This window comes from Thermobia domestica, chromosome 5, assembly GCF_964235325.1.
Source record: "Thermobia domestica chromosome 5, izTheDome1.hap1.1, whole genome shotgun sequence".
In the NCBI taxonomy this organism is placed as follows: Eukaryota; Metazoa; Arthropoda; class Insecta; order Zygentoma; family Lepismatidae; genus Thermobia; species Thermobia domestica.
The window spans coordinates 94310262-94551172 of NC_137458.1; the positions used below are offsets into that span (position 1 = coordinate 94310262).

Below are 240911 nucleotides of genomic sequence, written 5' to 3' on the forward strand. Positions count from 1 at the left end.
AACAAGCCTAGGAAAGTCTCACTCAAAAGCCCTGCTCTTTTGGCACGCATTTACAGGGTGTGACACAGTGTCCGCTTTTGGTGGTCATGGCAAGAAGACAGCTTGGCAGGTGTGGCAAGCATTCCCTGAAATAACGGATACATTCATCAAACTTTCAGTTACTCCTGCTGAAATTTCAGCTCAGGACTTTGCAGCTCTTCAATGCTTCACTGTACTCCTGTACGATCGCTCTAATTCTTTACTAAATTTTAACGACTGTCGACAAAGATTAATGATGAAAAAGAATAGTTCTTACGAAGGGATCCCACCTACAGAGGCAGCTTATTTCAACACTGCGAGCTGCCCTACAGGCCGGGTATTACTGGTCTCAAGCTCTCCAGAAAGTGCCCATAATACCCGAAATTTGTAAAGGGGTTGGAAGAAGATGGATCGTGGTTATTATTTTCTGTGGTCCTTACTTCCAGAAGTTTCTGCGCACTGTAGAGAACTTATTCGCTGTGGTTGCAAGACTCTTTGTCAACATTCTTGCAAGTGTCAAAACTTGGGGTTAGTGTGCACTTTATTGTGTACCTGCGATGGACAGTGTGATCGAGATCATTTTGTTGTGAGTTGATCTTGTTTAAATAAGAAATGTGATTAACAAAAATTACTTCCCCTAGTTCTCTGAAGTACGTTTCAGATGTTAAGTTAATAGTCATACTATATCACTAATATTTTATCTTTTAAATTCTTAACATATTTAATTATATAACTGTTTATTGTGTTGTAAATTTATCTCTCGCTGATATACTGTTAAATTTATACATTGAGTCTGTTTCATAAACATTTTAATACAAACTCCAAAAATATCAAACTCAGCTGGGCGGTGGTTTTAAAATATGACGCCTTGTGCCTCGAGCTATTTTGTAAAATAATATGAAAAGCATAATTTTCAGACAATTATATTCTCATAGGACTGATTAAAATGATTTAAATTAAAAATATGTCTTCCGAAATGCGCAGTTCCCATATTGCTTGGAATTTTCATATAGCGCAAATACTAGTGCAAGCCTTATACTTTTATATAGTGCATAATACTTTGTTTAATAACATGAAAAATATTCACTTTCGGACAATTAGTATTAAAGAGAATCTATTTCAAATTTATTTTCAAATAATGCATAATTTCAGCTTTGTTAGTTTTTCAGTTTAATTCTTAATATAATATTCAAAATACCTACAGCGGCTACTTTGTATAACGATGTCATACACTTAAACAAGACAAATACTAAACTTTGGGCGCAAACACGATACACCTTTGTGTTACTACATGATCCAATTTATTTGAGGATAAAAAACAGTGGTTTTGCACGTTTCCATCACCTTTCTTAGGTGAGAAAGGCATAGTTTTCATCATGTATATTTAAGAATCGACGGCAATCTTGGGTTTATGACGTCATATACTCGCCTTTCGGCTCAAAGAAAAGACAATAACTTATGTTACTTTATGATTCTACATATGAAAAAAGATATAGGTGGTTGTTGCACGTTTCTATCGTTTCTCTAATGCGAGAAATAAATAATTTTCATAATCCGTATGTAAACCATGGAACCATACTGTTTGTGACGTCATATACTGGCTTCTAAACGCAAAGGGGAGCCAATCACATGTTATGTTAAGATTCTTCACATCCAAAGAAAGAGATTGGCGGTTATTGCATGTTTCTATTATTTTTCTGTGGCAAGAAATTCCCACTTCTCGTACCGGGGATAAACAGCGGCGGCCATCTTGGATTTATGACGTTATAAAGGGTTTTCAGCACCGACAGAAGATAAACACTTGTGATTTGCTATTCTCCACGTTTAAAGGAACATACTGGTAGCGGTACTATGTTCCTATTATCAAAGAACCAATGGAATTACAAAAGCCATATAACTACATCTACGGGTACATTCGAGCATTATTCACGAAAGTTCAACATTTAGTCCTACAAAATATTGATTATCTCAGTTATTTGTTGAGATACATCAATGATTCTGGTCGCGTTCGAAAGCTATTGAAATGACCTTTGACGATTGTTTCAGAGTATTTTTCCATAATCATAGCAGTTTCAAAGTTATTTGCTATAAAACGTAGAAAATCGTTTTGAAAATAAACATTTTTCTAGTTTGAGACGCCATATTTAAAAATGGTGGCAATATAAGGCAAGTATTTATAATGACAATAGAGGTACAATAGATTGTTTGCAAAATAAAGGAGAAACGAAGTTTCTACCTTGAATGGTAATGGAGTTATACATTTTAAAACTCAGTTAAGTCGAAGTTCGTTGGCGGCCATATTGATGACGTCATATACCTAAAACAAGACCCCCGCCGAGGTGGTTCTATATCAGGATTTACTTCTTAATAATAGGCCCATCATCCCTGAAAGTGGCATGTTGGTATCACATTTTGCACAATTCGGCCCTTTTATGCTGCTAAGCTACTAGACTATACAGACACACAGACGTAAATAGGATATGGTAGATCTTCACCAAAATCTGGTCGTGTCTAGATTTGCATTAGGCATTTTGTTCGTAATACAATACTTCTTTGTTATAGTATAACATGGAAGTAATAACAATCACTCACAGAAATGTTGTAAGATTATGACACCAATGTTGTAGAGAGTTTGTTTATACCTACAGTACTTTTTCAGTTAGAAACTGTTTTGATTTGTCAACATCAAAAACGTAAGCGTAACTGATATTAATCTGCAATGTCTATTCGCGAAGTGCCTAGAGGGATTTAACATATAATATCTCGCAAATGGTACAAGCTACCACAAAACTCACTACACCAATGAATTTCCGAGAAAATTTTATATGAATTTCATGTATCACATGCACCTATTCCCATTTGAAAAACCGAAAGTTGAATCCAATATGGCGGCCGGTATGGATAACACGTGTTAGAGAAGCAGTACTTGATCCAATTTGTTTTGAATATGCCCGCATGCATGTTCAGTTACATCTAAAGAAACTAAAAGCAATTTTGTGACCGAGCGTTATAGTAGTGTATGATTGAATTCCGGATATATGAAAACTCATAAATAAGCAAATTACCCGTATGGGCCGCTAAAATTAGTACAATACACATTTAGCCATGGAGAACTTCGCATTTCAATCAGTTTTACATGAATCCCGAGGGGACACTTCGCGAATGTACACTCATGTCCAAAATGATTGTCGCATATCTATAACTGTCTTCTTGTAAGAATATAATTTGATAATGATTTTGCAGCGTACTTTTAATAGTGATACTATGTGTATAATCGGGAAATGTATATTTGTGGTAAATTTCATAGGAAAAGAATTACAAATACGAAAATTAGAATGTGTAAAACAAAATGTTGCTAAATGGACAATAAAGTTTTATTTTCGTTTTATTGTTCTTATTTACTGCTCTTTTGACATGAAATTTGCCACATACACGTCTTTGCCAATTATACACATACTAACATTATAAGAAATACGGGGCGAATTCGTTATCAAATTATATTTCTATAAAAACATATTTATAGACATGCGACAATAATTTTGGACATGAGTGTACCTTGTGAGTGTAAACATCTAATTTCAATACACACTATCTCCATTAAATACCGTCCTTACATAAGTCGTGGCAGTGCTGTCAGCAAAAATTCGACGTTTAATTTTTTGAACAATCTATAATAATCTGAAGGAGCAAAAGAGTACCTTTTAAGTTTATTGATACGACTGCTTTTTAAGCGGGTTACATCAGAAAAGCATTTGTATGTATATCTATGCATAGATTGTAGCTCACTAATATTTTGTAGGAAAAGCCATTTTAGGAGTATCTGTGAATTTGTTTCAGGCGTGACGATTAACGCATAATTTATTTCTTCATTGGTCAATTCAACTTATATAGAGAAAATGAGCTGTCATTCCTTGTGATTGATCCACTATTTCGTAACTTTCTTTTCAGTGCGTCTTTACTATTCCATGCATCATCATTCAAACCTTAATAAATAATGTACAGAGAATGCTAAATAAAACAATTAATATTACTTAAAGACCAACAATTTATTAATTTATCAGTATATTTATTAGAAGCCATTGTCACTGAACAAACAAGAGTTGTCTGAACACAATGGATAAGTGACAAATGTAATTGTTGCTCCAGTGCTCTTGAGACAGCAGACACAAACAAAAATGCCAGAAAAAAATAAATAAATAAACTAGAGGACTAGGAGACACTGGCCAAACTCCGAAGGAAAGCATTTCATCTGCGTATCTTTCCAATTCAACTCAGAAAACTAAAATAATGAGGAGTTTGACTCACGAGAGAATTTTACAATAAAAGTAAGACTCCCAGTTCATTATAAGAGCCAGAAATCAGACGACTGGAAGAATTACGAAAAGAAAAATACATTATTAGCAAGCTGTGTATTGAAGATAACTTCATATAATGTTTCTGTATGAAACTGACTAATTAAACATTTTTTTTTTCTTTTACGTTCTTGCTTTCTATTGAATTGTATTTAACAAATGACAGAAATAAGGAGATTTCGACAGGCACAACATCTCTTGAATTACACGCATATATATATATATATACATACACACACACACATTCTTTTTAAATAAATAAAGATTTCATTATTTTCAAGTATTAGAAATTTGAAATCCATTTGAGAAAAGAAAGAAAAGGAATGGATCGAGAAATCACTGGTCCGTGATAGTATGACAAATTTGATTCCAAAAATATACAAATCTTATCCTTACTACTACTACTACTAATGAACAAGAGGGTACAGGAATAAAGTAGCACTAATTTCAGGCAAAATCGACTCAGTGTCATCACGTTCCAGTAGTTATTTCCCACATACATACATTATATTTATATATAAAATCAGTATCAATGGTCACATATTCGCAATTACAACGTGAGTACTGTATTTTTGTCAATATAATTACAACTCAAAAGAGATTTTGGAATGCCAAGATTTTTTTTTTTTCCTTCTTGTTTTGGTAAACCATTCTAGGCTTAGAATCCATACATACCCTCATCAATAACAAGACAAACCTGTTAAAACTCGCTGCAGGTTTGACAAAAAGTACTAATGAATATTAATATATCAGAACATGTTTACGTTGAATGTAACTTTTACATACAGAATTATTTTCAACAAGAAAAATACAGTATATATAGTGTTCATAAAACAATGTTTATTTTCTTGACATCAAAAAAATTAATCATTCAAAGGTAAATATTACCAATGATTGATATGTGCTCTACTTCTGTTAACGCCACTCAACTCCACTATGAAAGCGCTCACAAATGTTGCTAAAGGTATTATTCAACTTCTGGCACATACCACACCTAAAGAAAGCTGGAAGCGTACATGATTTCAGGCTTTTTAATTATTAAAATAAAGTTATCTCCTTTCTTCAAACTATTAACATCAAATCTTAAACTACTTATTTTATTAACTCTCCATATAATTATTATTGTTTTAGTTACAACTGTGAAGTACAGTTCTTCAAAATGTTTCAATTTATTCATTTCAAATGCTATAAGGTCACGGCAAATTAAATTCGTACTTATAAAACAAAAGGAATTCATTGGCAAGATATTGCAATTAAGTTTCTCAATTTTATATAATTATATATATATAAAGCAAATATATATATATATATATATATATATATATATATATATATATATATATATATATATTCGCATTCTTTTTTGATATACAATTATCAGTTGATGAGACGAAATTAACAATACAAAGCAGATGAAACTCATGCAAATAAGTAAATTTCACTACAGGGGTCAATAAATCTTAAAAAAGTATCGTACCTAAACCTGAGCGAAAAAGCACATACAAACAGTCTTATATAATACTGCGTTATCGTTATATGAAGGGAAAAAGTTTGTACTCTGTTGACTCTGAACCAATAATTTCACTTATTATTATTATTATTTAAAGGCTTTTGTTTAATTACGCAGTTTGTTACAGCGAATAATATCGCTATTTACATTCTAATTTTCTTGGAAGAATCAACTATGCATAACTTCAGTTGAATTACCAAAGTGTTACGATACGCAAAATATTCTTCTAATCCTATCATTTATTAATCCAATTGTTCTATACTGTACGAAAACAAAAAGAAAGCAAGAAAATGCAAACAAGAGATGTTATTACTTTGCAGTATTCGCATAACAAACCACATGATTACATATTCATTCGTACAACTAGAAACCAACGAGTAACTATCTGGCTGTTAGTCTAGTTTCACTATACATACTTCAAAAGTACACAGGTTATTAGTATAACTTCTGTTTCAATTTGAACGCTTTCCATATTAGCAACACTAAACCAAATCTCATGAAAACACCATGAGAATTTCTTTCTCCATACATCAAACAACCACTGCCACAGAACATTACTTTAGTGCATGTGTAACTATTATAGTTCTTTTAACACAAATTCTTATCGATATAGAAATGGCCATTGTAAAAGACACATCTATGTTGCGTGTTTCTGTACATATACACATCTTTTAGACAATCAAATAGTTATCTTTTTTAAAATATAAAATAACAATTCGCCTTTTCACGTTAGTTCAAGAATAATCTATTTATGTGAACAAATCCACACTAAATATACAAGTTTTTACTTTTACCCTGCTTACAGTTTACTAGTCAGCACAGACATTCCATTATATGTTTTGCTCAAAAAGAAACAATTTTCTAGTCACAACAAGTCATTGTAATGTATTATTACTTCCACAGGAAAATAGTTAAAAACAATCAGTCAATGAATTTATTTACATTATTCTATCCTAATCTTAAAAAATACATTTTCTTACTCTGTTCAGGGAGATTGAGGAGCTGAAATAGGTATTTCACATATTAACATGCAACAAAACACCATAATATTTTTTTTAAAAAAAAAAACACGCCCAGCTGAGAATTTGAATACAGTCCACAAAAATAAGAAAACTGCAACAGTAAACTATCCATTTAATTAACGCACTTTGTTTTAAGTGGCAATATATATTAAATATTTGTGCTTTTCGAAGTGGCTCTTGATGTATATATGCCTGCTATGAAGCAAAAAAACCCATCATCTACACTGACGGAACAGGCATTATTACGTTTACTATCACTACGTGCAACAATAACTGCTAATGCAGCAACTGTGAGGCATTTCCTTCCGATTATTTATTCTGAAAGTTAACAATGGAGACCTCAAAGAATATATTTTCTTCTTCACTTACATACATACTGGACAGAAACCAGTGATAGTTCGAAAAAAAAGTCAAATCTAAAAATTAAAGCCCATTCTTCGTTCTTTAATTAGATATTGGCTTATTTGCGGCATAGAAATTTCAGTCTGGGACCACTGGTGTGTGTATATATATACACACAAAATGTATGTATGTATATATATATAGATAGATAGATAGATAGAGATACAGAAATTGCCTCACAACAGTTATCTTCGTTCGCGTTTGGTTTCGCAGTTACAGAAAATTACAAATATTCAGCACAAATTTGTTAATCTTAGAAATACTTTTTTAAAAAAAATAAAAAATATGTAATTGAAAACATCATAAAACATCTTGCTAGTTCATCACTAGACCGTTTCAACAACCTGAATACAAAGCTTTCTCAATATACAACCTAGCGATCAAATAAATCCAGCATGTCCCAAATGAAAGCCCTTAGTAGAAGTAATTAAAGCTTCCGGTTCTCATTCTCAACCAGTCTCCATCAGCCGTCCTCAAACTACATTCTACAGTGCCAGTACATCAGTTACTCTCATACAAAGACTTACTGTCGTTTGTGTCTGCAGCTCGCATTAGTGCAATATTTATTTCAGTTCAAAGAACACAACAACTTGAACAAGATGTTTAACAAACTGCATTGTAAGATTAACTTACTATTTAATCCTACCAACTCTGCACAACTTTTAGACAATACTGCAGATATCTACGTAATTTGCCAAATAATTTACCTGCTGATATAAACAAAATTAAACTCGAAACAAATTACCGTACACGGAATAAATACTTTAAAAATTTGTACTTCACATGGCTCAGGACAATCACAAGATCTCCATAATGTATGTTACACCAATAAAAGCGGGTAAACTACAACCATTTCAGGTGGAAACCAAGTTCCATTTCTGTACTACTATACAACCTAGTAAAATTTCTTAACAACAAAACAATCTCTTGTTTTCTCAAAAAGAAAGCACAATTATTTTTCCCATTGTTATATTTCCAGGTACCATGTTTGTTCTGTTCATTTTTACACCTATCTGCAATCTTTGCTACAGGTGTCTAATAAAAATAACCTCTACAGCTGCTCGTCACAATCCAAATGTGACTCATCAGTCTACACAGCCTGCATTACACAACTAGGGCAACCAAAAACCTCTGGCCTCAAAGGACTGAACATGAAATGCAATTTCTCTGCTTCCTGCTTGGACAAGGACGCATGACAACAATGCTCAAAATGTGCTCTGCAACCAGCCCAAAAGACGATGCTTGCTTTGCCAGGTTTCATCCATGGCAACAAAATCACTAGCCTCAACTGCTAGTGTCTCACTCTTTGAGGAGTGAGTGACATAACCCTTTCCGGGTTATACCCAAAGTGTGCACAAGAGACAGTTCAAAAGCTACCGTCAGCGGGCTGTGTACGAGGTGTAAGTAGCAGCCCAAGTACGTGGAAGAATCGCTAAATTGGGAGCAGGTGAGGAAGAGATTGTATACGGAGTGGAAGCCAAAATTTGCTGCAACTGTGAGGGTTCGATCTGCGAGGTAGTGACCGTCACAGCCTCTGTTGCGTGCAGTTGGGATCCTGGGCTCGACACGGAAATGGAATTTGAAGGAGAATCAGGCAACGAAACCTGAGATGTAAGAATGACAGCGGCCTCTGGGCCTCTTTGAGGAATTGGAGTAGCTGGATTCAGCGGAGTGGTACTTGGACTCGGATGCATCACCGTATTCTGTGAAGCAGGCGAGGGAGCAGGTGATGCTTGGGGATTTAGATTATCAGTACTTTGAGGAGGAGATTGGGTTACCATAATATGACCTGGAGATGCATGGACAATTTTAAAATAATGATCTGTGCCTGCAACAGCTCGAAACTCTGTAAATGGTTGACTCAATTCCGACATAGCTTGCGACAACAAATCGGCACCTGGTAAATTTCCGTGATCATCATCCACCTGAAAAGAGAAAATAATAATAATGCACATAAATTAATTTAAAAAAAGAAACAAAGTATATTCATGCAACAGAGTATTTAAACTTCATTTACACCAATCACTATGTGTTATTTTCCTCCTTGGTGCTACAGCTATAGGCCCCTTATCCCAAACCTTTGAAACTAGGAAGTGCACGGTCCGGGGCTCGAATTCCGGCCGGAGATCACAAAAATTTAATTTCACAATCATTCATGTTTATTAATCATCCGTCTCCTATAGCCTAAAGAACATAACTGAGATTTTAACCAAAAAACTCCATTTCACTTTCTTTTTTTTTTTCCTTATTTGCAACTAGAACTCTGACCACTGTACGAGAATTTCCTATATGAGCGACGTGTGTACCACCCGTCTTAGGCGTCATCTAATAACTCATACAATATTCAGTGACGCATTTATATTGTGAAGTTCGAAGGTTTTTCCTTTTTCTTTCTTTAAATGCTGTTACGAGAACAGGCTTCACACTGAAATTCTAATACTGACTTCCATGACTCTGTATAACTAAGTAAATTTTCCATGACGCTGTGTGATATTACGGAATCTTATTATTTACCTTAGAGTTAGAAAAAGCAAATATATCTACAATCAACAAAACTATTTCTTTTCTTCTGTAGCAATTAAAGTTGTGATTTAATCTGTCGTTCTTTCAAACGTTGAAGTTTTAACACCTTCTGGCGCTCTTTAAGCTTCTTTATTTCTAAAGATAATTTTCTTTTTTCAGCCTTTTCCCTATTTTCTTTTTGAGTGTCTCGATTCTTTGTGTTGTTCTCCATAGCATCTATAGGCACCTAAAAAAAATATCAGAAAATTGCTGACTCATTTTAATTTCCCTGACTTCCAAAGTCAGTATAAACCCTGGAGAATATATGTATTTTCTTGCAATGTCTTCATACCACTTCACATCAAGTTTATGTCGTCCACGTGCATGAGTAACAGGTAAAGATTATACAACGTTATTCCTCTGTTGTTGCTGTAACTTTCCTGGTCATATATGCTACAGTACAATCAAAGAATGTCGGTGACAATGAGTTTCCCTTCTTTAGATTTAGTATGAAATCTCAAAACGTCTGACAAAGTTCTTTCTATTCGTACTTTACTGCTGGTGTTACTGACACATGCCTTCACTAATCGTACGATCTTTCTGGAAAGAGTCACATACGTTTTAATAATATCTATGAATATTTGGTGAACTGTGTTGCCAGATTACCATTTCTTTTCTAATATTTGTCTAATACGGAAAATCCAGTTCAACTTTCGACCTACTGCATCTGACAAGAATAATCTTCAACCACTTTTATCAAACATGCTACAACCCACTTTCTAAGATCTTGTAGTAACGTGCGGGGGCGGTGGGTATGTATTAATTACTACAATCCACTTTGCCTTTCTGAAATATCGGCACTTTAATAGAATTTTTCATTCTTTACAATTATTTTTGCTGCTACATTAGATAGATTACCCTTGCTAGGCGAGCTCTCCCTGTCATAAGATTACTTACAGACCGAATAAAACTATTTAGTTGTATTCACTTTCTAGCAGCAGCTTAGAAATCTGAAATGAACGCTGGCTCAACTTATGATTCTGCGGTGTGTATTTCACTGCCCATTTGTTCACTTTCCCCGTGTACAGTTGGAAGTTCTTCGAAATACATATTTCATTTATTTAAAACGTATCCGATATGTACTAGGATCTTGCACAATTCAAGTCTACTCTTCGTGAGTCTGTTCACGCCCTTAACGTAACTTTCATATGTTACTGATTTGGCTGTCTTCCTGAATTCTGTGTATGTTTCTTCTTGCGCATAAAAATGGATGCCTCTGAGTTTAAAATAGTTTTGGCTATACGAGTAAATAACTTGAAAACATATTTTAAGTTAACATTGTTTTAAAATTCAAACTGAGAGCAGTAATCTATTTTTTTAATGACATATATTAATGTCATTTTATGTGGATGGTAACAATGAAATAGTCAGTTGAAGATCAAATGGTTCTATCCTCAAGTCAATAAACATGATAAATTCACGTGAGTGATGCTGAGAAAATGGAAGAACGATGATATGAAAGAAAATTAAAGAACCCCAGAAAACTTGGATATTATGTTATTTGTTGGAAGTTTAGTGTCCCTTTTCAGCACCGAGATTATACCACACGTTTACCTAGTTTTAGGTGGCATCCGAAAAACCGTAATGCGTTTAATGTTTTCCCACCGAGAATCGAACTCCGTACCTCGTGTATCAAAGGTCCGCATGCTAGCCACTAGGCCAGCAGAAAGGGCTTATAGACAGAACCATTTTCGCTACTCAGTCATATGGTTTTACCCATGAACGAAAGCCTTTACGCAACAGAGATAGTTCTAGTAAACTTCAACATTTCGGCTTTTTACGTTGGTGTCCCCAATAAACCTCAAGTAATCAATCAGCTTTTTCCATAGTAACCTATTATTATTATTATTATTATTATTATTATTACAGAGAAACCTCTACTAACGGACACCTCCCGTAACGGACATATTTTGTAATCCCCAAACACTGTGATAGGAAAAAACATATTGGCAAACCTCTCTAAAGCGGACACTCTCTAGTACGGACACGGACAGTTTTTTCTGTCTTGTATAGGTATTATTTACCTCCGTATTACGGACACTTTCTCTAGAAACAAGTTGAAAAGTAGACAACATTTTGCCTCCTCAACTGTCTGCTCAGCGATCCAGACGAAGTGTTTCTGTTTAACAACACTCTGATGTCCTTTGCTTGTATTCCACTCCCGCCAAACCTGTTTTAGACACAAAAGTGATTGACAGTTGCCCGCCGTTTGGGATGACACGTTATTCTACTGTCCTGCTGGAATCTCTAACCAAGCAGAAGACAAATTTGGTATTTTTTGCCCGTGGATATGCATATTGTCTTAAAAAGACACTACTGGACTGCAATTAACACATAAATTAAAGCGACATACTGAAAACGTAGTAAGTAGTGATAAGTGTAAAGTGTAGAAAACTATAATATCTTATTTCTGTTGCGCGTGAATGGATAGATTATTGGATGACGCAGAACATGCAGGTACAGTAACATTTTTGTAATATTCGTAAATAGATACAAGATTCATGCAAAAATATGTTTTTCTAATTGCATATTACCTTGTTTACTAATTTACGTAACAAAATATTGAAACCTCTCTATAGCGGACAATTTTTGATTCCCCACGGTTGTCCGCTTTAGAGAGGTTTCACTGTATTATTATTACAGTATTATTTCGATAATTCTTGTTCTATACAATCCGAAACACTCAAAACAACACCCACCGCTAACAACGGTATCAACGAGTCTTTTGAAACTTGAGTGTATATTCTAATTAGTCTAATAATAGATAAGTTATGTACGCCGTACTGTAATTTGAACATACTTCATTCTTCCTGATCCCTCAAGTCGAATTTTGTTTGTAAAATACCTGATTCGTTTTTGTTTTATATTCACAGTGAGATTCAGTCTGGGTATTTGATTTAAAGAAACTATTTCTCAAAATAATTACTCTTCCCTATTTGTATATTTATACATTTTATATTTTAACCCCTAGTCTAGCCGGTACATCCAAATAATAATGTCAGTCCAGACTGTGCGTCACGTTAATCCTAATAATAAAGTCACAGTAATAGATGTCGCTATCTGCGCTATCAGTTGCCTGTATAATGAGGTCCGTAAATAATTTTATAAATCTTTTAGAAAAACTATTCATACACATTTTCCCACAAAATTTCCACTCTAATAGAGAACGAAGCATTTTTTTTTTAATATAGAAAGATAAAACAGCAAATTCTGAACAGTTAGTTATAAAAGGAAAACTTCTAATAATATGCCAGGAGGTAATGTACCTAAAATGGAAGCCACATTTCCTCGCTGAACTGCTATGCTGATGCATTGTATCAGAAAAGTAGTAGCCCGCTTGTCACCAGTAACGTGTGCAATACGTTGGCCTACTTCTTTGATGAAACTGAGCCCTTTGAGGCCCCAAGTGCCGCTCGATTCAATGGCTACAGGCACGAACATGTATCTATCGTGTAGATCTTTATATTTTCTTTTCTCGCATTCTCTGTGGGCTGCAATAGCTCCTTCTCGAGATGAAGAAAGAGTGAGATTAGATGACGAGAAAGTGTCAGAGCAGGTGAAATCCCAGAAAAGAATCCTTTTCCTCTTCCATGGTACCAGCGTCATGCCATCTGGTCTTTTGCCATCAGGTCTGTTACACCCTGCAGGTTCACGAACAGATGGAACTTCCGCCGATATGAGTGCTCTCCAGATAATATCATTCACATTCGAATGCCTCACATGTCTTCCGGAGCTACTTATACAAGACAGACCGTGTAGACCATTCTGCTTGACTGATGCACCACATTTAGAGCAGTTGTGTGATTCACAGATGCCTACTCCTAGGCGAAGTGTAATTGCAATACGAAAACTCGTTTGGAAGGTGCAGAACTAGGGTGTGTGAAGGTAATGCCTGTAGCCAAGCACCTGAAATTGGTGATAAGGAGGTGAGAAGTCTAGCCTTATCCTCTTGACTGTCTGTTTCTTGTAATAACACTGATTGATATAATTTGATGATTGGCTTGTCCCAAACTGACTGCGAACTTCTGTCTGCTATTTCAGGAGGACTTAAACCAACTAGGTTTGACCAGTCAGATATGCAGTCTTGGACATCAGATTCTATGAGGCTCATTCAGTTGGTTGAGGAGTATCTCAATGGTATGTCGGGATCCATAGAACGAAGCTAAAAATGAAGGATACGCCAAATCGATAGCCCGACGAATACCAAGACCTCCAGAATCAACTGGAAGGGAGGACTGTATCCATGAGTTGCTATTTAGGTTACAGTTGAGTAGCGATTCCAGTCCACATTTCAGAACGGTGTCAAACTTCTCTAGTAAATCGACTTCACGCCAAGAGGTAGAACAGCGTAAAAATAGATTATTCTCGGTATGGAGAATGACGCACGAAGGAGATAAAAAGCTGAATGTGCTGAGACTAGGGCCAGACGTGACACGAAAAAAATCTAATTTTTTAGTTTTTTCGACTATCAAATTACGTGTTGCCTCAGGTGAAAGGGCTGCACCAAGTAGAAAGGCTAAAGAGGTTTTGATAAGTTGTATTCCCAGCGTTGAATTTTTAAATTGTGAATATAACACTTCCATTTGATCTTGGAAATTCCAAAAAATCCTACTTCACACTTCATAAAATTTAGTGTAGTCCGATGTCTGCTGCCATAGTTCGAATATTGTGTAGCTCATTTATAATTGTGTCAGGATCTCCTGCTATAGTTCCATCATCTAAGTACCAGATATTTAATTCAGTGTTAATCCTAAACACTATGGACTGAATTGTCATGGCGAACAAAGCGGGACCTAAAGGATCGCCTTGTTGTACTCCACGTTGCGAGAGTATAATCTTATCACCTAGAAATAGGTTACTTGGTTGCGCATAACATTGATATACACAATGATAAATCGATGGAAAATTATTTTTAATTGCGAGTAGCATTGCGTCTCGGTTCAGTTCATTAAAAGCGTTACGAAAGTCTAATTTCAGAAAAGCCTTTTGTTGTGAATGGGGAGTAGAAAAGTAAATGCGAGCTGCATGTGCTGCAGCTTCGGCTCCATTGGGGGCGCATATTCCCAATTGGTGAGGGTAAAGGAGACTTACGAAGGATTCTTTATTTCTGGAACATATAACTTTTGCTGATATCCTTCTCCAAGTGTTCCCCACTGCAATTGGTCGAATTCCACCGCTTTTTTTATTAAGCGCAGTAAGTGATGCTCCAAAAAGACGGGTCTTATTTCCTGAGGTAAATTACCTGAAAGGATTAAATGAAGTAATTCTAGAATCATCGTAGTTAATCTTTCTTTTGAATCTGACTCATGATGTAAAAGTAGATCCTTAAGGATTGAAGGACGGAGACCATCAATGCCTCCAGCTGATTCAGATGGGAAGGATTTTACAGCGTATCGTAATTCAGAAACTGAAACTCTTGGTATATTAGGTCGATCTTTAGGAGGGTCTGGTAATGAAAAGGTGTCTGAATGTGGAGGGTGCTTCTCCTTAAGTGCTTCTAAAACAGATGCATTAGGTGTGGCGATGATTTCTTCAGAAATTAGTAATCTGATTGCACCTCTTATGTCTCCATCGTTGAGTTTGTTTTCGACTCTTTTGGCGTTAAAGGATGTTGGGTCAGAAGAATGTTGAGGTTTGCGTTTGTAATTTTTTTTTTAATAATCATGGGGTAACGCATCTCGGTGAGAATCATCCCATTCGCAAACTCGTTGCTTGACCCAGGTCGTTAAGTTTTTAGCTTGATCTGATTGTGACGGAACACTGAGTACTGCATACGGGAATAATAACAGATCCATCCATGCGTCTAGGTCGTTTCTGTTTGCAATACGACGAATGACATCATAGAGAGAAGTAGCTACAGATGGCCGAGCACCTCTTGGTACTCTTCTTAGCAAAGGGGCGGAGATTTTAGTTCGGCTATTAGGCTGCAAAAGTCGGAAATCAGATGTTTTTCGTTGTGATTATCACATTCAATTCCATTTGATGAAGAAGGATTATAATTTAGAGATGACTTATGTTTTGGTATGGAAAGCTTATTTGTCTTATGAAGAATTTGGTGACTTTTGCTAATGTGGATTGCAAGTCCTCTTTGATCGGCCAGATGTTTTTCACAATGAGGGCAGGATACATATTTTTCATCGTATGAAAAATTATCTAATTCATGGTTGTTTGTGACTGACACGCTTCCAATGTCAGAAACTTCCTCTATATTGTGACTCTCCTGGCAGGAAGCATCACTGGATATTAAATGATTTAAGTCATCATAACTTTGATCAAGCCTCTGCTGGTCAGCCGCCACGCTGCGCAAATACAATTCTGGATTGTTATGTTCGTAAACCGACTCCATCCACCATTGTTGATCAAAAAATAATTTTAATCAGTTAAATAATAGAAAATTTTAAATCTGTTTAAAGTAACAATTTAACGGATTTTACAACGAATTGGAAAGAAAGTATATCATAGAACCAAAGTTTAATTCATAAAAACACCTCAACAGTGAAAGATATAGTTTGTGAAAAAGCACTTCTCCGGAAGCACCCCTCTTTCTGCCCCCACAGATACAATTCACAAACGCGATATGTATCACCTAATGAAACGAGAATTGCGGAGCAAACATTATATGCACACTCACTCTTTTCAACAATCACAACAATAAATACAATATGGGGTAGTTAGTGGGCAAACAAAAGAAAAAATGTTCAACGTAAACAATCTGGAGCTTTCAATTAAGCGAGATATTAATCTATAGTGCATAGCGAGTCGAAGGCTCGGGCAGAACAACTTAGGGGCCGCAGTAGCTTCGTAATAGAGTGTTCACCTCTTAAGCATGGATTCCCTGGTTCGATCTCACTTCATAAGTGGGATATATGGAGAACAAACTCTCTGTGTGTGTTTTCTCGGGATTCTCCCGTTTCCTCCTCTTTCTTCATTTCACCATTTCATTCATTATCACATTAACGTCTCCTTTAACCTACACAGCACAATCGTGGGACGTAAAATTGGAAGATTTCATGTTGTTACAATAAAACTTGCTCAAATCAAAATTTCAAGAGTTACTGCATTACATAAAATTGCATAGAGAGATTACTGTTAAGTCTAAATATATTACTGTATGCTAATACAGCATACAATAATTTTAAATATATACGTTGTGAAGTAAACCTTTTTGTACACAATCTTTAATTAAATACAGGTGTTTAAGAACATTTCTTTCTGCTAGAATAACTCATTCGAAAATGTAATGAGTAGCAAGACAGTCATCGCTAACAATGAAGTTTTCTACATCACATGAAATGTGTTTATCTTGACAGAGATTAAGATATTCGCATTACGTTCTTACTTGCTTAATTTTAACCACCTGTACAATCTTTCTCACCAAAATGTGCTTTCTCTTTCTCCTTAGCATCGATAACTGTTTCATTATCGCAGTGAGACATGTGATTTATTCATGGCGTTCACTGTTAAAAACTTGACAACAATCTGGTTTCCTACGATGTACACAAGTTAATGGATTGTATGTACAGTCGGTAGTCCTAACGCAAAAATTTTCCAAGAATATAGATTTTTTTTCATTCTCCTCCACCTCTAACTGTTGGTCTGGAATATTATACACAAAGGCAAAGAAAAAGTGATGATGTTTGGACACAATCGCATGTTTTCACTACTTGCTGAGGCACCATTTTCGTACCCTCTCAAAGAATAAGTTATCTATAATCAGCGTGGAGCGGGCGAACAAGATAAAACTGTAGTGTACTGAAAATAAATTTCTCTTTCGTGGATTAATTTGAAAATATTTCCGTATTATACACGTAGTTTATACAGAATTCTTTAATTATTGTTTTCGAGTTGGACAGATTCCGTATTATGCAGAAAATTTAATAGTATATAACCAGAAATAATTTAAGCGTTATTTTTTCTACGGATTTTGGCAACACACACGCACATACACAAACTCTGCTAGATAAAACAGTTCGTCCCCAGAGTTAGCACATTTACGAAGGTAAAATCAAGAGTTCCTTTACCTTAATAGCATTTTACATAAAAATTTTCCCCCCTTTTCCAGCAAATACCTATTTGACTCTTGGAAATTGATATAGAATGATTAGTTTAAAAAATAAAGTTTTCGTACAAGGGTTAGATACCATCCCGAGGCGAAACTGTAAATATTGTTGCAACATATGGAATGCGTGAAGTGACCATAGAAGACATATGGAAATAGTATCTAACAAACGTCATACTCTGCTCTCATTAATTTTCTGAAGATCTAACACGTAATTGAAAAGACAGTATATACAGTCGGCAACAACAAATTCAAGTACAACGCTGCCATGTACCCACTGTAGTAATAACCTGATTTAACGTTCAGTGCATTACCACTTATTTACACTACGAAAATATGTGATTTTACTATTTTCCCCTCCCTTTCAAGGTAGCCTCGATTCCATCTAACTAAACTTACTGAGAGACTACTATATTCTCACTGGAACATTTACCTACGCATTTCTCGATACATTTTCTTAGAAATTTTTAAAAAATAAAATGTACTATTTTCATCAGAAACATGAAAATACATACCTTAATAGCGCGCTTCAAATTTGAAGTATCAATAATGATACCGGATTCTTGATACTCCTGAATCTCCTGTTCCGAAGCTGCGATTTGATATTCCGCTGAAATAAAATAAAATAATTAGTACAAAATCTGGAAAAACAGATTACATGATTACATATATACGTACTGATAAATAATACACTAATAATATCTTCTACCTCAAATAAAGATGACATTCTTTTCGATTTATCTTAAATAATTTTATTTTGAATGTATGCATGATCTAAGCACTATCCTAATGATGCTAATATAATTCTCAACTACTTTGAATAGCTTTGACTACGTAAGTAAGACTATTTCTGCTTTTTAGAAAATATTCAGAAGACTGTGAATAGGAGATTCATCCAGGAAGTTCAATGTGCAGCATATTTTGTTCTTGACACCGATTTTTATACAATACAAAATTATTTTTCTGCAACACGGAACCGCGAGAGTTATTTCACAATTATTGTATTTTCTGTAAAACGAAACTAAAAGTACAGAATCTACTACTTTACCCCGTGTGAATGATAAACATAAAACCAAGGGAAAATAATAACTGGAAGGGATAGTCCCTAGACTTGTCACGCAAATGTCCCCGCGCAAATTTCATTTGATTGACGATTATAAAACATTGTAGGTTAATTTGAATGAATACCTGATAAATGTCAGGAAATTTCCTGATGTGTTTCTGTACACATTAAAATTTTATTATTTAAGATTATTTTAAGTGCACTGAGCAGTAGCAAGCACAGACGAACAATGGAGTAACAAAAACATCTAGCCACTGGTCTAACGAGGACAAGGTATGTGGGAGATCAAGGTTCGAGTAGATCCATTCCACCTTATGTTTTTTATTTTTCTGTTATATCATCATTGTTCTATGCTATTTAGAACTCAGTGCACGTAATATAATTTAAACTTGTTTATACAGCACGTCAAGGTTTCAACTGGAACATTCATTGTTGTTGGATTATTTCTATACATTGCCAGTCAAGGATGGCCACTGTATATTTGAAGAATAAGGCGGCAAAACAGAGTAACCGATGTGTCGTTGTAACTCAACTGATTTCAGCTCAACGACTTCTCGAGAAGTGCCAGGTCGGGGTTCGAGTCCCCGCAAGCTCGTCAACCACAATTTAAATGAGCAATCCAGTTTCAGAAGCTTATATGTAAGAATAGCAACATTCTGCTACGCACTGTGGGTATTTTGGTTTGTTTCATTTCATAACTGTATTTAATTAAATTTCGCTTTTCTAACCTATCACATACTCTCTCCGTCCTAAGTAACCTAACAATTCTCCAATAAAACTAGGACTACTTTGCAAATTGAAATGTCTACTTACGAATCTTTCTTTATTAGGTCTAAAGAACCGGAACTTAATCTTTATTAAGGGCCACTTAACTTGTTCGATTTCACTTAGAAGGGAGATGAACAAAAGCTTGAATCAAAATCTACTAGCAGTTGTACGAGACTACGTCTTCTAAACATTTTTACAATTGTTTTATAGGAAACATTTAAAAGTCTGTCTCATGACAACCAGTTGACATGGGAACATACGGCTTGCACGTATGTGTTCATAATTCATTTTTCTACTTGCTAAAAACAGCAATAAATATAGTAATAGAATACTTCTAGGTAGCGCGTCTAGTACTGGCAACTTTCGCAGTGGTGCGAAAAGTCAGTATATACTATCACCTGCCACAAATTAACAACGTGTAACTGCTATTGGTGGAAGCAGACAGCCCGTTCAAGGCCATGTAACTAACAAATTCAAATGCGCTATAGTAACAAATATCTTAGGGAGGGACATAATTACACGAGTGTGATGAATCTTTAACATCACCATGTATACGACCAGGAAAATATTAAAAAAAATTAATAAATTCATTTTATTAAATATATATATATATATATATATATATATATATATATATATATATATATATATATATATATATATATTGGAAAATGGAAATCATCATTTGGTTAACACAGTTTATTCTTGTGTATGTATAGCAGATAAGAGAAACCAGGATCCAGCATTCTCTTTTAGCTTTCAGTAGCTAAATCTGAAATAGAAATCCGTTTGCTAGAAAGTAGAGTTCCGCAAACAGCTATTATATAAACTAAGAGAATGTAGGTCAAGAGGTCTTACTTCTGATATTCACATCGTATATGGAGTTACTGTGCGACGAAGCCCTGGTCTTCAAATGAAAACTTTAAGTTTTACGTCCCACGATTATGCCGGTTAGGCTAAAGGAGACGGTGATGAGAGATGAGTGAAATGGTGGAATGAAGAAAGTGGAAACAGGAGAACCCCGAGAAAACCCACGCACACGGTGTTTGTCCACCACAAAGTTCACTTGGTGGGGGCTGGGATCGAACCCGGGACCCCAAGCACCAGAGGTGAAAGCTCTACCACTGAGCCACCGCGGCCCCACCCTGATCTTCAAGATTATTCTAAAGTTGAAGTCATCATTTTATTCACCATCCACGGCAAGAGGCTTTCAGATGAAATGCGTTAAATTCCACTAGTTACACTCCAAAACGGCTACATGCATCACACTACTACACTACTACTTCTATCAGAGAGGTCCTGGGTTCGTTTATGAACCTTCACTACTCTGCCCGTAGCAGTTTGGGCCACCAAGAGAATGAGAAGTTAACAGTGTTCCATTACAAAGGACAGACGAGAAACTTTGCTCAAAGGAAGTATCTTCAATCTCTCGAAGAGCTTGTGAAGAGACGTTTGTAAGAAATCACCCAAAGGACAAATATTATGACTAGTGCGCGAAGTGTGTAAGTTTCCGTTGCGTGTGCTTCATGAAGCTGGGACCAAACCAAGCGGCCTATGTAAGTAATCCTTGCAATGCAAATTTCTGAATTCTAAATGGATACACTCTGAAAAAAAGTATCTCATAAATTACCGCTAAATGACCTATGGAGTGTCTAGCTATCATTTCGTTTCATCTTAATTAATTTAATTAATTGTACTTTAAAATTTACGTGACAACTATTTCATAACTTTGGCACAAAGGTATCTAAATGCTCTTTGAATGGATTTTTGAATCTCCATTCATGATGTAGTTCTCTGTATAGGGCATTCACAAAGCCTAGTGGTGCAAGTAATGTAAATAAACACTCATTTATCACAAAATTAAATAGTGTGTCGAGTATTTCTTAAGACGATCACCTAAAGGTTGAAGAAAGGTACGAATAAGAGCTCAGTAGTGTAAAACAATATTTCCTTTAAATGTGTATTATTGGTGACCAAAAGCTCAGTCACTTTGAAAGATTTATTTACATACTAGCAGCGTTCACCCCGCTTCGCTGCGGTCACCCCGGAACGCAATAAACTTTGTTACTTAGATAATTTTTACTTTTTCGCTTTCAAATTGCAGTAAATGTTAACATTATAGCGCCTGTCATTTATGTTAACCCGCCGAGTGACACGGTCATGCGGGTTGCATATAAATACGTTTATTTTTACCTATGATGAACTAATAACAAAGGATTTGTACGTATGGACACCTGAATGGTCAATTATCTCAAGACACTGGTAATTGAAAATTAAAGTGATATGATAAAAACCATCTAGGGTCCAAATCCTAACAACCCCCCAAAAATGAAAGAAATTGGTTCAGCCGTATTAGCGTGATGAGCGGACAAAGGATTTTTTGTACGTATGGACACCTGATTGGTCAATTATCTCAAGACACTGGTAATTGAAAATTAAAGTGATATGATAAAAACCATCTAGGGTCCAAATCCTAACAACCCCCCAAAAATGAAAGAAATTGGTTCAGCCGTATTAGCGTGATGAGCGGACAAAGGATTTTGTACGTTCTCTTTTATATATATAGATTAGGGCAGCATTGCTAGTTGCCTATCTTGAAGGAGATTGATCTTACACTGCCAAAGTAAAATTTTGTATTCCGGTCTCTCGCAGACTACTAGTACTACTATCAAATTGAAACAGTAATATTTCATGAGCTTGACAGTCTTTACTGAACATATATGTTTAGATATTAAAACTTACCTGGTATAATGTTAACCTGTGACGTCATAACGTTGTCAACCTCTTGAATTTGGACTACTTGTCCATCCTCGGTTTGTACTGACACATACTTTCCTTCAGAAGGAGAATCTGGAGGACTTGTACATCTATTACAATGGGTACGCGGCACCTAAGCAACAAATATGCAATTCAATTAGTTACATATTAACCAAAAGAACAATATCTGTAATAATTTAATTAATATTCTTATGCAAGAATATGCTCCTGTTTTAGAATGACGAACTATTTCTCATTATTAATGAACGGAAGGTACTAAATTTACCAAACGTTCTTGTGAATATTTGTCTATCAAACAACTTACATACACATTAGATTCATGACTGAAAATTAATACACCCTTCTAAGACAAAGTAAGCGTTTTGTGAGTATATCCTCACTGTCCATCTTAACTATTATAATAAACGTTTTTCATTATTAACCCATACATGTCGTTTCACACTATTCAGAACTTTTTCCTGGAATATGTTATCCATTTTAGTTCTCTGTTTTCTTGTAAAATAAATAAATAAAATAATAATAATACTTTCTTTATGTTTCGTTTTTACTACTGAGAAAGCTCCTTAAGTTCAAGAGGTCGCATTTCCATTCAGCATGACGGATAATCTACATATTACTAAGCCATCAAGTGATAAAATATGTCAACTAATATTCTCTTATCACTAATTTGCCTTAGTATCGAGCAGTTAATAATAAATATTTATATATATATATAATAAAGTTTTACTGATCAGATACGAAACGCGTATCTCCAAATCCACTGAAAATTGAACACATGTTTCGCCTAATTGAAAATAATCGATATTACTACTTCCTAACATACTTTGACATTTTTGTTCTGTATTAAAGATATGAAGACTTTTTTTTTACCTTCCAACACTTGTCTACATTAGATAATATACAAGAAAAAGGAAGACACAAAACTAGAAAATCATGCTGCTGATTAAGTTAAATTACACTAGAATCCACAGTGTATATGTCATCAGCTTCCTATGCTTCATTTTCACGGTACCATTGGCGTCGTGTTAAAGCATTATGATCCCTTATCACGGTTTCCCCTATGTAAACCAACCCCGTATGTTCATGTCATGTAACATACGGCGGACGTGATTGTCGACAGATAGGCAGTGGGAGCAGCTGCTTAAGTTGCTCCGTCACTTGCACCGTAGCTGCATGACAATTCTGAGTGACAATCATACCCAACACATCTGTTACTTTCATCATTTTTCACCGTATAACCAAGTGCCAATAATTTCCCCTTTTGAAAATCACAGAGGTCACTCACTATACACTATCACCATCTGCTCAATTTATAGCACACTGGCGTTCTACAATTTACCCTAATAGAAGAACACCAACAACTGTCGTCCTTTGACCATTGCAAATATACCTGACGTGTTTCCTTTCAATTAAATTGATATATGTACATAATGAACATGCATATACTAAACAATACGAACCTGCTGAGCTTCTGGTAACAGATCGAGATGTTTCTTTCTCTGGTGCTGAAGAAGTTTCGCTTTTGAAGCATACTGTTTATGACACCAAGGACACCTATGCGGATGTGTGGTAACACTACCAACTGTTTGTGAAAATGTTGGGTTTGGTATTCCAGGTATTTCTGGAACTCCTCCCTGAAATATTAAAGAATTGTAAATGTGTTTTGAATAATTATAGTTACTGTCATTAAAAACAACGAGAGATATGATCTATCTCTTACTTAGCTTAATTCAAGTTACTTTATTTCCTAATTTTATGTCACTTCCATTTTTCCTTTAAATCACGGAGTTGTATACTACGTATATTAAGATGACCCATCTTCATAATTTCTTCATTGACTTTCGTTGTACAGCTTCTCTATCCTGTTATCTGGTACTTTTATTATTATTATTATTATTATTGTTGTTAAGATAATTTATCCACTGTGATGTTTTCCTAAAAAATCCATATTTGAAGAATTAAGATGCTTCTGTTGTAGTTACAATGTTAGGTAATCTAAAAACTAGTGACATATTCTATAACCAATAGGATTATGGTGTCACCGGAAAAACTGCAGAACGTCATCGAACAAAATGACGCTTTGTCGTTTCGTAGTTATTTTCGAATTACAATAAATGTATTGTCAATTTTGACCTCCAAAGGTTCAGTAACCTAATATTACTATACATAGTGTATATAAAATTCCTATTTAATTCTCTTCCCACTAAACTGTCTTGATGATACTCCCAGTGATGGCGGTGAAAATTCAGTATCTATAGGTTTTTCAATGAATTTGTATCAGTAAATTGAATAGCAGGTTAAGTACATTTTGTTTTATTGATAAGACAGTTCTTTAAGTGGCTACATCAAGCATATTTGAAATTCATTTAACTTTCTAAGAAACTTTTTTTTGTTCCAAATTTGTATAAATGACTTATTAATATAAGTTTGAAATACACTTAAGAATGTAATACTCTCTATTTATTAATATATTTATTTATTATTTATTTACTAATATGGAAGTATCCGAGATATTCCATATTAGCATGTACCTTTATCACACAATTAACAAGGCACATGTGAGCTATCAGCCACAATACTATTATTAACACTTGCAAGTTCCTGGTTTGGAAGTACGGTGACTGAAGAGTAAAGCGCTCACTTCTGGTGCAAGGGATTTCTGATTTGGTTGGTTGATTCGGAGTTTAGTGTCCTATTCAGCACTGAGACCATATGAGACGTGGAATCCCAACCACGTGAAGATTCCTGGTTTGATTCCACGACTTTGTGGTGGAGAACGTCTTATCCGTGAGTTTTCACGGGCTTATAATTTCGCCAATTTTTTCATGATCTTTTAGGATTCTGCTTTATCCTAAGGGATATAATCGTGGAACATAAAGCTAAAGATTTTAATATGTTTTCGTTCCAAATCTCTTTACCACATTAGTCTCAGTTCCTTGAACAAGAATCCCACTTTGAATAGGGTAGACACGATAACTGCACTTTTCTTAAATACGTTACACCCACCTGCTAACAAAGGGAAAAAAACGAAGGTTTGTTCATGATTCTTTATACCCAGATTATACTTTGAAAACACTGCCGCATCTGTTCAATGTAATGTATAGAAGTTGAGAAGGGGATAAGTAAAATAATTAACAAAATCGAAATGAAGGCTAACAAATACAAAGCATAATTCACTTTACAAATCTTAAGTAAATGATATTTACAAAATGATGTGTAAAAACAGAAAACAAGAGACAAAATCATAGTCCATTGATGAAATACTACAGATCAAAATTCTACTTCCATAGTAGGTAATGATAGAAGTTGAGTATATTGAAGGGCAGACGTGCATTAAAGCATGGGAGAGCAGACTGAAATGGATAATTACAAACTTCGTTTGTTCGTCTCATTGCAAGAATTCGGACAATATCCTAATTACATTCTTCTACCAAACTTTATATTATCTAAAGCAGATTTGTATTGTTTTGTTTTTAGTGGGAAAAACATGATTCATCTGTATTACCTTCCGTGACAAGGGTATCAGTCTTAAATTTTTGCAATTTCAGCTAACAATATCTACAACGTTATAATGCTTATTATCTAATTTTACTCTTTCAATTTTAATACGAAAAAGCGTAGAAACCAACACTAAAGGCATTACTTATTACTTCGTCATTGATAGCGTAACAATTTTCTGATTGTGAAATTCCCTATTCTAATCACTTTTAACACGCTGCTCTAGAAAAGAAACAGAATTTCGTTACAACTGACCTATAATTTATGAACAATTCTGAAACAGAGAACTGCTGTTCGAATTATATCTTTTTCCTTCTTACGTGTATATCTAATCCCTAAGTATCGAAACAAAACAACATAAGTCATGTTACATACTTTTCTTCTATTACTCATGGGAAGCTCTGCTCCAGGATGATTCTTCAATATATGTGCCTTCCGCTTAGAACTGCTTTTGTATATCTGAAAAGAACAAAACGAATATACTATACAAATAAATACATGCCTTAAAAAATAATATTTTAACTGCATCACTCAACAATTTGGAAATTGGTATCAAAGCTATTCTATATCGAAAAGGTTAATTAAATATAACAGCTGAACTATATTTTAATCCTAAGACAAACATCCATGCCAGCTTCCATTCAAATCCACTCTTCCTTGGAAAATGAAGTTCTTTGTTATCACAATATATCCTTAAAATTCCACACCATTATTACCGTTTAACACTCGCCCAACGGATATCGGGTCACGTTTTATTTTAACTTTTTTCCTATTTCTTCTTCCTTTTTCCGCTCATCGGCCTACGTATGCTTCTTTCAACCTACGTACCATGCAGTAACACTTCCATTACGCTAGCATTCTTTGTTTGGCAACCACAAATAAACAATTCTATGTCTGGGTCATGAATGACCCGGTCTTTGCTCTTTACGTGAAGAATATTTTATTTGTCTTGTCTACCTCACAGCGTCCGATTTGTTGCCATTTGACTCACTCTGCATAATCACTTTTACTCTTTGCTCATTCCCTTAGCAAGCTTCAACATGTCAGCAGTGTTGCCACGTGGTAGAACTTCCCACAAAACGGGAAATTCATATCAGTTACGGGAATCCGGGTTATTTTCTTCCAAATATGTAGGATATGAGATAATTTTCTTCAAAATATGTAGCAATGGAAACGCATGGTAATTAATATATATATGCATATCTCGGTGTGTTTGTGTATGTTATATACTTGCGGGAAACATTGAACAATATTGGAAAATTTCATGTCTTCGAACGGGAAATTTCTCTTCACGAACTGATAACACTGCCTGTCAGAGTAAATATCAAACATTTTCGTCCAATTTTACTCGTGCTGACGAAGAATGTAAATAAACTGTGCGCGTCTGTTTCTGTGCGGTAATAATGTCCGAGCAAAAGTTTTTGAAAACTTCAGATGAGATATTTCGTGAACTGATTAGACAGCAAAAAGAAAGTGCTGAAGTTATCATACTATATTAATATTTTTAAAGCCAGTATTTACAATGCAAAATCATTGAGAACATTTGCGACAATGAAAAGATCATTTTTATTTCTGTAAACTTTTCGGTGTAATCCTTTGATGTGGAGAAAAAAAAAAGAATAAAAAAAAGGAAAAGAAAACTTTCCGCCAACAATGAATAGTACATGAAAACTCCACACTATATTGTTTTGTGTACCTTTTGAACTTGAGCACTTTCTGTACTTTGTGGTGGCATCTTTTATTTTCCCTTTCTGTATATATGCACTTCTAAGGCGCGCACACACGTGATAAAAAAACCTAACTCGAGTAAAGCATATCTCTTTACAGTGCATTAAGTAGAGAGTTTATTAAATATGAAAGAAACTGGTTGCATAAAATATTAATAAATATATCAAGATATTTAGAATATTTAGTGTGCAGTAAATAGTATACATTATACAGATTAATGTAAAACAATGATTGAGATTAAATAAAGCATAATAAAGCATAATTTGAAAAAAAAAAAAAAAAAACAATTAAACACGAAAATAAAGCATAATGTGGGTTGCTCTACTGATGCCCTATGATAATCATACTAGACATTACGATGAAATAAATACTGAAATATACAGTATCAAGCTTTTCATTACCACGCTAGCAAAATGACAGGATACAGTATAGTTAATCGAGATACACCCGAATATGATGATTAAATTTAAACTTTTTGTTTAGCTATAATTTTGTCCGACGATAAGTTATACGAGGGCCATTAGGAAAGTAACCTCCGATTGGTTAAAAAAGGAACACCAAAGTAAATACGAAGAATTTATTACATACATCTGAAAACTACTACTTTGCTCTATTTTTCAAATCTCTGCACTAGCTTAGAAATTCCATCAGCATAAAAATCTCCTGCCTGTGCCTTGAGCTACAGTACATACTTTCTGTAACCTAACCTCTACGTCACTACGTCACGTAACACAGTCCTGGAAATTTCTGGAAATTCATCGGAAAGCTCCGAGATTGTGAAACGTTGAGTTTCACAAATTTTTCCTTCAATTTTCTGAACGAGTTTATCAGTGACCATTGATGGCCTACCACTCCTCTCTTCGTTATGAATGTATGTTCGTCCACTTCTAAATGAACGAACAACTCCTTCACTCATCACCTTGGTCCATACACGGCACAAAGTTCCCGACGAACAGCTGCTGCCGAATATTCTGTTGCCGTAGGAAAACGTATAAAAGCTCGCACCTCGCACTTGGCGCTGTTTTTATTGCAGCACACATTTTGAGACGCTACGAAAAGTGGAACTAGTGATCAGTCAATCTTCACTCTTCTACGGCTGGACTCAGACTGATCCACCGCAAACGTCTGTGCAAAGATAGTAGCGCTGCCCCCACTACTTCAGTAATCGGAGTTTCCGAATGTACCTCGTATATCAATACAGACTACATCAAGCTGAACAAACTGACACGCATGAAATTAAATTTTCATGAGTAGGATAATTTTCGAAAACAAAAATCTTTTATGTCGGTGAAAAGTACGTCATTCGTTGCCAATCTGATGCAATTGATAATTTTTATTCTGCTGAAATAATTACTTACGAAAAAAAAAAAAAGTGTTAAATAGCAGATTGTATCTATTGTTTGATTCCTCGTAGCAATGGCATGTATAATCCTAACATGAGAACATACAAAGGGCACTAGCAAAGTTTTGCAATGGAACAGAACGGATCGTCACAGGAGTTTGCAACTTAGCGCGTGTTTAGACATGTCCAAACCTGCACTGCAGAAGCTCTAGTCATTGTCTCAGTGTCAGCTGATTTTCAGTTGTGTTAGTGAAAAGAGGTGGAGATATTGTCGTGGTCAAAAACTGAATATCGACAATTTTGCACGTGGTTTAAGTGATGATCAGTGTTTAAAGGCAATGACTCCTGTGCTTGGAAACAATTGTCCTCACCGTATAACGATATTTAAGTGATACCGAGAGTTTCAAAGGGAAATTTCAGACTTGAGGACGCTCCAAGTTCAGGTCGGCCATCTTCATCTGTGACTTTACAAAACACTGCTGCAGTAAGGAAAATGCTTGAGACAGACGGGCTATATACCATCAAATAGAGGTATGCTTGGGCATTAATGCACCAGCAGTTCGTGCTATTCTCCGCGATCAACTTCGAGTTACAAAGATTTGTACCCTTCGGGTACCACATGATTTGACCGACAAGCAGATGGCACGCCGTGTTTCATGATGCCGTGAAATGTTGAAATAATTTAAAAACGGAAAAACTTCCTCTGTGATCAGTAGTGTGACAGGTGACGAAACTTGGCTCTATTACTATGACGTCCCGACCAAGGCTCAAAACAAAAGTGTGGGTGTTCGAAAGTCCACATCAGTGAAGAAGAGAATGGTAGCGGTACTTTTTAGTATGCGAGGAACTGTCTAGCGACTTGCCTTAGAAACACAGCAGACAATCACAGGAAGGTGGTATACCGAGGAATGTCTGCCTAAAGTTCTTACAGTTCTCAAACAGTTGCGCCCAAACTCAAGAATGGACGCATGGTTTCTCCCCCACGCTAACGCTCCAGCGCACCGTTCAAAAGTTTGCTCAGAGTATTTAGCCAGCATTGGACTAAAACTATTAAGAGCATCCTCCGTATCTCGCTCCCTGTGACTTTGCGTTGTTCCCCCATGTGAAAACCATTCTGACAGGAAGGCGTTTTATAAACGATGACGCCCTACTAAGGGCTTGGACGATTAGTATGCCCAGATCTGTCGAAAGATGGCAGAATTTCTTTGACTACTGGTTTCGAAGAATGGAAAAATGTGTAATGTGTGGTGGAAAGTACTTTGAAAAAGTAAAAAAATAAGGTCGTATTGCAAAAACTTTCCTAGTGCCCTTTGTAAGAATGAAACGGGTCAACTGGTCTTCCTTACACCATTATTTTCTATAGGCGTGAATTCAACGAAAATTCAAACGGAAAAGTGTGGAACTGAGCCGCACATTTTGCCTATTGTACCGAAGCAACAAGCATTTCGCCACCGTGTCCGTATCCTAACTACTCTTGAGGTCAGCGCTCATACTTTCAGATCAGAATGAATTGTACCACAACTTCTGTTGTGTTGACAAAGTTCGTGCTTCTGTTATTTTTTGGTGGTGTCCTAAAACTATTATCAGAAGAGCCTGGTACGACTGATTCGCGAACGAGATGCTGGGAATCAGTGGACCAAGATGGCGGCACCCTTGCAGGTTAGTACCAAATTGGAGCCCCGGAGTGTCATTAAATTTCTGTTAGTTGAAGCGTTGAAACTAATCGAAATTCACCATCGGATGACAGTGCAATATGGTGAAAGTTGTTTGAGTCGAACACAAATGTAGAAGCGGGCAGGTAAGTTCAAACGGAGTGTAACAAGTGTTGAAGATTTCGCAACTCGAGCAATGTTGTTCTCCGTGACTGCATAGACAGAGCGTTCTGGGCGTGGGAAATCTTCAACAATTGTTACACTCCGTTTGAACTTGTCTGCCCACTTACACTTGTGCTCGAAACTCTCACATAGCTTAATACTGGAAGCTGAGGGGTGAAACAGCTGATGGGAAACAGCGTGTTCTGTTTTTACATTATGGTTCGTTCATCTGCCAGCTGCACTAACACAAAATAAGTTTTTACGCTTCATATCGTCCGTATCATAAAAACATACAGCAAATCACAAACGGAACTATTTTTTGATGCGACGGGACTTTTAGTCGTTGTTAGCTCACACAAAACTATGGTCAATGATTTATTAAAGGAAGTATGCATATCGAACAGATAAAAATACAAATAAATAAATAAAGGTACTTCATATTGCATTCCCTTTCATGAAATATCTCTACAGAATGTTTAGAAGTAGTCTCGTTTGAGAGGGCACTAAAATAAGCATCAAAATTCTAATTCTACTTCTTAAGATCTACATTTCTTCCAGAGAAAAATGGATGCTACGAAGAATTGGAAGCTTCTTAGGGAGGCTTGAATACGTTCTGATCTTCCTCTTTCTTTTTCTGCAGTTTTCGTTGGCTCAGGATGCAATATGTCTGAAAGGTTCTAGTATTTTTAAAACCACTTTTCACATCTTTTTAAAAGAAAAATACGTTTTATAACTTTTTATGTCTTTACGATCTTACGCAATTTTCTTCTTTCTTTTTTAATTGGAATCTTTTTTCGACTAGTATAAAACCACAATGACATGCCATGAAAACAAATGACCTATGTTAAATCGAAGCACTTCTCGCAAAGATGGCTGTTAAAATTCCCATGCACTCTTTAAGCAGATACTAACCTTCTCACAATACTGGCAATAGTAATCTCGCGTAGTCTTCAGAATAGGCAAATTCAGCTCTGGAACAGAATCCGGACTAACATCAGGATGTCTTTTAGCTAAGTGATTAACCAGCATACCTCTCCGTTTAAACCCAAGAAGGCAAGTGTGGCATTTATATATAAATCGATGGTAATCAGTGGGAGAAACCTGAAAAAGAAATGTTAAATATTTTACTTGAGCATGAAGTGTTTTCTCTCTTTCCTAGTTTAAATAAAAAAAATTCAATAAATAAAAATTGACTGAAATATTGCATTAACTAAATTGAGACTTCCGTAGAATAAAGAATTATGAGGGACAGAAAAGTATTTTGCTATGCAGCGAATGATGCAGAATTATCGCGTCATTCTGATACATCAAGATGCATAAATCACAGAAGTCGGTAACAAAATTCTGTACTCAGAGAACTCTTAAACATAATTCTATCTCTGATATGAAAATATTATCCATCTGCACTTGAAAATTAGATATCAGAGTGATACTAACCTTCGGAACAAATTTTTTAGTAGTCGACGGTCTCATTGGTTTCAGAGCCAACTTCGCTTCTCTTTCGGCAGAATGCATCCTCTTCATGTGCTCTTTCAGCTTGTCTTTTCTTTTAAACTGTTTCCCACAATTAGCACACAGGAATTCTCTGTGATCTGAATGCCTACAGAAAGCATATTAATTAGTTGTAGTTAACCATGAAGTGAATACAAATACATACTTGGTAATAACCATGAAGTGAATTCAAATACTAATTTCGTAAAATCAATCTATTAGGTAATATTACGTTTTAAGCCTGTCACAGTGTGTGAGCATGCTTGTTGGAAAATCAGTAAGTCACGTTCGCCACCTGCTTAATTTAGAAGCAATTTTGAAACAAAAGGGCAACTGTACACGGTTATTATTATTGCTTTGTAAGTTGAAAGAGCTGTCTCAGGATGACCGGCCAACATAGCTGGTAATTCAAAGAAAATGTAAATTACTTTCTTGTTTACGCTGCTGTGATACACACTAATTGAATTCGAGGAACACGGTAAACAAGACAATTTGATTGGATCACTCATCCTGACCATTTTCTCAATTCATATGTTGAATATGAAAATGCTTAAGCCGCGTATTATTGCCATCAAGCATCCTTTGACTATGTCTCAAGCACTGTTATTCTCACACCAAAAAGAGTCCAAGAGCGTATTACTCCAATACAGTATCTTATGGTTACGTACATATGACAAAAATATTTTCACGAAATGAACAGCAACTATTACTATCTTCTATCCTACAAGCGAAAAAACAAGAATTTGTGTATTTAGCAATTATTTTCATTGGTATTTCGTAACTTCGTCACAAAAAAACGAGGAAAAACAAGGTTCATTCTTTTTAAATAAAAAATCCCTGAATACTAAGTACCTTAGTTATCTTCTTCATTCTACATTCAAAATACCACTTCTCATTTTATAATTTTGCTACATATTATTTATCCACGAATGATTCCTAACTTCAAAGCGAAATTTATAAACGCTAGTAGAAACGGATTTTGGAGTGTGTGTGTGTGGAAGGAAGGGGAGGGGGGGAACGAAGAAATTCACGGATCTGCCCCAACGCGGATACTCAAGAAGAAATTGATTATAAGTTCCAATGCTCCTAATAAGCACTCGTAGGTTACTCTGTTCATGTTATACATGTTGTTCAAAATGCGTACATATTCATCTTAATAGCACGGAATCACCATAAGCTGTCACATATGCAGTTGTTCGGGTACGCAGCCTGTCGTACAGACATGAATATGATATCCCACGTTTACTGCAGATTTCGGTGTACATGAGTACTGGTCATTGTCAGAGACTGGCTAACGGTCCGACCCTGTTTCACTTGGTCTTACACGCGCTTGATAGGGCTTAACTCCGGAGACCAAGCAGCCAAGTAGAAAACGTACATTGAGTATAGTACGCTGAACTGCCCTGATTGTACCAAGATATGTCTAATCCTGTTGAAAGATGGGGCACTGAGAAGTGTTCAGATAAGGCAACAAGACTGACGACGCCATTTATATATAATGCATTAGTCATAGTCCCCTGTGGCAGAGCTCACTCCCTTCCCATCAGAGTATCAGGTGTGGTTCCTGTACAGTGAGTATAAACACATGCTAGACTTTTCCATCTAACTGCACATCTACAGCCGTGACTGCATCCTAAAGAGAAACGACTCTCATTTCTAAACTACACTACTTCGCCACTGCAGTCTCTCTCACACCACCACCGAATTGTTCGAAAAGAACGCAGAAACGTACACCACCTTTGAACAATCGACTGATGAGTGTTAATATGCTCTTATGCACTGGTGGTCGCAATCATTTCAGTTAAACCGGGACCTCTCTCCAAGCACTCCGTGGACTGCCTGCCTTCAACCGCTTCTGATGCTGGATCTCAGAGTGCGTGGCAATTATATAGACTCAATCACTGGAAGCTATACCAACTTGTTGTTGGAAGAAATATTGCCTGTACACTATTACAAAAACAGTTACGACTCTATCGATAATCGAGTACATGTTTTTCACCATATAGATAAGTTTTCAGAAGAAAACAATGCTCTGCATAAAATCAGATGTAGGAGTTCATGTAAACTGTCTTTTGTTGAGTATTACACAAAAATACGAACAGAAATTCGGATGTAAAAACTATTTTAAATTAACACAGAATTAACTATTTTGAATTTCTGTGAATATGCTTTGCAATAACCTAGCTACAAATATTTAATATATAAAGTGCCCTATAATTTTGTAATAAAAAGAACTTTGAAAATAGTGTATTAAAAATGACATTTTTTTTCTGAATACTTAAAACATAATTAGTTTTATTCTAAATATTTTTCTTAATGTAATCTGAATTTAACCTAACCCTATCAAGCCTGGCAACAGCATAATGTAATACAGAAAATAAGTTGAGCCAAACTTAGAATTTTTTAAAAAAGAGGAAGGCTATACACTATCATGGATAATTCGAAATTTCCAAGACTGTGAATCTTACGAACTGATGCCTTAATAAATCAAGTAGTAAAGTGCGAATAAGAAGCAAGCTATCTGACTCTTTCAGAATTTATACTAATCTGAAACAAGGGGAAACCCTATTCCCAATTACTTTCAACTTCCAACATACGCGATTACGAGAATTAAAATAAATAAATAAATAAAAATAAGAAAAACAAAACTGATTCAGATACCTCTGACAGCATATATCATATTCACTGCAAGAAAATACTAATATTTTTGGGAGGCCACGGTGGCTCAACGATAGCGCACTCACCTCTGAAGCGTGAGGTCTCTGGTTCTTCACGAGGTCACGTTCTGCGTGAACTAGCTTTTACAATTTTTCATGTTACACAAGCATATCTTCTGTTTTATTTGAGCCAGAAATAGTTTACTGGCAGATATCGACAGTACAACGTACTACTACAGAAATACACCTGGATAGAGGTAGCAGGGTGTCTATCGGTCACGAAAGACATGAAAAAGTCACGAAATTTATCTTCTGGGTCACGATTTTTTTTTTTTTTTAATCTGTACAAATCTGGAAATTTTGAATTATCCATGATATTGTATAGCCTTCCTCTTTTTTAAAAAAATTCTAAGTATAGACTGGAAAATTTTGTTCTATAAAGCGTCAAAATTCACCACCAAAAATGTCTAGTTATGGCTTTAAACGCTACCAAATCGCAAGCAAAGCACGATTCTATTGCATGCGTGAAAATTCAGCCCAATTCGGACCCAAATTCGCTCTTGAGAATGTTACTAAATGTTATGGTTTGGGAAAGAAAAGGTCACGAAAAAGTCAGGAAATTTCATTTTGGAATTTTAGTAGATACCCTGGGTAGTCAAAGTTAAGCTTCCGTTCAATAGAACTGCAACCCGAATTTACAGTATAAAAATAACCTGTTTCGGTCTGATAGTGATCAGAACCTAGTAAAAAGTTACTCACGAAACATGTCGCATCATATGTAAAGACATCTGGAGTATTATCTAATATTTAGAAACAACAAACTTTTGGCAAGCATATTTCGCGTTTCTTTTGGTAGTACGAATACTGCGACACATTTTCAAATATTGTGCCCACGTGTGTGAAAGCAAAGACGGAAAAAATAAAAAAATGTCTGTTTAAATGCCAAATGGAACGAATTTATAGATTTATATGAGACGATTTTGTCAGTCTTGTTTTCCAAGGAATTTGTCATCACGTAAATAGATACATAAGGGTCTTGCATCCATAGATAACGTAGGAAATAACCTTTTCCAATATAATGGCGTAACTTTAGCGCGCTATTGATAAAAACAACAACAAAATTGCCACAATCTTCAAAAGATAAAAATTATTTTTAAAAATATTGTACTCAATAGCAGGACAAATGTCGGCTTTGCACATATACTATACATTCGAGACTGATTATGCTTGATGGTGAGCAAGTATCAGAATAAACATTACTAAGTACGCATCAAATTCTGTAGTCTAATGGAGAGCATCATGAATCTCAGAAACTACATGTTCTCTTTAATGAATGTGGAATTCAGAAAGACCCGTAGTACGAAAACAAATCCACATACACGATGGCTGTTCAATAAAGAATGATGATCATTTTTGTGTGATATACGTGCTGCGGGAAATGAGTTCTATATCCTACATATAGCCCAAAATGAAATGTATTGATAGAAAAATTTATACTATTCTGGCTACACAACTTCGCCCGTAATAGATGTGATTAAACATATGCACTGATCCACGTACGGGAAATTGGAGGTGGACCAGGAAGGAGCAATATGCTGCATTAAAGTTTTTTTTTTTGTCTCAGGAAAATAGCAAGTGAGGTACATGCAATGCTTCATGTATCAGCATGTGGTACGTACACACACAACAGTAAGTGGAAATTAATGTACTAAAGCCTTGCAATATTAGGCAAAATAGACCATGTCTCCATGTAACAACGAAGATGCTATTACCATGATAGTGCTTGCCTGCGAATGGCGAATGTTGTGTCTGATTATATTCCCAAAGAGAATATGAAATCCCACCATCTTTCTAGTCCAGACCTGGCTGTGTGACTTTTCCTACTCCTCACCAAAACACCTTCGTACTAAACATTTTTCGTCATAAAAGTAAGTGATTAAATCTTTTGAGGCGATAGTAAAGGGCCTTTTAAAACCATAATAAATTCGCTGGGACAAGTACATCGCACTTAATAGGGATTACTCTGAAAAAGCCTATCACAAATATAAGATCGAGTAAAAACATGTAGGAAAGAAGAATAATCATCATTCATTTAATATCTTTATACCTAGCATTTTGTCAAATTTAAAATAATTGATGTTAAAGTTTAAAGTACACTGATCTATTTGAAAGACTGATAACAATCATCGGAGAAATTTAAAATATAAAGAAGCCAGATACTTTGAAACAATATAAATTCAGTCTCTCTTAAGTCTACATGTTATTTCTTATAGCGATGCTTAACATTAACATTGAAAGTCAGTGTAGAGTTGTTTGAAACTGTGATACTCAATTATGAAGTAACAGCGCAAGAATTAATGTTCTTATACTAACTACCGGTATTATTATTACAACGTTCTTTATTTTTTACACTAAGGTTATGGGATTTGTTCTATATTAATAATTACAGCTGATCTTTAAAAATTAAATGCACAATCTCCAAAATCGATGTAACATAACGTTACAAAATACAATCTACAAAACATGTCAACTCAACTGCATTATTGTATTATACTCTCAATTCTCTCCTAACCACTTAAAATCTCAATATAAGTAGTTGAAGAAGGTATTTAGCTACTCAGCATCCTATAACTTAAGTATGTAATTCGCACCTAAAAATGTATTCGATCTGGTGTGTATAGTCCGCAGTAAAAAACCTGCAACATGAGCATGTAAGTTTGTTGTGAAACTATGCCTAACAGCCCAGGGAATCAACATAACGTCTGAGGGGCAAGAACCAGGCCAGGGGAAACCTCGGCGTCCTCCCCTGCACACTTATTTTGGAGCAGCAAGACTTCGTCGTTTCACAATAAACTTACATGCTCATGTTGCAAGTTTTTTTGCTGCGGACTGTACAAAAATCGGTTGTTTTCTTCTTTCATTAGTATATATGAAATCACATCCACCGTAAGGTGCTCTATATATGAACACAGGATTGTCCAATTACAGCAGGGGTCTGTGTACAACTCATGTGGTCTGAGATGAGATTACTGACTTCGACAGTGAGTGAGTAGGTGGCTGTTCTGGGAAATGGACCGGGTGGTGTAGTAGTTAACGCATCGGCATAGTATGCCGAAGGTCCCGAATGAGAGTCACGGTCCAGTCGGTCACTTTTTACTCTTTGTATGTAATATGAAAATAGTGTTTGAAAAACTCATGAAACAAAGGAGAAAAAAAAGAAAAAGAACTTATCTATTCTTTTTCTTTTTTTTTTTTTTAATCTGTCAATTCTTTCCGAGGTTATTCTGAAAACCTTTTCAGAATAGGACAAAGTTTGTTACTGACTGTAAAACATCGTCTTTTAAGTTACGAAGAATCCCAGAAATCACTTTCTAAGCCATAATTACCAAATGGACAGACTGATTCAAATTCTTTTCAATAACTTACATAGCGATGTTCATAAGAACGAAAATTAGACTGTACTAAGTAAATTAATTGAGACGGGTAAAAAACTTCTAGACTGATACGTTTCAATCGTTCCAGTTATTGCTTCACTGGTATGTGAGTACGACAGCTGAAATGTCACTTATCTTTATGGATATATGGAGCTTTTTTTTCTTTTTTTTTTTTTTTTAACTCGAAAATGGTACGAGAAGTTCGGTAAAATATAAAGGCCCTGCTCATCTTATTATTTATTCTGCGGGTGTCATTCACCATAAAATACACCCAGAAAAAATATATCTGAAGGTGAAAAAACATCGTGAAGCAGTGATGCAGAAAACATTGGATCCTTCGACAGAAGTGTTGGATGCTTGATTGTGACAAAGCATCCGTCCACATCTCACTGCTAATTAAAGAGTTTTAGGCAAAGAACTCGAATCCACTTGTTCTCCAACCTCCGCCAAAGGTTTTCTTAACCTTTAAATAAAAATCCCCTGTTATGGTTACCGTTCTGAATTCATTGATGCCATTAAGGATTCAGTTGCAGAGCTTTGTAGCGTTCCGTAATATTTTTTTCTTTTCTTGTGGGAGGAACTATTAGTGTCGGTGCGTAGGTTAACGATGAGCTTTTCAGGAGATAAAACTACACTAGCTTTTACGCAAATAGAAACAAAATATAGTAAAGTTCGAGAACTTTACAGATATCATAAAAGTAACACATTAATCATTAATACAAGTTAGGAAACACTAAGTTGTTTATTATATAAATTCCGTAACACACTATGACATAATTCCTAATGCTGAATTTCATGCTTCAAATATAATTACATAACGCAAATTTAGATATATTAAACGCAACACATAAAGCATAACTGTATCATAAAATGAAGGAAAAACTTATTAGAAAACAAGAGAAAATAGTGGAAAATATTTTAAGCAACGAAAGCAAACAGCTATACTAGTTTTATACGTGGAAAGATTTGATAAAGTAGTTCTACTTTGCCTAAGATTTGTAAATTTTATATTTGAAGGTATTTCAATTCTTCAATGTCGGAATCTACTCATGCAAAAAAAAACTAAATAAAATCAATTTGTGAACACTTCGAAAGGTGATTCATCACAATTGAATGCTGGGAAACTCAGGCAATAAGGACTTCTTGCATTTAATCTTTCATCTGTTGAATTATTTTTAGTGACAAGCGGAAGATCTAGAGTGGAAGCTTTCATTATTCAAATACAACGTCAAACTGCAGATCAGGTCACACACAATGTCGGTTCTGAATGTAAGTGTTAGAAGAAAAACACGGTAAGAAAATTAGGTTATGGCAGCATTTAACTTTGATGGGTGTGTGAAGAAATATTGTCACTATGCAGTAAAATTATACAGCTAGACAACATTTCTCCAATTTCCTTTAATCTTATCAAACAGATTGTACCAAGTACGCAGAATGTTACGAATAATTTAAATCACTTTTTTATTCGATTATTTAAATCGAAAATTTTCCATATATACACATCTACATTTGGGAAATAGCGTGTGCAGATGAGCGGCTAACAGTTTTTCTTCAGCAACAGAAAGATCTGGCCATCCTGACAAGTTTTCCCTCAGTTACACTACGGGTCTCTTGAGACTATGCTTTTAAATATCGATCCTGATCAACTTCGTTCAAATGTATCACTATTTAGTTTCCACAGTTTCCAGTAAAGTGGTTTGACAACTGTATCTGGTAATAATAACGAAATTGCAACTACCTCTGTAAATTATTGGGCCACTTTATTTTAGCGTGAGAAGTATCTTGGTCTTTCGATCACATTAATAACTCCAAGTTCCGTGTTCAACCTATATAACAACACGTTTCTTCCCGTAAGCAAGGGAGAAGAAATGCCGAAGGTTTGTGCAAAATGCATGGCGCTTAACGTGCAGAAGGAAAAGTAAAACAAAAGTGAGATTTCAGTATATTTGCCATACATTTAATGTAGAATTTTAAAACGTACGTGAAAAAGGGGGTTATCTCGAGCTCCTTCTATCATCTCCACTTCTATGCTTATTTAGCGTTAGTTTTAGCTTTTTCATGTATATCAGCACAAGTTTGTTGAATGCACAATCGTAGCATCTTAAACCGCCCCCGTAGTCACAATTTGTGGAATCACCTGTCCGAGTGTTTTACACAACTATCAGTCGTCAAATTTACTCTATTCATATCCCTTTGCCAGTAACGTCAGAACAAACGGGTCATTTAAAAAAATAACCTCCTTTGCTCCAACTGCAGAAGATAAATTATGACCAAAAACTATCGGATCAAAAGATGAAACGAACTGACGTTTGGAGAAGCACGTACTGCCCTGATGCCATGCCTTGGGTATTGCGTTGAGGCGTCTACTGTGCTTCTTCCATCTCGGTTGACAAACCCTTCTGAACACGTGCTACAAGGCGGCAACATTGTAATGTTGTTGTCCCTTTTTGTAACTACCACCACGGTGAGTATGATTGCCCTATCTCTCAGTGACCTTAATAAACGTAGCTTTCCTTCTCAACACAGATTTTCTCGTGCTTTTCAAGTCAATCTGTTTCTAGTTTTAATCCAAGTATAAGTTAGTTCATTCCAACCTTACTGACAAAAGAATACGGTAGGGTGTAGGTATGCAGTATTGCAAGCGACTGTACCCATTTGAACACGCTCACGCAAGAGAATAATTTAACAAAATGTTAAAAATATATATATATATAATTAAAAAAGCGTTGTTTGACAACTGTAACGGCAAATTAATACATGTAATAATTTGAATATTAACAAGTGTAGTACTTGGAAAAAGATTAATACAAAGACTATAAAAAACAAAAGCATGGAAGAAAGAAAAAGGATAATATTGTCAAGGAACATAACAATGTGATGGAAAATAAAAGCAACTATAGTCACGGAAGATACAAACAAAACAAAAGATGCAGAATATGAGTTAGATTTATCATATAGTTTAGGGGAAAAAGCTCTGTTAAAGTGTAGAGCGGACAGAAATTTGTCTACGACACGTGCAAGGTGATTATAGTGTCTTGGATGGGATAAACTACAGTAATTAGTACTTTACTTGTTCTTTTCTTTCCTGTCTTTAAATCTAATGTGTTATTTTGCTCGCCAATTAACAAATTTAAATATGTTAAGTTGATCAAACATTATGATGCAATTTAAGAGCAATATGAAGATCAGAGAAAGAGAGAGAAAGAGACAGACGAAGAAAAAACATGCCTTCGGGTGAAATATGTATGCATTTACCTCAACATGTGCATTCTAAGTTTGTCCAGAGTTGGAAATGATTTGGCACAGGAAGAGCATGTATGTTTCCTTTCACTGTGAAATGCTCGAATATGTTTACGGATGAGACTGTACTCATCAAACACCTAGCAAATAAAATAATAATAAAAGAGCAACACACAAATAGCACTTAAAAAAGACACATATAAAAATACCATCTTATGTGTATTGATCAACAACAGTCACCATGCTAAGCTGAAAAATTAACACACATTAAACAAGAATAAACTGAAAAATAAACGGAATTGAACGCCACTCCAGATAGCAAGCACACATCATACCATTTGATTTGAGACATTTAACTCGTTCACATAGAACACACTACCTGAGCATATGAAGTTTCAATTTGTCTGGTCGAGGAAATACCTTCTCACAGAGACTACATGGGAAGCGCTTGTCACTATGAAAGGCTCGAATATGTTTTCGGATCTGATTGTATTCTTCAAAAACCTGGTGAGATTTAAATATATATTTAACGAAATACACCTGCGAACTAAAACAAACGATATAAAGAACTCTTACGCAGAGAATAAGAAGACTGGACTTAACGCTCTTCTTCTTGAAACAGATTCAATATAAAAGACAACTCATAATTTACAAAATACCAACAAATATGAAAAGAACAATACTTATTCTTCAATCTGGCGACTATTTTCATTTATCATGATGCGTGACTTATTGACACACATCCACAAATACTATAACAATTAACACTTATAAATACCTGTGTATAGGAAATAAGTCGTAATGCAGAAAGTCACCTGCAAAAGTGAAGGGTTCTGTTGTCACTACTTCTGAACAACCAGAACAATTCGAAAAAAAAGAAATGAAATCTTTGAGTTTTACGTCCCACAGTTATGCCGGTGAGGCTAAAGGAGACTGCGATGATGAGTAATGAATGAAATGGTGGAATGAAGAAAGTGGGAGGAAACGGGAGAACCCCGAGGAAACCCACGCACACGGTGTTTGTCCACCACAAAGTTCACTTGGCGAGGGCTAGGATCGAACCCGGGACCCTTAGCACCAGAGGTGAACGCTCTACCACTGAGCCACCGTGGACCCCAGAACAATTCGAATATAGTGTTTTATAATTACGTAGAACCTAATTCTTAGTACGAAATTCGCACTCAAATTTGTCTGTCCTGATGTTAGATATATACTTTTGCAGATAACTGTACACGCATCCGGCTTACAAGGATATATTTTTATCTAACTTTCCTCCCAGCCACGTTTATGAAGTTTCCGCTACCTTACATGAAGTATTATTATCTACCTATTATATATAACGAAATTACTTTTTTTATTCCCAAATTGAAATCTCTTTCTTCATAAAGCACTTTATTCATTAGCTTTTCACATCTTCAATTATTCGTAATATTTGTAATTTCAATTCCCTTGACAGTGTGGCTTATTTACTGGCAATAACTATTAAAACATATCTGTACCAGTATTCTAAATTTTAATGAACTTTCAACGAAATTTCTTAATCCCTGCACCACGCAAAACCATCGAGGATGGTTTAATAAATAAAGATATATTTGTCGTGAATGACAATATTTTGTAACTATTTGTAGAAACAACTAGAATAATTTTTTTTCAATGACTTCAAGGAAAAATATTACTAGAAATAAATAAATAAATAAATAAACTTCTGAAAATGAAAATGGTCCGTGGTAATGAAAATTTCCTTTATACGACATATCGCAACGAATCTTAGCAAACCCTTGTCAAAAATCGTCCTTTGCTCATCTTCATTTTGTGACGTTCAGTACAATCACTTCGCAAAATTAATTTTTCTTAGCTTCAAAAAACTCAACCAATAATATATATGAAACAATACATGTAACAATACTACAAATTAATGCCAAAGTCTTCTTAAGGCGGTTCACTAACGCGTTAGTATTTACATAAATTCTCCGAATTACGGTCATTTATTTCACAGTAGGGATGAAACAGTCCCAGGTATAGTTCGTTTCTTCAACCAGAGTGCAGTTAGTATATAAAGAATACCGCCTTCTACGTATGGTGGATCGTGCCATAAATAAAGTCATCATCCGAAGGATCTTGCGGAAAACACCCCCGATAACTAAATGGCCAACCACAATTCTAATTTCAAACAACTGACAATCGCTTGTCAACTCCACGTGGACTCTTAGTTGCCACAGTTCCAAATGCTGTCCTTTAAGCTAGTGTTCGAATTTCTGTTCCCAAGACCAGCTTCCTTGATCTTACATTGTTGCTGACATCTGTTTTATATTAACCATAGTATTGGGAAAAGAAAGAACAAACATAGTGGGTGTTAAGACGTTCCAACCCTGCAAATGCGGTCAAAAGAGGGTTGAAGGGAGGAAGGTGTACTTTTGTAAAATTCAGCATGAGAACTTCAAAGACATTTGCCAAACTGCACTCCTATTGAGGAACATAGTGTATCCCTTGACTTACTTTTACAAGCCTCAGATTTAAGTTACTAATAATTAATAATAAGAAGAAAAATGGTAATATTATTAATATATTAAAGTACTCAGGTGACAATTATCCATTCACGCAAGTCGTAACGCAAGTATGTTTGTTCTCTTTACTGTGGATAAACCATTAAGACTCTTCACTCCCATTTCTTAAAATTTTAGTGAATAACTTAAAAGACAATGAACTAAACCCTAAACCCTTGGTGTAACAGCCTATTTTGTAAGCCTAAGCCTACTTCAGCGCCACCGACTAGCGATCGACTGAACTAGGTCCAATCTAGCGGGGAGAATGTTGTCAGTGCGCTGCGGCGCATCAGGAGCTTTCTAGACCTAGTGGCCGTCACGTCTTCTTTTCATGTGACTCCCCAGTTTGCTTCACGATGCCTGATTGAACGCCAATTGGGAAGCATTGGCCGGGAATTGAACCCGGGACCATGCAGACATTAGTCCAACGCCCTAACCACTAGGTTACGGTGTCCCACTAAAAGACAATGATGAATATAAAAAAAAAATGTTCAAAGTAAGCAAGATAGCATCTACAAATGCTATTATATGAACTAATAATTCCTTTTAAGTCCTTTCATATAGTGCATAAATTTAGATGCCCAATAATTATGACGTCATAAACTGTGCATCAAAATTTCTAGTCTGTAAAGTAACAGTTTGGGAACAGTTATTAGTTTATTTAATAGCATTTTGTACATGCTACCAGGCTTCTCCACTATATATCTGATATTTTTTGTTATTGATAAATTATTCACTAACATAAAAAAAATAATAATAATAATAAAAAAAAAAAAAACTGGGGTGAGCTTTGTGAAGAGTCTTAATAATACCACCTAATCATACAAGGCAAAAACGGCACACGAGATGTGTTCAATAAGTACAGAATCTTGGTTTGGCAAAAATATTTATTGATTTGGAAATCCGAGACACTAATCCTCTTCCAAATAGTCTCCTTGGTAATGCACACACTTCTCCCAGCACTCCCGCCATAACACTTCTGGAACGCAGTTTTTGGAACGGAGAGCAACTGTGCTGTCGTTTTTCGCATGATGTTTTCTCTGAACTGAAATCATGTCCCTTTTAGTGGCATTTTCTGCTTGGAAAATAACCAGTCATACGGAGCCATGCCAGGTCAGTAGGTAGCCTGACAACAGAGAGAAATTTTCATGTTTGGCGATGAAAGCCTGGATTGAATTTCGCGGACACTCTCCTTATGCTCAAATTATCGTTCAAAATTGAAGGTACCGATCCGATTGAATGGTTTCCGCTTGCGTACCGCCAAGCTTTTGGCAAAATTTGATGCAATATCACTACTAAAGTTTTTCTGTGATTTTACAAAAAAGAAATCCGACAACAGTTCACTACACGTCTTCACTCGTTGGCCTACTGCCAGTGACTGACGCTTCCTGCGGGCGGGAAAAAATTGAAGACTCCGCATGATTTAGTGTCCCCTCTACATCTACACCGAAGAAAGTCTCCCTTCATTTGTTTAAGCGGGAAAAAAATGTTCAATACTTTTTGAACACACCTCGTATACTCTCATGCTCTGACATTACACATTAAATTTCGACGTGCATTTCTAAGTCAATACTTAGTCAAGTATGTAATACGTCCGTTTCATCAATAAACCAGTATGTCAAAGTTCAACTCTAATCGCTAAAAGTGCGCTAAAAAGACTAACACACAAATAATCTTCGTTGACCTAATGTGCTTATTCTTCCTAATTTTAAAAAAGATTTTTTGTATAGATATATTAAACATCAAATACTTACTTTATTACAATGAGGGCAAGTATAAAGGCCATTATGAGAATGAACATGAACGTGATCCTTCAGAGCCATCACCTGTTCAAAAACTTTTCTACAAATCGGACATTCGAAAGTCTTTTTTTCTTCTGAAACATAAAAGAAAACATTCAACTTAAATTAAAGTATTTATCGTATGGGCAATAAAAGTAATAACACTATGTAGAGATATGTGAAATGAGAGAGTACAAAACGCATAAAAGAGACCTTTGCGTATACCACGAGAAGGTAGGAAGATAATATGAAAAAGAATATAACCTATTTTGCGCGGAAAACACATTTTATAACTAGATACAAAACATACTAACCGCTCAGCAGAAAGGGGAATCAGTTTTCCGACATATTTCGTTCCGGATGAAGAGATATTTATCGTGAATGAAAGAATTTTGTAGCTGTTACGCTACACACGCAATCACTTCTCTTCTCATCAATGGAAATATTCCTACGGAAATATCTCTCTTTTATTAAGTCACATAAAAATTTCTGAAATGTTGGCATCAACGATGCGATTAACAATATACTGTACTTTAAGAGTGGCACAACTTAATGTAGAACATAACGTGCATACTCAGTAAACAGGCGAAAAATAAAATATATAAGGCAATACATATTTTGCCACGAGGTTACGTGTATCTGATTATCACTGTCTACAGCTACACATTTATTTAAAAAATCTTACCGTCTATAGCTTCACTTAATTACAAATTACAGTAACACAAAAATTATGTTAGAAATGTCAATTGCAGAAACTAAGGAATAATAACCATAGTGCTAATATATATATATTGATTCCATATTTAAGAATTTATTTACAGCCACATCGGAGAGATTTATAGTAATATGAAAAAACATGTATTCATATATAAATAGTAATAATTTTAGAGCTTTATCGTTCTAAATGTCTAGCAACTGTTGGTTAGCGTTCTTGTTTTTTAGAGTAGTGTCACCATATAACAGACTTAAAAAAAAAAGAAAGAAAAAGAAGACATTTTTTTAGATTTCCACAAAGATTTAATTATTTAACAAAATCTCGTAATGACAGAGAGAAAATGCAATTTATGTAACTAAACTTTCACAAGACTATCTACTGTAAAATTTTCAATTAATATATATATATATATATATATATATATATATATATATATATATATATGTAATATTTCTTCAAACTTTCAACTAAACATTTGGTGTTCTAACAAAAAAAGCGAAAAGTATCTGCATGACGAATCTTGAAATTCAAACTGATGTCTGTACTTCCAAATAGAGATTTTCTCATTTTCCTTAAAGCCCGCCCGGACTTTTTTAGACGAAAAACAGGATGTTTGGTAATCTTATTAGAGCGACACATTCGGGTTCGATTTCCGGTAGAAACTTAGTTGGTTCTAAATCCATGTCTCAAATATTCTTCCTCCTGATGAAAAACGTAAACGTGTTATTTAAGAAAGAAAGAAAACTAATATATTCTAAAAGGAACTGTGAATATTTTGAATTTTCACAAGTAATTTCTGTCTAAGAGATTCGTTCCTGTTTCTAAAGTATTTTATGTGCTCCAGTGTATCAAATGAACAATTTTCACGTAGTTAGTTTTTATTATGTAAATAATAATAAAAATAAAATAAAGAATATATACCTGTATGTATTTTAATATGACATGCAAGTGCTGAGTTATTTAAAAATCTTTTAAAGCATGTATCACATTGAAGAGGCTTAGATTCTTCAGCTCCATGAACCAGCATGTGACGCTGCAATTAAAAATAAAGAAATAAATTTATACAATTTCATTTTGCATAATCATAACTTTTATTATATCAAGTTTCTATGAAAATTAAAGTTTTCGTAAGTATATTTATATAAACTTACGAAAGTCAAATTTCCAATATCAGAATTTTTAACTTGATCCATTGGGTTGCTCTATCAGTAACGATAAAGATACATCAGATTATATGAAATGGGTGCATTGTTATACCTCATTGCACTTCTATTTTATGGTAAAGTTTACTTTTGGATACTTTATTCATGGACAATTTCAGAAAGCGAGCAGGAACTCAGGATATACTCTTAACTTTGTTGAACATTTATTTTAATTTCTGCTCAGTTATCATTGCTTTCTTGTGAGAATCCATGTGTGTTAAATTTCTCACGGTTGTTTCTGTCTTCCTTAGCAACCAATGTGTATGATTTCAGGCAGATTTTCATTCGTACTGTTACCAACGCCTTTCAAAGCACTCGGCGGGAACAGCAGTTAAATATATAATACGACGTGCCTCGTCTAATTACATTTTTTTATGTTCCTACTTTTGAGCAATAATAATCAGTAGAGACCGGATGTTCAGGCACTAAAAACCTCGAAAATAGGCAGGCAAATAGGCACTTAAAGTTTAAAAAATAGGCAGTTAAATAGGCACTGAAATGTAACTCGAAATAATGAAGATAAATACTCAATAAATTTAAAAATGAAGTAAAGTCACAGACAATGTTCAAAGAATATAGAAACATGACCCTTACGTGTTTGTTAATATTTTCTTTACTATATATATGGGTAGCGTTTATATATAAACGAAACTTGATATGTATTTCATATATATTTAGTAAATACATTCTCTACAGCACTTTATCACTTCACACAACAGTCCAAATTTTATACACTTTATCAGTACACACAGCAGTCCAGTTTTATAGCACTTTGTCAGTACACTTAGGTCCAAAATTTTACGACATCTTATCACTACAAACAGCACTTATATTTTTCGGAAGAGGCAGAATCCTTTATTGAAGTACTAAATTATATATTTTTCCCCAATAAAGCCCTATTTTGAAGAAAATACTTAGAATAGACAATATTAGGCACTAAAGCAATTATTTAGGCAGAATGGGCGAAATAAGCAAAATAGGCTAAATAAAATTGGCTTAAATTGAAACTATAACCCACCATATAAACTTTAAAATATTATTTTTGATCATATCTTTAATATTAAAGAATAGGCATTTTGCCTAACATCCGGTCTCTAATAATCACACTTACATTATACTTAAAGTAAGTAATTTTTCTTCCTCGAATATTGCTGAACAAGTGACAGATAAGTTGTCATTGGGATAGAGTAGTTTGCATGCATAATTGCAGAATTTTTAGTCAACTGCTTACCTTGTCTCAAGAATGTCAGTTTTCAGCAGCAGAAAGTAGGCAACAAGCACGTCACGGGCAGCATTTTCTGTTCTTGCAATGTATCTTAATACCGGGAAAGCTGCTTTTTAAGATAGGGTTCACAAGCTTTAATATTTTCAACATAAATTTATATCCTTTTTACTAGTGTTCAAACTGTGAAGCGACAAGAACTCAAAAACCATTTGAAAAAGAACGTAGTTTTGTATGAATTTTCCTTGTTTTGTCCTATGTCATTTTAAGTAGCCTTTTTAGCATTAATAATAATAATAATAATGCTAGCTCATCATTTCTCCATATTTATCTAAATTCAAATAATAGTTTCGTGACTTTATTCGGATCGTTCTTCCAGCTACTCGTTGATTTCGGATTCTCCCCGTAATACTCGGAAATCATCCGGAACTCATCACGACAAGGTGGCTGCAACTCGAACTGCAACTGCCCCTCACTTTAACCTATTGTTATTCATTCTTCTGTTCAAGTTAGCTTGTTCGTCTATACATGATACAGTTATATTCCGTTTCAAATATTGATACATGCTGACGAGAGGCCAGTTTTACTTGAACATAACGGTCTCTTCTCTCGGGTCCACATACTGCCTTCAAAGCCTCCGTTACTACACGTACGATCCTCTCAACGGCCTGAGTATGACACAGATATGAAGCAATGTTATAATCGATCCTGACTGCGTTCGTGATGTTATCCTCAAGTTGCTCCATCGTTATCGACTTCGTCAGCGGTGGTTCCGCTATCTGGGAAGAGAACCAATCGATCACGTCGTAGTAATTGACTGATTTTGGGAGCGGTGAACTCCCCTAATCTTCTTCTTTTATGTTGTCGGTATTTCTTGACGCGTCTCGATTTCATTCTCCTAATGTCGCTGCTTTTGTCGCGTTATCATGATTAAAATATTTTCAGGATGAGTTAAATATCCATTAATATGTATGGACGAGTGGATAACTTGTTTTTTCTTTTATTTTGGAAGAAACTGGATCAATTCAACGATTTTCCATAAGCAAATAATTCATCACAGCACAATTGGGTGTAGCTTAATTTCGAGCCAAAAGGGGCATAGACTCGAACCAGCCAACGTAACGCTTGCTTAGATGCAAGGCTACTTACAACTGGTCCAGGGGTTTTTATTTTGTAAATCCGGCGAACATGTACTATTACAGACAGTTCAACATATGTCTAGTAGATAGTGTTGGTTGGTACTCGAATTGTTTAAATGTGTCACTCTTTCGACCCATTGGACTTTAATCGGTTGGAAAGAAACAAATAATTCTTCACGGGCAGTCAATCTTTTTCCAATTGGGCTAGATAGTGTCCCTGGGCCAGTACAACCTCCTTCGATGTGTTCATTTAGTAGCGGAAAGGAAGATCGTTCATATGTAGTGGACACATAATCCTCTGCAATTTCTTTCCTAACTTTTTTTCACACATATTATTGCTTAACTAAATTTACCAGTATTCACATTAGTTTCACCACATTCCAATGTAACTAGCTGTGAACTGTTTGTTCCACATTGTTCAAGAAACTGGAGAATCGCTTTCGCTATTTTGTCTGCATGCTCTGACAACGGAACATATAGAGATATTTTGACCGGGTTCTACCTTTAACATATAGTATTCTTGCGTCTCTTTCATACCTATACCTTTCTCCCGTCTCTTTCCCACAATTTGTTTCCACCTTTCTCCTGTATTAGAATGTCATCTTTCCGTCCATCGAAATAAAGGCCGCAAAGTCCATATTTCTTATCATTGTCTTTCTTCAAATCTTACGTTAGATTTTCCTCCTCCTGATTAATATCCTCGATTTATCTATTAGCGGCGTCTTCAGAAGTAACAATAACCTTAAGAGCTAGGTTTATTATCGTAACTATTGATCTGTTTGAGATTCCCGCGCGAAAAGCAGCAGCAGATACGTGTGGTAGTAACAAGCAAGCTTGTAAAGAACTTTTCGTTTTGTGTACAGGTCCAGCTTTGAATCCAGATCCAGCAGTATTGCTTGATTCACACACGTCACTGAAAATTCTTCTGATGAATTATTTTACATTCCTCTAACATGTGAAAATCCTATTTTGGCCATATACCATCAGCCGCTGATTGAAAATCTCTCTCTTTTGTAGCTGCACTTTACCGGAGAACTACGATAATCCTGTAATCTACGAGACTATTATGAAAATTTTTCAGGAAACATGCAATGTTTTGTACATGGAACTGCCTGTATAAGCCTGTCAGATTTTGACAGGCATTATACAGGTGCCTGTTTCGGCGAAAACACTGTAAAGAAAATATTACAGGCACACTGTCTTCAGATGATATGCATGTCGAAAAAGTATTTTCTGTTGGAAATTTTGCACGGAAACACGCGTTGTACAGAGCCTGTACATTACACTGAAAACATGCAATGTACACGTAGCCACTCACATGCAAGTATACGGAGGGAATATGTGCATGTAAAGTACCTTGAATGAATTGTTGATAACATTCGCAATACAGTAAGAATGAAAAGTACAAGGAAGGTGCCTGTGTATCAACTTGTAATATACATGCGTGATATTCGCATTACATGTAAATACCATGTATTAGCGAGCATGGAAAACGTATAATGTAGAATGTTATTTTACATTTATCATTTTCTTGTACATGCGAAGTGTGTAACTCCCCTACGTGCAGTGTACAGGCAATGTACAGGTGAACGGGAACATGCAATGATCATGATTGCCAATAAATGGATTAAACAGATACGTGTGATGAACAAGGTGGATTGGAGCTAAACATTCACGTCATAGGCATAGGAGACATGTAATATTCAGGCACCAAGTCTCCAGTTTGTCATACACATATGCAAGGTCCTGACCATGTATAGCACTTAATGCGATGTACTTTACATGTACATTCCCCTAACACGCCCACTAATTCGCTATCACCTGTATTTAACATGTCCATTACATTTCTATCAAATGAAAAGCAGCTGTCGTCAGGTCCTCATGAGGTAACGTATGTGTCAACTACATGGAATATGCCGGTTACGTACATGTCTTTTCACTCTCTACATCTTGTTTACACGCATTTTTCACGTTGCAAGGTTGCAACCCTATCAACATAAAAACTACCTGTTTCGATGAAATGAACATGCAATGATCGTGAAAAAAATCGATATCTGTCTCATGCGTTTAAAAGTGTTCCATTTTCAGGTGCATGTACAGGCGCCTGTAAAAATATGCCTGTTTATACATGTTTCACAGGCGCCTGTAAACCACCTTCTAGGGGGAACTTTTGATTTGCCTTGCCACTTGCATTCTGTTTCCAGGTTGGCACATTTACATGTGCACACATCGAACAGGACTGAAGAAGCACCTTTTTAATAAGTTTATTTTCTTGGTCTTTTCCCGTTCTTTAAAATACTAAGATACTTACTCTAATATTTATAATCATAACAATGACACTCTTTGGAAAGGTTGGAACTAGGGATGGCCAATACCAAAATGTTTACTTTCCGGAATCTGGAAAATTCCGATTTCGGAAAAAAAAATTCCGGAATCCGGATAATGTTGGCCATCCCTACCTGGAACTGATGCTTTTGCCCGATTTCAATGATCTATCAACAGCTAAATAGGCAATTTCTTAATTACTTTAGGTTTGTGTGTTGCACACACAGCTCAAATGAAGTCCACGTGTTCCATTACGTTCGATAAGATGGTAAAAGCACTTCCTTAAACACTTCTGTTTCTCGCGAAAATGAAGTCTCTTTGATTCGCTCATTTTACGTAAATAAAATATGCGTAAAACTTGTCACTAAAAATCCTTCTAGCTAATCACAAAAAGTTTCAAGAAAATTCCAGCAAGAGTTACAAATAGAACACTAAGCACTTTGAAGAACTTTTAGTAACGCACTTGAATTTATGTCTATTCATTAGAAGACTGCCTCATTGACAACAGTAATATTTTTACATACTTTGTACTTTAAATAGATAATAAACAATGTATACTACCTTAAAACGTTTTTTTTCCGGTGTTTAAAAAAAAAAAAAAATTGAGGTGCTTGTTGCCTACCTTTGGCAGCTGACAACTTTGACTTTAAAGCAGGGTAAGAAGTTGACCAAATAATTAGCAATTTTATACGCAAACTACTCTAACCCAATGACAATTTTTTCGCCACTTATCGAAACGAAATTCGAAGAGAAAAAAATTCGACCCACGCTATTATACATTGTAATGTAAATTCAATGTAAGCCTAGATATACTTAAAAACAACATCGAATTAAAATATACAGTATGTTTACTAAACTCTGAGTGATTTCGATTTGCTCAGGTTAATTTCCATGCCCATCCTATATTCATGTTCTTAATTCGTACATGACGTTAGTACATATGCGTGTGTGTGTTAAATGTAAGTTGCAGTATATTTGTAAACAGCCTTAAGTTGTTTTAACTTTAATGTTTCCTGCACCTGGGAAATGCTAGCGTATTCAGAAATTAATAAATTTCAATCTTCACCAACAGTAGCCAAGGCGGAAATTCTGTTGTAAATTAACTCAATCTAGGCACTGAATTTATATTTATTTTTCAGAGAAAGAATCATACGCTATACTATACATAACAATCATATCAATCTTTCATAAATAAATTTATAAAATCATGTAAGGATCTACACTTGATGAAATGGAATTTATTTAAATTATGTGATTCTATGCATACACAAGTATCAAGTAAAATAAGGAATGTTTTATATATATATATATATATATATATATATATATATATATATATGTATGTATGTGTGTGTGTGTGTGTGTGTGTGTGTGTAAGCATACGTTGAACTAAGCTGTACAATTGGAAAGAACTGATTTGAGGTACAAGAGTTTCCTGAAGAGCACCCTATTTTTTATCACCAAATGAAATCCAAATGAATAGCCAAATAAACTTACCTGAAGTCTATCCTCTGTAGCAAATGACTTGTAGCATAACTCGCACTTGTAAGGTTTAGCTGGATTAACAGATCCACGAACTCGTCGAATTAACATTTTCCCATGAGCACCTACGTGGTCGATCAGTTCCCGTTTACTACGAAATTCCTAGTAGAAAGAAAGAAAGAAAAAAAAAAACTCCTCAGAAAATTCACACGAACATACAGAAAATCCCACTATTTTCAAGAAAATTCCTCTTCAATCATTTAAGAATACAGGCTATGCATCTTTACATTCTTTCACGAATCCAATCCTCAAAATTTACCCCTGTGCATCAAAATGGCAAGTAATATCAAAATACTGGAAACAATTTAACAAAATACAATTTATCTGATTAATACAGCTTCGACCACCTTTAGCTTGTAGCACAGCCTGTATTCGTCGCAAAATTTAATCATATAAGTCGTGAATCGTTTCCAAAGAAATGGTGGAACATTCTACATTCAGTTCACTACTCATCTGCGTCAGCACTAATGGAGGGAATCTACACAGGACTTCCTGCTCTAAAATTGATCATAAATGTTGAATACTATGTTGGGAGATTGAGCGGGCCAGGTGAGGTACTGAAGTTCATTTTATGTTTCTTAAGCTATATCTGAACATTTCTGGATGTGCGTATTGGTGCGTTGGCTCGTTTCGTTGTTGTGGGGCATGATGTCTCTCGTCATCTAAAATGACTACATAGCCAATCGCTGTAATTCATATCTTTAGAATAACCATTGAGGGAACACCGTAGTTTAGTGGTTAGAGCGTTGGACTCATGTCCACGTGGTCCTTGGTTCGATTCCCGGCCTGTGCTTTCCAATTTTCGGCGTCCACTCAAGTGTCGTGAGGCAAACTGGAGAGTAATGTGAAAGCAAGACATGACGGCCACTGTCTAGAAAGCTCCCGATATGCCTGTTAGGGACAGGGCGTCGCACAGAGCTGAGCCAAACTGGAGAATAATCTGAAAGCAAGACATGACGGCCACTGTCTAGAAAGCTCCCGATATGCCTGTTAGGGACAGGGCGTCGCAGAGCGCTGAGGCAAACTGGAGAGTAATGTGAAAGCAAGACATGACGGCCACTGTCTAGAAAGCTCCCGATATGCCTGTTAGGGACAGGGCGTCGCAGAGCGCTGAGGCAAACTAGAGAGTAATGTGAAAGCAAGACATGACGGCCACTAAGTCTAGAAAGCTCCCGATATGCCTGTTAGGGACAGGGCGTCGCAGAGCGCTGAGGCAAACTGGAGAGTAATGTGAAAGCAAGACATGACGGCCACTAAGTCTAGAAAGCTCCCGATATGCCTGTTAGGGACAGGGCGTCGCAGAGCGCTGAGGCAAACTAGAGAGTAATGTGAAAACAAGACATGACGGCCACTAAGTCTAGAAAGCTCCCGATATGCCTGTTAGGGACAGGGCGTCGCAGAGCGCTGAGGCAAACTAGAGAGTAATGTGAAAACAAGACATGACGGCCACTAAGTCTAGAAAGCTCCCGATATGCCTGTTAGGGACAGGGCGTCGCAGAGCGCTGAGGCAAACTAGAGAGTAATGTGAAAACAAGACATGACGGCCACTAAGTCTAGAAAGCTCCCGATATGCCTGTTAGGGACAGGGCGTCGCAGAGCGCTGAGGCAAACTAGAGAGTAATGTGAAAACAAGACATGACGGCCACTAAGTCTAGAAAGCTCCCGATATGCCTGTTAGGGACAGGGCGTCGCAGAGCGCTGAGGCAAACTAGAGAGTAATGTGAAAACAAGACATGACGGCCACTAAGTCTAGAAAGCTCCCGATATGCCTGTTAGGGACAGGGCGTCGCAGAGCGCTGAGGCAAACTAGAGAGTAATGTGAAAACAAGACATGACGGCCACTAAGTCTAGAAAGCTCCCGATATGCCTGTTAGGGACAGGGCGTCGCAGAGCGCTGAGGCAAACTAGAGAGTAATGTGAAAACAAGACATGACGGCCACTAAGTCTAGAAAGCTCCCGATATGCCTGTTAGGGACAGGGCGTCGCAGAGCGCTGAGGCAAACTAGAGAGTAATGTGAAAACAAGACATGACGGCCACTAAGTCTAGAAAGCTCCCGATATGCCTGTTAGGGACAGGGCGTCGCAGAGCGCTGAGGCAAACTAGAGAGTAATGTGAAAACAAGACATGACGGCCACTAAGTCTAGAAAGCTCCCGATATGCCTGTTAGGGACAGGGCGTCGCAGAGCGCTGAGGCAAACTAGAGAGTAATGTGAAAGCAAGACATGACGACCACTAAGTCTAGAAAGCTCCCGATATGCCTGTTAGGGACAGGGCGTCGCAGAGCGCTGACCACGTGCTCGTGGCTAGGCTGGACGTAGTTCAGCCGATCGTTACGGATGACACAATGGGCTGTTACGCCAAGTGGTTTGGTTTAGAATAACAATTGCGGCCTACACGAGCATGCAGTCGCTGGCATATTTAATGGTAGGAAGTAGGCAGTCAAAAACAAAAGACTTCTTTCGGCGCCCGCCATGCACGAAGATGATACATCAGACCATATTACTCTCTTCCGAACATTGCCGGTTCATTTTTTATGATCTCGGCACCACCTTTCACGTACTATCGGTGGCGATGATACGAGGTTTAGAATTGCAACCTACTGCGGACATTGGGTTATGTAGCTTTAATCAGACTTAATTGTAGGAACAGTTCATCGCTGATTTAGTTTTGCAATCAGTTGTGTCACGTTAGTTCTGCGACTCTGTGATCATCCTATTCAATGTTCAGCGATTCCTCTTACCTATACTTGGCTTCCGTCCACTATTCCTCTTCTCCAATAGTGTTTGGCTATGATCTTTGTGTGCCCTCATTTCAGTTCCCTTGGACATTCTTGCTTTCAATACACCTAATAATAAATTTTGGATACACTTGCTCCAATTAAACATGCACTCACATTTTGCCTTCTTTGCAATTCAATATTTCTCATTCTGTAAAAGCATCAACGTCGTTCCTGTTGCACACACGAACCCGTCTACACTGTCAAGCGCACTACTCTCATCCAGCACAGCAGTCGCAACGCTCAATTTTTCAGTGTTACTAACTTACAAAAAATAAGTATTGCAGTATATAGGTGTTTTATTATTTTGATAACTTTGTATATAATCACACACACTAAAACGATACACTATAAAAGCTTTCGTTACATGCTTTACCAAATACGAAGAAGAGAAAAGTAGGAAGTACGAAAAATAAATAGCAGAAATGTAGCTGTGAAGTTTCCATATGAGCGATCCCTCGGAATCCATGGTCAAGTAAAAATGTACTTAGGCTGATGGAAATAGTTGGCTGTTGAAAATGAACTAGGAAGGGAGATACACTGAGGAGTTAAAAAAAAAAACATTGTAGTAACAGAATTCACAAACCACTGTGGCTTCAGTGCAAGATCATAGCATAAAGACTGTACTATAATACACATAAGCTTCACGTCTTCTTCTCTCACGCGCATAGGTATTTTGAAAATCAAAAGAAGTGAAATTTCTACTTTTTCGTCCCACAATTATACCCTGTTAGCTAAAGCAGACGAATGAATAATGAACGTGAATGTTATGAGAGAAATTTATACAATGAGAATATGGATGGAAACGAAAAAAACCCACGGACACCCGCTACAAACTTACATGGCCTGGGACCGAACCAGGGATATTCACACCAGAGGTGAGTGCTCTATCAGTCACCATGGCCCTCAACAACAGTGTCTTGTGCTATAATATAAACAATGCTTGTCTATTTAAGGACCCGTATATATGCGTTGGTAACGAAAGAAAAAATGAACTGAAATAGATTACTTACCACAATGAACTGAAATAGATTGTTTAAGGAACAAATTTCTATTGGCTACGATTATATTATTTATGCGATAAAAAAAAATTACCAATTGTAAGAGGTGTAAGAGGTCATGTTTTATTAGCGATCAATTTTATTGAACCTTATAGCACCAAGGGTTTTTTTGGTAGATTTAATCTCATTATAACTGATATTTTTTCATATACATATAATAGTTTTGTCTTCCCAGGATCTGTATACGTTCCAAATCCGTTATGTATGATTGTATTTGGACTTTTTTTTCTCCTCAGAGAATCTACTTTCTCCTATACACAAAAATGTTCACTGAATACGATAAATCCAAAATTACGACTGTTTGTATAAAATACAAAGACTAATATGCAAACAAATCTAATTAACATTCTCAAATTCTTACCTGAGTACACTGGGGACATTTTAGCACGTCATTCTGTAGTATAAAGGCTCCATTATGGTTCATGTTATCCACATCACTGGGCAAACCTGTTATAAGTTCATTCTCCTCTAGATTCTCTGCAGCATGGGCTAATGTATGAAGATTTAACACAGAAGGAGTGTCAAACGTTAAGCTGCAATGTGTGCATAACCATTCATTTGTTGGAAGTCTGAAAAGGTATTAAAAAAATGCAATGATTCTATAATGAGTACAAAGTACATAAGAATCTTCAAAAAAACAAGTTATCACCTATTTCAATTATAATGAAGCACTTAATATATAAGCCACACACTTAATACAGTAATCCGTATGTATCACATCCACTTCTGCAAACAGTTAAAAATACTACTGCATTTGTTCAATACTAAGGGTTTCTTAGAAAAGCTGCTACTATAAAAAAAAAGTTCCCTTTACTCCTGTAATTCAGGATTTTTATCCCATAAACTGAGTTTTAAGATAATTATATCTTATACTATCCTCAATATATATTCGTTGCCGAATATCACTAAAATAGGACTATGACACCTTAAGATGACCGGGGACAGGCATGGGACACGTGACCATGATATTCTCATTGAAAAGTTTTTGGGTAAATCAAAAGTTAATGGGAAGACAATAAAAAGTAAGATCTTAAAGAAGTAGGTAATTAGAATTCTGACAGAATTGGTTGCACGAAGTAGAATCTAATTAGTTTCTCCGTGAGGAACTTTGGCTTCCTTAAGCCACTGGATAAATTGTACATTTTATGCAATTACTTCATTCTATTTCATTAATATTTGGGTCCACTATTTTCAATGAGAATCTTTTAAAGTTGTTCTAGTATTGAACTTGAACAACGATAACTAAAAATAATTCAATGAGCTACCAGAAAATACCGTATACCAAGTTCTTACAAAATACGTGTATACCATAAGGCGGAAATTTTCTCAAATAGGACGTAAGCTTTTTAGAATCAAATGCCAGAGAAAAACGTTTTCAACTGCTGCCAACAGCTTTTGCGGTAACTTTATGATAGCTGTGCGAAATATCAGACTTGTCTCCAATTTTTCTGTTTGGGGATTTATGGTATTTATATTAATTCCAGGTATAGTCAAAATGCATTGTAGACAAGAAATACTAACAACCCAAAGTACAAAGGAAATTTCGAATTAAACTGCGTGGGGTCTATATTTATAGATCTCGTGAGACTGAGGGGAAACCGCCTGAGCTTGGTCGTAGGATTCAAACCAGAAATTTCCAACTGCAAAGAAGGCACATTATTCTAGCTCGGTTGAAATAATTCTGATCTACTCCCTCCATCAACACTGTTTACTGCAAGACAATAAATCTCAATCATATACCGGCATGGGTAATATCGAATCAAATTTAATTCCTTACAAGACAAATCTGATACTGCTTTCTTTTCAAATCTTTACAATTTCATTTTAAGTATTCACATCACAAACTCTTAGCACGAGCATCAGAAAATCACATACACCCCTCTGACTATGCAATCAAGCAGCTACTAGACCAAAACGTTAACGATGTACTTACTATGATATGACAATTTGCGTATTTACAGAACGAAAGTAATCTGTGAATTGACTTCTCACACTAACAAAACACTATTCTTTCCTTAAGTTCTCTTAGTTTTAAAGCTAATTTTTAGTCATTCTTGCAGCTTTCATCAGACTTGTTTATTAAGTAAATGTGGTTGAAGTTTCTTTGTAAAGATTCAATTGTCTAAGATAAGAAAAAACTCACTTCTAAATTTCTGGAAATGTTTTATCTACGATATCGTTTATAAGGACCATATTTTCTACTCTACTTTTCTTTCTTCTTCCTTACAGCTTTATTTTCTTCGCAGTGCTTCAATCACACTTTTCTTAATAAATGAATCTGACAACAGCCGAAAGGTGGCTTAAAATTAGTTCCAGAAATAACTAATTTATAAGATTTGAAAAAGAAAATGTTATATCTTATACATGAAATTTGCTCCCTGCGTCACACAAAAATATCGCTTCTTACATACTTGGCTAGAATTAACTAAACACAAACTCAAAAGAATCCTAGACTTACCCTGTATGTTTTTTCTTGAACAAAGTTTTGCACCTTCCATCATTTTCTCCATCTTCTAGCTTCTGATGATGTTTCTTCAAGTGTCTGAATGAGAAAGTACATTTGAATATTTGTAGTTTCATCAAATGCAACTTTACAAATACAAGAAATGCAAATAAATGAAAACGAATAATAGAAAAAATGAGTGTTTATATTGTTTGTTTTTGTGTGTGTGTATGTAGTTATATCAAATAATAATTAGTCGTAATAAGCCTTTCTTCTAACAGTAATGTAGTAAGGTCTGTAACAATGAAAACTGAGATTAATAAAACTCTAAAATTAAAAGCGTACTAACAAAACCTTGAAATTATTTATTTCTAATAACTGCAATTATTTTATCTGTAATCAAAGAATTTTTAGATAGAGGAAGAGTCAAATTCTACCGTTCGACATACAGAGCAAGAAGGCATTTGTATCATATTCAAAGTAAGAGCAACATTGTGGTGATAAGCGTAGGACGTTGAAAATGTTATTTAGATTAATATTTTGTGAGTGTAATTTCGTGTTACATAGAATGAAATTTAAGGTTAGGTCGACATGATTGAGATGTATGTTGTTACCGTACGTTGCAATTTTGGGTGTTATTCTGATGCTGATCGAAGTACATTGGTCATAGAGAACTAGGTTGAGAAGATATTTGAAATGAAGCTGACGACTGCTTAACGAAATAAATTGACTCATAATAATATTGAATATTCAGCAAAGACTAGCCTTAAATAGTCTTAATTTAATAACTGCCAAAAAAAAAAAAAAAAAAAAAAAAAAAAAAAAAAAAAAAAAAAAAAAAAAACTAGCTATTATAAATTGAAAAGTTTTAAAAATGCACTATTACACACATGAGGATGGGAGAAAGAAAATATTTCACAAAAGAAAATATATTATTTTCTTGTGTGTACTGCTACTGTCTCTCAAATAACAGTGCAATTTTACAAACTTATCAATTTAAAATGGATAGTTTCTCTTGTAACATACAGAATAACAACTATTCAATGTGAAGATGCATTTAATTTTGTTAAAAGTGGCATTCTTTAAACTACGTATTACTGTAAGTAAAGGTTTAGCTTAACTTTCAGACGACTTGGTGAGAGTGCAAATTTTGTCTGTAATTACGTGATTAAACGTTGAGTGCTAGTTTCTTCTCATCTCACACAGACAATCAAGGATAAATCTATTTGTTAACATATTTCAACCTCATTGCTTGAAACAGTTCATGGATAAGGGGTAATTTAGTATCATCCTTAAACTTTCTTCGCTCGTTTCTGCTGTGCACAGCACCATTAATCTAAATCATTTTATTTAAAGATAGGAAAAAGAACGTTTTATAAATATGCTAGAATTCAATTTAAAACATAATAACGAAAGTATTCAACAAATCAACAGTTTATAACAATCAAGGCGTCTACTGTATATTTCCAGTGTCCTGCTACAAAAATTTCCAGTATAATTCGTGAACTGAAAAAAAAAAGGTAAGTACGACTGTAATAGTTAACCTTGTAAAAAGAAAGTCTTTTTCAGTATTCTAACAGAAAGAACGCACAGGAACTAGTGAATTAAAATCGATAAATGAGAAGAGTAGGTAATTTTTGGAAGTAATTTCTCAAAAGTGCCCATCATAATACACATTCATCTTGTTTCTTTTCTATGGGAGCCCTTTCACGTCATGCTCAGGACAGATTGATGCCAAAATTAACTAAGGTCTTATCTTATAAAATTTATTTATCTTCTTTCTCGAACGGGTTTCTCAGTGGCTGGCCAGTTAGACCTGTCACCACTTACACCCAAACGATGGGGCTGCCATTTTGAAGGGTCTCAAAGGGAACTTTTACCTTTCTCCAGTATTTCAAGTATCAGCAGACACACTGGTCTATCTGCACATCATATCGTTAACATAACTAAATGGATCCTTATGTAAGAATATCACAAAATCTAAAATAGTATTGTAAACTAATCTATATATATTAGAAAGAGAGAAGAATAGAAAAACTGCACTAGGAAATCTTCTAAACGTCTGATATTTACTAAAAAATGCTTTGGAAATTTTACAAATCTGAAACTAAAGGAAGTAAATGTCTGATATACATAGTATCTTTTTATTGTTCGAACTTTAAATTATTTTCCATGTTCGTTTTAAATGAATCAAATTCAACGTGTATGGGATATCTTAGTTAAGATTCGCTACCATTCAATTCACCTACGAAATATCGAGATTACATTTTATCCATACCACTTCTTTCTCGAATCTGGTATGTCAATCAATCATATTTTAAATTAAAAAAAAAAAAAAAGTTTATTTAACGAACATTACTTTTAACAACTGCCAAAAAGACAAGAAAACTACTTTTTAAATGTTGCTGCACTATGATAGTGAACTACCGTAGATCCAATGTGAAAAAGTCAACTGCAAGAACTCTACTTCTAGACATCACGCACTTTCAAAGGGGAGTTAAAAGTTTTGTTCCTTAACTCTTTAATTATACCAACTATTTATTTTGTTAGCTGGCTCACTACGGCCTAATAAAACTACCACTATCAACAAAACTGCTTCTGGAAGTTAGAACTATTAAGGTTTTTTTCCCCCCCACTATAGGGCTACTTACACACATTCTTACAAAGTGAACTATTAATAAAGGGATACAGCTATTAAATCACAGATATGTGCTAGACAACAGTAGCTGAAAAGAAAAAGTTGTCAGTTATTGCTTAGTACGAATAGTACAAATACAAGGATAAAAAAAAAAAAAAAAAAAAAAAGTCGTGACACAGAGTACCATAAATATTTTGTCGTGTCGTTTTGTAAGGTGACTGACTGTAAATAGAAATCCGTAATGTACCCAAATTGAACAAGTCTTTTGAAGTTTTGGAGGGGGAATCAATAAATAATAACTAACTCTCCGCCAACTAGTATTTAGGATTATATTGACGAAGGAGGAAACTGAATTTTAACGTATGAAATCCTAAATACGTGCCAATTCAATGATAAACATACTGAAAAGTGCATGACTAGACCGAGACCCATTGAATTTACACTATAGAGGATCTGGTGCGTTCAAAATTGGTCAATATAATGATAATACAACTGTCAGAGGTGTTCTGAATATGGGCACTGGATTATGGAATAGGAAGTTGTGCTATAAACCATGTGATCTGAGTGAAAGAACACCGACTGCAAGAATGGGAGAGTGTATGGTTGTTCTGAGATCGAACTAGATAGCGTAGTGGTTAATACATCGGAAGGGTACGCCGAAGATCCCGGGTTCGAGTCCCAGTCCAGTCATGCACGTTTTCACTCTTTGTGTATCACAGTATTTAGGAATTAGAATTAAGTGTTTTTTGATTACGCACATCCCGTACTCATATATACATCAATGAATTCGCACTTAGAGAGAATTGGTGTGATATAGAATCGGTTATGTCCTCCATTTGTCGTACCTGCACAACTAATGTTCAGGGTTTTCACGATTATACTAGTTCCAATATACTTAAAACACTGAATGCGACTGCTGTTCAACATACTGCAACGGCAAACAATGTTGAAAATCAAGACAAAAGGTGTATATATGAAACGTCGGAAAGAAAGCTCTTATACACATAGGTTGAAAAAATATACACATGGGTTAATTGTAAACCACATAGTGGGACAGTAAATCCCTTTCATTTTGGAAATATTTTTAACTAAGAAGCATATCTGGTAATTTTATGACAACATATTCGTATTCTCTGAAGCAAAAGATAACCATATACCAGATTTCGTGCCACTCTTCAGCGGTTCAAAAGGAACATGTAATTGTACTAAAATGGGTTGTCTTACTGCGTTCGGGTTAGAATTTTTTTCACAACGCCTGACAGTCAATGAAATATTGTTATTTTGTATATCAAGATCCCCTATATACTAAACCTTGTAGTCAATCAGTACATCTAGCGCCTCAAAGTCTCCTCGTCCCCCACGTCAACCATATTGAATTCTTGCAAGTATAGTATTTTGAGTTTTCGGCTGGCCTTTAGGCTATAGGAGACAAAGATAAATAAATGGTGAAATATATATAACATAAGCGAGATCTGAATACGTAACAGACAGGTCAAGCGACTGTTACCTAATGCCACTTGCTCATGCCAGGTGGCAGGTTGTTTTAAGTGAAAAACATGTTCTTATTCCATAAACCCAACGATACGCAATACACTAAATCTCGTACCGGTTTATAATACGATACTATGTAGAATACACAATATAATGATACTACTTAAAATGTGTATTAATGAGGGTACATAGGGTACAATATCTGCTTCCTTTTCCCTTAAATGAACCTCTTTGAGAACAGATCAAAATATGGTTTTGCCTACTCACGTTTCTTTGCTTGACGCTGTCCAAAGGCACTGGGGCTAGCTGCTGTCACTTTTGGGCTGGAAATTTACGACGCACTTAAGCACTTGGGTTTGAGTGTGAGAGTCATTGCTTCAAACCCGCCGGGAGTCTTTCCCTTCTCTTTTTGGCGTTGCCTCACAATCTCGCTGAATCTCCACGCTGCTCGGCACGGGACGTTTTTTGAGACTTGAACGTATGCCGGCTCAGCTTCTTGGACTACAGGTGCTGGCTTTTACATCACCAAAGTAAAGGCGTCGGGTCCTATTGAGCGATGCTCGGCACGGAGTGGCGGCGTATACAATTTAATAGATAGTTATGGACTGGATGAGTAAACTTTTTAAAATTTTGCTTTTATACGGTTGAGCATCCTTGTTTACTCGAATGGATTTTTAATTTTAAGCTGGTGAAAGTGTGTTTATGTGACCTCCGTGTGCTTGTTTCTGGAATTGGGTTCGTTGTTCTCCTTGAATAGCAGCCTATTCTAGAATCGCAACGGTTGTCCGGATGTTTACTGTTCCAACCAAGAAATACTAATTTCTTAATAATAAAAATTGTTTTAAAATAAACTTATAATTTAGTCCATTCTGGCTGCATGTTTGCTACATTCCTCCGACCAAGACATGATACGGGCGACATCGAAGTATGCGCCATTAGTCCTGTATATTTCGTCCATTCGGGTCTGAGGGAAGAAGACCTGGTTAATTACATGTATGAACAAGGTTTACTGTAGGAAATTTATAAACGAAGTTATACCTTGGCGGGGAAAGTATGCACAATATGGACGACGGAGTATGACGTGAAAGGGTAATAGTGAGTAAGCAAACTTTATAAAATTAGGATTTTTCATTATATGTGAGATGAGGCTTGAGAAAAAAGGAAGGAAAAAGGGCATGATCTTAGATGTAAAGAAAAAAAGACTGAAGGATGAGATGATATATATGTGAGTATACAATATAATTTGAGAAAAAAAATTAAAAAATACCTGTAATTTATGATTATTTTAGTGGCATTCCTTCACCCCTCAAAGCCTGAGAAAGATTTTTGCGACACACAATGAAATTCCCTGACCCTGCAAATTCCCTGACTTTCCCTGACTGGTAGACACCCTATCTATCCATGTTCCAAATTTAGTGTCTCTAGGTCACTCCTTTCCATGCGAAAAGCTGATGACAGACAGAAAAATTTAGACACACATACACATTATCTTATTATTAGCCGTAACTACCCGCCGCTATTGATCTTAAATCAGACTCCAGTAAAAAAAAGTCGATGCCTACTCTTAATTAACATCGACTGAAAGAGAAGAAAACATGGATACGCTTTCGCATACATTTTCACTTTACAAATCTGATCTCCCCCTCCCCTTAGCCGAAAAAGAAAAAGGAAAGAAAAAAGAAAGGCTTCGGACAAGAATAGATCTCGAAAATATTTATCTCTGTATAACATTTAGTGGTTCTAGAACACTTCTTTCTATGGGAAAAACTGATGACATACAGACATACACATTATTTTACTGTATTAGTATTTTGTTCTTCTTGTAGACATAGCGAGTAATATCCAGTAGTCACACCAAAAATGATCTACGAAGAAGGTTTTGGGTGATAGAAAGACCAATAAACAAGAAAAACGACTTCGTTTTTTTAAAAGTTTAGTTCAACGTTCCACGCTTATACACCGAAGCTAAGGAAGACGACGCTGGATGACAATTATGGAATGGTGGAAGTGGGAGAACCATGAGAAAACTCACGTACACGGTGTTTGTTCACCACAAAGCCGACTTGGCGGAAGCTGGGATCCAACCAGGGAAATCTCGAGCCTGAGATGAGCGCTCTACTACTGAGCAACTGCGGTCCCCGAATGTTCCTCTTCAAAGGTTAAGACTCAAAATAGTTTTATTTGGCATTTGACTAAAATTAGCACACCTACTTGCTTTTAGGAGTGTATTGCTAAAATTGCTCCATCATTATTTTGACAGGCTCTTTTCTCATTCCTCAACGAGAAGTTTTCCAACCCAAATTTATTAATTTCTTTCTTCCGTATTGTGTAGCTTCAAGCTTGATTATGTCATTTTCCGATTTCATGTTTATTAATGTAAGCAGAAAGGGGTTTTTTGGTTTATTTAAATTGTCTAAATATTTACATTTATTGGAAACTTACTGAATATTTGTTATTCATAATGCTTAAACAAAAGGATTACAGAAATTGGCATAACATAAAACCAACATTTAAAACAATATTGTGCTTTATTTAAATGCAGTGTACTTTCTATTGCTATTACCACTTTTCTGTCCACTACCGTATGAAACATAACTACCAAATATTTTCCGTATGTGTCCCATGCATCAAAAAATAATACTACACTAACATATAAAACAAGGAAATAATTAACTAGAGGTATACGCCCACAACGCAAATTATAAATGCATTCACTAGTGCTCGAATTAAGTTTTGTCTAACATTTCATTTAAAATAAATAAGTAAAATGCTATAAGGATACTAATATATAACTTGGTAGTAACATAAGACAGTGCAGTGCATTTAAAATGATAAAATAATTTTTTTTAAAAAAAGTTTCTATTGTACATGATTACAGCCAAGTTACTTTCAGATTATCCATCTATTTACGGCTAAACAATAATAATCCTACTAATGGTAGCAATGTTTATCAAGCTAATTAAATTTTACTTCATTATAATATATTTACATGAAAAAAAAACGTATGAGATATTATAAATTTTATTAAAGTAACAGCGTTTATATTTATCAGATTTATTTTTTAAACAACTCCATTGATTCCATAAATATTCCTAACGTATATGTATAGTGTAATATATAACTCTAGTTATAATTTAAGAATGAATATATTTATTATTAAAATAAATTTAATGTATTTCCAGAATAACTCTTTATAAAGATTTCTACACAGCTGAAATTATCGGGATACTTCTTTACAGTAGTTACATCTTATACATAACGAATATTAAGACCAGGTATTTGAGAGTAATGTTAATGTAAACTGACGCATTGACTAATAATGTTGGATCACTATTATATTATTGGAAGTGCACAGTCCCGTTTTCTATATAGTTTACCTTACAGCATTATTTTAATTATGAATTATATGTACTTGAATTGCGTTAATGTGATAGCACTAAGCACTACATTAGCGGATGTTATATATATATATAAAGTATTATATATAAATAAAAGCTCTGAAACATTGAAGAGAAAAAAGCAAATCAGCCAAAAAATAGCAACAAGCTAATTAATGTAACGAAACACCAAAAAAATATTCCGGGAAACAATATTTGAAGCTCTAAAAAAAAATTAAAATAGTAATAAATAATAACATCTGTGCAAGGAAAGATCTCAAAATACCTGGTCTCGTCACAGCCTGATTTAAGTTCCTGTCTGATAAGGAGGTCGGGTTCAGTGACCTGGAATTAAGAAAGATCATCAGATATAAATAAAATGTAGGTTTACCTGTCTCTGTTGTATGGATGGGAAAAATGTTGCCCACAATAATCGCATTTGTATTTTCTCTCGCCAGAATGGAGAATCTGATGTCTCTTCAAACTGTAGACGCGAGGGAAAGAACGCTGACATGTGTTACATTCGTACGACGCATGCTTATTGGAGTCCTGAAAAAGTATTCCTTCTGAAATATTACACCTTAAACAAAAAACAACAGTAGCTGTAAGTGTAAACCAAGGAGATAAGAAACACGAAATGAAACTGTGTGACTAATTCAAATAAATCCCAACGCAGTCGGAAACATATCTTCCCTACTTTTTCCGATGTTCTTCCCTTCAATGCTTAATATTAACTTACGAGTGAAGTTATCTAGCTTAATACTTCCCGATAAAATTCCAACAACTTTCATGAGCTTTTTCTTCTGTGTATGTCGTTTCTACGCTTGAAGAATTTCTTATTATTGGAAATATCCTATTCTTGCAATGTGTATATCTGACTTGATATTATGAATATTACTGTCTGACAAAACTACTGTACACTGGTGCATTATCTGATTTTGGGTTTCACATCCCTTTCAGCAGCGAGGCTATATTATACTAACAACTATTACACCAGTATTTTATCCCGTGACATGTTAAGGAAAATTCCTCTATTCTCCTATATGATAACGATCTTCCGATCATTAAAATTGCAATACCTTAAGATTCTCAAGTAACGTAATTTATCAAGACTCATACCAAGTTAAATTGGTTTATTATTATTATTATTAATTAACTAAAATAAAAACATAAAATTTACATCTAGAGAAAAGAGTTTCCAATAATTTACAAAAACTGAAAATGGGTGGTTTATAACAAATATAATCGCCATATTATGACACACTAATATGAATGTGATGTATTTCTCAGCCGTAAATTGGGAATTTGAGAAAGATAATGACCTAGGAAGAGTAGATGGGTAAGAAAAAGATTAGAAGACACTTGAAGGTACGAAGACCAAACACCAATGTACTAAAAGATAAAGAAGCAGAGTCATGACTGAAGCTAAGATTAAAATATGAGAGGAATATTTAAATAGAGTCTATGGAAGTAATAAGCAAACTGACGTCATTGATTACTGGGAGTGGTAACGCGTCAACCTTGGAGTCGACTGGCAAGTCGTGAAAGGTAGCCCGCGGTACTCTTTTGTGTCACACTGTCTGTATCGTCTACTGTTTTGTAACATCCTCCAGCGGACTACTGAAGATATAAATAGACCATCACTGATTTCTGAAATTACAAGTAGCCCCCAAACCTAAAAAGGCTGGCAACCTCTGTTGTATATAAATCCATGACTGAAACTGGAGATTAAATAAAAACATAGCAGAAATGTTTAGAAAGACTGTATGAAAGCGACAAGCAATGCGAGGAACTGAAAAACACACAAGATATAAAAGGACGAGTAAAATAAAACCTGATGCATGGAGAAATCCAAGATATAGATGAGATACTAACATAAATCACACAAAGTGCGGAACATGAAGTTTAGGATACACCGAAAACATTAATTAAAAAGTTCAGGATAGGCTGCAGAAATTAATTTATAACATTTATGAAGGGAAGGTGGCTTCAGACTTTCAGAAGAGAAAGATAATGGCAATATCAAAAACATCAGATCCTCAAAACACTCGCATTTCATGAGCCTGGTGACTGAAAACGAAAAGAAGAAAAAAAATGGGCCTTTGCAGATATGCAACATTTGGTAAAATTATTGAGAAACCTTTTTGTGGGTAGTGGTTTTGAATTGAACGGTGCAATAGACGAGAAAAGTCTTAAGAGATTCTCCTGAAGCTCAATTCTTCAGAATTGAAACTTTTTTCAAAATTAGACCAGCGATATATTATTTTGCAGGAAAATGATAGACAAAGAGCTGCCCCAGAAATGAAAATGTTTTCACATCATACGGCTGCGCTTATCAAATTTTTAACGCCAGAAAATGAAATAGTGTACAGATTCTTCCAGGTTCCAGCTTGTCAATGATGTCATGAATTCTACTGCTCCCATTGATACCACCAACGAGTTTAAATGTGGTTTCGAAGTACATTTTGAAAAGCAAATTGGAATAGTAAATCAAATGGGAGAAACAATTAAAGCTTTGAGAGTAACTGGAAAAAACAGTCTATTACCTTTTCAGCACGGTTTACTTGTTTGTATCAGCAGCCTTAAGGAACTTTATGAAGACATAAAGACCACTGGTTTCACGTTATGTAGTCACAAGAAAATCAAATCAAGATGCACTGGAGAATTTATTCTCTCAACTCCGTGGAATAGGACATTTCTATAACCATCTTCTTCCAGCATAAGTTAAACAAAGGTTGCTCCTTTTATTAGGATACCGTTAATACATCCTACAAGTGCTCCAGTAGAACTGGAGATGACATCATGACAAAATCACTTTTCCGTGATCTTATGGATTCTTCTGGCTCTGGACAGAATATATCAGAAAATGAAGGCATGGAGGAAATGTCAGATTTCAGTTCGGATGAGGAAACCGATGACAACACTTTTCTGACGAAGAGAAGAAACGGAAGCATTAAGATACATTGCAAAGAAATGTGAGAACTCTGCTGCTACAAGTTATGTGAGATGGATGTATGTGGCTTAGCGTAGTGGTCTCGTTTCACCTTCTTACGAGTGGATGGAAGCAATAAAAAATATGAAGTTATATTTTGAAAGTTTCACAAGAAAACTGAACTGAAAAAAAGAATGTGATTGGCCGACTATTTGATGTCCTAAGGAAGACACTTTCAAATGAAGATCCAGCAATGTTGAAACTATTCGTTAAGGTTAGGAAATTCTTCAGAATTTGGTTTTAGAAGAGAAAAATACGGGAACTTCAGAAGATGAATGTTCTTAAACGAAGACACTGGATGCAAAGCTGTTCTTCAATTGCTGCACAATGCTAAGATGAATAAGAACGTATTATATTTCTATGTAGTCTTTACTTTTTCGCATTTTTAAAATCTGTTTTCTTTTGTAAATCGGTATGCTGGAACATTGGCTTAGCACATGATATTTGTCCCTGTTTCACCGCGGTGACACTACACTACAGCTGGAGAAACTGACCATGCAGGAACAGTGTGTTATGAAGGGACCTGTAAAAGCGTGAAACTGTAGGGTCGTCGAACCCTGTGCCTATGTATCTATATTTTATACAACACTATATATAGACCTAGCGTACTAATGCTCTTGTGATCTTTTTTATAATCACTACTATGCTAAACAAATAATGATCAAGAATATAGCTGTTTTGCTAATCTATGGAAAGACTTCATTACTAAAGAAGTTCTGATTAAAACGCTAAGAGTTGTACCGCATAAAATAATTTAAATCTAACACACATTTCTCAGTAACAGTGCTTATTTTCCATTTTACAAAATTGTATAGGACTTAAGAATTTGCTCACAAAAATACAACTATTCATAAGCTTCTAGAATTTTCAGAAACATTTTTTTTTAGGCTTTATATTAAACTTAACAAACTTTCTTCAGTAAAATTTTAATTTAGTAATAATATTCATGCTTCTAATCACGGTCAAAGTTTGTACACAAACGATTATCCCACTTAACATGTCACTTTAACGTATAATTTTAAGTACGAAAAAACAGAAAAATACCTTCAAGTCTTCCCTTTCTTCAATATTTCCATCAACTAGCCCATCTTCTTCTTCAGCGAAATCCTGCAAGACAAGGTATAAAAACACTAATCGAAACTGCTCTATCTTAAATTCCGTTTAATATTATTTCAATAATTAATGCAAAATCTTGAAACGAAAGTATTCTCATTTTTTGACAGTAATGGTTTATCCCACTATTTTCTGCACATTAGATGTTAACTACAGGTACTACTGCTTCTTCAATTATGAAAACTCAAACATAACATCAACATATAGCTGATTTCATACTTTCGATAAAAGTTTGCTAAACATTGATTGAACTGTGGTGCAACAAATATTAAAGGTCTCTATTATATGTTACCACTCCTCATTGTATGCGATCTACATCTACTAAACTTTTGTATACAATTAAATGTATTCTTCCTCGATACAGGCATATACTATCAAAAAAGTATTCTCATTTAAATATACTCCTATTCTCTCTTTCTGCCGGTAGTCACATTAAACAACACAAGAAAGAAAGAAACAGCCTTCTCCTCACAATGAGCTACAGGAGTCAGGGCTTTTAAATTTTATGCACGATTCTCCAATTTTCCATAATTGTAAGTTGGTATCTCCATAATGATCATCCCAACTGTATTACAGATCTTATTGAACTGGAGTTAAGAGCTATAAGAGTCAAAAGACAGCATCATGCTGTACAAAACTGAATATTGTGTTGTGCGCAAGCTCCTTAAATTGTGTAGAGAATATTCAAATTGGGCGCGTAAGTCTATAGAATGACTAAAAGAATATGAGTACCCACGATCACAGAACCCAGTGAAGTAGCAAAAATGGAGCATTTAGTGCTTGAAGACGTAAGTGTAAGAACTAATTCCTTAACTAAACTAGTGAACATCATTACAGGTCAGTTTACATACTGAATGACATCTTGCACGAAAGCATGGGGTCTGAAGAATAGGCTTGCAGGTTATACACTTTTCTCAAACAACATATGGCATACACACAAAGTATTTTGGACCTGTAATACAAAGATGAGGACACTTTACAAATATTTGTGTCTATGCGTGAAAAATGAGTGTATCTATTTGATCGCCCCCTAAAAGGTTAGAGTGTAACGCTCTCCTAACAAGATGGAAACGTCCATGTTTTGGAATCACAAAGACTTGATATTACCTGATTACTTACAAAAAAGATCTAAAACGTCTTCAACATCAGGAACACAGTAGATCTAAAAAAATTTATCAATTTTTACAGTACAATTTGCGATGTGAAGATTCTGATTTATTTCGAAATATCAACTAGTTTGTGTAGGTATGAATTAAATAAGCCTAAAGCCTTATTCAATGTTGTGGTCACTTTATTGTAGAATAAGGCACTTAGCCGTAAATTCACTTACTCTTACAAATTTAGTTGATCTTCCCCCACGCCTTTTATACACTTCTTCATCACTTACTTCATTTATTTTGTCTGTCACAGCCTTATACTTCTTTGGAGGATACAGTGGTAAGCCTCTTCTTCTTATAATCCTTAACGATCTCTTCGATTTCGGTTTTATTGCTTCGTCTCCTTCACCCTACACACAAACAAAAGTAATAAACTTTACTTCGGAACATGATTCGATCCCACGAACAGATTACTAATCTTTTTAAAATCAAGGCAGGTTACAACCAGAATTTAAAGTTTTACATTACTTTAAGATGAATGCTCTGGTTTTTCACTTAAATTTAAATTTAGTATTAAATTGGTCCCCCACAATCTAATACAATCCAAGAATATTATCGTAAGTAAATCATAAAGTAGAAGTCAAATAACTTTAATATTACAGGATCAGTTATAATCGACACTATTGTATAGAAAGCTAAAATAATTTATTTATTCACAACACCCAGATCAAAGTATTATAGATAGAAACGCGAAATTTGAACATGAACTAGTTTTGTCATGGAATCAAGAGAAGAAAACAAAACTGAGCTACTATGTTAGTAGGTGAGTACTACAGCTATATTGATAAAAAAAAAAAGAAAAGAAAAAGAAATACATATTCCCAGAGGAACGGGGAAAGATGTATTTTTTCCTTTCTTCTTTCTTTCTCTCTCTCTCTCTCTCTCAGAATAAAGTACCTAACAAATCAGCGAATTTACCGAGATGAACCTCAGTATATAAAATAGCTCATTACAAATTCAGCGTTTCTCTCAATTCCACTTCTAAAGATGGAGAAAGTGCAGTTTAGTTTTCGGATATATATGCAATCTCAGGAATTGTTTCAGCTGACTGTGTGAAATTCATTACACAAACCCTTCATTGAAAATAAGCGAACACGTTGTTAAGACAACCATAAGATCGATTGCAAAGAATAATTATATTACACTTTGTTAATTAATCTGCCTTTATTCTTTTCTTTTTAATTTAGGATGGTGGCTCAATGGTAGAGCGCTTACCTCTGGTGTGTGGGGTCCATGGTTTGAGCTCCGGCCAAGTAAGTTTGTGGTGGACAACACCGTTTCGTGTGCTTTCTTCAGGTATTCCAGTTTCTTCCCACATTCTCATTTCACCAATTATTCCATCATCATTTACTTGCCTTGTTCATCCGTCTCCCTTAGCCTAAAGGGAATAATCGTGAAACATTAAACTGAAAAATTTTCTTTTTAATTTACTTTAAACTAAGAAAAAACAGTTTTCCTGTTAATTGTACTGTCAGAAAGTTCAGGATTCAGTGCACTTGAGAGTTCAGTATCCCTTTCAACATCGAGGCTCTATGGACCTGGAATCGAACCCGGGTCTTCCGCTCCAATAGCCAGGAGATAATTCATCAGGAAGTTTAAGACTTACATATTAAACTCATTATGAAACGCACATTCTGGTGCCTATTCCATTTCAGTTGGTTAGATGTACAATGTTACGATTAACACCCTAGTAACACTTGGACAAACTGGATTGATACTTCACAGAAAATCTGTAACAAATTTATATTGCTTATAAGAAGAAATAATACGTAATATAACTTACTCTTTCAGTATCATGGTCGTTTAAGTGTTTCTGAAGCTCTTCTGAACTTGGAAATCTCCTATTGCATTCAAAGCACGGCCACGCATTTTCCAAGTCATCAAGTTCTGTAAAAGAAGTTATTATTTATATCTTGTGAAACTAAATTCTGCACACGTCTACTCTTATTTCAAAGCTTTCAACACTGAGACTAGTTACGTATTGAAGGTAGCGAACATATATTTCTTCATACTTCTAGTTTTATTTTTGGAAGCCTGTCTGTACCAGTGAGAAAATTAACAAGATTTACGTTTCGAGATAGAATTGTTTTAAGCAAGTAAGTACAACGTTTAATTTATGGAATGGATAAAATTATCAATAAATGGGGAGAAGGGAATTAAACATTGCTATATGGTAATATTTTTCTTACTTACTGTATTTCGTTTTCCAGACTTAAGCCTCTCAAGTCTACGTAAGTGAATTTAAAAAGTACGCACGGCATTTAAGATGGGTCAATCGGACTGTGTAATGTAGCAACATACGAGTTTAAAGCTTGGTTGTTTTCGTGTCTACCCTTTGCAAAGCAGTGTACTAACTTAACGATCTCTTACGAACGCTTATTTTTTAATGTTCTAAACATTTCTATATACGTATATACTGTATATTAATTGAACTCCTACGTATAAGATTAAAAAAATAAAAACGATCTACTCAAACAGGATGTCTACTAAAATTTCAAAATGAAATTTCGCTAGTTTTTCGTGACCTTATCTTTATCAAACCATAAAATTTCGTAAACATTCTCAAGTGCAAATTTGGGTGCGAATTAGGCCGAATTTTCATACATGCGATATTAGCATATTTTGGTTGCGATTTGATACCGTCTAAAGCCGATCACAGACATTTTTGGTGGTGAATTTTGACGTTTTATAGAAAAAAAATCCGGTCTGCACTTACATTTGTACAGATAAAACAAAATTCGTGACCTAAAAGCTAAATTTCGTGACTTTTTCATGACTTTCGTGACCGATAGACACCCTGTCCAAACCACCATTTGCTAAACCATTCTTGACAGACAACAATATCAGAAAAAACAATATAACGCTATATCCTTGAAAGTAATGATTACAGCAGACTGTGAATTTCTTTTCGTCAGAAATTTCCTCGAAGTCTCATCGAGAGGTTGAAATTTTTCTAATAACCACAGAGCATTCAAAGTAACTGATCTCCTCACTACAAAACAACTGGAATTTTTACTATTCTATCTTAGAAGCTATATTCTTTTATTGAAGGTAGAAAACATGACAAACGATGGAAGAACTCGATGATTTCTGCATAGATTATATTTGTTATTTTTTTCTACTAGTACTCAAATGTTGTATTATTATTATTAAATACCTACACTTGATAATCATTATGTTACTTAAAAATGACAGCATGCTCATGAAAAGTACATCACCAACTAATAAAAGAGATGTTTACCGAAAAAGTTGAAACTATATTGGATCTCAATAAACGAAGTCAAATACGTCAATACGTTTTATTTGATTCTGATTTGAAATTAGTGTCCGTTTCAGCTGTGAGACTATATAAGACGTGGATCTGAACTACAAGCTCCCGCCAGGAATCGAACATGGGCGCGTATGCTAACCGCTTATCCACGAGGAAGCTCGTTCTCAGTTTTATATTACACCAAAAATGCTTTTTACGTACCTAACACGTAATAAAAAAAAAGTCACTGCGTGAGATACTGTTAAGAAAAAGAACAAATATTAGAGGGATCATTTTCACATAATAACTTCACATATTTAAATATTAACATAATGAACTTTACCTTTTCTTTCTTCATCATTAGGTTCTAAAATAGGCAAAGAACGCTTCTGGGCATAGGGTGCACTGTACCAAACAAGTAGTTCTTGCTTCGGATGAATCACACGAGTAGTCGTGAAATACAAAGAATGTCCTTGTTGACTTAGAATCAAATTCAGCTCTCTAAAAGACCGCGCTGGGCGCACAAATCGCATCCAATTTGAAGAATCTGGAAGAAATAAAAATATACATCAAAGATTTCCTTTCCGAAAGTTAACACATTAAAATCGCGAAGAGAATGAATCCTCATAGCATAACAGTGCCACATGACAAGTACTCTACGAGTATCTTAAGTAGCAGAAGTTTGGTTTCTAGGATTTTAACATCTGCTGAAGTTATATTATGGTATACATAAAGAATTGATATTCAGGATAAACAAATTGAAAGACAGAACACATATTTACATTAAGAGTGCATCATAATGATGGAAATACCGTCGCACTACATTCTTGCTTACTAATGGAAGAAAGATACTGATAGTGAAGATATGTTTCGTAATGCTGAACTGAACATCCAGGATACTTAGTATAAATATAATACAATATGTGGTCTATAATTCAAAAATAAGAGGAGTCCGTGGTCGAGGCTTCCAATAAAAGTCAAGATAAAGTAATGTACCACTAGAAAAAAATCACCGTTGGTTATTGAGACACTATTTATAATGATTGTCGTAAAACAAATGTAACATCAGTGACTGCCTGACATTCAATAAAACGATGTAGGATTGCCTCTGGAACTTTACGGAGCTTGCAGTACGGGCCGGGCTGAACATTAATGTGATATAGTCTCTCGCGTAAAGGAAGAGTATCATATATTAGAATATACCACATACTTTGTACGTACATACACTGGTAAAACTGGGGCATGCAAGTTGAGCCAGCTACGTCTCCAATCTTTAATTGGAAGATGGGAGAATATACGCGGAATATGACTTATGGGAGATTAATTATACGAATATACGTGAAAACTTCGATACAGAGCCTGAACTGATCCACACACCTGGAAAGTTCTCGGGTGCACACAGGCCATAAGGAGAATCAAAGTTCGCAAATATTTTGGACAAGATCTTGCAAAGCCGTATATCTTGTGTATCATTTACGTTAAAAGTCACATTCCATTGCCGGAACCACTGTGCCGGGCAGTCCTGTAGATAAGAGTGTTTATAAGCTATATATATATATTCAGATTCTCAACTATTGAGCATACGAAATAAACGTGAATTTTATTTTTGCCTTTTCTTGCACTAATGTTCAATCTAAAAAGTCTAACCTAGATGACTATAGTCTGAGAAATGCTTATCCAGAACATTTCAGGGGGCTGCTAAGATATTTTCCTTATCACTCTGAACCACATTTAAAATAGCCTGTTACCCTTTTCCTGAGTGCAGTTATGCCCTTATACAAATCCCCTATATTTTATTTTGCTACTTTCTTCTATATCCGCAATTTTATGTTAAAGACATATATTCTCTTTCTGCTTCTAAACTTTATAGCTAACGTAAGAACACAAGTGAGAATGGATAACTGAACAACGTACCTTGCTTTCCCTAGTATTATAAATTCTGGAACGATGATTTCTATAAAATAATAACCATCTAAAAAAAATTAAACCTATGAATAAACGGATAACAGATATATAGGACCGCCGAAACAAAAAAAAGTTAGGATTCCTAGGACCAGCATTACACGCACTTAATACTTTCGCCTAACATATCATAAACCTTAGTTTATCTTTGAGCGTAAAGTGAGGTCATATTTACTGAGTGTATATCTTCGGTCATGAATACTATGTAGCGAACATATTAAATTAGTTTTACTCGCTTGGTTCAACGTCAACACTATTTACCAGGAAAACACGAACTGCGGATACAATAAACAAAAAATCAAAATACGGCTAATAACAATACTAAAAATACTTTCATAAATACTTACTTTCATTCGAAACATCCAACTTCAACATTTCTCCCAAATCAGTTTCCACTAAAAGAATAAGTGAATTCTCATCCTCTTCTTCAATAACTGGATAATCTTCAGATTTAATCAACAATCCCTCGACAGGACCAAACTGAGTTCTCTTTGGTATAGTCTTTCGCGCATAAACACCGTAGACTAAAATAAATACTAGCATTAACAAACACGTACGGGAATTTTTACATACACTAATAATTCTATTTGGTACATCGTTTTATTATTATTATTTATTAGTTTTCGTAGCATCAAAGAAGACTGTTCAAGTACGCAACAGATTTATTAATATTACTCCTCAGCGTTTCATTCTAAATTAATATGAAAGAGATAGTTATTTAGTTGGGAATAACACTTTTAATTTAATAATAATAATAATAAAAATCCAAACAGTACTTTTAATGTTTCTTCCTGATAATACTTCACTTCGCAACTTTATAATAATTATGCAAAGCTTGATTACACAAATACTTTCAAAAATAAGATATTTTTAGTGTTAACTTTAAACAGATAATTTATACATCATTAACATACTGCCTGTAATATAATTTACAATGTTCGTACAGCCTGAAAACTCTTAACAACAACTAGTACGAATTCAGAACTCCAAAGTTGGTATACAAGACATGATGGCGACCCTCCCCATTGGTCTAGTCGCTCTAGTGATTCCGGATCGATTCCTAATGGGAGAGCACTGACCGCATTACTGTGGTTTGGATTCCACCTTAAACTATAGGCTCGTATTTCATATAGCACGATGCTGAAAAGAAAGGCGTAACTTCAACTAGCAAATAAATATGGTATGGTAAATGGTAGTAATTCCTACATGGAGTAACTGAAACACCTTCAACATTTCATACAGGAAGTTCAAAAACATACAGGGCTCATTTTAATAGGAAGTGCACCGTTCATTCAGTACTGTTCGGGAACCACCGTATCCCATGCTCGTTATAGATCTTGGCGAAGCTGGGAGAAGTTCACTGGCAAAGCCCGCTTGCGTTCAAGCCCTGTCCATCATGTTTCATTATGTGCTGTATACGGCTTATAGGTCTGAATATATAGCGCGCCTGGGTAAAAGGTGAATACCGAATAGATCGCGTTGGGTTGCCCACGCGCAATGAAAGCGTTCATTGTTCTGCTAGAAGATCTCAGAACAGGTTTGACTACCTCACGAACATATGATGCGATAGTCATACTCCTCTGAATGAAAGCCAGAGGCGACCTGAATGTGTAACACCCCCTTTTCCCATACCACGACGCTAATAGTGAGTCCTGTATGGAGAGCTGTCCTGTCACTTGCACGTCTACGAACATATACACGGCCTCAATTGCGACTGCCACATACATAATTTTGTGGGAGTACGAATAGATGTGAAGCCCCCAGAGTACAAGATAACTAAAAAAATCTTGTTTTTGGCGTCCTGTTTGGTGAATAGCTTACAAAAGGAAACGATGTGGCTTACGCGCCAAAAAAGCGATAGTAGGTTAGTGTGACAACTGACTTGCACCAATACAGGCACGTTGCACACACACAGCAACCTGTTTTGTCCAATGTCTAAGAGAAATAGAGATATCAAAGAGCTCGTTTACAATTTTTTGCTATACGACTTCAAAATGGGCCTGTCAGCAGCCGCATCAAATCGTCGAATACTTTAGATATTTGGTGAGGGTGTCAACGAACGCATTGCCATGCACTTGTTCCAGAAGTTCGGGCCGGGAGATTGCGTTTTTAAGATGAACCCCGCAATGGGCGATCATAGGTGCTGGATGACAAGGTTCTGAAGGTAGCCATAGAGAAGAACAGTTAGTCGTCACCTGTGCTGCAAAGAGAAAGATGTACAAATTGAGCAAGTAGGTCCCCCGCACATTGTATCCAGCCAACAAGGAACAAGAAGTGACAGTACTGTCTCAGCACCGCAACGCACCCACATTTGTTTGAGTGCAATCGAGTGACAAAACGTAGGTCCAGTATGATACTCCCACGCGTACCAGACATTGGTTGTCAACACGTGGCCCCGTGCCTCACACTTTAAGCAAGATCATGCAACGTGTCTTGTGGATTAATGTCAAGTGATCAATTGTGAGCACCTATCAACCCACGTCATCAAGCAGATCTAACCCGCTAGTTGTACCATGCATTGCAGCAGGAGTCAGCGTTTTTTATTACAAAGGTGCTAAAAGTGCAAGACCAAACGTGACAAGAACGGCCAGAATACTATCATCCACAATATTCATTGGACCTAGAGGCTTCACACATAAATTGTTCTATTCTCTGAAGAACTATTTCCCTGGGGAATTTTTCGACAATGAGGCACACCTGCTGCACTTACTCACGGACTTCTTTGCTTCCAACTTCCTCCCCTCCCGAACCCACCGAGTTATCTTGCTAGGACATAGCGCAGCTATAGGAAATGCTGGATGCTGATGGGAGATTATTTCGAGATCTAAACGTTGTGATGCGCTGTAGGTCTGCCTGTTTCTGACGATCACGAACGGCAAGAACTTTTTGGTTTCTTCGTAGTGGTTGCTTCTTTACTAAATACTATACTTCGTAAAAATGCGTTATTTATTATATAAATTTAAAATTGTATTGTCATGATGACGCAATAAGCATGTGAAAATTTTACTGCAGAATATGGTATATTGTAACGTACCGGTTTACCGGTAGCGATTACATTACACTAATATTAATACCGGTATGCATGTTTATACTCGTTACATGTTTGATGGCTCTCGTATTTTGTATTTGTGCCAATTTGTTTTATTATTCTTATGTTCGTGTGTTTGTGTTAGTTACATAGGTTAGTTGTTGTTAGGTCGGTTTGGCACACCTTGGCAAACTTTTGTTTCCCCTGCTATTGCATAATTATATAGATTTAGGCTATTATTCTATATCGGAGCACACGTTTGACTGGTAAAACCTATATTGTTAGGCGGAATATAATTATGTATAAATAAATTAGCCGGTGTCACAATGTGCATTGTGCTGACGAAGAACTACATTACGGTAATACAAATATAATTACGATAATAAGAATGAAACATTACCAATACATTTCAAAATCATATTAAATTGTTGAATAGAAGAGGGGTTGTATTACACACTTTATTAATTTGAAAATGGTATTATTATTACTCACCAAGATTTTCAATCCAAAATTTTTGTATTTTTATACGTAATTATCAACAGAGCATTAGGCCTAGCGTTAGGCCTAATAATAATGACAATTCAGTGAAGCTTTAGTGAAGTTTTCTGCTGGGTACTACCAAACTCAATTGATTAATAATATTAGAAGTATTATAATTATATTTATAAACAGTAAAATCACTAAATTTGGAAGAAAGCAAACATAATTCTAATGATAGTTGTTGATATACTAATTTTTCTAAATTAATGCAATTAACTATAGTGTGAATTAATAAATATACATAAAATAGGCAATGCACGAGTAGTTAGATATAGAAGAAGAAGAAGAAGAAAGTAACACACCAGCAGAAAAAGGGGGTGAGAGAACTCGATGTCGAAAATTTAGTATATTACGAAATTATTGGATTTGTGCCATTAACCTTTATACAAAAAGTGATTTGGGAATAAACTTAATATTTTCTTTCGGTTGCCGAGTTCTCACAAAATTTTTATTTAACATTTTCGGATCCACCCCCGCTGGTCATTAATGTTTGCAAATCGCCATGATGGAAACAAACATATAACCTCAGTATAAGAAGACGGGTGACGGCCGAGATTCCCGGCTTTTGGAGAAGGGAAAGTGGGCTGTTATCGGGCTCCTTAAGACTGTAAGTAGTTGTACCTGGCTTCCAGGTAACCTGATTTTTCTTATTTTGAACAATCACATTGACATGGAGATAAAAGTTCGTCTTCTAAGATGGCGTCGGTGACGTAGGAGTGTATTGTGGAATTCAACGGTTGTTTGAAAATTTTATAAAAACTAATAACTCTTGTAATTAATCTTGCGAATAATGATCAATATAAGTACTATGGATAGTTAAATTTCATTTGCGTTACGCATCTCACTTATCTGCCATAAATGTCTCCACGTTACCAGTAATCTTTACAGTTAATTCAAAATTTTGCATGATAGAATGAATCTTAAGTCGGAATACATTTAAATATAAGCAAATTTACCTTTATTGCGTATTCGGTACATGTTCTTAGTTACTGTAAACTCACGGTATGATTAGCTTAGCTCCGGAATCTTTTACGAAGGTTGATTCACCTTGTGGCTCTTAAATTTATATGACTGACAAACTAATGCCTTGATCCATCACATTAGTATGAATTTTCTTGCATGTTGTTTTAAAAAAAAAAAAAAAAAAGATCAATAAATAAAACAATCACGTTCCATATTAATATTGAGAATATCCTGTCACGTAGTTACGTTTCTTATCATCACTCATACCATATGTAAATAATTCGCTGTTCATTATTTTTTTCTTTGTAGTGCATAAATAAAATATTTAATGTGTTGTCCGAGGCCAGGCTAAATGCTTAAGCCATATCTGATATATGCTACAGTTTTAGAACTCAGTTGGAGTTATACAGTAGCAGCACAGATTGGAGGACATTGTAGAATATGAGTGACAGTTAGATAATTATGTCTTCAGAAATGGAACGTTCAGTTTTTTTTTTATAGATAATTAAAAAGGGGATGGATCAGTATTTGGTAGGTTTTTTTTTTCTTTCTTTCTTTTCTTGTCTGTAAAACCAGTCATGATACGAATTTAGTCGAAGAGCAATTATTGTAAAGTTCCGTAGTTGGCTACTTAAGATCAATCCTTGTCTGATATATTGTAACTAATTTACCGATTCGCTGAAACTGTCTTGTGATTATCAAATATATCAATTGAAGTATCGATATGCAACTTTATGAAACTGTTATGAGATACAATTGTCTTAAGTTATTAATCAAACTGGATTTTTTTTTTTTCAAACTTGTCTCCGTTTTGTAATGATAAACCGACCTAAAATAATAAAATTGTTATCCTAACTTGAGCTTATGATTTCGAATAAACTAATTTGTTAAATAGCAATGTGAACAGTGATACATATAGAGGTTGTAAGAATACGGAATCTTACTGCTGGTTTACTGCTTAAGCAAGAACCTCAATGTCATTTTCTAGAACCGAGTCAGTTGAGCGTTATTTCGTTGGAACAAAGCAGTATTACCGAACTTAGTTTTTTTTTTTTCTTTCTTTATTACCTATTCAAAATTTGTAAATTATCATAGTGTATAATATTTAGAAATACTCATCACTCTGTTTTATTGAATTTTAAAAATCTTTAACGAAGTGGTAACCCAATTCAGAAATTTTGATTTAATTTCGAGATTTTCTCATTCCTGGAAAAGAGCGTGTGTTACAATATGTCAATGATTCTTGAAAACACACACACGCTGAAATATCCGAAATTATTTTCAGTCTACCAGGAATACAAAAAAAGTCAGTAATAATTTTATCACATAGTACAAATTCAATCTAAAGACGAAACGTGCAGAACCTGCGATACGAGAATGACTTTCAGGATATACTCAACCTCTGTGATTTTTGAACCGCTCTAGCTAATTCCCATTTAGTACAAGGAATCATCTTCAAAAATTCAGTGACGGTATTTTTCCGCAGACTGTATACGAAACAGAGTAACTAGTGAAATCAACGATTGATCTGTCTTCGTCAACTTAAATGTATTCGAGAAAATCTTCACTGAAAGTTTCTTATAGATCTAAAACGTATTTACAAATCTTATAAAATTATATTACTCACTTGGCGCTCCAGAACGATTTGTTCCAGTTTTATTAATAGACAAATATGCTGCTGGAAGTGTAGCCCACGCTCTAGATGGAACAGGTTTATCAGCAATTGTTTGAACCTTATGCTGTGGGCATTCAGCTTCGTATGAACTATTACATTCTTCACACCCTGAAACACACAGAAAAATAGGGGTAATATATAATAAACTAAATAAAGAAAATTTAAATAAACATAAATCCCATTGATATACAGAAATAACCTCGTAATTAATCGTTTCCCAATTTCGAAAAAGAAAGCTCTTCACTAATTTTAGCAAATTCCATTATAAGTACACAATAGATTAGCGATTTTTAAAAAAATCGAACGAGTCCAAACACAGAGTGGGGAATTAGAGAACCAATCGTTTGTACAGAAAAATATATCACATGTGCACTACGCAACTCAAGGTCTACCTTCAAGCCAAATTTGGTCAAGATCGGACTATTTATATACGTATTTTAATCCAACGACGAAAATCAGATTTTTCGTTGTGCTGCATAGCAATAATATTTACTATTATTTACTCTGTAGATCACTGTATCTGTGTAACTTCGTAAACAATTCAATGAATTATGTCTCTGTAGAAATAATTAAGTATAGGAAAAGTATAGTCTTTTTTTAAAAAAGAAAACATCGTATATAAACATGTGAAATAAAACTAAATAAGATCTTCAGTTTTTGAGTTTAACGTCCTGCCTTGGCAACTTATAACCCACAGGAGACGTACGATAAATATAATTGGTGGCATGATGAAGATAGTTACAAAAATGATGCACCCTGAGAAAACCCATGGAACGGTAATGAATGTCACATTATCACAATGTGAGCAATCGAGCTTAAAACGAACACTAGAATTTTAAATTATGGTATATCCTTATCTCTAACATTTCTTCAAACACATAGAATAAATATTATTTTACTTAACGTGAAATTTGTATTTGTAGCCAATAATGCTAATTAACAGACTGAATGGCTGTAACTTTCTTCATTATCTTTGCATTGGGTACCATTTTTCATGCTGTTATCTCTCATCTTTCGGTACTCTAAATGTGATATTCCAGACTTCTACAAGGGATGGCTCAAGTCGCTCCCATTGGTAATAGGCACAGTGTGTACAGTTTGAGCTCTTAATCGAAATAAATGTAAGGTGTATACGGCCTATGCTGGGAATTCTATTGTGCAAAAGCCAGCTTTGGTTACACCACGACAGTCAGAGGATACCATGAAGTAGAATTTTTGAGAGATGAACAAAATTCCTTATGAGAATGGCAGTATTCACAGATGGCGAAGAGCCTTTGGGCTTCGTTAAGTTACAGAGTGAAATAGATTCTTCTGAGCACAACGGATTAGAACAAAGGAATGAAAGTGAAAAACTCTGGAAGTATTACGTGTTTCTGAAAGTATTACTATTATAATTATCTTGAATATCACATATTACTACTACAAAATGTCCTTCCCTACGACCTCTTTTAGCTATCTTCACACAACTCTATATTTCTATAATATACGCTGGTGGACTTCACTTAACACTCGATGTATCTTGTCCAATTCAATGGAAGTTGCACCGCGGGACATGTCTGCAGAGAGAATGCTGCTAGTAGTTTGAAGGTCATTGGACTACACGACAGTGTAATTACGCGTGCGAATCAGTTGTCTGCAATGCCAGAACGATGTTAACGAACGCACATTGTACAACTACGTGACTTCGAGCGTGGCCTTACAGTAGAGCTGCGAAAAGATCGATTGTCATTCTGCAGAACTGCTGCTCCCACGGGTCGGGATTATCGCGTCTTCAGTGGTAACAGAGGATAGTCTTATTCACCGATTAGCTGTAAGCATTTGTCGTTTGCCAGGTCTTAATTTAGAAACTGGATAAAAAGAGAAGAATCTCCTTATTTTATAATCCGGACACTTAATACTACGCTATTAGGTAAGCCCGCTTAACCATTGAGTAATATTGGTTGCACACAGGTAGGGAGTTCCTAGACACTGTTGGAAATGTGCATACATTTTGACCCCGCTTCGTACACAGACACATATTTGTACTATTATTATCAATGAATATGAGAGTTGTTTCAGTCTCAGACACTGTGACGCTTATGTGGATGCAGTTAAGCGGAAATCTTCAGGGTATTTGCACTCAACATATGAGATCCATATCTGGAAGCCTTGTATGGAATAGATTACACTATACATGCCGCTCCCCTGTCCCTTCATTCAGGACAGTATGAACAGGGCGTCACACATTCATGAAATCGTCAATTTTGTCCTCCGACCATCTTGACACTTTGCAAAACCACATCTTTCAGCAAGGTAACACATGCATTCTCATATCTCTAGGACAACCCAGCTTGCTCGGTATATACACATCCAAATTTGCTAGGTCTCCAGAACTAAGCACGACAGAGTAAATATGGGACATAATGGAATTGTGCATACAGAAGTAAAAGCTGTACTGAAATGATTATTTATCCTGTCTGCAATCCAGTGCTGATGTCATATTTTTATCAACATTCAAAACATTATATTGATGGTCAGCTGAATGCTAGTTAATTTTTAGACCAGTACAATCGCCAGGAAGAGCAGATACCTTCTTCTTCTTTGTTCTCCTCTATACTTTAACAAATCGGCGTATTTTGGTGATGACCACAGAATATGTAGGAGACAGAGACGTACTTTTGCTGGCGATTGTGTAAACAACATAACAAACATACGGAATACACATCACAAATTATAATATGACTTGTCATTGATGGATCATAATTAGAACTTACCCCTTAAAAAAGGGAGAAGAAGCAAAATAGTGTAGTTAAAGAATGTTATCACAGGCAGCCAGTCTACTTCTCCATATTCAAATTTAAACACTTCTAGTTACGCCCGAAGTTCCATTTTCAATAACACACAATTATATTCGAATAAAATATGAAATTAATCGAAACTGTTCTGACTAGCACATAAATCATCATTAACATTACTTATTTTTAGGGACACGAGTTTTTCGCACTAAGAATTTTAAAATTTCGCGTTTTGTCGCATTTTCCAAATAAAGTTTCGCATTTTGTAGCTTTTGTGGAAAATAATTCCCTGACATTTTTACAACTGTTCCTTTTATTCATAAATCACTATAAAAATAAACCATTAATTAACTAAAACCAAATACACTGAATATTTCACTTGATAATGTCAATTTCATTTATAGAAAATTATTTTTTTCAAATGAAACTGATGATAATCAGTAATTAAACTTACTATGGGTAGTCAAGTTTTGCTGAAAATACATAGGCACAAATTACATTTAAGCATTAAATATAAGAATGTTACATGTTTCAACATTTTCCTCCTTCATTCTTGTACGTTTGTCACTTATCAACAGTCCATACTTAAAAAAAAATCTCTCACAATTGAAATTGCTAGTTGGAAGCTACACATATGTAAGTGCATTTACAACAAACTTCAAACAATCATTACTTCGGAACTCTCCATTCAGGTGTGATGGTGATAGCAAACGGGCAACATGTCCCCTATAGTCGTATCCTAATAATCCAAAATGCACTGTTCATGCCACGCTCTACCGTTCTATCAGTGGAAAACTAGCGTTTTTAAAGTAATGAAAACGTATTTTTAAAATTTCGCACAAAACTGCCAATTTCGAGTTTTATCGCGCAACGAAAACCAATGAAAATACACACAGAATATAAAACGCCAAGAAACTGAAAATTACTTAATTCCGACGCATTTCGTTTTATCGCGCATTGCAAACAACTCGTGCCTCTACTTATTTTCAACGTGAAGTGGTTTATTTACTCCGAATTTTTATTCTTTTCTCCTCCCCATGTTATATCTTTTTAATCTTTTTTCAGACTTAATAAGCTGAAGATGAGGACAGCATTCCTCGAAAGCGCTACTGGTATTAAAGTGACCAATTTACATATTAGATTGGTAAGTATAACATGCCCGTTTCGACGTCTAGTAGGAAGCTCCACGACGTCTGTATACGTAAAGCACACAGGCAAGGGCACCCAGTCAGAAGGTAATGAGTTGTTAAATAGTCGTATAAAAATACATACACCATGGAATATACACAACTGAGAGTGATTTTTCTTTAGGAATTCAAACTACGACATTCTGCACAGCAAACCACAAAACACATTAAGAGTGTACTTGGGCCAGTAATGGCGAATGAGCACATCATTCGCCGTTAGTTTATCACATTTCGTTCCGGTAACACAGCACTGCAAAACGAGGCCCGCTGCTACTGACCCACATCATTTTCGGATGACCTCCCCAAGAATACCGTGGAAGCAGATAATCGGATAAGTGTTCATGCCAATGCAGACGGGTTAGACATACAAAGGGCACTAGGAAAGTTTTGCAATAGAACAAAACGGATCATCATAGGAGTTGACAAATTAGCGCGTGTTTAGACATGTTCAAACCTGTACTGTAGAAACTCTGATCACTGTCTCAGTGTCAGTTGTTTTTCAGCTATGTTAGTGAAAAGAGGTGGAAATGTCGTCGTGGTCAAAAACTGAATACCAGGCAATTTTACGCTACAATTTTGCACGTGGTTTAAGTATTGATCAGTGTTTAAAGGAAATGAATCCTGTGCTTGGAGAGGACTGCCCTCATCGTACAAGATATTTAGATGGTACCGAATTTCAAAAAGGGAATTGCAGCCTTGAGGACGCTCCAAGTTCAAGTCGGCCATCTGTAACTGAACAAAACATTGCTGAAGTAAGGAAAATGCTTGAGACAGACGGGTTACATACCATCAAATAGAGAATGCTTGTGCATTAATGCACCAGCAGTTCGTGCTATTCTCCGCGATCACCTTCGAGTTAGAAAGCTTTGTACCCTTTGGGTACCACATGATTTGGCCGACGAGCAGATGGCACGCCGTGTTTCATGGTGCCGTGAAATGTTGAAAAAATTTAAAATGGAAAAACTTTCTCTGTGAACAGTATTGTGACAGGTGACGAAACTTGGCTCTCGACCAAAGGTCAAAACAAAGTGGGGGTGTTCGAAGATGAGGAGACTCCCGTGGCTATTCGAAAGTTCACATCAGTGAAGAAGACAATGGTGGCGGTATTTTTCAGTGTATGAGGAATTGTCGATCGAGGTGTGTTAAAAACACAGACACAGAGAAGTGGTATACCGAGTAATGTCTGCCTAAAATTCTTACAGCTTTCAAACTGAAGGATGGACACATTGTTTCTTCACCACGATACCGCTCCAGCGCATCGTTCAAAAGTTCGCTCAGCGTATTTGGCCAGCACTGGACTAAAACTGTTAGAGCACCCTCCGTACAGTCTAGATCTCGCTCCCTGTGACTTTGCGCTGTTCCCTCATGTGAAGACCAGACTGAAAGGAAGGTGTTTTACAAGCGATGACGCCCTACTAATTGCTTGGGACGATGAGTGTGCCCAGATCTTTACCGAAAGATGACAGTTTCTTCGACGGCTAGTTTCGAAGACTGATAAAATGTTTAATGTGTGACGGAAAGTACTTTGAAAAAGTATAAAAAAAAATAAGGTCGTATTGCTAAACTTTTCTAGTACCCTTTGTAAGTATCTGGTCGATCGGCAGCTCTGTGCAACGATAAGGTAAAAAGGTGGATACATTGCTGCCTCATGACTCTTAACACCTGCCTACAAGAATTGCCTTCTGGACGTGTAGAATTATCTAAGTCAAAGAAATAATTGGGAAGTTACTGCATCAGATTGTCATTTCAGATGAAAAATGGATTTGCTATAACAATTGTAAACGGTCAGGACAATGACTGGGTCATGCCATCTCTCCACCCAAACGTGTTGTTGCTGATATTGTAGTCTATAATGGAAGTTATCCATCATGCCTTTCTCAGGCAAGATAAAACCATTGACGTACATCGTTACAATGCACCGCAAACTTGGCCGTAAGCATTCAGCAATGGTCAAGTCGAGATTTTTTTTTTTTTTTTAAATACAACAATCCGTCTCTCAAAGGACGGTGCAGTCTCTTTGTGAGTTGCAGTATGAAATCCTTTCCCTCCCACCGTACTCCCACAATACTTCTGCTAATTACCACCTTTTCCGGCATCTCGATCACATCTTGGTCGGGAAGATTTTTCCTGATGATTGGGTGGTGCAACGTGCGGTTGAGAAGTTCTTTACATCACTGACTCCAAACTTCTTTCGCCACGAGTTTCAACCGTTGGCTGAAACCTAACATTGTTGTTTTCATTTTTTGGTGTGTGCAAATGACGCACCTGGAACGGGCATTTCACTCGCACTAACCTAATATTAGATACAAATAAGCTTAAGAAAGCTTATGGCTGATGTTAGATTACAATACATTGCATAGCACCAATCTATGTACAGCTTAATGGATTAATATTGTTAACGTATCTAACACTATTTACAAATTTCGGAAAAATGCTCAAAACGAATGAAGTAAGTAAACAAATATAAAGATAAATAAATAAATAAAGATTTAAATAAAAAAGAAAAAGTGCATTTACTACGACAAGATAATGTTTTTCCCGTGCAAACTGTTCATACATTCACCACCAAAGAAAATTACTTCCTCATAAGTGTTTATTTATCAGAAGAATGGACTAATTTCAGCAGAACCTTTGGTAACTCACAGTATAATATCCATGTGTATATCTATCCATGTATAACATCTATGTTAAAAAAGGAGATACGCGTTTCTTTGGTGATACAATGAAACAACTTGAGTTTTAGTGTCCCTTTCATCTCCGAGGCTCTGAACTATAAGTGGGATTCGAAACACGTGAGCTCCCGCCGGAAATCGAAAACTTGTACACCAACTACATAGCCGTGGGGAAGCTCAAACCTAATAACCATGTTCCGCCGACTCTGTCGTATTCGGGGTGTAAAAAGAGCAAAATACATTATAGCATTCTTACAATACATAGCTCACACACTGATTGGCAAGGAATCATAAAAATCTCAGCCAAAATTGCTCTACGAATGTGGAGATTGAATTTTAAACTTTAAATTCACTTGAGAGAATATTTAGAAACTATAATTATTAATAAATAGATTTAAAAGCACGAAATATTCATTAACCTTTCTTACGTTTTAAATTTTTAATATAGTATATATATATATATATATATATATATATATATATATATATATATATATATATATATATAATTCAACAGATAAAAATTGTACTTACCATTCGGAAGTTCAGAGTAAATTGTATGATGTTTCAATATCAGGTTTTCCAAGGCACAAACACAAATAGAGAAGGTAGATAAGGAAGGAAGCAAAGAACGGGGGGAAAAAATAAATAAAAGGCCCACAAGCCCTCTAGTCCTCAATGTACTGCTATTTGGCATAGATTGAGAGTTCTGAAATTCTGACTACAATAGTATTGCAAATAACTGCAGAGCTTGAGGACGTGTCCCATATGTATTGGACTTTCTGAACTTTTACATATGGAGCTACCTTCCTGCCTCTTCCTCAGAATACCTGATAGTAAGTTCGACGCAGACTTGAAACGTCATATAATTTACCTTGAACTGATACGAATTTTTATCTACTGAAATATTATATAGTCATTCGAAAGCAATGTTCTGGATACTGAACGAATATATTTATCTTTATTTTTATTGTACTGATAACAGATCAAGTACCATTTCCGGAGTCTCTTTTATAGTACAAAAAATACGCTGTTGTATCTTGAGTCTTGAATACCGATCCTATAAAATTAAGGAAGATGAGAGTACAAAATATAGTGGTCTAGAAGTGAGTCAAGAAATTGTATTTGTAACTTGAAGCAATATATAAAATGTTTAAGATTTTTGTTAAAATCATTCATTCGTATAAATAATTCTTGAGAAAGGTAATTGTTGCAAGTTTCGATTCTCATCACCCTGCGATTAAGGGATCTTCAGCAACATTTTACTAAATCTTTTACAAGTTCTGATAAACATAATACATATTCGTTTGAGACTACTACAAAATTAAAATAGAATGTACAATTCTCACGCATTTGCGAAATTGTACGTTCGTCGGAAGTACTACTAGCTTATTTGAATACGTTTATCGAAACGTATACAATATTACCGAGTAACATAGACACACATCAAGTACAGGAAGTGCAGCTACGTTTATAAGTAGTGAAAAACAATTACAATGAACACGTGCAAGTGGAGCATATAGCATCAGGAAACATTATGTACAATATAACCCTACTTGTCTACCAAATCGGCATGCTAGATTTTGATCTTAATGTGTTAGTCTTCCAACAAATACTGTGTACAACAAAACTAACTATTATAAATTCGTGCATGATTGAAAATATTACTTCAAAATTTCATCCAAATACTTATAATTAATCTTACCGTTGTTCCAAAGGTTATTAGCTTTAAAGAAAAAAAAGTAATATTAAATGTAAATATATGATTTCCACTGAATTTATCATACAATATTAAATCTAAGTATAAACTATATTTTATTACATAAAACTATATAATATATCGAATTTCTTCCTTCGCTTAACGTTTTCCGGTTATAGCCTGTAAGCTGAGACAAACTAGGAATAATTGCTGAAATGATAAAAAGGAAACATATAGAAACATCTTGAGTTACCATCCTTGTACTACATTTTCATCCATTACTAAGTCCAATTACTTCAATGAAGATTACAAGTCCAAAACTACTCTACAAAGGCTATCACTTTAAAACTGATCAGATTCGGGTATCTGATCTACGTGATACATCTATGTTACTTGTACGGACTAGTAAACTATCTAACGTACGAGTGTGAATACAGGGCTTACAAATGATGTGTACTTTATTTTCTTACAATGCGTAACTAAAATTTAGCACTGAAATAGAATGGTGCTCACCTGGATGCGTCACAGCGTTTTCTGTTTTTAATTTATTTCTTAGGGTGATCGTCTGTAGTACGTCAGGAGGGGTAGAATGGAGACATGTCTTGAAACGAAAAGACGGTAGTGATTCAAACTCGGAGGCCATTCTGAGTTTCAAAAAAGCCAAACCGTCAGTCCGCGATGTCGAGGAACTGCATCTACGATCATGACAAGCCTACAGCCCTCATGATAAAACATGAACAGTAATAGTGCATTAAAAAAGCCTAAAAGCCTAAGTGACACGAATCGCCAAGCATTGAAGAGGACTGTCACTACGGACAGTACAAATCAAATGCCACAAAATTGATTACGATTGCGAAACCTAATCATTATCTGAAACAACCTATTACGATAACCACGATCCGATTAAGATGCATAACCTGAAAACCTGCGGTACCAATTTTTAAACCACTGATTACTGCCGATGACTGGAAACGTGTAATATGGTCTGATAAGTCTTTTACCTAGTTTTCATCGCTGTACTTATATTATGCTGGGCACACGAAGACAATTATGTTCCAGTGGGTACCAATTCACACTGTTGGGAGCTAGATATGTTTTCATTAACATCTGGATGAACTACGACTTCTCTGACGCTACCAATATAAAGGCTTTATTGAACACCTATGGTCAGTTCTAAAGCTCAGACTCTCCAGAGCAGATATCCTCTATCCTCGCTACAAAGCAGACTACAGCACTGCATGAGGAGTTTCACAATATTCTTCTGAATATCATTCATGACTTATATGCCTCCATTCACGACGAATCAAAGTATTCGGTACGCTAATGGTGGCCTCATCTCATATTAATCTTGTAAAGTCTATCTTCTACAGCTATTTTCATCACCATAAATGTAATTTCGAACACCTACAATTCAAAAGAGTGAAGATGTGCGAACTGGGGCGGAAATGGAAATCGCGTCCGTGAGTTGACCACTGTGTTATCTAGTCTCCTTGCAACCACACAAACGTTTTCACTTTGAATCCTGATTTAACTCCACCCAAAGCTAATTAAGCGTTATAAATTGTTGGTTCCTAACGCGATTTTTAAAAGAAATATTCAATATCTAGTTACAACCACAGTGCATCTATTACTCAATATTCTCATTTGTCCCCATGTCATTATAATATATTAAAGAAATACGTAAATAGAGCATTTAGTTGCCTAATAAAAAATTATACTGCATAGTCATATTATAGCATAACATTATTTTGTTAAGATGAGGAGTTACACTGGTTATAACATCTCGATTTGCAAATAAATTTTATTTACCATATGGCTTTGTATGATTATGAATTTGCCGTAAGTCCGTTTATATTTTTATTTTATACATTAAAGGGCTGCATGGGTTTGGTTCGGGTCGTAAATCAGAAAGCACATAATAATGTTTCTTATAAGAATTATTTGGGTACTTGAAAATGTATCACAAAACATGAAAGACTCAAACTTAAATTTCTGTAATTCAGCATACTCTCAAAAATATATTTCGCGGAGGTACCGGTCTTCCATTTTAAATTTCACTGGGTCTGGCTTTAAAATCCAATTGTGTAGAGCCCCAGCTCGGACAACTCTATTTAAAAAAAAAAAAAATCGTTTATTTGGCTTTTAAACTATGTCATTAACTAAACACTGCACTCGCACTTACGCTACGCAAGCATGTATGTACTTCGTTCACGTAGTGTTCTGGTACACAAACATCGTATTATATATATATATATATATGGGTGTTTGTGTAGGGTATATAGGGTATACCGACAAACTGTGAGAGGTGAATCCTTACATCAAAATAAGAGAAAAAGTTCATAGTTTCAGAGCTAGGACTGTCCAAAATCGCGAGAAAGTTAAATTTAAACAGGCCCTATTTCGAATTCCATAAACTGTGGATGGTAGTCCTTATCAGCATAAAGCAAGCCACACCTACGCAATCCAAAAGTACATACTTCATCAATTTTCAATAGGTGTACATGGTATTCCCTATAGGGTGTAATTCTCAGATATGTTCTCAACACAGTTTTCAGACATACTCTGATTTCAAGGACGGTCCAAAGTAGGCAGGAGGTTAGCCTTGACAAAAATGGATATCCAATGCTTCGGAGGGAAGTCGGAAGTGTTAAGAACCGGCAGCTCCTTTTTTTTTAAAAAAAAAAAAAAAACAATAACGTATAATGCGATGTATTTCGTCACGGTATATTTCACATTTTCTTCACTTATCAGCGTGAAAGAAAAAATCGCAGCATGCGTTTTTCCGAGTACGAGATACCGTGCTGCTGACGATCCTTAACACTTCCGACATCGCGCCAAAGGATTCTGTGTTCACTGCTATCAAGATTTACCATTTGCATACTTTGATCCAATCATAAAGTCAAAGCATATTACAAAATTCGGTTGATGGCATGTCTGGGAATTTCACCCTACAGGGAATACTCTGTTCACCTATTGAACATTAATGCAATGTGCATATGTGTGTGTGTGTGTATTAAATCTTACGGCAAAATCAATTCCTAATTTCAAGTAGTAATACTGCTACTAATACAAACAAAATAAATAAATGAAAGCACAAACATATAAAATGCAAGTACCCAATAGTGTAGGAAATTGCGTGATGAATCGCGTCTATAATAAAAGAAGAGAAAATTGATATAACATGATTATTGATACATCTCTGATAACGATTACCTGAATTTGTGTACTTATGTTTATTTATTATTATTATTATTGAGTTTAACGTCCCATGATTATGTACCGAGCCTAAACGAGACTGTGATGATGGTAGTAGTATAAGTGCAGTGGAAGGAAATAGAACCCGGAAAAAATCTACGCTCACAGTGTTTGTTCGCAACCAAGTTCACTTGGCGCGAGCTGGGATCGAAACTGTGACAAGCGCTCTACTACTGACCCACCGCAGCCCCTTTATGTTTTCATAAATAGCTCCAGAATATTTAGGAGTAATTTTAATTAGGTATGATGAGTATTTTTAACAGACTCATTGAATAATAAACTATGTGAAGTACCAAGGATTCTCTAAATGCTCTAATCAACCGAAATTCTTAATATACCTGAAATTTTTATTCAATCCAATCAACAGTCTGGGCCTATTACATAATAACCAATAACGTCTCTTTCTTGTCTGAAATCAAAACTTAAATAAATATAATTCACTTTATTCATATTAGTTGTCAACCAACTAGTTTCATAAACAAATCTCAGCATATAGTTTGTGTTCATCCCGGTCTTGTTTCGTTAATAATGAAAGTAAGTAATACGACGGAAACGAGTCTACAAATGAATCTGTACGTTTTTAAATACCTGAAGCAGAAGAAAGGAATAAAATTATGGACTTAAAAAGGGATTCACTGCTCCAAAGACAAACGAATGCTACTGAACCTTCGGGAGTGAAACACCAATTCAGTCGGGAATGGTACAGTATGTTCTCAAAGTTCTATTCAATATTGCTTTGCTATCTTTTTCTAGGTCTATTCAGATATACCTTATCAAAGGTTTGCCAACTCTATACTTCACATGAATTTGCTATCTATCTATTAAAATGCTACAGTACCAATTAAGAGTAACCTTAGCTTTCAAACCTTTGATTTACGGTTATTTGTGATTTCACGTTTATAACAAATATTTTTAAAAGAGTGTACTTTAAATAAATTACCTAAAGAAATATTTTTCAGAAAATTTTTATCCTTTTAAATTATTGTTCAAAGGCCTTTGCCTTTAATAAGCCTTCTCCGAAATAAATGCAAATGAATTGTGCTGCCATCTTTGGAGCTCTTTTAAACTACGTGTATATGTTTGTGGCCAATCCTTTCGACAATGAGATCTCGGAAACTACAGGCTCTAGAAAGATGACGTTTTCACTGATCGATTAGAAATTTCAGGTAGATTGTCCAGTTCTAATTGAATATTTAAAAAAAACATGGCCACTATTTCTTTATTACATTTTTAAGGGTACATTGGAAGAGCTGAAATTTAAAAAAAAAAACTAAAGCATCACATCCTAAGCATTATAAATTCCAACACCACACTGTTGTATATAGGGGTTGTATATGTCTCAGGCGTTTGTTTCATGGCCAAATAATAATGGAAAAGGAAGGATAACCATTTCTCCAGTCTAAGATGAACTTTTTTTTTTTTTGGGAGTGTTTTGCCCAATGAACAACATATATAACTGACATTATAATTAATTGTGTATGTAATGTATTTGCTTATTACATACTGCATGCAAGAAGAAAGAAAACACTGGTCATACATGAATTAGAAACTCCAACCGGAAGCAGGCTCAAATCTTGCAAACGGTCCGAGATATTGAGAAAAATAATCGAAAAAAGTCTCCCCTTTATTATACCCCTTGGCTTATTTTAATCAATACGTCTTTCACTTGTGTCTGTAAAAGGACATGTACAGATGTTGTAAGGAATGATAAGGAGATTTATGCTCATATGCGAATGATGCGCTGTGTAGAGAGCGCAGGTTCAGCTAGTATTATTATTAATACCGTTACAACAAAGTTTAATCTGCGAAAAACAGAACAATTAGAGTAATGAAGCTAATTCAATTAAAAATTACGCCAATCTCCATTTTGAACATACTATAATATTTTTAAAAAAGACTAGGAGGAGGCGAAAATACAGCTAAGTTAAACCCCCTAAATTTGTGATTGTCAACTTAGGAACCAAAAGTGCACACTGGAAAATATTTTACATGCGTAATAAGCAAGGCAAGATTTACTTCCATATCAAGCTTAGATAAGATTGAATTCTGTAGGTTGCGTATTTTTTTCTTTCTTTTTAAATTAATAAATCAAACGAAGTTTCTTCACTTTTTGTAAGCGAAAATATAATCTCATTTTATAACTTCTGTGGTGGTATTGACGCCATGATAGCAAGCAACAAAACCAACTTACACTTTCATCTTTATTTATATTTTACATTTCAATGATTATAAATACTGTCTATTTAAACACTACATACGATCGTTTTTGGAATAGTGCATGAAAGTCTGGTCGCTTGACTGGAAGTGAACTTCCGGGCAGTTTGTACAGTTATTACATGTTCGAGATTTACTCTTTAGAACACTACCGACCAGCCAATTGTTGGAAATTTGCAGAAGTGGATGTTAATACTTTAATTGAGAAAGAGTTACTAACATAACATAAATAATATTACTAGCATAATAAGGAAATTACTTACAAAATTCTTTGGAATTATATCTGTTCACTTTCTCCAAACTATTTCCAAAATTCATCCTTGAGTGTCGCTTCGAACGTCTTATATTAAGACTTGTATAATTGATGTCAAGATCTCCATTCTGATGTTCTACATGGGAAATTTCCAAGTCTCGGTCGCTATCAGATGAAATGCAACTATTGGGTAAAATATTACCGGAAATCTCGCTGTGAAACCTGTCTTTTAATTGTGACTTACGAACAGCAAAATTCTCACTTAAAAGAGGATCTGAAACAAAGTTTAAACAAGCAAATTTTAGAATAGCATAGATGTTTCCACATATACATGTTTTCACTTCTCACGACTTCTATCGAATAAACATTTACTTATTCAAAACCTGTAAGATCATAACGTAAGCTTGGATATATATATAAATTAATATTTAAAAATCTGGATTGGCGGGAAATTGAATCTTGATCTCTTTGTTAGCTGCAAGTTTGCAGTACTTTGAGCCATCATCTAGATATAGTTTCTACTACTTTTGGGGCTTCTTTCTTCACACCGCTACAAAACAGTAAGTATCCGTTGACAATTTTCATGTCAATACATAAGCTGACGAAGTTTTCGTGTGTACTGTATGTACAAAAATCGGTCCAAAAGTAAACTAGAATTCATTTTAAGTTGGTATTGGAATAACACCAGAAAAATTAAATTTTTTAAGTAGAAGCACTGGTCCTTTACCACCTATTACATAGTTTTTTATTTCCTTTTGTTACAAGTACGCCAGTACCAATGATCAGTGTTACATCCGACTATGTCACCATGCAGTAATCGAATTTCTCTAGAAATTCAGGGGATAACTTAGCAACATCAAATCACAGTAAGTTGCTGCCAGTGTCGATGATTATCAACCGTCAGAACAATTGAAAACACATCAGTCATTAAGGAACTCATCCAAAAAGACAAATAATATTACAAGACATATTATGTAGCACAGAGATATGACAAAAGATACCTGTGTTAACGCCAATACAAGGAATAGAATTCAGATAATTTTATGCCTGCTGGGTTCCACGGCTTTTGACAAGAAAGATGGAGCAAGAATACATGCCACACACATGACAGTTTACAAGATTGGCCAACTGGAATGAGTAGTAATGCCACAACCCCTGTACGGTCACGACTTAAACAGGGTGTCTACTAAAATTCCACAATGAAATTTCGTGACTTTTTCGTGACCTTTTCTTTATCAAATCATAAAATTTCCTAACATTTTCAAGATCGAATTTGGGTGCGAATTAGGCCGAATTTTCATCCATGCGATACAAACGTACTTTGCTTGCGATTTGGTAGCGTCTAAAGCCAACCATAGACATTTTTGGTGTTGAATTTTATGTTTTATAAAACAAAATTTTCCAATCTGTACTTACATGTGCACAGATAAAAAAAATCGTGACCCAAAAGCTAAATTTCGTGGCTTTCTCGTGACTTTCATGACCGATAGACACCCTGTTAAAGCTATAGGGTTTCTACCTGGAAAAATGTAGGCTCATCAACATGCGAAACAGTTTCGACATGATGAGTTGATTGTGTATGTGTGAACGTGATGTAGTAAAAAATTTCAGGACTCTTACGAACATGATTCGTGTCATGGAAAGAAAGAAAATTAAATTTTTTAGTTAACGTCCCACAATTATGTCCTTTAGGCTAAAGGAGATGGATGATTAATGGAAGTGAATGGTCGTGAAATTAAAATTTTGTGCCCTAACACCGGGAATCGAACCCAGGACAACGTGCACCAAAGGCATATGCTCTAATTACTAGACCAACGGGAGATCTGACTGCAGTATAGTGAATCAAATGGATCATAAACTGAGTGACATTTTAATTGACCCCTGTACACGTTTCAGAATTTTAAATATACGACGGGTGGTCATAGAACTTTCTGACTTCATGCGTCTGTCATTTTTAGGTTCACTGAGAAATAACGGGGTCATGTGAGTTCTGCTGTTTGGAAAGAGAAGGCTGCCAATTCATGTTAGTGTTTTTTTATTGCTACTGTACTATTATTGATTGTATTTTATAATCACAGTCTCTCATTCCTTAATTTAACCAACCATTTTATCAGGGGCGGATCCAGGACGGACTTCTGGGGGGGGGGTTGTAATACTGCTACTTAGAGCTACTTTTAAGAGCTCCAAACTGTGGGATGGGTTATATATATATATATATATATATATATATATATATATATATATATATATATATATATATATATATAATATGAAAGTTTCCTCTTCTTGGGGGGGAAGGTGATCGCCCCCTGGATCCGCCACTGCCTTTTATCTAAAATTTTGGTTCTTTTAAAGGAATAAATGAACTTCTAAAAGCAGTCTTTGTATTTCATTTTGTCTCAAAATAAAATACTTGAAACTATAATATTCTGCTGTGAAGTACCTCGAAAACATTATGCCGAATGTTGTTTTCGCATCTTTAAGACGTTCTTTGATACGCATCGTTAAAGTTCTTCCAGTCATACCTACATAAAAGCTGGGTACTTTTGTCCAAAGTTTATGGTCTTTTTAATACTGCGCTCTAACCGCGCAGAGAAAATTTTATACAATGTAACTATCAATCTGGCGAATATAGGTATTCCACCTCATTTCTTTTTTCTTTTCATATCTCAGTTCCAGATCTTTGTTTCTTGATTTCCTTTTAACTTATTTGTACAATTTATCAAATCAATCAAAACTTATTTCTTTTAAAACAACTGAACTTTTAACATAGATAAGGGTTGGTTAAATAAGATGATGATGATTGCGATTACAAAATACTGTCAGGAATGCTACAACAAATAAAACAATATGAGTTCGCGGCCTCTTTTCGCAAAGAAAGAAAGATACTTGTCCTCGCCAATTCACAGCAAGTAACACTGACACTTAGTGAATGACAGCAGGAATAGATAGACAAGATGGATTGTCACTGCTTTTTCCCGGTAAGTCAATTCCTGCACATTTCTTCGACGTTTTTCTCTTTCTTAATCTTATTTATATCCTTCGTAAACACAGCTCCAGGGAGAATGGAAAGCTTAGGAATTAATAGTTTCAGGAATCAGGACTCGAAGTAAAATGATGGTTAAAATTCCGGTGCGTGTTAGCATACTGTCTAAAGTTTTAATAACGTTCACATATCTGAAGTTAGAGGTTTCGTTCGACAGTGAAACAAAAGTAAAGTCTATTTCGAATGCATACTAAAATAAACATTTTTCAATAATCGTTTCGTTAAAGAATGAAATTCACGTTATTATCTATTTTCGAATGTACCCAATCGATTTTCTACAATTGTATATAAAGATGATTTTATGGAACGGAAAAAGGAGCCAGACTTCATTTATGTTTACAAAAATTAACAAGTAATACCAATATGCCTACTTACACTTTCACCTACGTGATGTAAAGTTCTACATTTTCATCAAACAATCTAAGAAATTCAACTTATGACTTTACCAGTTTATATCATAAATACTGTTACAAGTTTGAATGTAACACAGAGAATATTAACACCAAGGCAATTTATTTTGGTCATATTTTACATTGATATGTTGTACACCTGACGCACGAATCATTTTTCGAAATGTCCCCCCTTGGCCTTGGTGCAGGCACGAAGTCTGTCCGGCCACTGGTCAATGGCATTACGCACCACGCCCATGGGAAAATTCTTCACAGCTCGGGTCAAGGATTGCTTCAGACTATCGACAGATGGATGTCGTTTATGGCAGACCTTTGCCTGAAGGACTGCCCAAAGTTTGTAGTCCAACGGGTTAAGGTCCGGGATGCTAGAAGGCCAATCAGCAGTAGAAATGAAGTCAAGGACGTTCCGTGCCAGTCAGTCCTGGGTTGTTTTCGCTTTGTGGCCTGGAGCGGAATCCCGCTGGAAGGTCCACCTTTCTCCAGGGAACATGGTAGCAGACAGTGGTTTCACTATAGGTGTTAGCACTGTGTCCTGGTACACCTTGGCAGATGTTTTAACACTTGTTTGCAAAAATGCAGCTGGATTGTGCCTGGGTAGCTCACTCCCCACCAAGCCTTCACTGAGGCAGGATGATGTGCCCTCTGAACCCGTGGAGCTGCCTCAGCAGCTGCAGTAGATGACGTGGCACACACACGGTCATTTTGGGCGTTGCAGGCCTGCTCAATTGTGAACACCTTTTCGTCAGTAAACAGAATCTTTTTGTGCAGATTATTGGCATAACACCGCAACAGTCTCTTTGATTTAAAGACCCTCTGCGACATTGTTTGGGTCAGAAAGTGACAAATCCGCCTCTTATACACCCATAGATATAGGTCACTCCTGAGCTGACGCGACATGGAATTTCTCCTGATGTTCATCTCAGCAGCCATCACACTTTGTGTTCGAAAAGGATTTCTTCGAATTCTTGCTGCGACTGCTTTCTGGACTTGCGGGGTTCGTACCGTTCGTGATCTGCCACTCCTTGCGTGGTCAGCTAACGTTCCAGTCTCGGTGTATCGTTGTATGGCGTGATACACGAATCTCTTGTTGATTTGTAGGGGCTTCATGAAATTGAAAATCTCACCTGCTGTCTTCCCGACCTTGTGTAGTGCAATTACTGCTACACGATTTTCGTAATCGACCCACTTCATCGAAACTCAGTACAATATCAACGTGTCATGAACAAACACACACTACATGCATCTTCCGCTTTATACACAAATGATAGCATTGTGCCTCTCCGGATGCATACAGCGACACTCCAAACTTTGTGACAGTATTTATAATATAACTAGGTGCATCAAGTTCATCAAATTCAAATGTATTTCCTTGTTACATGACCATGACCGATAAACGGGCAGACAAATACTGAACAGATCGGAAATCAGTGTTTTAAGTATGTAGGAAAAATCGCAATTTTTACTACCTGTACGCATTTACAACATATTGCTACTACATAATACTGTGTGTTACTCTATTATATGACCTGAATTGAGATAATGCTCGAAAACTATTAACTTACCTCGATCATGCATTGCATCTACTATGCGTCCGTTTAAATCGGGTGAATCAGAACTCATAATTTCTGGAGAATTTGAATTCAACATCTCAGACGAATCAGTATTCAACATCTTTGGTGACTGAGAATCTAACATTTCAGACGATTTGAAATCATCTGGCTGACTTGAACTTAGTTCTTCTATGCGTAACGAACCTTGTTCCAAATGATTACTTGCCGAGGCACTTCCCTCAATAACAATTGATAATACCTGTGATTTTAAAGTTCTGAAAACACGATCAAGTTGTGCTTCATTCACTGAATGGTCAATATCTAAATCTGTCTGAACTGAAGTTGAAGGCCTGGGCAAATATTCGGCGCTAATTAAAGCATTATTTACTCGCGAGGAGTGAATGAAATCAGCTTCTTCACTCAGAGAATGACTGATTCCCCGTGCATATGATATAGCTGCATCTCCATTCAACAGTAAATCAACTCGACTCGAATTCACAACAGCATCTGTATTCGATCCTACATCATGAAGACTGTTTTCCTCTTCTTCTGTAGTAGACATCACAGCCGATGCCCCAACATCATGATAATCCGCCTCTGATGATCCAACCATCTTTAAATACAAAGAAAGAAACTGGTATAGGTTCTCAGGCATAAAAGAACACGAATACATTTATTTATAATAAATCTCACCTATGTCAAGTGCTCTGTTCTCAATTTAATTGCTTGTAACTTCAGTGAATCACGCTGTTTTAAATTAATAACTGTTTCCACACCGCATGCTGTTTTTTTTCTTTCTTCAAATCTTCATGTTCACAATATGTTTTCTAATTTTTATTTTGTGGCAACTGTGATTAACAAAACCATATTACAAGCATGAAGACCTCACGAAGCACACTGTATGAAGATAATTTTCTTCAGAAATAAGTAAGACATCAATCTATATAGTTAACCTAAAGCACATAAGCAATTAAGCTGAAAAAAGATGTTCTTATTTGTGACTGTAAACATTTAATTCTCATATTCTCAATCAAAATATTGTACCTTATATTTCTGAAAGATCTGTAACAATTTTTATTTCGAATTTATTGAAGGAAACAAGAAAGAAACATGCCAATAAAATTGGCAAGAATTATACATATATATAAATATGTGCTCCTTGCATAAATATGTCGTACTAGTTAGTTCATATGAGCGTCTCAATTTCTTGTGAACTATTCACTGCATCAAGTTCTTGCATTTTGTTTAAAAGTTTCTTGGACTTTTATTTACCAGCAAAGACTTAATTTAACTATTCGTTAATTTACAGAATCACACGCAAAAGGAGATATCATTGTATAGTAACTTCAAATAGAGAAAAGACTAGAGCAAGCATGTCAAAAAATTGTACTATGTAAAAACTGAAAGAATAAAGTATTAGCATTGTTTATAGTCTTAAGTCTATAGACAATGATCATATAGTATATCTGCACAATTCAGGAAAAATTTTAGAAATATAAAAAAAAACAAAAGTTGTTCACGAGGTATCTAGTATTTTTATAACTAGATGTAACATTTTTACTTGATACTGACACATCACAACGATTGATGTAATTTGATGTAATAAGTATGCAATAGAAGATTTAAGAAAATGCCGCTGATGAAGATCGGAGTTCCCATTGAAAAATTCAGCAAAAGTATACCAAGGTTAATCAATAACAATTGTAATTATGCGGCAGTTCAGTTACTTAAATTTTATTCTCAAAGTAATTAAAAACAAAACTACCTCTATACCTATTCTTAGCTCACAGAATGAAGTTGCTTCAAGTAACCCTAACAAAATTTCTTTTCAATTAACACCTATCCAAAGTAATAAAACTAGATCAGAACCAATCGACTGTGTATGACATATGCAACAATTATCCTTTCAAACCGTGAAATAACAATACATAGGACTAAGGACTATTATATACACAATTATGTAACTATACAACAATACGAACTTCACTTACATTTAATAAGAATTTCTCACCATACAATACAGTTATTTTGTTCTCATTCATACCTTAATTAGAAGCTTAAAGATTATAATGCACTTTATAGTTGTGAGTAGAGATTATATTAAGGAAAAAAAAATACCTTTTTATAAAATGCTTTGTACGGCTCACTTGTAATCTTGTATATGTAAAATGAAATACTCTTAGTTCTATGTTTCAGAAAGCAACGTGAGCATTCCCAGTAAGTTTCAACACTGATTTTAAACATAATACAGAACACTGAAAGACAAAATACTCACGTCTATAGCGTTATTCAAAGGAGGTTCGTGGATAATAACTTCGCTGGTAGAATCAACTGTAGCATCTAATATTGCACTGCTTGACAAATCAGCTGGAGTACCAGGAACTGACACATCATTATGAAAATCTGCTGGCGTAGGAGGAACAGAATCAAGCGGACCAGTAGACGAAGACACAATATAATTATCTGCTGGCGTCATTGGAGGTTGAAGAGGTGAGTGAGGTGACTGCAGAGGTGACTCAGGATCTGTGTCGTGATGAGCATGTACCATTGCTGCTTGCGACAAGGCAGCATCAGAGGATGACGGATGAAAATACGAGCCGGAGACTTGTTGAAGAAGGCCACTGGAAACAGGAATTGGAGACGGTGGTTGATGAATGTCTTCCAGAGGAGAGTTAGGGTTTGAAAGGTGATTAGTGAAGGAGCTAATAGCCCCTGCTTCTGAATCAATGGGTTCAGGACTTTGGCTTAAACCAACACTTGAAACAGTGGGTAATGGAGAAGGTGGCGGCCGCGATCTTTGGCTAACAGATGGCTCTGGATATGGATCTATACCTGATGATGTTAATGGGTTTCCTGAGGAACTTATAGGACTAGCAGGATTTGGTAAAGAACTCTGGAAAGGAGAACTTGGATTAGATATGTTTGCAAGTGCTTGTGAAGGTGAATTCGGTGTGGTCAATGTGTTTGACATTGTGTAAACAGGAGAATAGCGAGCCGCAGAGCTCATGTTTGGGTCCATGGGACTAACACGGTGTTCATAGTCTATCGATGTTGATGGTTGAGGAGAGAAAGGTGCTCCGGCTTCAAACCCACTGAAAGAACTCCTGCCATAATCATGAGGAGGTTCTTCGACATACTCCACCTGTAAATGATGAAAAGTAAAATAATTTACTATATTATATATATATATATATATATATATATATATATATATATACACTGCCGGTCAAAAGTTTCCGGACAGATCAAAAAACAGGGAAATATTTAGTTAGGTTTGTGATACGGTGCAATTTTGGACAAGATACTTGGTAGTTTAGGAACACAGTGATAGTTTTAACATCAGAATAGCATAATAACGTTATCCAACAAAGACAATTGTCAAATTCTTTAAATGTTCTTCTCGTCCAAGAAACCGCCCTTTGCCGCTTTCACTCGTTTCACCAATCGGCGCATGTGGCTTAGAAGTTTTTGAAGATTTTCATCTGAATTGTTATTCCAGGCGTTCTGCAGAATATCAAACACATCAGCAGCAGAAGTTGGACAGTCTTTTCGTACACTTCTGCCAAGCTCTTACCAGAGGAGTTGGACGGGATAAGATCTGGAGACTGGGGAAGCAATTCCATGATACAAATATCTTCTTTAGCTTATTTTTTCTTAAAATAATTAGACCAAAATTTGGACGTGTCCTTAGGGCTAGGATCTTGCAGAAAAGGGATTCTGCGGCCAATCAAATCAAATTCTGAGGGAATAATATGGCTGCTTAAAACGGAATAATAACCATTTTTGTCCAGATTTCCTTGTACTTTGTGAATCTAACCAACTCCAGAACTTGCGAAATACCCCGAAAGTATCACAGAAACTTCTCCATTTTTAATAATCAGGGTTACACAGTTAGGACGCATCTTTTCTATAACAGATCTTCGAACATAAACTCGATGTCGTTGTCCAAAACTTGAAATTTTGACTCATCAGTCCATAATACGCGGTTCTACTGCTTTGTTGTTAATTTTTTGTTCTTCAGGGTCCATTGGAGCCTCTGTTACTTGTTTCCACTGAATCTGCTATGGTTTCTGCACATCAACTCTTACCCAGAGTATAGCTACATTCAAATGTCGATTCACAGTAATAACTGAAATGTTTGTAGGGTGACTACGATTAAATTCTGATTGGAGTTCCGCTGCAGTAACTTTCAAATTTCTTTTGCCAAACAATACAATAATACGATTTTTCGTAGGTGACGTAATACGAGACCTTCCAGTTTGATTTTTGTCCACGTTCTTTCGTCTTCGCTGAAAACGCTTGATGGAATCACCAAAAGTAGATTGAGTCTATTTCAGTTTGAAAGGTATTTAACGAATAGAAAAGCCCATATTATGACGCGTAATGATACCAACGTGTACCTCTTCACTTAATGTCTTACCTCTGCGTGATTTGTAACAATAACGGCAACAAACCCTCAGAAGAGGCAAAAACATCCACACAAATACTGTTCAAAACGTCACTGTACTGTATCTTATAATATTGTTCACTAATAATGTAAACTCCTGACATTATTTATGTCTGATAAGGCCTGTATACTAAGGAATGATATTCAAGGGGTAACTATAAAAAGGAATTAACTTCTAACATTTAACCGTACTTCGATCAGGCAAAGTTATTTCATGATCCTGATCAGGCTATTTTTAATTAAAATAATCGCCGACTTTACAATAATTCAATAATCTTTCTTTTTTACTACATGTAAACATGTTACAAAAACGAAAAGTGTCTATTATCCTCCTGAGACATTATAGTTTTATATTGACTGGTAGTATATGGAACACATACCACAAGATCAACACTTTTCTAATAAAAACTTGACCTAAATTTAATTTTATACACTTAAGCGGCAAAAGTCATGGGACAGCAGTAGGGAAAGAGTGTTGATGTTGCAGAAAAATCGCAAAAAACCGGTCGATCGGCGTTAAGTAGTCTCAGTTCTGTTAATTGGACGTTTTGAGTGCAAGGAAACGTCGTGTACCATGTCAATGGAAAATGATAGGAATTAACGGAGTATAAGCACGGGATGACAGCTGGTGCAAAACGAAGTCGTCCGGACATTGAACTATTTTCGCTCACCAGCGTTAAGAGAGACCATGAGAATCACACTGGAGGCATTACGATCCATAACAGACACCATGGTAGCAGCTTACATGTGCTCAATAAGCACGACCGTTGACTTCAAGGCCGACTCGAATGAGCGAACATATAAGCAACAGTGCATGACTTGATACTATGGATCAATGCAGTATGCCCTAGCAACATGTCTCAAGAGGTCAGTACAGCGCAATTTGGTTTTCATAGGGTATCGCAGCTGCAGACCGAGACGAGTGTCGTTATTAAGACTGACAGAAGGACAGTCTATTCAAGCCGAAGAGCAGTACACACAGGAAACTGTAAACAATAAACTCAAGCCTCGTATCGCACATTCTTGTGAAAGCAGAAATAGTGTAGAGAAGGCCCCTCCCACGCAGCGTTATTACTGTTCTAGCGAAGAAGAGCGCTAAGAAAGAGCGAGAGAACAAGGATCATCGAATAATTTCAGTTTAAAACGTCCTATAATTACGCCCTTTACGCTAAGGGAGACGGATGATTAAGGCAAGTGAATGAAGATGGAATATGGTGGAATGAGAATGTGGAAGGAAACCGGAGTAGCTGTCCACCACAAACTTCCTTAGCCAGGGATCCTACGCACCGGAGGTAAGCGTTCTACTACTGCCCCTCCCCCCTTCAGAGACAGAGAGAAATGGAATAATTGATAGAAGCTGTGAGAGTGCATCCAGTGTTTTATGATATTAACCATGAAGATTATATGAGGACCAAGTTATAAAATGAATTATGAAGGCGAGTTGGATTATTTTAACGGTAAGTACAAGTACAATTCACCTTTCTCAGGGGACTAATTGGAAACTCCATGCTGCGAATAACACGTGTTTGATAGGTCTTAAATGATGTGCTTATGTTTTCTTGAAATGTCGTTCATAAAGGGAAGGAGAGGGCACTTGCTTTCCCTTTACAAATAATCATGTGAGGGTCTATATAAAAATTAAATAGAAATCTACTTCATTTAGACTTACTTGTCTATTGAAGTAATTTTAAATCCAAAACAGTAAAGAAGTATGACGAATCGATCTTAACAGCTAAGTATTCTGTATGATGCAATATGAAATAATATGTATAATGTAAGTTAAATTCATGAAACGAATACGCAAACAACAAGAAATATTGCTCTTTCATTATTCCTTATAAAAATCATACTCTATTTTAACAACTCCCTCACGATTACATGGATATCAATAAGAACAGTCCAATGCCACGGAAGTTCAACTCCGATCGCAAAACGTAATCCAGTGTGAGTGAGAGTACCACTGAAGAGTGAAGGCGTTTATAGTCTGGTTAAACAAAACAAAAAGTAATTTTTCGAGAACGGTTTTGTGTTCGTAACTCTGGCGAATTGGATTATGTAGCGTATAGAATACGATTAATTAAAAAGTTTAGCGTATACGCCTTTGGTGTGGGAGACTGAACTTCAATTCCTAATGGGAGCCTATGGAGTTTGGGTCTCAGATCAACAATCAAACACCCAGGATTTTCGACAACCTTGAACGCTCACCAACAGACAATTTGCTCTTAATAGTTTTCATGTTCTTACTGTTAGGTGAACGTTGAGGATAGGTCATTATCGATTTCCGTTATGCTAATTGTTTCTCTTTCTCTTTATATTGAAGAAGCAGGTTATAGCTTGAGAGATAAAGAGACTTTGGGGTCTTGGAGATAAAACTTTCTATGGAACGTACTTATTTAAATTAATTTAAATGTTACATGAGTATCGTATTCTATTTATTTTAAGTTTGCAAACGCAATTTCCGCACGTCTAGCAAGAATTTGCTTTCGTTCTCTTCACATTATTTTATTAACTGATACAGTTTGCGTTTTCAGACTTCTTGCCCTATGGTAGCGTTTATACGTTCTTCCTGTTTCTCCTCATACAATCAACACGGAAATCCTCTATTAACTTCTGAACAAACACTTTTTCTCAGTATGTTCAACATTATTACACATGTGTAGAAGATAGGTGCATTGCTACCATCAACCACTGTCTGTTTTTGAGAACACATCAGGTAAATGGACATAGGATGTTACTCACAGAGCTATGTCCATATACGATCCTGGTTTGATAAATGCTTTAACCCTAAACCTCAGTAAGTAATACATTTATTTTCTAGACGTTGGCTGCGGGTCGTTTGTACATCAAATCTGAGAAATACCATTACGTCAATAAATCCTTTATTAGCCATCATTTCTTTACAAAATTAAACACTCCAAATTTGAGATCACGTTATATGAATATCTGTATTCCTAGCGAGATACACCATGTATATACATTATTCCAATAAACGATTTACTTCACTTATTTCGATTGTCCACTCTTCGTTCCTCAGTACAGTGAGAGCTTGTGTAGTGTTCACTATTTCATAGTGTTCAATATTCTATAAAGCAGTTTCGTTCATACAAATAAACTGAAATCGAATGCTGTTTACCAGCACCATAAATTGAATTATTTTGCACCAGTAAAGTAAGTTTAATATAAAGTTATATAAGTACGTACAAAGCAATACTTAAAAGTGACTAGTCATTCATGATCTTCATCTGCACCACTCTGAAAAGGGTTACAAATTGGAAATTTTAGGTGAGCCTCAAGACTTCTGTCATCACATTATATATATCCAGTGGAATGTAGAAAGGCTTCTCTTAACTAACGCAGATAAATTCCTTTGATTTAAAGTGTGCACTGTTCATAAACTGTTGAACTTCACATACTGTAAAAAACATTTTAATTGTTTCCCGGCTTTTGGTAGAACTGGAGTTATATTTTTAAATTCTGAAGTTTGAAATTTCAGTATAAGTATGTAATAAAACATAGTTTTTACTCTTCAAAATATCCGTGCCTGACTTTTCATTGTTGCTAGAATTAAAATTTAATTCTTAGTTACAATCAATAGACTAACAATTAAGTAGGCAATTAATTTTCCAAGAATTCTTTACGCTTTATTTTGAAAATTAGTTTTATCTGAGTTTTTAGATCAGTAGTTTCTAACCTTTTATTTCGCTTAAGACACACTTTATTGAGCACCCACGACACACTTGTTTATTATTAATAGTAAGTTATATAGACAAGATTATAAGTTTCTATAAAGTATTAACTATGTAGTACTGAGCATTGCAGTTGCTGCTGGATGCGCTGACTGGCACAATCTCTCTTAAAACTGGTTTTAACTAATTACTAAAATGCTTCATCATTTTGAAATTCTAAAATTTTGCGACACACCCTACGGGACTGCACAACACAGCGATTGGAAACCACTGCTTTAGAAACAAAAACCATGCTCAGAATAGAAACAATATATTTAAAGTGTTGTGCTTTTCGATTGCTCTAGTAATGTTATTTCTATTGGCTATGCCAAGCAGGACTTAATTTTGACAGTAGTTCTGTGGACTGGTAATGAGCGTATATGAAGTCTAAAATACCTGATCAAGATGTGATGAGCTTGCCGCCCAATCCAAATCTCCTCCTTCTTGACTAGGCATTGGAGAATCTCCACCAGGAGATTTACTTCCGTCGATTTCATCAGCATCCCCAGAAGAATTCTGGGGGGTTCCGCTGTCCATTTGACAAGTCGCAGTATCTACTATACTTTCCTCATTGGTTTGAGGTGGACGTTTCTGAAAAGATTAAAATTTTATTACTTTACAGATATACATCCAATTACTACCTCGTATAACAATACAGGAATATCTTTCAATTGGTGCTAAGACCTCTTTTCCATATCACATAACTCATAGCACTCACATTTATTTCAATGTTAAATCACACTTATATTAACAAAGTTTAACATACCTACTAACAGTTAATTAGCATGATTAAATTTATTCGTATAGTACTCAAGTTTGATTTTCTGTCGAAGCATGGAATTTTCTCCCGCCCAAAGATTCGATTTTTTTTGGGGGGGGGAGGGAAGGGTGGAGGGTAAAACCAGGGTTTGAAAAAAACGGATATTTTTAAAAAGAAAGCCCAACTCACCTGGGCACATATGGGTATTTTCGGGTTTACTTGGTTTTTTTACGAAATATTTCAATGTCTTTGGGCTAAAAGTGTTAAAATGTGATTTATTTCAAGATTACCTTGTCGCAACTTCCATAATTGTCTATTCAATCTGGTTTGAAAAACAAATGGCTGCCATTTTGAAATTTTACATTGGATCGCAGAGAAAATCTATACAGCAAATTTAGAATGTTTCGTGCTTCTACCGTCAATATTTTAACTTAAAAGACCGAAAATCGCGCTTTGTAGTGTGGATACCCGCTACTTTGAAAAAAAAAATGGCCGCCATTTTGAAATTTTACATTATGCCGTCAAAATCTATACACGAAATTTAGAATGTCTCGTTCTTGTACCCTGAAAATTCTAACCTGAAAGACCGAAAGTGGTAGGCCTAAATGTAGTATGCGTGGTACAGGCAGACGAACAAACAAATGTAGATTGAATCATCCCAAGAGCCTCAGTGACGTTCGCCAAATATGAACACTAAATATATTAATTTAAAACACAGCTTTATTTCATGTTTTATAAAATAAATGTTTCAAAATGTCTTATACGACAAATATTTTCCAGCGTAAAATAAATGATTTCATTGTTGAGGTTCACTTCCGATACTTTGTGCGTTTAATTACGGGAATTTCCCGAGCACTTGTTGAAAGACGGTTCTTTACAGAAAATTAATTTAAACCAATTAGTTTCAAAATATCTTAAATAAAATTAAATATCTTCCAGTGCAAAATAAATAGTTTTATTGCTAAAGTGTTCACTTCAGATGCTTTGTGCGTTCGATTGCGGGAACTTCCCGAGCACTTCTTTCACGACTTTTTTTCTTCTTCGAAAATGCAACTCTCTTTACTGTACACTGAAACTTCCACTAGTACCAAAGTTTGAATTCAGCACGTGAAATAATAGTGTTACGTAGTCTTCGGAACTCCGAACATTAAACTTCATAAATTTGACGAGAATTTTACGCTATTGCTGGTGTTGATTTTACAGAACGTTTATTTGAAGAGTAGCAACAAATAATTGAACTAAATTGTTGTTGTTGAAAAACCAAATTTTACTGAAGAATACTTGTGTTACCATCAAAGGTAATAAAAAATAATACTAATAGTTTTACTAATGCACTACATATTTACAGGTAGTACCGGCACCTATTGCCTTAAACCCGTCACACGTATGAGGTATAAGGTCCCTCGGCATCGCCGAGTCGGCGAGCCCACTATTCAAGGAAAGTATTTTCTAAAATATAAAATTGCATTTTACTTCAAATCGGCTATACGCATAATCCATACATTAATTTGTTCTATAATTATCTCACGCTAAGGTAAGGTTTTTTATTCATTTAGTGCATTCAGAACTTTATAAAGGACTTATGTTGAATGTTGCTGTATACCTTAACGTGAAAACATCTAATTCGCCCAAGAAGAAAAGTCCACAGTCTGATAAAAATCACTTTCAATTTGATCACCTTGGTTGTACCAATAATATACTACAAGGATCCTTCAAAATTGACCGGGATTTTCGTACGTAAATTATGGATGAATAGCCGGATCATGATGAAATTTAATGATGACGTAATGTATTCCTTCTCGAGCAACTAGCGCCCGGCATAACGTATTTGGCGCATGCGCAGCAGTTGCAGCGAACATGGCGGCAAGCAGTTTGTCAGTGGATGTGGAGCAGCGCACAATGGTCGGAAACTTGGAAAAAGCGGACAAAAATAGTTTATTCCGAAATAATGGAAGTTCACAGACGTCTATCGATCATCCTATACGTAATTGTCCTTTCTAAATCGATTGCAACTACTGCGAAAGTGATTCGAAGAACCCTTGCTACAATACGTGCAGTTATATATACAGGGTGGTTCAAAAGTGTGGAAACCCCTCGCATAAATGTCAAATATTGCAAAATATAACCAAAGGAACAATGTAGGGGGAATAATAAAGGTGAGGAAAAATTGGGGAGGACATAGAACAATGAAAGTCACCATCTTGAAATCCACCATTGTGAATCATATCATACATACAGTTTATAAATTGAAAACAAGTTGACGCCTTATGTGAATTGGACATCGCTAGTCAGTACGAAGTTATGACAGAAGTTAAATGCATCCAAGATGCGGTTACAGGTTCAATGTGCTCTCCCTCTAACTGTATATGCAGCTAATAAAAAGACGATGTAAAACAAATGAGTGTTTGGCCTTAGGATACAAAATTAAAGTTTGCGGTTTTTCACCTGTACCATCTTCGAAGAAACACTGATACTTACTGGAATGTAATTTAGTTCAGGATTGTTTCGATAAAATTAAAAGATTCAATATAGAATCTTCTTATATACTACTGCACTGACGTGTAATTTACAGCAGCTCCACATGACTGATAGTTTATCATTGCAATACGTATGAGTTTACTACAACAATGATTCAGGGGCGAAGGGCAATCCAAATTACGTACAAGACAATATGTCTTTTCCCTTTGCAAGACTCAGATAGCGGATCTCAATTGTGATCACAACAACATTATTCATCACCCTTTTCCAGTTAGATGGGACTGAGTTCTTCAGGTACACTTGACTGCAGCTACTTCCAATGCTCAACCTTTGTACTACTCATGGTCAACTCAATAAGCCTTATTTTGCAGATAAGCAAGGATAAGCTTAGACTGCAGAGCTACTAACATCAGCGTATATGTTACTTTTCGGTAACACTAGCAAAACCATCATATAAATGATATGACAATGGATAACAAATAAACCTTTTCACTAAACACATAGTATTTGAGTCCAATATACTATTCAACCATTTTCATCGACTTCAGAAACGATATAAATAGTTAAAACATTCAACGACATCTTGTATTTTCAGTGTAATTTTAAATATCTTTTCTTATATTTCCGGGCAATGTATGATTTTAAAATATGCACTAACCAGTTTGAAGAAGAAGAAGAAAATACGAAAAGGAAAGAGAATCAAAAATTGATTCTAATATAATGATTTGTTTAATGAGTTTTTGTCTTTACGTTGTCATAACAATGTTTTGTAAATAAACGATATAATTCAGGAACCATCATGAAAAGGGATGTATGCATAATCATAAAGGTGTGTATTTATTTCAATAAGTGTGTGCCACAATAAAAGCCAGGAAAGCTAAACGTAACATTAACTGTTTTAAGTGATTTTAGAATGGATATTATGATAAAAAGGTCTTGTGTCCATCTTAAACACAAATTAAATACAACTTTCTTACAAGGCTGTCTATTAATCTTTATTATAAATTAACTAGAAATGTTACAGTTTCGGAAGTATATCACTTCCTTCTTCAGATTACTACTCCAACTGAAATCATAAATAACTTTACATCATTTGTTATCCCTACCAATCAGGAATCACTTTTCATTAAAATTCAATATATATGTCCATTGTTGTGACAATTTTAAATTCTTAACAGACATAATACATTGTTAACAAATCTTTATATTTCTTTTAACATACATTAACTAAAATAAATACTTATTAACTACGTATGGGATATGCGATAAGGTGTATGTAGGGAAAACCAAGAAGAGAATGCAAGAACGTTTAAAACAACATAAAGATGATGTAAGATTGAAGAGAGACACTAATGTCATTTACAAGCACGACAATGGAACAGGCCACGAAGTAAACTGGGAAGGAGCGAAAATATTGGAATATGAAGGGAGGCAAGTGGTTAGAAAGTGGAAAGAAGCTAAGAGGATAAAAGCAGTTTACGATAAAGCTATGAACTGGAATAGTGGTTTAAATATTAATGAGGAGTGGGAGAAAATTTTGAAAAGAGAAGAAAGAAGAAAGGTAGAATATAAGGACAATATAGGGTTAAATTTATTTATGTGTTTTTCCAATATTCAGGTAGTTAATTAGTATTTATTTTAGTTAATAAATGTTAAAAGAAATATAAAGATTTGTTAACAATGTATTATGTCTGTTAAGAATTTAAAATTGTCACACAATGACATATATATTGAATTTTAATGAAAAGTGATTCCTGATTGGTAGAGATAACAAATGATGTAATGTTATTTATGATTTCAGTTGGAGTAGTACTCTGAAGAAGGAAGTGATATACTTCCGAAACTGAACATTTCTAGTTAATTTATAATAAAGATTATAGACAGCCTTGTAAGAAAGTTGTATTTAGTTTGTGATTTTAGTATTACAATCTAGCTATAATTATGACTGAGGACCTGTGTATAACGAGTTACGTTATAAACACACCATATTATTTGGTTCATTTTGTATTGATTTTTCGGCATTGTTATTTGTTCATGTTTACATGCATTTTATGGACAGCGAAAATATTCCTATGTCCTGACACTCCGGGTTTGGAAACAGGAGATATACTTATAATCAAATATCGATACCGATTTCATAGGCGGCGAAGTTGACAAAATCGATTTTTGACCATTTTTTCCCAGTTTCCGACCACTGTGCAGCGGTGTGTAATCAAAATTCTTGTGAAGAAGACAGTTAAACAAGCTGAGATTTTCAGAAGATTGCAAGCACAGTATGGTGAACAAACGATGTCACGGACAAGAGTGTACGAATGGTGTGAATAGTTTCGCGAAGGACGGGAGCTGGTGACAAATGAAGCACATGGACACATTCACCCGATTGCAGTCACACCAATGAATATCGCACGTGTTGAGCAAATAATTCTTGAGAACCGGCGAGTAACAATGCGGGATATTGCTGCCGAGGTGAATATCAGTATCGAGAGTGCTGAGATAATCATTCACTACCACTTATGTTTCCGCAAAATCTGTGCAAGGTGGGTTTCCCGCTAGCTGACATTTGATCAGAAGTGGACACGCATGACAGTCTGAATCGGTTTCGAGCCGAAGGTGATGAATTGTTGCAATCCATCATCATGTGCATAGAAGTTCCCCGCCGCCCAAGAAAAGCAAATTGCAGCCGTCCGCTGAAAAGATCATGGCAAAGTCTTCTGAGACATGAAGGGTGTTATCCATGTGGATTTTCTGGACAAAGGGAGCACAATTAATCCCCAATATTACTCCACATTGTTGAACAGTGCTGTACGTAAGTCCATCCGCAAGAAAAGACCTGGGATGTTGTCTGGAAATGTCATTCTTCTATATGACAATGCCCGCCCTCACACAGCCAATGTGACAACTCTGGCCGAAATGCGCTGGGAAGTTCTGCGCCATCGCTCCTACAGTCCAGATTTAGCCCCCAGTGATTATCATTTGTTTGCACCCCTTAAAGACCATCTGGGAGGGAAAACATTCACGACAGATAAAATACTGCGGAACGATGTCCTCCAGTACCCACGACAACAACCACGTTCTTTCTGCGCCAAAGGAATCAGGAGCTGCCACAACGATGGCAACAGTGCCTCGACGCGCACGGAGAATACTTTGAAAAGTTGACATACTTTGGTGCTTCTTGCGCTATCTGTTTCATTTGAAGAAATAAAAGTCCCGATCAACCTTGAAAGACCCTTGTAACAAAAGGTTCAAAAACTCAGGTGGGTCCAACCCGAAAAAAAAAACACCGGGTTTTTTCGGGCCGGGCCCACTTGGTCAAACCCTGGGTAAAATCCACAATAAACTCAAGAAACCCACCTCCAAAAATATACTTCCAACTTGGTTTGCAACAATAATCTTAATGTGATTATAATTACTTTCTTTAATCGTGTTTCTAAATACACGTTTAGTTTCCGAATTGGCTTAAAAGATGAATTTATCAAGATAGCATGCATGCGCTCACTGTAACGGCTTATCAACTGCAATCTATTGTATAAAAATGAAAAGGGTCTTGTTAGTGATCCCATTACGAAAAACCAGCGAAACCGCTTGTAATGAAGTTTGGACATAATTATTACGTACCTCGAACTGGGTTTTTATCATACTACTTTGATTAATATGCGTATTCAACGAGAGAGAGAGAGAGCGAGGAGTCAAAATTAGTGCCAAAATTTGAGTTGATTTGATTTAGAGTTTAACGTCCTGTTCAGCACCGAGGCTATATGAGACGTGGACCTACTGATTAACGTGGAATCCGAACAACATGAGCTCCCGCCGGGAATCGAACCCGGGTTTCCTGCCAAAATTTGAGTATGTCATGGTCCTGTTAAGTTAGGAAGATGAAACTTAGTATATAAACTCCCCATTAAAAATAAGTAGAACCGTGTCACAAGGTTTTTGAGAAGTTCCGTTTTTAGGGAAGGAAAGGGAATTTTCTGTAAACGATGTTGTCTGTTATGTGTCACTGCGTCACAGGGAAACATTTCCAACAATTCCAAATAAATTCTTGAATATAGTAAATAGCTGCTCCAAGCTGGAGGATTCAACGTATTTTTCAAATGGCACTACGTCAGGTTATGACAATTTCAAATCTACAAATTAAACGTCAATTTACAATACCACGTCAAGAGGAGAGCGTAATATCTTCACATGCTTGTTGCTTCAACATCAATGGAAATTTTAAATTTATATACGAAATAACGAAAATGGAAAGAAATCAACTGAACATTGGAGGTTTCACGCTTATACATTTCCCACGAAAATCATGTAAGTGTGAAAAGTATATTTATCACACAAGTATTACCCTATTCTATAATAATTATTATTGCCTTACACTTTTTATTTTTAAAGTATTAATATTTTTTCGCAACTCCTCTTGACGTAGTCCTTCTGCACCCAATCGAGACATCTATGCAAGTGCGAAGTTCAATGTAGGCAAATTATATTGTTATACGTATTAATGCTTTTTTTCTCTGAAATGACCAAAAATTTGCATAGTGAAAATCGGAGTACCAAATTTATAGTATAATATAAAATACTAATAATGTAATCCTCGCATATTACATGCAATTCATACTACGAGGTAGGCTTTACAAAAAATAAAAGTATAGCTTTACAGGAATAACTACTTAATATTTATGAAATTAATAATGATGTTACTCATTCTCTGCATTAATTTCCTATTTCGGTGTTAAGTTAATGATTTTTTTCTATTGTCCTAATGAACTACGTTCTTTCATTTAGTGACGCAGCATAGTGTGGAACTTTCATATCCAGCACAGTGTGTTTAGTTTCTTGTAAGGTTTAGATGACCTAGAAATAACTGATTTCTCATCTCGAGATTCCCTTTAGCCTTTCATCAAGTGTTGATACTACTTTTGGTTAAGAAAATGTAAGTATCTTTTGAAGAATACGACACTTTGTAAATATCACTTTTAACAAATAGGTTTCATTCACAAAATAGCTTTTATATTGGCTCAAAGAACTTACCAAATTACCATGTGGTTTTAAGTTGACTTTTAAGTTGTATTTCTCTGCTATTTTCGTAAGCTAGAGAATAATGGGGGCAAAAAATAGTCGACTTGGTTGTGTCGTTTTCAATTTTTCCATTTTTACTTTCGAACGACGACAGGAGAAAAAAAAGTACGCTGATCATGAAAAATAAATTGAATTCAAGGTTTCAATGATTTACACGTTGAACAGCCCATAGATATCGATACAGTAATTTTTTGGCGTCTGTTCATCCTGATATACACTTGTCTAGAGGGCATACAGCTCAACGTATCTCAGAAATGAAATCTTTCAGTTTAACGTTCCACTATTATGCTCTTTAGGCTAAGAGAAATTTATGTTTACGGTAAGTGAATGACGATGGAAGAATGTATGGGGTTATGGTCTGGTGCAATGAGAATGTGGAAACAAACGGGAGTACCCAAGAGAACCCATGGTCACAATGTTGTCTACCACAAAGTTACTTGGCCGGAAATCGAACCAGGGATCCCACGCACCAGAGGTAAGCGCTCTACCACTGAACCACCGCGCTGAACCATAACCTGAACCATATTACAATTTTATGATTCTCCTGAGAAGGTATTAGAATTTTCCCCCTACCCCCTAAAAATAAGAGTAGTTTACTGAAGGGTGAAAATCAATTTCAAAGACGACTCTAACGACTTTATTTATATTTCAGAAACCAATCTTTCAATAATAACCCTATACTGTGATCAAGTCATTTCTACGGGAAAATTTGAGGAGTAGTAGTTTAATCTTGGGGTAAGTTTCTTCAGATGATCTTCTCAAAAACGACTGAGGTGATTTTGTTTGTATTTCACAAATATACAGGGTGTCCGAGAAGTCCTTCCCTGATTACAGAAATTGATAACTCAGGCTAGAAATAAGATAGAAATATGAAACTGGTGTTGAATTGTTTACAAACTATAGAAGTTTTGGTCACATCAGTACACTTCCACATGAGCACCCTTGGTAGCACGTAGCACATCTAGGCGATATTCAATTTCCATCCACACATTACCCAACATCACTGAAGGGATCGATGCAACGACTGTGGTTATTCGTTGCTGCAGGGTTTCAAGATCTGGTACACGTGTTCGGTAGACTTCATCCTTGACATAACCCCATAAAAAGAAGTCTAATGGGGTTATGTCAGGAGAGCGTGGAGGCCAAGCTGTTGGTCCATCACGACCAATCCATCGCCCAGGAAATGTCCTATCGAGATAGGCACGGACGTCCAAACCCCAATGAGGTGGTGCACCGTCTTGCTGAAAAACATCGGGGCGATACTGAAGCAGCTGAGGAACAGCATACAGCTGCAACATGTCCAGGTACACTGCAGATGTGATGGTATCCTCAGCGAAGAAGAATGGCCCGATAATTCGATCGTGCAATAACGCGCACCAAACATTCACCTTTGGACTGCCTCTGGTGACTTGGTAAAACATAACAAACCTAACACAGACAAAAACTTTTATAGTTTGTAAACAATTCAACACCAGTTTCATATTTCTATCTTATTTCTAGCCTGAGTTATCAATTTCTGTAATCAGGGAAGGACTTCTCGGACACCCTGTACAGTCGCTCACATTAATATTCGGTTTTATTAGGAATTGTCAAAAACAGATTAGATTTAGATGATAAAAGATCAAGTAAAAATATCTTGTAAGGCAAAAGATATGTAAATATATAGTGGACGCTGAAAGAAAAAAATGTGGCACAAAATGATAATCAATGCTCGGTAACGGGATGTAAAACAGATAATGGACCAAAAATACCTCCCATTAATATTCGGTTTCGATAACACCAACGGTGTTTACTCGTTTCTGTCCTATGTAGAGGGCATGGTATGGTGACAAGACATATACTGCAGATGACAGCAGAAGAGAGGTCATGGCAGAGGTGCATAAGCAGCACTGAAAGTTATTGAATCAAACAGGTTACACGGGCTGTGGTGAATATGGGTAGAAAAGCTAATAATACAGTACAAGTCTCGAGCAGTGGCAATTGGTGATCTGTCATCATGCAAAAGGGCGTAAATACGCTAAAATAGCTGAAATACTACGCATCCCAGGAGTACCGTTAGAGACACTGTCAGGATGTATAAAAATGAAAATAGAATAGAATCCATACCACAAATTGCACAGTCCAGGAAATTGTCAGATAGTGACGAACATGCTATTGTTCGCAAAATTACGGATCCCAGGCTAAGTGCAGTGAGTACTGCGGCATCCCTAAACTTCGAGTTAGGCAAGAACGTAATTGCAGAAACAGTCCGCAGAGTGTTGAGATATTCCGTGTTTCATGGTAGGGTACCAAGTAAAAGACCGTACGTAAGTAAAGTCAATATAAGAAAAGATTTAATTTCGCACGAGAACATGTGGGTTCTTTCAGAGTTCAATATGTATCCACGTATCTTTTGCCTTACAAATTACGTTTACTTGACCGTTTATTATCCAAATTCAATTTGTTTTTGGCAATTCCTAATAAAAACCGAATATTAATGTGAGTGACTGTATAATTCATCTTACGAAAATCTCACAACGAATAGTTTACTCTTGGGGTGAGTTCCCGTTCAGACTACATTTTAAAACAACTTCGGCGATTTTGTTCATATTTCATAAATAATATTCATTATTATTTTTATGAAGCTGCATAAATCACTGCTATGAGAATATCTAAAAAGGGTAATTTACTATTGAGAGTGACTTTTTGACGTTTGTAAAAAACTACTCGTATGAATTTGTTGTTATTTTATAAACAAACTAGTAGCTGGCAAATGACTTTATGTAGGGCCAGAGTTGCCAACCTCAGAGAACAAAATTATCAATTTTCGTTTCTTAAATTATTGTATATTACAAAAAAAAAATCGTATATTCGTTGTGCACGCGATAATTGTAGAAACAAATGTAACACTACTAATAATATATAATAAACTTATTTAGCAATCTTCAGTTTCCAACTCAAAATCAGCGTCACTGTCCTCATTTCTTTTTTTTTTTTTTTATCCTTATTAACACTACTGTACTTTGAACAACAATATTTCCATCCTCTCCTAAACATAGTTGAATTTAAAGAATGGACGCAAGGTTGTCATTTGCCAATTCGCAAATCGTTATCGATTCATTTGATCGGAAATGACTGTTAAAAGCCTTAGTGTGTGTTTTATTATTATTTAGTGCACATCTGCAATTTATTTGCTAATTCGAAGGCTACAAAAACGTGTGCGTTCTAAAATTATCGTATTGTCATAAGGGCATTCGGCATTATTGTATAAATATCATAAAGGCTTAAATGACCGTATATCTCGATAAATTATCGTATGGTTGGCAAGCCTGAGTCTGACGCACTGCGACTCATATACTCTGAGATTTTGTACACAGATGCAATTTCGTGTGCAAAAGACTCAATACATTTTACACTACCTGATATAATGTTTTAGTGAATATGCCATTTTACAAATACAATAGAAATGGATTTCTTTATAAGCACGCGTAAACTACTTGTCATAAATGCAGAAATACCACCACTTACAACCTACGTGAGATTTAACTTGAAAAGGGAAAATTTTGTTTCGTTGGTGCGAAATTTGTCTCAGAAATACTAGGAGCACTGCAAGAGATCAATCAAGAAACTCGAATAAGAATGTGTATTTTTATGTTAGAACAAACTAGAAGAACCAAAACATTTTTATTACTCTAACCATTGAACAAATTAAGAACAATAGTGATGAAACAATAATTACAAACAAAATGTCTATTTAAGAGCAAAAAATAAAATAAAAATACAACAATGTTCCTTTATAACCATAGCAACAGTTTATTCATTTATTTTCGTTTTCCCCTCATTGCTTACAGTAACACTTTCTTTCAAATTTACTTATTTTCTCATCTTCAACAATCCTCTACACACACACACATTAGCATCCTTCTACTTCATCATTCTCTGTCCCTCTTTTCTTTTGATAATAACAAATTCTTTGGTAAAGTATCGCAGCAAAACCTTTGGCATTAAAGGAATTCCAAAGGGTTTGCTAAGTGAAATATCAAGGGATTTGCTAGAATTTGGTTCTCCGGCGTAAGATCGTATGGTGCATACGATCTTACGTCCCTCTCCAGTCAAAAATAGGCCCTCACAGAAGTAGAGACCTTGACGAGGTTGTGGGGCTTTCAACCAACATCTTCCTGCACCAACCTTTCTACTTTGCTTTGGATGAAAAATAATATCTTGTTCTTTTCTTTGCAGGAGAATAGAAGTCCAGAGATATTTTAAAGATCATTACTCGTGGAAGACACAAGCAAAATATAGAACAGACCTGTGCTAAATAGAAGGAATGTTACCAGTTTGAAAGCTATGGAATAGGATCAACATCGTATGGTATCTTCTGAAGACACCGTGGCAATAAAAATACATCATCTAAAACTCCCGAAGATTGAAGAATGAATACAAGGAACAATTTGTGACGACAGTAAAATAGAGGTGCTTGAAAGGCGTTTAGAAGTGTCCAGCTCAATAGTTTGGAGCTATGATGTAGTGCAGCCCTAATCTATGGAATGGTGTAATTTTATCCAGTTAGTGAATGGAAACTTAAGTGCTTGAAGAAGATCGACTTATTCGCTCAGTCTGATAGTTCGATTATATTCATGAGTGGTTGATTTTAAGATGTAAAAGAAAAAACGTGTTCAAGAACCGATAGTTATGGAGAGACTGGAGCTTAATCCTCTAATGACATCGTCGATTGCCGTGACTCATTGCAAATAAGATCAGAGTGGTCTTCAGGTTGCCCCAGAAAGTATTTTGTTCCTTCCTTTCAAAATCAAGAATAGTTGGTATAGGAGGGAAATTTGACTCAGCATTACGAAGGAATTTACGAAACCAGGAAGGATCATCTTTTCCGTTCTAAAGAATAAGGAAAAGCATAAATTCTCACTCAAGCGGAAGTGTTGACTTCAAGGAAAAACAAAGAACTTTCATGGAAATCAAAATTCTTACATTCAGCGAATTTATCGTATTAAAGAGTTATTTGAGCAATGATTTTCAAAATTTACCTAATTTCCCCCCGAGACATAATATATTATAAAGGTAACCAAGAAAGTTCTGTCACTTTTTCACCCACCACTTTTGAACATCGATGGCCTTCTGCCAACGTTCTGGAAGGACATGGATTCCATCGTGGTAGAACTTGGTGGGCAGTGAAGCGCACAAGGCATCAAGTGCATTTTGCACCTCTACTAGGAATATGAATTGGAGTCCTCTCAGGTGATTTTCTAAGGAATGGAACAGGTGATAATTGTACGGTGCAGTATCCGAGGAGAATGACGGATGCAATAGTGTTTCCCATCCAAGGGACAGAATGGTGTCCCGTGTCATCCTAGTCACATCGGGCTTAGCGCTGTCCTGTAACAGGAGGGTGCGTTTGCGATTCAGTTTGCGACTCCAGAGTTTTGAGTTTTTCTTGAATACGGCTTAATTGCTGACAGTACGCAGTTGCATTGATGCTCTGACCAGCTGGTAGCAGTTCCCGATGCACGATGCCGCGAGCAATCCACGAAACACACAGGAGGACCTTCTTCTGGTGCAGTGCTGTTTCGGAACCAATTCATGGGATGTTAACCAATGATGATGGCACCGTGGAGCTTCGTACAGGACCCACTTCTTATCACATGTCCACACCCTGTCAAGAAATGGCTCTTTTCTCAGACGAGACAGCAAAGAAACACAGGTGTCTGCTCGCGTTGCCTTCTGGCCTGGAGTCAAATCATGTGGGACCCATCGACCCAATTTGTTGTGCTTCCCAAGTTGATGGAGGTGGTGTCGAATGGTTTCTCCACTCACACTGAATTGTAGTCCCAGTTCCTCACATGTCTGGCCACTGTTCGCCTCAATTGCTGACTGAAGATCTTTATTTTGTACGTGTGTTAGTCTTCCGGCACGTGGTGCGTCTTCGAGTGTTTCGTCACCATCCTTAAACTTGTTAAAGCACCGCTGCACTGTCTGCGTAGTCATGACACCCTTACCAAAGGCCTGGTATATCTTCTGCCCCGCTGCAACGGCGTTTGACCTCACTTTGAACTGAACTGCCGCAACCAGGTAGTATGTTGGAAATACCAACACCAACAACTGACCTTAGCCTTATCTCTATTCGCATTTAACTCACGGTGTGAGGGCCAATTGAACACAGACCTCCACAAAACGCGACAGAACTTTCTTGGTTACCTTTATATATTTAGGAATATATCACAAATCGATAAAAGGAGAAAAGATTGAGAGAATTAAGAGTTATTGCGTATCAGTGTTGGCTGGTTTAAACCAGCTGGCTTAAAAAAAAAAAGTTTAAACCAAAAACGAAAAATGCTTTAAATCATGTGATCTTCATGGTGACGTTTCCACACATCAAACCATCTGCATTAGTTTTATCTCCTTTTCACCTTTTAATCAAAGTGTCTCATGTTCAATTCTCGGTCGAACCACAACCCTTCTTTCATGTGTAAACCAAGTAGTGGTTTGAATGTCACTTTAAAGCGAGTCTTCTTGATAACCTAAGTATTACATAAATATGTTAAGCCTAAACATACGAAATCAAGCCAAATTGTGTATGTTTGATTGCCTCAATGCTTGTTGTTTTATAAAGAAGCAAAGGTTGTCTAAATATATTGACAGACATTGGCAAATTGTATATTTTTGCTTCCCTGAATGTTTGTTATTTTATAAAGAAGCATAGGTTGTCTAAATATATTAATAGACATTGACAAAATTTACCAACTGCCTACGTAGCTTCCAACATCAGCTTGGATTGGACTTCGTTTTAATTTTATTAAATGATATCTACATACTAAATTTGGAATTTAATACCTCAATTTTAGCGTACTGGTTATACATTGACCTTAAAATTTTACATGCAAAGCATTAACGGGATTTGCTTTGCATTTAAAGTAATAACAGGATTTTTCCAATGGCTAAGGCGGGAGTTTCCCGATTCATATGTAATTCTGTATAATGGTTTCACTTGTGCAACTATTTATCTTTTTGTCCTGAAAATGACTCTTGACAATTATATTAACAAGTATGTAAAGATCAGTACAACATATTTTTATCAGGAGTCCTTCGTGAGTGAGTCGGCAGATTCATTGCATTTGTGGCCAATTAGTCCCGGTTTCGCGTCCAAATGGAGGACAATTTCTCTCGGATGTAAGCCGGGAAGTTGTTTGCATTCCGCTTTAAGCTTATATGACCCCTTCCAGCATAACCCTGTTGTTGCATAATAACAGCAAGGCGAAACAAACTTATTTCTGTCCATATGTAATATAAATACATAGAGCAAATTATTTAAACCAAAAAAAAAAAAAAAAAAACTGGTTTAAAACAAAAAAACGGGTTTTTTCAATAAAATTCATAGTTTTTGTCAACCCTGGTGCGTATTTGTCTGGAGTGGAAATCAATTCTTAATCACACAAAATAGAACATTCACGAAACATAACGTTTGAAATGAAATGAAATCTTTCAGTTTAACGTCCCACAAATTAGTCCTTTAGGTTAAGGGAGAGGATGACTAAGGCATGTGAATGATGATGGAATGAGAAAGTAGGAGGAAAGGGACTACCCCGAGAAAACCCACGAACACGATGTTGTCCATCGCAATCTTACTTGGCCGGGGATCGTGCTAGAGGCCCCATGCACGAGAGGTAAGCGCTCTACCACCGTGTCCCCCTCGAAATGAAGTTAATCTTAAGTTTAGGCAGTGTATACTAATATATGAATAAGTAAAAAGAATAAACACTAAAGGATATAATGAAACACGAATTACAAAACACCACCTAAGAAATCTTAAGAGTTAATATTTTAATCAAGTACTAGCTGAACCTGCGCTGTCTACTTAGCACATCGTTCTATTTTGACCATGAATCTCCTTCTCACTGTGCATGTCTCCTTACACAAGTAAAGGATAGGAGACTTACAAAGGAAGTGAATTGCTATGTATAGATGTTGGAGTGACTTTGCAGCAAATTTGTAGAAGTAACACGATATCAAGTGGAAGTATTTTTTCTTATACTAAATTCATATCCGTCCGAGAACGGCTCATTGCGTCTCTTGAGGCCTTTGAAGTTGCCAACATGGAATAGGTTATGCCATTCCGATTTAAGCAAAGCGCCTGCAATGTCCGTCAACCCGCCTTACATAAATTCTTTACTGGTTGCCTAACACCATAGTTACGACCTGCAACAATGTTAATCTTATGGGCTAAAAAAACTAACTAACTAACTCCATGGCCTATGGAACCCGGAGGTTGAATGCCGCGTTCACAAAAGCTCTCCACTGACTTCTATCCCTAGCTAACTGCATCCAGTTTCTACTTTGTATTCCAATCTCTTATGGGAGCTCCTCCCTGGCTAAGCGGTTAGCATACGCGCCTTTGGCGTGGGAGACCCGGGTTCGATTCCCGGCGGGAGCTCATGTGGTTCGGATTCCACGTTAATCAGTAGGTCCACGTCTCATATAGCCTCGCTGCTGAACGGGACGTTAAACTCAAAATCAACTCAACCAATCTCTTATGGGCTCAAAACGGCCCCTAAAATGTTGAATAGAACAATAACGACACGGTTTCTGAACATTTGAATGAGAACTGGCCAATTTACACAAAATTTGGAACCGATCAGCGAAAATGGCACGTTTCTAGCACGTGTGGTTTTTCGAGATCTCATTGTCGAAAGCATTGGAGACAAACATATAAACCTAGCATTTTAACATATAAATTAGCTGAACCTGCGCTCTCTACAAAGCGCATCATTCACATATAAGCATGAATCTCCTTGTCATTCTTCACAACACCTGTACATATTCCTTTACAGACACAAGTGAAAGATATCTTGATAAAAATCGGTAATGGGTATCATAAGGGGGAGGAGGTTTGCAAGATTTAAGACTACTTGCGGTTGGAATTACTAATTCATGTATGATCAATGTTTTCTTTCTTTTTGCATGCAGGATATAATAAGCAAGTACACTACACACACAATTAATTATAATGTCAGTGATTTATGGTGTTCATTCGGCAAAACACTCCAAACAATAAAGATTCATCTTAGACTGGAGAAATGGTTATAGTTCGATTTTCATAATCATTTCCCCATGAAACAAACTCCTGTGATATATACAATTATGTGGTGTTGGAATGTATAACTCGTAGGATATGATGCTTTACTTCTATAAAATTTCAACACTTCCAATGTACTCCTAAAAAAAAATGTAATAAAGAAATAACGGCCATGTTTTTTTCAAATATTCAATTAGAACTGGACAATCTACACAAAATTTCGAATCGACCAGGAAAACGGCACGTTTCTAGCACTTGTGGTTTCCGAGATCTCACTGTCGAAAGGATTGGCCACAAACATACAGTTTAAAATAATTCCAAAAATGGCAGCAAAATTCATTTGCTTTGAATTTGGAGAAGGCTTATTAAAATACAAAGGCTTTGAACAGTAATTTAAAAACTAAACTTTATGAAAAAGATCTACTTAAATAATTTATTTAAAGTACTTATACTTTAAAAAATTTATCTTTGTTAAACGTGAAATCACAATAACCGTAAATCAAAGGTTTGACATCAACAGTTAGAGGTTGGAGCTCAGGCATTTTTATTACTATTGTAGCATTTTAATAGATAGATATTTCATTACTAATCCTAACATATGGCTTAAGTAACTTCTTACGAAAAAATCTACACAGGATAGTTTACTTGAGGGAATGGATTTTGTTTGAGTGAAGTTTTCCGAAAACTTCACACAGTTTTTTGTTTGTATTTCATAACAAAATGATTCATTGACAACTACAGCACAGCATGATTCGATTTGAGGAAAAAGAGTGAGAAGTTTAGTGGGGTGGCCTGCACGTTTTAATGTTTAAAAAAAAAAAAAAAAAAAAAAAAACTTTAAGTCCGTATTTTCCAACCTTCAATTATAAGTGTATAACAATTAGTAAACCCTAAATTACTGATGTGTCTAATTTCACCGTTTAAATCATCGGTAAACTGAACATGTTCATCCATATATTTGCGTTATGGATATTAAGACTTTTTATGAACAAATAAGTCCCTAGAGGCATGTTTTTTAAATTGTTTACTGGAATTTGCTGTGGAGCCTATAAGAAGTAACAATCAGGAAACTAACAGAGTTATTGTCTTACATTTCCAACGTAAATTTAATTTTTGTATTTGTATTTTCTAGCTGGCTGAAAAGATATTGTAATTGGTCTTCAATCTTATAAACGTCCAACGCATCGTCTGCGTAGTGAAAGTATTTCATAGTAACTCCAGATTACGGGATTCAAAATGTGTTATTATTATATTAGCTAATGGTGAAGGTAGTGGGCTCCCCATAGCTAACCTATTTTTTTTTTTCCAATTTTCAATAACAATTATTTTCGATTTTAACGTAGTTCTTACATACGCACACTTCAATCTTCTTGAGTTCGTATATTTCAAGGTCATAAAGGTTGTTCTAAGCCAATTTTGGGTGGAAATAACAGTTAAGCCAATGAGAATGGAGTTAAACATATCCACTATGTCTACGGATGTTATTTTTAATTGATCTGCATTAACTAACGAACATACTTTAGTTTTTACTTCTTTTCCATTAACAACAAATCTTAACTTCGAAGTATCTTCATATCCACTTAGAAAGTATGTTGGATAGAAACGCTCAGAAATTATAGGTCTAATTGGCATCCCATCTTTTTAAATAACCGGTAAGGTAGGCGCGTCCATTAAGTTTCTTAGATAAGCCCTTAGTAACCTCCAATGGGATATGTAATTGACAAGTATTGAAGATAAGCGGGAAACTGAAAGAAAAAGACGAGTAAATATTCATTACAATTTACTGTTTTATTACTGTTTGTTACAGTTTCTCTTCTGCCTTAGGTCCACGATCTGTTAAGTGCAGAGGATTGTTTGAATAATATTAAACGATATTCTACTTTACCAAAAATGTATGAAACTCATGCTGGTATATTGAAAAAAAAAAAAATCTCTTCTCATCTGCCTCCAGTTCAACCAAATGATGATACCATGTCTATTTCTGTTTTTATTTATTGCATGGATACCAACTGCTTTCTTTCTGAGTTTCAATGCGGCACTGTCAAGAACATATTTAACATTTTTGCCGCCCCATAAAAATAATTAAAAATTGAAGTATAAAATTTGAGATGGTGAAGTGGAAAACCGAAGTATAAATTCTGAGACGGTGAAGTGGAAAATGTTAATCAAAGTGGAAGTGGAAAAATATGTAAAATAAATGTAAAAATCCTGTGTCATATATATATGTGTCCACAATAAGTTTCTTAAATTTCCAGAACTGGTGTATGAAATGGAATGAAAATTAAAAACTTGTCCTAGAAATTTGCCGCCAACCTGAGCATTTAAAAGAGTACAAAGCTCCTCATCCAACGAGTTAGTCATCTTTCATTTAATTAGCACGCTTTTGTCTGCCACACGTGTTTATGTCGGCTACGATAAAAAGGAGGTAGGCACCCTGCTTTATTTGTATGTGAACCCTAACGGAATATCCAGGAATTCCTCACTTCTTGTAGAAATTCCCTTGCGCTCGCACTAAGATTCGGAATCATGCATTTTCGGATGACGCAAATTACGAGTCTGCTAAGATAACATGCAACCTCAGCTCAATGACTAATAGTTCTGGAGATATTCACCCCTGAAGTCATTTTCCCACGATTTGGCAGTCTGTAAACCTGAAACTAAAAGATTCTGGGGAAATGTTTAGTGTTTTTATATTTGCTTCTATGACTAGATTCACTCCCAAAGTACCGAAATGAAATACTTCTGTTAGGTCCCACGGTTATGCCGTGCAGGTTACGGGTCCGAGGCATAGCAAACGACTTTAGAAATAATGAAATCACTATAGATTTGTTTGAGAAGACGCACTTCCAATGTCATCAGCAGGCTACCGCGCGTGTGCCTGGCATAAATTCTTAGTAAGGTTACTCACCTCAGTTACAAAATCGATTAGTGATTGAGATCCCACTTTAAACACCAGATCCAATCTATGGCATTGAGAACGGAGTTAAAACTTTACCGAAGCAATCCAATCTCTTTCCGAGTAAGTGCTGCAAATGATCTGAAGGAGTATTCAAGAGCGATGCCCTACTAATGACGGATCTCGTCTCTGACATTAAAATAATCCCTAATTTCTTTACGGAAATGTCCATATCCAGAAAATATATGGACATGACTCCACTGCTGGCATATTTATAACATTAGTGGTTCCCATCATGAAGGGAGAGGGTGACTGGAAGAACGGTGTAATACACACTATTGAAAAAAAAAGACATAAACCAAATTACTATTTAAATAAAACAAAGTGTCTCCATCTGAAATCGAAACAAGAGTTTACACGCATAAAAGGCATAGCTCGGCGTAAAAGGCACGACTAACAAACTGTACAGTTAACATAGTTTATAGAAGGTATATCAGATAACGAATAGTCGTGATCTGTGCTGTTAATTATACTAAAAAAAAAAAAGAAAAAAATGCCGAACGCTTTCGTTTCACCTTACTCATTAATATGTCACATTTTTTTTCTTCACGAGCTGTTCTAAGTCAAAGATCCTACAAAACTGCGGTTACGCGCCTTTCCTTAAACAAGTTTTATACAATAATAATAATACGCGCAAGCAAATTTTAACTACCAATCAAGGAATCTAATATTTTAAGGTAATGCAAAACTAACATTCATTGAAGCTGAATATACATTCGCAGCTGCAGAGTGAGAGAACGTTACTCAATAAAGGGCGTTATAAATCTGAAATAACCAAGCGCTCTAATGATATCCCGGAGACGATTTACTATAAGGATCTAGATAGGCGTATTTGTAAATTTATAGAACAAATCTCTAATATTTTAATAGACCAGTGTGTGCATAATCAAAATATGTTGCGTTCTTTTCTGTAAAATGATTATCTACGTAGAAATACACTTAGCAAAGTGTAACCTGTTAAACAGGGATTAATCTATAAATTAGCCATTAACCATAGTATACAAAGTTAAGTGAGGTGAAGGTTTATATTTATATGCTTTCTGTTTCTATGGCCACGTTCGTCTATCACGTATGACGAATAACGTCCCTCAGCGACCATACTGCCCAGGAAATTGTGGAGGAACAAAGGAACGGAGGAAAGCGGTCTGGTACTGTTGAGGTACCACCCCAATATTTGGCTGGTGTGAATGAGGAAAACGTAAGAGAACCTTACTCAGAATAGCTGGCCTGAAGAAGCTTTTGGTTTCTCGATGGAGTGTTCCCACCAGAATTCGAACCCGCGACCGCTCGCAACAAACGCGAGAGCGTTAGCAACTATCCTATTTATGTTGTTATTTTAGAACACCAATGCGGAAGTAATTAAAACATCTCAGGACGGTACTTGCAGCGTCCAAAATAACATCCAAATACATAATCAAACATGTAAGGCAAGTGTTTTTATGCCTTATAATTATTTTCGCTATTCTCCTTTATGTGTGTATTACTCACAGTTTCTGACGCGCCTGCTCACTACGGACACACCTCCGCGGGCCCTCTCTTCCGCTTCTGCCCTAACTGCGTTAGACAGAATTCATACTATTTAGTGGCAACCTTATACCCGTTGATTACTGCTTTATGCAAGTATTTTTATGGCATACGTACACTGAAGCCCTTCTAAAGTGAATCTGTACCAACGATACTAACTCTATACCTCGAAAATGATTCTTTAAGATACAGAAAGTAGGTTTACTGACAAAGTATATATCCACTGAATTTATGTCGGATCCGTACAATAAATCTGCATCGAAATTCCTCGTGTGCTATCCTATTTTATGGATACATAATGAAATTGACTATTCCTGCACTTCTTTCACAACAAAATGAAATCGTATCAGCGCCCATAAAATAGGATCGCAACATCCCTTGTTCGAATTCTGGAAAAGTCGACATGATTTTACATAAGGATGTTGACCACAGCACAAAGATATTCAGAAATTACCTTTTAAGAGTTCACGGAGCACTTTCTATTCGCAAGAACTGTTGCTAAAGGAATTCTTACATTATTTATTTAAAGAGACGCAATCGAAAGCAACTATTCCATACCTATGTTCCACCGTTGAAAATAATAAAGCACACGAAAATAACTGATATATTGGTTTTTTGCTGCGAGAACATTCAAGTAAAACAGCTTCCTGATCATATACACAGGACCTAATATTAATACACGTTACCTGCGACTGAAATGTTTCGATCAAGCTGAAGTACGAAATGAATGGCCGCCATGTTTACTCGCGTAAACTAATCAATGCAGCATTTACTGATGATGTAAAAATAATTACCACGCCTTCGGATGGATTCTACATTAGTTTATTGTTTTCTACAATAGTATACTGTCACGAAAATTTACCCCAATATGCATTCTCGCATCCCCTTTGTTTCTATAGTCTTAAGAACTATACTGTACATCAGTATTTCTTTATTCATTGTAGACATAGACACGGTCGGCCATATTTATTTGGAAAAGTTAACCATCATAAAGTGCATATAGTTTCCTAAACATGACACATTGTGTACCTCCTACGAATCACCAGCATGTTTACATGGCAAAAGAAGTCGTCGCTGTTTATCATTACCCTACAACAAGCTTCCGCTTCAGCGAAAAACTAAATGGACCGTACCAATTGTGAGAGGGAATGGAAAGGGTGGAGAAGTAGCGCAAGTAAATAAGGTAATAGGTGTTTCCCTTATTTAATGACATGCGAGTTTCGCGTTGCTTTATATTACAATTCTACACATACTACAATACAACAATATCCTAAAATATGTTAAAGATTTTGAAAGCATACTGTGAAATTTAGATGTAAATTTACTTACTTCCTAGTCCACCCACCTTCTCTTTTGCTGGGAACCACTAGATCTCGCGATGAGCGTGATATAACGAGATGTGGCGGTGTATGTGTAATCAGACGCTTGTTGATGTTGACAGCTTGTTGTTTTGAATCTATGAGGTGAAGTTAGAAGAATTATAATGAGAGTACTATGGTATGTCATTGATTTTTCATACAATGCAAATGTTCGTATTTGGAAATACTTTCTCCGAATGATTCATATTCACTTATTATGTACATATTGTGTAATATAAAGATTATATAAATGTTCGTATTTCTAACAGAAAATGTTAAGAATGCAATTTCTGGTAGTAGTAAGTCATTATTTTATTAGGTTGTGTCTGCATTTCGAGTTGATTGGATTTAGTATCGGCAATAAGTCGATTAGTTTAATCTCTCGCAGATAGCAGCCCCGGAGTAGACCCAAACGAAACTGTTTTCAAGGTTGTACTTCTATTTATTTTCGGCATTACTCGACTCGAGAAGACGGTTCTACCAAATTTTCACACATTTATTGCATTTTAAGATTTCTTTTTGCAGAACATACACTAAATGAGGAGCTAGTGCATAAACCACGAACCAACTTGTGCTAGGTGGCCACTAAAAAGCACGAATGCTATCTAAGATATAGTATACATGAAGCTGCATCAGTTTCCGAAGGAGCAGGACGCTCATATTTTAGGGATTATTCATTGAGTATGTACGAACTTACAAAGGGGGTAACAAAGCGACTTTTATTTACTTATCGACTGATACGAAAATAAAAAAGAACGTACCTGTACTTTATATCTGCATGTGTAGTGCCCTTGTACTTTATCTATGGCTATGTGTGGAGGAGGGGGATTTAACGCATATCGCATGTCTTGTGCACATGGATACTTCTTACGGCCTATGTTTAGCAGAAGGGGTCCAGCTCTTTTCTCTAAAAAATGTTACAAATTTGGTAATTTCTTTTCACATTCGGTTAGTTTAGGGTAGGGTTGGTTAGTTTAAGTTAGGTTAGGCTAGTTTAGGTTACGTTAGGTTAGTTTAGTTTATGTTATATTAGTGTAGGAGTCCCGCATAATTTTCCAAAAAAATGATAGAATTTCGCTTATTTCTACTAATATTACGTTAGTTTAGGTTAGTTCAGGTTAGCTTACGTTAGTTTATGTTAGGTTAGGTTAATTTGGTTACGTTATGTTACGTCTAAGTACTTGCATCACTCATTTCTCCTGTAAATTTTGCGTTTTTTACGTGCTTCTGGACCCCTTGTACTAAACATACCCCCTTCTTACTATTGCACTACGTAGAAAATTTATGGTTTTTCATGTAGAAGTGATAATAGAACACGAGAAACGCAGATCAGGGGAGGGCAGGAGCGCAGCAGGGTGGCCCGTCCGGGGCGCGGACAAAATCCAAGGAACAGTATAATGTGCGTAGCTGTGGTATGTGCCTGTGAACACCCTAATTAAATTGTATGTTTGTTTCTTTCTTCATTTGTCCTGCATTCTAAAGTTTTATCTGTAATTCTTCAATTTATTGAAATAACATCTAATTTACTTTTAAAGAACTGAAAATCCAATAGAACATGTAAGATTGTCACAGTAAGAGTGCAGATGAGCTTTAATTACTTATCACATCCATATGAAAGTATGTAAAAGTATTATACACTATTTTGAAACAAATAATTTTGATATACTGATCAAATATTCGTCAGAAATGATCAATATGTGAAATATGTACGGTAGTTGTAGAATGCTGAGTTTTCCTTTTTGTATTCTCGTGTTTTGCCTATATATTCTAAATAAATGAAATATAGATATATCTATCAAGATCAAAATGTGAATATGGTAATGGTAGAATGCTGAGTGTTTTTTTTACTCGTTGCCATCCACCATTTATTATGTTTGAATGCTATTGAAGTGTGTATTTTTAATAATGTAATAATGTGTGTGATTTAAATAATGTAAAAATGTTATCTAGAAAATCGAAATGTGAAAATGTGTCTAGACCAACTAAATGAAAATGTATATATTATTGGTTATTTTCAAAAGTGTAACTGATGTAAATACTTTGAGAGTAGAGAAGTGATTTTTTTATCTAAATTATATCTTTTTAATTTTATTTCTACTTTAATTCTCAATAAATAGAATAGAATTACGTAAGTGTACTCTTTTTAAGACTGGGCTGCTTTGCTGTTATTTGTTGTCTCTGATTTAGCAAGTCAGTGCTTTTATTTTCTGGTTATTTATGTAAATATACTCTTTTCAGTCAAAATATTTCTGATCACCCTAAATTGGATCCACCTGGGCATGTCCTAGCAGTAGCCAGAATATTTTATGAATAATCTGTATCTGCACTCTTACTGTGTCAATCTTTCATATTTTATTGGATTTTCAGTTCTTTAAAAGTAAATGAAGTGTTATTTCAATAAATTGAAGAATTACAGGTAAAACTTCAGAATGCATGACAATTGAAGAAAGAAACAAACACGCAATTTAATTAGGGTGTTCACAAGCACATACCATAGCTACGTACATGATACTGTTACTTGGATTTTGTCCGTAGAATTTAGCTTGGATTTTGTCCTATACTCGGCCCGAGCGGAGCGAGGGGGTGCGTCCGTAGGGAGCAGGCGCGTCAGCGACGGGGGATACGCATAAACAAGGATAATGGAAAAATACATAAAATATCCGCAATAATTTTCACCTTCAAAATGGCTTTACTAGTTTCCCGGGTACAAATGGCCCGCTCCGAGGAGAAATTCGTCTTTTTTTTTCCACACTTCGCACAGTTGATTTTAGGTTTCAACATACCATGACGCTCTTTGTAATAAAATCGTATGTTTGCATTATATCCATCACAAACGTCCATTGCTAACATGAACACAACATTCCCGCCGTTTTTTTCCACCTTCTTCGTATTCTTGTATTCTTCCGCTTCAGTAAATGGTTATACTTAGAAACGTTCACTACCATTCAAAATATATTTCAATATGATATCTAATGACAGAAATTACTTATATTCACACTCTACTTCTTTTACGAAAAGTGTTTCACATCGTATTTTACCTTTATATTTTGTTTTCGGTAGAACCGTCTGCTCGAGTGAACCCTTATTTTCATATACCTTACATAGAATTACTCTTCTTTCATTTCCATCATTCATTCTTAACTGTTAATCACAGGTACCGGTATCTCTTATGTTCATGTTTTCTGTGCTCTTCGTTAGATACGTATTCGTGTGTATGGGATTTTGAAAATAGGTTCTTTGCTCATGCTACATTTTGTGATCTGAGCAAAGCTTTTGACTGCGTAGACCACAGTCTACTGTTAAATAAATTAACTAGTTATGGCATAAATGGCACTGAACTGACCTTAATTAAAACATATTTGGAAGACCGAAAGGAAGTTGTCTTTACAAACGGTATACAATCTCAAATGAAAAGTCTAAAGTGTGACGTTCCTCAAGGGTCGGTGCTTGGTCCACTGTTGTTTACCATAATGATCAATGATCTACCAAGTTGTGTCGAAGCTCAATCAATATTGAATGCTGACGACTCCACTTTTGTGAACATAAACCACGATGTAGATAACCTTGTACACTTGGCAAATAGCATTTTAACTGAAGCAAGTAAGTGGTTTGAAGCTAATTGTTTTCATCTCAATAGAAGTAAAACACAACACATGTTATTCGGCTTGAGAGAAGTTCCAAACATTAACTACACAAATAATGTAAAATTTCTGGGTATTTATGTCGATAGCAGGTTATCATGGGAACCACATATTCAGTATATGGCTAGTAAATTATCTAGAATTGTCTACCTTCTGAAAAGACTGAAACATTATGTATCGGATGGTTACGTAAGAACTGCATATTTTGCATTCTTTCAAAGTATTCTCTCTTACGGTATACTCTTTTGGGGAAATGCTTCACGTATGAATGATATCCTATTAATACAGAAAAAAGTAATTAAAATTATAACAAATTCACATCAAACAGTGCATTGTAAACCTTTATTTAGAAGTTTGAAAATATTAACTGTGATAAACTTATATATATATATATACAGCTATTTTGTTTGTGAAAAACAGATTACCTGAATACAGTACAGATACAACTTGCATTCGTACAATACAAGGTACAATAAACTCATAGATGTACCATATAAGAGACTCAATAAGTCGAAGAATAACTATGATGTACTAGGCATAAAATTGTATAATGGGTTACCAAGTGAATTATCTTCCAAGTCCCATAAATGTGTTTAAACATAAATTATACAATTGGCTATTAGAAAGACCGTTTTATTCACTAGATGAATACTTTATGCAAATTAAATGTGAAAGTTAACATATTGTAATTTTTATGTATATTTTGACGTTGTCTATTGCCATAATTGGTTCAAGAATAATAAAATTATTATTATTATTATTTCTTCACAATTAATACCTTCTGACTGTTCAGTGTCACAGACTAATTAACGCACTATTCAGTAATAAAGAATACAAATCCTTATCATGATTTCAACCTGCATTATAAACAACACCCTACGGCATATTTTTGGATTTGGTGGGCCACAGTTTATTGGATAAAATTCGTACTTTTTCGCTCTATTTTTTTGTTTGTTCAGGTTAGTACCGGTACTTACCTTCACGGTTTGTAGACATCGGCTTTGTCACTATATTTTTCGTATTTTTTGTTTGTTCAGGTTAGGTTAGCTTTACTTAGTACGTACCTTCACGTAATACCGGTAATTGCATTTTCGTAACATTTACTCATTTCCCCTGTAAACATTCTGTTTTTTACCTTATTTTTGTTCCCCCAAATCTGAAATTATTCCTACCCTACTACAGTATTATCTAAATAAACTTTTAGAGGAAGGAAGCGCAGGACCCCGATCAAACACAGAAATATCCCTGATACATCAAAAAATTACAAAACACATACGAAAATACTTACATTTATGAAATAAACTTCTCTTAGCAGGAAATGCACACCTTATTGCCTTAGAAAATGTTTCTTAAGGGTGTAGTTGTATTATTGAGAGTAGATTGACTTAAGAAGGACTAAGTATAGCTAGAGCATGTGCTAGAGGTCTGCACGGGCCTGAATTTTTATGAAGCCCGACCTGAGTCTGAAATATGTTTACGCCTTTAAGCCCGAGTCGGTGAGATAATCAAATGAACCCGAATAACAGAAGCTTAATAATAAATGGAAAATTGTGTTTTTATTTATTGAAATTAGAACTTTAATTTTGCAGTTGTGCTTTAAAAGTCCTCCAGAAAGAATGGTTCGATAAATATCACTGTAGAGTATGTTTACAAAAGTAGGCCCGAGCCCGTGCAGACCAGCATGAGCGCAGCAAAAGAGTCCGATCAAAAACGGCAAGGTGCGTCCTTAGGAGCAGGTGTGCAAGGGACGATGGGGGTACGCGCAAACGAGGATAGTGGAACAACACTATATGTCATAAAAACACATTTTTTTGTGTGTGGCAGAGCTTTGTTTCACTTCTATGAACGTTTCGTACACTGCCTACACATAACACTTCACTTCATCATGTCTTTCTTATGGAGTACCAGTACTACGTGATAACGAACACACTTTTCATTTCCTATTTCACCCTTTTTATGCATAAGAAGTAAGATCCCAATGTATTTTATTCAGTGTCGCTCAGGGTGGATTGATTTTAATCAAGATTTAAATCACTTGATTTTTTAAATAAAAATCGTTGATTTAAATCAAAATCCGAAATAAATTAATTTAAAGTGGAAATAAGTAAAATCCCGTTTCTGTTCTGTTATTTCGATTATTGAAGATAATAATCATAATACAATCAGACTCAAATGTATGTAAGCACAGTATGAAAACGAGTATTATGCAGAGGATGATTAATTAAAATCCCGTTTTGAATGGAATACGGGTGAATCTCTTCGTAACATACGGTTTTTAAATCGCTATCTATTCCAACGGGGAAGTCACTATGGACATTTAAGGCGAAAATTCTCTTGTGTCCATGTCTATTTGTTTGTTTCCAGATAATAGGAGCGCATTTAGAGGGGTCCGATACCCTCTCCTAAAAAAAGAAAAAATAAATAAAACTAAGCGAAATTTAAATACATAGAAGTTCTTCGGGATCATAATATGACAAATTTTGGATGCGTTAAAATATCGAATAACACTTTTGATAAAGTGGATACTTTCAAATATCTAGGATCAATATTAACAGACGAAAACGATATTTACGAAGAAATTAAATGTCGACTAAAAGCAGAAAATTCGTGTTTTCTGTCGAGGAATTTGAAGCTTAAAATATATAAAACGATAAACATGCCTGTTGCTCTGCATGGTCGCTTACTATGAAGGAAGAGAATAGACTTGAAAGTATTTGAGAACAAGATCCTGAGACGAATATTCGGACCCAAGATTGATGAGAATGGGGAATGACGGAAACTTCATAACGAGGAACTACATAATTTATACGGTTTACCAAACATTGTTAAGATCATCAAGTCTAGAAGATTCAGGTGGGCAGGTCATGTAGTCAGGATGGAAGGAAGTAGGAACGCTTTCAAAGTCTTAACTGGAAAACCAATCGGAAAAAGATCATTAGGAATACCTAGGCGCAGATATTAAGATGCATCTCGCAGAAATAGGAATACAAAGTAGAAACTCGATCCAATTGGCTAAGGACAGAAGTAAATGGAGAGCTTTTGTAAACGTGGCATTGAAGCTCCGGGTTTCATAAGCCATAGAGTAAGTTACCTTATTGTAGGCGAAATTACTTTATATGTATTTCGTGCCGCTAGTTTCGTTTTTTTCTTTTCTTTTCTTTTCTTTTCTTTAATATGCCTCTCCGAATATCAGTAACTTTCGTGAAAAGAAATGTGACATGTTGATAAACGTTGCTGTACTTTTTCCTTATTGCTGAAGAAACATTGTTTGAGATTGAAATATGTTAACGATTGGGAATTAATTCAAAATTCAACCCCAATACTTTCACTTAAATGGCATAATTAACATTTAATACTAATTCCTAATGTTTTGTCTTCAGCTCGCGACTTGTATTATACGAGGAGGAAGATTTGATTTAAATCAAAAGAATCAACAAAAATATTTTTTTTTTAAACCATGATTTTTTCCAACCTAGTTTCGCTTCGTTAAGCAACATGGATCACTAGCCAATGACTCTTTGTTCCAAAGATTTTCATTTACAGAATCCTGGGATGGACTTGTCAGTTCTAAATCCCCAAACTCTTAAATTCACTTGCGTTATAACGAGCTACAAAAACTGGCAAGACCGTACTGCACACTTGTAGAATCCTATTTTGAAATCAAGTAACATATATAACATATTTCTTCCATGGATTTTACAAATTTTGCCTTCATAAAATGGAATAGGATCGAAAATGTTGCCCGATTTCACCATATAGCTATGGTTCAGATGCAACTCACCTGTACATTTGTGTATTTCCCTCCATTATTGGACGTATACACATCCTATGTTAGTTAATAAGATAATAGTTCGATACTGTTGCCGGTTTACTAAATATTACATCAATAGGCGAACTCATATATTTCAAAACTTAACTTCGGTTTTATTCTTATTATTATTATAATTAATCTCTGTACTGACCACCTTTATTGCCTTTTTTTGTTATTTTCATGCCGACATTTCGTCTGATTCTGTCCATTTTTCCGTAAATTTTGGGTTTCGGGGCCGCTATCTATGGCTGTTAACCTATCAATTATTTTATTAGATTGTACCTACATTTGGGGTCTGACCGAAATTGACTTCATTTGTATGTTTAAAAACTGCTTATAAACAGTTGTTTCGTGATAGTATATATCATCTGTAACACATGATGTGGCGTAACGCATTTGTGACTAATTAGTCCCAGTTTCGAGTTCAAATGGAGGACAATTTCTCTCGGATGTAAGTGTAAGACCTTTAAGCTTATGAGAGCCATTCTAGCATAACCTGGTTGTTGCATAATAACACCAAGGCGAAACAAACTTATTTCTGTCCACATGTGATATAAATAAATAAAGCAGATTATTTAAACCAAAAAACGGTTTTTTGGGGTTTTTCAATAAAAGCATGTTTTTTGCCAACCCTGCTGTTTTGTCTCAGGTTCAAAGTAGTAGTGTTGTCAACTGCTCGAGCGGCTCGGCTCACGGCTCAGTCACTACCGAGCCGTGCCAAGACGTGAACCGAGATAACAGCTCACCGAACCGAGCTGGCTGAAGCCCTCGGCTCAGTTGGGTCGAACCGAACCGAGTCGATGGCTCATACCAACCAAGCCAGCTCAAGCCGGTTGACATCACTATTTCCAACTCGATAAAGTTTTTGCATAGGTATCGTGAAGAATTAATGGACTTAAGCATGTTTAGTAGTTTTCATCGGTTTAGGTGAGTAGGGCCATGGTTTTCATGTCCCTCCTTTTGTTATGACCCAAGTACTCTAAAATGTATCCTTAACTTTAAGAGCTCGGCTCTGTGGTGACTTTAAGACTGCTCATATATCACGTGTACCGAGCCGATGGTGCACCTCAACTGAGCGACTCAAGAGAGTGGTTCATCTTAGCCGAGTCTGACCGAGCGGATGGCTCATCGCAAGCGAACCATCTCGAGCCGGTGGCTCATCCCAGCCGACCCGGCTCATCTCAGTTTAGCTCGAGCCGGTTGCCATCACTACAAAGTAGTGGATGTAAACCATACATTGAATTACGATTTTTTTTTCTAAAACTTGGTTGTATCCTCTTTGTAAAGATAAATGATGTGCTCAAAAATGAGCTTGCTTTCACGTTTTGCAATAGAAAAGTTTGTATGAGAAGAAATCGAAAAAAAGTTGTGGCCATACTGGGACACTATTTGACATATCTTAGATCCTGCGCAGAGCGATGTTTCATCTTCGAAGGGAAAAGTGCACCTAGAAAGAACACTGAACTTGCTGCCGACTGTGTTCAGCATTGTGGTTTGAGAACCTCTCTCATCAATATTTTCCTCATGCTCTGCCACATATTTATATCTTCAAGACTATTTGAGGGGGCGCGGTGGCTCAGTGGTACAGTGTTCACCTCCGGTGCTTGGGGTGCCTGGTTCGATCCCAGCTTGCGCCGTGTGGACTTTGTGGTGGACAAACACCGTGCTCGTGGGTTTTCTCGGGGTTCTTCCGTTTCCTCCCACTTTCTTCATTTCACTCATCTTTCATCATCACCGTCTCTTTTAGCCTAACCGGCATAACCGTGAGACGCAATACAAAGATTTCATTTCAAGACTGTTTGTTATGATGCGGAATTTCTGTTATCGGCCTTTAGAGTAAATAAATTATATGATGCGCTTGATATACTTTCGCATTTCTGCGCCAACTTACTCCAATCATTCTGTGTAACGGTACAGAATTATGCTATCTTAACCCTGCATCAGAATTACCATCGTGTATTGTGTTCTTTACCTCTTATCCATATAGTCCATTTACCTTGAAACCTGATGACCGCGCAGTTTTAGTAATTTTCCTCTTCCACATTTTCTTTCCAACGCTGTTTAGGTTTCTTGTTCTTTTAGCATTTTAGAATATGGTGCTATTTTAATTTCATGTGAACGCAAATGATTGAATTTTCTTAATCTTGCACCAATTTCTAGACTTCTTGAGGTATCTTCGAATGATACTATTTCACCTGCCGTTGTTCGTTTAGTTGACTTTTACAGATATATATATATTTATTTTTGTCGTTTTATTCTCCGCCAGCGGGTAATCTGGTTATATTTTAATTAATTCTTGTTAAACTCTCCTGAATGATGTGTCCTTTATAGAGCTTCTCAGTATGGTTTGGTTATCAGTAAATAGTGTACTTGTTATTGTGAGTGTCTTTAGATCTCTCACATTGTTAGTATATACAGAAAAATTGGTAAATCTTCAGTTTTTTCATACAGAAATTTTCCTACATAAACAACCAGTTTAACAGGAGGTATAATTCCAATTTCAAATCCCGTACACTATCAAAAGTGCAAAATGTGTTTATAAATAAAGTGATTCAGTCGTCACGTGAGTGGTTTAACATGTGAACAAGTTAACATTAAGTATCCAAAACCATTCAGGAAAACTCTGAAGGACGCTAATGAATTGATTTAAAATGCGTCAGTTTTCGTTTTTAGGTACATTTCCGTATTTTTCTTTCTTTTTTCGTAAAATGTGAGACTACAATGGATTAATGATAGAATGGTCATCTCAGGTGCAGAAAACCCTATCAATCCCAGGCTATGTTATTTATATATAGAAACAATTGTGATCTAGCTAAATGATAAAGCCATTTTGTTCAGAAAATAAAAAAATAAGGAAATGATTTGAAAGGAAGTCGACTTATGAGCATGTAGCAGGCAACATGTATCATGTTCATTTGCACTTCTTTATCATATAGGACATAATGGCGGAACGTTAAACGAAAGATTACATATTAATTTCAATCTTTTCAACAAAAAAAAAAAAAAATCTAAGCTGTAGCTAAGATGTAATTCTTTTGATGCAGTCAGTTCAAACTAGTAATTTCTGAAATTGGAATGTCTATGTATGTTTTCAATTGCCTTTTTTCTTTCTTTGCAGCAAAACCGTTTACTTCCCGATCTGAATGTGTTGTCACAGTGTATAATAACGTTGCTAATGATAATCTCAAACTTCAACAAGCATGTCATCCACAGATGAGAAAGGTATGCAGCGAAACCATGCAGACTGTGGAATGATTACAAATGATACAGCATTATTTGCTGTAAAGTTGAATACCGTAAATTGCAATGGAGAATTTAAGAAATGTAATTTCCTTGATAAGAGTGGGTCATTAAACTCCTCCGAGGACAGTAACGGAGTTCTAACAAATTGGAGAAAGAAATTGCCTCAGTACAAATGGCCGTACTCTTCTGTGCACACCGTACCTACAGAAGAACTACAAGAAGTGGTTGATGAACTACGTGTTGCTGAGGTTATAAGTGAGAGATCAATAAATCAACTGAAGAAAGATAATTCAAGTGTAATAGATCCTGCATACATGATGGACTTAAGGCATGCAGAGGTAAGTTATATATGTATATATATCTAGTGCAGCAATAAAGTTCTCGGATAGAATTTTTTGCAACTAGAGGAAGCAGTTCATCAAAGGAACGACAGCAGCCGAATGAGTGACTCAAGCAAGTTGCAGCAGCGATAGAAACTATTGTGTTTTCAGCATTGAGCACAGGACTGCAGTCAGGTTTTGCAGTAAAGTTGGGAAAATTAGTCACAGAGATTCAATTTGTTGCTACAGAAAGCGTACGTACATAAAGCGTTGTAAGAATAAACACTTTGAGGGACACAAATGTTTTCGTCAAGTTAGGGAAGATTTCCAGGGAGACGAGAGAACAGGACGTCAAAACACACCAAGAGATTATAAAACTGTGGACTCTGTGACGAATTTTTGTGCTGACGACAGCTATTTGAGAAATCGACAGAAAATTAGCAGTATCGTCGACATAATTAAAGGGACCATAGGTATGTCATCCCTGAAGATTTGAGGAAAAGGAAGCTACTGTTTGTACTACGCACACTCAATGTTGAACACAAGAGGCAGTAAGTGTCAAGTTGCAAAGGCTTTGTATTCCTCGTCAGAGTTCTACCATTTTCATCAGAGATTAAACATAGTATATTAAGCATGATTCTCATATTAAACGATAGTCATCGGTGGGAGCAGTTCAGGGGAACCACAACTGAACAAGGTTTGCATACAGAAGACACAAGTCAGATTTTTTTATTGATTGCCTTTTTTGATGCAATCTGTCGCCACAAATTTGTTCCAGATGGTCAGATTATCAATGGTAGCTTATTTGTAAAAGTCAGGAAGTGACTCTTTTAGTGAATTATCCATGTCAGGCCGTAACTAATGAGGTACGGCAAAGAGCAAAGTCAGTGTCATTGATTATCCACTGTACTTACTCGATTTGGATCCAGTGGACTACTTTGTTCCTTAAATTGAAACTCCAAGGGTTGCATATTTGAGGACATGGAGGACATCATGACGGTCGAGAGGAAAACTGAAGAGTATCCAAGATGATAACTTCCCCAGCAGCTTTCATTCGCTGTACGAACAAGCAAAGTTGTGCATCGAGAGGGGAGATGACTGTGAAGGAGTATGGCCTACTTGCAGATAATATTATTGTAACTTTATAAAATCAGTCCGAGAACTTTATTGCTGTTTTCTTGCGTAAAAGCTTTTGTAATAATATTAAAAATTTGACGGACTTATTTCTGATTTGTACTCTATTGCTATTGTTTGGCTACAAACGAGTAACTTGCTGAATGATCATAATAATCTCACTAACATAAAAGTTAATCTGCATAAAACTTAGGTATCTTTCTGAAGTAATTCTTCAGATGGTACTATATTATTGATGCACAGTTAGCGCAAATATATTTAGACAAAACAAAGAGTAAGCTGTGCTGTAGATAGGTTATACACAATAATAACGTTCTAGAAGATAATATTTTCTGGGAAGTTAGTTATTATCATATTCACTTCGAGATTCTTTTGTTCCAACTACAGGAGCTGGTCAGAAAATAGTGGTAGCATTGCTGTAATTCTTGCCTGACTTTATTGGCAGAGTAAATACCCCTTACAGTACTCTCCCCCGTCATGTCTGCCCTTGTATTATATCTGTAGAAGGCGTCTTACTCCGTTAGCACAGGTCGTCCTTTGGTATCAATGATTGATTTTCTTTGTTCGTAATTTTTCCTTGCAAAGAACAAAATTCCACAGACTCAGTTACGGTGAATATGGCAGATATTCGAGTACTTCCTACGCCAGTTAAGCAGGTGATCTTGCACAGCATTAGGTGTATATCATCTGGCGTTCTCATGTCAAATGACAGGTGTCGTTATTAGCAAGTCCCTTTGGTTTCTCTCGAGTTTAGGACGAAAATAATGTTGCAAGAAATTGCAATAATATGCTGCATCGACCGTCTATCTCTGACATAAGATAGATGAGACAGACAGACTTCTTCCGGTCATTTGTTTAGTAGTTATGTTTTTCTTTCAGTATTTTATGTACAATGCTAGTCGAGCCAAAGGCGTGGTACAAATTAACGGACGCTTTGAATTGCATATATGTGGTGAATTTAAATTTTCTTCTTGAAGTGTCCATAACATTCTTATGTTTGATGTTTGAGTTACAATCTAACGATAAATGTCGTATGTGATTGTTACAAGCATTTTAGAAATAAAAACGTTATGCACACCGGGAAGAGAAATTTTACATTTATCATATACTAGCTGAAACTCTCGTTCTTCGTACGGGGAGAATAAGTTTATGAAAAGTATTTCGGCTTTTTCCCCTCCCTCCACCCCTTACGATACGCATCTCAATGAAAGTGTAATGGTAAAAAAAACTGTAAGATAAACTATTTTCAAACTCTCTACCCACTTGAGATCGCCCTTCAATCAAAATGATATGATAAAAATTCAATTTGAGATAGGTACTATGCTCCAAAATTCATTTCAAACGGGTCAGCCGTTTTCACGTGTTAACCCAAACAAGCTCCCCTCCCCCCCCTTTTTTTTACTTTCTTTGCCATCCGTCTGAAGTTTTATTTGACAGAAGTCATAAATTATTTCTGTCACATGGAAAATGCCTGTGTTAGATTTGTTAACTCCTGTTTACATTACGGAAAGGCCTTTCTCATGTTACTGGTGGGACAAAGGACCATCTGTGTGTGTAAAAATTTTTACCTGAAATCAGGGTCTTTTGCGATAATCTGGGGCATAAAATTTCTCCCGCCTTTAGTGTTCAAGATAGAAGCTTGAAATTTGTCACACACATTTAGTCTGCCGAGTAGTATTTATCAGATTTTTTTGAGATATCTACGTTCACACAGGGCCTTCCAGAGGGACCCAAATTGTGAAAAGAAATGTTTTCCCCCGAAATTTTCCCTTTGACCTCACTTTTTCCCTCTCTTGGTATATGGTATGGGCATGTAAGTGGTACCATTTGAAAACCTAGACATTCGTGTACAGAAAACTTTTTGTTTCATGTGTCTTCGATAAATAGTAGTGAAGAAATGGACGTCTTTGTAAACCCTTACGAAAACGCTTTAAATGGCCGTAAAAGGGGGGCTGCGACATTTAAATCCCTCAGTAATTTAAAGGTTAAAGGAGAAATTTAATAAATTCTGGGATACGTCCACTTATTTTTAATAGAGTTGATATACTGAGTTTCATGCTTCTAGAAGAGGCTCGTGAGATAATATATTTTCGCATAAATTATGATTCTTCCCCTAAGGATACGCTCTCGAATCAAAGTGATTAAAAAAAAAAAAAAAACTATCTTGAAATAAGTACTAGTTATGTCAAAAAATTCATTTCAAACTGTTGAGCCGTTTAACCGCGGTTTCAACCATAAGACAACTTCTCTTTCTCTGTGGAAGAAAGATATAAATTCTCTCCTTCCCCCTTCTTTGAAACGGGAATTTTCAGAAAAACAGACACGTGTAATGAGGAGTTTATGAATGTAGTTTCATCTTTCTAATTTGGGCTTGTGAAATATACAATTTTTCGTATAAATTATAGCCCCCTTAGGATACGCCTTAATCAAATTGGCGTGATGAAAACCTCAGGTAACCATGGTCCACTCATGTACCAAAATTCAAAATCGATGCAGCGATCTAGGGGAAGTTGGCCACCAGACAACGTTACATTCAATTTTATTTCAAGGTATATGGATACCTATTTTAAAGTGTAAGACTGTTAATTTGTACCGTTCGTATTATTACCGTGTAATTAAAAATCAGTCTGTTGTAGATTTGAATTTAACGTCTCTTTTAACATCAAGGCATTGAGTCGTGGACCTACAGCTTAAAGTGAGGTCCGAAACATGAGTTCTCACCGGAAATCGAACTCGCGTCTCCCGCACTGAAGCCATGTGCAGTGCAGGTTCCTTCATAAATTGCATATTAAAGGTGGTATCGTTTAAGAGGGACGTGTCACGAGAGAAATGAACATAGAGTATTCGTGGGTTTAGCAATTGAGTGTATTATTAACTTTGATAAATGTTATTTAAAGAGTAAAAAAGGAGACCGTGTCAAGGATCAAACTCGAGTTTACGGTTATTATAACAATGCCATGCATATAATTCCCCAGACCAGCCACATTTTCTTTCTTTCTTTTTTTTTTTTCTACTTAGTTTTAGCCATTTAGATTTGTGTTCGATTCCCAGTTCAATGTCTTTGAGTTGTACTGTTTTTTATGTGACGGGTAATTTAAATAATATTTCTGCATCAACTTTTATGAAGATGATAGAAGTAAGTTTTAATCTAAAATTAAAAACAAATCCTCGTGGCAATATACCACACTTTTACATGTTATATATATATTCCTATATACAGTAGCTAATTCCTCCACATCTGGACTTCCCTTCAGTTTTTGACCTCTTCGTTCTTTATGTTGAATTCACACAGTGAGTGTTAACTTGAAATTTGTATTTGTAAGATTGAACTTCGAGATAAAGACTTGATTATATACGTTTATTGCTTGGTTAATTAAAATAGAAAAAAAATGCAATTTCTTAGCAATTGATGAAGTCATAGAACAAAGTTTTAATAAAGGTTTGAAATAATTTGCTGGCATTTTCTTTCAGGTAAAGAAAGCAAGTCTAACTAAACTAAAAGCGAAATATTCAACAGATGATAGAGGGATTATTCTAGCTGCTAAAAGGTAGGTTGCATAGAAAAGGGAATGTTTTTCTTCTTCTTCTTCTTCTTCTTCTTCTTCTTCTTCTTATTATTATTATTATTATTATTATTATTATTATTATTATTATTATTATTATTATTATTATTATTATTAACAACTACAGTTGATATTAAAGTTATTTGTGAGGGCCTAGTGATTGATAATAAGAGACGTTTCTCTCATAAATGAGAAGTCGTAGAAATGGCTTTTTTGTATTTAAAAAATGAGTTTTAAATATGTAATAATCAATATTGCATTGAAAAGAATTGGAACGAAGGAATCGAACTCGTGATCCTCTGATAACGAGGAAATAATCCAGTCCTTACTTTATAGGCTTAAATTATGTATCATTCAATAAATAAGACTTTTGATATTTCATCCGTGTTTTATTTTATTAGAACTGTCATTTCAATGGCATCTGACTACCTTTATCATAAGGATTGTAATGATCTTCCTATTATATTCTGTTGCAAGAATAATCAGTAAAACTCGGATGATAAAGTCAAGTCATCCATCTTTGAAACTTTCGTTAGCATAAAATAAAATACAGATGGAATATCAAAAGTCTTATTTATTGAATTATAAATATCTCCGTGAAATTAAGTGGAAGATATAGGTGTCATTATTCAGAAAGTGACTTTAAATCTTGTATGAAAGCTTCGGAAGGTGACTCATTAACAAAAAAAATGATAAAAAGCTTTGGGATCTGTTGAAATTAGGTATAAAATATTACAACTTCTGTTTATTAATTTTGGGTAGCTTGAAAGCTATTTCCTTCCGCGAAACAATATTAAAGTATTTATATTATAGAAGGCCAATAACATTCTAGTGCGTAATTATTATTATTTATTCATGAAACTTCATATTGTAACATTACTTTAAAAAAAAATGACGAGGTATGTTTGTGTTCAAGCAGGTATCTTAAAAATATCCTTACGTGAAAATATATTCTAATTGTACTTCCAAATTTTTCTTCAAGCTTAAATTAGACATTAGATTCTAGCTTAAAAATTAGTTGATATTTTGAAGACGAATTTGTTCCTGACAGTAGATTTTTGGTAAATTATGGTTACAAAATTCCGATTGTTGTTCTCAATACTTATGTATAAAAGATTCAAAGAACTCAGCGACGCGATTGCTGTTTATATTCACTCAGTAAGGAAATACAGAACTGCGATCCGTCTGCTAAAAATTTGCTGTAGTATGCTATATGTTTTCTCGGAAATGTTTTTTCAGGGCCATAGCGCCATCACTCTAGGAAGTTGTTAGACTTTTGCCTTCATTTATAGAGGATGTGCTAATTCATAGTGTATCTAGATAAAACCAAATACCAAAACTAGTCAAATGCACTACTTTCTTCCCTCGTACTGCTATATATGACACAAACCGCATCGTTGCAGTCACCTTTGCTTTTGTTTCTTTAACGGTTATTTTCATTCCATTTTCTTCAGTTTTCCCTTAATTTTTTTTATTTTTTTTTTATACGGGATCTTATAGTTTTATTTCAGGTGTATGTGTGTGTGTGTCTGTAGTATTTTATTTCTCGGTAGCACTGACCGGATCTGAACCAAATGTGGCGGGCAAAGTAGCCCATGGTATAAGGAATAAAGATTGCTGTAATTGGTGGCCGGGCTCGGCCAGAGCCAATCTCGGCTTTCCTTGTATGTGGTATTTTATTTCTCGGTAACCACTGGCCGGGTCTGAACTAAATTTGGTGGACAACTAGCCTATCGTCTAAGAAATAAAGCTTATTATGTTTGGTAGCCGAGATCGGCTAGGGACAGGCTCGGACCGGCTCGACTTACATATGGTATTTTATTTCTTGGTAACTACAGGCCGGATCTGAACTAAATTTGGTGGATAAGTAGTCTATCGTCTAAGAAACAAAGCTTACTATATTTGGTGGCCGAGATCGGCTAGGGACAGGCTCGGACCTGCTCGACTTACATATGGTACTTTATTTCTTGGTAACTACAGGCCGGATCTGAACTAAATTTCGTGGGCAAGTAGCCTGTAGACTAAAGAATAAAGATCGCCATATTTAGTGGAACAGGTTCGGCTGTCGACTCCCTTTGTATGTGCTGTTTTATTTCTCAGTAAGTATTGACCGCACAGAACCAAATTTGGTTGGCAAGTAAAAAATAAAGATCGCTAAATTTGGTGGAATAGGCTCGGCTCGGCTTGTGTATGGTACTTTATTTTTTGGCCGCATATGAACGGAATTCAGTGGGTAAGTAGGTCATCGTGTGAGGAATAATAATCACTATTATTTAATGGCTGACCTTGACCAGGGAGAGAATCGGCTCAGCAACAGAGACTGTGCCGCCGGAAGCTTCTGAGTTTGGTTCATCTCTGCTTGTTTTTTCTCGATATTCCACAACAGGGTGGGAAAAAATCATGATTTTTTTTTAAAAAAAATAATTTTTGTTGATTTTTGATTTAAATCGATATTTTTTTTCATTTAAATCAAATCTTTCTCCTCGTAAATTACAAGTCGCGAACTGAAGAAAAAGCATTAGGAATTAGTATTAAATGCTAATTATGCCATTTAAGTGAAAGTATTAGGGTTAAATTTTGAATTAATCCCCAATTGTTAACCTATATTAATCCCAAACAATGTTTCTTAACCCTTTTAAATTATGTCTTTTTTAAAGGTAAATTATAGACTTTCAGTCAAGCAGCTACATCATCATCCCTATTTATCCTAGGATCATGGTTTATACCTCATTCTCTACAGAATAGAACAGCCTTTGAAACGAACATTCACATTTCCCTATCGTGTCCCTGAAGCGGGAAATTTTTAGAAAAAAAATGAGATTTTTCTTTTCTTTTTTTTTTCTTTCTTTCTTTCTTTCAAATTTTGAGCCTTTCTGGACTCCCTTGTGTTAATGCACATATCTCAGAATCAACTGGAAAATACTGAGGGGTGTACTAAATGTATGTATAAAATTTCAAGCTATCTTGAATAGTAAGGGCGGGAAAAATATTTAACAATGAGCTAAAGAACATCTCCACAATGCCCCAGATAACCTGCATGTAATGTAAAAATTTCCTCAGACATCCCTATTTATCCTAGGGTCTTGATTTGTACATTATTCTCTTCAGAATAAAAAAGATTTTCAATCGTACCATTCAAATGTCTCCATCGTGTATCTGAGGCGGAAAAATCACGAAAAGGATTTTCTGTTAAAAATATCCTTTTCTACTTTTTACCTCTCTGGACCAACCCCCTGTTTTAAGGTAGAGATCTCAACACTGAAAAATACTAAGGGGCACATTGAAGAAATGTGCGAAATTTCAATATTCTAGGTGCAAAAGTAAGCCCGCAAAAAATAATATCCCCCAAATACCCCAGATTCCCGTATAAAACAGGATCTCAGGTAACAGTTTCCTAAAACATCCCTATTTATCCTAGGATCATGGTTCGCACATCATTCTCTTCAGAATAGAACAGCCTTTCAAACGGTACCATTCATATGTCTCCATCTGAATCGCCAAAAAGCTTTTTTTGTACATTTTCCCCTCTGGACCCCTGTTTTGACGCAGAAATCTGAAAACATCTGAAAAATACTAAGGAGTGCACTGAACGAGTGTGCAAAATTTCAGTCTTTTGAATGCAAAATGTAAGCCCGCCGAAAAAAAAAAAAAAAAAAAAAAGGATAATAGGCATAACATATCTTTTTAAATTTATGATGTCATCACACACTATGTCTCGACGCAGAAAGGCGTTAAAGTGTATGTAACATGTTCTACAATGCCTTCAGTCTTAAAGAAAAAAAAAAGTAAAAAGGTTTATTGGTATTTCTTTAATCGAATAATGAAGAATCGATTTTTTTAATAGAATACAAATAGGTAATATAATTTAAAAGGTTAAGCATTAAGAAAAAAGTATAGCAACGTTTATCAAAATGACACTTTTTTTCACAAAAATTACTGATATTTGGTAGGGGCATATTTTTAAAAAATTGGAACTAGCTTGAGGCACGAAATACATAAATTTCGCCTAAAGTTATAAATCTTTAAAAAAAAAAAAAAAAAAAAAAGTCGGAGAGGGGATAGGACCCAAGTACGCCCTATTATCTGGGAACAAACAAGCAGACGCGCACACGAAAGAATTTTCGTCTTAAATGTCGATGATGATTTCCCCGTTGGAATAGTTAACGATTTAAAAACCCAAACCCATTGTTACGAAGAGAAGACAGCAGGATTGCTGTGTTACCCGTTCAAAACGGGAGTTTCCCTAATCATCCAGTGCACGACACTTGTCACACTATGCTGTAGATACTGTACATTTGAGTCTCCCGTAACCAAAATAACAGAACAGAAACGGGATTTTACTTATTTTCACTTTAAATTATTTTATTTTGGAATTTGATTTAAATCAACGATTTTTATTTAAAAAATAAAGTGATTTAAATAAATCCACCCTGTTCCACAACAAGACATGTCACCTTATACCTAATCCTTCTACCTTCTATCGAAACACCGCCTTCCCAATTCAGACCCATCTTAGGTGTCTCACTAGATATGTACTAAATAACGTTGGTTAGAGAAATCACTGTCGAACTCCCTTTTTAAGCGTATTCTACTCTGTTATTTCTTCCCATATTCTAAATCTTTATTTTGATACGTATGTAAGTTTCATATGAGTTCGATTCTACCATCGCAGTCCACTTTACTAAAATTACTTGATCAGAATCCTTTTCGAGATCCATAAACACTACATACACCTCCATAACTTCTCTAAAAATCTTTTAGCGAATTTTGTCGATAAGTTAATAGCATTTATTCTGCCTTCAGCTATCCTTAACTTCCATATTTGTTTAAGGTTGGTTTAAAGGGACAAGTTTTGCCGATAGATGGCACTACAGTCTTCGTATCTCTCCCATGTATTTTTTACCTTTCACTATTTCTCTTACAAATTTCAACCTGCAGACTTCAAATTTTTAGAAAAGGAACTTCATAATCTATCGAAGGCAATAATCCGTGCCGATTTTTTATTTGGAATTTTCTTCATTGTTGAAATGCCTTGATTGTTGAAAAAGATATCCAAACTTTTAACAATGGAACTGTTTCAACAATGAAAAAAATTCTAAATAAAAAATCGACACGGATTGTTCCCTTTAATAGGTTATGAAGTTCCTTCTCTAAAAAAATGAAGTCTCTAGGTTGAAATTTGTAAGAGAATTTGTAAATTTTCGTAAATGGTAAAAAATACATGGGAGAGATACGGACTGTAGTGACATCTATCGGCAACTCTTGTCCGTGTATATTGTTTGTATTTTTAATTCTTTATTTCAATACCTTATGTAGTACAGGTATCTTTATTGGGGAGAAGAGGAGAACAAGTACGTGAAATTTATTTATTTATTTTATTATACATATTAGCTTATAAAATGAAAACTTAAACGTATAATTCTACATTTATTCTTCCATACAACATTTTGTTCAGCATTCAAACATAATGTTTGCTTCATGAGATGGGATTTTAATGGTTCTTTATTCCTCATATTCTCATAGTTTGATTTTTTTGGCCAGCACTGTTATTGCCTTCTTCAAAAATTCTTGTAACAATTTCAAGAAAGTAGTAATTTGATATGCTTTAAAAGTTCTTTATTAAAATTTGGAAATCAAGAAGATACATACATTTACATTATATTTTTCAGAAGCTTATTAAGTAGCAAGCTGAAAGTTTTTGATAATAATAATAATAATAATAATAATAATAATAATAATAATAATTGTAGGGTTAAAATAACATATTTAACTATACAGATGCAGGGTTTTTAGGTTATTGCTTTTATTGTCACCCCTTTTATTTGTACTTTTAGGCTGATATTGGAAGAAGAGATTGGTAAATTGTCCAAAGAGAAAGAGCTGGAAATGGTAGAGAGAGAGGTAGATAAGTTTAGAATGACGCTACAATTAAGTAAATATATGGACAATATTTTATCTAAAAAGCATGGCAGCAACGCCGAGGATCTTATATTGTCGTATCTTACGAAAGAGAATGATTACGAAAAGGATGATTTGTATCAAGACGAATTATTTGATTTTGATATCACAAATATGCATGCGCTTAGAGACAATCTTAACGCTGATCCGTTATGGAAAAACGATATGGAGAAGCTAGTGTGTGAAGAATCAGACAGAAATATAGTTAAGAACTACGAAAACGGTGGTAGTCTGAACGAGTCCGATCAGCGTGTTATGCAGGAAATATTAAATAAGACACAGTTGAATAATAGTGCTACTGAAGTTAGTCAAGAATCATTTGAAATGGAAAGTGATGAATTAAATCCTGTTTCTAGTGAGGATGATATGAGTGACTACACAGAAGAATCTACGGAGAGACTACTTAAGAAGTACTTTTTAAAATGGAAAACAATAGTTAATAATAAAACTTCAAATACATGTTATAATTCTGATAACTATAATTTATTGTGGTTATCATGGAGAAAATGGCGAAAATACGTTTGTTGGAAGAAACGTGTGAAAATCAAATATGAACTTAAAATGAAGTTAAGTATTTTGGAAAAGAAATACCTAAAAGCAGATAATTTGTACAAACAAAAGTTGTTGAGAAGATATTGGAATACTTGGAGAAATTTAGTCGCAGAAAATATAAGAAGACGGCAACAAACAAAAGAGACTAATGTACAGCAACAGAAAATTGACTCTTTCTTGAAGATGTTGGGAAGCTATAAGAAGGAGATTGAGAAGATGAAAGATCAAGAAGTTAATCCACTTAAAAATGAAGGCAATGCTCAACGGAGAACATCACATAGTGCAGAGATGTTCCTAAAACATGAAAAATATCCTGGAGACAAGAAGCCAGTTGTTCGAAAGACTTTGTCAGGTTCAAGATACGAACATCGGTTCCAAATGCAAAAAGAGATAATCGAAAAACAAAAGGCGAAACTAAAAGAACAGAGCAAACTCATTGAAGAACTGACTATGGCAAAATTAGCAACTGAAGCTGAATTGTGCAGCAAAGAAACATGTATAGCTTTAGCGGATAAGTTACCGATTTATGGGCCCGAATTAAGGTATCAGGTTCAGAAATTGGTATCAACTACGAACGCCAAAAGTTCAGAGAAGCCTGGTGAGTCTTTGTCACAGACGATAACTACATATAATGTTCCACCTCCTCCATTGTTTGTACAGCGAATGGAAGAAAGAGCAGCTGAGCGTGCTAAGAGAAGACAATTGATCATGGAGAAGAAGTTAAAACAGGAGATTGAGAAGCAGAAACAAATACAAAAGGAAAAGGAGGAAAAGGAACGATTAGAGGAAGAAGAGAAACGGAAACGAATTGAAGAAATAAAGGAGAAGCGAAGACAAGAAAAGGAATTGCAAGAAGCGAGAGATAGGGAGAGACAGAGAATGTTGAATTTGTGCAAAAAAGCGACCAACCATTACAATAAATATTTGCTTTTCAGATATGGAATACATCCTTTGAAAGAATTGGTTAAAATACGAGCACAAAATGAGGAAAAAGCTGAATCTCATTTATATTTTAATTTGTTACGGAAGTACTTTGCGTTGTGGAAATGCTATGTTCACATCGTTATAGAAGAAAAACTGAAGAGAGCAGTAGACTTCCATAATAATTATTTACTACGGAAACATTTCAAGCTCTGGATTCAGGTAATCTTTTTATTTTAATGGTGGCCCCCAGGTATTCCATTTGTATTAAACTTTTGTGTATTTAGTTATGGTATGCTTAATTACAATCGCTAGTTCTCTAAAACGTGTTGCATAAAACTTTCTATTAACTTTTGTATTTTGCCTGCTTTCTAATTTCAGCGTTTGAGAGTAGGATGTAGTTACCAAGGCGCACTACTCTAAGTTTGATTGCACCGCTTTTGTTTTCTATTATTCATTAGCAGCGTAAGTGTACTTTTTTTGCTATTGTTTGTTTGTTTTTATTTATTTCTGTTTATTTGTTTGCAGATATACGCAGTGTAGAATAAAATATTCAACAAACTTCATTTTTTTTTTGTTTGTTTAAGTACAAAAAAAAAACTACTTGTTTTAACAACTTTATTATCTTAATGATGGTATTTGAACAACTTACATTTCTTGTACAGTCAACGACAAAAGTTTTTTCCGTTTGATGAAATTGGTTTCGTAAATAACTTCAGAATGGAAGGAGAATTTGAGTAGTTTTCAGTAAATTAAAAAGAATGTAATTTTTTGTATGTTACCAGCACTTTTATTCCCAAAACACCAGCCATACCACCGTTATTCCTAAAATAAATTTTACCAAACGGAAAGAACTTTTGTCGCTGACTGTATATCTTGTTTCTTTTTAAATCTATTCACGAATTCATTTGGATATATTACATCATGAATCAGTTTCACGTTAATCAGCCTGATGCCTTGCTGTTTGTAAACCTATTTATAATAGACAAACATGTCAGTGGGCCACGCTAACTTCTTATAGTAAACAGTCACGCCAATAGGTGTCACTAGCTGCGCTGTCTGACATGAATAAACATCGCTAGTGAGCAGGCAGTTTGCAGATTTATTACTGTTGTGACGATTTAATTCCAGCTTAAGAACTGCATTGTTTCAATTATTTCAAAATAGGACAAGACCGGTAACCATATTTAGATTCGAGTATCGATATTATTGTATTTCTACGGTAGTACATTCTGACGATATAATGAACATTTCTACTGATTTATTATTATTATTATTCATTCCACCATTTCATTCATTACTCATCATCACCGTCTCCTTTGGTCTAACCGGCATAACCGTGGGACGTAAAACTCAAAGATTTCATTTTATCATTTCATTATTATTATTATTATTATTATTATTATTATTGTTGTTGTTGTTGTTGTTGTTGTTGTTGTTGTTGTTGTTGTTGTTGTTGTTGTTGTTGTTGTTGTTGTTGTTGTTGTTGTTGTTGTTGTTGTTGTTGTTGTTGTTGTTGTTGTTGTTGTTGTTGTTGTTGTTGTTGTTGTTGTTGTTGTTGTTGTTGTTGTTGTTGTTGTTGTTGTTGTTGTTGTTGTTGTTGTTGTTGTTGTTGTTGTTGTTGTTGTTGTTGTTGTTGTTGTTGTTGTTGTTGTTGTTGTTGTTGTTGTTGTTGTTGTTGTTGTTGTTGTTGTTGTTGTTGTTGTTGCTGCTGCTGCTGCTGCTGCTGCTGCTGCTGCTGCTGCTGCTGCTGCGGTATAAACTACTTCAGAGCTAGTTGATTGCCGAAAACACTTCCTTTCGCTCATGCGTTGATTCCAACTAGTTGAAATTTGCGATTGCGTTTAGGTCTGTTACCCATGCACTTACAACAATGGGTACGTCATCTGTCAGTTCATGGTAACTGTCTGCCCCACTGAGTAGGGAAACGGTTTAGAAAAAGATATGTTACATGTTTTTCAATTTGTACTACGTTGCTAATGTCCATAGTCTTCTTCTGTGGTCTTTTCGCTTCACTTATTTTTTTTTTCTTTTATTTGTCTATTAGTTTAACTTAATACAATGTAGTGTATTTGATAGGTTCATTAAGACTAAACAGACATTTTCTCTAAGCCAAAGAGTCAATGGATTTGTTAGACACTAAGATTGATGGTCTAAATTCTTTCTTGTATACTAGAATTCGGTTAGTCTGAGATTGAGAAGGTAAATTGCTGTTGAAATATACCTTGCGGTTGTCCTGATTATAAAAGAACATGATATGGAAGATTGACAAGATTAGAGAGGATTCAATGAACTTTTTTTTTTTGGGGGGGGGATGATGTTCATACTTCCTGTACGACATTGAGTACTGGAGTTCTGAATTCCTTTCTTTTAAAGCCTATTTGGTCAGTTTTAGTTTTTAGCTCCTAAAAGTCCGGGTCCAGTTCATGAGGCATATGAAATGAATAATTATTTGCAGTTAAGTTGTAGACTGAAAATGTAGTAATGAAATAGAAAATTCCAGTGATCTTCTTAATCACTCAAGCGGTGGTGACATGTGTGAACGTCACGATGTTGTCACTTAACGTTTGTATTGTCTGGCATGATTTTGTGTACTTTCAAAATTGAAATGAACTGAAAGGGGCAGCGTAGAGATTTAAATACCCACTTCGAGATTTCGAGCAGATTAAGCAAGCAACCACTTGAGTGGTTAATTATCAATGATTACTTCAATTTAGATGTTATAGTCTGAACGATTTCGCTAAATTGGGAAAAGTAGCCTTAATCTGACACATTTACATACTAAAAATAGTTTTAAGAAATAAATATACATAGTGTTTTCCTTATATATATAGTGCTTTCCTTTTCATAGTTTCAAGATGACTGGAAATGTAAGATGCAAGTTGCAGATGATCTTTACGACTTGCGCCTTCAAGAGCGTGTCTTTGAGGCTTGGTACAAGTATGCATCGTGTGCACATATTGAAGCAATGGAACAACTACAGAGAGCTGTGAAACACCATGAAAGGTAATTTAAGGTTTCTTGTAATACAATCATAACTGAAGTAAGGAATTAGTAATTGTGAGTGTGTAATATTTACTAAAAGACGTTTTCCGTTGATTGTCCAGTCATTACAGAACTTCCTCCAGTTTGAACCACGAACTACAGGATTCATTAGACTTTGAGTACATTTGATGAATTGCGTCATTGTAATACAAACATAAACGTGGTTAGTTTGAACTTGCATTCACAGACTGAGCAGTTCCTTCAAGTTCGAAAACTGTTTTCCTTAACCAGGCTTTCAACTCGTTGGCTGTTCTTAGTTAGATTTCTGACGCCGTTTTGCGTTGACTTGCGTGGTAGACCATCCTTGTCGACACATTTGTGAGTCCGCTGTGACATACTAACAGATTTCGTAATGTCATTTTTAGTGTGCCCGTGGGCACACCCCAAATAGAATGTCGATTTTTAATATTCTGTCACATCTTTGCTCCGACCTATCTTGATAGCTGTGTATCTGCAGCCGACTGGCACTATTCAAGTTAACTGTGTGGTCATGCGTTAGGATGTTGGGTCATTTACTTAACTGTTAACCAGTGGAATGGCGTCTATAACAATAGAAATAGAGGAATGTTAGTTCAACAGGATGTCCGAGAAGTCCATGTAGTCCTAGGTTTGAATATCACAGACAATAAATAATACAGGCGCCGTGCCGAGTACATCATAGAGGTTCAGAAAATGTTCCATTGAAGTTTTGTTCTGTGTTGGCTTAAAAATATTAGTGTTACTCAGCGAGCTATTGAGATTTATCCATATCTTCTGTTGTATATTCAAGGTGTTAGGAAGTATAAGGAAGTGCCCAGCTCTCCGATCTGTCAGTTTGTGTCAGATACGTTAAAGAAGATAAAATGCTTATTACTAAACTTACATTTCTAAAAAGTACTTGGCTCAAAAATAGAATCTTCCCTCACTGAATTTCATACTGATGCTCCTCTCAGTCTATTTCTTTACAATATTTTATTGGATGTGATAAAAAAAAGATGTGATGCAGAAGTTCGTAAAATTATAAACTTTTAGTTGTCCGAGATCATGTATACGAATTGATGTGAAAAATTAAGAAAGTCTTGTATAAACGTAGACTTTTTTTTTAATACACATACTGCCTTTAAGAAATGTCAACTAACAACGGATTTGGATTTTTTTTAATTTTCGCCGATATTGCAGAAAGTGTCTACAGAAATTTGTTCCACCATTCCGAATTCAAAGGAGCGAAGTGTTACTTGTCAGGGCAAGTGATACTCGCTTGGAACTTCCTCACTTATACATAATCTATAGTACAAATAGTATTGCGCCACCGTTACGAGAAAACATTTTTACATATACAGTACATAAATAAGCAATCTGCTCCAGTGAAACAAAATCTATCTATTATTGTTGTTCGCAACGAACGACACATTTTTGGCGCCATAAAGATTGGTTTCTCTCAAAAGCTGTGCATGAGAATGACCTCTTAAGCATTTCGTTTACTTTAGTTTGATATGATCTATCGATTGATGCATGTCATACTTTTAGACAGTCTTAGAGTTAAATTAAAATTTATTTATTAACCCATTGTGTTCCGGTGACACCCATGGGGATGTGATAAAAACGTATCCTTTATTAAGGGTCTGTTAATCCTGGAGATTATGATTTCTTTTAGTGGGTGCAAGCCACGAGTTAGTTCTACTATTTCAGCTTAGGTGACAGCACCTTACTGACAGAAAAGAAAAAAATAGTTTTGTCTTAGTAGATGGCAAGCCTAAGGGAGCATTACAACACACGTGTGTTTATTTTGACGATAAACAATTGGCAACTTCGAGATCGTATTTCGAGATTGGGAAAAAGAAAAAAAAAAAAACCTTGATCTCCGGTCAGTGTTGCCAACCTGAAGAAGCATAAAATTCCTTCAGAACATCAAAATTTTTCTTTTCAGTCCAAATGTTTCACAATTTTTTTTTTATTTTTTTTTTTTTAAATCACCAGAGTGAATGCTTTCCTCGCGCGTGCATAATAACTATGCCTTATATAACGGTCTAGACACTCCTTTAACTGTAAATGAATGAAAAGTTTGTATTACAACACACATATAGGAAAATGACACGTGGAACGCATGGGGTTAATCATCATTTTGGGCTGTATCTCATTATCTACATCGTGTATGCTCGTCTTGCTGGGGTCATAATGAAAACATTGATAAGGGCATAGTTGAGTATAAGTTTCACGGTAAAGGTGGCATGGTCGTCGCATTGCAAGTTCTAGATTTAAAAAAAAAAAAAAAAAAAATAGTTTTTACTTGATACTAAAATTGTGCATGATGATTTCCACTCACTCACTCATAACTTTGTTCAGCTCTATGAGATGTATCAATTAGTATGTGTTTCACCTTTAGACATTTTTTTCTCGTCTAACACTAATAATATTGCAAGTTGGCTTACATTTACATAAGCTGTTCTCTTAAATTTCAGATCGATATTGTCTCTGTATTTCAATTCCTGGAAGAAGTTACCAGTTTTGATGCTTTTGGAAAGAGAGAAACAAAGAAGAAAAGATGTGTGGCGACAAAAAGTCCAAGAAATATTACCTGACTTTAGACCTATAATTCCATCGGAATAAATGTGTATATATATATTTTTAAGAATTTCTGGACGTAATATTTACATCAATATATTTTGTATATATTATTAAATAGAATATTTTTTTATGGTTTGTAATACTTTGTGTGTCTTTTGAGTACCTAAGAAGTATTTATTTAATGTACGAGAAGGCATAGTGTATGGACTTTATTTTATTAATGGATTTAATAAATACATATTGAATATATGAAATAAAATAAAGATATTAAATACATGGAAGTGTTGTAGTTTGCAGAATTCGATAAGTAGAATAATTTTTTTTTTCCTGAATTTGAAATATAAATATGTCCGTCCATAATCATTTACAAAATATTAATTGTAATAAAACTTTGGAAAATATATTTCAGTTTATATCATATTTTCGTAATCCCTAGAACTTTGATATACTCATTAACTGAAATGCCCGTTTTTCGCAAGGGAAAATCAGGATTGTGGGAAATATTTAAACCTTCCCACCCTCAGGATTGCATTTCAATGAAAGTGTAAAGGTGAAAAATCCTAAAAATTATGAATTGTGTAGTAATATCGATAGTTTTCGATTACTGTAACATTCCCCCCCCCCCGATTGTTACTGTAACATTCCCCGATTACTGTAACATTCCGCATCCTTCTCGTCCTTATGTCGATGAGGATGAACTTTGACTTCAATGGCATTAGTAGTGTTACTATTCATCTCAGCGATCTCGAAAACTAAGGACTCGACGATAATAACGGTCGTTTTCGATTATTTTACGTGTCACTCACTCCAACTGCTAGAGATGTCTTTCAATCATCAAGAGTAACATTGTTCATCTCAGCGACCAGAAAAAAACTATGGATTCGACACTAATAGTGGTCATTTTCTATTATTTTGACGTCATCCTTCCCACCATCTCCAGGGATGCTACAGGTGTCTTACCCCCCACAGTATTAAACCAAATTGTAAGTCATATGAGTACCAAGTTTGGCTGAAATTGCTCCAGGAGTCCCAGTTATGCTGGAACATACACACACATACATCCATTTTATACATATAAAAGATTAGGAACGCGAGAAAACGCTTCAGTAGATATCATTGGAAACGCAAGAAGGCAACAAGACTAGCGTGTTTCTACATAAATTAGTGTTCTCGTTATTCTTAAGGTGGAAACGTTGTGTATAATTTTGCGTTGTAAAACTTTTATTTCTTTACTGTGTAATGATGAGGATGGATCGTCTAAGTGAATATAACAAAGTGATTCTGACAATGGTATGTAAATCAAATACACATAAAGTATAATGTTTGCAGCGTCACTAATTCAATCCGACTGCTAAGATTTGTGTTTTATTGGGATTAGTAATTTGTGTAGAACGAGAATTACAAAAGTATGTAAAATAAGAATTTGGAACAGTTTTATGTCATATAGTATTATTTCTCTCTCTCGTTATCAACTACAACTCATCCAAACTCCATTGTTCTCTCCACTGCGTACAGCGATCCGCGCAGGTTCGAAAGAGAGAACTAAGTATAACAATACACGGGAAGGAGCCGCACTTGGTGTACATATGTCATTTAGATATGGGAATCGCTGGGAAGTATGGTTGAGATTTCGAATCCGTCAACAACAGATCACTATGCTGTGTTCAGTTTAGACTGTAGAAGGCTATCATCCGACTGAAATTCATTGGCGCTTGAGGAATGTGTATGTTGAAAAATGTGTGTCAAAATACAAAATGAAGGATTGGACACGTATGTTGAGGACTGGATAGCAGTAAACCGCTATTCTTCACACCCACGATAGGTGCATATGAGTTAACTATTACGTCTTTATGCAACAACGAGGCTATGAAGGACAGAAAATTTTACTACACTAGTCAACAAAATTTTACTTTTTTTCTGTAACTGGCATGAGAACAGCTAATCTTATGTTTTCGGGTGTGTTGATAACGAAAACGTTAATGAAAATGCAAGATTAGCTCTCTTTTTGAAGTTCGATAATTTTACGTTATTGCCTATATAAGCTTATGTATGTATTTACCTTGTTGTTATCCCTCGCAGGAAGGTCACTGAAGACTCAACCGCTTTGTTTGGCGTTTGTAGTTTTCAGCTGGTGATTCCCTGATTAGTGTCCAGCAGAAATCGGCTAACATTGATGCATTCCACTTTCCCTGGTATCTCATTTCCATGCCCAAAATTTGCTGGTTGGAAGCGTTTCCCGTGCTCATCACTTGCAGCATCACAGTTGTCAGGAAATAAGTCTAAGTGCGAATCCAAGAAACGTAATTTTAAGGACACGTTGCACCCAGTCAATCATAGCAGTGCAGAAGTTTTGCCACAAGAGCTGAAAGTCATAGACGTATTACTTGGGCTACACCGAATTCTGTTGTTTCCTGTGACTATTGGATAGCAGCGCCAAAACACTTCATTATAAAAAGAAAGATAGGCCTAAGCGTCAATAACTTGAACCAGGACCTTACAATGTTATGCACGAAGTAAGAACATAATTCTTTCTGTTCTTCATGTGAAATTGGGCCTAATGAAAAACTTCGTTAAGGCAATGGACAAAACTGGGGAAGCATTTCTCTATTTGCTCGAGAAATTTCCATCTTAGCGAGGCGAAAATAAAAGAGGGGATTTTTGCGGGTGCCAAGATACGCAAACTGTACAAAGATGAGAATTTCAACACCATCCTGACAGGCGATCAAAAGTCAGTTTGGGATGTCTTTGTTCAAGTATCAACAAACATTTTAGGAAATAAGAATGCAGAAAACTATAATAATCTTGTAACAGATCTTCTGCACTGCAACGATTGACTGGGGTGCAACATGTCCTTAAAATTCCGTTTCTTAGATTCGCACTTAGACTACTTTCCTGACAACTGTGGTGCTGCAAGCGATGAGCACGGGAAACGGTTCCACCAGAAAATTTCGGACATGGAAATGAGATACCAGGGAAAGTGGAATGCATCAATATTAGCCGATTTCTGCTGGACACTAATCAGGGATTCACCAGCTGAAAACCACAAACACCAAGCAAAGTGGTCACGTCTTCAGTGACCTTCCTGCGAGGGATTACAAGATAAAATACATGCATAAGCTTATATGGGCAATAACGTAAAATTATCATAATTTCAAAACGAGAGCTAATCTTGCATTTTCATTAACGTTTTCGTTATCAGCACACCCGAAAACATAAAGATTAGCTGTTCTCATGCGTTACAGAAAAAAAAGTAAAATTTTGTTTGCTAGTGTAATTTTTGGCTATTCATGTTTGGTGAGAAACAAGCTGAACACACACTTGTGGAGTTACCTCCATTATTATTATTATTATTAACTTTGTGGTGGACAAACACCGTGTGCGTGGGTTTTCTCGGGGTTCTCCCGTTTCCTCCCACTTTCTTCATTCCAACATTTCTTTCATCACTCATCATCACCGTCTCCTTTAGCCTAACCGGCATAACCGTGGGACGTAAAACTCAAAGATTTCATTTTATTTATTATTATTATTTATCAACACATTCCTTCTTTTGAGAATCTAGCCATACGATTCTGGTTGCTAGGCAACGCCTTTCAGATATCTCTGTTTCCTACAGTGTCGGTAATTCAAGGCATAACACTGTAGTTCGTCTGTTATCAGTGAGGGTACTTTAACGAGAAGAGATAAATAGGGTAAGAAGTAGAAAGGGGGGGGGGAATAGTGCTATCGCGTATAGCTGTTGTGGTATTAACAAGGACTCTCCTAATGCTAGCGATGACTGCAGTTTATGGCTTCGCATCATATGGATCAAAATTCCTAATGCTGATTTGAGAAATAATTTCCGACAAGGATTGGCTTTTAAGAAGTATCTGCTCAGTATTGTGACTGTTGTAGTGGAAAAAATATAAGGTTACAGACTCACATATGACACGAAAACTGAACACTGCCTATAATCAAATCACAAGTTTTACAGTTACTACCTCTACTTCCGTTATTGCTACACAAGGGCTGCTGGAAGTGTTTGCAAACAATATTGCAATTTGACTTTTTCACGATTTTGGACAGTCCTAGTTTCTGAAACTATGCACTTTTCCCCACAGGTCCATATGAACTTTTTCTCTTATTTTGATGTGAGGAATCACCTCTTACAGTTTGTCGGTATAGTTCATTAGCATATATATATAAATTTTCCTCCCACCTCAAAACTACCGGTAGTTTATTGAGAGAAGAAATCGAAGACAGCGACTTTCTCAGGAACGGATCTACTTGAGTGTCTTCCGTAATTACTACTTGAAGGAAAGGGAATTTTCGCAGCAGACAGCTAGAGTCATTATCTCGGTTGAGTTTGTTAATGGAGATGATCCACCAACTACAAGTGGTAGAAATCAACCATTTCCAATTTTAATGTTGATCACTATAGAGCAAAATCTGTAATAGATACAAGCGGTTTCGTGCAACCGAGCGTCTCAAGAATACATTCATCTCCGTCCCTAGCTCTTTACTAAAACCGGAAGTAATAAAACTCCACCACAACTTCTGGTTTCATTATTGATCTAGATAATCAGAAATGATAAGAAAAAGTAAAAAGCGATTTTGTTAGATTCGATTTAGCATTCTAATAATAGGTACCATCTTCTCCCTGAACCTTCTATTCAAACAGAAAATTGCAGAAATCAACCACTTCCGGTTTTAACGTTGATCGCTTTAGAGTAGAAAAGGTCAGAGATAGAAAGAAATAGTTTTCTGTAGTCAATTAATCGTCACAGGAATATATTCTCCAATCTAATCTCTCTACTAAAACTGGAAGGGTGGAAATCTAATATCACTTCCAGTTTCAATATTGATAAAATATCGCGTGATCCTCTTTACTGTCATTTCCAGAGTTCATTTCTTCAATCTATCCAGCGGAGTTTGGGTGACATTCCCAGTGATCTTCTTGGAAATGGTTCTCCTAATTTTATGAGTAAATACTAAATAAATTGAATTTTTAGAATAAGTATAGTATTTCAAACTTGACGTTGTAATACGGCACAACTTCTTTTTTGAGAAGGACCCAAAAAGGAGGTTGCGTTGGTGAGGTAAGTAGTGTTGTAAGAATTTTATCGAGTATTGTGGAAAACATATTTCACCCAAATAATAGATCTGAAACACGTTTTTAGTGTCACATGATGCATAATATAATCCTTACAAAGTCTATTACAATCTTAATACATAAAATTGGAAGTCCTGAGAGATTGAGTGGCAATTTGGACAGTACATAGAATTTGTGACGTAGATACCAATAAGAAAGTATTTTATGGAAATTCGACAGGGAAGGGTGTGAAAGGGGTGGAAAGTATTTTCATAAAATGACCGTATCTTCGATTAAGGTTAGAGGGTTGAAATTTTGGTATTTATGTTTGTAATTTAACGTGTTTCAGCGTTTTTTGATATTATAGTGAAAAGAGTTTGAAAGGAAAAAAAAGGGTAGGAATTACAATTATTATTATAATATGTTCAATCCCTTAAGGGTGGTATTTGGTATTTGGACTTCATATTTAACATATTTTTTCACGTGTTTCAGTATTTTCTGATATTTTGGTAAAAAGGATAAGAAAAGAGATGGAAAGGGAAATGAGGGGCGAGAATTGAAACTATTACAAAGATGTTATCTCAGAATCTCTAAATGTTAAAAAATGCAATTTGCTATTTGGATTTGTCATTCAAAATAATTCGATAGGTATTTAAGCGTTATTTTTATATATATGGCCTGGAAGGGAAGAAAAATGTTTGAGGATCACAATTATTGTAATAAGATGCTCATATCTCAGGATCCTGAGAGGTTAAAGATATGCAACTTTGTGCTGAAACTGAAATCTGGTGTGCCTGGAGGTTTATGGAGTGCGAGCAAACTAGGAGGTCTGGGTACTTGAATTGAAATTTGGTGTATCTTAGGATCTCGGAAGGTCAGAGACATGAAACTTGGTATTGGAATTTTATGTAGTCTACTGCATACACTATTGTGTATGTGTTCAAAACGTTCTCCCTTTTACGAAAATATGTTCGTACACATCCATCTCTGAAGTAAAGGTATAGAGAGAAATGCTTATACCAATTCAGTTTACATGCATTATTATTATTAATAAGTATAATAATTCACATTTAGTGTAAATCCAGAAAATACACAGAAATAATTACAAAATTTGCAAGTCACATCTGAAAGAGCTGTCTTGTTCCGACTAAATTTCAATGTCAGGGTTTTCAACCATTCCTATTTTACTCATGTTCCACCTATTCCGTTACTCGATTTGTGACCCGGGAAGTTGATATTTATAACAAATATCTAATTTTGACAATAAACACACACAAATATTCCCGGGGTGTGGTGGTTTAGTGGTAGAGCACTCACCTCTAGTGCGCAGGGTTCCTGGTTCGATTTTCTTTGGGTTCTCCCATTTCCTCTCACATTATCATTCCACTAATTCTTTCACGATTATTCACTTTTATTAACTATCCGTCTTCTTTCTTCTAAAGGGCTTAATCGTGGAACGTAAAGCTAAATAATTTGTTCAAACACTTCTGTACAACATTTAGCGAATAAATTACTGTCGGAATCTTGTGAAACACTAAATCGCTTACACTTTTTTTTTCTGCCAGTTTCATTGGATAATGCTTTGCTCGAGCCGATTTTTTCAACCATGAGAAATCTGAGAATGATGAATGCAAAGAATTTCACATGGTCTCACTGGAAGCTTAATTAATTTTGAAAACAAAGTTTCTGCCTGCTTACTTGTATAGAATGTTTAGGATGCACAAACCGAAGGGAACTGTTGGATCAGCAAATATTAAAGAAAAGTATAACTTTCAGGGAGGAAAACGGGGAAAAATAAAAGAACTTTTTCTACCTCATGGTTGTGTAAGTATATTTTAGGTGTTTTATTTCAGTCTTGAACTAAGAATGTTGACTTTCCAGTTTTGAAAAGTTAGCAATCCTATATAATAAACCAGCTCTTATATATGTGCAGGCCACATCAGGAAAAGTGCAATGTGGAATGATAAACAGAAATGTAATTTTGTGTTAGAACACTAAATTTATTGCGATTATTGGGTAAGTGCGATTGAAATATCCAACGTTACGTCTGGTGGGAAACCACCCTTTATAATTAAACCAATAGATGGACCAAGGTCAGCAGTACGACGTCAAAAACTCCGTACATGTTCAGAAAACGGGCTACAGAGACGAGTTAGAAATTCACGTGATGTTGAATAGGATCCTTTGAAAGTGCGACATGGAGAACACACAATTCCGAGTTATTTTCCTTTACGAATTCATAATGGGCCACTCTACACATCTAACCGAAAAAAAGTGACGTTGGGCCAGGCCTGGTAAATTAATTCACCATACCCGTTGATTTATAAAACTTCGTGCCAGTAACATTAAAAAATGAGTCCACGGCTACCGAACAAGAGCATGTTCTGATGAACTCTTCAGGAACACCATGGTAGCGTACTCTCGCAAAGTGTTTGTCCCATTGCAAACGACACTGCCATTCGGCATCTCCGCGCTAACGCTTAAAATTTAGCCTCACGGATGCCATATAAATTAATACCACCAATAAAGATTTCAGTTATCCGAGTGTACGGGATAACTGGGAAGATTACCTGCGTCAGATTGTCACTTTTGATACGAGGATTATAAACGGTCCGGACAGTGAATCAGGGTCAATTACCAGAATGATTTCAAAACCATGCCTTCACACAGATCTCAAAAACAGGCAGGTATTGTTGCTAGTATGGTGACCTATATTATGAGCAAGGCAAAATTGTCACTGCTGATTGTTCTAGTGCTGGACTTCGTGAATGCTCTGTAAATATCCAGCAATGATGAACGTGATATCTTCATGTTCCACTAAAATGCATGTCCATATGTCGCTCAAAGGACAGTATAGTCTCTCCATGAGTTGCAGCAGAAAACGTTTCCTCATCCACCGTATCCTTCTGACATTTCTCCACTGATTGCCACCACTTGACAGGAATGAACTTCGCTGATGACTCCATTGAGGATTTCTCGCATCGCAGAATCCCAGTAGCGTAGTTAGGATATGAGGAAGGGGGAGAGGCGTCCACTAAAATTTTGAGGAGCCAGTTCGTGTCACACTACCGTAATGCGTTCAATTTCATGGTTTTCCGACCGGGAATCGAACCCGAAATCTCGTGGCCCTACGATGCACATAGTAGAACTAGACCAGCAATATATATATATATATAAATGTATGTGTGTGTGCGTATCGCTGGACCACGGTTCAATTGTCATCTCGTTGATTTAGCATTAGGTATGTCCTTAGTTCGAAATCCTTATATATGGCTTATACAAACTATATTTTTCTAGTGGACAACTGAAAACTAGTGGTGTTCTATCTAGGGTTATCAGTTGCTATTGCATTTGAATGTTTGGTAGCACAAAGTATTTAACCGACCTGTACTGTTTTTCAATGTTTCAGTTAGTAGTAACATAATCACTACTAAGAAGAGAGAACTGATCTCCCTGTACAATATTTTCGCCACTGCAGGTTTCAAACTTGTTTCTTGGTGGAATCCAATTGTTGGCAGAGATAGGCAAAAGTATGTGGCTCCAACCGCAGATTAGTTTGAATAACTAAATTTTGGTTTTCTTGCCTTTGAAAGTGACACACGTCATAAGACATTTCAATCGCACCAATCCAACACTTGAAAGAAGCAGTCTTTCGTTTTGCTTATGTGTGCAATTTCAGATTCTCGTCGATTTTTTCAGTACTTTTTTGAGAACGTATACCTGTCGGGATCGTTTTTTCGGTAGCCGTGAGTAACATGTTCTTCGTTTTCTCACCTTCGAACCTTCCATATTGGTCATGTTGACAAATATGAGTTAGTATTCACGTAAACAATATGCACAAAAATCGATGTCACACACGTTGTTTTCTTTACTTCGAAACTCGGAGACTTATGAAAGCAATACGTGTGTAACAAAACTTATCCGCGCACTTTAAAAATAACCAGCACAGTCGTTTAGACTAATAAATAATGAAGAAAAAAGAAAACATCGCAAGTCAAGAGTATGACTCATTCTTCGGTGGATTGGGGACAGCGCAGAAAGCAACAGAATGTCTCCAAAACGAATTGTTAGTATTTCAAACTCAAAACTCCTAATAACACACAGTAAAGAAAGACTAAACAAAATTCAATTGAGTTGTTTTATGAAAGAAATACAAGGACATTTCTTTCAGTCGATTGTTTTAGCAACAGCATTTGTGGAACCAAAACCTACAGCTGTAGCTGGTATGGGTGAATTCTACAGCATGAAACATGAAACAAAAAGTGTTGAGAAGTAAATAAATATACACAGAGCTTTGACACGTTTCTTGAGTTAACAATGAACGTGACGAAAGACGAGAGAAAAAACATTTGAGTCCGGTCGGGCTAGCAGCGACGAGTCTCATTGCATGATTGCCAATTCTAATCGATCAAAATCAACTGCAAAATGAAACGAGATATCTATAAAATTGGCCAGTCATTTTCTTAAGATTGGCCATTGAAATACTTATCCAAAATTGCAATCTTCTATGTACATTAGTTCCTGAAATAATCATGACCAAATATGACATGCTTTTAGATAGGGAGAAAGTTAGCGCGTTCCAAGGATTAGAGACCCCCTTAAGATCGATACACTTTTGCATACTTCAACATTTGACAGCATCTTTTCCACTTTAAGGCTGCTATCTCAGAAACTGCTGTTCGGAATGTGTCAACGGCTGCTCTAGGCAATATATATGGTCTCACGGCGCATTTATTTTTCATCTATGGGAGCAAAAAATTATCATTAGGTGATAAATCATAAAAGTACGGACAATGAGTCATTCATTCGACATTCTTAATGGACACAGTACTAAAATGTCAGATCACGAGAGTACTACGACATTTCACAATGAAACTTGTCAAAACCTTTCCCGTAGTGTAGACGATAGGAATTATGTAAAGCCAATGATGCAAAATGTTCAAGTCTAGAATGCGCCAGTCATAATGTTTCAAGTTTTCTTCCAACCAATGAATAGGAGCCGCAGCTTTCTTTACTGCCGTGAAGACGACTGTGACTGCTCCATCAGTGATACGTTTCTGGAACTTATTTTCCACAAACCTCTTCCCACCTTCAGGATTCCCATTTCAATTAAAGTGTAAAGGTAAAAAATCCTAAATATCTAAATTGTTCACTAATATCGATAGTTTTTGATTATTTTAACATGTTACCTCCTTCCCATTCCTTCTCGTCCTTACATAAGTTTTACGAAATATATGTAAGAGATTATATAAGCATACTTATATTTGTCGAAAAAAAAAACGATCAAATTAAAAAAAGACGAAGAGAACATAATGTCATACGTTGCAGTTAGGAATTGTGAATGGTAGCTGAAAGTTATCAACTTACAATTTAACTTTGATATCTCCATTTCTTAATTCTGCTTAGAGCAGTAGCAAGTTAATGTATGAAAACATTTAGTTGATAGAAGGTAGAGGCTATCACACTAAACTTTCACGCATAAATTCCTTAAACTAAATCATTATATGCTGTAGTTGTTAATGAAACATTTTCTTGTGAAATACGAACAAAATGATAATGCGTTTTCGAAAAACTCACTCCCAAAAGTAAACCATCCTTGTAGATTTTTCCGCAAGAAATAGCTAATGCCGTTTGTCAGGGTTATTAATGAAACATTTATTTATAAAATATGAACGAAATCGGCCGAGTAGTTTTTGAGAATATCGTCCGAAAGAAAAACTCACCCAAGAATAAACTACTAGATTTTTTTTCAGAACAATTGAGTTCGGCACACTGTAGGTTATTAATGAAATATGACCAAAATCATCTGAGTCATTTTGGAGAAATATTTATTTATAAAATATGAACGAATTCGCCAGCGTTGTTTTTAAGAAAATTGTTGTAAAAAAAAAAATAAAAAACTATCTTTACTATATTTTTTCCAGGAGAAATGAGTTATGCCATATTGTCAGGATATTAATGAAATACGAGAGTCGGCTAATAAGTTCTCGGCCCGATCCCCTTCCGAATGTACTACCCTGATGTAATTGATGTCATGTGAAATGTTGATCTTTTATATGTTTAAGTACCAAATTTCACGATTCTACCATGAACGGTTTTTATTTTACAGGTAATTGAAGAACCATGGCGGAGCCAGATGTCAAATTCACCAAAGAGGAGTTGCGAGGTGTAATGAAGTTCTTCTTCCTGCAACAAAAGTCGCCCAAGGAAATCCATGGTTGCATGCTAGACACATTGGGTGGACAGTGCTCTTCATACTCCACTGTGAAGAAATAGTGTGCGAACTTCAAGCGTGGTGAATTTTCAACAGAAGATGGTGACAGATGTGGCAGGCCAGTGTCAGTGTCAACTCCGGAAAAAGTGGACCAGATTCATGACCTGATTTTGAGCAACAGACGGATTTCGCTTCAGAAGATAGCTGACAAAGTGCACATATCCAAAGAACGTGTTGGGTCAATAATCCATGATCAGTTGGACATGCGCAAGCTTTCTGCGAAATGGATTCCGAAATGTTTCAACGCGGATCAGAAACGCGAACGTATAAGATCATCGCAGGTGATTTTACGGCATTTTGCGAACTCCAAGGACGATTTTTTGAATCGGCTTGTTACCCAGAATGAAACGTGGTTGCATTACTTTGATCCGGAAACCACACAGCAGTCATGTGAGTGGCGCCACTCAGGATCTCCAAGGCCCAAAAAATTTAAAGCACAGAAGTCCGCAGGGAAGGTCTTGCCTCAATATTCTGGGATAAGGACGGTGTTTTGCTCTCAGACTACCTTCCAAAGGGCCAAATCATAACTGCAGAGTATTACTGCAGTCTGCTAGCTAAGGTAAAGGACGCTGTTAAAGAAAAGCGCCGGAGAAAGTTGACACGAGGTGTCTTGTTCTTGCAGGACAATGCTCCCGTCCACAAGGCTGGCAGAACAATGGATTTTCTGAGGGACCTAGGGTTTCAGTTCATTGACCACCCACCTTACTCGCCAGATCTTGCCCTTTCTGATTATTATCTGTTTCCAAAACTTAAAATAGCACTGAAAGGACAGAAATTTCACATGATGAAGAGGTGATAATAGCTGCGGAACAGTTTTTTGCAACCTTGAGATTTTTTTTCTTTTAAAGGGGTTGGAGAAGTTGCAGCATCGAATTGACCTTCGAGGGGACTATGTTGAATAGCCTCACACTTTCATGCCTGCAGCTCAAGTCCTTCTGGATCAGGCCGAGAACTTATCAACCCACCCTCATATTTATGACATATGAATAAAATTGCCATAGTAGTTTTTGAGAGAATCGTACGAAAAGAAATCACCCACAAGAAACTACCCCTTCTCGATATTCCCAGAAAAATTACTTCTACCATAGAATGCGTTGTTAAGAAAATAATAATTTATGAAATATAAACAAAATCGTTAGAGCCATTTTTGAGAAACCTTCAGTAAAGTACCCTTATTGTTAGGAGTAGGATGAAAATTTTAACCCTCCAACTTGGTGAATCACAGAAAAACCTTAAGGTTCAAACTTAGATCAAATACGTTGATCGGTATGACCTCTACACGAGTGTACATCACGATGAACAGACAGACAAACGTTACCCTGTAAGTACGCATCGGTCAATTTGACCGATGGGCATTTTTACGTTCTGATATAGGCAACACTGGTTGATTTTGGCGCTCGTCGTTCACAATACCTTCTTCTCTCCTCGCCCCTATCATCACGCAGAATATCGTAAAACAATGGTGCTCCCCAGGGAATGCGTGCTTGATGATCGATTCCAGGAAAGGAAAACATGTGAGAAGTGCCCACCAGGAAATGACAGAAAATGCATCAAGGTAGCACAAATGCATTAAATGCAACCTCACAATATGTGGATGATGTCAAAGATGTGTGTACAAACTGTGCTGAAGAATGTATGTGAGTGTGAGCAAAGAAACTGAGGGAGTTTGTGAACTTTACCTTACACCAGTATATAATATGTCAATGTTTGTTAATTTTCACTAGGAACAAGATTCTGCTTTTGTAGAATTTTCAAAATTGTAGTACATTTATTATTAGTCATGTTTAATAATCTTTGTTAATTTAAATGTTCTTTAATCTTTTTTATTGCTTTACGATGTTTTTGAATAATAAAATAGGTAAAATCACATTGAAAATGCATACACGGTCAAAATGACCGCATGTGTACCTTTATGTTATAATGAACATGTGTTCCTATAGGTGTTAAAAAAGTCCCTTTTTTGGTATATATGGACCATTGAATGTGTAAATTCGTTGAAATCCTGAATTCGATTTTTCTTTTCACGATCACCATTCATTTCTTTTCTTCTTTTGTTGCTCCACATTAAAAAGAAAGAAAAAAAGGCACCAACAAAACAGCTCTGCAGTAATAAACTACGATTTTAGTAATGATGTCTGTTCGATGCTAACATTTTTGAACACCACTAGTCATATTTTTATTAAAGCATCCTATCATTGCATATAAAGAAGTTTTATTTTCTTTCTCCCGAATTTACAAGTTCAGTTCATTAACTAAATATACAACCTCATATTCTTCACATATAACTTGCTATATCAATTCAGATTAAAATATCACTAGAGACAAAAACTGAATATTTCTTTTGAAAACTAAAGCAATAACGGTTTGACAAAAATGATCTCAAATTACATCCTATTGGCAATACACAACTGCCGTTAAGAACTCACTGCCACATAACCTGAATTATTATTTTGAATTTTCTGGTACTTATGTTTCAAATTTGAAAATATGTCTCCTTAGGAAATCTGTCTTGGGTATTATATACAGTGAAAATAGGATCTTTAAGTTACAAAAAGATACTTTTCACAAATACTGGAAGCAATTGCAAGAACATTAATGTATCTTACAATCAAATAAAAGATAATAAAATGTGATTACGTAATAAATATTTTAGAAATGCAAAAGCAATATCTCGTATTTTCCCACGAATTAATACCAATATTTAACAATACAGTTTCAAAGGGCCAGCCTTCTGTTCTGACACACATCCTTTATTACACAACGATAATTAGTATATCATCTTAAATTAATACAACAACAACATTTAAAAACTCATAAAAATACTTATTAATATTTTATCAGTGATACTCCTTCCACTTTGCCCGCCAGCAGGCAAATGAAAATTCTCAGTAATTAAGCATAAAGCTGTATGGAAGAAAGTGTAATGTATGAATAGTTTTACACCACGTGATTAGTTTTTACAGCAGCAAGATAATGATTTAATACAATAGAGTACCAATTATCCGAGTTAATGTGGACCGGATCTAACTTAGATTAGCAAAAACTCGGTTAACACGGAGGTATACATAAAAAATTTTGTACAGTATTATTGAATTTTGTACACTATTTATTATTGCTGTTTATTGATTATTTCCCTTGATTAGATTTTTATTGTTACTGTATTATTTTTATTGGACATACAGTACAATGCATACATACGTACACTCATGTCCAAAATTATTGTCGAGTGTCTATAAATATGTTGCTGTAGGAATATAATTTGATACCGAATTTGCCCGGTATTTCTTATAATGTTAGTATGTGTATAATCGGCAAAGACATGTATGTGGCAAATTTCATGTCAAAAGAGCAGTAAATAAGAAAAATAAAACTTTCTTATCCATTTGGCAACATTTTGTTTTACTAATTCTAATTTTCGTATTCATAATTCTTTTCCTATGAAATTTACCACAAATATACATTTCCCGATTATACACAGTATCAGTATTAAAAGTACCCTGCAACATCATTATCAAATTATATTCTTACAAGAAGACAATTATAGATATGTGCCAATCATTTTGGACATGAGTGTACATAAAGAATTAGCCATTATACAGTAAATAATATGAGGTTTGATACTGATATGTACATAAGCAGAAGACAATACAAGTAAGGTACTATTTAACATACACACATCATTTTAAAGTCTTCTGCTTCATTAAGCTGCCTCGTTTTTTGGTTGCTATATTGCGCAGACGTCGCAACGTCATACCAGCTGGTGCAGTGTCGTCTTGCTGTTCGACGTAGAGAAGTGCCTTCTCGATCGCGCTGAAACCATCCGTGTAACTGATTCTTTCAACATTTACAATTTCATTGTCACCAGCACTGTTATCTTGAGTGACTAAACTTACAATGGCCTTATCGGACAGTTCATACTGTTCATTATCTAGCATCCAATCAGTAACATCTTCATTGTTGTTGCCTCTGTAGCATGTTTAAGAGATCTAATAATTCTACATCACATGAAGATTCTTGAGTTTGTGACATCCTTGTGCTATCATTATTTGGCGAAATATGTTTCCAGCTCTTCCGGGTGGTAGATTCTTTTACATCGTTTCAAGATTCTGCCAGCCAATAAATGACATCTTTTAGATTAACCTCTTTCAGCCCTTCGACAACTGTTTTGTTATTTTCTAGATCTTCTAATAAGTGTTTCAAAAGTCTGCGTCGGTAGTTTCGTTTTAGGTTTTCTATAACCCCTTGATCCATAGGTTCAATTAAAGACGTTACGTTTGGGGGTTAAAAAACAGCCCACAACTCTCCACTTACCAACTGACATTCATCAGGGTGATTTGGAACAGTATCACAAATTATTATTTTCATCCAAAATTTTAACAATTGGCACGAACTCCTCGTGGATCCATGACTTAAAAATTGTTGAATACACCCAGGCACTATTTTGGTGTCTGCACTTGAAAGGAAGATTTTCAATATTCACATTTTTAAAGGTTCTTGATTTTCTTGCTCTCCATCAGTAAAAACTTAAGTCTATCGTTTGTTTGCACATGCCAAAACCTTTTTATTTATTTATTTTAATACTGCGTTTATAGCTGGGAGCCAATTGTTTTTGCTTTGATGCTAGTCATTCTGGACAATATTTTAAAATTCAGTCGTGTTTCGTCACAATTATAAATTTGCTGACGGCACAGGTCGTTTTTCTGAATGATATTATCCAAGATGTTAACAAAAGAACGCACTCCATCTGCGTCATCGGACAAAATCTTCCCTGCAATTTTCAGCTGTCGAACGCCATCGAGACAACCTGTGCTTGCAGTGAATTCCTCTTCTCCGTCTTTGCAGCACTTGAAAAAGTCCAAATCCTTAGCTTGTAACATCGAACCTGAAAGCGGACTGTCCTTCTCTCTCATCTTCTGAAACCATAAAAAAACCATGTCTTTGATGTCTATTCGTAATCGTTATCTTTCATTGTCTCTTTTCTTCGGGGATTTTTCATCTCCAGTCACAGTTGCACGTTCAGTTACCTATTTTTCAATTTCTGACCTTTTCCTTCTCCGATTACCAACGGTCACTTCACCAATACCTAAATCACCTGCCACTTTTTGATAGTTTCACCACTATCTAATCGTTTAATAACAATAAGCTTATCTTCTAGTAATAAAACAACTCGTTTTCTTTTTTCAGCCAGTCACGAGAACTCGAAGAAACACACAACGACCCTCACACTGCTCCGTTGTCAGAAAAAATATGTCTCTTGTGACTTCGCCGCGAAAACTACAATTTAAAACGTGCAACAATTAAAGCTCACTCGCTTAAATGTGACAACGTCGGGGTAGGGTCGTTATCTTCACGCTAGCTTCATTTTTGCTTTGTTTTTGAAACAAAAGCCTACAGATTGTTAATTGTTTTAACCAGACTAGATTTAAAAGATGATTTGTTTGTTTGGATTACGCTCGGACAACATGGAGCCTTGGTTAATCGAAACTCTGATACTCGGTACTCTACTGTATTTTAAATATTTATTTATTTATTTATTTTAAGTTTATAATACATGTTAACTGTTGACACATCAGTAAGGATGTCATAGGACTGATAAAGGATGCCCTATAACATAAATGCACTCGCAAAATTTTAAACTTTTGCTGGTAATTGAGCCTATACCAGTTTAAGTACTCATGAATTGCACTTAATGCGAACAGTGGTTCTAGCTGTATTAAATGCAACATTTCTAATACTCTTGGACATTCTTATTCCTTCAATACATTCTTGCTTGCATCTTTACGAAGAGTTTGCACATCTCTAATTTATTTCATCATTAAATTCTACTTAAATCTGACACACAAATAACGTAAATTTGATTCGGACATAAGAAAATAAAATATTTCCTTCAGGAAAATGTTTTTGCCTTCCGTTAATAATATTCATTTAAAATTTTCTTTCGTGGTCTCATTTTTGTGTAAAAGAAACAATGAAAAAAACTTGCACATACCATAAAATAATTATTGGACAACAACCAAGTGTAAAATATTTAAATACTGTTATATCACAAACGTTTCTCAAATCAAAATTCTATTACAGTAGAAACAAATCATTGCTCATAGTGCAAATATCTGTACTAAGTAACCCGAAGATTTTGTGCATTTGATACTAGATTCTGTACTACATCATCTACAATATACTTTACTTTCAAATCCAGAAAGATTTCTATTGAATTTATATTATTAGTTCTACCTTTCAACTCAATAACATTTTTCCTTAGCACTTTGAATATTCTCATGCAAATAACCTTAATGTAAAGAAAGAACTACATAAATTTTATGGAAAAATTAATCCTATGCGCAAAAACAGTAATTGTTACAATTACTACTGCCACTGCTCTCAGCACTAAGTAACAACAGGAACAACTCTGAATAAAGTACTTGCTGTTTGTTCGATTTCAGCTTCTCATTAGAAAAGAAAAAAACAGTAACAATATGTCGTATTAACCGTAAATATGACCAGATATGTTGCAAGTACTTTTGTGTTGTACCTCACTAATATGTACTTGTTTGTGCCAGACTACATTAAGTACCTTCTATTTCGTTTTAGTTGTGGCCACAATGGGTTCATATGCATTAATTTTAGCTCTCCTCCGGCTTTTCTAAATTACATTCCTGTTACCTTTGTTTTACAGCATATATAAACTTCGAATGTGCTTTCAAGACTAGAATTATGAGAATTGTTTTCTTCTATATTAGATAATTGTAATTAGTAATTTCCTTCTAACTATTGTGCAGAACTTTTAATAATTATTTTCGGAATTCGAATCCTTAAACGGACTATTTTGTGATACTGTGCGATTTATGAGCGGGGGTGGGGGTGGAGGTTATAACATTACTAGTCATTCCGAAGAACACAAAAACGAAATCCAATTTCTAATAAAGCCCCTACTATGTGGCCTATTGGAGGACAAACCTCCCCACCGTCGATCACATCTCCGAAGTTCCGACCACTCCTGACCAGTCATGCCTAGTGAGATGACCCACAACTGTCGCAAAAGTGAAAATATAAGCACCACGGACACCAGTAGACAATATATGGCACACACAAAGCACAGAGCAAAGCTGGAAAGAAAAAAAAATGTTGCTATCATTAACATAAAGCAAATTCATTTATACAATTTATCTGTAATTCCAATTTAGAATTTGTATCAACAAAATTACGACTTTTACATCATACTTAAGCAATTTCATTTACAACAGAGTTAGTTGCCTTTGGTAAAACAAAAGTATCATACACAAAACAAAATTCTTTTGCATCATTATTAGTCACATTTACATTCTTTTTATTTGAATATCAGATTGAATCAATACAGAGGTTCCTTAATTATCTTAAACCTCTCAAAACTAAAATCCAAATCGAGAGCAGATAAATCAACTACGTCGTAACGTTAGCAACAGCGTAGGTTTGTTAATGCTGTATGGAAGTTTTCCTGTGGTAAGGAAGAGAATCTCGAAGATTGGTAGCTTCCATAGTCCTTTATGCAAAGAACTATTTGTATCAACGAAAGACGCTGCCACATATCTCCACATGAATGGAAGAGATTGGTATGTACTGTCACCCACGTAAGTACGTGGACCCCTGACTGTTATAATTCCATTACTTGGTGTCCAGGTACGTATGTGGGTGACTGTACATGCTGTCGTTAGAGGAATATACTACGGATAGCCAGAAAATATAGGATCAGGGTTACCCGGTTCCAAAAATACAGGTTCCGGATCCAGTAAGAATCCGGTACCCGAAACTGACAGCTGCATATCGCGCAAGGTGTTGAAGATCTTGGCTGATCTTCGACATTTTTAAAACCTGCACGAAATACCTGAACCAACGAATTGTGCTGTAGTTCACTACGCCTTTCCCTGTCGGATGACAAATGGTTTGGGTTGCTACCGCAGCGTTATGCCTTAGTTTGAACTCATACAGCAAAAGTTCACGTACCAGACGTTCTTGAGCACTCATCTTCACTGGCACTAAAAGATGACTGGAAATATTTACAGATTGGAGCGGCGTCTCGGTGAGTCAGGCTACCACACTATATCTTGGGCCAGTTTGATCTTGTATTTACGGTCGATCACGGTGTATACATGCGTCTGCTGTTTAGGTTGCGAAAAATATTTTAGGACTCATGACTTATCTTTGTAATAATAATAATAATAATATGATGTAAAGAATTATTTTGATGAATGGACGGTATAGTTGAAAAGTGCTATTTCAATATATACCGTAACTTTAGAATTTCCATATCGAGCACTGGTGACACGATATGAAATTAATACAATACTGACTTCCAATGACCTTTCCTTAGTTTCGTCCGATAATCTAGATAGAACTTATTCTTCGATGATAAGAATAAATTGTGGCTCAAATTATATTGTTAGATGCAAAGCTCCTAGGGGCTTCTATACACTGGCAATAAATACTTTCAGTCGATTTGAAATTCGTATTACAATTAAAACATCCCCATAGCAAACAGTTCGTGAAAATTTTTACTCATACCAATACTGCCGTGTCGTGACAAAACGATGTAACTTTGGTGGAGTAGTTTTGCGAAAAAGAGCCGTAAAGTTTTCATCCGAAAATGTGATCTGTATCGTGTAGAACAAGTGTATCTTGACTTTGGAAACACGTGGTTACATGTAATGTTACGTAAATGCATGTTGTGTGATTAAATTTGGTGAAAATTGATTGGTTGACCATTATTGCCTAGTTACACTGGTTCTACACGATACAGATCACATTTTCGGATGAAAACTTTACGGCTCTTTTTCGCATAACTGCTCCGCCAAAGTTACAGCGTTTTGTCATGACACGGCAGAATAGGTTTATATGCATTTTCCAGAGAGATTCCGCTTGTTCTGAAGTTACTGTCAACAGAATCCTGTGAATCTGTTGATTGCTATTACTTGACTTATCGGCTAAAATTTAGACGTCAAAATGATTATTTCTTTACAATCATTCAATTGCGAAGAAATAATCAATTCGAACCTACAAGGAATTTTTTGAAGGTAGGTGTTTTTAGTGACCTTCCAGTTCTCTCTAAGCTTAATTCTCCGCCTTCTACACCAGCAACAGTGAATACAATAAAATTACCTTTCTCTCTTTCGATGCCAACCCACTGCATTACCATGTTTTCTTCGTAGGACTACAAATTAGCTAGCTATTTATCAGCACTAATCATGTTAATTTTTTGTTTAATTTAAAAAATACTATATACAGGTAACTGGCACAGGTATGTACACTCATGCCCAAAATGATTGTCGCATATCTATGTCTTCTTGTAAGAATATAATTTGATAATGACTTTCCACAGTACTTTTAATGCTGATACGATGTGTATAATCGGGAAATGTATATTTGTGGTAAATTTTATAGGAAAAGAATTATAAATACGAAAATTAGAATGAGTAAAACAAAATGTTGTTAAATGGACAAGAAAGTTTTATTGTTCTTATTTACTGCTGTTTTGACATGAAATTTGCCACATACATGTCTTTGCCGATTATACACGTACTAACATCATAAGAAATACAGGCGAATTCGTTATCAAATTATATTCCTACAACAACATATTTATAGACATGCGACAATAATTTTGGACATGAGTGTACAAGGTCTGTCCGGAAAGTAATGATTTGAGCTGAGTTGATTTTGAGTTCAACGTCTCTTTCACCAGCGAGGCTATATGAAACGGGACCTACTGATTAACGTGGAATCCGAACTACATGAGCTCCCGCCAGCCGGAAAGTAATGTCATACATTTTATTGTGAAATGACTGTACGTTGCAGCGCGCTCTATCCGCCGGGATCGATGAGTTGTAAGTCAATAATAATAGTAATAGTAATCCAATCCCCCTTTTTTCCCTTTTAAATCATTTTCTTCCCTTCTAAGTTAAATACCAAATTTTATATCTCTATTATTAAGAGACTTTCAGTTATTGTAATCCATCCCTTTCTACTTACCGTCCCCTTTTCTTTCCTTTTAGATCAAATACATTTAGTTAAAAAACCGAAACACGTGTCTGATTGTTTTAAATTAGAAGCCCAAATACCAAACTTTGTAACAGACCGACTAACGGCTGTTTACATTCTATCTGAGTTGGCTCCCGGATTGTAATGTTTACCCGTATTGCAATGTTTACCGGTTGTTTAGGCAGCGTTAAAGTTTGGTTCGTGTATTGTAATACTGCACCCGAGTGCCTCCAAAGATTCGTTTTGATGTTAATTGTTTTGTTGCAAATGAAATAAATGACACGAAAAGTGATCAGTTTTATATGAGATACGCAAACACAACAATAATTTACCACTAAAACTTCGAACTGTTTCTTTCTACAACTGTTTCGCGTTACTGTAATAATTCCATTCGTAGTGTAATATAGTACAAATTTATTTTATATTTTTACCTTACCTCATATACGTATGTCTGTCAATTATTCACGTGATACTATCCGTATTTCATTTGTTATGCATTATGATAGTCATTTGTTACTCATTCTGATGTTCATTTGTTACTCATTCTGGCTATCACTACAAGAGGGCGTTTGAATCGCTATGCGGGCATTTACTTTGCAAATGGCGACCCGCTTACCCAGTGAGAACAGCGGTCGTCATGACAACGGGAAATGTTTTCAAGACGTGGCTAGGTGAGTTTGAAAATTTATGTTATGTGGTTATTTCCGATAATTATGAAATGTCATTTAATAGATAGAACGGCTGCTTATTTGAATAGAGTTTTGTATAGTAACAGAAGACATATAAATTTGTTTTAGTTCGTAGTTGATTATGTAATATTAAAACCGCGCTTATTAAGGTCTGGTGACGCGACTAAGATGACGTAGTTCACCACCATGAGATAAAGAATACAGAAGGCGGTCTGAGTTAGGCTCCTCTAAATTTGGGAAAATTTGATAGCTAAAAACACTTCTGGAAGTAAACCTTGTCTAAATTTTAATATTTTGGTCAACCTGAATAAGTAGAAGAAAAAGGAAAGGAAAAATCGAGGAGCCTGACTTCAAAATTAATTTAAACACCGTTAGGCCCAAGGCCGCCAAATACCATCTCCGCCATTACTGGTGAAGTATAGTAATGGCAAGGGGGATGTAATTCTTCGAAGTTGACGACAATGGGCCACACGGACGGTCTCCTACGTTTGTAGGGCACCGAACTGGTGATCCAGTGGAATCAGTTTTGGAGTGTAAGAAGTGGGTATACGAAACCTGCCTAGTGAACTGTTGGACTCGCATAACCTGTGGAACTTTCCTAACTGGTAATATCTTTTCTTTGTTTTCTTGTTCAGTCATGAAGTGCTTCAAGATCACTATGCGTAGTTAAATAGAAAACGTTACGCGTCTTTCAAGCTCATTGTCATAGTCCACTCATGTACTTATAATTGCATGCCATAAGCATGTATGATCGAAGTATTAAATCTTATGTACTTGATACGTGAACCTGAAAATTTTGTGTGTTGACATGATAAACTTTACTTTGCACCAGGGTTGGCTGGTTTAAACCAAGGTGGTTTAAACCATGGTTTAAACCAAGGTTTAAACCAGCTGGTTTTTTCAAAAAAACCAACTGGTTTAAACCAAAAAACAAAAAAATGTACGCAAAAGTGTAAGTGTTTGTAAAATCTTGATGAACACACATTTGTGGGTTATCACGTTTCACTCCCGTATATTATTCGTATTATATTCAGACCTAAATTCACCATTCATTACTCAAAAAGATTATACTACAAAAGCAACTTTTTTATATAAGTTTATAAATGTTTATTTTGTGATTTTTTGTAGTTTTTATTATTGTTACGTAATTGCAATCGAAGAAAAATTCTAAATATTGTTGCGTTTCAATGTTTACTATTGATAAAATACATCGAAAATGCCGTACTTTTTGTGTGTGTGGGAAGGGGGTGTCATACAGCCCCACGAGAGGCATTTAGTGAAATAAGTATCTTTGGTATCTATTTATGTATAAATGATTCTGAGCCAAAGTGGACTCAAGTAATTCGTATCTTTATTCACTTTTCTTATTGATATGCAGATTATGTCTGTGTATTTCTTTAATTTGGACCAATAAAAGTCGTTGTTAACTAACTTGAACTAAATTAGTTCTTCTGTACTCCGTAGTACTTTCAAATTGTTCATATGTAATTCTGTGTAATGGTTTCACTTGTGCAACTATTTATCTTTTTGTCCTTCTGAAATGACTCTTGACAGTTATATATTAAGAAGCATGAAAAGATCAGTACAACGTATCTTTTTATCAGGATTCCTTCGTGAGTGAGTCGGCAGACTTATCGCATTTGTGGCCAATTAGTCCTGGTTCCGAGTTCAAATGGAGGACAATTTCTCTCGGATGTAACTCGAGGAGCGGTTTTTATTCCGCTTTAAGCTTATGTGACCCCTTCTAGCATAACCCGGTTGTTGCATAATAACATCAAGGCGAAACAAACTTATTTCTGTCCATATATGATATGAATATATAGAGCAAATTATTTAAACCATAAAAACCTGGTTTAAACCAAAAAAACCTGGTTTAAACCAAAAAAACCGGTTTATTTGGTTTTTTTAATAAAAACAATGGTTTTTGCCAACCCTGCTTTGCACGCACTCCTCCATAGTAATGTGCTTTGAGATTTTTTTTTTGAATGTTTAGGTTAGGTAGGCTTAGTCTAAATACATTGATACATTATGTCCCATAATAGTGTTTTGTTTCGTGAAATATTTGCTGTAGGTTAGGTTAGATCAAACTTAAATGTGTGAACCATAATATTTATGTCGGCTAGGTTAGAAAATTAAGTTTTGTCCATGCTTTCGAATTTAATATGTGTCTGTAGGTAGGTTAAATCTGAAAGATGTGTCCCATAATATTTTGGTTAGGTTAGAGAATTTAATTTTGCCTGTGATTTCAAATCTAATATGTGCCTTTCGTTTTGCCATGTGATATATTTTATTTTTTTTCCGGGGTGAACTTCACTTTGAACGCACTCGTGATAACTTGACGGTTTATGTTAAAATATTAAATGCTCTGTAACGTATGCCATTGATAAATGTTAATGATGATGAAATTTCTTTGGGAGTGTCTTCATTTATATACTACTGTGTCCTTTTTTTTTTTTTAAATACATTTGTGTAGGTTAGGGAAAAGTATATCGTAAGTGTAGAGCCGGTAACAATTGTACTTTGAACGTGTTTTCCATATTTTGCCGTGTGTCCTTTTGATATTATTTCGTAATATATTTCGTATGTGCGCTTTCCATATTTCATCGTGTGCTCTTTAATATTGATTTGTAATACATTTCTACCTGCGCAATATGTGTGAAATCGGAAAAATTGTATTTTGAACGTGTTTTATTATTTAGTGATGTGCCCTTTTCATAGTATCTCGTAATATACTCGTAATTTAAAATTCTCTCTCATGTGTCTTGTCACATTGTTTTCGCAGGGAAATTTAAGAGAAAATTAACTTATTCTTTGATGTTGATATCGGTCTGTGCTGATCCGGTGAAATTTTATTTGGACATACCTTTGGATTTAATATCATTATTTCTAAAACTATCACTTCGTGCAACGTTTTTTTTTTTTTTTCTTCAGTAGGTAGATGTTTACTTTGAACATGCCATGATTATAGTTACGTGCCTATCCATTAAACATATATTTTGCCTCATCGAAACTAATAACGTTGGAATATGTCTCAACTTGCTTCACCCAATTAGAATATGATTCCTTACGCGTATCCATTCCTCTTCAAGCTTAACTGATTATGAACAGAAACAATAATAAGTTAAAATGATAATAGTTGGAAAGGCGTTTCAATATTTGAACCTGTCGAGTAGATTTTTTTTTTCCTTTCACTCACTATACATTTGTAAATATTTCATTCTTCATTGATAGCAGTGTTTTCCACGTTATATGTATTATGAAAATGATGAATAGGCTAATGTGAAGTAATAATGCTACTTATTCACTTTAAGTTAAAAGAATGACGTTGTAGTAGTAATGATATGGCCTATGTTTGTATTTCATTTGATATACGACAGGGATACTATAAAGAATGAACGCTTAATTAAGATGTTTATTTAGAAATATAGAAGTAGAGAGGATGGATCGCCAATTTTGTTTTAGTATTAAGAATTTCCTATATGTATCAATGTTGAGAATCATGTTTGATAATACGAATATGTTAAACCATTATGATAACATATTTCCATATAAGATGTTGGTAAAGTATCTTTGAGATACCAGGATGGAGGCAAATGTTTAATGACACAATTTTTTTTAATCTGTTAAAATGTAATCGTTGACTAATGGCACAAATAAATTAGTCTTGAGAATTTGACTTTATGATTTCAAATGCAATTCATAAACTTGAACTTAGACGGTTCTAATTGCTTATTTTCTTTATATATACTAATTAAGCTGGACAATGTTGACTCTTATTCTTGGTTGGCCACAAAACAAGAATCTGGAAACTTCTGATGATAAATAATAGCTTTGCCCGATATGTATTCATTTCTTTTACGACGGTAAAATCGGATTGTTATAATTGGCGACCTCAGCTTTAGGATATTTGTTAAGTTGATAATTTGTGTTAAGATATGTCTTAATATATTTTTATAATTATTGTTTTGTGTGCCAAACTGAGATAAGCATGTGAAGTAATGAGTGGATTGATGATAGTGAGCTATTAGACGCGTGACCCAGTTCATGAAAATGAGTGAAGAAAGTCTTAGTGTAGATGGTTCTACCGAACATTTTAAATGTTGTGAAAACAAGTACAACTCTAGTGACAGTGTATCTATACGCTGTGAAACATGTGACCAATGGTTCCATATCCGTTGTTTAAATATGCCTGAGAAAGAACAGGAAATGTTACGTACCCCGGATAGTAATTGGGTTTGTTTTGACTGTAAGTTAGATAAGGTGTTAGCTACAGAGATTGAGCAAACCGTTGAGGAACCTGAAATTGGAATTGATGGAGAACCATTGCTTAAAACGTTGATTGACATCATTAAGGACTTAAGAACTGAAATGTCAGTTATGAGCGGTGACTTGAGAACTGAAATGTCAATTATGAGCGGTAAAATGGATGCTGGTAACGATGATTTAAAATCTGACATAAACAAGTTAAATAATAAAATAGATGCTAATAATAATGACTTAAGGGTAGACATTGGTACAATTAAAGAGTCTCTCTCCAGTGTGCAGTTGGATTTATCCGCTGTCAAACGAGAATTAGAACATAAAGTAGCATCTGAATTGTCATCTGTAACGTCATCGACATTGACTCTTGAAAAAGAAGTTAAAACTGTAACCACGAATGATAAACTAGACATAAGAGCTAGGGGTTCATGTATAAACAGTAATATTGAAGACACGGATACACTTTTAGTAAATAATTTGTGCGGTGTATCAGATAAAATAAGTAATAGTTTAGAAAATGACAGGGCTGCGTTAGAAGCGCCTGAGTTTAAGTCTCACATAAATGTGACTAAGGATAATTTAAATGATGAGACTGATGATTATTATGATGATGTAAATGTAGATTTAGGTTTAGATTTAGTATGTAGTAGTAGATTTAATGTACGTGTCGGTAGATATTTGATGAACGAAACCCCAGTAATGCATGATGATGTAAATAATAGCTCTCTTATGTATGTCGGTTATGAAAGAAACCAGTATGACAGGGTAGCGATGTCTAGTATAGTCGATACGATAAAGATTCACATACAGAGTGGTGATGACGTTGATGATTTCCTTGATATTGATGACAAAAGAGTAGGTAGATCTCGAAAAGGGAGAAAAGAGATAGGAAAACCTAATTTGATATTGTTTATGGATATTAATGTAAATAGATCGAAACTGTTTAAGTGGTTAGTAGGAAATTGTTCTAGCCAGGGACAAAGACATAAGCTAATCAGAGTGAGTAGATCTCAAAAAGGGAGAAAGGAGATAGGAAAACCTGACTTGATATTGTTCATCAATGTTAATATAAGTAGACTGAAACTGTTTAGATGGTTAGTTGGAAATTGTTCTAGCCAGGGGCGGAGACATATGATAGTTGGAAGATATTGTTGGAAGTGGCTAGAGGCACTCCATAGGATAGGACAGGCAAAAGTCTCACCGCCTGTATTAGCGCCTCCTGCAATTGAAATTGTAACCCTGAATTTTGTTTTCTTCTTCTTTGTTGTATTTCTATTGATTTAAGTTATGTTCATGATGTTCTATGAATAACGTAGGAGGTAAAATAGATATGCATTAACAAAATGGGGATTTTAGAAATTTAATCTAGAAACTTTTTTTTTTAGTGGACTTATTTAACATAAGAACTGAAATTTTGTAAAGGAGTGGCAAGTTGACTCAAGTTCCTTTGATTAGTGAGCATAATAATTTCAGCTTAAAGAAAATAAATAAATAAATAAATCTTCCGGTTTGGCTAAACCCGCGGAATAATTTCTGTTAAAAAGGGATTGTTAGGACTAATTCAGAATATTCAGAAGTTGTTTACGTACCGGTATAGTATGCGGTACCGGAAATGTATGGTTTAACAGTATAAACCTACCTGTTAGTTAATTCCGTTCGAATGCAATGATGATTCCTCTGTTTTCTTCAAATGTACCACTTCGTTGTATCGCCGCATCCTTTTGTTGCATCGGAGTTAGTAACAATAATAATAACAATAAAGTTTCCCATTTTGTTAGCCATTTCGGTCTTTATTCGTGAAAACAGATTGAGCAGTTATCATAAAAAGGAAGTGATGTTTGCTTAATTGGAACTTCTCTCCTCAAAACAATATTTTGAATGTAAAATGACTTCGTTTCGAGATGAAGCGAGTTTGTACTGCCTTCGTTAAAAAAATTTATTATCGTACTTTATTCTCAAGGAAGAAGAAGGAAGTACAGCGAATCGAAATATAAGTAAAATGTATCCTGAACACAGGGGTCGAGCTGAACTTTTTAAAATTATAATATTTGGTAAACTTTCTAAATTTCTTTTCGTTCAGATAAGATTGACCTGTGCCCAATATATATATTTGAAATGCGGTTTCGGGAAAAAGACAGTTTTTCTCTAGTATACCAGTATTTATAGTTAGGAATGAAGGCTGAACTATTGATAGGTTTATTTTTTTTTATGATTTGTGATGTGCTTTAGTTCTACCTTGGACGAACGCTTTATTATTTGGAAGTCACTTTGAAAATTTTTTTAACATTTGGGAAATCTTGCACTAAAATTTAAGAATAAACGTTAGTTCCTTTTAGGCATTCTTTCTTGGCGAAGGAAATTCATTCCTCAGTTTGCGGCCTTAACAGCGCCATTTTTCGATTTGTTAAAGAAAGACAGAAAATATTGTCTAACTGAGGAATTGCTGAGTAGATTCCAACAATTGAGAGAATTGTTGAGTGAGCCTCCAGCGCTCAATCAACCTAATTTCGATCAACCGTTCCATTTATTTTCAGATGCGTCACTAGAAAATTTGGCTGGCTATCTGGCTCAATATGATGATACTGGAGAGCTTCTTGTTATCGGATATGCAAGTAGAAAATTAAAGTTATATGAAGTTTCCTATTCGATTTTCCAACTGGAGTTGCTAGCAGTATTGTTTCTGTGCGAGCATTTCTCATACTATATTTTGGGTAGAAAAGTCACGGTTCATTGTGACAACAGCGCAGTGACATACGCTTTTACGTTACAGAACCTAGATCCCCGAACCACAAAAATTTTGCTGAAGTTACAGAGGTTCGATCTTCGGTTCGAGCACATTAAGGGAGTTGACAATAAAATAGCCGACATATTGAGTCGTAATACTCCGGAACTCCCTGCCGAACCTGAAGAATACCATGTTAATTCTGTTAATTTTGTTAATTTTGTTTGTTATGATGAGAGTACGTGGTTCACTGTGAATGAGTTAATGCAAATGCAAGAGGGTGATAGGTACTGTAACGAATTAAAAGCGAAAATGTCAGACAGTACTGATTCTCGAATTCGTCTAGTGAACAATTTGGTTTATATTCAAAATTCAAAAACGAAGCGTTGGCTGCTAGTGATCCCAGAGTTATTGATTGGGAGGACGATTAGGAAGGTTCATGAAACGGGGCATTTTGGCGTTAGTAAATGTTTGAAATTAGTTCAAGAATTGTTTTTCTGGAAAGGACAAAAACGTACGTTCCAAAATTTCATCAATAATTGTGAATCGTGTGCCCGAACGAAGTTCTCCAATAGAATTATAGCTTGTGAGGATTTACATATTGAGGCAGATAAGCCACATATCAAATTATGCATCTTATCTCGTGGAAATTGCAATATAGCTATGGATTATACTACATCCTTTCAATTGTTGACGTCTATTCAAGGTTTCTGCATTACTTACCTTTAAGAACTGCCAAAACTGGTGTAATTGAAATTAAGGAAATGGATTTGGTTATGGTTAAAACCCATTTTCAATCGGATGCGTTTAAGAAGATCACACATAAGTATATGCCTGTATTCACGGGGCCTCTTGTTGTGACTCGAGTGCATCACAATTCCGTTTCTTTAAAAGATTTGGAGGGGAGAGAAGTGCCAACTCAAAATCTATCAAATGTAAAATTGTTCAATTGCTCTCCAGAAAAGAGAGAAGAGTTGTTAAAAGACTTTAAATAGTCATAAAAAAAAATAATAAAATAAAAAAAAAATAAAAAAAAAAGAAAATATAATGTTAATGTTTTAAGTAGTTAAAAAAAAAATTTTTTTTTTTTAAAGCCGCCGGGAAAAATGTAACAGACCGACTAACGGCTGTTTACATTCTATCTGAGTTGGCTCCCGGATTGTAATGTTTACCCGTATTGCAATGTTTACCGGTTGTTTAGGCAGCGTTAAAGTTTGGTTCGTGTATTGTAATACTGCACCCGAGTGCCTCTAAAGATTCGTTTTGATGTTAATTGTTTTGTTGCAAATGAAATAAATGACACGAAAAGTGATCAGTTTTATATGAGATACGCAAACACAACAATAATTTACCACTAAAACTTCGAACTGTTTCTTTCTACAACTGTTTCGCGTTACTGTAATAATTCCATTCGTAGTGTAATATAGTACAAATTTATTTTATATTTTTACCTTACCTCATATACGTATGTCTGTCAATTATTCACGTGATACTATCCGTATTTCATTTGTTATGCATTATGATAGTCATTTGTTACTCATTCTGATGTTCATTTGTTACTCATTCTGGCTATCACTACAAGAGGGCGTTTGAATCGCTATGCGGGCATTTACTTTGCAAATGGCGACCCGCTTACCCAGTGAGAACAGCGGTCGTCATGACAACGGGAAATGTTTTCAAGACGTGGCTAGGTGAGTTTGAAAATTTATGTTATGTGGTTATTTCCGATAATTATGAAATGTCATTTAATAGATAGAACGGCTGCTTATTTGAATAGAGTTTTGTATAGTAACAGAAGACATATAAATTTGTTTTAGTTCGTAGTTGATTATGTAATATTAAAACCGCGCTTATTAAGGTCTGGTGACGCGACTAAGATGACGTAGTTCACCACCATGAGATAAAGAATACAGAAGGCGGTCTGAGTTAGGCTCCTCTAAATTTGGGAAAATTTGATAGCTAAAAACACTTCTGGAAGTAAACCTTGTCTAAATTTTAATATTTTGGTCAACCTGAATAAGTAGAAGAAAAAGGAAAGGAAAAATCGAGGAGCCTGACTTCAAAATTAATTTAAACACCGTTAGGCCCAAGGCCGCCAAATACCATCTCCGCCATTACTGGTGAAGTATAGTAATGGCAAGGGGGATGTAATTCTTCGAAGTTGACGACAATGGGCCACACGGACGGTCTCCTACGTTTGTAGGGCACCGAACTGGTGATCCAGTGGAATCAGTTTTGGAGTGTAAGAAGTGGGTATACGAAACCTGCCTAGTGAACTGTTGGACTCGCATAACCTGTGGAACTTTCCTAACTGGTAATATCTTTTCTTTGTTTTCTTGTTCAGTCATGAAGTGCTTCAAGATCACTATGCGTAGTTAAATAGAAAACGTTACGCGTCTTTCAAGCTCATTGTCATAGTCCACTCATGTACTTATAATTGCATGCCATAAGCATGTATGATCGAAGTATTAAATCTTATGTACTTGATACGTGAACCTGAAAATTTTGTGTGTTGACATGATAAACTTTACTTTGCACGCACTCCTCCATAGTAATGTGCTTTGAGATTTTTTTTTTGAATGTTTAGGTTAGGTAGGCTTAGTCTAAATACATTGATACATTATGTCCCATAATAGTGTTTTGTTTCGTGAAATATTTGCTGTAGGTTAGGTTAGATCAAACTTAAATGTGTGAACCATAATATTTATGTCGGCTAGGTTAGAAAATTAAGTTTTGTCCATGCTTTCGAATTTAATATGTGTCTGTAGGTAGGTTAAATCTGAAAGATGTGTCCCATAATATTTTGGTTAGGTTAGAGAATTTAATTTTGCCTGTGATTTCAAATCTAATATGTGCCTTTCGTTTTGCCATGTGATATATTTTATTTTTTTTCCGGGGTGAACTTCACTTTGAACGCACTCGTGATAACTTGACGGTTTATGTTAAAATATTAAATGCTCTGTAACGTATGCCATTGATAAATGTTAATGATGATGAAATTTCTTTGGGAGTGTCTTCATTTATATACTACTGTGTCCTTTTTTTTTTTTAAATACATTTGTGTAGGTTAGGGAAAAGTATATCGTAAGTGTAGAGCCGGTAACAATTGTACTTTGAACGTGTTTTCCATATTTTGCCGTGTGTCCTTTTGATATTATTTCGTAATATATTTCGTATGTGCGCTTTCCATATTTCATCGTGTGCTCTTTAATATTGATTTGTAATACATTTCTACCTGCGCAATATGTGTGAAATCGGAAAAATTGTATTTTGAACGTGTTTTATTATTTAGTGATGTGCCCTTTTCATAGTATCTCGTAATATACTCGTAATTTAAAATTCTCTCTCATGTGTCTTGTCACATTGTTTTCGCAGGGAAATTTAAGAGAAAATTAACTTATTCTTTGATGTTGATATCGGTCTGTGCTGATCCGGTGAAATTTTATTTGGACATACCTTTGGATTTAATATCATTATTTCTAAAACTATCACTTCGTGCAACGTTTTTTTTTTTTTTTTTTTCTTCAGTAGGTAGATGTTTACTTTGAACGTGCCATGATTATAGTTACGTGCCTATCCATTAAACATATATTTTGCCTCATCGAAACTAATAACGTTGGAATATGTCTCAACTTGCTTCACCCAATTAGAATATGATTCCTTACGCGTATCCATTCCTCTTCAAGCTTAACTGATTATGAACAGAAACAATAATAAGTTAAAATGATAATAGTTGGAAAGGCGTTTCAATATTTGAACCTGTCGAGTAGATTTTTTTTTTCCTTTCACTCACTATACATTTGTAAATATTTCATTCTTCATTGATAGCAGTGTTTTCCACGTTATATGTATTATGAAAATGATGAATAGGCTAATGTGAAGTAATAATGCTACTTATTCACTTTAAGTTAAAAGAATGACGTTGTAGTAGTAATGATATGGCCTATGTTTGTATTTCATTTGATATACGACAGGGATACTATAAAGAATGAACGCTTAATTAAGATGTTTATTTAGAAATATAGAGGATGGATCGCCAATTTTGTTTTAGTATTAAGAATTTCCTATATGTATCAATGTCGAGAATCATGTTTGATAATACGAATATGTTAAACCATTATGATAACATATTTCCATATAAGATGTTGGTAAAGTATCTTTGAGATACCAGGATGGAGGCAAATGTTTAATGACACAATTTTTTTTTAATCTGTTATAATGTAATCGTTGACTAATGGCACAAATAAATTAGTCTTGAGAATTTGACTTTATGATTTCAAATGCAATTCATAAACTTGAACTTAGACGGTTCTAATTGCTTATTTTCTTTATATATACTAATTAAGCTGGACAATGTTGACTCTTATTCTTGGTTGGCCACAAAACAAGAATCTGGAAACTTCTGATGATAAATAATAGCTTTATCGTTGTGTCTTTCTTTTCTTTTGCTAAAGCTAATGCAACATGAACATTAAATCTAATATAACCTTGATTTTTTTTTTTTTCAATACCTTGAAAACGTATTGTTATAACTTCATGTCTAACTTTCACAGATTCTGAGATATGGATACTTTAATATAATAACTGCGACCCCTATCCTCCATTCCTAGTCCAATTATCACAAACCCTTCCTTAGTGGTATCTTACGTCACAATTCCTATGCACTGTTCAAACTTCAAATTTCTAGCTTAAGCAGTTTGGCCTGGAAGTTGATCGGCCAAGCAGTCACTCCTTTTATAGAGATAACAGATGATACCCAAAATGTTCATAGAACTTTGCTCTAAATGAGAGCCATTTCTCTTTATTCCTACACTATAAATTGCTGATGCATCAGAATAAAATATTTATTAAAACAAAGAATTTCGTTTCATATTGTGAAACTACTATAGACTTCTACCTATATAAATTCAATACTTAAACCAGAAGTAATACATCTCTAACTTCCGATTCAACAGAAGAGCCCTCCCCCCTGTGGTCTAGTGGCTGGTGTGTTGGCCTTTGGTGCTCGTGGTGCACGGAGAGCAGACAAAAATTTATTTTCACGATCTTCATTAATTATCCGTCTTCTTTAGCCTAAAAGGCATAATTGTGAAAAGTTAAACTAAAAGAAACTAATTTCATTTCATTAGGATAAAGGATTAGGTCAGAGATGAAGTCTGTCCTTTGGACGCTGAATGCAGTTTCTCCTTATCTCTTATTATATAGAATGCACTATTGGAACTGGAAGTTTTACTGTACTGGTTTCAATAGAAGAGTAAGAACTAAAATTAAACTTACTCTTGGGACGCTGAGTTCAAATCAAAAAGGCATCTCTTGCTATCTCTTACTGTTGTATTTTTCCCCTCTCTGGGGATCAATATTGAAACCGAAAACGGTGGCAGAAATAAAACCACAGATATCACCTATTCTTGAGGCGCTACATCGCTATCAGAAACCGCTTCTCCCTACCTATTGTTTTTTCACTATGGCAATCAGTGTTGAAACGAGAAATCATGATTTTCATTATTTTCGGTTCGAATAAAGATATAAAAGTCGAGATGAAACTTGTTCTTGGAATGTTGAGTCCATATCGATAAACCATTTTTCGCTATATCTTACCATTTTTGCTTTATGTAGCTTAATATTGAAATCGTACGTTGTAGTGGATTTCTGCCTCTTCTGGATTTAATAGAGAAATAAGGGTGAAGACAGAATCAAATCTTACGAGATGCATTCAAGTTCATAACATCTCCATTTTTTTTTTTTTTCAGGACTAGTAACAGATAGAAACGTGTTGTTGTTTTAAAATATGCGAGTACTCATTGTCAATGCATGGCAGAGATGGCAACACCGTATGGCACACACAACTCTAGCGGCAGTGGTGAGAGTGATAACTGTTTTTGATAGTTACTATATTCGTAAAATGGCGAGATTTTCATTACAGGAACAGCGTTCGTTTTCTCCATTTGAAGTGGTGTGACACCGCTTGTTTAGTGAGACATGCAATGATGGTGTCATGAATGTGTTTAATGTGCATTCGTGGGTGCGACAGTTCAAAAAAAAAAGAAAGAAAAGGAAGAACGTCGTGTGCTAACAACCAAGACAATCGGCTTCGCACAAAACAATCGGAAGATAGATCCCACGGGAATGCCAACTTTGGAGGCGATGTGTTTCACACTCATTCGGCGATCCTCCAAAACAACTTTCTCAACTCGTTTGATCATGTCGTCAGACTGGCACGAACGCACATTAGACACATCCATTACACCATCATTATAAGTCTCAATCAACTGGTGATGAGTTCCAAGTGCTTTTACAGTACGTAGAGAAAACGACGAGTATATTAAGTATCAAACACACTCATCATTCTCACCGCTACCGCTAGAGTTCTGTGTGCCGTAGGCTTTCCCATCTCTGTCACGCATTGACAAGGAGTGTTTGCGTATTTTAAAACAAACAACACATTTCTATCTGTTACCAGTCTTGAGAGAAAAAAAAACTAGAGGTGTTATAACTTGAATGCACCTGGTAAAACGCTAAATCGATTTCAGAAAACCCCATCTCGCTCTCTTTTACTGTTTTTGTTCTGATAGCTGTCGACAGGCAGACGATCGGATGACATAGCTGATCTTATAAGACTTCTCATGTTTCCATAGTATTGTTTATAAGTCTTAAAAAAACACGCTTTATTGCCTAATTTGATATAAACTAAACAAATTAGAATTAACTGGGTGCAAAATACTTACTCAAAATCATGATAGACATCACTGCAGTCATCTGGAATAAGGAAATAATCAAAAAGAAGAAAGGGATGACAAACGGACGTTAATGTAAGATTCGCTCCATACCATAAAGCTATTATCAGGAATATTGTTCCTACGAGGAAGGTACGGTGATTCACCTGTCCAACACAACAGTCTAACCTGGAAAGTAAAATAAAATTTCACCTGAACCTTTTGTCCATTTATAAAACATTTTTAACGCAATAAATAGATAGACACTCATAATAACACAACTTACGTTATTTTACATAAATTACATCACGTACCTCTTAGGCATTGCATTTTAAAAAATACTTTATTCAAATATATGATCCACGTTGTTGCACATGCTAACGTCTGACCCAATCAACTGCACTGTATGAAGCGTCGGAGCAGGGATCTGGGAACATGCACAAGAATACATACAGCACTGAAAGTGGCCAACGACCGCAATATTTTCGTGATAAACGGTTGTCTTTAAATGGCTTCACATATAAAAATACATCAATGTTGCATTCACGGATGGTGGTCAATCTAGTAATTCGAAAAGTGGGTACCCAATCACTGGCGTACGTACACGCTCTTGTTAGGAAACAGATCATCCTCGTTCAGCATTAAGGTAAGACAGTATCTTGAACCATGAAAGATATCTCTTTTCGGTTAAGAGGTCGTAAATGAAAAGATAACCAATTACTTTTGTATTTCAAGTCCCACCACATTTTTTCTTTCTTTTCAACCACCTGCATTTTCAAAGTCGGTCCAATGGAGATTCATATTACTCCAACGCCACCAATTTCACCATTGACATTAACGGCCTGTCGGTGAACAGATGCCACGGATAAAATCGGAATGATCACGGAGCTGAAGCTATATTCAGGTTGCTGCCTCGTTAAACTACACATGCACTTAGGGGGTTACAGTTGAAAACGGTCATTTCCAGGAATGAGAAAATAAATCAAAATTCCTGAATTGGATTACCACTTCGTTAAAGATTCTTAAAATCCAATAAAACAGTGATGAGTATTTTTCTAAATATTATACACTATGATAATTTATAAATTTAGGTAATAAAGAAAGAAAAAAAAAGAACTAAGTTCTGTAATACTGCTCAAAATTAGCTTTGTTCCAACGAAATAACGCGCAACTGACTCGGTTCTAGAAAATGACATCTAGGTTCTTGCTTAAGCAGTAAACCAGCAGTAAGATTCCGTATTATTACAACCTCTATATGTATCACTGTTCACCTTGCTATTTAACAAATTTGTTTATTCGAAATCATAAACTCAAGTTAAAATAACAGTTTTATTACTTTAGGTCGGTTTATCATTACAAGACGGAAACAAGTTTGAAATAAAAAATTCAGTTTGATTAATAATTTAATACAATTGTATTTCATAACAGTTCAACAAAGTTGCATATTGATACTTCAATTGGTATATTTAATAATCACAAGACAGTTTCAGCGAATCGGTACCTTAGTCACAATATATATATCATTATTTTAGGCTAGTATCGACATTCTAGACAGCCTAGTATGAAAGTTGACAAGGATCGATCTTGAGTAGCCAACTACGGAACTTTACAATAATTGCTCTTCGACTAGATTCGTATCATGACTGGTTTTACAGACAAGAGAAAAGAAAGAAGAAAAAAAAATCTACCAAATGTTGATCCATCCACTTTTGAATTATAAAAAAAATTATTGAACGTTCCATTCTTAAAAATAAAAAAAAAACATAAGTATCCCTATCTATCAATCACTGTCACTCATATTCTAAATGTCCTTCGATCTGTATTGCTACTACATAACTTCAATTGAGTTTTAAAATTGTAGCATATACCAGATATGGATTAAGCATTCAGTCCTAGGACAACATATTACATATTTTGTTTATGCACTACAAAGAAAAGAAAGAAAAAAATAATGAACAGCGAATTATGTACATATGGTATGATTGATGATAAGAAATGTAACTACGTGACAGGATATTCTCAATACTACTATGGAACGTGACTTAAAAAAAAAAACATGCAAGAAAATTCATACTATTGTGATGGATCAATGCACTAGTCTGCCAGTCATATAAACTTAAGAGCCACAAGGTGAATCAACCTCTTTTATAAAAACATTCCGGAGCTAAACTAATCATACCGTGAGTTTACAGTAAACTAAGAAAATGTACCGAATACGCAGTAAGGATAAATTCGCTTATATTTAAATGCATTCCGACTTAATATTCATTCTATCATGCAAAATTTTGAAGTGACTGTAAAGATTAATAGTAACGTGGAGACATTTATGGCAGATAAGTGAGATGCGTAACGCAAAAGAAATTTAGCTATCCATATTAATTATATAGATCATTTCCGCAAGATTACTTCCAAAAATTATCAGTTTTGTATAAGTTTTCAAACTGGTTCCACAAGAAACTACTTCACTGACGCCATCTTGGAAGTTGGTATTCTATCTCCATAACGATGTGATTGTTCAAAATAAGAAAAATCAGGTTACCTGGATTTTAGATACTAGTACTCCCAGTTCGAGGACTCATAAGATAAACAACTTTCCAGTCCTGGATGGCAGGGAACCTTGGTCATCTGCTGGTTCCTCAAACTGATATTTATGTGCTGGTTGCTATCATGGCTTCCAGCAACTATTGACCAGCGGGGGTGGAATCAGAAAATGTTAAATAAAAATTTTGTGAGAACTCGGCAACCGAAAGAAACTATTGAGGTTATTCCCAAATCACTTTTTTTTATAGGTTAATGGCACAAATCGAATAATTTCGTAATATAATAAATTTCAACTTCGAGTTCTCTCACCCCCTCTTCTGCTGGTTTGTATTCTTTTCTTCTTCTTCTATACCTAACTACTCGTGCATTGCCTATTTTATGTATAATTATTATTTCACACTATTGTGGATTTAACAATTTTGGATTTAAATCTCGGTGAGTAATACTAATACATTTTTCAAATTAATAAAGTGTGTAATACAAATTCCCCCTTTTCCTATTCAACTATTTAATATGATTTTGAAGTGTACTGGTAATGTTTCATTATTATTATCGTAATTATATTTGTATTACCGTAATGTAGTTCTTCGTCAGCACAATGCACATTGTGACACCGGTTAATTTATTTATACATAATTATATTCTGCCTAACAATATAGGTTTTACAAGTCAAACGTGTGCTCAGATATAGAATAATAGCCTAAATCTATATAATTACGCAATAGCAGAGGAAACAAAAGTTTGCCAAGGTGTGCCAAACCGACCTAACAACAACTAACCTATGTAACTAACACAAACTCACAAACATAACGATAATAAAATAAAATGGCATAAATACACAATACGGGAGCCATCAAACACGTAACAAGATTAATATGCATACCGGTATTAATGTAATGTAATCGCTACCGGTAAACCGGTACGTTACATTTTTCCCAGTGGCCCGTAAAAAAAAATCAAATTTTCTTTTTAAATAACTATTTAAAATCTTTTAACAGCTCTTCCCGTTTTTCATTAGAGCAATTGAAAAGTTTCACATTTTTTAAATTTTGTGTAGGTACTTCTCTCCCCTTTAAATCTTTTAACGCAACAGAGTTATGATGTATTTTTGTAGCAACATAAGGCCCAGTATAAACAGGCATATACTTGTGAGTAATTCTTTTGAACGCGTCAGACAGAAAATGTGTCCGAACCATTACTAAATTTTCTTCTTTAATTTCTACCACGTTATTTTGTAATTTTCTTTTTCTTTTTGAAAACAATCTAGGTTCAACCTGAATATGACGTCTTGAATTCTCCATATTCTGCAATTCTGGAGGCCAAGGAAATTTTTCCCTAAATCTGTCAACAGCCGAAAAAGAAATAAACAATTCAGCAGGCGTACAATCAATGGCACTATTATATGAATAATTAAGTAAGTCTTGTGCAGTCTTCAACACCGTTTTCCATTTTGAATGATTATTACTGCACAACAATCTTACTATTCGGTTCAATTCTCGATGAGAACGTTCCAGGATCCCGTTAGCCCCCGGGTTGTATGGAGAAATCAAGATATGACGTATTTGATGCTCATTACAAAAGTTTTTCCACCTCTGAGAGACGAACTGTGGGCCCTGATCAGACACAATATAGTTCGGATATGGACACAAATAGAAATATTCTCTTTCTAGAGTTCGAATAATTTCAGCAGCAGTTGCTGTTCTCAAAGGTAAGTAACAGATGAAGCGAGTATACACATCAACTATTGAAAGAACATAGTAGTAGCCGTAACTGCATGGTAATTTTCCCACCAAATCAACACATATCTTATGGTGGGGTTTATCTGCGCTGATATGTAATTCCTCGCGAGCAATGCATCTATTAGAGAATTTCGTTCGAGCACAAATTTCGCAATTATTAATGAATTTCCTAAAGGTTTGTTTTTGAGATTTCCAAAAAAATAACTCTCGTGCTAACTTTACGCATTTTTTTACCCCAAAATGTCGTGTTTCATGAATGCATCTTATTATTCTTTCAATTAACAACTCAGGAATTATTAGCAGCCAACGTTTCGATTTAGCATTTTGAATATACATCAAATTATTTACGATTTAAATGTGATTTTTGTTCATTCCGGCATCTATTTTATTCTTTAGATCACAACAATAGTTATCTAATGTCTGCATTTGCTCAAGTTCAGTTATGTCAAACCATGTATTCACATCATAATTTACAAAGTTTATTTGATATTCCTCCGATTCAGCAGAGAGTTCAGGAGTATTTCTACTTAAAATGTCGGCTATTTTATTATCCACTCCCTTAATGTGTTCGAATTGGAGATCAAATCGTTGCAGCTTTAACAAAATTTTTGTGGTTCTCGGATCCAAATTCTGTAATGTGAATGCATATGTTACTGCATTGTTATCACAATGCACCGTAACTTTCCGACCTAGTATATAATAAGAAAAATGTTCACATAAGAATAAGACTGCTAATAACTCTAATTGAAAGATAGAATAAGATACTTCACACAATTTTAACTTCCGACTAGCATATTCAATGACTAGTAACTCTCCGTTTTCATCATATTGTGCAAGATAACCGGCCAAATTTTCTAAGGATGCATCTGAAGACAAATGAAAGGGTTTTGAAACATCCGGTTGGCTAAGTGCCGGAGGTTCACTTAGTAACACCCTTAACTTTTGAAATTTCTCCAATAGCTCACCTGTTAAACAATATTTCCTATCCTTTTTCAGGAGATCAAAGAAAGGCGCAATCAACGCAGCAAATTGCGGGATGAATTTCCTTCTCCAGGAAAGGATTCCTAAGAAAGATCGTAATTTCTTGTTTTCGGAACCGGAAAATACTTGATGGCGTCATTTTGTTTCGGATTGGGTTTTAATTCTGTCCCATTTACAACATGACCTAAGAATAGAATTTCGGATTGCACGAATTGACATTTTTTAAAATTTAGAGCGAAATTTCCAAATTCCAAAATTTTGAATATCTGTTCCATTAAATCCGAGCTGTAACATAATAAATCGTCCAAATAGACCACTACAAATTGTCGAGTGTCCAACCCGAAATAAGAATTCATAACTTCTTGAAAAATGCTAGGGCTCGATTTAAGTCCCATAGGCAAAACGCATAGTACATATTGTCTACCAAGATAAATGAAGCTAGTGTACTTAAATGAATCTGGATGTAACTTCACCCCATAGTATCCCATGGTAGCATCCATGGAGCTGAAGACTTTCGCTCCTGAAATTCGCGATAAGATCTCGTTAATAGGCTCTACTTGAATTTTTGGGCTAATTACTTTCGAGTTTAGTAATCTGAGATCAATCACTGGTCTCACACCCCCCGAATTTTTCCTGACGCAGTGTATCGGATTTCTGTAACTACTAGCATATTCTTTTGCTATACCTAACTTCATCCATTTCTGTAACTCCTCTTCGAAAACCCTTTTGCATAGCCTGTGGTATGGGATAAATTTTTCCCACAACAGGCTCATGATCACTGAGCTCAATTTTATATGGCTCACATCGAATCGGCTTCGGGTATTCACAAAATAAATGTTTATATTTAATTAACAGTGTCTGTAGTCTTAATTTAGTTTCCATATCCAAGACGGTTCGACTACTTATGTATTCCTTAATTTCTGTCTCCGAAATTTCACCGTAATCTGTACTTCGCTTATCGGAAGAAGAAGAAACATTACAATGGTTATTGGACATCTGGGTATTATCTACATGTACCAATAATATTTTTGGATAAGAAATATCCAACGTCACCGTTTCTTGTTTATTATTTTTCAAAATTAATTTCTTGTTAGAACTGTCCAACGTTACCTGAAATTTCACAAAGAAAGGCGAGCCTAATAATAACCCAGCTTTCATGTCCTTAACGACGAACACAGGCACATCAAAAAGATTGTCCTGAATATTTAATGTTAATTCGAGCAATCCCTTTACTGGGAAGCTATCTTTTCCAGCAAAAGCGTTCAAATGTACACTGGGCACAGGTTTTAACTTTGCTGACCGAAAGGAATTTTGTAATTTCAACCAAACATTATAATTTAACAAGTTGAGTTCAGCGCCTGTGTCCAGGATACATTTTATTTGCACTTCCCCCACCCTACAGTTCACCGAAGGCGAAGGAAATATCTCAAAATCTTGTTTTGTTACACTTTCTTCTTCTTCTCTCAAAACAAAATACGTTAATAATTTCAAAGAGGGTAAGTTAAAATCATTCTTACTTTCAGAATTCGGATCATCAATCTTGTATAGGTTTCCTAAATTTTGTTTCGGGGAGAGAAGTTGATTTGAGCAGTCATCGTCTCCCCTTAAGGATGACTGCTCAAAATGTTTTCCGAAACAGGAATGGAGTTTTTCATAAACGTCGAAATATTATTATTCATCGACTCGGCAGTAACAGAAGGATACGGCGGGTGTAATGCTGAAGTAACCGAAGTTACCACCGGCATGTTAGAAGAGAAAGGAGAACTAAATATAGGAACCGGAGGACATTGGCCATATGGTGGTTTCAAATTATACATTCCAGATACAGCGTAAGGGACTGGTCCATTTCCATACACTAAAGGGTAAGGTTGGACTCCATTCATAGGTCTAAATTTGTTAACTCCATTCGTCCCCCAGCTTGATTTCAAATTCCGATTCCTCCTCCAATTTTGGCATTGTCGTCCATTATTGTTTCTAAAATTTTGATTAGTTAAAGTTCGAAAATGGTTCTCGTTCCCTGAAGTTTCATTTTTCATCGGTTCTGTTTGAACAGCATTATCAATTCGAGTCGAGTTAGACTGCGAAACAAAAGGTTTTCTTATTTGCGGTTTCCTATTTTGAAATTTTACCCCACTGAAATCTGGACAAGAATTGGGATTACATTCTAATTCTGCTATCCTTAGTATTAGATCTTACACGGTAGTGACCGATCCTAACTTTAAAATTTTCGATTCTTCGCTTGGAAGACAATCTAATATTAGATCCTTTAATTCCTGATCAGAAGGCGATGTCACAATGGAGTTATATTTCTCTACAATATGCCGAACGAATCCCAACAAGGAAGAGTGTTTACTTTTGTCATACCGCAACGAATAGAGATGGCGCTTTTGCGCTCTCTCCATTCGCTCCGATATGTACTGTAATTTGAATAATTTGACAAAATCTTGAAATGTTTTGATTTGATTTACTATACTTCTATACCATATCTTTGCTGATTTATCTAAACACCTTGCAATTATATATAGGCGCTCCCTATCGGTTAGTACATACATATTCATTGTCTGCATCAAATCATCTAAAAAAATTTGTGCCACTCCCTGAGTTAACTGTCCATCGAATCGTGGAAAATGATGTAATTCGCGCAGGTAAGATCCCGCACCCATTTTGTATGAGGGACTGTTTTCCCATTGTTTACTTGTCTTTTCTAGGTCTGAAGTGTCCATTCCTACATTATCATTTACAACTATGTCCGCCTTTTTACATTGTAGAACACACGGTTCGCGACACGACGTTCTCTTTCTACCGGTTTTATTCCTAAACCGTTTATTTCTGTTTTGACATTTATTTATTTCTTCATCTGAGTCAGATGATGAAGATAGATTTACGTGCACGACGTTTTCTTCTCGGTTAATTCGCGTCCCATCTAACATAAATACCGGAGTTTCATTGTTTTCATTAGATATATTATTCTCGGTTCTAACAGGCTTCGATGTTTTTCCATTTAAATTTTGGTCAATGGGGCTCGACTGATCTGAATTATTTTTATTTAGGTGATCATATACTAAGGTCTTTAAACTTTCAGTGTTTCTTTTGCATAAATCGCGCCCGTGTCGATATGCATCAACTACGTCCCTTTCTAATACTTTCACCATGTTCGTTGTTTTTTCATTTAATTCATACAACTTCCGGGTTTCTTCAGCTTGTTGCTCTTTTACAAATTTTGTTTCTGTTTCTACACTTACACTAACTTTGCTAATTTCAACTTTCAATGCAGATATTTCTTTGGTAACAGTTTCTAATTTACAATCCATATCTTCAGTCGATTCTTTAAGATCTAATTTCAAAATACCTACATCAGACTTAACCTTATCCACATCTTTAGTAATATCCGTTATTTCCCTAGAAAATTTCTCCTGAACATCAATTATAGATTCTCCAAATTTAACTTTTGTTTCTTCAATTTCAGATTTAAGCTGCGATACTTCATTTCTTAACTCCCCCTTCATAGACGAGAAAGATTCCTTAAGAAATACAATGTCATTACCCATCTCTGACATTTCTGTTTTTAATTCACCTATATTAGTTGTCATTTCATTACTAATTTCCGATCTGATAGATGACATTTCTGTTTTTAATTCACCTATATTAGTTGTCATTTCATTACTAATTTCCGATCTGATAGATGACATTTCTGTTTTTAAGTCACTTATATTTGTCGCTATTTCTGCTCTAAATGAGGACATATCTAATCTCAACCCTGCAATAATCGTTGTTAACTTATCTAAAAGAGGACCACCCCCTATTTCGATTTCTGGGACAGACTTCTTTGGCTTTTCTTTTCTACCAGTAACAACAATGTCATCCTGACCTACAAGAGCATTGGCTTCAGTCTGTACATTCATTTCAGTATTTACTTCTCTATTTCTTTGCACTTTACATGTGACACAATACCACTTTTCCTCCGATTGTCTTAGAATCTCTAATTCAGCTGATGACATATTCAAACACTTTATATGGAACCACTGGTCACAGCTTTCGCAACAAATAGCTACATTGTCTTTAGAACTACTAATAATATCACAACAACTGTACTTTTCTGGTTCGTGTCGTCTCACTGATACTTCACTCATTTTCTACATAGTAATTGGGTCACGCATCTCCAATATTTACCATAATTATCCCCACTATAATTACAGAATCTCACACCAGTATTACATACTATAGCGAAGTTAATAATTATCCTTGGCTAAGGGTCGCCACTTTGTAAACGGTCATTTCCAGGAATGAGAAAATAAATCAAAATTCCTGAATTGGATTACCACTTCGTTAAAGATTCTTAAAATCCAATAAAACAGTGATGAGTATTTTTCTAAATATTATACACTATGATAATTTATAAATTTAGGTAATAAAGAAAGAAAAAAAAGAACTAAGTTCTGTAATACTGCTCAAAATTAGCTTTGTTCCAACGAAATAACGCGCAACTGACTCGGTTCTAGAAAATGACATCTAGGTTCTTGCTTAAGCAGTAAACCAGCAGTAAGATTCCGTATTATTACAACCTCTATATGTATCACTGTTCACCTTGCTATTTAACAAATTTGTTTATTCGAAATCATAAACTCAAGTTAAAATAACAGTTTTATTACTTTAGGTCGGTTTATCATTACAAGACGGAAACAAGTTTGAAATAAAAAATTCAGTTTGATTAATAATTTAATACAATTGTATTTCATAACAGTTCAACAAAGTTGCATATTGATACTTCAATTGGTATATTTAATAATCACAAGACAGTTTCAGCGAATCGGTACCTTAGTCACAATATATATATCATTATTTTAGGCTAGTATCGACATTCTAGACAGCCTAGTATGAAAGTTGACAAGGATCGATCTTGAGTAGCCAACTACGGAACTTTACAATAATTGCTCTTCGACTAGATTCGTATCATGACTGGTTTTACAGACAAGAGAAAAGAAAGAAAAAAAAATCTACCAAATGTTGATCCATCCACTTTTGAATTATAAAAAAAATTATTGAACGTTCCATTCTTAAAAATAAAAAAAATAACATAAGTATCCCTATCTATCAATCACTGTCACTCATATTCTAAATGTCCTTCGATCTGTATTGCTACTACATAACTTCAACTGAGTTTTAAAATTGTAGCATATACCAGATATGGATTAAGCATTCAGTCCTAGGACAACATATTACATATTTTGTTTATGCACTACAAAGAAAAGAAAGAAAAAAATAATGAACAGCGAATTATGTACATATGGTATGATTGATGATAAGAAATGTAACTACGTGACAGGATATTCTCAATACTACTATGGAACGTGACTTAAAAAAAAAAAACATGCAAGAAAATTCATACTATTGTGATGGATCAATGCACTAGTCTGCCAGTCATATAAACTTAAGAGCCACAAGGTGAATCAACCTCTTTTATAAAAACATTCCGGAGCTAAACTAATCATACCGTGAGTTTACAGTAAACTAAGAAAATGTACCGAATACGCAGTAAGGATAAATTCGCTTATATTTAAATGCATTCCGACTTAATATTCATTCTATCATGCAAAATTTTGAAGTGACTGTAAAGATTAATAGTAACGTGGAGACATTTATGGCAGATAAGTGAGATGCGTAACGCAAAAGAAATTTAGCTATCCATATTAATTATATAGATCATTTCCGCAAGATTACTTCCAAAAATTATCAGTTTTGTATAAGTTTTCAAACTGGTTCCACAAGAAACTACTTCACTGACGCCATCTTGGAAGTTGGTATTCTATCTCCATAACGATGTGATTGTTCAAAATAAGAAAAATCAGGTTACCTGGATTTTAGATACTAGTACTCCCAGTTCGAGGACTCATAAGATAAACAACTTTCCAGTCCTGGATGGCAGGGAACCTTGGTCATCTGCTGGTTCCTCAAACTGATATTTATGTGCTGGTTGCTATCATGGCTTCCAACAACTATTGACCAGCGGGGGTGGAATCAGAAAATGTTAAATAAAAATTTTGTGAGAACTCGGCAACCGAAAGAAACTATTGAGGTTATTCCCAAATCACTTTTTTTTATAGGTTAATGGCACAAATCGAATAATTTCGTAATATAATAAATTTCAACTTCGAGTTCTCTCACCCCCTCTTCTGCTGGTTTGTATTCTTTTCTTCTTCTTCTATACCTAACTACTCGTGCATTGCCTATTTTATGTATAATTATTATTTCACACTATTGTTAATTGCATTAATTTAGAAAAATCAGTATATCAACAACTATCATTAGAATTATATTTGCTTTCTCCCAATTTAGTGATTTTACTGTTTATAAATATAATCCTAATATTTCTAATATTAGTAATCAGTTGAGTTTGGTAGTACCCAGCAGAAAACTTCACTAAAACTTCACTGAATTGTCATTATTATTAGGCCTAATGCTCTCAAGTTTAAAATAACAATTTTGGATTTAAATCTCGGTGAGTAATACTAATACATTTTTCAAATTAATAAAGTGTGTAATACAAATTCCCCCTTTTCCTATTCAACTATTTAATATGATTTTGAAGTGTACTGATAATGTTTCATTATTATTATCGTAATTATATTTGTATTACCGTAATGTAGTTCTTCGTCAGCACAATGCACATTGTGACACCGGTTAATTTATTTATACATAATTATATTCCGCCTAACAATATAGGTTTTACAAGTCAAACGTGTGCTCAGATATAGAATAATAGCCTAAATCTATATAATTACGCAATAGCAGAGGAAACAAAAGTTTGCCAAGGTGTGCCAAACCGACCTAACAACAACTAACCTATGTAACTAACACAAACTCACAAACATAACGATAATAAAATAAAATGGCATAAATACACAATACGGGAGCCATCAAACACGTAACAAGATTAATATGCATACCGGTATTAATGTAATGTAATCGCTACCGGTAAACCGGTACGTTACACAGTGACTCAGTTCCCTCGTGTATAAGCGGTTAGCGTATTCGCCTTTGCAACGGGAGACCCAGGATTAATTCCAGGTGGGAGCTCATGTGATTAGGATCCCACGTTAAGCTAATGGATCCCATGTCTCACATAACCTCGCTGCTGACAAAGTCTCGGGACAAGTCTTGGATTAAATTAATGCGATTAATGCTCTCCCACCGGAAATCGAACCTGCGACCAGTGCTTCAAAGACGCGCGGTATCCACTAGACCAGCAAGGAGTACCTGCAGAAGAAGTCTGAAGTGCTGCGAAATACAATGAAAGTGACATTGAATATGTGAATCGTATGATAAACAATGACTGAAAATTGACAACTGGACCACGAATCGAACCATGCTGATGCGTTAACTACAACGCTACCCATTTCGCTACCTTCCATCATTACTAGGCCGATACTCAGCCACTCAGACAACCTGGAACATTACTCCTGTTGTGCCTGGACAACTTAGTGTTTACATTACACACTTTTCACGGTTGAATTAGTATGGCAAATGGAAAAAATAACCGATTTATATATACAAATTCCTCTACAGGTGCGACTTTAATGATGCGCAAAAAGTAAAAACACGACTGGCCAGGAATCGAGCCTCAGACTCCGGCTTACCATGTTGACGAGTTAACCATTATATTACCTAGTCCGCTCCCACAGTAAGCAAAGATCTAGGTTCGATTCTCAGTCCTCATGCATTTTTTTACTTTTTGTATATAATTTAATTTGCACTCATAGACGAATTAGTATGATACAAAATAAATACTTCCTCCTACCATAATATAATGTAAATAGGATAATTGAAATGTCTTTATTATATTGTAACTAGATAAACTCACACACCCAAATAATAATAAAAACTTACCAGAAACAATGATGATCTCTCTTTGAAACACAAACTTGACACACGTTGCAGTGAACTGATCGAGGCGGCATTTCTTTCTTACAAATCGGACATCTTTGCAATCCATCATTCTTATGACGTTCTTCGACAGCGCTGATGTTATAGTCCCTGCTCGGGTATTTCTGAGAGTCCGTAAATTGTATCCTAGCTCTATACAAACATCCAAGTGCTACGAGCGAGTACACCACCAGAAGTATATTCTCCTCCGGAAGAATTTCCAGCATTGGCACTACGTAATTTTCAAACACAATCACCAGCAGAACACCTGACGTCAACGACCAGACGAGAAAGAACTTGGAATGAAGGATGACGTTTTGGAAGACAAAACAAAAGTAACAGTTTACTGTGAGTGTGCCAAACACAAATACTGTACACCACACATTTTGGGCAGCAACTAACGCAAGAAGAGGCTGGAGTATTAACGGTAACAGTGCATCTAAAGCAATTCGTTGTATGCTACCTCTCCACGGAATTCTGAGACATTCTTGGAAAACTGAAACTATTTTACTGCCCAATTTTTGCCTTGACATTCCCGAACTGGTAACCAAACTGAAATGAAATATCAATGTCATAGTTTCATATACATAGTAATGCGTACATGGAACGTAAACTATAAAAATTCATTTCATTTCAATAACATATATATCAGTGGTTCTTAAGTGGTATCGCATTACAGTTTGCTACAAAAAATTCTAGAAATTCGATGAAAATGAAAAATTGAATAGCAAAATAAGATGCACCTATGGTTATAATTAGAGACCGGATGTTAGGCAAAATGCCTATTCTTTAATATTAAGGATATGATCAAAAATAACGTTTAAAGTTTATATGGGGAGTTATAGTTTCAATTTAAGCCAATTTTATTTTGCCTATTTTGCCCATTCCTACCTAAATAATTGCTTTAGTGAATAATGTTGCCTATTTTATCATTTCCTTCAAAATAAGACTTTATTGGGGGGAAATATATAATTTTGTATTTCAGGAAAGGATTGTGCCTCTTCCGAGAAATATAAATGTTGTTTGTAGTGAAAAGATGTAAAACTTTGAACTGTTATGTGTAGTGATGAAGTGCTGTAGAGAATGTATTTACTAAATTAAATATACATGGAATATATGTCAAGCATCGTTTTTATATATACAATAAAACAAGATATTAACAAACAAGTACCGGTATGTTTCTATATTTTTTGAACGTTATCAATGACTTGAATTTATTTTTCTATTGTATTGAGTATTTATCTTCATTACTTTAAATTACATTTTAGTGCCTATTTTTTAAATTTTAAGTTCCTATTTGCCTGCCTATTCTCCAGGTTTTTAATGCCTAAACATCCGGTCTCTAGTCATAATATATTACCGAAGTGAGATACCGTTTTGCGACAAAAGTACTTATAGTATATTATTTTCTTCCTTTTATCAAAGCGCTGCTCTCTTTTAATCTCACTTATAGTTACTATAAAATTCAGAGATAAATGTCCCATTGAAAACTAATGTTTCCCTTTACGATACTCTTCGGTTTTCAATAATACAAACTAATCCAGTATGGACTACACAGCATATTACCAGATACTGGATGTAGAATTGAAGACAAAGAAACCAGATACTTCGACATTTTATAACATCTGGAAATAAAAGGTTTTAAAAATGCTGGAAATAAAAGGTTTTAAAAATGCTGGACTAGTTTACTTTTCGGAAACTAGATCACAAGCAAAAACACAGAACTTCAGCAATATCTCATTTTCTGTCTCTTAATCTTTCGTTAGTTTTTCCAAATTCCAGTAAAGGGTCAAGCTCGTGCCAAATGGCCTTTTTGGTGGACAAACATCACATGCGTAGGATTTCTCAGAGTTCTTCCATTTCCTCCCATTTTCTTCATTCTACCACTTCATTTATTCTCATCATTACCGTCTCCTTTACCCTACATGGCATAAACGTGGGACGTAACACTCAAATATTTCACTGTCATTTCTAGGAAGAGATTTGTAAATGACATTCTCAGTTATTTGCACGCTTAAAAGAATGCAAAAAATGCACTGGACTCCCATAGCACTAGGCCACAATATAAGTGTGAAAATAAATCATTGTGTTCCTATCATAAAAATGAAAAGTCACTTCATGAACTGCGTAATGCCAATTTCCCGTTTCTTGACACCATTACGAATTTAGTCCTTAACGAAAAGCTTCATACGGGCATACTCAAAATCAGTTACTTATCAGGTTGCTTGGACAATCTATAAAAAGTTAAAATTAATACATTAAAAAAAAGTCAACATTGATAAAAGAAAGTATTAAGTTATCATTTTTTTTCTATACAACATATATTTTCATTGATGAACATCATGTTGAGTGCCAGATTATAATTTTGCTTTTACTCGATTAAAAGACTAAGGAATGGTCCAATTTACAACGACTGGAATAAGTGTATATGAAAAGTCCCCAAATGTCATTGAAAAATTAACGAGTTCAATTAGTGCAAGGGTACATATGGATAGAGCATTCAGAACTGCAAAATAGAGCATCTTAGAGAATATTATTTTCTACTCCGTAAATCTATTCGTAAAAAAAAATATTCCCATCTTAGGAAAAACTCTACAAGTGCCCACTTTCTTTATTCAAATTTAAGCGATAACTTTAGTTTTAGTTTCTTCATTACTCATTGAAATAGTAAAACGAAATATTTAAGTCAACTAAATGTACGAATACCTACGTGCAACAGCTTTCCACCATTTGACAGCAATCTTGTTTCAGGATATTACAGAATTTATTCGTCACCTTACACCTTTATGTTTAGAAGTACCAATTCAAGAAGACCTGTCCATTATACGTATCTGTAATAATAACACGAAATTATGAACCCTAGATAACGAGTTAATGCATATTTCAAAACTTAAATGCCAAAAGGTACGATCTTTTATTAAAATAATAATAATATCTACCAAGTTATTCGCTGAATTTTACAGCGTTCTTTCGCGATTTTCACTTTTTTTTTTTTTTAATGAAATCTTCGTATTTTAAAATGATATAATATAAAATAGGCTTCTGTTTGTGACGTCAAGCACTACATTAGTAAATCGTATGACATTACAACTTGGAGATTTTACAAATATTCGAAAACTGATTCCCAACCTCCTAGTGGACCATGAAGAGCAAGCAAAAAGGAACGCAAGCTACTGACAGAAATAAACTATACTCGTAACTACAAATATTACGAATGTTGTAACACAGGCGTTAAAGTAGATACCGTACAAACACAAAGTAATTATTGAGTAAGAACTGTTGTTTCTTTAAGAACAAAGTCAGTAAAAAAATAATCCAGTACTATAATGGTATGCAGAAGTCTTGCTGGAAATAAATATAGATTAGACTAGGATTATTATTATTGCTGAAGATTTGAAAATTCAATGTTACATCTGAAATCGCAAAAGGGGTCAGTCAAAAAGCTTGTATAATCACAAACGGGAAGGAGAAAGCGTGAGGTATACAGGGCTTACGAAGGGGGGGGGGGGGGGGCAATAAACGAGGTTGGGAACTACTGTTTTAAAAACACAAGCAGTGTCTCACTTGGACAATACCGTTTCTTCTCTTGCAGAAAATTTTCCACATAAAATAGCATCTACACAAAATTTAGAGGGAAATTTTGAATCGATTGTCCTAGATTTTGATATCTTTTGTAAGCTTGATATAATTAAGTCGTTTTTAATCTCATTAGAATAACTATTCTAGATTTTTCCTATTTTTGTAATATGAGTACTGAGTGGAGGATTCTAATCGGTGTAAGCTCTGACTGTGGACGTACTAAATACTATGCCTAATAGAAACAATTTTGCTCTGATTTTGGACTTATACATCAAAATGAATTACGTTTGTTTCTTCCATTTAAGCATTACATGAAGACCAACTGGGTTGTGAGAAAAGGATCCTTTGATGAGCATAATTTATTTTGATTATCTTAAAAATGTACTTTTGCGGAGTAAGAGACATGAAGATACTCTATAGAAAATTTTTAACTCACACATTATCTGAATACCTTATGTAAATATAGTGCACTTGCTCCCTAACGCTTGTAACAGGACCTATTGATAATATTCATAACTTGTATAGTTTTGAGAAGAATACTGTTTATGTGATCAGTCTAATTAAGCATAAAATTTAAGGTTATGCCTAGGCATTTAATACAATTATTTTATCCAATTACAGTGTCTAATCCTACTTTAATTTTAATAGGATGAATTAAGCTTATTCTGGTAAAAACTATAAGGTTTGTCTTGTCTAAATCTATAGAGATTATTGTTGTCGGCACCATGCACAAATATCTTGCATAGCTTTTTGCAGAACTGTAGTGCCATTTTTACTTAAGAGTGAAGATAGGAAAGGATATGGTTTATAGTCCCCCCCACATATCGTGATCGTAATAATAATAATTATAATAATAATAATTATATATATATATATATATATATATATATATATATATATATATATATATATATATATAACGAATTCAACGGGATTACACGTCTCATGGCTCCCTACATACTGGAAAATTGGTATTTAGAGTCTGTTCATCCCGATGTAAATGTGTTAACTCGCCTAAAGACAGTACCGTTTAACTTATCCGCACCAAATTTTAAACCTAAGGTTTTTATAAGACTCCCCATAGAAGTTTTTCGAACTTTCTCTCTACTCCCAAAATTAAGAGTAGTTTACTGAAGGGTGAAAACTGAAAATTCCCCAAAACGACTCTAACAACTTTAAATTTTGTAAGTCCTTTATTAACAACCCTTACTATGGTATAAAACATTTTTGTGGGAAAAATTCAGAATGGGAAGTTTACTTTTTGGGGTGAGCATTTTTTAAATTATTTTCTCAAAAACGACTCAAACGATTTTGTTTATATTTCATAATTTAATATTTTGTTAATAGCCTGACGATATGATATAATTCATATGTCCTGAAAGTATTCATAAGGACTAGTTTACTCTTGGGAGTGTGTTTTCCGGATCATTTTCTCACAAGAGAGACAGACGTTTTTGTTCATATTTTATAAACTAGTATTTCATTATTAACCTGACAACATGGCAGAAATGATTTATTGTGAAAAAAAAAAGGGGGCAGTTCACTCTTGGGAGTGAATTTTTTATGAGCGATCTTCTCAAAAGTGACTGAGGCATTGTGTTCATATTTCATAAATAAATATTTCATTACTAACCTACGAATATGGCATAAATCACTTATCTAAACAATACACAAAGGAAATTTTATATTTGGGAGTGAGTGTAAAAATGGCCGATTTTCTCAAAAACGACTCAGGTGATTTTCTCCATATTTTTTAAATAAATATTTCATTAATAACGTAATAATGTGGCATCACTTATTTCTCATAAAAAGAATCCTCAAGGAGCTCACTCTTGATTTTTTTTTTCGATTTTCTTAAAAACATCAGTTTATTATGTTCAAATTTCTTAAACAAATTTTTCATTGAAAACAGCGTAACACACGATATTTCATTTCTCATGAATTAACAATGATAATTTACTGTTTTGATGAGTTCCTTTCCGGACATTTTGTCTTCCTTTTAAAAACGACTCAGACGATTTTCATGCATAAATACATATTTCATTAGTAACCTAAAATACTGCGTAATTTATTTCTTACGAAAATATCCACCAAGAGTAGTTTATTTTTGGAGATGAGATTTCTTCAGTTGAAATTTCCTTCGAAACACCTATAATTTTGTTCATATTTCACTAATAAATGTTTCCGTTACAACTGCAGCACAACGTGATTTAGTTCAAGAAATTGGAGCAACAAAGTTTAGTGCTGTGACCCGTACCTTATTATCTGTATGTTAAAAAAATCAAAAGAAAAATGAAGACAGACAGAGACAGGAGGGAGCGAGAGAGATCATCTGCATATTGAAAAACAAAATTCAAATATTTTCCGTTTTTTTTTTTCCTTTCTGTCTGTCAAATTCTGCTACGTAGTAAGTGTTGCTGAGGGGTTAAGGGAACTTGCCCTCCCATCAAGTATATAATTTAGTTTATACTTTACATTAATTGTTGTCCTTGGTATGTAATTTTTGTTTATTTTATTGTTGGGAGGCTTGCTCCCTTAAGTGTATAATTTAACAGGTGATTACTAGTTCATATTTAGTGTCTTAATTGTGTGTTTTTGTACTCTGCCTTTTGTGCATCATGCCACTTGCTTGTGTCCTTCCTGCTGGTCTATTGGCTAGTACCTGCACTTCTTAGGAATCGGGTTATACGGTAGTCTTAGTGTTGTTTCACTCTGTAATTATATTATATATTGTATGTTTCTAGACAGCACAGGAGAAACAGTATAAATAAAAAAAAAAAAAAAAAAACAGGTTTTCAGGAGGCGATTTTTTTATGTTACCAAGCATAAGTATAAATCACTCAAACTAACAGTACCAAGACGCGATTATTCAACTCATGTTTAGAATTGATTTATACCAAGTTAAACCGGGGATGGAGCATGACACACAGATCTCCAATTATGACTTATCTCATTTTGGCCAATTTCTGACTTATACTGTTCCTCTCGCGCAGTCTACATTAAAAGCTTTGATTAATTTTAGACTATGCTGAGAGAATAAATTGTCGCGGTAGGAGATTTACTAAGATATCTAACAAGGAACGTTAAAAATAATTACAGAAAGAATTACAGCACGAGCCATCACGATCTCTAACCGATTTCATTCATTGAATGAATTGAATCCTAAGGACCTGGTTCTTCGGAACAGTTCCTTAGGAATCGATTTACTGAAAAGGAAATGCCTGAAGTAAAGGACTTGTCTTCATGGTAAATATAATTAAATGCTTCCCCTAACGTCCTGTCCACTCTAAGTTTGGAAATCACTAAAACGGCAAGCCTATACGGGCATATACACGTAGCTCAGTTTTTAAGTGATGGCATTTCCTTATCATTTCCTACTAACTGCACTGTAACAACTGGAATGCAGTTAGTATTAACTCAGCCTTCCTTTACGCTTAAAACTACCAACTTTTTGTTCTATTTCGTATTATTCATCAGCATTCAGTATTATTATTATTCGTGCAGGTAAAACTTAAGAACATTACATTTTACAAGACTTAGAGAAAAATTGAACACACTGTATATAAAGATATATTTCTAAGGAGCAAATTTCTGCAAGTGACTGATTTAAATAGTAAATAATACAGCTGTACTTTATGTTTGCATGAGTACGGTTACAAGTGGTATACGACAGTCAAAATAAGCATAAGTGAGCATGAAAAAGGGCTATTTAAGATATCATTTTCCGCCAGCATAATTTTATTTCACAGTGCACAAAAGCTGTTGTTATTTTACAAGTGTAGCGTTACTAGTGAGATATGCCTAATTACAAGCGATAAAGAAACTCATATCACTACGAAAAACCACATTCACTGGTCGAAGTGAGGCGGTATGTGGTGGTATGCCATACCGCCTCTGGTTTTTCAGTGATGAAGGCGTACCGACTCTGGTTTTTCAATGATTAAAACATACCGTCAGTGGAAAGTAGATGCTAAATACGTTTAATAAATCCATTTTTATACATAGTAATTGACGAATAGCTTCGCACTTAAAAGGATTTTATTTGTTATGTAGAAATAATCTGTAAGTCGACAACAAGTTCAGTTCCTACTTTTTGTTTTTAAAATGAGGTGTCGTCAAAAAAGTTCACCTAGTTTATATTTTGATGTGCTATATTGAATTCTTTTCTTTGCTATGTATGTATGTATGTATATGCGTGTGTGTGTGTGTGTCTTCTTGCCATAATGCATATAAATGCCGTTTTGAGCATAGGTGGATTTAGGGGTTGTTTGCTTGGGGGTGGACCTTCCGGGGGTTTAGAATACGCTACAGTCAGTGAGGGACCTGGAGTTTTCCCGCAGGAAATTGTTAATATCCTCATTCGGTTTTTGAGCATTTACGTGTATAATCCTCTATAATACGTTCCCCCCCCCCCCAGAAAGCTGTAGGCAGGGGATCAAAGTCTCTCCATACTCCCCCCCCCCTTACTACAGAGAAGCTCTCCAATGCTTTTCAGTCATTATGTAAATAGAAATGCCATCTTTTAGGCAACATACCCTCACTGCATTTCAACATTTAGATAGCCGGTATGTCCAGTCAAAATCGTAATAAATCATACCGCCTCTGCTTTTTTTCCACTTCGAACACTGCCCACACTAAGGTACTTCTAAATGAAACATACAAGAAGCCTCATTGCAGAACATGCCGCGATCTGCGATGTGATCGCAGAAAATTTGCCGCGTCTGTGCAGAAAAATTGCCAGAGGAAAAATAAATAGCCAACAGAAAAATATAAAAGTATGTCTGATATGTGTAGATGTCTTAAATGCACGGACGACTCGCATAAATAAAGTTTAAACTGTTTTTTACATCGTGTAAAGCGTATTTTATTAATCACAAGTGTTTCTTCCGCAGAAAATTTTTGACTAACAAAAGCTCATCGTAGAAAGATAAAGAAAGTTCTGCCATCGGGACAAGAAGTAACTTACCACATAATTCGTAACGAAAAAAAACTGTTCGGCAGATATGGCATGTACTAACACGGGAACACTTGTTCCCACTATCTCGTTTACACACATAAGCTCTCCCACTAACGTGCACTTTCCATAAAGAAGCTGCATGGAACCTCCAGCTTCGCCCTGCCCTGACTGTTAAATAGCAATAGTGCTTTTCAATAGCACATAGCTTTTTTTTTTGTGCAGTGTAGTTTTTTTGGCATATATACGGCGTTGTATTTATGAAATCAATGAAAGAAGTATAACTTATCAACAATTATTTCGAATGGTGTTCCGAAACAGGTTGCACGTGATTAAGTGATTTCACTATGCTACTACTACCCTACAGATATGCCGCATGCATAAATTACAAACTTACACAATAGGGCTATTGTCTCTTTCTGAGACATGTGTTCAGTTTCAGGGGCCAGCCGTTTTTTGAGAAAAAAAAGTTAAAATTACGCTAATTTTTTGGTTGCCTTCGGGTTGGGTTTGGTTATGTAGTTTTGGTCCCCACATCTAAACGTAACCTGTTTTTGATACAACATCCTATTCGTACTTTCTTTTCTAATTTTGGTAACTCAAATCTCAACCACCGCTACAAATGTTTGTATCCTACAGATACTTTGCCAATTAACCTACCCAGGTATGTACAGAATACGTAAACGCTAATTGCGGTATTTATACTGCATTGAAAATGCTGCATGATTTTTTTTTTAACTTATCAAGGGATGGGATCTACAAGCGTGGAAGTATCTTCCTAATCTCACTCTGTGTTATAAAATGCTAAACTTCTTTAAATCTTTTGTAACTCAATATAGTTTCAGCTACATCATATTAGCGTACTTTACTCACACCTATTACCACAGATACTTCCCCCAAGGCACCATGTTTATAAAACAATTGAAGCACGTAGCGCTCCCAATCAGAGTTGCCAATATTATATCAGTCTGCCCCACTGTAATAATACAGAGTGACCCAAAAGTAGTATACAGACCAGCAATGGTCAAGTATGAGATTTTAATTTAAGATAACGGATTTATTTGCTTTGGTTTGTTTCGAGCTGTACAGTATTTATTCTATGGGCTGCCCCATACTATAGCCCAAAGTAAGCTACCTTTTTTAAAATTATACTCACTATTATTACCAGTGATCCTTTCAGCGTTTGGAACGGAGATAATTTTCCCCGGGCGAATCACCGATCATACCACTATTTTTGCAATTATACTTTAACAATGGAATCCGTAGGGCTACTGCCGCATTCACCAAGCTCTCTATTGAATTCTGTCTTTAGCCAACTGAATCCAGTTTCTACTTTATATTTATATTTCTGCAAGAGTAATATTGTATCCCCCCCTGCCATCTAAGTTTACGTCTTCCTAGTGGCCGTTTAACGATTGGACCTCCAGTTGAAACTTTGAAAGCCACAGACTTGAAGCGTTCCTATTTTTTTTCATTCTGGCTACATGACAGCCCACTTGAACCTCCTGGACTTGATGACCCTAAATATTTGGTAAAGTATAAATTATGCAGTCATTAGTAAAGCATAAATTATGGAGACCTAGGTGCAGATGGGAGGACAATATTAAGATGGATCTCACAGAAATAGGAATACAAAGTAGAAACTGGATCCAGTTGGCTAAGGATAGAAGTCAGTGGAGAGCTTTTGTGAACGCGGCATTGAACCTCTGGGTTCCATAGGCCATAGAATTAGTTAGTTAGTTATAAATTATACAGTTCCTCGTTATGAGTTTTCGCCATTCCCCATTCCCGTTCCTCTTGTGTCTGAATATTCATCTTAGGTTCTTGTTCTCAAATACTTTCAGTCCACGTTTTTTCCTTAGAGTAAGTGACCTGTTTCGCTACCCGTTTTATAGGCCTATATTTTTTAAGCTTCAAATTTCTCGACAGAATTCTCTATGAAATAGATTTTGAACGGAATAATAAGTCGAATTTCCTACTTTTAGTCGACATTTTGATTTCTTCGTGAATATGGTTTTGATCTGTTAATATTGATCCTAGATATTTGAAAGTATTCACTTTATCAAAAGCATTATATGATATTTTAACATGTCCATAATTAGCAGTATTACGGCCCCGACGAACTTCCATGTATTTAGTTAGTTTTCTCTGCGTTTACTTCTGAACCTTTGTCCCTCCAAGTGTTTAATAAGGCCTTGTAACCGCTTTCCAGATCTGCTCCTGTCGTTTAGTCATTGAGTATTCTTGAAAAATTGTGCCTTACCTGGTTAAGATATTGAAGAACATCTCCGAGAAGGAATTACAGAACTCTTCTCTGGTCGTTCTCAGTTCTCGACAATAGAACTAGCACAGAGCATCGAGAGGTTCGGATGTCTCGTCACAAAATCCTTGTGGACATCCAGAGGATTGCTCAGACTATAATACGCAGAGACATCATTAACATATGAAACGAAAACACGTTGCATAAAAGAATAATATACTTATTTATTAGATGCACTATTAAAAAAGAAAATAATTATGCAGAAGAAAATGATCACGACACGAAACACTTATATAGATGCGGATAATTCACTACTTTGATAAGCACTAAAAATAAATACACTAAAACACACTTCACATCTCATTAACATTAAATAGGCCTTTTAAATCATTACAAGAGATATGCACGAATAACACTTTATATTTCGAAGATTACTGTATGAGCTTTTCTCACACCATTGAGTAATGCACACACGATAATCCAATAAAAAAAATCACATTAGCATTTCACTAGAATAAATGTTGAAGATTACCAAACATTAGAATAAGGCTGGTTCATAATGTAGAAATCCAAATGGTTACAGGAACCGATGACTACATATACGCACTTGGTCAGAGGACCGGAGAGTTAGCTGATTAGGGCAAGTCGCTGATAGAGTCCTTGGGTAGCTGTTATAACATATGCCCTTTCACGTGAATGTATAACGAACCAAACGAGCATAGTTGCTACGTAGACGTATGAGTAAAATTCCTCGAGTTGATGTACTCGGGGTAAAAATTGGACTGATCAACTGTTCAAGGGTGGTAGTTCATTTTAAAATATAGTGTGGTTTTAAAAAACCTGTATGAATATGCAAATCAAATGTTAAAAGAATTTGCATTAATTCACAGTTCACTGGCCACAATGTAGAAGACGAAATTAGTTCAAGCTGTGAACTTTAAAATAAGAATTTGCTTGGCAATATTGATTGACGCCAGACAGTCGTTCAGTGCACCTGTGCTGTTAGTATTTTCATAAGAAATCGAAAAAAGCACTTAATTCAGTTCCAAATAATTATATAATACAGTTTATGCATATTAATGAGTGAAGAAGCAACTATGAATTGTCTAAGGAGTCGAAGCATAATTCTCACACACGTAGTTCAGAAAATGAATATTGCCTTTGTTACTTACTAAAATCTTTTCACTGTGAAATAACGTTTTGCACATATATGTTGATGAACAATGAAAGGTTCTTTTGTTCTTACTCCCGGGAAAAAGACAAGCCGTTCGTTGTTCCCGTCGAAGAAAATAAACGAATTTCGTTCCATGAATAAAATATAAATTGAAGAATGGTTTCTGATCTACAAAAATATACAGAGCGTCTTATATAACTTAGTAACGGTTGTAACCTCTGCATTATTGTTCTCCTATCATCTGCTATTATATTAACATCATCAGTATAATCCATAACCTAGTGAATACCATTTAACTCTAGGCCCTGGTTGCTTTGATTTTTCTTATAATACATTTTAGGACAAAGTTAAATAATAATAGCGACAAAGTTAAATAATAATGGCGATAATTCTCCTCGTTTCAGGTCATTCTCGACATGAAAGATCGTGGACGAGAATTTTCCTACTGGGACTTTACTTTGGGATTCATTTAACCATATCTTAATTAGTCTAACTTGCTTTTCCGATATTCCAAATTCTTTAAGAAAGTTGTACAATATTTCCCTCCTAACCGAGTTGTAGGCCTTTCTAAAATCAATAAATAATTGATGTACCAGGGTCTTGTATCCCTATTTCTTTTCGAGTAGACCTATTTGTCGAATGGTAAATATCTGGTCCTGCATATTGTAATTCTTCCCGGGAAAATCATTTGAAATCAACACTGATTATTACTATTTCTTCTTCTTCATTATTATTATTATTATTATTATTATTATTATTATTATTATTATTATTATTATTATTATTATTATTACTAGTAGTAGTAGTAGTAGTAGTAGTAGTAGTAGTAGTAGTAGTAGTATTAGTAGTAGTATTTACCACTTAAACCTTGTGTCACGGGAGGACGTGCGAACCGCATATTTTCGAAATACACTGAACTCTAGCCATAAGGCATTGTGAACGGGGTTACGCTTGGCAACAATGTAGGAAAAATGAATGACGTTTATATCGCGATCACGAGTCAGGACCTACATAGCCTATAGCACAAAGTAAAGGCGAGGGGGTGTCGACCCTGGTAGCCGAGTGGGCTAGCGCAACTTCCTAGTATGAAAGATCGTTTTTGGCGTGGGTTCAAATCCTGTGTTAGGAAAGTTCTTCTTACTATTTTTAATTTTTTTATAATACTTATTTCGTTAAAATAAGATTAAAATAATATTCAAAAACTGATTTAACGATTATTTTTTTTAAAATTTTCATTAAACTTCTTTCATTAAAATAAGTTTGCCCTTGTACTTTTACAGATCCATAATATAATAATAATAATAATAATAATAATAATAATAATAATAATAATAATAATAATAATAATAATAATAGTAGTAGTAGTAATAATAGTAGGAACGGGTTAGAATGCAATTCAGCATTTGTTTCCGTGCGATGTTGCCAAACCTAATGCCTTCTGGCTAGGGCTGAGTGTATTTCGAAAATATGCGTGCGAACCAGCGGACACAGACTCAGAATTGGATAAGTGTAGAGAACGAACTAGAGAGTTTAAGAAGGGAAAACACTCAAGAGAGAAATATGTTCTTGCATAAGTTCTAAATTTCGTATTCACGGGAGAGAATAAGCTATAACGATTTGTTGATGCGGAGAGTTTTGTACTATTTGTCGTCCCAAAAGGATATGAACACAGCAGTAGCTGTATGCTTTGTCCAACGACCCCCTTGTAGTAGTTACTGCGACTATTAAGTTTTACGTTACATCATGGTGCTGTAATGTAGGTTGGAGAACATGAGAAAGAAATGACAATGAAATTAATGGTGAAAGTGCAATTCATAATACTCGTGTCCTGAATAGGATTCAAACTCATGACAGAGAGGCCTTGTGACTGTTACTCTGATATTTGAGATCATTTGACCATTGAGATTCGATATAGATAAGCTGTGCAAAAAGTGATGCTCCACCTTTGCACTTCACACATAACTTCGCCACAGCAGGCAAATTCTGACATTGGCTGAGCTTCCGAAAATGACGACTAGCGAAAAGGTGGAGCTTAAAGCAGACGATTAAAATATGTTCTATCTATGAGTCGACTCGTATAACTGTATAACTCATTCATGATCCCATTAATTAGTGAAAAAGTTTCATGATTGGCAGTGGATGTGTGTGTGTGTGTGCGAAGCGTGATTGATTTGAGATGTTAGAGTCTTTATATCGTCTCATCTCTACTAATAGCAATACTAAATCATCTTTAAAGTGAAAGATTAATGGAGACTTTCACTATTTTTTCATATATATATAATATTAAGGAGGTAAATGAACTTTGAGAAGTCTTTAAAGCTCCACCTATTGAAAGCTACTCCGAGCTATATTTCTAAGGAAATAACGTAAGTAGTAGCGAAGAAGTCTAACGGCCCTTTTTCATTAGGTGGCAGTTCGCCGGCTGCCGCGTAGGGTAGAAAGATATTGAAAGCAACCAAATTTTACACATATATATGCGGTATAGTGATGAGCAAATGCAAGACCAAGACCAAGACCAAGACCCGGTCTTGGTCTTGGTCTTGGTCTTGGTCTTGGTCTTGGTCTTGGTCTTGGTCTTGCACTGGAACTCTTGGTCTTGGTCTTGGTCTTGTACACCCAGTCTTGGTCTTGGTCTTGGTCTTGCATGCAAGAGTCTTGCAAGTCTTGCATTTAAGAAATCTCAACCTTTTCATAGATAAATTATACTATGGATATAAGGGATAATAAACTCTACAATGCGCCGATAGTAACGGAAATATAATGCATATTTCTAAATATAATATAGTTTAACTTTGTGTAAGTATCATGATAGTGTACAACATAGGTGATGACCTTTCCTTTTTTAATGGGTGCCCATGCTTCACTACTTGTAAGATATGACTAAATCACAACGTTACGTAATTTGTTTATATTTTTTAACAGATCCAACACTGCACTGGTTTCCAAACTGGGGAGGCAACCCTGAGACGCATGAAACAAAATCAAGACGGCACGGATTATTGAAATACCATAATTGCAAAATTATCTTTACACTCTAAAGGCGTCAGATTTTTCTTTTCAACCACGATTAGCTAATCCCTGTATTAATCAAACTTCCAATTAAATATTGAGATTTTGTATTACAGATTCCAATATGTACTCTATGGGGTGGAAACATTGATATTACGCAAAAGTGATGAAAACATTGCAGACTTGCGATACATGGGTATGGAGAAAAAAAAGGAGAGAATTAGCTGTGTTGAACACACAACGAAAGAGAAGGTGTTAGAAAATAGCAGTAGGGAAAAAGAGAATTTTAGATATCGTTAAGAGGAGAAAGAAGAACTGATTAGAATATTGGCTGAGGAGGAACTGTATCATGAGGGACGTGCTGGAGGGTATTATGGAAGGAAAGAGATGGAGGGAGCGAAGGAGACTAGTTGAAGGAAGGTATTAAAACAGAAAATTGCTACGTCAAGACGAAGAGAGTAGCTGAGGATCACCGAATGTCGAAGCTTCTCAGTTGCAGCAAGTAATCTGCCAATAATGGCAGAATAGCTATTATGAAAATGATTTAGTTAGCAATATTGACTAAAAAAGAGAGAGAGAAAATTAAAATAATAATCATAATCAAACCTCTTAATATTTTAGAATAATTTGAGTGAAAACTGAAAACGATTCAACTGTCTATGTCTTTTGTGTAAATTCAATCTATATAAATACTTTTGACCTGTATTGGAAATACAAAATAACGGCATCCAATTCCAAGTTATTTGAAGTCTCACTTGTGAAAATGGATTACTAGCATCAATTACCCACTTCGTTGGGTTAAACTTAATAATAATAATAATAATAATAATAATAATAATAATAATAATAATAATAATAATAATAATAATAATAATAATAATAATAATAATAATGATAATAATGATAATAATAATAATAATAATAATAATAATAATAATAATATATTTCGTTAGTCAGTCACTTTTTACTATTAGTAAAGCGCTCTCTGATATTGGTCATTTTCGATTATTTTTATATTTCTCTCTCCTCCTCCTCTCCAAGTTGCGGGGCTGAATTTGAATTTAAACGGCATTAGAAGTGTCACTGTTTGTCTCAGAGACCCGAAAAACTAAGGATTCGGCACTAATATCGGTCATTTGCAATAAACTTATATATCTCCTTCACTCTCATGTTGCGAGGTACCGCATCGGAAGTGTCATTGTTCATCTCAATGACCTCGAAAACCATGAGTTCGACATTGATAATGGTAATTTTTGATAATTTTATATGTCTTGTTCATCCCCCAAGTTGCGGTGCTGAATTTGCATTTAAGCGTTATCGGAAGTATCACTGTCCAACTTAGCGACGCCGAAAACTATGGATTCGACACTAATATTTGGTCATTTTTGATCATTATTATGTATTTCCTTCTCCCCAAGTTACGCGGCTGAATTTGGTCGTAAACGGTATCAGAAGTGTCAGTATTCATCTCAGCGAACTGGAAAACTATAGATTCGACAATAATATTTGTCATTTTCGATCGTTTTTATATATATTCTCTTCCCTCCGTCAAGATACGGGGCTGAACTTGGATTTAAATAACATCGGAAGTGTCACTGTTTATCTCAGCGACCCCTAAATCTATAGACTCCATTTTAATATCGGTCATTTTCGATCATTTTTAAATATCTTTCATTTCCCCTCCCCTAAACTGCACCGTTAAAGTGATATGACAGAAATCACCTCAGGACCGATCCTCATCTATGTTGAAAATTTGATCAATATCGGTCGGGTGTTTCAAGACATTAGGGGTCACAAAAATAGTCACTTTCAATTTTATAATATACATTTATTGTTGTAGTATAATGTTATATCGTTCAATGCTCGATGTGCCGTATACCTAAGGAGGCTAAAAGTTATATTAATAAACACTTATTCAATGTATAAGCATCCGCCCATGAAATCAAACTTGCGGTCACATGCATTAAGTTATTGTCAATGTCATGAAAATGTTATTTCGGTATTAGTTTTAAGAGTGCACATTGAAAATTTTCAACGGATGCTTGAGTCTTGGAGCCAAGGCCATATCCATGTAGTCGACACCTATGGTGTACGGTATTACCGATGTTCAATATATTTCTCTTTAGTTTTGGAAGAAGAATACGGTACCACTAATATGCTTTGAAATGAAATGAAGTATCTAGTTTAGCTTCCTACGATTATGCACCAATGCTAAGGGAGACTAATGAGAAATGACTGAAATGGTGGAATGAAGAAAGTAGGAGGAAATGAAAAATACCGAGGAAACCCACGCACACGGTGTTTGTCCACGAAAAAAGCTCACATTCTGCGAGATGACACCTGTGTGGCTTGAAAACGAGTAATATCTACAGAAAACGCGAAAAACCAATTCAGAAAACGAAATACTGTTGCTATACGCTACAGGGGCAGATCGACTCACACGGAGTGCATAAACTACTGGAAACACATCCACTATAGCAGCATTTTTACTGAAGCCAAGAAATCCATCTCTTCTGTTTTACATTATATAAAAAAATTCAAGTAGTGCCGGTACTTGTGCAAGACTCTTGGTCTTGGTCTTGATCTTGCACCCCTTGGTCTTGGTCTTGGTGTTGCATCAGGATTCTTGATCTTGGTCTTGCATGCAAGACTATTGTAAAATCTGCAAGACCAAGACTCTTGCGCTCATCACTAATGCGGTGGTCGTCACCCATTTAAGCGGTGAGCAAAATCAGCCTCCTCTCCCTGCTAGAAATCGGCGGCTGCCGCTCGCCGCGTATAGCCAAGCGAGACAATACAACCAATGAGGTTTTTCACATATAGGCGGCGTTGAGCCGCTTAGGTGTTGGGGAAGAGAGCAAGTGTTGCCAGGAAAGAGTAGAGAGTGGCGGCTATAATATGGATATGTGTATAGGTACCCGAACTTGTTATACAATAAATGAGATAAGATGACATAAAAATAATCGAAAACGACCCATACTACTGGAGTGTCAAAAACATAGGTCGTTGATTAAAAAGAGTCCAAATCCACAAAAATTATTTTGGTATGTAATAAAAGATTGGGATAAATAAATGTCCGGACAGCGCTTGTACTGAATTGAATTTGTAATTCTATAAAATTATGGTGCCCCAAATTAATATATACAAAATTGATATATATAAAGCGCTTCTCGAAAAAAGGGTGAATCCATATATTCTCTGACGTTTTTTTTTTTTTTTTTGTGCCTGTGTCTTAACAAGGTGAGCAGAAAACACTTTTTGCGTCTGACCATTGCAACCACCACAACACAACAAGAGTCACAAGTTTTGTTTCTTCAGTTGCACAGCGAAACTGTTTGCATATTTTTCATCTGCTGCTAAACACTGCGTAATATGAAAGGGTACATCTCTCACGCGACAGTCCGCCGCACAATGAGAGATTTCATCGATCTAAGGGAACTTCAATCAATTTTGCGACCACGCAATATAGCAAAGAATACCTGCGATATAAGTAGCTATTCCATTGGTATGAAATTGCCAGAAATTCGGGCGATGGTCGCGTGCAACGGTTGCAAATGTGGTCTGAATGAAGCAACGAAGTGCGTGCTCGCAGAGCATGCGACAGTTACGTTTTGTGCTAGCAGTTCATTTGACTTGTGTCCTCCTGTGCTTACACATAGTGATCAGTGCAGTGCTGAAATAGTATTGAGGGTGTCCGAAGGGAAAATGGAGCATTTGAACTTTGCATTGCTTTGTAGGGTTCCTGGAGAACAGCGTGTGAAAAACAGTGTATGTAAATGTGTGGGAAATATCTTGTGCGTGAATTACAAACAAGGTTTTAAGTAGGTGTTCTGTGATGTTCAGCTTGCGGATTAAGTTCATCTGAAAGCTTATTGAGGTTAGAAGTGAAAACAATCGAGAAACCTTGCGCACTCGTTTGCGCGAGAACATGAAGACATGGTTTGAAAATGGCTGCCATGAAAATATCGTGCTATATTCGACGTATGGGAACAGCATGCGTCAACAAAGCGTTTGGATGGTTTAACGAATTACATAATGGAAGAAACCGGGGTAGCAGAACTAACGGCGCCGACTTTCCAAAATTTATGTGGGTGCATTTCAATGGCGGGACATGTGATATGTTTTCAGAAGAGTGTCGATATTTTCAGATTGATTTCCTTTTAGTTAAAATCTTCTATGAACACTGTCATAAAGGGCTGTGCTGTGATGAAGTAAAATATACAGGTACTATAAGGATAAGTTGAGGCTGCCCTAGCTCAGTAGCAAGACGGTTGATATAAACGTAAGAGAAAAGGGTTCAAACCCTGGTCCAAACTAAAATTCTTGTGGGTGCGCTACACCCACAAGAATATTTCTGTGGGTGCTGGTGCCCCGGAGCACCCACGTAGTCGGCGGCCATGAGCAGAACTGACAACTGGTTCGCGAGCAAGAATAAGAAAATGTATTTATGATATACAGGTTAAATGGGACAAAGCTAATCGGCACTGGAAAAGGTTTCTAGAAGACAACGCAATGTGTTTGGAAAATGAAGTCGACCTGTTCTGGCTACGGATCCTTCTATTGAAAATAAGCGCGGTAAAGAGAAGAAAGTATTTGCAGAAATACATCAAAAGTGCAAAGTAGAAGAGTTAAAGAACTTTTGGAAATTTGTTGTTCTTTTCCCGCACAGGTTACGAAAATCAAGAAATCTCGAAGCGTTGTACTTCCAGTTCCGGCGAAATTATCAGAAGGTGAAGCTTTGGCGTTACTAGTTGATGCGAATCTTTCGAAAAACCAGTATAGTACCATGCGAGTTCAGGCAAATTAAAGCTGGCTGTACAATGTATCCATCCTATGATAAGGTTAGAGATGCTAAGCAACGTTGTTATCCAGATGAAACAAAAATCACAGACATAAATTGACATAACAGTGCATTCCCGTCTTGATCATGCCGTAAGAAGGCTAAACCACAAGAAGATAAGTTTCAAACTTTGTCCGATGTTCGCAACATCCTTGTTGTTAAGTGGGGCTGTGATGGTGCGCAACAAAGTATACATCGAAAACCCTTTTTAGACGAGCATTCAACTGACGAGGGTTTGTTTAGTGTATCTATGGCCCCTATTCAACTGTACAATGTCGATAACTGTCATTTGGCAAAATCCCCCTTCATTCTCTACCAGACACTATCGCTCATAAGTTTTGTGCTTGCAAAAGATAACAGTTGAGGTTGTACAAAACGAAGTTCAGAAAGTAGTAGACCAAATCGAGAAACTTACTCCGACTATAATACCTGTATGTGACAAGGAATTTATCGTTCGGCCTAAGATGATTTTATGTGTGATTGATGAAAAAGTGTGTAATACTGTATCCTCATGCGCGTCTACACAAACGTGTTATTTATCTGGAGCAAAACCGAGAAAGATGGATCATCTTCGTACTCTTTCTCAAAAATCTGTAGATCCGAACTTTTTTGACTTTTGAACTCTCTCGGCTTCATTCTTGGATACATTTTGTGGAATGTATTCTCCACAATGCCTAACGACTAGATATTAAAACATTGCATGCAGGTAGGAGGCAAAGAAAATCGAATGAAAATGGAAGAAAAAAACGTGTCCAAACAAAATTACGTAGTGAGCTCGAAGTATTAGTAGATATGCCGAAACAACAAACAGGAAACACCAATGATGACAACTCAGGTTGCAAGTTTTTTCGAAATGTTGGAAAATCGTCCGAAATAACTGGGGTAAATGTCGATTAATTAAGCGATTTCACATTATTTTAGAATGCTTAAGTTGTGGTTTTCCGATTGATACAAACACATTTGGTGAGAACGCTTGTTCCACTTTGGAACTGTATTTGCGAGAGTGTTCTTGGTATTATATGCAAATAACCGTATACACAAAATCCTATTTCACGAGAGAAATATTATTGCCGCGAGTATTCTACCGATAGGGCAGCTTTTCGAAGAAATTCAGGAGGCTCGAAATAAGTACAGTAATAAATATACGGAGCTCTATATAAGAGAATCATCCTGGGTTAATACCAACACGAATTTAATTCATAAATTGCTGATCACCTCTGCTACATATACTGCTAGTAAACGTGCTCTTGCCAAGACTAAACGTTCAGATATAATGTCCAAGGTACTACGATTGCTAACAACGAATTGTGTGAATGCTTCCTCTAATCATTCGGAGCACAGCAGTAATTCAGACTAGTCAACATATTTTTCCCGTCAGTTTTTTTGTACTTGTTGACTCTTGTTTATTGTCCGGACTACCTAGTGTACTGTACTCATTATAACTGAAGGTTTATTTCGATATAAGCTGATCACTAAAGCCCGGAACTAATGGCGAAATAAAAGCCCGAAACTTGCGAAATAAACACCCAAATATGGCAGGTAAAATGGCAAAATAAAATAAACAAGCAATCACGAACTTTGGGTAAAAAAATAGATACTAAAATATGTAAAAGCTATAATAGGCTATAATTCGTTTACCAATAGAATAAAATGTTTCATTTTGCACTTTGTACTTACCACTTAAAATTCTGGAAACTTGCGCAACCCATGAAGGGACGACATGTAACAATTCATTCGCCATTCTTCAGTAGTAACAATGAAACAATAACTTAAGAACACTATCCCATTTTATTCACACGCGGTTAAATTCAAAGCACAAGAAATACTAAAGTGAAGTCATTTTACACTACACTAGCAGTGTATTTTCACTTACGAAAGGTTTTACATATTTTTGTTCTCCGAAATTTTTAACATCTTTTTAAGATTTTTCAAAGAAAAGACTTTGTGTCCTATCAGAAAGAATTCGCTTTAGATGTGAAAATGATCTTTCCACATCTACGGATTGCACTGGAGCATACTTGAAACATATAATTTGGGAAGGATGCATGTCACTGTCAACAGTTGTATCAGCATCACCTTCCATAACATTAGCGATATCCTTCAATTTTCCCAAATCTGGATTAGCACTTACAAGACGATCACACTTACGCCGAATGTACTCGCCCTTGTCACCAGGTACAACACTCAGATCGTTGAGAGTAACATTGAAGATTTTCAGAGAAGTAGCGAGAGAGTTTTTTTTTTTTTTTTTTCAAGCTTAGCAATATCATCTGGTAACTTTCCAAAATGTGCTGCAATGAAGACTAAGTCCTTTTTCAAGGAGTTCTTCTTAAGCAAACTTTGAGCAACCTTAACTTAAAACGCATCATCCTCATCAAAAGTATCAAGGATTCTTTTGATTGGTTCAAAGTTGTTAGCGATTGACCTTGATGAGGTAATGTACAGGGATTCATTTGCTTTTCAAAATTCGTGGAAGTTATCAAATAACACGTTTCTAGACAACAGTTGGTTCTGCTAAGATAAACAATTGACCTAATTGAGACCTAACTACAACATGTAATTATATGATTAATTCTAAGACAGGTATATCGAGAGAAGTATTCTTTAAATTTGGGAATTGTGATAAACAAAATTTTAGTATGAGGCGCGAAATTTGAAACAATACTTTGAACTTTAGTTAAGCTCATAGTCTAAGATCATTGGTGGTGGTTGAATTAACCTTGAGTTTCCAGAAATCTGATAGGTACCTTATTGAATCTTATGACTTATAGACGAAAGGCAATACATGCTACAACACTTTGAAATTTAATCATAAGGTGATGTAATATGACACTGGCAAAGTTATTGTTGATGCAATTTGATTGGCTGATCACTATCTTTCATGCAATCTGATTGGTTGATCACAGTGGTGGCGATTGGACGTTAAAAGTGGAGGGCAAGATATGATCTGAATATGTGTATATCAATGTTAGTGTTCCTGGTTGTTTCTAACACTATTTGACGAAAGGTTGTATATCTAATAGGATACTATCTTTTTCAGTTAAAATCCGTGTTTCATATTTAATTAACTAAATTGACAAGAGCAACGCACATAGGTACTAACCCTTGATTCCTTGCTCATGAACATCTTAAAATTTTGTCTGGAAAATTGTGTGATCTGATTATTTAATAACATATTTGTAAAACAAATAAGTAGAAAGGATATTATTGATCATACTAATGAATAATGAGGCTTGTTTTGTAGAAGTTATATTAAAACTGGGGATTAATGAACAACTTACGTTTTGAATTCCACACTTGCCATTAAATGTATGTTATTACTCTTAGAAAATGAAAGACAGTAAATACTACAAGCATATGCTACGACGCATGCAATTAAAACGCAATTCCTGTAGCTGTCTTAACTCTACGGGAAGACAAATAACCAATACACACTTACGCAACGACAAATATTATATGGTACCATTTTTCTATGAATCAGTAATATACGCAAAAACTTTACATTTCCAAACAGGGTTAGCTGGTTTAAACCAAGGTGGTTTAAACCATGGTTTACACCAGCAGTTTTTTTTAAAAAAAACAACTGGTTTAAACAAAAAAAAAGAAAGAACGAAAAATGCTTTAAATCGTGTGAACGTCATGGTGACGTTTCCACATATCAAACCATCCGCATTACGTTTATCTACTTTTCACTTTTTAATCAAGGGGTCCGGTGTTCGATTCTTGGTCGAACCACAACCCATCTTTCAAGTGTAAATCAAGTAGCGATTCGAGGTGTCCCTCTAAGCGAAAGTTTTCTCTGCGATAACGTAGGTATTTCGTAAGGATGTTAAGCCTAAACATACGAAATGAAACCAAATTATATATTTCTATTTGAATAAATGCTTGTTGTTTTATAAAGAAGCCAAGGTTGCTTAAATATGTTGATAGAAGTTGGCAAAATATCAACTGCCTACGTAGCTTCCAACATCAGCTTGGATTTGACTTGGTTTTAGTTTTATTGAATGATATCTACATACCAAATTTGTAATTTAATATGGTACCTCAGTTTTATCGTAGTGATTATGATACCTTGACCTTAAAATTTTACATCCAAATACATTTAAAGTAATAACAGGATTTTCCCAATGGCTAAGGCGGGAGTTTCCCGATTTATATATAATACTGTATAATGTTTTTCTTGTGTAACTGATTATCTTTTTGTCCTTTTGAAATGACTCTCGACAATTATATTAACAAGTAGGCCTATGTAAAGATCAGTACAACGTATTTTTATCAGGAGTCCTTCGTGAGTGAGTCGGCAATCGCATTTGTGACCAATTAGTCCCGGTTTCGTGTCCAAATGGACAATTTCTCTTGGATGTAAACCGAGAAGGGGTTTGGATTCCGCTTTAAGCTTATGTGACCCCTTTCAGCATAACCTTGTTGTTGCATAATAACACCAAGGCGAAACAAACTAATTTCGGTCCATATTTAATATAAATACGTTGAGTAAATTATTTAAATAAAAAAACCGGGTTTAAACCAAAAAACCCTGATTTTTTGGTTTTTCCAATAAAAACCATGGTTTTTACGAACCCTGTTTCCAAATGAAACTATATACATTAACCATTTTAAATTATGGCTTTTTAAAGGTAAATTATTGAATTTCAGTCAATCAGGTACAGGAACACCCCTATTTATCCTAGGATCATGGTCAGTACCTCATTCTCTTCAGAATAGAACAACCTTTCGAACGGTTCCATTTACGTTTTCCTATCATGTCCCTAAGGCGGAAAATTTTGAGTGAAATCTGGATTTTTTCTGATTTTTTTCAAACTTTGATTCCCTCTGCACCCCCTTTTGTTAACGCACAGATCTCAAAATCAATTGAAAAATACAAAGGGATGTATTAAATACGTATAAAAAATTTCAAGCTTCTACCTTGAAAACTAAGTGCGGGAAAATGTTTACCAATGAGCTAAGAACATTCCCACAATGCCCCAGATGACCCGGATGTACTATAAAACTTTTCTGAGACATCCCTATTTATCCTATGATGATTATTCGTACATCATTCCCTTTAGAATAGAACATACATTCAAACGGTACCACTCACATGTCTTCATCATGTACCTGAGGTGAGAAAATCATGAAAAAATGGATTATTTGTTTTAAAAATATTCCTTCTTTGTACTTTTTTGCCCCCCTGTACCCCCTGTTTTAACGAAGAGATCTGAAACAAATTGAAAAATATTAAGGAGTGTACTAAATGTGTGTGCAAAATTTCAATCTTCTAGGTGCAAAAGTAAACCCGCCAAAAATATGTTACCTTATACATGGTATAATGTAACATGGCCCGGAAGTTTTGGACAACCAGTATATATACTAATTTTATATTTATTGAACTTTTGTAAAAGTCGTGCAAAAGTCGTATTGAACTTTTGTATATAATTAGTCGTTTACTTAATTTTAGGTAGATCGCAAAATTTGCGTAAAGTTCCTTGAAATGATAATTTTTGTGTATTTAGTTGAAAATATATGGTTAAAAATATCTACACTGGACAATATTCGTATATTTAGCTAAAATCTAATGTTATTTTAGGAAATAAGGTTATATCTGGTCGTTTTGAATCCTTTCCAGTCGATTTTCATGAATATTTTTGGCTTAGGGGATCCTCAAAAGAAATCAAAATTTTTATTTCAAAAATCTTCTCTAAAATTTCACATTTGTAAAGTCAGCCATAGTAGCTCCTTGAAGCATCTCTTTGTTTAATCCAAATTATCTGTGATTGGATCTTCCGCAATCACAGTTGTGGTTGAGATTTTCGGCTTTCTTTGATCTTGAGAGATAAACCTATCATCATATAGTTACGTCAGAGTAATCTTCCATTTGGGAATCTTCTTCCAGTTGCCTTTGTTCTTTTCGTTAATGAAGCCGCCATGATCAGATGTGTAATGCGTCTGATCTACAGAAAATCTGCAATCTAATTCAGTGTAGTTAGCTGCTAGTGGATCATTTTGGAGTGCGAACTCCTGAAGACTGCGGCGCAATTCACTTTAGTTTTGACTTGCTCATTGTGTAAGGGTGAGAGAGAGCAAGCTGCTGGCGTCAGGTTTGCATGTTGCCCATCTTCGTGAAGACAGTATGGAGTTCCAGTCTCATCTATTTTGAAACATCCGGAATACTTGCCCGGGGGCAAGAGGATAAAAGGAATTTGGTAAAGTATGAACTGAACAATCACTAATCCTCGAGGTATAGTCGTATGTCAGGGAGATGAACAAGTAAGTGACTATTTCATTCATCCAAAATTCTCTTTTTCGGACGAGTTTGAACCTGCAAAATTTTAACCTCTTTCGGATTGAATATGTATCATTCTGGTGTTGTGATGCTTGAACTAATGTGCTAACTTCGCGTCGTTTTCCCTAAGTTGCATGGTATGTAAACTAAAGAGGTGACAGGAACCGCTCGTTCAATGGGGGGATATATTCTTTCTTTGAGTTTCAGTGTGGACGATTGTCATAAACAGTCCAAGAAATGTGTGTACTTTCGAGTTCACACATTCTTCCCAAAATTTATATTTATTTTGGAAATGTAAACCTCAAAATTTCTCCCGTACTGCTAAATAATGCAATGTAAATTCATTCACTGGTTTTGGCTCACCTTTACTTCAGATTGGGTACGATGAGATAAATGTTTACGAAAATTTTCGGCTCAAATTAATGACAAGGGTGCCACGTATGACTACTGATAATGGGAGATGTTTATCAGCGATGAAATATCCGCTTTGTATTTTGAAATTCCCTTAATTAGTAAAACAAATGCTCAAATTTTAAGAACATATTTTAGGATTTTTTTTAACATTACAGAAAATTGAAAGCTGAATGGTAAGCGTTCAATACGTCCTTAGTAACAGGCTGTGCATGCTATACACTACGAATATGTTTGATAAAAGTGATTTTATATGTGTTAGGTTAAGTTAGTTTAGATAGTTAGGTTAGGAATTTAGGTTAAGTACACTTTTTCTTTTCCCATTTGAATTTGCTAGTGTGTATTATCTCAGTGGAAATGTTTTGTTGTGAAAGGTAAAAGTGGATAGGCCTAAGCTTGTACAAAAAGGAGGTCACCCTACTGGTATAAATCCTCTGTGCTGGCCCCACTTGCACAACTTTGACCAAAGAGAAATACGAAGGAAAAGAAATTAATTATATAGCACACAGTCCTGATGAGTAGTATATGTATAAAGCTTATGTGATTAGTCTGTTTTCTTGTAGTAAATTCATAATATACGAATTGTCTCACAGTCTACGAAAATTAAATACATGTAGAAATTGTTCACGAGATGTGAAGAGAAAATGTAATTTAATTCAATTTATGGATAAACTTACCCATTCAGCTATGTAAAGTTTTCATTCCCATTTCTAACTATTGCGACTTTTTTTCATTTGGTTTTGTTATTTTCTTGTCATACAGAAAATTATTGTAAATAAAAGGTACGAGCCGAAACAAAATCTTTTCTTCTCCAGTGCAAAGTTCATCATTTAGAACTATGTAGTAAATTAACTTCAGTGGTATTGTTAGTATGTAGTATATAAAGTTTTAAGAGCAGTACGTGAACAGTGTAACAAAATCAAAGTTTAGCGTTTGAAAACATACAAAATTAATTTCACTTACAGTGCCCGAGAATTATCTTGGCAGTGACGTAGACACCGCTATTGCTCAAATGCAGTCCCACTGGTTAAAACAGACGCTTCGTTCAATTCAACGTCCAATCTCAGGAAAGAGAAAATGCGCGAACACAAATACCAACTTAACAGCAAGCAGTGTTCTCTACAACAGGAAAGCGAAAGCAAATGAACAGAAATGGGAGATTAATTTCTGACAAATATACTTGTAATCTTTGTATAACGATAACTGGAGTTTGAGAAGACGTAAATGCTATATTTTTTGCTTTTCAATTTGTATAACTTTCATGAAGAATATGATTATTTTATATTTGAATTTTATATTATATGTATGTGGAAAATAATTTTAAATGATAGCCACTTAGTTTTTATTCTGTTCTAACAACATTCAGATTTCAACATGCTACAAACTTCCGTTCTGTTGAAGATAGACACAAACATGCAGTGGACGAAATGGAAAGAGAAGTTCAAAGTTTATTTTAAAGAAAGCCCCATGTTTTTACCTATCACAGTTCTTGAATTAGAGGATGATATGTGAACGAGTTTCTTGCGCGCAGAAACAGAGCGTGGGGGTTGTGAATGTAGCTTCGAAAATTCTAATATTTACCGATAGGGCACAGGAACAGCACTTCCAGGGAAAAAACACACACATACACACACAAAAAAA

At 35.4% G+C, this 240911-nt stretch overlaps 3 protein-coding genes across 18 annotated transcripts; 1 reads left to right on the top strand and 2 right to left on the bottom strand.

The window, feature by feature from the left end:
* Positions 1-4043: 4043 nt before the first annotated feature.
* LOC145686000 (uncharacterized) lies at positions 4044-135214 on the bottom strand. Of its 11 annotated transcripts, none has more exons than XM_081758821.1 (26): positions 135104-135214; positions 112303-112497; positions 106010-106876; positions 103747-104347; positions 98739-99002; positions 93013-93033; positions 84627-84782; positions 78816-78992; positions 76850-77053; positions 75040-75143; positions 73430-73606; positions 72031-72093; positions 68386-68543; positions 60504-60587; positions 58407-58614; positions 54163-54309; positions 47699-47810; positions 46036-46157; positions 41754-41878; positions 32354-32516; positions 31829-32017; positions 26408-26491; positions 23995-24168; positions 22499-22646; positions 18441-18535; positions 4044-9229 (listed from the first exon to the last, which is right to left on the bottom strand). In XM_081758821.1, the coding sequence occupies exons 2-26, from the start codon at positions 112441-112443 to the stop codon at positions 8684-8686; spliced, it is 5130 nt and encodes a 1709-aa protein (XP_081614947.1). In that variant the 5' UTR covers positions 112444-112497; positions 135104-135214; the 3' UTR covers positions 4044-8683. The 11 variants fall into 11 exon arrangements, 10 of the variants coding, with proteins under 10 accessions (XP_081614947.1, XP_081614954.1, XP_081614951.1 ...); XM_081758828.1 differs by lacking the exon at positions 68386-68543 and adding an exon at positions 68281-68339 and having other exon boundaries at positions 73487-73606; positions 135088-135147; XM_081758825.1 differs by having other exon boundaries at positions 73487-73606; positions 135088-135147.
* On the top strand, positions 134804-164249 carry LOC145686002 (uncharacterized). 2 transcript variants are annotated; one of them, XM_081758830.1, is made up of 6 exons: positions 134804-134941; positions 145687-146149; positions 150737-150813; positions 156663-158481; positions 161111-161265; positions 163743-164249. In XM_081758830.1, exons 2-6 carry the CDS (start codon positions 145769-145771, stop codon positions 163888-163890), a joined length of 2580 nt encoding a protein of 859 aa, XP_081614956.1. In that variant the 5' UTR covers positions 134804-134941; positions 145687-145768; the 3' UTR covers positions 163891-164249. The 2 variants fall into 2 exon arrangements, with proteins under 2 accessions (XP_081614956.1, XP_081614955.1); XM_081758829.1 differs by lacking the exon at positions 134804-134941 and adding an exon at positions 135105-135255.
* A 13136-nt stretch (positions 164250-177385) lies between these two features.
* On the bottom strand, positions 177386-222254 carry GABPI (zinc finger DHHC-type palmitoyltransferase GABPI). Of its 5 annotated transcripts, none has more exons than XM_081758831.1 (5): positions 222170-222254; positions 215474-215594; positions 212728-213315; positions 199595-199771; positions 177386-182293 (listed from the first exon to the last, which is right to left on the bottom strand). In XM_081758831.1, the coding sequence occupies exons 2-5, from the start codon at positions 215491-215493 to the stop codon at positions 182071-182073; spliced, it is 1008 nt and encodes a 335-aa protein (XP_081614957.1). In that variant the 5' UTR covers positions 215494-215594; positions 222170-222254; the 3' UTR covers positions 177386-182070. The 5 variants fall into 5 exon arrangements, with proteins under 5 accessions (XP_081614957.1, XP_081614960.1, XP_081614958.1 ...); XM_081758834.1 differs by having other exon boundaries at positions 222161-222223; XM_081758832.1 differs by having other exon boundaries at positions 215474-215595; positions 222177-222211.
* Positions 222255-240911: the final 18657 nt, after the last annotated feature.

Coding starts and splice junctions, on each gene's coding strand:
- LOC145686000 (XM_081758821.1), bottom strand. CDS start 112,443: ATGGACAGCGGAACCCCCCAGAATTCTTCTGGGGATGCTGATGAAATC. Junction 84,783..93,012: donor TAATAACCTTTGGAACAACG/GTAAGATTAATT, acceptor TGTGTGTTTCAG/GGTGTGAAGAATGTAATAGT. Junction 9,230..18,440: donor ATTTGAAGCGCGCTATTAAG/GTATGTATTTTC, acceptor TTCTCTTTTCAG/GTGGATGATGATCACGGAAA.
- LOC145686002 (XM_081758830.1), top strand. CDS start 145,769: ATGTCATCCACAGATGAGAAAGGTATGCAGCGAAACCATGCAGACTGT. Junction 150,814..156,662: donor ATTATTCTAGCTGCTAAAAG/GTAGGTTGCATA, acceptor TTGTACTTTTAG/GCTGATATTGGAAGAAGAGA. Junction 161,266..163,742: donor GCTGTGAAACACCATGAAAG/GTAATTTAAGGT, acceptor CTTAAATTTCAG/ATCGATATTGTCTCTGTATT.
- GABPI (XM_081758831.1), bottom strand. CDS start 215,493: ATGGTGGAAAGCTGTTGCAC. Junction 213,316..215,473: donor ATGGTGGAAAGCTGTTGCAC/GTAGGTATTCGT, acceptor ATTTCATTTCAG/TTTGGTTACCAGTTCGGGAA. Junction 182,294..199,594: donor GATGTCTATCATGATTTTGA/GTAAGTATTTTG, acceptor TTTTCTTTCCAG/CTTTGCTCTGTGCTTTGTGT.